Source organism: Hemitrygon akajei, chromosome 9 (assembly GCF_048418815.1).
Source record: "Hemitrygon akajei chromosome 9, sHemAka1.3, whole genome shotgun sequence".
NCBI classification, from domain to species: Eukaryota; Metazoa; Chordata; class Chondrichthyes; order Myliobatiformes; family Dasyatidae; genus Hemitrygon; species Hemitrygon akajei.
The window spans coordinates 24,886,851-25,175,208 of NC_133132.1; the positions used below are offsets into that span (position 1 = coordinate 24,886,851).

At 42.2% G+C, this 288,358-nt stretch overlaps 1 protein-coding gene across 1 annotated transcript; it reads left to right on the top strand.

The window, feature by feature from the left end:
* Positions 1 to 107,575: 107,575 nt before the first annotated feature.
* slc5a1 (solute carrier family 5 member 1) lies at positions 107,576 to 234,361 on the top strand. The gene is made up of 15 exons (XM_073055661.1): positions 107,576 to 107,806; positions 145,261 to 145,332; positions 161,451 to 161,555; positions 169,242 to 169,301; positions 169,405 to 169,509; positions 179,538 to 179,643; positions 188,105 to 188,185; positions 190,549 to 190,769; positions 200,562 to 200,697; positions 207,644 to 207,751; positions 208,907 to 209,057; positions 213,828 to 213,996; positions 222,582 to 222,797; positions 223,530 to 223,638; positions 233,758 to 234,361. The coding sequence occupies exons 1-15, from the start codon at positions 107,681 to 107,683 to the stop codon at positions 233,967 to 233,969; spliced, it is 1,977 nt and encodes a 658-aa protein (XP_072911762.1). The 5' UTR covers positions 107,576 to 107,680; the 3' UTR covers positions 233,970 to 234,361.
* Positions 234,362 to 288,358: the final 53,997 nt, after the last annotated feature.

The following is a 288,358-nucleotide window of genomic DNA, read 5'->3' on the forward strand; positions in this document are numbered from 1 at the left end:
TCTGACTACTATTCCTGCCGTTTCTATATACCTACAGCTGAAGCATTATAGTTATGTAAATCCCTTCAACATTATATTCACAGAATAGGAAGTACTGTTCAATTTTGCTCAAATGTACTAAATGCAAACTTGATGTAAACCTTTAAATTCTACTTTTCATATGGCGTAGAGTTTTCTGCAACCATTTTTATGTGTGTGTTATATAGTTAGAGTAGTTTTTTTTTAGATAATATCATCATTTGCACATTGTAGAACACAAGCGTTTTCAAAGCCAAAGAAAGATAATGGCAGTTCCAATGTAAATGCTATGTTGTAGCATTTGTGCTTTGAGTATTCCATGGTTCTGACTAGTATTCCTGCCGTTTCTATACTGCTACAGTTGAAGCCTAATAGTTATTTACATCAATTTGAACATATTATGCCCAGAACAGAAGAGAATGCATTCCGTTCAAAAGAGAGAACCTTTGAATTTTGCTGGAAAGTACTGTTTGCTTGTATATGTATATGTAAAGTACATGTATACCTTAAAATTCTACTTTTCTTATGCGTTAGACTTGTCTGCAACCATTTTTATCTGTGTGCTATTGAAGTTATAGAAGTTACTTCAGGTAATATTATCAGTTACACATAGTAGAACACAAACGTTAACAAAGCTAAGCAAAGATAACGGCTTCCATTGTAAATACTGTGTGGTTATGTTCCAGACTTCAGCTTTACATTGAATATTCCATGGTTGTGACTACTATTCCTGCCGGTTCTCTACAGTTACAGCAGAAACCTCATTGTAATGTACATCCATTTATGACGTTATGCACAGAATAGAATGTAATGCATTCATTTCAAAAGAGTGTAAGTTTGAATTTTGCTGGAAGGTAATGTGTGCTAACTTCATGTAAACTTTAAAATTCTATTTTTCCTATGCTTTAGAGTTGTCTGCAACCATTTTTATCTGTGTGCTATTGAAGTTAGAGAAGTTACTTTAGGTAATATTATTTGTTGCAGATGGTAGAATACAAGCATTTACAAAACTAAGGACAGTTAATGGCTGTTCCAATATCAATGCTGTGTGGTATGTTCCTGAATTTTGCTTTACGTTGAGCATTCCATGGTTGTGACTACAATTCCTGCCGTTTCTATGCAGTTACGGATGAAGCCTCATTGTTATGTACATACATTTATCACATTGTGTACAGAATATAATGTAATGCATACAGTTCAAAAGAGTGTAAGTTTGAATTTTTCTGCAAAGTACTGTGTGCTAACTTCATGTAAACCTTAAAATTCAACTTTTCTTATGCTTTAGAGTTGTCTGCAACAGTTTTTATCTGTGTGCTATTAAAGTTAGAGAAGTTACTTTAGGTAATATTATCAGTTGCACATAGTAGAACACAAGCGTTTAGAAAGCTAAGGAAAGTGAATGTCTGTTCCAATGTAAATGCTATGTGGTATGTTCCTGAATTCAGCTTTACTTTGAGTAATCCATGGTTGTGACTATCATTCATGCCGGTTCTATAGTTACATCTGAAGCTTCATTGTAATGTACATTCATTTCCACATTATATTATGTAATGCATTCAGTTCAAAAGAGGGTAAGTTTGAATTTTGCATGAATGTACTGTGTGCTAACTTCAGGTAAACCTTAGATTTCTACTTTTCTTGTGGTTTAGAGTTCTCTGGATCCATTTTTATCTATGTGCTATTGACGTTATAGATTTTACTTCAGGTAACATTATCAGTTGCACATATTAGAACAAGCGTTTAGAAAGCTAAGGAAAGTGAATGTCTGTTCCAATTTAAATGATGTTGTTTGTTCCTGAATTCAGCTTTACTTTGAGGATTCCATGGCTGTGACTAGTATTCCTGCCGTTTCTATACAGATACAGCTGAAGCCGTATTGTTATGTAAATCCCTTGAACACAATATTCACAGAATACAATGTAATGTTTTCACTTCAATAGAGTTTACCTTTGAATTTTCCTCGAAAGTACTAAGTGCTATCTTTATGTAAACCTTTAAATTCTACGTTCCATATTGTTTTGAGTTGTCTGGAACCATTTTAATGTGTGTGTTATTAAAGTTAGAGTAGTTAAAGAACTATTATCACTTTTTGCACATAGTAGAACAATAGCATTTTCAAAGCCAAGGAAATGTAATGTCAGTTCCAATGTAAATGTTGTATGGTAGGTTCCTGTATTCAGCTTTATTTTGAGCATTCCATGGTTCTGACTACTATTCCTGCCGTTTCTATATAGCTACAGCTGAAGCATTATAGTTATGTAAATTCCTTCAACATTATATTCACAGAATAGAAAGTACTGTTTTCAGTTCATTTTGCTCAAATGTACTAAGTGCTAACTTGATGTAAACCTTTAAATTCTACTTTTCATATGGTGTAGAGTTGTCTGCAACCATTTTTATGTGTGTGTTATATAAAGTTAGAGTAGTTTTTTTTAGGTAATATCATCATTTGCACATAGTAGAACACAAGCGTTTTCAAAGCCAAAGAAAGTTAGTGGCAGTTCCAATGTAAATGCTATGTGGTATGTTCCTGAATTCAGCTTTACTTTGAGTAATCCATGGTTGTGACTATCATTCATGCCGGTTCTATTGTTACAGCTGAAGCTTCACTGTAATGTACATTCATTTCCCATATTATGCACCGAATATAATGTAATGCATTCAGTTCAAAAGAGGGTAAGTTTGAATTTTGCTGAAAAGTACCGTGTCCTAACCTCATGTAAACCTTAGAATTCTACATTTCCTATGCTTTAGAGTTGTCTGGAACCTTTTTTAGATGTTTTCTATTGAAGTTATAGAAGTTACTTCAGGTAATATTATCAGTTGCTCATAGTAGAACACAATCGTTTACAAAGCTAAGCAAAGCTAAGCAAAGCTAAGCAAAGCAAAGTACAGTGTGCTAACTTCATGTAAACGTTAAAATTCTACATTTCTTATGCTTTAGAGTTGTCTGACACAATTTTCATCTGTGAGCTATTGAAGTTACAGAAGTTACTTTAGGTAATATTATCAGTTGCAGATAGTAGAGCACAAGCGTTTACAAAGATAAGGAAAGGTAATGGCTGTTCCAATGTGTGGTAAGTTCCTGAATTCAGCTTTACTTTGAGTATTCCATGGTTGTGACTACTATTCCTGCCGGTTCTATACACTTACAGCTGAACACGAATAGTTAAGTGCATCCATTTATAACATTATGCTCAGAATAGGAAATAATGCATTCAGTTCAAAAGAGTGTTCGTTTGAACTTTGCTGGAACGTACTGTCTGATAACTTCATGTAAACCTTAAAATTATACTTATGGTGTAGAGTTGTATGCAACCATTTTTATCGCTGTGGTATTAAAGTTATAAAAGTTACTTCCGGTAAAATTATCAGTTACACATAGTAGAACACAAGCGTTTAGAAAGCTAAAGAAAGGTAATGGCTGTTCCAATGTAAATGTTATGTTATGTTCCTGAATTCTGCTTTACTTTGAGTAATCCATGGTTGTGACTATCATTCATGCCGGTTCTATAGTTACATCTGAAACTTCATTGTAATGTACATTCATTTCCACATTATATTATGTAATGCATTCAGTTCAAAAGAGGGTAAGTTTGAATTTTGCATGAATGTACTGTGTGCTAACTTCATGTAAACAGATTTCTACTTTTCTTGTGGCTTAGAGTTCTCTGGAACCATTTTTATCTGTGTGCTATTGAAGTTATAGATTTTACTTCAGGTAACATTATCAGTTGCACATCTTAGAACACAAGCGTTTAGAAAGCAAAGGAAAGTGAATGGCTGTTCTAATGTAAATGCTATGTGGTATGTTCCTGAATTCAGCTTTACTTTGAGTAATCCATGGTTGTGACTATCATTCATGCCGGTTCTATTGTTACAGCTTAAGCTTCACTGTAATGTACATTCATTTCCCATATTATGCGCCGAATATAATGTAATGCATTCAGTTCAAAAGAGGGTAAGTTTGAATTTTGCTGGAAAGTACCGTGTCCTAACCTCATGTAAACCTTAGAATTCTACATTTCCTATGCTTTAGAGTTGTCTGACACAATTTTCATCTGTGAGCTATTGAAGTTAGAGAAGTTACTTTAGGTAATATTATCAGTTGCACATAGTAGAACACAAGCGTTTACAAAGCTAAGGAGAAGTAATTGCTGTTCTAATGTAAATGCTGTGTGGTATGTTCTTGACTTCAGTTTTACTTTGAGTATTCCATGGTTGTGACTAATATTCCTGCCGGTTCTCTACAGTTACAGCAGAAACCTCATTGTAATGTACATCCATTTATGACGTTATGCACAGAATAGAATGTAATGCATTCATTTCAAAAGAGTGTAAGTTTGAATTTTGCTGGAAGGTAATGTGTGCTAACTTCATGAAAACTTTAAAATTCTATTTTTCCTATGCTTTAGAGTTGTCTGCAACCATTTTTATCTGTGTGCTATTGAAGTTAGAGAAGTTACTTTAGGTAATATTATCAGTTGCACATAGTAGAACTATGTATATCCATTTATCACATTATGTACAGAATACAATGTAATGTTTTCACAGAGTTTACCTTTGAATTTTCCTCGAAAGTACGAAGTGCTATCTTTATGTAAACCTTTAAATTCTACGTTCCATATTGTTTTGAGTTGTCTGGAACCATTTTAATGTGTGTGTTATTAAAGTTAGAGTAGTTAAAGAACTATTATCACTTTTTGCACATAGTAGAACAATAGCATTTTCAAAGACAAGGAAATGTAATGTCAGTTCCAATGTAAATGTTGTATGGTAGGTTCCTGTATTCAGCTTTATTTGAGCATTCCATGGTTCTGACTACTATTCCTGCCGTTTCTATATACCTACAGCTGAAGCATTATAGTTATGTAAATCCCTTCAACATTATATTCACAGAATAGGAAGTACTGTTCAATTTTGCTCAAATGTACTAAATGCAAACTTGATGTAAACCTTTAAATTCTACTTTTCATATGGCGTAGAGTTTTCTGCAACCATTTTTATGTGTGTGTTATATAGTTAGAGTAGTTTTTTTTTAGATAATATCATCATTTGCACATTGTAGAACACAAGCGTTTTCAAAGCCAAAGAAAGATAATGGCAGTTCCAATGTAAATGCTATGTTGTAGCATTTGTGCTTTGAGTATTCCATGGTTCTGACTAGTATTCCTGCCGTTTCTATACTGCTACAGTTGAAGCCTAATAGTTATTTACATCAATTTGAACATATTATGCCCAGAACAGAAGAGAATGCATTCCGTTCAAAAGAGAGAACCTTTGAATTTTGCTGGAAAGTACTGTTTGCTTGTATATGTATATGTAAAGTACATGTATACCTTAAAATTCTACTTTTCTTATGCGTTAGACTTGTCTGCAACCATTTTTATCTGTGTGCTATTGAAGTTATAGAAGTTACTTCAGGTAATATTATCAGTTACACATAGTAGAACACAAACGTTAACAAAGCTAAGCAAAGATAACGGCTTCCATTGTAAATACTGTGTGGTTATGTTCCAGACTTCAGCTTTACATTGAATATTCCATGGTTGTGACTACTATTCCTGCCGGTTCTCTACAGTTACAGCAGAAACCTCATTGTAATGTACATCCATTTATGACGTTATGCACAGAATAGAATGTAATGCATTCATTTCAAAAGAGTGTAAGTTTGAATTTTGCTGGAAGGTAATGTGTGCTAACTTCATGTAAACTTTAAAATTCTATTTTTCCTATGCTTTAGAGTTGTCTGCAACCATTTTTATCTGTGTGCTATTGAAGTTAGAGAAGTTACTTTAGGTAATATTATTTGTTGCAGATGGTAGAATACAAGCATTTACAAAACTAAGGACAGTTAATGGCTGTTCCAATATCAATGCTGTGTGGTATGTTCCTGAATTTTGCTTTACGTTGAGCATTCCATGGTTGTGACTACAATTCCTGCCGTTTCTATGCAGTTACGGATGAAGCCTCATTGTTATGTACATACATTTATCACATTGTGTACAGAATATAATGTAATGCATACAGTTCAAAAGAGTGTAAGTTTGAATTTTTCTGCAAAGTACTGTGTGCTAACTTCATGTAAACCTTAAAATTCAACTTTTCTTATGCTTTAGAGTTGTCTGCAACAGTTTTTATCTGTGTGCTATTAAAGTTAGAGAAGTTACTTTAGGTAATATTATCAGTTGCACATAGTAGAACACAAGCGTTTAGAAAGCTAAGGAAAGTGAATGTCTGTTCCAATGTAAATGCTATGTGGTATGTTCCTGAATTCAGCTTTACTTTGAGTAATCCATGGTTGTGACTATCATTCATGCCGGTTCTATAGTTACATCTGAAGCTTCATTGTAATGTACATTCATTTCCACATTATATTATGTAATGCATTCAGTTCAAAAGAGGGTAAGTTTGAATTTTGCATGAATGTACTGTGTGCTAACTTCAGGTAAACCTTAGATTTCTACTTTTCTTGTGGTTTAGAGTTCTCTGGATCCATTTTTATCTATGTGCTATTGACGTTATAGATTTTACTTCAGGTAACATTATCAGTTGCACATATTAGAACAAGCGTTTAGAAAGCTAAGGAAAGTGAATGTCTGTTCCAATTTAAATGATGTTGTTTGTTCCTGAATTCAGCTTTACTTTGAGGATTCCATGGCTGTGACTAGTATTCCTGCCGTTTCTATACAGATACAGCTGAAGCCGTATTGTTATGTAAATCCCTTGAACACAATATTCACAGAATACAATGTAATGTTTTCACTTCAATAGAGTTTACCTTTGAATTTTCCTCGAAAGTACTAAGTGCTATCTTTATGTAAACCTTTAAATTCTACGTTCCATATTGTTTTGAGTTGTCTGGAACCATTTTAATGTGTGTGTTATTAAAGTTAGAGTAGTTAAAGAACTATTATCACTTTTTGCACATAGTAGAACAATAGCATTTTCAAAGCCAAGGAAATGTAATGTCAGTTCCAATGTAAATGTTGTATGGTAGGTTCCTGTATTCAGCTTTATTTTGAGCATTCCATGGTTCTGACTACTATTCCTGCCGTTTCTATATAGCTACAGCTGAAGCATTATAGTTATGTAAATTCCTTCAACATTATATTCACAGAATAGAAAGTACTGTTTTCAGTTCATTTTGCTCAAATGTACTAAGTGCTAACTTGATGTAAACCTTTAAATTCTACTTTTCATATGGTGTAGAGTTGTCTGCAACCATTTTTATGTGTGTGTTATATAAAGTTAGAGTAGTTTTTTTTAGGTAATATCATCATTTGCACATAGTAGAACACAAGCGTTTTCAAAGCCAAAGAAAGTTAGTGGCAGTTCCAATGTAAATGCTATGTGGTATGTTCCTGAATTCAGCTTTACTTTGAGTAATCCATGGTTGTGACTATCATTCATGCCGGTTCTATTGTTACAGCTGAAGCTTCACTGTAATGTACATTCATTTCCCATATTATGCACCGAATATAATGTAATGCATTCAGTTCAAAAGAGGGTAAGTTTGAATTTTGCTGAAAAGTACCGTGTCCTAACCTCATGTAAACCTTAGAATTCTACATTTCCTATGCTTTAGAGTTGTCTGGAACCTTTTTTAGATGTTTTCTATTGAAGTTATAGAAGTTACTTCAGGTAATATTATCAGTTGCTCATAGTAGAACACAATCGTTTACAAAGCTAAGCAAAGCTAAGCAAAGCTAAGCAAAGCAAAGTACAGTGTGCTAACTTCATGTAAACGTTAAAATTCTACATTTCTTATGCTTTAGAGTTGTCTGACACAATTTTCATCTGTGAGCTATTGAAGTTACAGAAGTTACTTTAGGTAATATTATCAGTTGCAGATAGTAGAGCACAAGCGTTTACAAAGATAAGGAAAGGTAATGGCTGTTCCAATGTGTGGTAAGTTCCTGAATTCAGCTTTACTTTGAGTATTCCATGGTTGTGACTACTATTCCTGCCGGTTCTATACACTTACAGCTGAACACGAATAGTTAAGTGCATCCATTTATAACATTATGCTCAGAATAGGAAATAATGCATTCAGTTCAAAAGAGTGTTCGTTTGAACTTTGCTGGAACGTACTGTCTGATAACTTCATGTAAACCTTAAAATTATACTTATGGTGTAGAGTTGTATGCAACCATTTTTATCGCTGTGGTATTAAAGTTATAAAAGTTACTTCCGGTAAAATTATCAGTTACACATAGTAGAACACAAGCGTTTAGAAAGCTAAAGAAAGGTAATGGCTGTTCCAATGTAAATGTTATGTTATGTTCCTGAATTCTGCTTTACTTTGAGTAATCCATGGTTGTGACTATCATTCATGCCGGTTCTATAGTTACATCTGAAACTTCATTGTAATGTACATTCATTTCCACATTATATTATGTAATGCATTCAGTTCAAAAGAGGGTAAGTTTGAATTTTGCATGAATGTACTGTGTGCTAACTTCATGTAAACAGATTTCTACTTTTCTTGTGGCTTAGAGTTCTCTGGAACCATTTTTATCTGTGTGCTATTGAAGTTATAGATTTTACTTCAGGTAACATTATCAGTTGCACATCTTAGAACACAAGCGTTTAGAAAGCAAAGGAAAGTGAATGGCTGTTCTAATGTAAATGCTATGTGGTATGTTCCTGAATTCAGCTTTACTTTGAGTAATCCATGGTTGTGACTATCATTCATGCCGGTTCTATTGTTACAGCTTAAGCTTCACTGTAATGTACATTCATTTCCCATATTATGCGCCGAATATAATGTAATGCATTCAGTTCAAAAGAGGGTAAGTTTGAATTTTGCTGGAAAGTACCGTGTCCTAACCTCATGTAAACCTTAGAATTCTACATTTCCTATGCTTTAGAGTTGTCTGACACAATTTTCATCTGTGAGCTATTGAAGTTAGAGAAGTTACTTTAGGTAATATTATCAGTTGCACATAGTAGAACACAAGCGTTTACAAAGCTAAGGAGAAGTAATTGCTGTTCTAATGTAAATGCTGTGTGGTATGTTCTTGACTTCAGTTTTACTTTGAGTATTCCATGGTTGTGACTAATATTCCTGCCGGTTCTCTACAGTTACAGCAGAAACCTCATTGTAATGTACATCCATTTATGACGTTATGCACAGAATAGAATGTAATGCATTCATTTCAAAAGTGTGTAAGTTTGAATTTTGCTGGAAGGTAATGTGTGCTAACTTCATGAAAACTTTAAAATTCTATTTTTCCTATGCTTTAGAGTTGTCTGCAACCATTTTTATCTGTGTGCTATTGAAGTTAGAGAAGTTACTTTAGGTAATATTATCAGTTGCACATAGTAGAACTATGTATATCCATTTATCACATTATGTACAGAATACAATGTAATGTTTTCACTTAGAGTTTACCTTTGAATTTTCCTCGAAAGTACGAAGTGCTATCTTTATGTAAACCTTTAAATTCTACGTTCCATATTGTTTTGAGTTGTCTGGAACCATTTTAATGTGTGTGTTATTAAAGTTAGAGTAGTTAAAGAACTATTATCACTTTTTGCACATAGTAGAACAATAGCATTTTCAAAGACAAGGAAATGTAATGTCAGTTCCAATGTAAATGTTGTATGGTAGGTTCCTGTATTCAGCTTTATTTGAGCATTCCATGGTTCTGACTACTATTCCTGCCGTTTCTATATACCTACAGCTGAAGCATTATAGTTATGTAAATCCCTTCAACATTATATTCACAGAATAGGAAGTACTGTTCAATTTTGCTCAAATGTACTAAATGCAAACTTGATGTAAACCTTTAAATTCTACTTTTCATATGGCGTAGAGTTTTCTGCAACCATTTTTATGTGTGTGTTATATAGTTAGAGTAGTTTTTTTTTAGATAATATCATCATTTGCACATTGTAGAACACAAGCGTTTTCAAAGCCAAAGAAAGATAATGGCAGTTCCAATGTAAATGCTATGTTGTAGCATTTGTGCTTTGAGTATTCCATGGTTCTGACTAGTATTCCTGCCGTTTCTATACTGCTACAGTTGAAGCCTAATAGTTATTTACATCAATTTGAACATATTATGCCCAGAACAGAAGAGAATGCATTCCGTTCAAAAGAGAGAACCTTTGAATTTTGCTGGAAAGTACTGTTTGCTTGTATATGTATATGTAAAGTACATGTATACCTTAAAATTCTACTTTTCTTATGCGTTAGACTTGTCTGCAACCATTTTTATCTGTGTGCTATTGAAGTTATAGAAGTTACTTCAGGTAATATTATCAGTTACACATAGTAGAACACAAACGTTAACAAAGCTAAGCAAAGATAACGGCTTCCATTGTAAATACTGTGTGGTTATGTTCCAGACTTCAGCTTTACATTGAATATTCCATGGTTGTGACTACTATTCCTGCCGGTTCTCTACAGTTACAGCAGAAACCTCATTGTAATGTACATCCATTTATGACGTTATGCACAGAATAGAATGTAATGCATTCATTTCAAAAGAGTGTAAGTTTGAATTTTGCTGGAAGGTAATGTGTGCTAACTTCATGTAAACTTTAAAATTCTATTTTTCCTATGCTTTAGAGTTGTCTGCAACCATTTTTATCTGTGTGCTATTGAAGTTAGAGAAGTTACTTTAGGTAATATTATTTGTTGCAGATGGTAGAATACAAGCATTTACAAAACTAAGGACAGTTAATGGCTGTTCCAATATCAATGCTGTGTGGTATGTTCCTGAATTTTGCTTTACGTTGAGCATTCCATGGTTGTGACTACAATTCCTGCCGTTTCTATGCAGTTACGGATGAAGCCTCATTGTTATGTACATACATTTATCACATTGTGTACAGAATATAATGTAATGCATACAGTTCAAAAGAGTGTAAGTTTGAATTTTTCTGCAAAGTACTGTGTGCTAACTTCATGTAAACCTTAAAATTCAACTTTTCTTATGCTTTAGAGTTGTCTGCAACAGTTTTTATCTGTGTGCTATTAAAGTTAGAGAAGTTACTTTAGGTAATATTATCAGTTGCACATAGTAGAACTGTTATGTATATCCATTTATCACATTATGTACAGAATACAATGTAATGTTTTCACTTCAATAGAGTTTACCTTTGAATTTTCCTCGAAAGTACTAAGTGCTATCTTTATGTAAACCTTTAAATTCTACGTTCCATATTGTTTTGAGTTGTCTGGAACCATTTTAATGTGTGTGTTATTAAAGTTAGAGTAGTTAAAGAACTATTATCACTTTTTGCACATAGTAGAACAATAGCATTTTCAAAGCCAAGGAAATGTAATGTCAGTTCCAATGTAAATGTTGTATGGTAGGTTCCTGTATTCAGCTTTATTTTGAGCATTCCATGGTTCTGACTATTATTCCTGCCGTTTCTATATAGCTACAGCTGAAGCATTATAGTTATGTAAATTCCTTCAACATTATATTCACAGAATAGAAAGTACTGTTTTCAGTTCATTTTGCTCAAATGTACTGCTAACTTGATGTAAACCTTTAAATTCTACTTTTCATATGGTGTAGAGTTGTCTGCAACCATTTTTATGTGTGTGTTATATAAAGTTAGAGTAGTTTTTTTTAGGTAATATCATCATTTGCACATTGTAGAACACAAGCGTTTTCAAAGCCAAAGAAAGTTAGTGGCAGTTCCAATGTAAATGCTATGTGGTATGTTCCTGAATTCAGCTTTACTTTGAGTAATCCATGGTTGTGACTATCATTCATGCCGGTTCTATTGTTACAGCTGAAGCTTCACTGTAATGTACATTCATTTCCCATATTATGCACCGAATATAATGTAATGCATTCAGTTCAGAAGAGGGTAAGTTTGAATTTTGCTGAAAAGTACCGTGTCCTAACCTCATGTAAACCTTAGAATTCTACATTTCCTATGCTTTAGAGTTGTCTGGAACCTTTTTTAGATGTGTTCTATTGAAGTTATAGAAGTTACTTCAGGTAATATTATCAGTTGCACATAGTAGAACACAATCGTTTACAAAGCTAAGCAAAGCTAAGCAAAGCAAAGTACGGTGTGCTAACTTCATGTAAACGTTAAAATTCTACATTTCTTATGCTTTAGAGTTGTCTGACACAATTTTCATCTGTGAGCTATTGATGTTAGAGAAGTTACTTTAGGTAATATTATCAGTTGCAGATAGTAGAACACAAGCGTTTACAAAGATAAGGAAAGGTAATGGCTGTTCCAATGAGTGGTAAGTTCCTGAATTCAGCTTTACTTTGAGTATTCCATGGTTGTGACTACTATTCCTGCCGGTTCTATACACTTACAGCTGAACACGAATAGTTAAGTGCATCCATTTATAACATTATGCTCAGAATAGGAAATAATGCATTCAGTTCAAAAGAGTGTTCGTTTGAACTTTGCTGGAACGTACTGTCTGATAACTTCATGTAAACCTTAAAATTATACTTATGGTGTAGAGTTGTATGCAACCATTTTTATCGCTGTGGTATTAAAGTTATAAAAGTTACTTCCGGTAAAATTATCAGTTACACATAGTAGAACACAAGCGTTTAGAAAGCTAAAGAAAGGTAATGGCTGTTCCAATGTAAATGTTATGTTATGTTCCTGAATTCTGCTTTACTTTGAGTAATCCATGGTTGTGACTATCATTCATGCCGGTTCTATAGTTACATCTGAAACTTCATTGTAATGTACATTCATTTCCACATTATATTATGTAATGCATTCAGTTCAAAAGAGGGTAAGTTTGAATTTTGCATGAATGTACTGTGTGCTAACTTCATGTAAACAGATTTCTACTTTTCTTGTGGCTTAGAGTTCTCTGGAACCATTTTTATCTGTGTGCTATTGAAGTTATAGATTTTACTTCAGGTAACATTATCAGTTGCACATCTTAGAACACAAGCGTTTAGAAAGCAAAGGAAAGTGAATGGCTGTTCCAATGTAAATGCTATGTGGTATGTTCCTGAATTCAGCTTTACTTTGAGTAATCCATGGTTGTGACTATCATTCATGCCGGTTCTATTGTTACAGCTTAAGCTTCACTGTAATGTACATTCATTTCCCATATTATGCGCCGAATATAATGTAATGCATTCAGTTCAAAAGAGGGTAAGTTTGAATTTTGCTGGAAAGTACCGTGTCCTAACCTCATGTAAACCTTAGAATTCTACATTTCCTATGCTTTAGAGTTGTCTGACACAATTTTCATCTGTGAGCTATTGAAGTTAGAGAAGTTACTTTAGGTAATATTATCAGTTGCACATAGTAGAACACAAGCGTTTACAAAGCTAAGGAGAAGTAATTGCTGTTCTAATGTAAATGCTGTGTGGTATGTTCTTGACTTCAGTTTTACTTTGAGTATTCCATGGTTGTGACTAATATTCCTGCCGGTTCTCTACAGTTACAGCAGAAACCTCATTGTAATGTACATCCATTTATGACGTTATGCACAGAATAGAATGTAATGCATTCATTTCAAAAGAGTGTAAGTTTGAATTTTGCTGGAAGGTAATGTGTGCTAACTTCATGTAAACTTTAAAATTCTATTTTTCCTATGCTTTAGAGTTGTCTGCAACCATTTTTATCTGTGTGCTATTGAAGTTAGAGAAGTTACTTTAGGTAATATTATCAGTTGCACATAGTAGAACTGTTATGTATATCCATTTATCACATTATGTACAGAATACAATGTAATGTTTTCACTTAGAGTTTACCTTTGAATTTTCCTCGAAAGTACGAAGTGCTATCTTTATGTAAACCTTTAAATTCTACTTTCCATATTGTTTTGAGTTGTCTGGAACCATTTTAATGTGTGTGTTATTAAAGTTAGAGTAGTTAAAGAACTATTATCACTTTTTGCACATAGTAGAACAATAGCATTTTCAAAGACAAGGAAATGTAATGTCAGTTCCAATGTAAATGTTGTATGGTAGGTTCCTGTATTCAGCTTTATTTGAGCATTCCATGGTTCTGACTACTATTCCTGCCGTTTCTATATAGCTACAGCTGAAGCATTATAGTTATGTAAATCCCTTCAACATTATATTCACAGAATAGGAAGTACTGTTTTCAGTTCAATTTTGCTCAAATGTACTAAATGCAAACTTGATGTAAACCTTTAAATTCTACTTTTCATATGGCGTAGAGTTTTCTGCAACCATTTTTATGTGTGTGTTATATAAAGTTAGAGTAGTTTTTTTTTAGATAATATCATCATTTGCACATTGTAGAACACAAGCGTTTTCAAAGCCAAAGAAAGATAATGGCAGTTCCAATGTAAATGCTATGTTGTAGCATTTGTGCTTTGAGTATTCCATGGTTCTGACTAGTATTCCTGCCGTTTCTATACTGCTACAGTTGAAGCCTAATAGTTATTTACATCAATTTGAACATATTATGCCCAGAACAGAAGAGAATGCATTCCGTTCAAAAGAGAGAACCTTTGAATTTTGCTGGAAAGTACTGTTTGCTTGTATATGTATATGTAAAGTACATGTATACCTTAAAATTCTACTTTTCTTATGCGTTAGACTTGTCTGCAACCATTTTTATCTGTGTGCTATTGAAGTTATAGAAGTTATTTCAGGTAATATTATCAGTTACACATAGTAGAACACAAACGTTAACAAAGCTAAGCAAAGATAATGGCTTCCATTGTAAATACTGTGTGGTTATGTTCCAGACTTCAGCTTTACATTGAATATTCCATGGTTGTGACTACTATTCCTGCCGGTTCTCTACAGTTACAGCAGAAACCTCATTGTAATGTACATCCATTTATGACGTTATGCACAGAATAGAATGTAATGCATTCATTTCAAAAGAGTGTAAGTTTGAATTTTGCTGGAAGGTAATGTGTGCTAACTTCATGTAAACTTTAAAATTCTATTTTTCCTATGCTTTAGAGTTGTCTGCAACCATTTTTATCTGTGTGCTATTGAAGTTAGAGAAGTTACTTTAGGTAATATTATTTGTTGCAGATGGTAGAATACAAGCATTTACAAAACTAAGGACAGTTAATGGCTGTTCCAATATCAATGCTGTGTGGTATGTTCCTGAATTTTGCTTTACGTTGAGCATTCCATGGTTGTGACTACAATTCCTGCCGTTTCTATGCAGTTACGGATGAAGCCTCATTGTTATGTACATACATTTATCACATTGTGTACAGAATATAATGTAATGCATACAGTTCAAAAGAGTGTAAGTTTGAATTTTTCTGCAAAGTACTGTGTGCTAACTTCATGTAAACCTTAAAATTCAACTTTTCTTATGCTTTAGAGTTGTCTGCAACAGTTTTTATCTGTGTGCTATTAAAGTTAGAGAAGTTACTTTAGGTAATATTATCAGTTGCACATAGTAGAACTGTGTGTGCACATAGTAGAATGGATGATAAATGCATCCATTTATCACATTATGTACAGAATACAATGTAATGTTTTCACTTCAATAGAGTTTACCTTTGAATTTTCCTCGAAAGTACTAAGTGCTATCTTTATGTAAACCTTTAAATTCTACGTTCCATATTGTTTTGAGTTGTCTGGAACCATTTTAATGTGTGTGTTATTAAAGTTAGAGTAGTTAAAGAACTATTATCACTTTTTGCACATAGTAGAACAATAGCATTTTCAAAGCCAAGGAAATGTAATGTCAGTTCCAATGTAAATGTTGTATGGTAGGTTCCTGTATTCAGCTTTATTTTGAGCATTCCATGGTTCTGACTACTATTCCTGCCGTTTCTATATAGCTACAGCTGAAGCATTATAGTTATGTAAATTCCTTCAACATTATATTCACAGAATAGAAAGTACTGTTTTCAGTTCATTTTGCTCAAATGTACTAAGTGCTAACTTGATGTAAACCTTTAAATTCTACTTTTCATATGGTGTAGAGTTGTCTGCAACCATTTTTATGTGTGTGTTATATAAAGTTAGAGTAGTTTTTTTTAGGTAATATCATCATTTGCACATTGTAGAACACAAGCGTTTTCAAAGCCAAAGAAAGTTAGTGGCAGTTCCAATGTAAATGCTATGTGGTATGTTCCTGAATTCAGCTTTACTTTGAGTAATCCATGGTTGTGACTATCATTCATGCCGGTTCTATTGTTACAGCTGAAGCTTCACTGTAATGTACATTCATTTCCCATATTATGCGCCGAATATAATGTAATGCATTCAGTTCAAAAGAGGGTAAGTTTGAATTTTGCTGGAAAGTACCGTGTCCTAACCTCATGTAAACCTTAGAATTCTACATTTCCTATGCTTTAGAGTTGTCTGACACAATTTTCATCTGTGAGCTATTGAAGTTAGAGAAGTTACTTCAGGTAATATTATCAGTTGCACATAGTAGAACACAATCGTTTACAAAGCTAAGCAAAGCTAAGCAAAGCAAAGTACGGTGTGCTAACTTCATGTAAACGTTAAAATTCTACATTTCTTATGCTTTAGAGTTGTCTGACACAATTTTCATCTGTGAGCTATTGATGTTAGAGAAGTTACTTTAGGTAATATTATCAGTTGCAGATAGTAGAACACAAGCGTTTACAAAGATAAGGAAAGGTAATGGCTGTTCCAATGAGTGGTAAGTTCCTGAATTCAGCTTTACTTTGAGTATTCCATGGTTGTGACTACTATTCCTGCCGGTTCTATACACTTACAGCTGAACACGAATAGTTAAGTGCATCCATTTATAACATTATGCTCAGAATAGGAAATAATGCATTCAGTTCAAAAGAGTGTTCGTTTGAACTTTGCTGGAACGTACTGTCTGATAACTTCATGTAAACCTTAAAATTATACTTATGGTGTAGAGTTGTATGCAACCATTTTTATCGCTGTGGTATTAAAGTTATAAAAGTTACTTCCGGTAAAATTATCAGTTACACGTAGTAGAACACAAGCGTTTAGAAAGCTAAAGAAAGGTAATGGCTGTTCCAATGTAAATGTTATGTTATGTTCCTGAATTCTGCTTTACTTTGAGTAATCCATGGTTGTGACTATCATTCATGCCGGTTCTATAGTTACATCTGAAACTTCATTGTAATGTACATTCATTTCCACATTATATTATGTAATGCATTCAGTTCAAAAGAGGGTAAGTTTGAATTTTGCATGAATGTACTGTGTGCTAACTTCATGTAAACAGATTTCTACTTTTCTTGTGGCTTAGAGTTCTCTGGAACCATTTTTATCTGTGTGCTATTGAAGTTATAGATTTTACTTCAGGTAACATTATCAGTTGCACATCTTAGAACACAAGCGTTTAGAAAGCAAAGGAAAGTGAATGGCTGTTCCAATGTAAATGCTATGTGGTATGTTCCTGAATTCAGCTTTACTTTGAGTAATCCATGGTTGTGACTATCATTCATGCCGGTTCTATTGTTACAGCTTAAGCTTCACTGTAATGTACATTCATTTCCCATATTATGCGCCGAATATAATGTAATGCATTCAGTTCAAAAGAGGGTAAGTTTGAATTTTGCTGGAAAGTACCGTGTCCTAACCTCATGTAAACCTTAGAATTCTACATTTCCTGCCGTTTCTATACTGCTACAGTTGAAGCCTAATAGTTATTTACATCAATTTGAACATATTATGCCCAGAACAGAAGAGAATGCATTCCGTTCAAAAGAGAGAACCTTTGAATTTTGCTGGAAAGTACTGTTTGCTTGTATATGTATATGTAAAGTACATGTATACCTTAAAATTCTACTTTTCTTATGCGTTAGACTTGTCTGCAACCATTTTTATCTGTGTGCTATTGAAGTTATAGAAGTTATTTCAGGTAATATTATCAGTTACACATAGTAGAACACAAACGTTAACAAAGCTAAGCAAAGATAATGGCTTCCATTGTAAATACTGTGTGGTTATGTTCCAGACTTCAGCTTTACATTGAATATTCCATGGTTGTGACTACTATTCCTGCCGGTTCTCTACAGTTACAGCAGAAACCTCATTGTAATGTACATCCATTTATGACGTTATGCACAGAATAGAATGTAATGCATTCATTTCAAAAGAGTGTAAGTTTGAATTTTGCTGGAAGGTAATGTGTGCTAACTTCATGTAAACTTTAAAATTCTATTTTTCCTATGCTTTAGAGTTGTCTGCAACCATTTTTATCTGTGTGCTATTGAAGTTAGAGAAGTTACTTTAGGTAATATTATTTGTTGCAGATGGTAGAATACAAGCATTTACAAAACTAAGGACAGTTAATGGCTGTTCCAATATCAATGCTGTGTGGTATGTTCCTGAATTTTGCTTTACGTTGAGCATTCCATGGTTGTGACTACAATTCCTGCCGTTTCTATGCAGTTACGGATGAAGCCTCATTGTTATGTACATACATTTATCACATTGTGTACAGAATATAATGTAATGCATACAGTTCAAAAGAGTGTAAGTTTGAATTTTTCTGCAAAGTACTGTGTGCTAACTTCATGTAAACCTTAAAATTCAACTTTTCTTATGCTTTAGAGTTGTCTGCAACAGTTTTTATCTGTGTGCTATTAAAGTTAGAGAAGTTACTTTAGGTAATATTATCAGTTGCACATAGTAGAACTGTGTGTGCACATAGTAGAATGGATGATAAATGCATCCATTTATCACATTATGTACAGAATACAATGTAATGTTTTCACTTCAATAGAGTTTACCTTTGAATTTTCCTCGAAAGTACTAAGTGCTATCTTTATGTAAACCTTTAAATTCTACGTTCCATATTGTTTTGAGTTGTCTGGAACCATTTTAATGTGTGTGTTATTAAAGTTAGAGTAGTTAAAGAACTATTATCACTTTTTGCACATAGTAGAACAATAGCATTTTCAAAGCCAAGGAAATGTAATGTCAGTTCCAATGTAAATGTTGTATGGTAGGTTCCTGTATTCAGCTTTATTTTGAGCATTCCATGGTTCTGACTACTATTCCTGCCGTTTCTATATAGCTACAGCTGAAGCATTATAGTTATGTAAATTCCTTCAACATTATATTCACAGAATAGAAAGTACTGTTTTCAGTTCATTTTGCTCAAATGTACTAAGTGCTAACTTGATGTAAACCTTTAAATTCTACTTTTCATATGGTGTAGAGTTGTCTGCAACCATTTTTATGTGTGTGTTATATAAAGTTAGAGTAGTTTTTTTTAGGTAATATCATCATTTGCACATTGTAGAACACAAGCGTTTTCAAAGCCAAAGAAAGTTAGTGGCAGTTCCAATGTAAATGCTATGTGGTATGTTCCTGAATTCAGCTTTACTTTGAGTAATCCATGGTTGTGACTATCATTCATGCCGGTTCTATTGTTACAGCTGAAGCTTCACTGTAATGTACATTCATTTCCCATATTATGCGCCGAATATAATGTAATGCATTCAGTTCAAAAGAGGGTAAGTTTGAATTTTGCTGGAAAGTACCGTGTCCTAACCTCATGTAAACCTTAGAATTCTACATTTCCTATGCTTTAGAGTTGTCTGACACAATTTTCATCTGTGAGCTATTGAAGTTAGAGAAGTTACTTCAGGTAATATTATCAGTTGCACATAGTAGAACACAATCGTTTACAAAGCTAAGCAAAGCTAAGCAAAGCAAAGTACGGTGTGCTAACTTCATGTAAACGTTAAAATTCTACATTTCTTATGCTTTAGAGTTGTCTGACACAATTTTCATCTGTGAGCTATTGATGTTAGAGAAGTTACTTTAGGTAATATTATCAGTTGCAGATAGTAGAACACAAGCGTTTACAAAGATAAGGAAAGGTAATGGCTGTTCCAATGAGTGGTAAGTTCCTGAATTCAGCTTTACTTTGAGTATTCCATGGTTGTGACTACTATTCCTGCCGGTTCTATACACTTACAGCTGAACACGAATAGTTAAGTGCATCCATTTATAACATTATGCTCAGAATAGGAAATAATGCATTCAGTTCAAAAGAGTGTTCGTTTGAACTTTGCTGGAACGTACTGTCTGATAACTTCATGTAAACCTTAAAATTATACTTATGGTGTAGAGTTGTATGCAACCATTTTTATCGCTGTGGTATTAAAGTTATAAAAGTTACTTCCGGTAAAATTATCAGTTACACGTAGTAGAACACAAGCGTTTAGAAAGCTAAAGAAAGGTAATGGCTGTTCCAATGTAAATGTTATGTTATGTTCCTGAATTCTGCTTTACTTTGAGTAATCCATGGTTGTGACTATCATTCATGCCGGTTCTATAGTTACATCTGAAACTTCATTGTAATGTACATTCATTTCCACATTATATTATGTAATGCATTCAGTTCAAAAGAGGGTAAGTTTGAATTTTGCATGAATGTACTGTGTGCTAACTTCATGTAAACAGATTTCTACTTTTCTTGTGGCTTAGAGTTCTCTGGAACCATTTTTATCTGTGTGCTATTGAAGTTATAGATTTTACTTCAGGTAACATTATCAGTTGCACATCTTAGAACACAAGCGTTTAGAAAGCAAAGGAAAGTGAATGGCTGTTCCAATGTAAATGCTATGTGGTATGTTCCTGAATTCAGCTTTACTTTGAGTAATCCATGGTTGTGACTATCATTCATGCCGGTTCTATTGTTACAGCTTAAGCTTCACTGTAATGTACATTCATTTCCCATATTATGCGCCGAATATAATGTAATGCATTCAGTTCAAAAGAGGGTAAGTTTGAATTTTGCTGGAAAGTACCGTGTCCTAACCTCATGTAAACCTTAGAATTCTACATTTCCTGCCGTTTCTATACTGCTACAGTTGAAGCCTAATAGTTATTTACATCAATTTGAACATATTATGCCCAGAACAGAAGAGAATGCATTCCGTTCAAAAGAGAGAACCTTTGAATTTTGCTGGAAAGTACTGTTTGCTTGTATATGTATATGTAAAGTACATGTATACCTTAAAATTCTACTTTTCTTATGCGTTAGACTTGTCTGCAACCATTTTTATCTGTGTGCTATTGAAGTTATAGAAGTTATTTCAGGTAATATTATCAGTTACACATAGTAGAACACAAACGTTAACAAAGCTAAGCAAAGATAATGGCTTCCATTGTAAATACTGTGTGGTTATGTTCCAGACTTCAGCTTTACATTGAATATTCCATGGTTGTGACTACTATTCCTGCCGGTTCTCTACAGTTACAGCAGAAACCTCATTGTAATGTACATCCATTTATGACGTTATGCACAGAATAGAATGTAATGCATTCATTTCAAAAGAGTGTAAGTTTGAATTTTGCTGGAAGGTAATGTGTGCTAACTTCATGTAAACTTTAAAATTCTATTTTTCCTATGCTTTAGAGTTGTCTGCAACCATTTTTATCTGTGTGCTATTGAAGTTAGAGAAGTTACTTTAGGTAATATTATTTGTTGCAGATGGTAGAATACAAGCATTTACAAAACTAAGGACAGTTAATGGCTGTTCCAATATCAATGCTGTGTGGTATGTTCCTGAATTTTGCTTTACGTTGAGCATTCCATGGTTGTGACTACAATTCCTGCCGTTTCTATGCAGTTACGGATGAAGCCTCATTGTTATGTACATACATTTATCACATTGTGTACAGAATATAATGTAATGCATACAGTTCAAAAGAGTGTAAGTTTGAATTTTTCTGCAAAGTACTGTGTGCTAACTTCATGTAAACCTTAAAATTCAACTTTTCTTATGCTTTAGAGTTGTCTGCAACAGTTTTTATCTGTGCGCTATTAAAGTTAGAGAAGTTACTTTAGGTAATATTATCAGTTGCACATAGTAGAACTGTTATGTATATCCATTTATCACATTATGTACAGAATACAATGTAATGTTTTCACTTCAATAGAGTTTACCTTTGAATTTTCCTCGAAAGTACTAAGTGCTATCTTTATGTAAACCTTTAAATTCTACGTTCCATATTGTTTTGAGTTGTCTGGAACCATTTTAATGTGTGTGTTATTAAAGTTAGAGTAGTTAAAGAACTATTATCACTTTTTGCACATAGTAGAACAATAGCATTTTCAAAGACAAGGAAATGTAATGTCAGTTCCAATGTAAATGTTGTATGGTAGGTTCCTGTATTCAGCTTTATTTTGAGCATTCCATGGTTCTGACTACTATTCCTGCCGTTTCTATATAGCTACAGCTGAAGCATTATAGTTATGTAAATTCCTTCAACATTATATTCACAGAATAGAAAGTACTGTTTTCAGTTCATTTTGCTCAAATGTACTAAGTGCTAACTTGATGTAAACCTTTAAATTCTACTTTTCATATGGTGTAGAGTTGTCTGCAACCATTTTTATGTGTGTGTTATATAAAGTTAGAGTAGTTTTTTTTAGGTAATATCATCATTTGCACATAGTAGAACACAAGCGTTTTCAAAGCCAAAGAAAGTTAGTGGCAGTTCCAATGTAAATGCTATGTGGTATGTTCCTGAATTCAGCTTTACTTTGAGTAATCCATGGCTGTAACTATCATTCATGCCGGTTCTATTGTTACAGCTGAAGCTTCACTGTAATGTACATTCATTTCCCATATTATGCACCGAATATAATGTAATGCATTCAGTTCAAAAGAGGGTAAGTTTGAATTTTGCTGAAAAGTACCGTGTCCTAACCTCATGTAAACCTTAGAATTCTACATTTCCTATGCTTTAGAGTTGTCTGGAACCTTTTTTAGATGTTTTCTATTGAAGTTATAGAAGTTACTTCAGGTAATATTATCAGTTGCTCATAGTAGAACACAATCGTTTACAAAGCTAAGCAAAGCTAAGCAAAGCTAAGCAAAGCAAAGTACAGTGTGCTAACTTCATGTAAACGTTAAAATTCTACATTTCTTATGCTTTAGAGTTGTCTGACACAATTTTCATCTGTGAGCTATTGAAGTTACAGAAGTTACTTTAGGTAATATTATCAGTTGCAGATAGTAGAGCACAAGCGTTTACAAAGATAAGGAAAGGTAATGGCTGTTCCAATGTGTGGTAAGTTCCTGAATTCAGCTTTACTTTGAGTATTCCATGGTTGTGACTACTATTCCTGCCGGTTCTATACACTTACAGCTGAACACGAATAGTTAAGTGCATCCATTTATAACATTATGCTCAGAATAGGAAATAATGCATTCAGTTCAAAAGAGTGTTCGTTTGAACTTTGCTGGAACGTACTGTCTGATAACTTCATGTAAACCTTAAAATTATACTTATGGTGTAGAGTTGTATGCAACCATTTTTATCGCTGTGGTATTAAAGTTATAAAAGTTACTTCCGGTAAAATTATCAGTTACACATAGTAGAAAACAAGCGTTTAGAAAGCTAAAGAAAGGTAATGGCTGTTCCAATGTGTGGTAAGTTCCTGAATTCAGCTTTACTTTGAGTATTCCATGGTTGTGACTATCATTCATGCCGGTTCTATAGTTACATCTGAAACTTCATTGTAATGTACATTCATTTCCACATTATATTATGTAATGCATTCAGTTCAAAAGAGGGTAAGTTTGAATTTTGCATGAATGTACTGTGTGCTAACTTCATGTAAACAGATTTCTACTTTTCTTGTGGCTTAGAGTTCTCTGGAACCATTTTTATCTGTGTGCTATTGAAGTTATAGATTTTACTTCAGGTAACATTATCAGTTGCACATCTTAGAACACAAGCGTTTAGAAAGCAAAGGAAAGTGAATGGCTGTTCCAATGTAAATGCTATGTGGTACGTTCCTGAATTCAGCTTTACTTTGAGTAATCCATGGTTGTGACTATCATTCATGCCGGTTCTATTGTTACAGCTTAAGCTTCACTGTAATGTACATTCATTTCCCATATTATGCGCCGAATATAATGTAATGCATTCAGTTCAAAAGAGGGTAAGTTTGAATTTTGCTGGAAAGTACCGTGTCCTAACCTCATGTAAACCTTAGAATTCTACATTTCCTATGCTTTAGAGTTGTCTGACACAATTTTCATCTGTGAGCTATTGAAGTTAGAGAAGTTACTTTAGGTAATATTATCAGTTGCACATAGTAGAACACAAGCGTTTACAAAGCTAAGGAGAAGTAATTGCTGTTCTAATGTAAATGCTGTGTGGTATGTTCTTGACTTCAGTTTTACTTTGAGTATTCCATGGTTGTGACTAATATTCCTGCCGGTTCTCTACAGTTACAGCAGAAACCTCATTGTAATGTACATCCATTTATGACGTTATGCACAGAATAGAATGTAATGCATTCATTTCAAAAGAGTGTAAGTTTGAATTTTGCTGGAAGGTAATGTGTGCTAACTTCATGTAAACTTTAAAATTCTATTTTTCCTATGCTTTAGAGTTGTCTGCAACCATTTTTATCTGTGTGCTATTGAAGTTAGAGAAGTTACTTTAGGTAATATTATCAGTTGCACATAGTAGAACTGTTATGTATATCCATTTATCACATTATGTACAGAATACAATGTAATGTTTTCACTTAGAGTTTACCTTTGAATTTTCCTCGAAAGTACGAAGTGCTATCTTTATGTAAACCTTTAAATTCTACGTTCCATATTGTTTTGAGTTGTCTGGAACCATTTTAATGTGTGTGTTATTAAAGTTAGAGTAGTTAAAGAACTATTATCACTTTTTGCACATAGTAGAACAATAGCATTTTCAAAGACAAGGAAATGTAATGTCAGTTCCAATGTAAATGTTGTATGGTAGGTTCCTGTATTCAGCTTTATTTGAGCATTCCATGGTTCTGACTACTATTCCTGCCGTTTCTATATACCTACAGCTGAAGCATTATAGTTATGTAAATTCCTTCAACATTATATTCACATAGAAAGTACTGTTTTCAGTTCATTTTGCTCAAATGTACTAAGTGCTAACTTGATGTAAACCTTTAAATTCTACTTTTCATATGGTGTAGAGTTGTCTGCAACCATTTTTATGTGTGTGTTATATAAAGTTAGAGTAGTTTTTTTTAGGTAATATCATCATTTGCACATAGTAGAACACAAGCGTTTTCAAAGCCAAAGAAAGTTAGTGGCAGTTCCAATGTAAATGCTATGTGGTATGTTCCTGAATTCAGCTTTACTTTGAGTAATCCATGGTTGTGACTATCATTCATGCAGGTTCTATTGTTACAGCTGAAGCTTCACTGTAATGTACATTCATTTCCCATATTATGCACCGAATATAATGTAATGCATTCAGTTCAAAAGAGGGTAAGTTTGAATTTTGCTGAAAAGTACCGTGTCCTAACCTCATGTAAACCTTAGAATTCTACATTTCCTATGCTTTAGAGTTGTCTGGAACCTTTTTTAGATGTTTTCTATTGAAGTTATAGAAGTTACTTCAGGTAATATTATCAGTTGCTCATAGTAGAACACAATCGTTTAGAAAGCTAAGCAAAGCTAAGCAAAGCTAAGCAAAGCAAAGTACAGTGTGCTAACTTCATGTAAACGTTAAAATTCTACATTTCTTATGCTTTAGAGTTGTCTGACACAATTTTCATCTGTGAGCTATTGAAGTTAGAGAAGTTACTTCAGGTAATATTATCAGTTGCACATAGTAGAACACAATCGTTTACAAAGCTAAGCAAAGCTAAGCAAAGCAAAGTACGGTGTGCTAACTTCATGTAAACGTTAAAATTCTACATTTCTTATGCTTTAGAGTTGTCTGACACAATTTTCATCTGTGAGCTATTGATGTTAGAGAAGTTACTTTAGGTAATATTATCAGTTGCAGATAGTAGAACACAAGCGTTTACAAAGATAAGGAAAGGTAATGGCTGTTCCAATGAGTGGTAAGTTCCTGAATTCAGCTTTACTTTGAGTATTCCATGGTTGTGACTACTATTCCTGCCGGTTCTATACACTTACAGCTGAACACGAATAGTTAAGTGCATCCATTTATAACATTATGCTCAGAATAGGAAATAATGCATTCAGTTCAAAAGAGTGTTCGTTTGAACTTTGCTGGAACGTACTGTCTGATAACTTCATGTAAACCTTAAAATTATACTTATGGTGTAGAGTTGTATGCAACCATTTTTATCGCTGTGGTATTAAAGTTATAAAAGTTACTTCCGGTAAAATTATCAGTTACACGTAGTAGAACACAAGCGTTTAGAAAGCTAAAGAAAGGTAATGGCTGTTCCAATGTAAATGTTATGTTATGTTCCTGAATTCTGCTTTACTTTGAGTAATCCATGGTTGTGACTATCATTCATGCCGGTTCTATAGTTACATCTGAAACTTCATTGTAATGTACATTCATTTCCACATTATATTATGTAATGCATTCAGTTCAAAAGAGGGTAAGTTTGAATTTTGCATGAATGTACTGTGTGCTAACTTCATGTAAACAGATTTCTACTTTTCTTGTGGCTTAGAGTTCTCTGGAACCATTTTTATCTGTGTGCTATTGAAGTTATAGATTTTACTTCAGGTAACATTATCAGTTGCACATCTTAGAACACAAGCGTTTAGAAAGCAAAGGAAAGTGAATGGCTGTTCCAATGTAAATGCTATGTGGTATGTTCCTGAATTCAGCTTTACTTTGAGTAATCCATGGTTGTGACTATCATTCATGCCGGTTCTATTGTTACAGCTTAAGCTTCACTGTAATGTACATTCATTTCCCATATTATGCGCCGAATATAATGTAATGCATTCAGTTCAAAAGAGGGTAAGTTTGAATTTTGCTGGAAAGTACCGTGTCCTAACCTCATGTAAACCTTAGAATTCTACATTTCCTGCCGTTTCTATACTGCTACAGTTGAAGCCTAATAGTTATTTACATCAATTTGAACATATTATGCCCAGAACAGAAGAGAATGCATTCCGTTCAAAAGAGAGAACCTTTGAATTTTGCTGGAAAGTACTGTTTGCTTGTATATGTATATGTAAAGTACATGTATACCTTAAAATTCTACTTTTCTTATGCGTTAGACTTGTCTGCAACCATTTTTATCTGTGTGCTATTGAAGTTATAGAAGTTATTTCAGGTAATATTATCAGTTACACATAGTAGAACACAAACGTTAACAAAGCTAAGCAAAGATAATGGCTTCCATTGTAAATACTGTGTGGTTATGTTCCAGACTTCAGCTTTACATTGAATATTCCATGGTTGTGACTACTATTCCTGCCGGTTCTCTACAGTTACAGCAGAAACCTCATTGTAATGTACATCCATTTATGACGTTATGCACAGAATAGAATGTAATGCATTCATTTCAAAAGAGTGTAAGTTTGAATTTTGCTGGAAGGTAATGTGTGCTAACTTCATGTAAACTTTAAAATTCTATTTTTCCTATGCTTTAGAGTTGTCTGCAACCATTTTTATCTGTGTGCTATTGAAGTTAGAGAAGTTACTTTAGGTAATATTATTTGTTGCAGATGGTAGAATACAAGCATTTACAAAACTAAGGACAGTTAATGGCTGTTCCAATATCAATGCTGTGTGGTATGTTCCTGAATTTTGCTTTACGTTGAGCATTCCATGGTTGTGACTACAATTCCTGCCGTTTCTATGCAGTTACGGATGAAGCCTCATTGTTATGTACATACATTTATCACATTGTGTACAGAATATAATGTAATGCATACAGTTCAAAAGAGTGTAAGTTTGAATTTTTCTGCAAAGTACTGTGTGCTAACTTCATGTAAACCTTAAAATTCAACTTTTCTTATGCTTTAGAGTTGTCTGCAACAGTTTTTATCTGTGCGCTATTAAAGTTAGAGAAGTTACTTTAGGTAATATTATCAGTTGCACATAGTAGAACTGTTATGTATATCCATTTATCACATTATGTACAGAATACAATGTAATGTTTTCACTTCAATAGAGTTTACCTTTGAATTTTCCTCGAAAGTACTAAGTGCTATCTTTATGTAAACCTTTAAATTCTACGTTCCATATTGTTTTGAGTTGTCTGGAACCATTTTAATGTGTGTGTTATTAAAGTTAGAGTAGTTAAAGAACTATTATCACTTTTTGCACATAGTAGAACAATAGCATTTTCAAAGACAAGGAAATGTAATGTCAGTTCCAATGTAAATGTTGTATGGTAGGTTCCTGTATTCAGCTTTATTTTGAGCATTCCATGGTTCTGACTACTATTCCTGCCGTTTCTATATAGCTACAGCTGAAGCATTATAGTTATGTAAATTCCTTCAACATTATATTCACAGAATAGAAAGTACTGTTTTCAGTTCATTTTGCTCAAATGTACTAAGTGCTAACTTGATGTAAACCTTTAAATTCTACTTTTCATATGGTGTAGAGTTGTCTGCAACCATTTTTATGTGTGTGTTATATAAAGTTAGAGTAGTTTTTTTTAGGTAATATCATCATTTGCACATAGTAGAACACAAGCGTTTTCAAAGCCAAAGAAAGTTAGTGGCAGTTCCAATGTAAATGCTATGTGGTATGTTCCTGAATTCAGCTTTACTTTGAGTAATCCATGGCTGTAACTATCATTCATGCCGGTTCTATTGTTACAGCTGAAGCTTCACTGTAATGTACATTCATTTCCCATATTATGCACCGAATATAATGTAATGCATTCAGTTCAAAAGAGGGTAAGTTTGAATTTTGCTGAAAAGTACCGTGTCCTAACCTCATGTAAACCTTAGAATTCTACATTTCCTATGCTTTAGAGTTGTCTGGAACCTTTTTTAGATGTTTTCTATTGAAGTTATAGAAGTTACTTCAGGTAATATTATCAGTTGCTCATAGTAGAACACAATCGTTTACAAAGCTAAGCAAAGCTAAGCAAAGCTAAGCAAAGCAAAGTACAGTGTGCTAACTTCATGTAAACGTTAAAATTCTACATTTCTTATGCTTTAGAGTTGTCTGACACAATTTTCATCTGTGAGCTATTGAAGTTACAGAAGTTACTTTAGGTAATATTATCAGTTGCAGATAGTAGAGCACAAGCGTTTACAAAGATAAGGAAAGGTAATGGCTGTTCCAATGTGTGGTAAGTTCCTGAATTCAGCTTTACTTTGAGTATTCCATGGTTGTGACTACTATTCCTGCCGGTTCTATACACTTACAGCTGAACACGAATAGTTAAGTGCATCCATTTATAACATTATGCTCAGAATAGGAAATAATGCATTCAGTTCAAAAGAGTGTTCGTTTGAACTTTGCTGGAACGTACTGTCTGATAACTTCATGTAAACCTTAAAATTATACTTATGGTGTAGAGTTGTATGCAACCATTTTTATCGCTGTGGTATTAAAGTTATAAAAGTTACTTCCGGTAAAATTATCAGTTACACATAGTAGAAAACAAGCGTTTAGAAAGCTAAAGAAAGGTAATGGCTGTTCCAATGTGTGGTAAGTTCCTGAATTCAGCTTTACTTTGAGTATTCCATGGTTGTGACTATCATTCATGCCGGTTCTATAGTTACATCTGAAACTTCATTGTAATGTACATTCATTTCCACATTATATTATGTAATGCATTCAGTTCAAAAGAGGGTAAGTTTGAATTTTGCATGAATGTACTGTGTGCTAACTTCATGTAAACAGATTTCTACTTTTCTTGTGGCTTAGAGTTCTCTGGAACCATTTTTATCTGTGTGCTATTGAAGTTATAGATTTTACTTCAGGTAACATTATCAGTTGCACATCTTAGAACACAAGCGTTTAGAAAGCAAAGGAAAGTGAATGGCTGTTCCAATGTAAATGCTATGTGGTACGTTCCTGAATTCAGCTTTACTTTGAGTAATCCATGGTTGTGACTATCATTCATGCCGGTTCTATTGTTACAGCTTAAGCTTCACTGTAATGTACATTCATTTCCCATATTATGCGCCGAATATAATGTAATGCATTCAGTTCAAAAGAGGGTAAGTTTGAATTTTGCTGGAAAGTACCGTGTCCTAACCTCATGTAAACCTTAGAATTCTACATTTCCTATGCTTTAGAGTTGTCTGACACAATTTTCATCTGTGAGCTATTGAAGTTAGAGAAGTTACTTTAGGTAATATTATCAGTTGCACATAGTAGAACACAAGCGTTTACAAAGCTAAGGAGAAGTAATTGCTGTTCTAATGTAAATGCTGTGTGGTATGTTCTTGACTTCAGTTTTACTTTGAGTATTCCATGGTTGTGACTAATATTCCTGCCGGTTCTCTACAGTTACAGCAGAAACCTCATTGTAATGTACATCCATTTATGACGTTATGCACAGAATAGAATGTAATGCATTCATTTCAAAAGAGTGTAAGTTTGAATTTTGCTGGAAGGTAATGTGTGCTAACTTCATGTAAACTTTAAAATTCTATTTTTCCTATGCTTTAGAGTTGTCTGCAACCATTTTTATCTGTGTGCTATTGAAGTTAGAGAAGTTACTTTAGGTAATATTATCAGTTGCACATAGTAGAACTGTTATGTATATCCATTTATCACATTATGTACAGAATACAATGTAATGTTTTCACTTAGAGTTTACCTTTGAATTTTCCTCGAAAGTACGAAGTGCTATCTTTATGTAAACCTTTAAATTCTACGTTCCATATTGTTTTGAGTTGTCTGGAACCATTTTAATGTGTGTGTTATTAAAGTTAGAGTAGTTAAAGAACTATTATCACTTTTTGCACATAGTAGAACAATAGCATTTTCAAAGACAAGGAAATGTAATGTCAGTTCCAATGTAAATGTTGTATGGTAGGTTCCTGTATTCAGCTTTATTTGAGCATTCCATGGTTCTGACTACTATTCCTGCCGTTTCTATATACCTACAGCTGAAGCATTATAGTTATGTAAATTCCTTCAACATTATATTCACATAGAAAGTACTGTTTTCAGTTCATTTTGCTCAAATGTACTAAGTGCTAACTTGATGTAAACCTTTAAATTCTACTTTTCATATGGTGTAGAGTTGTCTGCAACCATTTTTATGTGTGTGTTATATAAAGTTAGAGTAGTTTTTTTTAGGTAATATCATCATTTGCACATAGTAGAACACAAGCGTTTTCAAAGCCAAAGAAAGTTAGTGGCAGTTCCAATGTAAATGCTATGTGGTATGTTCCTGAATTCAGCTTTACTTTGAGTAATCCATGGTTGTGACTATCATTCATGCAGGTTCTATTGTTACAGCTGAAGCTTCACTGTAATGTACATTCATTTCCCATATTATGCACCGAATATAATGTAATGCATTCAGTTCAAAAGAGGGTAAGTTTGAATTTTGCTGAAAAGTACCGTGTCCTAACCTCATGTAAACCTTAGAATTCTACATTTCCTATGCTTTAGAGTTGTCTGGAACCTTTTTTAGATGTTTTCTATTGAAGTTATAGAAGTTACTTCAGGTAATATTATCAGTTGCTCATAGTAGAACACAATCGTTTAGAAAGCTAAGCAAAGCTAAGCAAAGCTAAGCAAAGCAAAGTACAGTGTGCTAACTTCATGTAAACGTTAAAATTCTACATTTCTTATGCTTTAGAGTTGTCTGACACAATTTTCATCTGTGAGCTATTGAAGTTAGAGAAGTTACTTCAGGTAATATTATCAGTTGCACATAGTAGAACACAATCGTTTACAAAGCTAAGCAAAGCTAAGCAAAGCAAAGTACGGTGTGCTAACTTCATGTAAACGTTAAAATTCTACATTTCTTATGCTTTAGAGTTGTCTGACACAATTTTCATCTGTGAGCTATTGATGTTAGAGAAGTTACTTTAGGTAATATTATCAGTTGCAGATAGTAGAACACAAGCGTTTACAAAGATAAGGAAAGGTAATGGCTGTTCCAATGAGTGGTAAGTTCCTGAATTCAGCTTTACTTTGAGTATTCCATGGTTGTGACTACTATTCCTGCCGGTTCTATACACTTACAGCTGAACACGAATAGTTAAGTGCATCCATTTATAACATTATGCTCAGAATAGGAAATAATGCATTCAGTTCAAAAGAGTGTTCGTTTGAACTTTGCTGGAACGTACTGTCTGATAACTTCATGTAAACCTTAAAATTATACTTATGGTGTAGAGTTGTATGCAACCATTTTTATCGCTGTGGTATTAAAGTTATAAAAGTTACTTCCGGTAAAATTATCAGTTACACGTAGTAGAACACAAGCGTTTAGAAAGCTAAAGAAAGGTAATGGCTGTTCCAATGTAAATGTTATGTTATGTTCCTGAATTCTGCTTTACTTTGAGTAATCCATGGTTGTGACTATCATTCATGCCGGTTCTATAGTTACATCTGAAACTTCATTGTAATGTACATTCATTTCCACATTATATTATGTAATGCATTCAGTTCAAAAGAGGGTAAGTTTGAATTTTGCATGAATGTACTGTGTGCTAACTTCATGTAAACAGATTTCTACTTTTCTTGTGGCTTAGAGTTCTCTGGAACCATTTTTATCTGTGTGCTATTGAAGTTATAGATTTTACTTCAGGTAACATTATCAGTTGCACATCTTAGAACACAAGCGTTTAGAAAGCAAAGGAAAGTGAATGGCTGTTCCAATGTAAATGCTATGTGGTATGTTCCTGAATTCAGCTTTACTTTGAGTAATCCATGGTTGTGACTATCATTCATGCCGGTTCTATTGTTACAGCTTAAGCTTCACTGTAATGTACATTCATTTCCCATATTATGCGCCGAATATAATGTAATGCATTCAGTTCAAAAGAGGGTAAGTTTGAATTTTGCTGGAAAGTACCGTGTCCTAACCTCATGTAAACCTTAGAATTCTACATTTCCTGCCGTTTCTATACTGCTACAGTTGAAGCCTAATAGTTATTTACATCAATTTGAACATATTATGCCCAGAACAGAAGAGAATGCATTCCGTTCAAAAGAGAGAACCTTTGAATTTTGCTGGAAAGTACTGTTTGCTTGTATATGTATATGTAAAGTACATGTATACCTTAAAATTCTACTTTTCTTATGCGTTAGACTTGTCTGCAACCATTTTTATCTGTGTGCTATTGAAGTTATAGAAGTTATTTCAGGTAATATTATCAGTTACACATAGTAGAACACAAACGTTAACAAAGCTAAGCAAAGATAATGGCTTCCATTGTAAATACTGTGTGGTTATGTTCCAGACTTCAGCTTTACATTGAATATTCCATGGTTGTGACTACTATTCCTGCCGGTTCTCTACAGTTACAGCAGAAACCTCATTGTAATGTACATCCATTTATGACGTTATGCACAGAATAGAATGTAATGCATTCATTTCAAAAGAGTGTAAGTTTGAATTTTGCTGGAAGGTAATGTGTGCTAACTTCATGTAAACTTTAAAATTCTATTTTTCCTATGCTTTAGAGTTGTCTGCAACCATTTTTATCTGTGTGCTATTGAAGTTAGAGAAGTTACTTTAGGTAATATTATTTGTTGCAGATGGTAGAATACAAGCATTTACAAAACTAAGGACAGTTAATGGCTGTTCCAATATCAATGCTGTGTGGTATGTTCCTGAATTTTGCTTTACGTTGAGCATTCCATGGTTGTGACTACAATTCCTGCCGTTTCTATGCAGTTACGGATGAAGCCTCATTGTTATGTACATACATTTATCACATTGTGTACAGAATATAATGTAATGCATACAGTTCAAAAGAGTGTAAGTTTGAATTTTTCTGCAAAGTACTGTGTGCTAACTTCATGTAAACCTTAAAATTCAACTTTTCTTATGCTTTAGAGTTGTCTGCAACAGTTTTTATCTGTGCGCTATTAAAGTTAGAGAAGTTACTTTAGGTAATATTATCAGTTGCACATAGTAGAACTGTTATGTATATCCATTTATCACATTATGTACAGAATACAATGTAATGTTTTCACTTCAATAGAGTTTACCTTTGAATTTTCCTCGAAAGTACTAAGTGCTATCTTTATGTAAACCTTTAAATTCTACGTTCCATATTGTTTTGAGTTGTCTGGAACCATTTTAATGTGTGTGTTATTAAAGTTAGAGTAGTTAAAGAACTATTATCACTTTTTGCACATAGTAGAACAATAGCATTTTCAAAGACAAGGAAATGTAATGTCAGTTCCAATGTAAATGTTGTATGGTAGGTTCCTGTATTCAGCTTTATTTTGAGCATTCCATGGTTCTGACTACTATTCCTGCCGTTTCTATATAGCTACAGCTGAAGCATTATAGTTATGTAAATTCCTTCAACATTATATTCACTGAATAGAAAGTACTGTTTTCAGTTCATTTTGCTCAAATGTACTAAGTGCTAACTTGATGTAAACCTTTAAATTCTACTTTTCATATGGTGTAGAGTTGTCTGCAACCATTTTTATGTGTGTGTTATATAAAGTTAGAGTAGTTTTTTTTAGGTAATATCATCATTTGCACATAGTAGAACACAAGCGTTTTCAAAGCCAAAGAAAGTTAGTGGCAGTTCCAATGTAAATGCTATGTGGTATGTTCCTGAATTCAGCTTTACTTTGAGTAATCCATGGCTGTAACTATCATTCATGCCGGTTCTATTGTTACAGCTGAAGCTTCACTGTAATGTACATTCATTTCCCATATTATGCACCGAATATAATGTAATGCATTCAGTTCAAAAGAGGGTAAGTTTGAATTTTGCTGAAAAGTACCGTGTCCTAACCTCATGTAAACCTTAGAATTCTACATTTCCTATGCTTTAGAGTTGTCTGGAACCTTTTTTAGATGTTTTCTATTGAAGTTATAGAAGTTACTTCAGGTAATATTATCAGTTGCTCATAGTAGAACACAATCGTTTACAAAGCTAAGCAAAGCTAAGCAAAGCTAAGCAAAGCAAAGTACAGTGTGCTAACTTCATGTAAACGTTAAAATTCTACATTTCTTATGCTTTAGAGTTGTCTGACACAATTTTCATCTGTGAGCTATTGAAGTTACAGAAGTTACTTTAGGTAATATTATCAGTTGCAGATAGTAGAGCACAAGCGTTTACAAAGATAAGGAAAGGTAATGGCTGTTCCAATGTGTGGTAAGTTCCTGAATTCAGCTTTACTTTGAGTATTCCATGGTTGTGACTACTATTCCTGCCGGTTCTATACACTTACAGCTGAACACGAATAGTTAAGTGCATCCATTTATAACATTATGCTCAGAATAGGAAATAATGCATTCAGTTCAAAAGAGTGTTCGTTTGAACTTTGCTGGAACGTACTGTCTGATAACTTCATGTAAACCTTAAAATTATACTTATGGTGTAGAGTTGTATGCAACCATTTTTATCGCTGTGGTATTAAAGTTATAAAAGTTACTTCCGGTAAAATTATCAGTTACACATAGTAGAAAACAAGCGTTTAGAAAGCTAAAGAAAGGTAATGGCTGTTCCAATGTAAATGTTATGTTATGTTCCTGAATTCTGCTTTACTTTGAGTAATCCATGGTTGTGACTATCATTCATGCCGGTTCTATAGTTACATCTGAAACTTCATTGTAATGTACATTCATTTCCACATTATATTATGTAATGCATTCAGTTCAAAAGAGGGTAAGTTTGAATTTTGCATGAATGTACTGTGTGCTAACTTCATGTAAACAGATTTCTACTTTTCTTGTGGCTTAGAGTTCTCTGGAACCATTTTTATCTGTGTGCTATTGAAGTTATAGATTTTACTTCAGGTAACATTATCAGTTGCACATCTTAGAACACAAGCGTTTAGAAAGCAAAGGAAAGTGAATGGCTGTTCCAATGTAAATGCTATGTGGTATGTTCCTGAATTCAGCTTTACTTTGAGTAATCCATGGTTGTGACTATCATTCATGCCGGTTCTATTGTTACAGCTTAAGCTTCACTGTAATGTACATTCATTTCCCATATTATGCGCCGAATATAATGTAATGCATTCAGTTCAAAAGAGGGTAAGTTTGAATTTTGCTGGAAAGTACCGTGTCCTAACCTCATGTAAACCTTAGAATTCTACATTTCCTGCCGTTTCTATACTGCTACAGTTGAAGCCTAATAGTTATTTACATCAATTTGAACATATTATGCCCAGAACAGAAGAGAATGCATTCCGTTCAAAAGAGAGAACCTTTGAATTTTGCTGGAAAGTACTGTTTGCTTGTATATGTATATGTAAAGTACATGTATACCTTAAAATTCTACTTTTCTTATGCGTTAGACTTGTCTGCAACCATTTTTATCTGTGTGCTATTGAAGTTATAGAAGTTATTTCAGGTAATATTATCAGTTACACATAGTAGAACACAAACGTTAACAAAGCTAAGCAAAGATAATGGCTTCCATTGTAAATACTGTGTGGTTATGTTCCAGACTTCAGCTTTACATTGAATATTCCATGGTTGTGACTACTATTCCTGCCGGTTCTCTACAGTTACAGCAGAAACCTCATTGTAATGTACATCCATTTATGACGTTATGCACAGAATAGAATGTAATGCATTCATTTCAAAAGAGTGTAAGTTTGAATTTTGCTGGAAGGTAATGTGTGCTAACTTCATGTAAACTTTAAAATTCTATTTTTCCTATGCTTTAGAGTTGTCTGCAACCATTTTTATCTGTGTGCTATTGAAGTTAGAGAAGTTACTTTAGGTAATATTATTTGTTGCAGATGGTAGAATACAAGCATTTACAAAACTAAGGACAGTTAATGGCTGTTCCAATATCAATGCTGTGTGGTATGTTCCTGAATTTTGCTTTACGTTGAGCATTCCATGGTTGTGACTACAATTCCTGCCGTTTCTATGCAGTTACGGATGAAGCCTCATTGTTATGTACATACATTTATCACATTGTGTACAGAATATAATGTAATGCATACAGTTCAAAAGAGTGTAAGTTTGAATTTTTCTGCAAAGTACTGTGTGCTAACTTCATGTAAACCTTAAAATTCAACTTTTCTTATGCTTTAGAGTTGTCTGCAACAGTTTTTATCTGTGCGCTATTAAAGTTAGAGAAGTTACTTTAGGTAATATTATCAGTTGCACATAGTAGAACTGTTATGTATATCCATTTATCACATTATGTACAGAATACAATGTAATGTTTTCACTTCAATAGAGTTTACCTTTGAATTTTCCTCGAAAGTACTAAGTGCTATCTTTATGTAAACCTTTAAATTCTACGTTCCATATTGTTTTGAGTTGTCTGGAACCATTTTAATGTGTGTGTTATTAAAGTTAGAGTAGTTAAAGAACTATTATCACTTTTTGCACATAGTAGAACAATAGCATTTTCAAAGCCAAGGAAATGTAATGTCAGTTCCAATGTAAATGTTGTATGGTAGGTTCCTGTATTCAGCTTTATTTTGAGCATTCCATGGTTCTGACTACTATTCCTGCCGTTTCTATATAGCTACAGCTGAAGCATTATAGTTATGTAAATTCCTTCAACATTATATTCACAGAATAGAAAGTACTGTTTTCAGTTCATTTTGCTCAAATGTACTAAGTGCTAACTTGATGTAAACCTTTAAATTCTACTTTTCATATGGTGTAGAGTTGTCTGCAACCATTTTTATGTGTGTGTTATATAAAGTTAGAGTAGTTTTTTTTAGGTAATATCATCATTTGCACATTGTAGAACACAAGCGTTTTCAAAGCCAAAGAAAGTTAGTGGCAGTTCCAATGTAAATGCTATGTGGTATGTTCCTGAATTCAGCTTTACTTTGAGTAATCCATGGTTGTGACTATCATTCATGCCGGTTCTATTGTTACAGCTGAAGCTTCACTGTAATGTACATTCATTTCCCATATTATGCGCCGAATATAATGTAATGCATTCAGTTCAAAAGAGGGTAAGTTTGAATTTTGCTGGAAAGTACCGTGTCCTAACCTCATGTAAACCTTAGAATTCTACATTTCCTATGCTTTAGAGTTGTCTGACACAATTTTCATCTGTGAGCTATTGAAGTTAGAGAAGTTACTTCAGGTAATATTATCAGTTGCACATAGTAGAACACAATCGTTTACAAAGCTAAGCAAAGCTAAGCAAAGCAAAGTACGGTGTGCTAACTTCATGTAAACGTTAAAATTCTACATTTCTTATGCTTTAGAGTTGTCTGACACAATTTTCATCTGTGAGCTATTGATGTTAGAGAAGTTACTTTAGGTAATATTATCAGTTGCAGATAGTAGAACACAAGCGTTTACAAAGATAAGGAAAGGTAATGGCTGTTCCAATGAGTGGTAAGTTCCTGAATTCAGCTTTACTTTGAGTATTCCATGGTTGTGACTACTATTCCTGCCGGTTCTATACACTTACAGCTGAACACGAATAGTTAAGTGCATCCATTTATAACATTATGCTCAGAATAGGAAATAATGCATTCAGTTCAAAAGAGTGTTCGTTTGAACTTTGCTGGAACGTACTGTCTGATAACTTCATGTAAACCTTAAAATTATACTTATGGTGTAGAGTTGTATGCAACCATTTTTATCGCTGTGGTATTAAAGTTATAAAAGTTACTTCCGGTAAAATTATCAGTTACACGTAGTAGAACACAAGCGTTTAGAAAGCTAAAGAAAGGTAATGGCTGTTCCAATGTAAATGTTATGTTATGTTCCTGAATTCTGCTTTACTTTGAGTAATCCATGGTTGTGACTATCATTCATGCCGGTTCTATAGTTACATCTGAAACTTCATTGTAATGTACATTCATTTCCACATTATATTATGTAATGCATTCAGTTCAAAAGAGGGTAAGTTTGAATTTTGCATGAATGTACTGTGTGCTAACTTCATGTAAACAGATTTCTACTTTTCTTGTGGCTTAGAGTTCTCTGGAACCATTTTTATCTGTGTGCTATTGAAGTTATAGATTTTACTTCAGGTAACATTATCAGTTGCACATCTTAGAACACAAGCGTTTAGAAAGCAAAGGAAAGTGAATGGCTGTTCCAATGTAAATGCTATGTGGTATGTTCCTGAATTCAGCTTTACTTTGAGTAATCCATGGTTGTGACTATCATTCATGCCGGTTCTATTGTTACAGCTTAAGCTTCACTGTAATGTACATTCATTTCCCATATTATGCGCCGAATATAATGTAATGCATTCAGTTCAAAAGAGGGTAAGTTTGAATTTTGCTGGAAAGTACCGTGTCCTAACCTCATGTAAACCTTAGAATTCTACATTTCCTGCCGTTTCTATACTGCTACAGTTGAAGCCTAATAGTTATTTACATCAATTTGAACATATTATGCCCAGAACAGAAGAGAATGCATTCCGTTCAAAAGAGAGAACCTTTGAATTTTGCTGGAAAGTACTGTTTGCTTGTATATGTATATGTAAAGTACATGTATACCTTAAAATTCTACTTTTCTTATGCGTTAGACTTGTCTGCAACCATTTTTATCTGTGTGCTATTGAAGTTATAGAAGTTATTTCAGGTAATATTATCAGTTACACATAGTAGAACACAAACGTTAACAAAGCTAAGCAAAGATAATGGCTTCCATTGTAAATACTGTGTGGTTATGTTCCAGACTTCAGCTTTACATTGAATATTCCATGGTTGTGACTACTATTCCTGCCGGTTCTCTACAGTTACAGCAGAAACCTCATTGTAATGTACATCCATTTATGACGTTATGCACAGAATAGAATGTAATGCATTCATTTCAAAAGAGTGTAAGTTTGAATTTTGCTGGAAGGTAATGTGTGCTAACTTCATGTAAACTTTAAAATTCTATTTTTCCTATGCTTTAGAGTTGTCTGCAACCATTTTTATCTGTGTGCTATTGAAGTTAGAGAAGTTACTTTAGGTAATATTATTTGTTGCAGATGGTAGAATACAAGCATTTACAAAACTAAGGACAGTTAATGGCTGTTCCAATATCAATGCTGTGTGGTATGTTCCTGAATTTTGCTTTACGTTGAGCATTCCATGGTTGTGACTACAATTCCTGCCGTTTCTATGCAGTTACGGATGAAGCCTCATTGTTATGTACATACATTTATCACATTGTGTACAGAATATAATGTAATGCATACAGTTCAAAAGAGTGTAAGTTTGAATTTTTCTGCAAAGTACTGTGTGCTAACTTCATGTAAACCTTAAAATTCAACTTTTCTTATGCTTTAGAGTTGTCTGCAACAGTTTTTATCTGTGTGCTATTAAAGTTAGAGAAGTTACTTTAGGTAATATTATCAGTTGCACATAGTAGAACTGTGTGTGCACATAGTAGAATGGATGATAAATGCATCCATTTATCACATTATGTACAGAATACAATGTAATGTTTTCACTTCAATAGAGTTTACCTTTGAATTTTCCTCGAAAGTACTAAGTGCTATCTTTATGTAAACCTTTAAATTCTACGTTCCATATTGTTTTGAGTTGTCTGGAACCATTTTAATGTGTGTGTTATTAAAGTTAGAGTAGTTAAAGAACTATTATCACTTTTTGCACATAGTAGAACAATAGCATTTTCAAAGCCAAGGAAATGTAATGTCAGTTCCAATGTAAATGTTGTATGGTAGGTTCCTGTATTCAGCTTTATTTTGAGCATTCCATGGTTCTGACTACTATTCCTGCCGTTTCTATATAGCTACAGCTGAAGCATTATAGTTATGTAAATTCCTTCAACATTATATTCACAGAATAGAAAGTACTGTTTTCAGTTCATTTTGCTCAAATGTACTAAGTGCTAACTTGATGTAAACCTTTAAATTCTACTTTTCATATGGTGTAGAGTTGTCTGCAACCATTTTTATGTGTGTGTTATATAAAGTTAGAGTAGTTTTTTTTAGGTAATATCATCATTTGCACATAGTAGAACACAAGCGTTTTCAAAGCCAAAGAAAGTTAGTGGCAGTTCCAATGTAAATGCTATGTGGTATGTTCCTGAATTCAGCTTTACTTTGAGTAATCCATGGTTGTGACTATCATTCATGCAGGTTCTATTGTTACAGCTGAAGCTTCACTGTAATGTACATTCATTTCCCATATTATGCACCGAATATAATGTAATGCATTCAGTTCAAAAGAGGGTAAGTTTGAATTTTGCTGAAAAGTACCGTGTCCTAACCTCATGTAAACCTTAGAATTCTACATTTCCTATGCTTTAGAGTTGTCTGGAACCTTTTTTAGATGTTTTCTATTGAAGTTATAGAAGTTACTTCAGGTAATATTATCAGTTGCTCATAGTAGAACACAATCGTTTAGAAAGCTAAGCAAAGCTAAGCAAAGCTAAGCAAAGCAAAGTACAGTGTGCTAACTTCATGTAAACGTTAAAATTCTACATTTCTTATGCTTTAGAGTTGTCTGACACAATTTTCATCTGTGAGCTATTGAAGTTAGAGAAGTTACTTCAGGTAATATTATCAGTTGCACATAGTAGAACACAATCGTTTACAAAGCTAAGCAAAGCTAAGCAAAGCAAAGTACGGTGTGCTAACTTCATGTAAACGTTAAAATTCTACATTTCTTATGCTTTAGAGTTGTCTGACACAATTTTCATCTGTGAGCTATTGATGTTAGAGAAGTTACTTTAGGTAATATTATCAGTTGCAGATAGTAGAACACAAGCGTTTACAAAGATAAGGAAAGGTAATGGCTGTTCCAATGAGTGGTAAGTTCCTGAATTCAGCTTTACTTTGAGTATTCCATGGTTGTGACTACTATTCCTGCCGGTTCTATACACTTACAGCTGAACACGAATAGTTAAGTGCATCCATTTATAACATTATGCTCAGAATAGGAAATAATGCATTCAGTTCAAAAGAGTGTTCGTTTGAACTTTGCTGGAACGTACTGTCTGATAACTTCATGTAAACCTTAAAATTATACTTATGGTGTAGAGTTGTATGCAACCATTTTTATCGCTGTGGTATTAAAGTTATAAAAGTTACTTCCGGTAAAATTATCAGTTACACGTAGTAGAACACAAGCGTTTAGAAAGCTAAAGAAAGGTAATGGCTGTTCCAATGTAAATGTTATGTTATGTTCCTGAATTCTGCTTTACTTTGAGTAATCCATGGTTGTGACTATCATTCATGCCGGTTCTATAGTTACATCTGAAACTTCATTGTAATGTACATTCATTTCCACATTATATTATGTAATGCATTCAGTTCAAAAGAGGGTAAGTTTGAATTTTGCATGAATGTACTGTGTGCTAACTTCATGTAAACAGATTTCTACTTTTCTTGTGGCTTAGAGTTCTCTGGAACCATTTTTATCTGTGTGCTATTGAAGTTATAGATTTTACTTCAGGTAACATTATCAGTTGCACATCTTAGAACACAAGCGTTTAGAAAGCAAAGGAAAGTGAATGGCTGTTCCAATGTAAATGCTATGTGGTATGTTCCTGAATTCAGCTTTACTTTGAGTAATCCATGGTTGTGACTATCATTCATGCCGGTTCTATTGTTACAGCTTAAGCTTCACTGTAATGTACATTCATTTCCCATATTATGCGCCGAATATAATGTAATGCATTCAGTTCAAAAGAGGGTAAGTTTGAATTTTGCTGGAAAGTACCGTGTCCTAACCTCATGTAAACCTTAGAATTCTACATTTCCTGCCGTTTCTATACTGCTACAGTTGAAGCCTAATAGTTATTTACATCAATTTGAACATATTATGCCCAGAACAGAAGAGAATGCATTCCGTTCAAAAGAGAGAACCTTTGAATTTTGCTGGAAAGTACTGTTTGCTTGTATATGTATATGTAAAGTACATGTATACCTTAAAATTCTACTTTTCTTATGCGTTAGACTTGTCTGCAACCATTTTTATCTGTGTGCTATTGAAGTTATAGAAGTTATTTCAGGTAATATTATCAGTTACACATAGTAGAACACAAACGTTAACAAAGCTAAGCAAAGATAATGGCTTCCATTGTAAATACTGTGTGGTTATGTTCCAGACTTCAGCTTTACATTGAATATTCCATGGTTGTGACTACTATTCCTGCCGGTTCTCTACAGTTACAGCAGAAACCTCATTGTAATGTACATCCATTTATGACGTTATGCACAGAATAGAATGTAATGCATTCATTTCAAAAGAGTGTAAGTTTGAATTTTGCTGGAAGGTAATGTGTGCTAACTTCATGTAAACTTTAAAATTCTATTTTTCCTATGCTTTAGAGTTGTCTGCAACCATTTTTATCTGTGTGCTATTGAAGTTAGAGAAGTTACTTTAGGTAATATTATTTGTTGCAGATGGTAGAATACAAGCATTTACAAAACTAAGGACAGTTAATGGCTGTTCCAATATCAATGCTGTGTGGTATGTTCCTGAATTTTGCTTTACGTTGAGCATTCCATGGTTGTGACTACAATTCCTGCCGTTTCTATGCAGTTACGGATGAAGCCTCATTGTTATGTACATACATTTATCACATTGTGTACAGAATATAATGTAATGCATACAGTTCAAAAGAGTGTAAGTTTGAATTTTTCTGCAAAGTACTGTGTGCTAACTTCATGTAAACCTTAAAATTCAACTTTTCTTATGCTTTAGAGTTGTCTGCAACAGTTTTTATCTGTGCGCTATTAAAGTTAGAGAAGTTACTTTAGGTAATATTATCAGTTGCACATAGTAGAACTGTTATGTATATCCATTTATCACATTATGTACAGAATACAATGTAATGTTTTCACTTCAATAGAGTTTACCTTTGAATTTTCCTCGAAAGTACTAAGTGCTATCTTTATGTAAACCTTTAAATTCTACGTTCCATATTGTTTTGAGTTGTCTGGAACCATTTTAATGTGTGTGTTATTAAAGTTAGAGTAGTTAAAGAACTATTATCACTTTTTGCACATAGTAGAACAATAGCATTTTCAAAGACAAGGAAATGTAATGTCAGTTCCAATGTAAATGTTGTATGGTAGGTTCCTGTATTCAGCTTTATTTTGAGCATTCCATGGTTCTGACTACTATTCCTGCCGTTTCTATATAGCTACAGCTGAAGCATTATAGTTATGTAAATTCCTTCAACATTATATTCACTGAATAGAAAGTACTGTTTTCAGTTCATTTTGCTCAAATGTACTAAGTGCTAACTTGATGTAAACCTTTAAATTCTACTTTTCATATGGTGTAGAGTTGTCTGCAACCATTTTTATGTGTGTGTTATATAAAGTTAGAGTAGTTTTTTTTAGGTAATATCATCATTTGCACATAGTAGAACACAAGCGTTTTCAAAGCCAAAGAAAGTTAGTGGCAGTTCCAATGTAAATGCTATGTGGTATGTTCCTGAATTCAGCTTTACTTTGAGTAATCCATGGCTGTAACTATCATTCATGCCGGTTCTATTGTTACAGCTGAAGCTTCACTGTAATGTACATTCATTTCCCATATTATGCACCGAATATAATGTAATGCATTCAGTTCAAAAGAGGGTAAGTTTGAATTTTGCTGAAAAGTACCGTGTCCTAACCTCATGTAAACCTTAGAATTCTACATTTCCTATGCTTTAGAGTTGTCTGGAACCTTTTTTAGATGTTTTCTATTGAAGTTATAGAAGTTACTTCAGGTAATATTATCAGTTGCTCATAGTAGAACACAATCGTTTACAAAGCTAAGCAAAGCTAAGCAAAGCTAAGCAAAGCAAAGTACAGTGTGCTAACTTCATGTAAACGTTAAAATTCTACATTTCTTATGCTTTAGAGTTGTCTGACACAATTTTCATCTGTGAGCTATTGAAGTTACAGAAGTTACTTTAGGTAATATTATCAGTTGCAGATAGTAGAGCACAAGCGTTTACAAAGATAAGGAAAGGTAATGGCTGTTCCAATGTGTGGTAAGTTCCTGAATTCAGCTTTACTTTGAGTATTCCATGGTTGTGACTACTATTCCTGCCGGTTCTATACACTTACAGCTGAACACGAATAGTTAAGTGCATCCATTTATAACATTATGCTCAGAATAGGAAATAATGCATTCAGTTCAAAAGAGTGTTCGTTTGAACTTTGCTGGAACGTACTGTCTGATAACTTCATGTAAACCTTAAAATTATACTTATGGTGTAGAGTTGTATGCAACCATTTTTATCGCTGTGGTATTAAAGTTATAAAAGTTACTTCCGGTAAAATTATCAGTTACACATAGTAGAAAACAAGCGTTTAGAAAGCTAAAGAAAGGTAATGGCTGTTCCAATGTAAATGTTATGTTATGTTCCTGAATTCTGCTTTACTTTGAGTAATCCATGGTTGTGACTATCATTCATGCCGGTTCTATAGTTACATCTGAAACTTCATTGTAATGTACATTCATTTCCACATTATATTATGTAATGCATTCAGTTCAAAAGAGGGTAAGTTTGAATTTTGCATGAATGTACTGTGTGCTAACTTCATGTAAACAGATTTCTACTTTTCTTGTGGCTTAGAGTTCTCTGGAACCATTTTTATCTGTGTGCTATTGAAGTTATAGATTTTACTTCAGGTAACATTATCAGTTGCACATCTTAGAACACAAGCGTTTAGAAAGCAAAGGAAAGTGAATGGCTGTTCCAATGTAAATGCTATGTGGTATGTTCCTGAATTCAGCTTTACTTTGAGTAATCCATGGTTGTGACTATCATTCATGCCGGTTCTATTGTTACAGCTTAAGCTTCACTGTAATGTACATTCATTTCCCATATTATGCGCCGAATATAATGTAATGCATTCAGTTCAAAAGAGGGTAAGTTTGAATTTTGCTGGAAAGTACCGTGTCCTAACCTCATGTAAACCTTAGAATTCTACATTTCCTGCCGTTTCTATACTGCTACAGTTGAAGCCTAATAGTTATTTACATCAATTTGAACATATTATGCCCAGAACAGAAGAGAATGCATTCCGTTCAAAAGAGAGAACCTTTGAATTTTGCTGGAAAGTACTGTTTGCTTGTATATGTATATGTAAAGTACATGTATACCTTAAAATTCTACTTTTCTTATGCGTTAGACTTGTCTGCAACCATTTTTATCTGTGTGCTATTGAAGTTATAGAAGTTATTTCAGGTAATATTATCAGTTACACATAGTAGAACACAAACGTTAACAAAGCTAAGCAAAGATAATGGCTTCCATTGTAAATACTGTGTGGTTATGTTCCAGACTTCAGCTTTACATTGAATATTCCATGGTTGTGACTACTATTCCTGCCGGTTCTCTACAGTTACAGCAGAAACCTCATTGTAATGTACATCCATTTATGACGTTATGCACAGAATAGAATGTAATGCATTCATTTCAAAAGAGTGTAAGTTTGAATTTTGCTGGAAGGTAATGTGTGCTAACTTCATGTAAACTTTAAAATTCTATTTTTCCTATGCTTTAGAGTTGTCTGCAACCATTTTTATCTGTGTGCTATTGAAGTTAGAGAAGTTACTTTAGGTAATATTATTTGTTGCAGATGGTAGAATACAAGCATTTACAAAACTAAGGACAGTTAATGGCTGTTCCAATATCAATGCTGTGTGGTATGTTCCTGAATTTTGCTTTACGTTGAGCATTCCATGGTTGTGACTACAATTCCTGCCGTTTCTATGCAGTTACGGATGAAGCCTCATTGTTATGTACATACATTTATCACATTGTGTACAGAATATAATGTAATGCATACAGTTCAAAAGAGTGTAAGTTTGAATTTTTCTGCAAAGTACTGTGTGCTAACTTCATGTAAACCTTAAAATTCAACTTTTCTTATGCTTTAGAGTTGTCTGCAACAGTTTTTATCTGTGCGCTATTAAAGTTAGAGAAGTTACTTTAGGTAATATTATCAGTTGCACATAGTAGAACTGTTATGTATATCCATTTATCACATTATGTACAGAATACAATGTAATGTTTTCACTTCAATAGAGTTTACCTTTGAATTTTCCTCGAAAGTACTAAGTGCTATCTTTATGTAAACCTTTAAATTCTACGTTCCATATTGTTTTGAGTTGTCTGGAACCATTTTAATGTGTGTGTTATTAAAGTTAGAGTAGTTAAAGAACTATTATCACTTTTTGCACATAGTAGAACAATAGCATTTTCAAAGACAAGGAAATGTAATGTCAGTTCCAATGTAAATGTTGTATGGTAGGTTCCTGTATTCAGCTTTATTTTGAGCATTCCATGGTTCTGACTACTATTCCTGCCGTTTCTATATAGCTACAGCTGAAGCATTATAGTTATGTAAATTCCTTCAACATTATATTCACAGAATAGAAAGTACTGTTTTCAGTTCATTTTGCTCAAATGTACTAAGTGCTAACTTGATGTAAACCTTTAAATTCTACTTTTCATATGGTGTAGAGTTGTCTGCAACCATTTTTATGTGTGTGTTATATAAAGTTAGAGTAGTTTTTTTTAGGTAATATCATCATTTGCACATAGTAGAACACAAGCGTTTTCAAAGCCAAAGAAAGTTAGTGGCAGTTCCAATGTAAATGCTATGTGGTATGTTCCTGAATTCAGCTTTACTTTGAGTAATCCATGGCTGTAACTATCATTCATGCCGGTTCTATTGTTACAGCTGAAGCTTCACTGTAATGTACATTCATTTCCCATATTATGCACCGAATATAATGTAATGCATTCAGTTCAAAAGAGGGTAAGTTTGAATTTTGCTGAAAAGTACCGTGTCCTAACCTCATGTAAACCTTAGAATTCTACATTTCCTATGCTTTAGAGTTGTCTGGAACCTTTTTTAGATGTTTTCTATTGAAGTTATAGAAGTTACTTCAGGTAATATTATCAGTTGCTCATAGTAGAACACAATCGTTTACAAAGCTAAGCAAAGCTAAGCAAAGCTAAGCAAAGCAAAGTACAGTGTGCTAACTTCATGTAAACGTTAAAATTCTACATTTCTTATGCTTTAGAGTTGTCTGACACAATTTTCATCTGTGAGCTATTGAAGTTACAGAAGTTACTTTAGGTAATATTATCAGTTGCAGATAGTAGAGCACAAGCGTTTACAAAGATAAGGAAAGGTAATGGCTGTTCCAATGTGTGGTAAGTTCCTGAATTCAGCTTTACTTTGAGTATTCCATGGTTGTGACTACTATTCCTGCCGGTTCTATACACTTACAGCTGAACACGAATAGTTAAGTGCATCCATTTATAACATTATGCTCAGAATAGGAAATAATGCATTCAGTTCAAAAGAGTGTTCGTTTGAACTTTGCTGGAACGTACTGTCTGATAACTTCATGTAAACCTTAAAATTATACTTATGGTGTAGAGTTGTATGCAACCATTTTTATCGCTGTGGTATTAAAGTTATAAAAGTTACTTCCGGTAAAATTATCAGTTACACATAGTAGAAAACAAGCGTTTAGAAAGCTAAAGAAAGGTAATGGCTGTTCCAATGTGTGGTAAGTTCCTGAATTCAGCTTTACTTTGAGTATTCCATGGTTGTGACTATCATTCATGCCGGTTCTATAGTTACATCTGAAACTTCATTGTAATGTACATTCATTTCCACATTATATTATGTAATGCATTCAGTTCAAAAGAGGGTAAGTTTGAATTTTGCATGAATGTACTGTGTGCTAACTTCATGTAAACAGATTTCTACTTTTCTTGTGGCTTAGAGTTCTCTGGAACCATTTTTATCTGTGTGCTATTGAAGTTATAGATTTTACTTCAGGTAACATTATCAGTTGCACATCTTAGAACACAAGCGTTTAGAAAGCAAAGGAAAGTGAATGGCTGTTCCAATGTAAATGCTATGTGGTACGTTCCTGAATTCAGCTTTACTTTGAGTAATCCATGGTTGTGACTATCATTCATGCCGGTTCTATTGTTACAGCTTAAGCTTCACTGTAATGTACATTCATTTCCCATATTATGCGCCGAATATAATGTAATGCATTCAGTTCAAAAGAGGGTAAGTTTGAATTTTGCTGGAAAGTACCGTGTCCTAACCTCATGTAAACCTTAGAATTCTACATTTCCTATGCTTTAGAGTTGTCTGACACAATTTTCATCTGTGAGCTATTGAAGTTAGAGAAGTTACTTTAGGTAATATTATCAGTTGCACATAGTAGAACACAAGCGTTTACAAAGCTAAGGAGAAGTAATTGCTGTTCTAATGTAAATGCTGTGTGGTATGTTCTTGACTTCAGTTTTACTTTGAGTATTCCATGGTTGTGACTAATATTCCTGCCGGTTCTCTACAGTTACAGCAGAAACCTCATTGTAATGTACATCCATTTATGACGTTATGCACAGAATAGAATGTAATGCATTCATTTCAAAAGAGTGTAAGTTTGAATTTTGCTGGAAGGTAATGTGTGCTAACTTCATGTAAACTTTAAAATTCTATTTTTCCTATGCTTTAGAGTTGTCTGCAACCATTTTTATCTGTGTGCTATTGAAGTTAGAGAAGTTACTTTAGGTAATATTATCAGTTGCACATAGTAGAACTGTTATGTATATCCATTTATCACATTATGTACAGAATACAATGTAATGTTTTCACTTAGAGTTTACCTTTGAATTTTCCTCGAAAGTACGAAGTGCTATCTTTATGTAAACCTTTAAATTCTACGTTCCATATTGTTTTGAGTTGTCTGGAACCATTTTAATGTGTGTGTTATTAAAGTTAGAGTAGTTAAAGAACTATTATCACTTTTTGCACATAGTAGAACAATAGCATTTTCAAAGACAAGGAAATGTAATGTCAGTTCCAATGTAAATGTTGTATGGTAGGTTCCTGTATTCAGCTTTATTTGAGCATTCCATGGTTCTGACTACTATTCCTGCCGTTTCTATATACCTACAGCTGAAGCATTATAGTTATGTAAATTCCTTCAACATTATATTCACATAGAAAGTACTGTTTTCAGTTCATTTTGCTCAAATGTACTAAGTGCTAACTTGATGTAAACCTTTAAATTCTACTTTTCATATGGTGTAGAGTTGTCTGCAACCATTTTTATGTGTGTGTTATATAAAGTTAGAGTAGTTTTTTTTAGGTAATATCATCATTTGCACATAGTAGAACACAAGCGTTTTCAAAGCCAAAGAAAGTTAGTGGCAGTTCCAATGTAAATGCTATGTGGTATGTTCCTGAATTCAGCTTTACTTTGAGTAATCCATGGTTGTGACTATCATTCATGCAGGTTCTATTGTTACAGCTGAAGCTTCACTGTAATGTACATTCATTTCCCATATTATGCACCGAATATAATGTAATGCATTCAGTTCAAAAGAGGGTAAGTTTGAATTTTGCTGAAAAGTACCGTGTCCTAACCTCATGTAAACCTTAGAATTCTACATTTCCTATGCTTTAGAGTTGTCTGGAACCTTTTTTAGATGTTTTCTATTGAAGTTATAGAAGTTACTTCAGGTAATATTATCAGTTGCTCATAGTAGAACACAATCGTTTAGAAAGCTAAGCAAAGCTAAGCAAAGCTAAGCAAAGCAAAGTACAGTGTGCTAACTTCATGTAAACGTTAAAATTCTACATTTCTTATGCTTTAGAGTTGTCTGACACAATTTTCATCTGTGAGCTATTGAAGTTACAGAAGTTACTTTAGGTAATATTATCAGTTGCAGATAGTAGAGCACAAGCGTTTACAAAGATAAGGAAAGGTAATGGCTGTTCCAATGTGTGGTAAGTTCCTGAATTCAGCTTTACTTTGAGTATTCCATGGTTGTGACTACTATTCCTGCCGGTTCTATACACTTACAGCTGAACACGAATAGTTAAGTGCATCCATTTATAACATTATGCTCAGAATAGGAAATAATGCATTCAGTTCAAAAGAGTGTTCGTTTGAACTTTGCTGGAACGTACTGTCTGATAACTTCATGTAAACCTTAAAATTATACTTATGGTGTAGAGTTGTATGCAACCATTTTTATCGCTGTGGTATTAAAGTTATAAAAGTTACTTCCGGTAAAATTATCAGTTACACGTAGTAGAACACAAGCGTTTAGAAAGCTAAAGAAAGGTAATGGCTGTTCCAATGTAAATGTTATGTTATGTTCCTGAATTCTGCTTTACTTTGAGTAATCCATGGTTGTGACTATCATTCATGCCGGTTCTATAGTTACATCTGAAACTTCATTGTAATGTACATTCATTTCCACATTATATTATGTAATGCATTCAGTTCAAAAGAGGGTAAGTTTGAATTTTGCATGAATGTACTGTGTGCTAACTTCATGTAAACAGATTTCTACTTTTCTTGTGGCTTAGAGTTCTCTGGAACCATTTTTATCTGTGTGCTATTGAAGTTATAGATTTTACTTCAGGTAACATTATCAGTTGCACATCTTAGAACACAAGCGTTTAGAAAGCAAAGGAAAGTGAATGGCTGTTCCAATGTAAATGCTATGTGGTATGTTCCTGAATTCAGCTTTACTTTGAGTAATCCATGGTTGTGACTATCATTCATGCCGGTTCTATTGTTACAGCTTAAGCTTCACTGTAATGTACATTCATTTCCCATATTATGCGCCGAATATAATGTAATGCATTCAGTTCAAAAGAGGGTAAGTTTGAATTTTGCTGGAAAGTACCGTGTCCTAACCTCATGTAAACCTTAGAATTCTACATTTCCTGCCGTTTCTATACTGCTACAGTTGAAGCCTAATAGTTATTTACATCAATTTGAACATATTATGCCCAGAACAGAAGAGAATGCATTCCGTTCAAAAGAGAGAACCTTTGAATTTTGCTGGAAAGTACTGTTTGCTTGTATATGTATATGTAAAGTACATGTATACCTTAAAATTCTACTTTTCTTATGCGTTAGACTTGTCTGCAACCATTTTTATCTGTGTGCTATTGAAGTTATAGAAGTTATTTCAGGTAATATTATCAGTTACACATAGTAGAACACAAACGTTAACAAAGCTAAGCAAAGATAATGGCTTCCATTGTAAATACTGTGTGGTTATGTTCCAGACTTCAGCTTTACATTGAATATTCCATGGTTGTGACTACTATTCCTGCCGGTTCTCTACAGTTACAGCAGAAACCTCATTGTAATGTACATCCATTTATGACGTTATGCACAGAATAGAATGTAATGCATTCATTTCAAAAGAGTGTAAGTTTGAATTTTGCTGGAAGGTAATGTGTGCTAACTTCATGTAAACTTTAAAATTCTATTTTTCCTATGCTTTAGAGTTGTCTGCAACCATTTTTATCTGTGTGCTATTGAAGTTAGAGAAGTTACTTTAGGTAATATTATTTGTTGCAGATGGTAGAATACAAGCATTTACAAAACTAAGGACAGTTAATGGCTGTTCCAATATCAATGCTGTGTGGTATGTTCCTGAATTTTGCTTTACGTTGAGCATTCCATGGTTGTGACTACAATTCCTGCCGTTTCTATGCAGTTACGGATGAAGCCTCATTGTTATGTACATACATTTATCACATTGTGTACAGAATATAATGTAATGCATACAGTTCAAAAGAGTGTAAGTTTGAATTTTTCTGCAAAGTACTGTGTGCTAACTTCATGTAAACCTTAAAATTCAACTTTTCTTATGCTTTAGAGTTGTCTGCAACAGTTTTTATCTGTGCGCTATTAAAGTTAGAGAAGTTACTTTAGGTAATATTATCAGTTGCACATAGTAGAACTGTTATGTATATCCATTTATCACATTATGTACAGAATACAATGTAATGTTTTCACTTCAATAGAGTTTACCTTTGAATTTTCCTCGAAAGTACTAAGTGCTATCTTTATGTAAACCTTTAAATTCTACGTTCCATATTGTTTTGAGTTGTCTGGAACCATTTTAATGTGTGTGTTATTAAAGTTAGAGTAGTTAAAGAACTATTATCACTTTTTGCACATAGTAGAACAATAGCATTTTCAAAGACAAGGAAATGTAATGTCAGTTCCAATGTAAATGTTGTATGGTAGGTTCCTGTATTCAGCTTTATTTTGAGCATTCCATGGTTCTGACTACTATTCCTGCCGTTTCTATATAGCTACAGCTGAAGCATTATAGTTTTGTAAATTCCTTCAACATTATATTCACAGAATAGAAAGTACTGTTTTCAGTTCATTTTGCTCAAATGTACTAAGTGCTAACTTGATGTAAACCTTTAAATTCTACTTTTCATATGGTGTAGAGTTGTCTGCAACCATTTTTATGTGTGTGTTATATAAAGTTAGAGTAGTTTTTTTTAGGTAATATCATCATTTGCACATAGTAGAACACAAGCGTTTTCAAAGCCAAAGAAAGTTAGTGGCAGTTCCAATGTAAATGCTATGTGGTATGTTCCTGAATTCAGCTTTACTTTGAGTAATCCATGGCTGTAACTATCATTCATGCCGGTTCTATTGTTACAGCTGAAGCTTCACTGTAATGTACATTCATTTCCCATATTATGCACCGAATATAATGTAATGCATTCAGTTCAAAAGAGGGTAAGTTTGAATTTTGCTGAAAAGTACCGTGTCCTAACCTCATGTAAACCTTAGAATTCTACATTTCCTATGCTTTAGAGTTGTCTGGAACCTTTTTTAGATGTTTTCTATTGAAGTTATAGAAGTTACTTCAGGTAATATTATCAGTTGCTCATAGTAGAACACAATCGTTTACAAAGCTAAGCAAAGCTAAGCAAAGCTAAGCAAAGCAAAGTACAGTGTGCTAACTTCATGTAAACGTTAAAATTCTACATTTCTTATGCTTTAGAGTTGTCTGACACAATTTTCATCTGTGAGCTATTGAAGTTACAGAAGTTACTTTAGGTAATATTATCAGTTGCAGATAGTAGAGCACAAGCGTTTACAAAGATAAGGAAAGGTAATGGCTGTTCCAATGTGTGGTAAGTTCCTGAATTCAGCTTTACTTTGAGTATTCCATGGTTGTGACTACTATTCCTGCCGGTTCTATACACTTACAGCTGAACACGAATAGTTAAGTGCATCCATTTATAACATTATGCTCAGAATAGGAAATAATGCATTCAGTTCAAAAGAGTGTTCGTTTGAACTTTGCTGGAACGTACTGTCTGATAACTTCATGTAAACCTTAAAATTATACTTATGGTGTAGAGTTGTATGCAACCATTTTTATCGCTGTGGTATTAAAGTTATAAAAGTTACTTCCGGTAAAATTATCAGTTACACATAGTAGAAAACAAGCGTTTAGAAAGCTAAAGAAAGGTAATGGCTGTTCCAATGTGTGGTAAGTTCCTGAATTCAGCTTTACTTTGAGTATTCCATGGTTGTGACTATCATTCATGCCGGTTCTATAGTTACATCTGAAACTTCATTGTAATGTACATTCATTTCCACATTATATTATGTAATGCATTCAGTTCAAAAGAGGGTAAGTTTGAATTTTGCATGAATGTACTGTGTGCTAACTTCATGTAAACAGATTTCTACTTTTCTTGTGGCTTAGAGTTCTCTGGAACCATTTTTATCTGTGTGCTATTGAAGTTATAGATTTTACTTCAGGTAACATTATCAGTTGCACATCTTAGAACACAAGCGTTTAGAAAGCAAAGGAAAGTGAATGGCTGTTCCAATGTAAATGCTATGTGGTACGTTCCTGAATTCAGCTTTACTTTGAGTAATCCATGGTTGTGACTATCATTCATGCCGGTTCTATTGTTACAGCTTAAGCTTCACTGTAATGTACATTCATTTCCCATATTATGCGCCGAATATAATGTAATGCATTCAGTTCAAAAGAGGGTAAGTTTGAATTTTGCTGGAAAGTACCGTGTCCTAACCTCATGTAAACCTTAGAATTCTACATTTCCTATGCTTTAGAGTTGTCTGACACAATTTTCATCTGTGAGCTATTGAAGTTAGAGAAGTTACTTTAGGTAATATTATCAGTTGCACATAGTAGAACACAAGCGTTTACAAAGCTAAGGAGAAGTAATTGCTGTTCTAATGTAAATGCTGTGTGGTATGTTCTTGACTTCAGTTTTACTTTGAGTATTCCATGGTTGTGACTAATATTCCTGCCGGTTCTCTACAGTTACAGCAGAAACCTCATTGTAATGTACATCCATTTATGACGTTATGCACAGAATAGAATGTAATGCATTCATTTCAAAAGAGTGTAAGTTTGAATTTTGCTGGAAGGTAATGTGTGCTAACTTCATGTAAACTTTAAAATTCTATTTTTCCTATGCTTTAGAGTTGTCTGCAACCATTTTTATCTGTGTGCTATTGAAGTTAGAGAAGTTACTTTAGGTAATATTATCAGTTGCACATAGTAGAACTGTTATGTATATCCATTTATCACATTATGTACAGAATACAATGTAATGTTTTCACTTAGAGTTTACCTTTGAATTTTCCTCGAAAGTACGAAGTGCTATCTTTATGTAAACCTTTAAATTCTACGTTCCATATTGTTTTGAGTTGTCTGGAACCATTTTAATGTGTGTGTTATTAAAGTTAGAGTAGTTAAAGAACTATTATCACTTTTTGCACATAGTAGAACAATAGCATTTTCAAAGACAAGGAAATGTAATGTCAGTTCCAATGTAAATGTTGTATGGTAGGTTCCTGTATTCAGCTTTATTTGAGCATTCCATGGTTCTGACTACTATTCCTGCCGTTTCTATATACCTACAGCTGAAGCATTATAGTTATGTAAATTCCTTCAACATTATATTCACATAGAAAGTACTGTTTTCAGTTCATTTTGCTCAAATGTACTAAGTGCTAACTTGATGTAAACCTTTAAATTCTACTTTTCATATGGTGTAGAGTTGTCTGCAACCATTTTTATGTGTGTGTTATATAAAGTTAGAGTAGTTTTTTTTAGGTAATATCATCATTTGCACATAGTAGAACACAAGCGTTTTCAAAGCCAAAGAAAGTTAGTGGCAGTTCCAATGTAAATGCTATGTGGTATGTTCCTGAATTCAGCTTTACTTTGAGTAATCCATGGTTGTGACTATCATTCATGCAGGTTCTATTGTTACAGCTGAAGCTTCACTGTAATGTACATTCATTTCCCATATTATGCACCGAATATAATGTAATGCATTCAGTTCAAAAGAGGGTAAGTTTGAATTTTGCTGAAAAGTACCGTGTCCTAACCTCATGTAAACCTTAGAATTCTACATTTCCTATGCTTTAGAGTTGTCTGGAACCTTTTTTAGATGTTTTCTATTGAAGTTATAGAAGTTACTTCAGGTAATATTATCAGTTGCTCATAGTAGAACACAATCGTTTAGAAAGCTAAGCAAAGCTAAGCAAAGCAAAGTACAGTGTGCTAACTTCATGTAAACGTTAAAATTCTACATTTCTTATGCTTTAGAGTTGTCTGACACAATTTTCATCTGTGAGCTATTGAAGTTACAGAAGTTACTTTAGGTAATATTATCAGTTGCAGATAGTAGAGCACAAGCGTTTACAAAGATAAGGAAAGGTAATGGCTGTTCCAATGTGTGGTAAGTTCCTGAATTCAGCTTTACTTTGAGTATTCCATGGTTGTGACTACTATTCCTGCCGGTTCTATACACTTACAGCTGAACACGAATAGTTAAGTGCATCCATTTATAACATTATGCTCAGAATAGGAAATAATGCATTCAGTTCAAAAGAGTGTTCGTTTGAACTTTGCTGGAACGTACTGTCTGATAACTTCATGTAAACCTTAAAATTATACTTATGGTGTAGAGTTGTATGCAACCATTTTTATCGCTGTGGTATTAAAGTTATAAAAGTTACTTCCGGTAAAATTATCAGTTACACGTAGTAGAACACAAGCGTTTAGAAAGCTAAAGAAAGGTAATGGCTGTTCCAATGTAAATGTTATGTTATGTTCCTGAATTCTGCTTTACTTTGAGTAATCCATGGTTGTGACTATCATTCATGCCGGTTCTATAGTTACATCTGAAACTTCATTGTAATGTACATTCATTTCCACATTATATTATGTAATGCATTCAGTTCAAAAGAGGGTAAGTTTGAATTTTGCATGAATGTACTGTGTGCTAACTTCATGTAAACAGATTTCTACTTTTCTTGTGGCTTAGAGTTCTCTGGAACCATTTTTATCTGTGTGCTATTGAAGTTATAGATTTTACTTCAGGTAACATTATCAGTTGCACATCTTAGAACACAAGCGTTTAGAAAGCAAAGGAAAGTGAATGGCTGTTCCAATGTAAATGCTATGTGGTATGTTCCTGAATTCAGCTTTACTTTGAGTAATCCATGGTTGTGACTATCATTCATGCCGGTTCTATTGTTACAGCTTAAGCTTCACTGTAATGTACATTCATTTCCCATATTATGCGCCGAATATAATGTAATGCATTCAGTTCAAAAGAGGGTAAGTTTGAATTTTGCTGGAAAGTACCGTGTCCTAACCTCATGTAAACCTTAGAATTCTACATTTCCTGCCGTTTCTATACTGCTACAGTTGAAGCCTAATAGTTATTTACATCAATTTGAACATATTATGCCCAGAACAGAAGAGAATGCATTCCGTTCAAAAGAGAGAACCTTTGAATTTTGCTGGAAAGTACTGTTTGCTTGTATATGTATATGTAAAGTACATGTATACCTTAAAATTCTACTTTTCTTATGCGTTAGACTTGTCTGCAACCATTTTTATCTGTGTGCTATTGAAGTTATAGAAGTTATTTCAGGTAATATTATCAGTTACACATAGTAGAACACAAACGTTAACAAAGCTAAGCAAAGATAATGGCTTCCATTGTAAATACTGTGTGGTTATGTTCCAGACTTCAGCTTTACATTGAATATTCCATGGTTGTGACTACTATTCCTGCCGGTTCTCTACAGTTACAGCAGAAACCTCATTGTAATGTACATCCATTTATGACGTTATGCACAGAATAGAATGTAATGCATTCATTTCAAAAGAGTGTAAGTTTGAATTTTGCTGGAAGGTAATGTGTGCTAACTTCATGTAAACTTTAAAATTCTATTTTTCCTATGCTTTAGAGTTGTCTGCAACCATTTTTATCTGTGTGCTATTGAAGTTAGAGAAGTTACTTTAGGTAATATTATTTGTTGCAGATGGTAGAATACAAGCATTTACAAAACTAAGGACAGTTAATGGCTGTTCCAATATCAATGCTGTGTGGTATGTTCCTGAATTTTGCTTTACGTTGAGCATTCCATGGTTGTGACTACAATTCCTGCCGTTTCTATGCAGTTACGGATGAAGCCTCATTGTTATGTACATACATTTATCACATTGTGTACAGAATATAATGTAATGCATACAGTTCAAAAGAGTGTAAGTTTGAATTTTTCTGCAAAGTACTGTGTGCTAACTTCATGTAAACCTTAAAATTCAACTTTTCTTATGCTTTAGAGTTGTCTGCAACAGTTTTTATCTGTGCGCTATTAAAGTTAGAGAAGTTACTTTAGGTAATATTATCAGTTGCACATAGTAGAACTGTTATGTATATCCATTTATCACATTATGTACAGAATACAATGTAATGTTTTCACTTCAATAGAGTTTACCTTTGAATTTTCCTCGAAAGTACTAAGTGCTATCTTTATGTAAACCTTTAAATTCTACGTTCCATATTGTTTTGAGTTGTCTGGAACCATTTTAATGTGTGTGTTATTAAAGTTAGAGTAGTTAAAGAACTATTATCACTTTTTGCACATAGTAGAACAATAGCATTTTCAAAGACAAGGAAATGTAATGTCAGTTCCAATGTAAATGTTGTATGGTAGGTTCCTGTATTCAGCTTTATTTTGAGCATTCCATGGTTCTGACTACTATTCCTGCCGTTTCTATATAGCTACAGCTGAAGCATTATAGTTATGTAAATTCCTTCAACATTATATTCACAGAATAGAAAGTACTGTTTTCAGTTCATTTTGCTCAAATGTACTAAGTGCTAACTTGATGTAAACCTTTAAATTCTACTTTTCATATGGTGTAGAGTTGTCTGCAACCATTTTTATGTGTGTGTTATATAAAGTTAGAGTAGTTTTTTTTAGGTAATATCATCATTTGCACATAGTAGAACACAAGCGTTTTCAAAGCCAAAGAAAGTTAGTGGCAGTTCCAATGTAAATGCTATGTGGTATGTTCCTGAATTCAGCTTTACTTTGAGTAATCCATGGCTGTAACTATCATTCATGCCGGTTCTATTGTTACAGCTGAAGCTTCACTGTAATGTACATTCATTTCCCATATTATGCACCGAATATAATGTAATGCATTCAGTTCAAAAGAGGGTAAGTTTGAATTTTGCTGAAAAGTACCGTGTCCTAACCTCATGTAAACCTTAGAATTCTACATTTCCTATGCTTTAGAGTTGTCTGGAACCTTTTTTAGATGTTTTCTATTGAAGTTATAGAAGTTACTTCAGGTAATATTATCAGTTGCTCATAGTAGAACACAATCGTTTACAAAGCTAAGCAAAGCTAAGCAAAGCTAAGCAAAGCAAAGTACAGTGTGCTAACTTCATGTAAACGTTAAAATTCTACATTTCTTATGCTTTAGAGTTGTCTGACACAATTTTCATCTGTGAGCTATTGAAGTTACAGAAGTTACTTTAGGTAATATTATCAGTTGCAGATAGTAGAGCACAAGCGTTTACAAAGATAAGGAAAGGTAATGGCTGTTCCAATGTGTGGTAAGTTCCTGAATTCAGCTTTACTTTGAGTATTCCATGGTTGTGACTACTATTCCTGCCGGTTCTATACACTTACAGCTGAACACGAATAGTTAAGTGCATCCATTTATAACATTATGCTCAGAATAGGAAATAATGCATTCAGTTCAAAAGAGTGTTCGTTTGAACTTTGCTGGAACGTACTGTCTGATAACTTCATGTAAACCTTAAAATTATACTTATGGTGTAGAGTTGTATGCAACCATTTTTATCGCTGTGGTATTAAAGTTATAAAAGTTACTTCCGGTAAAATTATCAGTTACACATAGTAGAAAACAAGCGTTTAGAAAGCTAAAGAAAGGTAATGGCTGTTCCAATGTGTGGTAAGTTCCTGAATTCAGCTTTACTTTGAGTATTCCATGGTTGTGACTATCATTCATGCCGGTTCTATAGTTACATCTGAAACTTCATTGTAATGTACATTCATTTCCACATTATATTATGTAATGCATTCAGTTCAAAAGAGGGTAAGTTTGAATTTTGCATGAATGTACTGTGTGCTAACTTCATGTAAACAGATTTCTACTTTTCTTGTGGCTTAGAGTTCTCTGGAACCATTTTTATCTGTGTGCTATTGAAGTTATAGATTTTACTTCAGGTAACATTATCAGTTGCACATCTTAGAACACAAGCGTTTAGAAAGCAAAGGAAAGTGAATGGCTGTTCCAATGTAAATGCTATGTGGTACGTTCCTGAATTCAGCTTTACTTTGAGTAATCCATGGTTGTGACTATCATTCATGCCGGTTCTATTGTTACAGCTTAAGCTTCACTGTAATGTACATTCATTTCCCATATTATGCGCCGAATATAATGTAATGCATTCAGTTCAAAAGAGGGTAAGTTTGAATTTTGCTGGAAAGTACCGTGTCCTAACCTCATGTAAACCTTAGAATTCTACATTTCCTATGCTTTAGAGTTGTCTGACACAATTTTCATCTGTGAGCTATTGAAGTTAGAGAAGTTACTTTAGGTAATATTATCAGTTGCACATAGTAGAACACAAGCGTTTACAAAGCTAAGGAGAAGTAATTGCTGTTCTAATGTAAATGCTGTGTGGTATGTTCTTGACTTCAGTTTTACTTTGAGTATTCCATGGTTGTGACTAATATTCCTGCCGGTTCTCTACAGTTACAGCAGAAACCTCATTGTAATGTACATCCATTTATGACGTTATGCACAGAATAGAATGTAATGCATTCATTTCAAAAGAGTGTAAGTTTGAATTTTGCTGGAAGGTAATGTGTGCTAACTTCATGTAAACTTTAAAATTCTATTTTTCCTATGCTTTAGAGTTGTCTGCAACCATTTTTATCTGTGTGCTATTGAAGTTAGAGAAGTTACTTTAGGTAATATTATCAGTTGCACATAGTAGAACTGTTATGTATATCCATTTATCACATTATGTACAGAATACAATGTAATGTTTTCACTTAGAGTTTACCTTTGAATTTTCCTCGAAAGTACGAAGTGCTATCTTTATGTAAACCTTTAAATTCTACGTTCCATATTGTTTTGAGTTGTCTGGAACCATTTTAATGTGTGTGTTATTAAAGTTAGAGTAGTTAAAGAACTATTATCACTTTTTGCACATAGTAGAACAATAGCATTTTCAAAGACAAGGAAATGTAATGTCAGTTCCAATGTAAATGTTGTATGGTAGGTTCCTGTATTCAGCTTTATTTGAGCATTCCATGGTTCTGACTACTATTCCTGCCGTTTCTATATACCTACAGCTGAAGCATTATAGTTATGTAAATTCCTTCAACATTATATTCACATAGAAAGTACTGTTTTCAGTTCATTTTGCTCAAATGTACTAAGTGCTAACTTGATGTAAACCTTTAAATTCTACTTTTCATATGGTGTAGAGTTGTCTGCAACCATTTTTATGTGTGTGTTATATAAAGTTAGAGTAGTTTTTTTTAGGTAATATCATCATTTGCACATAGTAGAACACAAGCGTTTTCAAAGCCAAAGAAAGTTAGTGGCAGTTCCAATGTAAATGCTATGTGGTATGTTCCTGAATTCAGCTTTACTTTGAGTAATCCATGGTTGTGACTATCATTCATGCAGGTTCTATTGTTACAGCTGAAGCTTCACTGTAATGTACATTCATTTCCCATATTATGCACCGAATATAATGTAATGCATTCAGTTCAAAAGAGGGTAAGTTTGAATTTTGCTGAAAAGTACCGTGTCCTAACCTCATGTAAACCTTAGAATTCTACATTTCCTATGCTTTAGAGTTGTCTGGAACCTTTTTTAGATGTTTTCTATTGAAGTTATAGAAGTTACTTCAGGTAATATTATCAGTTGCTCATAGTAGAACACAATCGTTTACAAAGCTAAGCAAAGCTAAGCAAAGCTAAGCAAAGCAAAGTACAGTGTGCTAACTTCATGTAAACGTTAAAATTCTACATTTCTTATGCTTTAGAGTTGTCTGACACAATTTTCATCTGTGAGCTATTGAAGTTACAGAAGTTACTTTAGGTAATATTATCAGTTGCAGATAGTAGAGCACAAGCGTTTACAAAGATAAGGAAAGGTAATGGCTGTTCCAATGTGTGGTAAGTTCCTGAATTCAGCTTTACTTTGAGTATTCCATGGTTGTGACTACTATTCCTGCCGGTTCTATACACTTACAGCTGAACACGAATAGTTAAGTGCATCCATTTATAACATTATGCTCAGAATAGGAAATAATGCATTCAGTTCAAAAGAGTGTTCGTTTGAACTTTGCTGGAACGTACTGTCTGATAACTTCATGTAAACCTTAAAATTATACATGGTGTAGAGTTGTATGCAACCATTTTTATCGCTGTGGTATTAAAGTTATAAAAGTTACTTCCGGTAAAATTATCAGTTACACATAGTAGAAAACAAGCGTTTAGAAAGCTAAAGAAAGGTAATGGCTGTTCCAATGTAAATGTTATGTTATGTTCCTGAATTCTGCTTTACTTTGAGTAATCCATGGTTGTGACTATCATTCATGCCGGTTCTATAGTTACATCTGAAACTTCATTGTAATGTACATTCATTTCCACATTATATTATGTAATGCATTCAGTTCAAAAGAGGGTAAGTTTGAATTTTGCATGAATGTACTGTGTGCTAACTTCATGTAAACAGATTTCTACTTTTCTTGTGGCTTAGAGTTCTCTGGAACCATTTTTATCTGTGTGCTATTGAAGTTATAGATTTTACTTCAGGTAACATTATCAGTTGCACATCTTAGAACACAAGCGTTTAGAAAGCAAAGGAAAGTGAATGGCTGTTCCAATGTAAATGCTATGTGGTATGTTCCTGAATTCAGCTTTACTTTGAGTAATCCATGGTTGTGACTATCATTCATGCCGGTTCTATTGTTACAGCTTAAGCTTCACTGTAATGTACATTCATTTCCCATATTATGCGCCGAATATAATGTAATGCATTCAGTTCAAAAGAGGGTAAGTTTGAATTTTGCTGGAAAGTACCGTGTCCTAACCTCATGTAAACCTTAGAATTCTACATTTCCTGCCGTTTCTATACTGCTACAGTTGAAGCCTAATAGTTATTTACATCAATTTGAACATATTATGCCCAGAACAGAAGAGAATGCATTCCGTTCAAAAGAGAGAACCTTTGAATTTTGCTGGAAAGTACTGTTTGCTTGTATATGTATATGTAAAGTACATGTATACCTTAAAATTCTACTTTTCTTATGCGTTAGACTTGTCTGCAACCATTTTTATCTGTGTGCTATTGAAGTTATAGAAGTTATTTCAGGTAATATTATCAGTTACACATAGTAGAACACAAACGTTAACAAAGCTAAGCAAAGATAATGGCTTCCATTGTAAATACTGTGTGGTTATGTTCCAGACTTCAGCTTTACATTGAATATTCCATGGTTGTGACTACTATTCCTGCCGGTTCTCTACAGTTACAGCAGAAACCTCATTGTAATGTACATCCATTTATGACGTTATGCACAGAATAGAATGTAATGCATTCATTTCAAAAGAGTGTAAGTTTGAATTTTGCTGGAAGGTAATGTGTGCTAACTTCATGTAAACTTTAAAATTCTATTTTTCCTATGCTTTAGAGTTGTCTGCAACCATTTTTATCTGTGTGCTATTGGTTAGAGAAGTTACTTTAGGTAATATTATTTGTTGCAGATGGTAGAATACAAGCATTTACAAAACTAAGGACAGTTAATGGCTGTTCCAATATCAATGCTGTGTGGTATGTTCCTGAATTTTGCTTTACGTTGAGCATTCCATGGTTGTGACTACAATTCCTGCCGTTTCTATGCAGTTACGGATGAAGCCTCATTGTTATGTACATACATTTATCACATTGTGTACAGAATATAATGTAATGCATACAGTTCAAAAGAGTGTAAGTTTGAATTTTTCTGCAAAGTACTGTGTGCTAACTTCATGTAAACCTTAAAATTCAACTTTTCTTATGCTTTAGAGTTGTCTGCAACAGTTTTTATCTGTGTGCTATTAAAGTTAGAGAAGTTACTTTAGGTAATATTATCAGTTGCACATAGTAGAACTGTTATGTATATCCATTTATCACATTATGTACAGAATACAATGTAATGTTTTCACTTCAATAGAGTTTACCTTTGAATTTTCCTCGAAAGTACGAAGTGCTATCTTTATGTAAACCTTTAAATTCTACGTTCCATATTGTTTTGAGTTGTCTGGAACCATTTTAATGTGTGTGTTATTAAAGTTAGAGTAGTTAAAGAACTATTATCACTTTTTGCACATAGTAGAACAATAGCATTTTCAAAGACAAGGAAATGTAATGTCAGTTCCAATGTAAATGTTGTATGGTAGGTTCCTGTATTCAGCTTTATTTGAGCATTCCATGGTTCTGACTACTATTCCTGCCGTTTCTATATACCTACAGCTGAAGCATTATAGTTATGTAAATCCCTTCAACATTATATTCACAGAATAGGAAGTACTGTTTTCAGTTCAATTTTGCTCAAATGTACTAAATGCAAACTTGATGTAAACCTTTAAATTCTACTTTTCATATGGCGTAGAGTTTTCTGCAACCATTTTTATGTGTGTGTTATATAAAGTTAGTTTTTTTTAGATAATATCATCATTTGCACATTGTAGAACACAAGCGTTTTCAAAGCCAAAGAAAGATAATGGCAGTTCCAATGTAAATGCTATGTTGTAGCATTTGTGCTTTGAGTATTCCATGGTTCTGACTAGTATTCCTGCCGTTTCTATACTGCTACAGTTGAAGCCTAATAGTTATTTACATCAATTTGAACATATTATGCCCAGAACAGAAGAGAATGCATTCCGTTCAAAAGAGAGAACCTTTGAATTTTGCTCAGAAGTACTATGTATTAACTTCATGTAAACCTTTAAATTCTACTTTCCGTATGCTGTAGAGGTGTCTGCAACCATTTTTCTGTGTGTGTGATTGAAGTTAGAGAAGTTTCTTTAGGTAATATCACCATTTGCATATACTGGAACACTAGCGTTTTCTTTTTTGTAATTTTTTTTGCTGTTCATCAAACAAACATTTCCATATTTATTTCTGATATTGTACATATGTATCTTACAATCATGTATATCATAACTCTCCACAATGTACGTATCTGAGGTATACACTTATATAAAAGAGTGGAAAGAATATTCAAGCAAAAGGAAAGAACTATGTTCAAGTAGGGAGTGATCTCTTTTTTTTTACAACAGATTCATTGATTTGTCAGAATAAAATCAGGCCTATGAGGCATTATGTAGTTAAACCATTTTTCTCAGTATGAATCAAATTGTTGCAGGTTATGATTAACAGATGCTGTTATCTTCTCCATTTTATAAATGTGCGTTGTAAATGTGCATCCATGTATTTAAAGTTGGGCTCTCCTTTGGTAACCACACCCTAGTAAGAGTCTTTTTACCAGCCACCAACAGTATATTAATTAAATATTTATCTCTTTTCAACCATTCTTGAGGTATATATCCAAAATATATGGTCTTACTCTCCAAGGGTATTTCACATTTAAGGATTCTTGTTGGGTATTGTGTATCTCCCTCCAGTAGTTTTTGATAACAGGACAGTGCCAAAAAATATGATAATGATTTGCATTTTAATTTCCACAATTTCTCCAGCAAATTGTGCTCCCTCACAGTGCAATTATCTGATGTTGCTCTGTACTCTTCACATTGTTCTGTGCAGCTTTTAGTTATCATTGTTATCTAGCTCCCACGCTCTGTTTTGTCTCCTTCCATTGTCCTGTATCTCCTCCCTTCCCCAATGCCCCCTAACCACTTTTACCTCAGTTAGGTACATAAATACTCCTAGTGTATCTGTGTCTGCCACCCCTGGCAGAACATTCCACACACCCACCACTCACTGTATAAAGAACATAATCTATACTTCCCACCAGCTACCCATCCTTTCTTCCAGTCACCTTAAAATTATGACCCCTTGCATGTGCCTATCTTTGAGTTTCTTAAATGTCCCTACTGTATCTGCCTCTACCACCTCTGCTGTAGGGTATTCCATGTACCCACCTCTCTCTAGGTTAAAAAAATACCTCTGTATATTCCTTCATTAAATTATGCCCCCACCTCTCAGCCATTCCCACTCTGGATAAAGGTCTCTGGCTATCCACTTGATCTGTGCTTCTTATTATCTTGTACCCCTCTATCAAGTCACCTCTCATCCTCTTTTGCTCCAGAAAGAAAAGCACTTGCTTGCTCTACCTATTGTCATAAGACATAGAATGATTTTCTCTTGCTCATAGTTCAATGATTGGCTTTTCTTTGACTTTGTCATTGTGCTCTCTTTCCTTTCCCATTTCCCATTATACCATCCCCATCCTCTGCTCTTTTTGGGATGTCTTTGGACCAGGTTCTTGGTGCCTGATGTTTTTGCCATTCCCAATCCTGTATGCAGCTTGCCACCTAGGGGACTCTGGAATTCATGATCCCACCTTATTCCCTCTTTGGAAACCCATTTGCCCAAAAGCCCTTGAATTTGCTTCTCCAGTGCTTCCCTTTGCCCTGACACTGATTCACTTTCAGTTAACTGTGTCCAGTCCATTTTTGTTTCATCATTGCCCGAGTGTGGTAACATCAGCTTTTCCCAAGCTTAGAATCTACTTCTCTTTCACCATTTCTACACCAGGTCTGATTCAGCTGTGACTCAGATTGTTCTCCCACTGACATAAGGCCAAAGACTGTTTTCCCACTGACACTCCTTCCTCTTGCCTGGCCTCATCTGCTGAACCTAAAAGCAAAACTCCACTCCCCCTGGCAGAGATATACCACAGCTAGAGACTTCCCTCTGAAGGGAAACTTTGGAATTCAGTGTTTCTCTGCACTGTTTGCACAGACTATGTCATAGTTCAGCCCTGGCTAACTGAAATCACCCAGTTTTAGACCATAGAACACAGAACATTAAAAGATAAACTCAGAACTACAGGCTCTTTGGCCCATGATGTTGTGCTGACCTTTTAACCTACTATAAGATAAATTTAACCCCTCACTCCTACATAGCCTTCTTTTTTTTTCTTTTACCCATGTGCCTAAAAGATTCTTAAATGCTCTTAATGTACTTGCTTCTCCCACCAATATAGCAGGACATTCCATGCACCCACCAACTCTCTGTGTACAGCCCACACCTGACATTCACCTATACTTTCTTCCAATCGCCTTAAAATTATGCAGCCTCGTGTTAGCCATATTTGCCCTGCAAATGTTTCTGGCGATCCACTTGATATATATCTCTTATCATTGTATACACTTCTATCAAATCACCACTCATCCTCCTTCAGTCTAAAGAGAAAAATTCTAGTTCACTCAGTCTTTCCTCATAAGACATGCTTTCTAATCTAGGCAACATGCTGGAATCTCCTCTGCACCCTCTCAAAAGTTTCTACATCCTTCCTATAACGAGGTGACCCAAACAGAACACAATATTCCAAGTGTGGTTTAACCAGAGTTTTAGAGAGTTGCAGCTCTGGAAATCAATCCCCAACTAAAGGTGGCCAATGCACCATACAACTTAACAACCCTGTCAACTTGCATGACAACTTTGAGGAATTTATGGACGTGGACTCCACAATCCCTTTGTTTTTTGTTGGTCTGGCTCTTGCATACTCTTCATACAGATCAAATCATTATACAGTGCATTGGGCTAGAACAAGGTTAAACAATAACAATACAGAATAAAGTATAAAAGCTACAGAATAGGTGCAGTGCAAGTAAACTATAAAGTGCAAGATCATAACGAGCTGGAACTTGAGGTCAAGAGTCCATTTTATTATTCACAAGTCTGATAGTGATAGAAGCTGTTCTTGAGCTTGGACTTTTATATCTTCTGCCCAATGGGTGGGGGAGAGAATAAATAATGCCCAAACTGATGGGTCTTTGATTATTCTGGCTTCTTTACTGAGGCAGAGAAAGAATCCATGTAGAGAGGCTGGCTCTTGTGATAGGCTGAGCTGTATCCACAACTTTCTTCAGTTTCTTGTGCTCACTAGCAAGGCAGTTGTCATACCAAACCATTATGCATCCAGACAGAAGCCACAGAGTAGGAAGTGAGGTGCCTGGCATTTAGGTTCGGTGATGGGCTAAGGTTTATGTATTATGAACATTATAAGCATTCATAACAGCATTAAGGACCCCACGCATCCCTCATACAAACTCTTCTCCCTCCTGCCATCTGAGAAAAGGCACCGAAGCATTCGGGCTCTAACGACCAGACTATGCAACAGTTTCTTCCCCCAAGTTATCAGACTCCTCAATACCCAGAGCCTGGACTGACACCAACTTACTGACCTCTACTGTGTCTATTGTCTTGTCTATATTTATTGTAATCCCTGCACTGTTTTGTGCACCTTATGCAGTCCTGGGTAGTCTACTGTGTTTTTTTTTTTACGTAGTTCAGTGTCGTTTTTGTACTGGTCCTGAAAAATGTTGTCTTGTTTTTACTGTGTACTGTACCAGCAGTTATGGTTGAAATGACAATAAAAAGTGGCTTGACTTGACTTGACTTGAATTGACTTGACATGGCAAGGAAGAGCTGTCAAACCCATGACCTGTCAGGACTCAGGCTGAGCTGCCACTAGGGTATTTTACTGCAGAGTCTGAAGGGTGAGATTTCATCCAGAGACTCGAACTAAACCAGTAGGATGAAGAAAGAGAGGCAGGGAGGTTTACAAGGACAATCTTCAACAAAACAGATAAACACTTCCACTTAAATGCATGTCCACTGGTACTTACATTCAACAAAACAGAAAAGTATTTCACTATGCAAATAAGACACAATCAAATGATATTTGCTTTATGAATAATCAGGAACAGAGTGGAAAGCATCATAAAACTCAGTCCTTAATTTCTGATATTCTGGCTGCTGTGAGTTCAGTTCATGTTTAACAAAATCCCTCATGGAAGGCAATAGCAGAAGATTAAGGTGCACGTGTTCCATGGCAAATTAGCTGTTCGAGTTCAGTTCTGGCTTGAACATAGGAGACAGAGTAGTGGCTGAAGGGACTTATTTTCAAGCTGAAGGTCTGTAACTACTGATGTTCCACAGGGATCTGTGCTGGGACCTCTGCTGTTTGTGATGTATATAAATGACATGGATGAAAATGTAGATGGATTGGTTAATAAGTTTTCAGATGGTACCAAAATTGGTGGAGTTGTGGATAATGTAGAAGATTGACAAAGAATACAGTGATTTAGATCAGTTGCAGATATGGGCAGAAAAATAGCAGGTGAAGTTTAACTGAGATAATTGTGAGGTGTTGCACCTTGGTAGGGCAAATGCAAGGAGACAGTACACTGTTGATAGCATGATCCAAGTTCATAGCTCCTTGAAAGTGGCTAAACAGGTTGATAGGGTGGTTAATAAGGCTTATGGAATGCTTGTTTCTATTAATTGAGGTACTTAGTTCAAAAGTCAAGAGGTTATGCTGCAACTTTATAAAACTCTGGTTAGGCCACATCTGAAATATTGCATCGTGAGATGGGATGCCAAACAGAGCAAAGCAGGTGCCACTAATTCCTGTTTGTGGCCATTGTCGATGCTAGAGGGATGACCTCTGTGTGGTCCATCATGGTAAGATGTGTGAAACCACAGGAATGGTAATAGGACAAACAAGATCCATATTAACATGGTCAAACCATTGCTCAGAGACCTCAAAATGTCCCTATGGTGCCTGAATATGACGGTTAATTTTTGCCCGCAGACATTCCCACAAGGCCAATACTCCAATGGCATATATCCTTCCTAAGGCTGTGCCAAACAAACTATAGGGCAACCAGTTTCTGTGAGGTCTTCCAGCCCAGATGCGGGAGGCCATGCACAGAATTAAAAACAGTCTGTCTCCAGTTTGCAGGCACGATGGGTGAGGGTGACTATTTGAGAGATTGCACAGGAGAGAAACCCCAGCTTCCTGGAGAGGCAATCAGCCACGGCATTATTTTTCCCCTTGATATGTTCTATCTCAGTTGTGAACTCAGATATGTAGGCCAGATGGCCTGATATTTTGGCTATCAAGTACTTGGTCAACAAACGTTGTGAAATGGCGACACTCGAGAAGAAAATGAAAATGACAGGCAGCCAGATAGAGACCGAGAAATTCACGGTCAAACATGATGTACTTCCTTTCGGGGGGGTGGACCCACCCGCCGAAGAAGGCTAGCAGCTGCCACACACCTCTGACCAACTGTCCATGCACAGTACCCACAGCATAGTGTGCAGTGACAATGGTAATGGCTATGGGTGCGTTGGGGAGCAGGTGCACCAGTAAGGTTGCATTGAAAATATCTCATTTGGGAGTAGGTACAGAGGAGGAGTCAGGGGTAAGTTTTTACTCAGAGAGTGGTGAGTACGTGGAATGAGCTGCCAGCAACAGTGGTGGAGGCGGCTACGATAGGGTCTTTTAAGAGACTTTTAGATAGGTACACGGAGCTTAGTAAAATAGAGGGCTATAGGTAAGCCTAGCAATTTCTAAGGCATGGACACATTCGACACAACTTTTGTGCTGTAGGTTTTCTATGTTTCTATGTTTAAATGCCCTGATCATGACTCCTGACCAGTCAAGCACAAGATTAGGAGCATTACCTTTAAGCACACTATACAGGGGAAGCACAAGTTCAGCAGCTTGCAGAATGAAGCAGCGTTAGGATTTCACCATAACTATAAAATGCCATAGGTTTTTAGTAATGCAGGGCATTGGGTAATCCATAATAGTGGTTAACTTTGATAGGAGGGTTTCAGACCTTCTGCAAAGATGTGATGGCTGAGAAAGTTAATGGTTGACAAACCAAACTGGCATTTAGCAAGATTAATTATCAACCCATGTTGACTTAGTTGCTTGAAAAGAGTACGGAGATGAGACACATGCTTGCATTTGTATGTCATCTAGGTAAACAAAAAGAAAACATTAGTCTTTTAATACAAAGTTCATCAGCCACTGGAAAGCCTGTGCTGCATTTTTCAGCCCAAAGACCAAAACAAGTTTTCACAGCTTTTCTGGGAATGTCCTCTGAACACAGAGACACCAGTTCTAACAGAGACACCAGCTTCTAACTAGACTGACTTTGGAAAAAATTAAATTTCCAGCTAAACATGCCTCTTTCTTAATGTCTATATATTCAGTCTTTTCATTCCACTGTAAGTCATCCCTACAATCGCCAAGCTCCTTTTCTGTAGTGAATACTGAAGCAAAGTATTCATTAAATATCACTGCTATCTCTTCCGGTTCCATACACACATTTCCACTGTCACGCTTGATTGGTCCTATTCTCTCACATCTTATCCTCTTGCTCTTCACATCCTTATTAGAATGACTTGGGGTTTTCTTAATCTGGCTTGACAAGGTCTTCGCCTGGCCCCTTCTGGCTCTTCTAATTTCATTCTTAAGCTTCTTCCTGCTAGCCTTATAATCTTTAAGATCTCTATTATTACCTAGTTTTTGAACCTTTCGTTGTCATGAACCAGATCAGGTTCCCTTTAAATTTATCTAGGTTGTGTTATGATCCGGACCGTTGACTCCTTGTTCCCCTTTAATTCCCTGTTTCCCATGTCCCTCAAGCTTGGGGATTAAGACAATCTACTCTTGACCGAACTGGCAGTTTATAAGCCCCCGGCTTCAGCTGTTGGGCGCGAGAGAGTCATGGAGCATTAGCGAAGTCACCATAGCTACCGCGAGCCAAAGTCATCTAGCCAGAGCCAGCTAAGTTTCTTGCCGGAGCAAACCAAGACTTCTCCCACAGCAAGTGCCAGCAATTTGCCTTCCCTTACCAGTTGGGTCCGGGCAAGATTAACCTGCCAGGGGTGAGTTAAGAGCTCCAACAGCTTGGAACAAACTTGGAGACTTGAAGGAACACAGACCTTGGACTTAGAGGAACCTAGACCTTGGACTTGGAGATAGTACCGTCCATTGTCTTGTCGTCTTGTATCCAGTTCAGTAGGCAGGCCGTTTGCCACTACTCGAATGGACTGTTGTTGTGTGGTCTCTGTATCCATGTCCAGTCTAAAGAGGGGTCCTGGACCTGTACCCTAGAAGGGTCCTGACCCTGTGTTAAAGAGTCCCGGCTCCATGCCTGGTGTCTTAAGGCGGAGTCCTGGCTCAGTGTTTCATGTCCTGTGTTTGAGTATCAAGTCCTGGCCCTGGTGTTCCAAGTCCAAAGTACCAAGTGCTGGCAGTGATGATCCAAGTTGCAAGTGTCCAAGTCCTGGCTGTGGCGTTCCAAGTCTCCAAGTCCAAGGTCTGTGTTCCTCCAAGTCTCCAAGCCCAAGGTCTGTGTTCCTCCAAGTCTCCAAGCCCAAGGTCTGTGTTCCTTCAAGCCCAAGGTCTGTGTTCCTCCAAGTCTCCAAGCCCAAGGTCTGTGTTCCTTCAAGCCCAAGGTCTGTGTTCCTCCAAGTCTCCAAGCCCAAGGTCTGTGTTCCTCCAAGTCTCCAAGCCCAAGGTCTGTGTTCCTTCAAGCCCAAGGTCTGTGTTCCTCCAAGTCTCCAAGCCCAAGGTCTGTGTTCCTCCAAGTCTCCAAGCCCAAGGTCTGTGTTCCTTCAAGCCCAAGGTCTGTGTTCCTCCAAGTCTCCAAGCCCAAGGTCTGTGTTCCTTCAAGTCTCCAAGCCCAAGGTCTGTGTTCCTCCAAGTCCAAGGTCTGGGTTCCTCCAAGTCTCCAAGCCCAAGGTCTGTGTTCCTTCAAGCCCAAGGTCTGTGTTCCTCCAAGTCTCCAAGCCCAAGGTCTGTGTTCCTCCAAGTCTCCAAGCCCAAGGTCTGTGTTCCTTCAAGTCTCCAAGCCCAAAGTCTCTGTTCCTCCAAGTCCAAGGTCTGTGTTCCTTCAAGTCTCCAAGCCCAAGGTCTGTGTTCCTTCAAGCCCAAGGTCTGTGTTCCTCCAAGTCTCCAAGCCCAAGGTCTGTGTTCCTCCAAGTCTCCAAGCCCAAGGTCTGTGTTCCTCTAAGTCTCCAAGCCCAAGGTCTGTGTTCCTTCAAGTCTCCAAGCCCAAAGTCTGTGTTCCTCCAAGTCTAAGGTCTCTGTTCCTCCAAGTCCAAGGTCTGTGTTCCTTCAAGTCTCCAAGCCCAAGATCTGGGTTCCTCCAAGCCCAAGGTCTGTGTTCCTCCAAGTCTCCAAGCCCAAGGTCTGTGTTCCTTCGTCTCCAAGTCCAAGGTCTGTGTTCCTTCAAGTCTCCAAGTCCAAGGTCTGTGTTCCTTCAAGTCTCCAAGCCCAAGGTCTGTGTTCCTTCGTCTCCAAGACCAAGGTCTGTGTTCCTTCAAGTCTCCAAGTCCAAGGTCTGTGTTCTTTCAAGTCTCCAAGCCCAAGGTCTGTGTTCCTCCAAGTCTCCAAGCCCAAGGTCTGTGTTCCTTCGTCTCCAAGACCAAGGTCTGTGTTCCTTCAAGTCTCCAAGTCCAAGGTCTGTGTTCTTTCAAGTCTCCAAGCCCAAGGTCTGTGTTCCTCCAAGTCTCCAAGCCCAAGGTCTGTGTTCCTTCGTCTCCAAGTCCAAGGTCTGTGTTCCTTCAAGTCTCCAAGTCCAAGGTCTGTGTTCCTTCAAGTCTCCAAGCCCAAGATCTGGGTTCCTCCAAGCCCAAGGTCTGTGTTCCTCCAAGTCTCCAAGCCCAAGGTCTGTGTTCCTTCGTCTCCAAGACCAAGGTCTGTGTTCCTTCAAGTCTCCAAGCCCAAGGTCTGTGTTCCTTCAAGTCTCCAAGCCCAAGGTCTGTGTTCCTTCGTCTCCAAGTCCAAGGTCTGTGTTCCTTCAAGTCTCCAAGCCCAAGATCTGGGTTCCTCCAAGCCCAAGGTCTGTGTTCCTCCAAGTCTCCAAGCCCAAGGTCTGTGTTCCTTCGTCTCCAAGACCAAGGTCTGTGTTCCTTCAAGTCTCCAAGCCCAAGGTCTGTGTTCCTTCAAGTCTCCAAGCCCAAGGTCTGTGTTCCTTCAAGCCTCAAAGTCCAAGGTCTGTGTTCCTCCAAGCCCAAGGTCTGTGTTCCTCCAAGCCCAAGGTCTGTGTTCCTCCAAGTCCAAGGTCTGTGTTCCTCCAAGTTTCCAAGTCCAAGGTCTGTGTTCTGAGTCCTGGTTCTGATCCCCAATCTCCAAGTCCTGGCCCCCCAGACCCCAAGTCCCAGTCTAGACCCGGGCCTGAACCCTCGTTCATTACACCTATTCCCATTTCCTCTCTGCCTCCTTGATTTCCCTGTTCTATCCTTGCGTCACGATTTTCCTTGTAAAGAGTAATAAACTCTATTTTCTTGAACCTTAGAAAAACGTATTTGTGTCCTGCTTTTAGGTCCTCCTCGAGCACCCTTGCCCCCCACCTTGTAACATTCGTAAGCTTTTCTTTTCTTCTTGACTAAATTTTCAACAGCCTTTGTACACCACGGTTTCTATACCCTACAGACAGACCTACTTTATTGATCCTGAGGTAAATTGGGTTTCGTTACAGTTGCACCAACCAATAATAGAGTAGAAATATAGCAAAATAAAACCAGAAATAATTAAATGATAATAAGTAAATTATGCCGTGGAAATAAGTCCAAGACCAGCCTATTGGCTCAGTGTCTGACACTCTGAGGGAGAAGTTGTAAAGTTTGATGACCACAGGCAGGAATGACTTCCTATGATGCTCAGTGTTGCTTCTCAGTGGAATGATCATCCTTTCTGTCTCATCGGAATGTACCAATGCATGAACTCCATGCAAATATACCCTGAACATTTGTCACATTTCTGCTGAACATTTCCCTGAGAACATCTGTTCCCAATTTACGCTACCAAGTTCCTGCTTAACAGCCTCATATTTCCCCTTACTCTAATTAAACGCTTTCCTAACTTGTCTGTTCCTATTCATTTATGGTAAAAAAGAGGAGTCACCAACCTTTTTTGCACTGTGGAACAGTTTAATATTGAAAATATCCTTGTGGACCTCGCGTACATTCAAGTTCAACAGTGGGCGTGACAGGAAATGAGGAAAGATGCAGCTGACTCATTTCGTTTCATACCACCAAATCATATTGTTTCCTCATAGTCCGGTAGCACATGCTTTGTGGCCCCGTACCAGTCCACAGCTTGATGGTTGGGGACCACTAGTAAAGAAGATAGAATTGTGATCATTATCTCCAAAATGCTTTCCCACTGAGTGATCTGATATCTGACCAGGTTCATTACCCAATACCAGATCAAGTACAGCCTCTCCTCTTGTAGGTTTATCTACATAATGTGATGGGTGTGTGGAATGCACTGCCTGAGTCAGTGGTGGAGCTGCTACACTAGTGAAATTTAAGAGACTACTAGACAGGTATATGGAGAAATCTAATGTGGGGGGGGAGTATATGGGAGGCAGGGTTTAAAGGTTGGCACAACATTGTGGGCCAAAGGGCCTGTACTGTGCTGTACTATTCTATGTTCTATGCTCTACGTTCTAAGCTGTGTGGTCTTTGATTGATGGTCTATGGTCTACGCTCTATAGTCTGTTATCTATGGCCTCTTAGCTATAGTCTCTGGTCTGAGCTCTGTTGTCCATAATCTATGATTTATCATCTATGGTTTATACTCTATGGTCTATGCTGTATACTCTAGCCTCTATGGTCTATGCTCTATTCCCGATGGACTATGTTCTGTGCTGTCTGTTCTATGCTCTGTTTTCTATGTTATTTGTTCTATGCTCTGTGTTCAATGTTATGTGCTCTGTGCTCTATATACAATGTTCTATGTACAGTTTTCTATATTCTCTACTGTGTCCTTTGTTCTATGTTCCATGTTCTATGATCTCATTTCAGGCCCTATGGTCTATGCTGTAAGCTGTCTGTTCTATAGACTATGTTGTATGGACTATTGTCTATGTCTATGATTTATGGTCTATAGTCTACGGTCTATGAGCAATGGTCTAGGGCAGGGGTGTCAAACTCATTTTAGGTCACGGGCCAGATTGAGCAAACTGCAGCTTCATGCGGGCCGGATCAGTCAGACGTGTGCGAACGCAGCTTTCGTTGCCTCCGTTTTTTCAGCCTGCTCTCATGTGTTTCAGTCTCTGCTATAACTACAAAGTGTTTCACTTTACAAATTCCATTTCTTATGAAGAAGACTGCCAAATAAACACTAAAACCCTGAAAACCTGGTACCTGAATAAACTCAGCATTAGCCATATCATACGCCATAGGCGCTTCGATTACTGGGGCCAGCTTTAATAGTAATTAGATATTATCTTGCGGGCCAAAGATAATTACACCACGGGCCGGATTTGGCCCACGGGCCTTGAGTTTGACATATATGGTCTAGGGTCTATGGTCTATGGTCAATGTTCTGTGCTCTATGATCTATGCTCTACGTTCTGTTCTCTACTGTATATGGTCTATGGTGTATTATCTGTCTATTGTCTATGGTCTTTGCTGCATTCTCAATTATCTATGCTCTGTTCTCTATGGTAGATGGCTTACGGCCTATGGTCTACAGGCTGTGCTCTGTGCTCTATGGTACATAATCAATTATCTGTGCTCTATGATCTATGGTCTATTGTTAATACTCTATGCTCTATGTTCTATAATTTATGCTTTATGGTCTATGGTATATGTTCTATGGTCTATGGTCTATGGTCTATTCTCTATCATCTCTGATGTATGGTCTATAGTCTACAGTCTATGGTGTATGATCTAATGATCTATGATCTATGGTCTATGGTCTGTAAGCTCTATTAGCACTGATCTATGGTCAATAGTCTATGGTCATTAATCTGAGTTCTATAGTCCATGGTCTGGGGTCTATGATCTATGGTTAATAGTCCATGGTCTAGGGTCTATGATCTATGGTTAATGGTTAATGGTCTATGGTCTATGATCTGTACTTTATTGTCACCAAACAATTGATACTAGAGCGTACAATCATCACAGTGATATTTGATTCTGCGCTTTGCGCTCCCTGAAGTACAAATCGAAGTAAATATAGTAAAAATTTAAACTATAAATCATAATTAGAAAATAGAAAAGGGAAAGTGAGGTAGTGCAAGTCAGGTCCAGATATTTGGAAGGTACGGCCCAGATCCGGGTCAGGATCCATTCAGCAGTCTTATCACAGTTGGAAAGAAGCTGTTCCCAAATCTGGCCGTACGAGTCTTCATGCTCCTGAACCTTCTCCTGGAGGGAAGTGGGACAAAAAGTGTGTTGGTTGGGTGGGTCTTGTCCTTGATTATCCTGGCAGCACTGCTCCGACAGCGTGTGGTGTAAAGTGAGTCCAAGGATGGAAGATTGGTTTGTGTGATGTGCTGGGTTATGTTCACGATCTTCTGCAGCTTCTTCCGGTCTTGGACAGGACAACTTCCATACCAGGTTGTGATGCACCCTAGAAGAATGCTTTCTACGGTGCATCTATAAAAATTAGTGAGGGTTTTAGGGGACAGGCCAAATTTCTTCAGCTTTCTCAGGAAGTAAAGGCACTGGTGGGCCTTCTTGGCAGTGGACTCTGCTTGGTTAGACCAAGTCAGGTCATTTGTGATATTCACCCCGAGGAACTTAAAGCTTTTGACCTGTTTCACCTGCGCACCACTGATGTAGATGGGGTTGTGTGGTCCGCTACTCCTTCTGAAGTCAACAACCAATTCCTTCATCTTGCTGACGTTGAGGGATAGGTTATTGTCTTCGCACCATGCCACCAGGTTCTTAACTTCCTCTCTGTACTCAAACTCATCATTACCCAAGATATGGCCTACAATTGTGGTGTCATCAGCAAACATAAATTGATTTCGATGGAAACTTGGCTACACAATGATGTGTGTACAGTGAGTACAGCAGGGGGCTGAGTACACAGCCATGTGGGGCACTGGTGCTCAGAGTGATTGTAGAGGAGAGCTTGTCCCCTATTTTTACAGCCTGGGTCCTGTCTGTGAGGAAGTTGAAGATCCAGCTGCAGATCTGAGTGCTAAGACACAGATTCTGGAGCTTAGGAATCAGTTTATTTGGAATGATGGTATTAAAGGCAGAGCTGTAGTCAATGAAAAGCAGCCTTACATATGCGTCTTTATTCTCCAGGTGTTCTAAGGAGGAATGTCGTGCATCTGCCGTTGACCTGTTGCTCTGGTAGGTGAATTGCAAAGCATCAAGGTTGACTGGTAGGTTATGGTTGATGTGTGCCATAACCAATCGCTCGAAGCACTTCATAGCAATTGATGTCAGAGCCACAGGTCGATAGTCATTCAGGCATGCCACCTTGCTTTTCTTCGGCACTGGGATTATCGTTGCCTTCTTAAAACACGAGGGGATCTTAGACTGAAGCAGGGAGCAGTTGAAGATGTCAGCAAATGCTCCAGCTATCTTTATAGTCTCTGGACTATGGTCTATGCTTTATGATCAATGGACTAGCCTCTATACTGAATGGTCTATACTCTTTGATCAATCGTCTAGGCTCTATGGTCTATGGTCTATGCTGTATGATCTGTGATCTATGGTCTGCGTTCTACACTCCATGGACTATGTTTATTATCTAATGGTCTATGATCTATCCTCTATTGTCCGTGCTCTATGGTCTATGATCTAGGCTGTATGGTTTATTCTCTGTGCTCTGTGGTCTGTAATGTATGCTCTATGGTCTACTCTTTATGATCAATTGTCTAGGGTCTATGCTCTATGGTCTGTCGCCTGTGATCTAAGGTCTAGGATCTATGGTCTATAGTCAATGCTCTTATAGTCTATGCTTGATGGTCTATAGTCTATGGACTATGCTCTATGGTCCACGCTCTATTCTCTATGGTCGATGGCTTATGCTCTGTGGTCTATGGTCTATGGCCTATGGTCTAAGGTCTCTGGTCTAAGCTCTATTCCATTTGGTCTTTGCACTATGATATGGTCCAAGCTCAATGGTCTACACTCTATAATGAATCATTTAGGCTCCTTTAAATCATTTAAATCATAGACCATAGTATGTAGAGCACAGACCATAGACCATAGGGTCTATGGTCTGTGCTCTACATACTATGGTCTATGATTTATGTCTGTAGTGTATGGTCTGTGGTTTGTGGTCGATGGTCTATGGTCTATGGTCTGTAATCAGTGGTCCATGCTCTATAATGAATGCTCTAGTTTCTATGGTTTGTGGTCTATGCACTTTGGTCTAAGGTCTATAGTCTATTATGTATTGTCTATGATCTATGGTCTACAAACTCTGCTCTATGTTCTATGGTGTATGCTCTAAGCTCTATGGTCTCTTCTCAATGGTCTACTCTCTATGATCAATCATCTGGACTGTGGTTTATTCTCAATGTCCTTTGACCAATCGTCTAACGTCTCTGCTCTATGGTCAATGTTCCATGTGCATTATATGATGGCCTATGATCTATGCTCTATGGTCTATGTTCCATGGTCTGTGATCTATGGTCTAATTTCTATGGTCTATGGTCCATAGTCTATGGTCTCTAGTGTATGATCTAATGGTCTAAGATCAATACTTCATGATCTATGCTGTTTGGTCTCTGGTTTATGCTCTATGGTCGATGGACTATAGACTACGTTCAATACAATCTGGTCTAAGCTTGTTGGTCTAAGGTCTATGGTCTCTGGTCTAAGCTATATGGTCTATGGTTTATGGTCCAGGATATAGGCTGTAAGATCTCTACTCCATGGTCTATTCTCTATTACTCTCTGTGGGTGTAAGTTAGAAACAGGAAGGGGTCAATAACTCTACTGGGTGTTTTTTACAGACCACCCAATAGTAACAGGGACATTGAGGAGCAGATAGGGAAACAGATTCTGGAAAGAAGTAATAATAACATCTGGTGGGAGATTTAATTTCCCAAATATTATAACCATACCACAATTACAGCACGGAAACAGGCCATCTTGGCCCTTCTAGTCCGTGCTGAATGCTTACTCTCACCTAGTCCCACCGACCTGCACTCAGCCCATAACCCTCCATTCCTTTCCTGATCATATACCGATCCAATTTTTAAAATATTTTAATCCAATATTGATTGGCATCTCCCTAGAGCAAATGGTTTTGATAGGGTGGAGTTTGTTAGGTGTGTTCAGGAAGGTTTCCTGACACAATATGTAAATAAGCCCACAAGAGGAGAGGCTGGACTTGATCTGGTATTGGGAAATGAACCTGGTCAGGTGTCAGGTCTCTCAGTGAGAGAAGCAATTTGGAGATAGTGATCACAATTCTATCTCCTTTACCATAGCATTGGAGAGGGATAGGAACAGACAAGTTAGGAAAGCATTTAACTGGAGTAAGGGGAAATATGAGGCTAACAGGCAGGAACTTGGAAGCATAAATTGGGAAGAAATGTTCTCAGGGAAATATACAGCAGAAAATGTGGCAAATGTTCAGGGGATATTTGTGCGACGTTCTGCATAGGTACGTTCAAATGAGACAGGGAAAGGATGGTGGAATACAGGAAACATGGTGTACAAATGCTGTAGAAGATTATAAGGCTAGCAGGAAGGGGCTTAAGAACAAAATCAGAAGAGCTAGAAGGGGCCATGAGAGCTGCATTATGGAAAACCCCAAGGCATTCTACAAGTACGTGAAGAGCAGGAGGATAAGACATGAGAGAATAAGACCAATCAAGTGTGACAGTGGAAAAGTGTGTATGGAACTGGAGGAGACAGCAGAGATACTTCATGAATACTTTGCTTCAGTATTCACTACAGAAAAGGATCTTGGTGATTGTAGAGATGGCTTACAGCACATTGAAAAGATTGAGCATATAGACATTAAGAAAGAGGATGTGCTGGAGCTTTTGGAAAACATCAAGATGAATAAGTCACCAGGACCAGATGAGATGTATCACAGGCTACTGTGGGAGGTGAGGGAAGAGATTGCCAATCCTCTAGCAATGACCTTTGCATCATCAATGGGGATGGGAGAGGTTCTGGAGAATTGGAGGGTTGCAGATGTTTCCTTATTCAAGAAAGGGAGTAAAGATAGCTCAGGAAATTATAAAGCAGTGAGTCTTACTTCAGTGGTCGGTAAGTTCATGGAAAAGATTGTGAGAGGCAGGATTTATGAACATTCAGAGAGGCATAATATGATTAGGAATAGTCAGCACGACGTTGTGAAAGACAGGCTGTGCTTTACGACCCTGATTGAATATTTTGAGGATGTAACTAAACACTGTTGCAGGTAGAGTAGTAGATGTAGTGTACATGGATTTCAGCAAGGCATTTGATAAGGTACCCCATGCAAGGCTTATTGAGAAAGTAAGGAGGGATGGGATCCAAGGGGACCCAGAATTGGCTTGCTTACAGAAAGCAAGAAGTGGTTGTATATGAGTCATATTCTATATGTAAGGCGGTGACCAGTGGTGTGCCTCAGGGAACTGGGACCCCTTCTTCTCATGATTTTTATAAATGATCTGGATGAGAAAGTGGAGGAATGGGTTAATAAATTTGCTGATGACGCAAAGGTTGGAGGTGTAGTGGATAGTGTGGAGGGCTGTCAGTGGGACATGACAGGATGCAAAACTAGGCTGAGGTTTGGTAGGTAGAGTTCAACCCAGATAAGTGTGAGGTGGTTCATTTTGGTTGGTCAAATATGATGGCAGAATATTAGTATTAATGGTAAGACTCTTGGCAGTGTGGAGGATCAGAGGGATCTTGGGGTCCAAGTCCATAGGACATTTGAGGCTGCTGCGCAGGTTGATTATGTGGATAAGAAGGCATATGGTGCATTGGCCTTCATCAATCGTGGAATTGAGTTTAAGAGCCGAGAGGTAATTTTGCAGCTATATAGGACCCTGGTCATGCCTCACTTGGAATATCGTGCTCAGTTATGGTTACCTCACTACAGGAAGGATGTGGAAACTATAGAAAAGGTGCAAAGCAGATTTACAAGGATGTTGCCTGGATTGGGGAGCATGCTTTATGAGAATAGGTTGAGTGAACACAGCCTTTTCTCCTTCGAGCGGCGGAGGATGAGAGGTGACCTGATAGAAATGTGTAAGTTGATAAGAGGCATTGATCGTGTGGATAGTCAGAGGCTTTTTCCCAGGGCAGAAATGGCTAACACAAGAGAGCACAGTTTTAAGGTGCTTGGAAGTAGGTGCAGAGGAAATGTCAGGGATAAGTTTTTTACACAGGGAGTGGTGAGTGCGTGGAATGGGCTGCTGGTGACAGTGGTGGTGGCGGATGCAATAGGGTCTTTTAACAGACTCCTGGATAGGTACATTGAGCTTAGAAAAATAGAGGGCTATGGGTAACCTTAGGTAATTTCTAAGTAAGTACATGTTCAGCACAGCATTTTGGGCAAAGGACCTGTATTGTGCTGTAGGTTTTCTATGTGTTTATGTCTATGCTCTATGGATTTTTATCTATGGTCTATGTTCTATGCTTAGTGGTCTATGTTCTATGATCAATGGTCTAGTCACTGTGGTCTATGCTCTATGGTCTATGCTCAAAGTTCTATCATCTAATCTCTATAGTCTAAGGATTATATTTAATGGTGTCTGGTCTACACTCTATGTGTCATGGTCCGGTCCATGTTCACGGTCCGGTCCATGTTCCTTATTCCAGGTTTTCCAGTTTTCCCCAGTTTTGTTGAGGCAGCTGCTTCTCGTTTGGGCTGGCTTCATAAATAGCTTCAGGATTCAGCCTCTGGTTGCTGGATTGTTCCTGTCCGTATCCATTCCCTTCAACTTCCTCTTGGAGCCTTGCCTTCACCGCTGTCAAGTTCAACCACCGGAGCAAGATAAGGAACTGTCTTTCATTGTTTTGAACTGTCTCTGTGTCCACGCCTTTGCTAGGTAGGTCTGGCCGCTTGCCGCTACCTAGTGTTGGGAACCGTTTTTGTGTCCTTGCCTTCACTAGGGAGGCCTGGCCATCTGCCGCTACTTTGTGTTGGGAACCGTCTCATCATATTCTGCATTCTGTGTAATGAATCCCGGCCCTATGTCCTATTTCCAAGTAGGGGTCCCGGCTCTGTGTTCCATGTTCCTGTCTCTTCCTTGTTCAAGTCAAGGCTTCATGGTCTCGTCCAGTCCTAGCCACGTCCAAAAACCTTGTCCTGTCCAAGCCACGGCTTTGTGTTCTCATCTTGTTCATGTTCCTTGCCCAGCCCAGGAGTACCTTGCCCAGCCCGGTGTTGGGGTTCCCTTGTCCTGTCCAGGAGTCTCACGTCCAGTCCTGTTGCCTCTCCTTGTCCTGTAGCCACGTCTTGTCCTCACCTAGTTCTGGAGACCAAGACCCAGGTTCTGTGTCCTTGTCCAGTCTCTGGCTCGGAATCCAAAATCCAAGCCCAGGCTCCTAGTTCCCAGTTCCATGTCCTGGTTCTGCTATCCTAGTCAAGTCCTAGCCCAGGCCCGGAATCCTTGTCTCATCCAGGGCCTGTGTCATGTCCAGCTTCCTTTCTTCCCCACTTTCCTTGCTTCCTTCTCATACCTAGTCCTGTTCCTGGTAGTTCAGTGTCTGTGTCTTGCATTTGGGTCTACTTCCAATGCCCCCATTATGTCACTATGGTCTTTGGTCTATGGTCCAGGATCTATGATCATTGCTCTATTGTCTATGGTATGGTCTATGATCCATAGTCTATGTTCTATGCTCTATGGTCCATGATCTATGCTCTGTGGTGTATGGTCTACAGTCCATGCTCTGTGGTCTATGTTCAATGGTCTAAGCTCTGTGATCTATGCTGTATAGTCTATGATCTAGGTTCTATGATCTATGATCTATGGTCAATTGCCTATGGTCTATGCTGTCTGGTGTAAGTTCTATGGTCTATGGTCATTGGTCTGGGATCCATGGTATATGATCTATGCTCTATGGTTCATAAACTATTGCCTGTGCTCCATGCTCTATGATCTATGGTCTATGCTCTGTGCTCTAAGCTCTATGGACTAGGATCTATGCACTGTGGTGTATTGTCTACAATCTACAAACGTGTGTATGTTCTGTGCTCTGTGATCTATGGTTTTAGCTCTGTGCTCTATGGTCTATAGTCTGTGGTCTATTCTCTATGGTCTATGGTCTGTGGTATATTATCTAATGGTCTATGATCTCTGATCTATTGTCTAGGCTCTATACTCCAAGTTCTATGATCTATGGTCTGGGATCCCTGGTCCATGATCTATGCTCTACACTCTAAGGTTTCTGCTCTGTGGTCTATGGTTGATGGTCTAAGCTCCATTGTCTGTGCTGTATGGAATATGATCTATGGTCTATAGCATATGTGTCAAACACAAGGCCCGCGGGCCATATCCGGCCCAGCGTACAATTATATCCGGCCCGCGAGATCATTTTAGATAGATCTATTATTTTAATTATTAATGGCCCGGCGATATGAAGCGCTGTTAACACACAAACTACAGATCCCATAATGCAGCGCAACAGCTGCCGATAGGCTACCCGGGAACATTCCCGCATCAAGCGTCTGTTGCTGTATACAATGCTATTCTGAAGTCAAAGCTAACCCCTAACAATGGCGAAGAGAAAAGTTGATTCTGAAAAAAGAGTCTTTCAAAACCGATGGGTTGCTGAGTATAGTTTGTGAGATAGCCACTGATTTAAGAATACAGTTGATTGAAAGAAGCAACCCATTTATTGCATACTCGCTTGCTGTGGATGAAAGTGCTGATATGACGGACACTGCACAGCTGGCTATCTTCATCTGAGGAGTGGACTCCAACTTGTGCATTACAGAGGAAATATTGAACATTAAATCGATGCACGGGACAACGACAGGAAAAGACATTTTTGAAAATGTATGTCAAAGTGTAACCGACATGAAATTGCCCTGGGACAAACTTGTTGGACTTACAACAGATGGAGCACCGGCGATGTGCAGTGAAAAAAGTGGATTAAATGGGAAGGATGCGGGTAAAGATGCAGAAGGAGAACTGTACTGGTGAGTTAACAACATATCACTGCATCATACACCAAGAAACTAAAGATGGAACATGTAATGAGCACTGTAACACAAGCCGTAAACTTTATCCGAGCTAAAGGTTTAAATCACCGGCAATTTCAGTATTTTATGCGGGAAATAGATTCAGAGTTTGCCGACATTCCTTATCATACAGAGGTGTGTTGGCTGAGTCGGGGAAAAGTTCTCAACAGAGTTTTTAAGCTCAACAAGGAAATCTGTCAGTTCATGGACAGTAAAGGAAAAGATTCCACAGTTTTGCGGGATGAAAAGTGAGTTGGCGTTTCTGGCTGACATAACAACACATCTCAGCGTCTTAAACCTTCAGCTCCAGGGACGTGACCGCATGATCACTGACATGTATGATGCAGTGAAGGCATTTCAAGTGAAGCTGCTCTTATGGGAGACACAAATGCACCAGTGCAACTTGCCTCATTTTCCCTGTTGCCAAGTAATGTTGAACCAGGTCAGCGCAATGATGTTCCCAAATGCATACTTTGCTGATAAACTGAGCGCACTTCGCACTGAGTTCGCACGGCGCTTTGGTGACTTTGAAGCACAAAAAATTAATTTTGAGCTGCTTCGCAACCCATTTGCCATTGACATGGAAACTGCACCTGTACAGATTCAGATGGAGCTGATAGAGCTGCAGTGTAAAGGGACACTAAAGGCAAAGTACGACAAAGTACAGTTTATTCGCTCCATTCCTGAAGCAATGCCTCAGCTCCGTCTACATGCAGCTCGAACCTTGTGCATGTTTGGTAGCACATATCTGTGTGAGAAGCTTTTCTCAGTGATGAAGATTAACAAAACATCACACAGGAGTCGTCTCACTGATGAACACTTGCAGTCCATCCTGAGAATCTCCACAACACAGAACCTTACACCAAACCTAAACGAACTTATTGCCAAGAAAAGATGCCAAGCATCCAGCTCTGACAAAATGGCATAAGAGCAAAGAAAACTGAGTGTTTTGATTTGTTGTTGTTTTAACTTTTGCTGAAAAGCACAAATTTTATTTATATTTTCAGGGTTTTTTTGCAGCATGCTCATATTTCTAACTTGTATAATACTGACAGGAGATATTTTTATGGAGAGCAAAATATTTAAGTTATTTAAAGTTTTAGTTTATTTTTTCTGGAATAATATTCCTGTCTGTTTTTATTCATATTTATGTTCAAAAAATGTTTAGTTTTAGTGTGTTCAATAAATGTTTATCCTGTTCGACCCGCGACCTAAAGTGTGCTTTGAGTTTTGGCCCCATGTGCAATTGAGTTCAACACCTCTGGTCTATAGTCTATGGTCTATGCTGTATAGTCTATGGTCTATGCTGTATGGTCTATGGTCTATGCTGTATGGTCTATGGTCTAAGCTCTATGGTCAATGGTCTAAGCTCTATGGTCTATGGTCTAAGCTCTATGGTCTATGGTGTATGATCTAATGATCAATGGTCTATGGTCTATGCACTATGCTTTATGGTCCATGATCTATGCCCTGTGGTGTATGGTCTATGATCTATGGTCTATGATCTATGTTCTGTGGTCTATACTGAATGGTCTATATTATATGCTCTATGGTCTATGGTCTAAACTCTATGGTCCATGTCCTATGGAATATGATTGATGGTCTAAGCCCTAATGGTCTATGATCAATGGTCTTTGGAGCATGGTCTACAGACTATATTTCTTGGTCTATGGTCTGTGGTCTAAGCTCTGTATGGGCTATGGGCTATGGTCTATGCAGTATGTTGTATAATCTATGCTTTATGATCTATGGTCTATGCTCTAATTTCTATGTTCTGTGTTCTATATACAATGTTTTATGCTCAGTGTTCTATGTTTTTTGTTCTCTTTTCTCTGTTTGTTTTATGTTCTATGTTTTAGGCTCTGTGCTCTATTTTCTATGTTCTAAGTTCTATGTTTTATGTCCTGTGTATTATGTTCATTGTTCTGTGTTCTAGTTTCTATATTCCTTGTATATGTTTTATTTTCTTTGCTATTTTTTTGCTTTATGTTCTTTCTCTGTGTTCTATCTGAATCCGAATCTGGGGGAATTAGAGGAGAGGCCAGAGACCAATCTACTCCAATTCCCCCACATCACTGTTCCTAAACTCCAACCTGACCATTAACTCCCCTCCCTGTCTTCAAAACCATCCCTAATGAGCCTATAAAAACCAAATAAAAATCTTCTAAATCTGAGCAGCGACCTCAATATAGATTGCAGCTTGGTGCCATCTTGACATTGATCTCACATCTCAGTCCATTGGTGTAGGAAGTGTTGTCATAGATGCAGATAGAACAGAGCTGGAGAACCTGGGGAAATGGAACAGAGTCATTCCTGGAGTTGTGTGACAGTGAGAATAGTTGATATGGCTATGGGAAACTCCAGTCTTTTAAATTATATCCAATTTCTACAAATTTGTGCTTGTGACTCTCTGGTCTCTCCTTTTTCTTCTGTCATCAGGAACTTTTCAACATAATTGTATAAGGGCTAAGAGTGCTGTAAAAACAAGCCTGAAGGCTTTGTGTGTCAATGCAAGGAGCATTCGTAACAAGGTGGATGAATTGAATGTGCATATAGTTATAAATGAATATGATACAATTGGAATCACAGAGACATGGCTCCAGGGTGACCAAGGATGGAAGCTCAACATCCAGGGATATTCAATATTCAGGAGGGATAGACAGGAAAGAAAAGGAAGTGAGGTAGCATTGCTGGTTGGGAGATTAACGCAATTGAAAGGAAGGACATTGGCATGGAGGATGTGGAATCAATATTGGTAGAGCTGCATAACACTAAGGCGCAGAAAACGCTGGTGGGAGTTGTGTACAGGCCACCTAACCGTAGTAGTGAGGTTGGGGATGGCATTAAACAGGAAATCAGAAATGCGTGCAATAAAGGAACAGCAGTTATAATGGGTGACTTCAGGCTACATATAGATTGGGTGAGCCAAATTGGTAAGGGTGCTGAGGAAGAGGATTTCTTGGAATGTATGCGGGATGGTTTTCTGAACCAGCATGTCGAGGAACCAACTAGAGAGCAGGCCATTCTAGACTGGGTATTGAGCAATGAAGAAGGGTTAGTTAGCAATCTTGTTGTGCGAGGCCCCTTGGGTAAGAGTGACCATAATATGGTGGAATTCTTCATTAAGATGGAGAGTGACATAGTTAATTCAGAAACAAAGGTTCTGAACTTAAAGAAGGGTAACTTTGAAGGTATGAGACGTGAATTAGCTAAGATTGACTGGCAAATAATACTTAAAGGGTTGACGGTGGGTATGCAATGGCAAGCATTTAAAGATTGCATGGATGAACAACAATAATTGTTCATCCCAGTTTGGCAAAAGAATAAACCAGGGAAGGTAGTGCACCCATGGCTGACAAGGGAAATTAGGGATAGTATCAAGTCCAAAGAAGAAACATACAAATTAGCCAGAAAAAGCGGCACACCTGAGGACTGGGAGAAATTCAGAGTCCAGCAGAGGAGGACAAATGGCTTAATTAGGAAAGGAAAAAAGGATTATGAGAGAAAGCTGGCAGGGAACATAAAAACTCACTGTAAAAGCTTTTATAGATATGTGAAAAGAAAAAGTTTGGTTAAGACAAATGTAGGTCCCTTATAGTCAAAAACAGGTGAATTGATCATGGGGAACAAGGACATGGCAGACCAATTGAATAACTACTTTGGTTCTGTCTTCATTAAGGAGGACATAAATAATCTTCTAGAAATAGTAGAGGACTGAGGGTCTAGTGAGATGGAGGAACTGAGGGAAATACATGTTAGTAGGGAAGTGGGTAATACATGGTGACTTATGTGTACTGCACTTTGATAATAAATTTACTTTGAACTTTAGAATTTGGAGGTTCCCAGTCCATGTCCATGGCTCTCCAGCCTCATCCCCTCCCAGCACATTCTCTCCTGGCTGCAATGTGCTGCACTGATGTTGCCATGTCCACACCTGCTGTGACGCCTGTCCCTCATGGGACCTTCATGTTTTGGATCTACCCACCACCTCATCCCAGAGCAGTCCTCTTTCAGTGCATCCCCTCTCTAAGTGATTGACTCAGACCACACAGCTGCTCTATAAATCCGCTTCCACCATTCCCCGGATCTCACAGTCCACTCCACTGGGCCTCATTGTCACTGGATACTGAGGAGACCAAGCCTACTGGCAATTTCCCAGAAGCTGCGCTCTTTCCCTCGTATCTCTGTCACACACCGTTCAGGTTACAGACACTTTCCCTGACTCAGGATGTGTGAATGGTCCCATTGTTCTGCAGTTGCAGCTCACTGCCAACATAATGCTTTGAGTTAAGCCATTAATGCTCTGTTGGCTCTAGCTCTGGGACGAGTTCATTACCTGGCACCTCAGATCTGTATCTCACCCACAGTGATGCCTCCATAAAGACACTCTCTACGCCATGCAGTAATCTGCAGTGAAATGCTGTCCGTGGCACTGCCAGCAGAGCTGCTGCCTTGCTGCTCAGGCGACATAGGCTCCATCTGGACTCAGTTGCTCTTCTGTGTGGAGTTTGCATGTTCTCCCTGTGGCAGTGTGCTCTGGTGGAGGGTCAGAGGCTCAGAGAGCCATTCCATGAAACAGGCCTTTCAGCTCCTCAGCTCCACACTGACCAACAACCACTTGTTTCTACCAAACACGAGAGATTCCAGAGATGCTGGAAATCCAGAGCAATACATGCAAAGTGCTGGAGGTGTTCAGCGGGTAAGGTAGCATCAATGAAGAGGAATGGACAGAGTTTTTATGTCTTTATCCTCTGTTTTCTTCTCCACATATTCCTGTCAACTCTCCCACAATGTTGGAGCAATTTACAGCAGCCAATTAACCCGCCGACCCACACAAGAGGGCTTAATTGAAGTTGTCAGCCTGTTAAATAGAACTGATGGAAGGCAACTGTTTCTGCTGGGAGTGGGAGACAGAGTCCGAAGCTCGCAGTCAGAACTTTCAGGACTCAGGAAATCTGGCAAGCTGTACTTGTGATGTAGGAGTGCCTAGAGGAAACCCACACAGTCTGAACGTACAACCTCAACAAGGACAGCAGCCCAAGGTGACCTCAACAAGTCTCCAGTGATGTGAGACAGTGGCGAGGGAATACTGAGATAAGGACTGTGGAATCAATGACCACCAGAAAGACAGCAGATGCTGGAAATGTAATGCAAGATCCTGCTGAAGGGTTTCATCCCAAAACATTAGCTCAAGCATGAGGAAATCTGGAGATGCTGGAAATTCAAGCAACACACACAAAATGCTGGTGGAACGCAGCAGGCCAAGCAGCATCTATAGGAAGAAGTACCGTCGACGTTTCAGGCTGAAGCCCTTCGTCAGGACTAACTGAAAGAAAAGATAGTAAGAGATTTGAAAGTAGGAGGGCGAGGGGGAAATCCGAAATGATAGGAGAAGGCAGGAGAGGTGGGGTGAAGCTAAGAGCTGGAAAGGTGATTGGTGATATCACTGGCAGAGGATTTGCAATAGTGAATTAAAAAATTTAAACATGAGGCATCACTGGCAGAGGCTTCGCAGTAGTGAATTTAAAAATGCAAACACGTTCTTAGCTCTTAGCTTCACCCCACCCCCTCCTGTCTTCTCCTATCATTTTGGATTTCCCCCTCCCCCTCCTACTTTCAAATCTCTTACTATCTTTTCTTTCAGTTAGTCCTGACGAAGGGTCTCTGCCCGAAACATCAACAGTGCTTCTTCCTATAGGTGCTGCCTGGCCTGCTGCATTCCACCAAAATATCAGCTGTCCATTTCCCTCAATGGATGCTGCCTGATGTGTTGATTCCTCCACTGCTGTGTGTATATGTTGCAAATAAAGCACTGAAACAGGGAACTGGGATGATAGGATGAACAAAACAAAGATAGCATTTAAAAAGTGCCAACAGAGCAGTGAAGTCCATTCATAAGGGAATGGAATACAGCAGGAGAGAACAGATAACTTATCATGGAAGAGAAGCACAAGAAAACCAAGCAGGTAATAGAGGGAGCATCTCCTTACACAGAGAATACCACAGCACAGGAAAAGGCCCTTAAGCCATTCCAGTTTTTGCGGAACATTATTATTCTGCCCAGTTTCGTCAACCTGCACCTGGACCATAGCCTTCCAAACCAGACCCATCCTTGTACTTACCCAAATTTCTCTCATATTGAAACCAACCCCCCCCCCCCCATTCGCCACAACTGCTGACAACCCATTTTACACTCTCACCACCCACTGACGGAAGAAGATTTCCCTTATGTTCCCATTAAATATATCAACTGTCACCCTTAACCTATGACCTTTGGTTCTAGGTTATTCCCAATGCTTTATAATTCCCAGAGGTATCCCCATTACTTTACTTGAAAAAAATTATAGGGGTGGAGCTTAGGAGACAATGGTGCCTAAGAGCGACTCCTAATCTTGCATCTTCCAAGACAGCTCTATTTCTATTTTTACTATCTCCGTTTTTCCCTTTCAGGATTCTTTTGAACACCCTGACCTGGAGTTACACACTGACTTCGGTTCTTTGCAGGAATGGGACCCACTGTCACGACTGACTGCTATTCGATATACCAAGGACTCAGCCTAGAAGACAGGCACACCTTCAGGATTCCGGGATCTCATGGCTCTGGAGACAGGCAGACTGAAGGTCAGTGTCTTTGCAGGAAATTGTCGTGTTGTGGGAGACGGAAGATCAAAAGCTGGCTGTGTGCCCAGAGACCCGAGTTCTTTGGGCACAGAGCTCAGAAAAAGTGATGCAACTGACTTTTAACATCATAAATCAGCAAGTTGTTTGTTATGTCTCCCCTCTCGCTGTGAAACAAGGAGACCTCTTTTTCCCTTATTAGGGAGAGGGAGAGCCTATGGTATGCTGAATTACCAAGTGGACAAGCAGTTTTTGCAAGTCTGTGTCTTTACTGTTGCTTTGCTGCACCCTTGAGTGCTCGGTGGAGGGAGCCAATGCTTTTTTTGCTGGCTGGTGTGGGGGGATTGTTGCTCTGATACTGCTCACATGTGGGAAGGGGGAGCTGGGGGCAGGGGCTTTGGCGTTCTAACATTTAACTGTTATTCATTCTTTGGGGACACTCCTCTGTTTTCATGGATGGTTGCGAAGAAAAAGAATTTCAGGATGTATATTGAATACACCTCTGACATTAAATGTACCTTTGAAACTATCAAAGGGCACCTAAGTACCATCATAGTCAGTGCTACATTGTTACGGCTCAGGGCATCAGAATAAGAGAAGAGCACCACAGTAGCATAGCAGTTGTTGGGTAAGATTATTGGGAGAAAGGTACATAATTCAGAACCACCAACATTAATTTGAGGTTCACTTTAAGAGGCCCATCTGATGAGCTGACACATTATGTGAACTTCTGTTCCCACACTTAGTGTTCAGTGTTTGGATTACAATAAATGAGTTGTACATTTTTTCTTAAACATTAACTGCCGCACTTCATTTTATTTGCAAGAACCCAATGCTCTAGGACAATTCCAGAGTTCGTGAACATGTCAGTTAATGCACTCTCTTTGAAACTGCCGGAGTCTGGTGTGCAAAATGGTATCACTTGGTTTGAAGAAGCCAAGGCCTAGTTCACTCTGTGAGAAATCACCACCGACGACACCAAATTCTACTATGTGGTAGCATTGCTTGGAAAATCCCCGGCTGCAAGAGTGGTGAGTCTGCTTGAACACCCACCTGAACAGGATTAATACCGAGCACTGAAAACTTGCCTTTCACAGACTTTTGGACTATCAGATTCTGAGCGCACCAAACAGCTGGTCTCCTGATGCTAGGCCATCAGAGCTAATGCACAATGTGCTGTCTCCTCTGGGAAATTACCATCCATGTTTTATTTCTAAAGAACTCTTCATGCAGCAAGTGCCTCATCAAGTTCACATAGCCCACACTAATGCACCCATGAAGGACTATAGGGAACTTGCAAAAATGGCTGACAGTCTACACTCAGCCAGGCAGTGATACATAATTTCTCATCATTTCTCTACCTCAATAAGCCTAGCCACCAAGGCCCCCAAAAGACCCCCTGGCGGGCCTTTGCTTTTACCACACTCGCTTTGGTATAAGTGCTAAGGAAGATCCAACGACTTTGCAGCTTTGACGGTGCCAGTGCATTGGGACATTAGAGGTCTGTGAACACCATGGATTCCAGCTACCAGAGCCGTCTACTGTTCATCACGGATACTCTTTCAGGCCGATGTTTCCTTTGTGACATGGGTGCTTAAGAGAGTGTGCTGCCAGCATTGTCGCTTGATGAGAAGGCAAAGAGTGATAAAACCTCTCTGGAAACCACCAACGGCATCAGGATTCAGACTTTCGGGACACGACAGGTGACACTTTGCTTCAGTGGGTGACATTACACATGGGGGTTTCGTCCTGACTAAGGCTAGACCTCTGCTCAGTACAGATTTCCTGTGTGCCCAAGGATTGTTAGTTGATCTTAAGAAAGATTTAAAGGTTTATTTTGTTATCAAAATATGTATGCAGAATTCAACTCTGAGATTTGGCTTCTGCAGATGGTCATAAAATACAAAAAACCATAGAAGCTCTTTCTAACATGACCTTACTGGCACACCCATTTCCCAATTACGCCATTGCTACTGAAATTTCAGACTATGTTGTGGGTACTGTGCTCAAATGGTTGGTCGGAATGTATGGCATCTGCTCACCTACTTCAGCTGGTCGCTGCATCCCACCACCCCCTGACAGGAAATACAGCACGTTTGACTGTGAGCTTCTCAGTCTCTACCTGGCTGTCTACCACTTTTGTTTTCTTCCAGAGTGTCGCCATTTCACAACATTCATTGACCAGAAACACTTCACCAAAGTGGTGGCCAAAATGTCAGACCCTTGATCTGCATGGCAGCAACACCACCTGGCCTATATATCCGAGTTCACAACATACCAAGAGGAAAAATATTGTCATGGCTGACTGCCTCTCACAGTGACATAAGGGATGACTATGCTGGCATGGCAGCTGACCAAGCTACTGACCCAGAGGTCCAGGCTTACTGAACAACTGTCACAGGCCTCTGGTTGGCTGACATTAAGTTCGAGGAAACTGGGATTTCTCTCCTGTGCAATTTCTCAACCAGTCGCTCTTGCCCCAGTGCCCACAAACTGGACCCAAACTGTTTTTGCCTCCATACACGGCCTCTCACATCTGGGCCGGAAGACCTCACAGAAACTGGTTGACTAAAGTTTATCTGTCAGAGCCTCAGAAAGGACATGTGTAATTGGACTGCAAACTGCATGGAGTGCCATTGGGCAAAAATTAACCATAATTTCCAGGCAACATTGGTTCCTTTTGAGATCCCTGAGCAACAGTTTGACCATGTCAACTTGGACCTTGTTTGTCCTCTTCACCCCCTGCTGTTTCAAGAACCTTCTTACCATGGCAGGCCGTACCCCCAGGTGGCCAGAGGTCATTCCTCTAGTATCAACAATAGCTGCAGATGTGGCTCGGACATTCATCAGCGCCTGGGTTGCTCGGTTTGACATCCTATCTGATACTTCCTCTGACCGTGGTCCCCTATTCATTTCAGACCTCTGGGCTGTGATGTCATTAGGTTACATCCCACCATGGCAATTCACCCCAGGTCCAATAGCCTGTGCGAATGGTTTTACCATTTCTTAAGGGCAACATTGAGAGCTTCCCTGATGCATGAGTGTTGGCATGATCGTCTCCCTTGTGTCCTGCTGGGGCTCAGAACGGATCCAAAAGATGACCTGCAGTCATCCACAGCTGAGTATACGGGCTGCCATTACGAGTGCCAGCTGATTTTTATTCCTGAGGCCACTACCACCTGTTTGGCCTGTTACGTACCCCATAACTGGGTCACTTACCAGCAAAGATAGAGAGGTCCGTTGAAGTCTGATGGTACTATTTTTAACAGTATTTATTGATAGAAATACACAAAAATAATATCAATGCAAACACACAGATAATATACGTCGTCAATACTAAATCTAAAAGCGCAGGTATAATAATAATCAATAAGAAATAAGCTGTATCATTGTCTAGGGGATAATGAATTGTCCGATGGAAATATATAGTTCGTTCAGTTCATACAGGCTGCCACCATTGGGGACCCTGTGTGGCAATTGTTGGAGAGAGAGAGAGACGGGTTAAAACTTGCCCATTCTGTTTATGATGTCAATCCTTCGAGAGTCGTTGAGAGTTGAGTTCCCCGTTGTTAACTAAAAACCGTTTTTCCGTGGCAAAGGTCACCAATTCCGGGCAAATGGAAGCGGACGCACGTGGCCTTCCACTGGCTTTCGCTGTTACGGGATCGCTAGCGTTTCTTCTGGTGCGTCTGAGGGGCTGTTCCCACAGACTCTTTTTTTATCCTGACTCACAGGGTCTCAGGTGTCAATCAGGTTGGGGATGATGCAATCCCTCCACCAACCTCCTCCTTGGTTCATTGCCTGGGGCTTTGATGGCATCGTACAGGATGCAATACACAAGTCCGTCTCCAAGAGACAATAGCCGGTATCAATGGGTCCGCCTTTTGAGGCCAGGACACATTCTAACCCTTGTGTGGATTCTGCATGTCTTTCTCTCATTTCCTGTGTCTCCTGAATTGACTCAATAGTGATCTTGCGATTCTCACAAAAGAGGGGGCTACCCCCGCACCCTTCGGCCCCTCAGAGCTGTGGTACATTCATAACAGGCCTCTCAACAGCATTCCACCCTCAGTAAATCAATTATTTTTCACCTATTCCTCCCTCCCATCATGGTGTACAGCAGTCTTGGGTTTTTGTTTATTTTAATCCGCCATGACGTACACCAACATCCCCTTACGATGGCCAGTTCTGCGTTTTGGAAAGTGAGAAAAAACCTTTATCATAGGTAAGAGGGGTAAATCCTAATGTAATTGCTAAACTGGCCCACCATGATTTGGTAGATTCCACTACCATGCCCCTAACATCACAACGTGAGCATGTGTGTGTGTCAAGTCCAGTCTGGATGAGTCAGAGGATGCTCCTCCACCCATGGAACACAGGACTCAAGCCGGGCAGTTTGTCCGAGTCCAGACAGGCTCACAATGCCAGTTTTAGTGAATTCTTGGGGGGGGGGGGGGGGGGCTGTGTAGGGTGATGTAATTAGGGGATACGTTCATAATTCACAACCACCAACATTGAGCTGGGGTTTCACTTTAAGAGGCTGGTCTGACATGATGTCATATTACGTGAAGTTCTGTTACCACACTTTTTGTGTTCAGTGCTTGGAGTACAATGAATGACTGTAAAATGTATTTCTTAAACATAAAATGCCTCATGCCATTTTATTTGTGAAAATCTGCACAGTTAGCGCTAAACTGTTACAGCTCAGAGTTCGGAGTTAATTCCGGCGTTCTGTATAAGGAGTTTATACGTTCTCTCTGTGACCCTGTGGGTTTCCTCTGGGTGCTCCAGTTTCCTCACACACTCCAAAGATATATGACAGAGGTTAAATGGTTATTGTAAATTATCCTGGTATTATTTACTTACTTACTGCTTGTTACACTGTTGGCGTTTGGGGCAGCAATGTAGATTCTCCATTTCCGGTGGTGTTCCAGGCTTCCTTCATCATGTCAGTAGCTTTCTCGTGGTTTTCACTACTGTCAGCCACACAAGTCCTGGTGGAGACTCCGGAATACCATGGCACTTGGACATAGAAAGATTCTACATTGCTGTTTCCATAATAATTTTGTTTTACCAGTCAGGGTTGTTAGCGCTCAGTCTGGCTTCTACCTGCTTGGCATGGGTGACCCTACCAAGAACCAAAGCATAAAATCCTGACTCCAGCCAACATAGCTCACTGGATCAGTGAGTCATGCAAGCCTCCAAACCCAATGATAGGGTTGTGGTCCTCTTGTTATTAGACTAGGGTTAAGTAGGTGGGTTGTTGGACGGTGCAGCTTGTTGTGCTAGCAGAACATGTTCTGCACTGTATCTCTAAATAAAATATTAAAAAAAAAAGTTTGCAATCTTCCAGTTTGCTGGTACTACTGCTGAAGTCGAAGACACAGCATTCTCTTCCCTCACTTCCTGTTGTAACCTGAGGTATATTCCATCTGACCCCAGGGACTTATTTTTCAAAAGTTCTAACACATCCTTTCTCTTAACCTCAACATGTTCCAGCACATCAGCTTGTTCTATGCTGATCTCACTTTTGTCAAGGTCCTGCTCTCTGGTGAAACTGAAGCAAATTATTCATTAAGAGCTCCCCTACCTCCTTTGTCTCTGGGCACATGGTTCCTCTTATCCCCTGATCAGTTCTACCCTCACTATGGTCATTCCCCTGATCTTCACATACATGTAGAACACTTTTTTGACTTTCCTTAATCATATCCCCTTCTAACTCTTCTAAATCCATTCTTAAGTTCCTTATGGTCTTCCTCATAGTTCTCAAAAGCTCTGTCTGATTCTTGCTTACTAAACCTGTATGCTGTACTGTGTGCTTCTTTCTCCTTCTTGACTAAATATTTTACATCTCTTGTCAAAGTTCCTTCACTCTGTCTTCCTTTCCCTTCCTCAATGGGATCAGCTGTCCAGAACCCTAAGCAAGTACTTCTGAAATAACCTCCACATTTCTGCTGTGCAATTTCCCAGTGTATGTCCAGTGAGAGGGATATGGGCCAAATGCAGGCAAATTAAACCAGCTTGGTAAGCATCCTGGTTGCCATGGATGAGTCAGCCACAAGGGTTGTGTGACACTATGGCTCACGTCTCTTGGTCTGTGAGAGCCAGAGAACCAGCAGGTAGGGATCTTGTTGCATGAGGGTGCAGAGATTTACCAGGATGCTGCCTAGACTAGACAGCATGTCTTATAAGGATAGAACCATAGAACATTACAGCACAGAAACAGACTTTTTGGCCCTTCTTGGCAGTGCCGAACCATTTTTCTGCCTAGACCCACTAACCTGCACCTGGACCATATCCCTCCATACCCCTCTCATCCATGTACCTGTCCAAATTTTTCTTAAATGGACATGTTAAAAGTGAGCCCACTTCAACTGGCAGCTCATTCCACACGCCCACCACTCTGTGTGAAGAGTCCCCCCCAATATCCGTCCTTTAGCTAGACCATTCCGTGGAGGACTCGCCACCCAGGCAAGGATGGACACACACACAAGCCCCCCACCGGTCTCGTATGTTTCTCCTGGTGTGTCTGAGGGGTGTTCCCCAGACCCGACTTTTATCCTCACTCACGCGGTCTCAGATGTCAATCAGGTTGGGATGATGCAATCCCTCAACCAGACCACTCTGGTTGCTCCCTGAGGGGTTTCAATGAATAGAACAGTACTCAATGCCCAATTCATTCTTCAAGAGACAATAGCAGTAATCTCTCTTTTTGTCAATAGGAGACATTCCACCTTGTTGTGTATTCTGCGTTGTCTATAACAACTGCCTTTGCTGTGATCCTGCATCTCTCTCTCTCTCATTACTGACATGATGTGTATCTCTCTCATTTCCTGGGTATCAGACCCGAAATAATAGCGATTTTGCGATTCTCAAAAAGGGGGGGGCGACTTTGCTCCCTTCATTTGTAACACATTAGAGCGGAGGTACAGGAGCCTGAAGACACACACTCAGTGATGTAGGAACAGTTTCTTCCTCTCTGCCATCAGATTTCTAAATGGTTCATTGACCTATGAACACTACCCCATTATTCCTTTCCTTTGTACAATTTATTTATCTTCTATTTATAGATCTTTATTCTTTGCATGGCAGTGCTGCCACAAAGCAACAAATTTCACATTGTGAGACATTGCTGATAAACTTGCTTGATTCCAAAGGGAGGCATTTTGACATAGGATGCAGTGAGTGGAGGGCAATTGCACCCGGAGGTGTGATTAACCAATCATGTGTTGAAACAGAAAGTGTCAGGATGTGCTGCATACACAATTGGACGATGTCACAGGGGCTGGGTATTGATCTGGGGTCGGGAACAGTTTTGATGTAATCAGTAATCTTCTCATTAGCCCAGGATCTTTGACATTTAATTTTAGATGTAGCATCATGATTAATCGGTACCTACTAATATTTTGTAAACAGCATCAATAAAGACATAAATACCATTAGGGTTAAGGTGTGATTAGGCCCTGTATCTGTTACTGAACAGAACTTTCAATTAACTGGGCAAAGGTCAAATATAAACTCTGAAATCTGAACGTCAGCAAAAGTTTGAATTTTGCAACATGCCATGAACTTAATGTCCTGTCAGAAATGATGACAAAATCTTTGGATAAGGAACTGAAGCACAGGGGAAATTACTGCAGATGTGTTGGAGGTTTATGGGGAAAATGTGGAGCTGGGAGGCTTGTTGTCCAGAGACAGTGGTGGGGAGAGGGGAGGGCAAAGTGTGAAGGACATGGACCTGGGGGAGTGCAGAGATCCTGGAGGACAGGAGTGATGGAGGAGAACTACAGTAGTTGCAGGTGTTGGTGGACGGAGAGAGTGTGGCTCAACAACGAGGGTCACAGCTTGAACAGAATGGGGTGGGGAGAATGTGGGGACCGGAGGATGAGTGGCAGAGTGGATAAGGGACAAGGAGGATGTGAGGGGCAGTAAGAATGAGGGATAGTGAGGGTGAGGGGCAGGGCAGATGATGGAAGGGGATCTATATGAGATTCTGAGGATGAAAGGCAAAGAGGATGAGGGACAGGGAGGTTAAGGGTTGGAGAGGATGAAGGGTCGAGAGGATGAGGGACAATGAGGGATCGATAGGATGAGATATCGAGAGGGTAGGGGTGGAGAGAATGAGAGAGGGTGAGGATGAGGGATCATGAGGGTAAGGGGTGGAAAGAATAAAGGGTGGAGAAGGTGAGGGATTGAGAGGTTGAGGAGTGGAAAGGTTGAGGGGCAGGGTGATGGAGAGGGGAGGATGTAGAAGGGGTTAGGGTGTGGGTGGGGAGAGGATGTGGGAGAGGATCGACTGTAACTCTACACTCTGCAGCTCGATGTTTGCTGTGATGTGTGCTAGCTAGCTTGAGGGTATCCAACTCTGATGGCCTTTGGTAAGGCTCTGCTCCACAGGCAGAGTGTCCCACTTCACTCATCGCTTGAAAGGGGCTAGGCAGAAATCAAGACAATCCAAACTGGAATCAGCCAGTGTCCGGCCTGGCTGTACCGAGTCAGAGATCTGTGCCCAAGCTATAGTTGTAGAATCATCTGGTATACAGACTCCTTAGCTGAACCCATCTATGATTCCCACCTCAGCTAAATGTATATTTTCACATTTGGTCCACAGCCCTCTAAACTTTTCCTATCCGTGAACCTGTTCAAATGTCTTAAATGTCATTAATCTGCTTCAACACATCCTCTGGCAGCTCGTCCATATATGGACTACCACCCACCATCCTGCCCACATGAAGTAGTTGCCCCTCACCTCTCTTTTGAATCTTTGCCTCTGACCTTCACCCTCTGCCCTCTAGTTTTAGATTCACCTTCTCTGGGGTAAATGCAGTGCGGTATTCATACCTATGGCCCTCATACTGGGTTCTGTGCAGGGGCACTTTGGGAGAGAAACCGAGGTGGAAACCATCCAGCAGTGTGTTGTGTGCAGAGGACAGTGTCTGTGGCCCTGGCACACTGACAACAGACAATCGAACACTCAATGAGATCCCAGGACTAATGGCAGGAGATCTCTTGAAATAATATCCTGGGGCCACAGGTGTCTATGGGAAAAAAGTCACCAAGCAATGCATTTCCTTCTCACAACAGGAGCCCTATGATACCTCCCTTACACTTCCACTTGTCATACCCCCACTCACCAGATCCACAACTCCTCTCGCCAGCTGTGGACCCTCAACCCTCCAGATGTGCTTCTCCCACAACTCTAACTGTGCAGTCTTTCACCTCTCACCTGTTCTTCCCCCGCCCCTCCACCTGTCTTTCCCCACCCACCTATCCTTCCCCACACCCCACTAACAGCCTTTACTCTACCCACCTGTCCTAAACTTACCACTCCATCTGTCCTTCCCCACTCCTCAGCTCTCATTACCACTCCCCTCCACCTGTTCTTCCCCTACCCCTTACCTGTCTTTCTCCCATACATCGTCCTTTCCCCATCCACACCTGTCCTTAACCCATCCAACTGTCCATCCCCCACCCTTCCACCTGTCACTCCCACCCCTGACCTACCAGCACATGCACCTCCCCTTCTCACATCCCTCCACCTGTACCACTACCCCTCCACCTGTCCTTACAGCAGCCTTCACCTGTGTTTCTCCATCCCCTCCACCTGTCTTTCTACCATCCACCTACCCTCTCCCACCCCTCACCAGTCCTTCATCCACCCCTCACCAGTCCTTCATCCACCCCTCACCAGTCCTTCCCCAACTTCTCTATCTGTCCTTCTCCACCCCATCTCTGTCATTTCCCCACTCACCTGTTCCTCCCCCACCCCTCAGCTGTCATTTCTACACCCCTCCACCTGTTTTCCCCCACCCACCAGTCTTCTCTCACTCTTACCTGCGCTTCCCTCACACCTCCACCTGTCAATTCCCTCCCCTCACCTATCCTTTCCTCACCACTCCACCTGTTCATCCTCCACCAACCTAAACTCTCCCCACCCCCACCTGTCCTTCCCCCACCCACCTGTCCTCTCCCCGCCATTCATCTGTCTTCCCCACTCCTCCACAAGTCATTTCTCCTCTCCTTACTTGTCCTTCCTTCAACCCTCACCTGTTCTTCCCCAGCCAGCTGCCCTACCCCCAACACTACATATATCCTTCCTCCACCCACCTGTCCTTCTCTCACCACTCTACCTGTCATCGCCCTACCCCTCCACCTGTCATTCCCCAGTTCCTCCACCTGTCTTTCCTACACCCACCTGTCATTCATCCACCCCTCACCTGTTCTTTCCCCACACCTCACCTGTCCTTACCCCACCCATCTGTCCTCCCCTACACCTGTCATTCCACACCACCTACCTGTTATCCCCCACCCATATGTCATTCCTCCCATCCCTCACCTGTCCCTCTCCCACACACCTGTCCTTTTTGCACCCTCACCTTTCCTTAACCCATTCAAATGACCTTCCCTCACAGCTCCACCTGTCCATCCCCCACCCCTCACCAGATCTTCTGCCACCCTCACCTCACCCCACACCCCTCTGCCTATACCCCCACCCCTCCACCTGTCAGCAGCACCTCTCACCTGTCCCAAACGCAACCCTCATCTGTGCTTCCCTAACCCCTTCACCTTTCCTTCCACCACCCACATACCCTCCCCCACCCTCACCTGTCCTTCTCCCACCCTCAGCCTGTTTTCCCCTACCCCTCACCTGTCCTTCATCCACCCCTCACCTATGCTTCACTCACCACTGCACCTATTCTACCCTCACCAACCTGTACTCTCCTCACCCTCATCTATACTTCTCCCACCCCTCACCTGTGCCTCCCCTTCCATCCACCTGTCATTTCCTTTCCCCTCCACCTGTCATTCCCCACCCATCACCTGTCCTTCCCACAACCCTCGCCTGTGCTTCCCTAACCCTCCACATCTTTCCTCTATCCACCTGTCCTCCGCCACCCCTCCTACCCCCACCCTCTACCTGTCCATTGCCACCATGCTGTCATTTCCCCCAGGTGAACAGCCAGAGGTTGTGGTACATATTGGTACAACTACATAGCTAGGAAAAGGGAGGAGGTCCTGAAAACAGACTACAGGAAGTTAATAAGGATGTTGAAAAGCAGGACCTCAAAAGTAGTAATCTTGGGATTATTAACTGTGCCAATTGACAGTGAGTATAGGAACAGAGAGAGGTGGAGGATAAATCTGTGGCTGAGGGATTGGAGCAGGGGACGGGGATTCAGATTTCTGGAACATTGGGACCTCTTTTGGGGCAGACATGACCTGTACAAAAAGGACGGGCTGCACTTGAATTCAAGGGGGACCAATATCCTGGCAGGGAGGTTTGCTAAGGCTATTGGGGAGAGTTTGAAATTGCTGGGGGTGGGAACCAAACTAAAGAGATGGAAGGGGCAGTTGACTCACAAATGGAGAAAGATTGTAGGCAGTGTGAGAGGGAGAATAGGCAGAGGAGGGATACGCTCGGACCAATGGTTTGAGATATTTTAATGCAAGAAGCATCATGAACAAAGTAGATGAGCTTAGAGCATGGATCAGTACTTGGAGCTATGACATTGTGGCCATTACAGAGTCTTGGATGGCTCAAGAGCAGGAAAGGCTACTAAGAGTGCCAGGCTTTAGATGTTTCATAAAGGACAGGGAGGAGGCAAAAGAGGTGGGGCGTGGCACTGTTAATCAGAAATAGTGTCATGGCTGCAGAAAAGGTGGAAGTCATGGAGGGATTGTCTACTGAGTCTCTGTGGGTGGAGGTTAGGAACAAGAAAGGACCAATAACCCTACTGGGTGTTTTTATAGCCCTCCCAATAGAAACAGGGACCTCGAGGAGCAGATAGGGAGACAGATTCTGGAAAGGTGTAATAATAACAGGGTTGTCATTGTGGGAGATTTTAATTTCCCAAATATTGATTGGCATCTCCCTAGAGTGAGGGGTTTAGACGGGGTGGACTTTGTTAGGTGTGTTCAAAAAGGTTTCCTGACACAATATGTAGAGAAGCCTACAAGAGGAGAGGCTGTATTTGATCTGGTATTGGGAAATGAACCTGGTCAGGTGTCAGGTGGGAGAGCATTTTGGAGACATTTCTGTCTCCTTTACCATAGCATTGGAGAGGAATAGGAACAGACAAGTTAGGGAAATGCTTAATTGGAGTAAGGGGAAATATGAAGCTATTTGGCAGGAACTTGGAAGCATATGGCAGAAATGTGGCAAATGTTCAGGGGATATTTGCATGGAGTTCTGCATAGGTACATTCCGATTAGACAGGGAACAGATGGTAGGGTACAGGAACAGTGGTGTACAAAGACTGTTGAAAATCTAGTCAAGAAGAAAAGAAAAGCTTACAAAAGGTTTGAAAAACTAGGTAATGGTACAGATCTAGAGGATTATAAGGCTAGCAGGAAGGAGCTTAAGAAAGAAATTAGGAGAAGCAGAAGGGGCCATGAGAAGTCCTTGGCGGACAGGATTAAGGAAACCCCAAGGCATTCTACGAGTATGTGAAGAGCAAGAGGATAAGACATCAGAGAATAGGACCATCAAGTGTGACAGTGGAGAAGTGTGTATGGAACCAGAGGAGATAGCAGATGTACTTAATGAATACTTGGCTTCAGTATTCACTACATAAAAAAGATCTTGGTAATTGTAGGGATGACTTACAGTGGACTGAAAAGCTTGAGCATATAGACATTAAGAAAAAGGATGTGCTGGAGCTTTTGTAAAGCATCAAGTAGGATAAGTCTTTGGTACCAAATGAGATATACTCCAGGTTACAGTAGGAGGCAATGATCTTTACATTACCAATGGGAATGGGAGAGGTTCTGGAGGATTGGAGGGTTGCAGATGTTGTTCCCTTATTCAAGAAATGGAGTTGAGACAGCCCAGGAAATTATAGACCAGTGAGTTCAGTGGTTGCTAAGTTGATGGAGAAATTCCTGAGAGGCAGGATTTATGAACATTTGGAGAGGCATAAAAGGATTAGGAATAGTCAGCATGGCTTTGTCAAAGGCAGGTCATGCCTTGCAAGCCTGATTGAAATTTTTGAGGATGTGACTAAACACATTGATGAAGGTAGAGCGACAGACGTAGTGTATATGGATTTCAGCAAGGCATTTGATAAGGTACCCCATGCAAGGCTTACTGAGAAAGTAAGGAGGCTTGGGATCCAAGCAGACCTTCCTTTGTGGATCCAGAATTAGCTTGCCCACAGAAAGCAAAGTGTGGTTGTAGATAGGTCATATTTCTGCATGGTGTGCCTCAGGGATCTGTTCTGGGACCCCTACTCTTTGTGATTTTTATAAATGACCTGGATGAGGAAGTGGAGGGATGGGTTAGTAAATTTGTTGCTGACACAAAGGTTGGGGGTGTTGTGGATAGTTTGGAGGGCTGTCAGAGGTTACAACGGGACATCAATAGAATGCAAAACTGGGCTGAGAAGTGTCAGATGGAGTTCAACCCAGGTAAGTGTTAGATGGTTCAGTTTGGTAGGTCAGATATAATGGCTTAATATAGTGTGGCAGTGTGGAGGATCAGAGAGATCTTGGGGTCCGAGTCCTTAGGACATTCAAAGCAGCTGCACAGGTTGACTGTGTGGTTAAGAAAGCATACAGGTCATTGGCCTTCATCAACCATGGGATTGAGTTTAAGAGCCGAGAGGTAATGTTACAGCTTTATAGGACCTTTGTCAGACTCTCGTGGAGTACTATGCTCAGTTCTGGTCACCTCACTACAGGAAGGATGTAGAAACTATAGAAAGGGTTCATGGGAGATTTACAAGGATGTTGCTTGGATTGGGGAGCATGCCTTATGAGAATAGGTTGAGTGAATTTGGCCTCTTTTCCTTGGAGCAACAGAGAATGAGAGGTGACCTGATAGAGGTGTATAAGATGATGAGAGGCATTGATCATGTGGATAGTCAGAGGCTTTTTCCCAGGGCTGAAATGGCTAACACGAGAGGGCACAGATTTAAGGTGCTTGGAAGTAGGTACAGCGGAGGTGTCAGGGGAAAGTTTTTTCAGAGGTTGGTGAGTGTATGGAATGGGGTTCCAGTGATGGTGGTGGTGGCGGATATGACAGGGTCTTTTAAGAGACTTCTGGATAGGTACATGGAGCTTGGAAAAATAGAGGGCTGTGGGTAACCCTGGGTAATTTAGAACCATAGAACATTACAGCACAGAAACAGGCCTTTTGGCCCTTCTTGGCTGTGCTGAACCATTTTTCTGCCTAGTCCCACTGACCCATATCCCTCCATACGCCTCTCATCCATGTACCTGTCCAAGTTTTTCTTAAATGCTAAAAGTGAGCCAGCATTTACCACTTCATCTGGCAGCTCATTCCACACTCCCACCATTCTCTGTGTGAAGAAGCCCCCTCTTAATGTTCCCTTTAAGTGTTTCCCCCTTCACCCTTAACCCATGTCCTCTGGTTTTTTTCTCCCCTAGCCTCAGTGGAAAAAGTTTGGCACGGCATTGTGGGCTGAAGGGCCTGTATTGTGCTGTAGGTTTTCTATGGTTCTGTTTCCACCTGTCCTTCCCCTACCCCTCACTTATCCTTGCCCTGCCCCCACCTCTCCTTCCCCCTACCACCTGTCCTTCCCCATCCCTCCACTTGTCATTCCCCCACACCTCCACCTGTGCTTCCCCACCACTCACTTGTTTCACCCACCCTCCCATCTTTCCCCACCACTCCACTTTGCCATCCCTCACCCCTCACCTGTCCTTTCCCCACTCCTCAGCTGTCCCCCACCCTTCCACCTGTCCTTCCCCTACCCATCTCTCCTTCACCCACCATTCTGTCCTTCCCCTACCCCTCAACTGTCCATCCCCCACCCCCACCTCTCCTTACCCCACCCACCTGTCCTTCCCCATCGCTCCACTTGTCATTCCCCCACACCACTACTTGTGCTTCCCCCACCACTCACCTGTGTTTCACCCACCCTCCCGTCTTTCCCTACCGCTCCACCTTTCCATCCCTCATTCCTTACCTGTCCTTTCCCCACTCCTCAACTGTCCCCCCACCCTTCTACCTGTTTTCCCCTACCCACCTGCCCTTCCTCCACCCCAGACCTCCCTTTCCTCCATCACCTGTGCTTCCCCCACCCCTCATCTGTCTTTTCCCCTCCACTCCACCTGTTCTTCCCTCACTCCTCATCTGCCCTTTAACCATTCACCTGCCCTTCCCCCACCTACCTGTCCTTCCTCCCCACCCCACCACTTGTTCTTCCCTCACCCACCTGACCTTTCCCCAACCACCTGTCCTCCCCCACCCCTCCACCTGCCCTTTCCCCACCCTCACCTGTCCTTCTCCATCCCTCCACCTGTGCTTCCCCCACTCCTCACCTGCCCTTCCTCCATTCTCACTTGTCCTTCCACCAACCCTCCTCCTGTCATTTAGAAGGATGATAGGGGATCTAATTGAAACATATAAGATTATTAAGGGATTGGACACGCTGGAGGCAGGAGGCATGTTCCCGCTGATGGGTGAGTCTAGAACTGGAGGCCACTGTTTAAGAATAAGGGGTAGGCCATTTAGAACAGAGATGCGGAAAAACCTTTTCACCCAGAGTGGTGGATATGTGGAATGCTCTGCCCCAGAAGGCAGTGGAGGCCAAGTCTCGGGATGCTTTCAAGAGAGAGTTAGATAGAGCTCTTATAGATAGCGGGGTCAAGGGATATGGGGAGAGGGCAGAAATGGGGTACTGATTGTGTATGATCAGCCATGATCACAGTGAATGGCAGTGCTAGCTAGAAAGGCCGAATGGCCTTCTCCTACACCTACTGTCTATTGTCATCTCCCCAACATTCCACCTGTCCTTACCCCAGCACCCAACGTCCTTTCCCTCCCCTGACCTGTGCTTCCCCCACCCAGCTGTCTTTTGCTCACCCTTCATCTGTCCTTCCCCCACCCACCAGTCCTCGCCCACCCCTCATCTGTCCTTCCCTCACTCCTCCAGTTGTGTTGACCCCTTCCCTCTAACTGTCTTTTCACTCGTCCAGCTGTGTCAGCGTGGATGAAATTTTGGACTGGACTGGGTCCTCTAACCTAGCAGTATCTCCCCGTGTCTAATAGGTGACCTAGAGCTAGCATATGGGTGCCTCGGACAGTATCGGACTGTTACGTCCTGTCGTTCTCTAGTCAGCTCATGCTGAGTTTATTGCACAAACCTGGCTCTATTTCCTGGTTTTATTATTAACTGTAAATTGGAGAGGAAAATAGAAAGAAACCACACCTGCCGAGATATAAAGAGACTCTTGTGCAATGTTTGGAAGCCTTTGCTTCTCTCCAAGTATTGCTTTGACAGTCGGCACCTGCGCAGCGAAGCGGCGATGGAGACCACTACCGTGTCTGCAAACAATGACACCGGGTCAGGCAACTCACTGGCCGTCAACAACCCGGCCGACATCTCTGTCATTGTCATCTACTTTCTCCTGGTCCTGGCTGTAGGAATTTGGGTGAGTCTGGGCTAAAACGCTGCGCACTTCACCAACGGCCTCTGAAGTATGGTTTTATAAAGTCTGTAAAACTATTCACTCTGATTAGAATGAACTCTAAGCTTATTGAGTGATTTTACACCAGTGATCACGAGAGTACACCGTATATTCAAAATCTATTAGTTCTGCTGTTATTTGATATCACTCAAACATCTCCGCTGCATAAGTTGTTTGCACTGGTTTTTAAACTCTTAAAACTTATGCAGACAGCTTCCTGAAGGACGTCCCCAGCCACAGCTAGCTGGTCTAGGAGTACCCTTCCGTGATAAGGGAGGGGCCCTCTCTCTCCGCCTCTGCCCCTCGCAGCGCACCTCCTGATTTCAAGGCAGGGAAGTAAAAGGCAGAAGCGAAAATGAATTTGTGGTCAAAGTGAAATGAGCGCAGAAAGGGGAGGGAGAAAGGGTGGGGTGGGGTGGGGGGAATAGTAATATATAAAATCAGAAGACACAAGAGTTCCTGCAGATGCTGGAAATCTAGAGCAATACATACAATGTTCTCTGACGGCTCAGCAGGTCAGGCAGCGTCTGTGGATGGGAGTAAACAGTCAATGTTTTGGGCCGAGACCCTTCATCAGGTCTCTGGTATAAAAGCGGTAGAAATCTAAACCTGACTCTCTGCAAACTCCCCAAAGCCCCCCTCCACCTCCTGCTGGCCTCACGCTTCAGACAGCTGTCGGGAAGCGGCCTGGTCGAGGGAAGTGCTAGTCTTTGGCTCGAGAGTCTTCGGCGAGGAGACTATGCCAGGCACAATTGCAGAGGGTGAAGACATGACCGCTAAGCTGATTCAGTGTGCTACGTGCATGATGTGGGAGGTCAGGGACACTGATGGTGCCCCCGGCTGCTACAGCTGTGGAAAGTGCGTCCAGATTCAGCTTCTGAAGGAGCATGTTGCAGCAGTGAAGAAAGAACTGGATAACCTCAGGTTTATCCTCGAAAACGAGGGTTTTCTGGACAGGACCTCCAGTGAGGTCGTTACCCCGAGGAAACCGGAAGAGAGAAAGGGGGCGACGATGAGGAAGGAAAGGATGCTTGAAGTACAGGAGACCCCAGGGGATGTACCTCTCTTAAACAGGTTCACCTTCTTGGAAGTTGTCAGGACAGAAGATACTGCCAGTCTGAGAGGCGGACAGGTCTGCGAGCTGAAAATTGGTGCAGAAGCAGAGCCGAGGAGTCAGACATCAGGAAGAGCCGTGGTAGTAGGGGACTACTACCGTGGTAGTAAGAGGTACGGAAAGGGGTTTTTTTCGGCAACAGGCGAGATTTAAAGATGGTGTGTTGCCTCCCTGGTGCTAGGATCCAGGACATCACGGACCGATTGCAGGGAATCCTCAAGGGTGAAGGTGAACAGCCGGAAGGAGTAGTGCATGTCGGCACAAATGACATCGGGAAGGACATTCTGCAGCGGGACTTCAGAGAACTCGGAAGAAGGGTGAAAAGCAGGACTTTCAGGGTGGTTATCTCTGGTTTGCTTCCAGTTCCTCGTGCTGGAGAGGGCAGGAACAGGGAGATAATGGATCTGAATGTGTGGCTGAGGAACTGGTGCAGGAAGCAAGGATTTACATTCTTGGACCACTGGGATCTGTTTTGGGGTAGGGTACAAAAGGGACGGGTTGCACCTTAATAGGCAGGGGACCAGCATTCTGGCAGACAGGTTTGCCACTGCAAAACGGATGTGTTTAAAAGTGGGGGGAGGGGATGAACTGGAAATATAAGGCTGGAGTTAAAGGGAAAGTGAAAATAAGAAAAGTTAAAAAGGACAACAGAATCAATGGAGTAGAAAGCTCAAGAAGAGATCATACAGTATGGCCAAGTGAAACAAGAATTGATATGAAAGGAGAGGGGAGTACCGAATTAAAAATATTATATATGAATGCACGAAGTATAAGAAATAAAGTAGATGAGCTTGAGGCTCAGTTGGAAATTGGCAAGTACGATGTTGTGGGAATAACTGAGACACGGCCTGGGAAATGAATATTCAAGGATATACATCTTATCGAAAGGACAGACTGACAGGCAGAGGGGGTGGGGTGGCTCTGTTGGTGAGGAATGATATTCAGTCCCTTGTGTCAGTATTACAGTTGAACAAAGGGAACTATGGAGCTATGAGGGAGGAGCTGGCCAAAGTTCAATGGAACAATACCCTAGCAGGGAAGACAGTGGAACAAAAATGGCAGGTATTTCTGGGAATAATGCAGAAGGTGCAGGATTGGTTCATTCCAAAGAGGAAGAAAGATCCTAAGGGGAGTAAGGGGCGGCCGTGGCTGACGAGGGAAGTAAAGGGCAGTATAAAAATAAAAGAGAAGAAGTATAACATAGCAAAGATGAGCGGGAAACTGGAGGACTGGGAAGCTTTTAAAGAGCAACAGAAGATAACAAAAAAGGCAATATGCCAAGAAAAAATGAGATACGAAGGTAAACTAGCCAAGAATATTAAGGAGGATAGTAAAAGCTTCTTTAGGTATGTGAATAGCAAAAAAATAGTTAAGACCAAAATTGGGCCATTGAAGACAGAAATGGGTGAATTTATTATGGGGAACGAGGAAATGGCAAAAGAGTTGAACAGGTACTTTGGATCTGTCTTCACTAGGGAAGACACAAACAATCTCCCAGATGTAATAGTGGCCAAAGGAACTAGGGTAAAGGATGAACTGAAGGAAATTTATATTAGGCAAGAAACAGTGTTGGATAGACTGTTGAGTCTGAAGGCTGATAAGTCCCCAGGACCTGATGGTCTGCATCCCAGGGTACTTAAAGAGGTGGCTCTAGAAATCGTGGATGCATTGGTAATCATTTTCCAATGTTCTATAGATTCAGGAACAGTTCCTGCTGATTGGACGGTGGCTAATGTTGTCCCACTTTTCAAGAAAGGAGGGAGAGAGAAAACAGGGAATTATAGACCTGTTAGCCTGATGTCAGTGGTGGGAAAGATGCTGGAGTCAATTATAAAAGAGGAAATTACGACACATTTGGATAGCAGTAGAAAGATCAGTCCGAGTCAGCATGGGTTTATGAAGGGAAAATCATGCTTGACTAATCTTCTGGAGTTTTTTGAGAATGTAACTATGAAAATGGACAAGGGAGAGCCAGTGGATGTAGTGTACCTGGACTTCCAGAAAGCTTTTGATAAAGTCCCACATAGGAGATTAGTGGGCAAAATTAGGGCACATGGTATTGGGGGCAGAGTACTGACATGGATTGAAAATTGGCTGGCTGACAGGAAACAAAGAGTAGTGATTAATGGGTCCCTTTCGGAATGGCAGGCTGTGACCAATGGGTACCGCAAGGTTCAGTGCTGGGACCGCAGCTGTTTACAATATACATTAATGATTTAGATTAAGGGATTAAAAGTAACATTAGCAAATTTGTTGATGACACAAGCTGGGTGGCAGTGTGAAATGTCAAGAGGATGTTATGAGAATGCAGGGTGACTTGGACAGGTTGGGTGAGTGGGCAAATGTATGGCAGATGCAGTTTAATGTGGATAAATGTGAGGTTATCCACTTTGGTGGCAAGAACAGGAAGGCAGATTACTATCTAAATGGAGTCAAGTTAAGAAAAGGGGAAGTACAACGAGATCTAGGTGTTCTTGTACATCAGTCAATGAAAGCAAGCATGCAGGTACAGCAGGCAGTGAAGAAAGCTAATGGCATGCTAGCTTTTATAACAAGAGGAATTGAGTATAGGAGTGAAGAGGTCCTTCTGCAGCTGTACAGGGCCCTGGTGAGACCCCACCTGGAGTATTGTGTGCAGTTTTGGTCTCCAAATTTGAGGAAGGACATTCTTGCTATTGAGGGAGTGCAGCATAGGTTCACAAGGTTAATTCCTGGAATGGAGGGACTGTCATATGTTGAAAGATTGTTGCGACTGGGCTTGTAGACACTGGAATTTAGAAGGATGAGAGGGGATCTGATTGAAACATATAAGATTATTAAGGGATTGGACACACTGGAGGCAGGAAACATGTTCCTGCTGATGGGTGAGTCCAGAACTAGAGGCCACAGTTTAAGAATAAGGGGTAGGCCATTTAGAACAGAGATGCAGAAAAACTTTTTCACCCAGAGTGTGGTGGATATGTGGAATGCTCTGCCCCAGAAGGCAGTGGAGGCCAAGTCTCTGGATGCATTCAAGAGAGAGTTAGATAGAGCTCTTATAGATAGTGGGGTCAAGGGATATGGGGAGAGGGTAGAAACGGGGTACTGATTGTGTATGATCAGCCATGATCACAGTGAATGGCGGTGCTGGCTAGAAGGGCCAAATGGCCTACTCCTGCACCTACTGTCTATTGTCTATTATTGTCTCTCTCTGCCCCAGCATCTATCTCAACCCATATCTTACTGCAGATTACTGATGGCCTGTTGGATGAATCTTCTCCATCCTTTCCCTGGCTGAAATGGGTTACAAGGTTCCACCTATCACCCCCCAGCTTCTCACTTCATCCTCCCTGCCCTACCCACCCACCTTCTTATTCTGGCTTCTTCCCTTTTATCTTCAGTCCTGATGAAGGGTCTCAGTCTGAAATTCCTTATGCATTAATATGCATTCCTCTCCATAGATATGCCATTGAGTCCTTTGTGCACGTAACTCTATTTTCAGAATATTTTGTGTTTGTGAAGATGGGATAAAATGGAGTTGTTAGGAAGAGGGTGTTAGGAGTGGAATGACCCTCCAGACAGATGATGGAAAATCCACATGGGAAGCTGAACAAGAACTAGAGGAGACTGAAGAAGCTGGAATCTGGAGCACACATACATAATCTATTGGAGAAACTGAGCGTCTCAAACAGAATCTGTGTGGGGGGGTGTCAGGACTAGATAAGTGTGTAAGAGAGATTTTGTAATGGGAAGGGAAAGAGGCAGAGAGTTGTCCAAGAGGGCTAAGAGGGTTTGCATTTCTCCGATTGGGATCACAGGCCCATGACGCCTCCTTCTCCCCTGGTCAGAGCAGACTAGTTCTCTACCAACACTGGACCCCGGATTCAAAAGTCCATCAGTGTCCATCCCACTGCCAGGTCCAGTCTGAGCTTTCCAGTTTTCCCCACACTCCCAATCCTCCCTCAACCATGCATCCGCTACTGAATTCCTTTGGTTTAAAAGGGTGCGGGTTTAAGTTAAGAGGAAGGAGAGATTTCAATGGGATGTGGCGGTCAATTTTCACACTGATAGCAGTTGAAGTTTGTATCTGTCTGAGAAGGTGCTGGGAGCAAACATTCTCATGACATTTACAGACGGACAGATATACTTTATTGATCCCGAGGGAAATTGGGTTTCGTTACAGCCGCACCAACCAAGAATAGTGAAGAAATAAAGCAATATAAAACCATAAATAATTAAATAATAATAAGTAAATAATGCCAAGTGGAAATTAGTCCAGGACCAGCCTATTGGCTCAGGGTGTCTGACACTCCAAGGGAGGAGTTGTAAAGTTTGATGGCCACAGGCAGGAATGACTTCCTATGACGCTCAGTGTTGCATCTCGGTGGAATGAGTCTCTGGCTGAATGTACTCCTGTGCCTAACCAGTACATTATGGAATGGATGGGAGACATTTTCCAAGATGGCATGCAGCTTGGACAGCATCCTCTTTTCAGACACCACCGTCAGAGAGTCCAGTTCCACCCCCACAACATCACTGGCCTTACAAATGAGTTTGTTGATTCTGTTGGTGTCTGCTACCCTCAGCCTGCTGCCCCAGCACACAACAACAAACATGATAGCACTGGCCACCACAGACTCGTAGAACATCCTCAGCATCGTCCGGCAGATGTTAAAGGACCTCAGTCTCCTCAGGAAGTAGAGACGGCTCTGACCCTTCTTATAGACAGCCTCAGTGTTCTTTGACCAGTCCAGTTTATAGTCAATTTGTAATCCTCCACCATGTCCACACTGACCCCTTGGATGGAAACAGGGATCACCGGTGCCTTAGCCCTCCTCAGGTCCACCACCAGCTCCTTAGTCTTTATTTAAGAAGCAAAAGTACAAGTACTGGAATCTCCAAGGTACTGAAGGCTGCATGCTCATTGCAAACAAATAAAGATCAAGGTTAATTTTAAAATAAGATAAAGATGTACATCAAAGCACACAGGGAAGTGCTTTGTTCTATGTCTTTGACCACTACAGTCCAGAGACGTGCTGGGGGAAAGGAAGCCCGTAAGTCTCATTATGCTTCTGACACCAACATAGCATGCATACATCTGGCCAACTCTAACCCATACATTTTTAGAATGTGGAAAGAAATTAGAGTAGCTGGAGGAAATCCACGCAGTCATGAGGACAACATACAAACTCCTTACAGACAGTGGCAGGAAATGAACTACGATTGGTGATCATTGGCATTAGTGATTATCATAGAGATACAATAGGCACCATAGACATAATGTGCCGCAAAGTCTGTTACTGTGCTATATGGCACTGTGACTCTGACACCGCATCCTCTCATTTAATGGCTTAGACAGTAACCACTTTACACCCCAGTGCCCCCCCCCCCCACAACCCAGAAGACATGGCACACACTGTGCAGAAAGATGTTGGAGGCTGCTCTCTCTGATGTTCCCTTGCCTGGATGGAAAGTGCCTATCTTTCCCCAGATTGACTTAATATGAAATCCCAGCCCGTGCAGTAACTGAACACCCTGTCACTTAATCCCACCGATGCCTGTTCTGTGTTAGAAACATAGAAAACCTACAGCACAATACAGGCCCTTCGGCCCACAAAGCTGTGCTGAACATGTAATTGTTTCAGAAATTACCTAGGGTTACCCATAGCCCTCTATTTTTCTGAGCTCTATGGACCTATCCAGGAGTCTCTTAAAGGACCCATTCGTATCCATCTCCACCACCGTTGCCAGCAGCCCATTCCACGCACTCACCACTCTGTGTAAAATACTTACCCTTGACATCTCCTCTGTACCTACTTCCAAGCACCTTAAATCTGTGCCCTCTTGTGCTAGCCATTTCAGCCATGGGAAAAAGCCTCTGACTATCCACATGATCAATGCCTCTCATCATCTTATACACCTCCATCAGATCACCTTTCATCCTCCGTTGCTCCATGGAGAAAAGGCTGAGTTCACTCAACCTATTCTCATAAGGCATGCTCCCCAATCCAGGCAACATCCTTGTAAATCTCCTCTGCAACCTTTCTAAGGTTTCTGCATCTGTACTGTAGTGAGGTGACCAGAACTGAGCATAGAACTTCATGTGGGGTCTGACCAGGGTCCTATATAGCTGCAATATTACCTCTCAGCTCCTAAACTCAATCCTACAGTTGATGAATGCCTTCTTAACTACAGATTCAACCTGCGTAGCAGCTTAAGTGTCCTATGGACTCAGACCCCAAGATCACTCTGATCCTCCACACCTCCAAGAGTTTTACCATTCTGCCATCATATTTGACCTACCAAAATGAACCACCTTACACTTATCTGGGTTGAACTCTATCTGCCACCTTGCAGCTCAGTTTTGCACCATGTCGATGTCCTGCTGTAACCTTTGAGAACCCTCCACACTATCCACAACACCCCCAACTTCTGTGTCATCAGCAAATTTACTAACCCATCCCTCCACTTCCTCATCCCGGTCATTTATAAAAATCACGAAGAGAAGGGGTCCCAGAACACATCCCTGACCTCCATGCAGAATATGACCCATCTGCAACCACTCTTTGCCTTCTGTAGGCAAGACAATTCTGGATCCACAAAGCAATGTCCCCTTGGATCCCATGCCTTCTTACTTTCTCAATAAGCCTTGCACGGGGCACCTTATCAAATGACTTGCTAAAATCCATATACACTACGTCTGTCGCTCTAGCTTCATCAACATGTTTAGTCATATCCTCAAAAAATTCAATCAGGCTTGTAAGGCACAACCTGCCTTTGACAAAGCCACGCTGACTGTTCCTAATCATATTACGCTGTTATGGTCCAGTCTGTAGCCCGCATTCCGGGTCTTGATCTGGTCCGCGGACTCCGGGTCTTGCAGCCATCCCTCCTGTCACCCTTAAGCCAAATAAGATCATCTCGGTTTAAGAAGGTGCGCCTGTTGCCTATCAGCTGGCAGGTGGATATAAGGGACTCCGGGACCGAGCCTAGTTGGGGGGTCGTCCTGCTCTGAATCTGTTTTGCCCCTTTCGCTGGTTGTCTTGTTTTGCCATGTGAACATGGTGGTTTGCCATGTTCCGAGGTGTTTAGTCCAATCGGCTCTGTTTGTTCTGGTTGTCCGGGCTTGGAGGGCCCACGGCTTCATCCTCAAGTTCTGTGACTCAGTCTTGGAGTTACCCCGGACCAAGTTCCCTTCCTATCCCTTGCCTCCGTCGGGTAGCAGGCCGAACTGCCGTTGCCCGGTGGGGGGACTCTGTCCCCTTCCTACCCCTCACCGCTGATGTGTTGTGCCCGCTACCTGCCCAGGTGTCCTGTGTCTTGCCCGGGCCTCCGTGTTCCCGCCTGGGAGGTGGCCCTACCAGGAGTATGTGGCCCACCCTGAGGTCTCTGACCCTTCCTACCCCTTGTTATGCAGCCGCCCAGGGAGCTCTCTTGCCTAGCCATGGACTCCAAGACCCTGCCTAGCCAGGAACTCCAAGACCCTGCCTAGCCAGGAACTCCAAGACCCAGCCTAGCCAGGAACTCCAAGTCCTAGCCTAGTCACGAACTCCAAGACCCAGCCTAGTCATGAACTCCAAGACCCAGCCTGGTCACGAACTCCAAGACCCAGCCTGGTCACGAACTCCAAGACCCAGCCTAGCCACGAACTCCAAGACCCAGCCTAGCCACGAACTCCGGGATCCAACCCAGCCACGAACTCTCTCTGAACCCCAGGATTACCTAGCATGCTCCATCTCTTTCACATGCCCTGGTCTCCCCATCTGGTTCTATCCTTTAGTTATTCCTGTCCTGCCCCTGCGTCCTGCACTTGGGTCCAGCCTCCTGTCCCCATGTGACATACGCCTCTCCAAATGTTCATAAATCCTGCCTCTCAGGATCTTCTCCAACAACTTACCTGCCACTGAAATAAGACTCACTGGTCTATAATTTCCTGGGTTATCTCTACTCCCTTTCTTGAATAAGGGAACAACATCTGCAACCCTCCAATCCTCCGGAACCTCTCTCATCCCCATTTATGATGCAAAGATCATCACCAGAGGCTCAGCAATCTCCTTCCTCAGCTTCCACAGTAGTCTGGAGTATAGATCGTCTGGTCTCGGTGACTTATCCAACTTGATGCTTTAGAAAAGTTCTTGCAGATCCTCTTTCTTAATGTCTATATGCTCAAGCTTTACAGTCCACTGTCAGTCATCCCAAGATCCTTTTCTGTAGTGAATACTGAAGCAAAGCATTGAGTACTTCTGCTATCTTCTCCGGTTCCATACACACTTATCCACTGTCATGCTTGATTGGTCCTATTCTCTCATGCCTTATCCTCCTGCTCTTCACATACTTGTAGAATGCCTTGGGGTTTTCCTTAATCCTGTCCGCCAAGGCCTTCTCATGGCCCCTTCTAGCTCTCCTAATTTCTTTCTTAAGCTCCTTCCTGTTAGCCTTACAATCTTCTAGATCTCCATCATTACCTAGTTTTTTGAGCCTTTTGTAAGCTTTTCTTTTCTTCCTGACTAGATTTACAGCAACCTTTGTACACCATGATTCCTGTACCCTACCATCCTGTCCCTGTCTCATTGGAACGTACCTATCCAGAACTTCATGCAAATATCCCCTGAATATTTGCAACATTTCTGCCATACATTTCCCTGAGAACATCTGTTCCCAATTTATGAATCCAAGTTCCTGCCTGATAGCCTCATATTTCCCCTTTATCCAATTAAACACTTTCCTAACTTGTCTGTTCCTATCCCTCTCCAATGCTATGGTAAAGGAGATAGAAATGTCTCCAAAATGCTCTCCCACTGAGAGATCTGACACCTGACCAGGTTCATTTCCCAATACCAGATCAAGTTCTCACTCTCCTCTTGTAAGCTTATCTATATATTGTGTCAAGAAACCTTCCTGAACACACCTAACAAACTCCATCCCATCTAAACCCCTCACTCTAGGGGCATGCCAATCAATATTTGGGAAATTAAAATCTCCCACCACAACAACCCTGTTATTATTACACCTTCCCAGAATCTGTCTCCCTATCTGTTCAGCTACTTTAAAATATTTAAAACAATAATTACCTGTGTTGTTCACAAGCTCTGCAGCTCCACACAGTTATACCTCTACTATTAAATTAAGTGCTCCTCAAGGTTGCTATAGCCAGGGGGTGGTAATGGGGATAAGCTCCCACTACCTATTAAATGCACCTAACAGCTTGGTCTCTGTATTTTACTGCCCTGGCTTGCATTTCGAGACAGCTGGGACAGAACATCAATGTCGACCCTAACCGATGGAGGCCTACACACCACCCACACATGCCTTTAAGAGAATTCCCCAGCAGGCATAAGCTCTGTCTATTTATCTTTTCCAAATTAAGGTAATCCAAACATAATGATGAAAAAAAATCACAGGTTGAAACAAGAGGCCCAACATTAATTAGGTGTTACTAAGAAGTGTCAACAAATGAGTTATGTATTGATCTAGCGTTCCCATTGTACTGTGACATGCTGCCACAGAAAAGGAAAGGATTATACCATAACCATAAAATATAGGAGCAGAATTATGCCATTCAGCCATCAAGTCTGCTCCACCATTTTATCATGGCTCATTTATTATCCCCCTCAACCCCATCCTCCTGCTTTCTCCCTCTAACCTTTGATGCCCTTACTAATCAAGAGCCTAAATACTTTAAATACACCCAAATGGCTTGGCCTCCACAATCATCTGTGACAATAAATTCCACAAATTCACCACCACCACTTCTAAAGGGAGCACAAGCTGAAGGCCATCAAATTCTCCTTATACACATGTTAACCCTTTCATTCCTGGGATCACTCCCATGAATTTCCTATTGACCACCCCCCAAACCCAATGCTAAAACGTCATTTCTTAGATAAGGGGCCCAAAACTGCTCACGATACTCCAAATGACTTCAGCAAGGCCTTTGACAAAGTTCCACATGGAAGGTTAGTTAAGAAGGTTCAGTCATTAGGTATTAATGCTGGAGTAATAAAATGGATTCAACAGTGGCTAGATGGGAGATGCCAGAGAGTAGTGGTGGATAATTGTTTATCGGGATGGAGGCCGGTGACTAGCGGGGTGCCTCAGGGATCTGTTTTGGGCCCAATGTTTGTAATATACATAAGTGATCTGGATGATGGGGTGGTAAATTGGATTAGTAAGTATGCTGATGATACTAAGGTGGGAGGTGTTGTGGATAATGAGGTGGGTTTTCAAAGCTTTATGCCGGTTAGAAGAATGGGCTGAATGTTGGCAGATGGAGTTTAATGCTGAGAAGTGTGAGGTTCTACATTTTGGCAGGAATAATCCAAATAGAACATACAGGGTAAATGGTAGGGCATTGAGGAATGCAGTGGAACAGAGAGATCTAGGAATAACAGTGCATAGTTCCCTGAAGGTGGAGTCTCATGTAGATAGGGTGGTGAAGAAGGCTTTTGGAATGCTGGCCTTTATAAATCAGAGCATTGAGTTCAGAAGTTGGGATGTAATGTTAAACTTGTACAAGGCATTGGTAAGGCCAAATTTGGAATATTGTGTACAGTTCTGGTCACCGAATTATAGGAAAGATATCAATAAATTAGAGAAAGTGCAGAGACGATTTACTAGGATGTTACCTGGGTTTCAGCACTTAAGTTACAGAGAAAGGTTGAACAAGTTAGGTCTCTATTCATTGGAGCATAGAAGGTTGAGGGGGGATTTGATCGAGGTATTTAAAATTTTAAGAGGGATAGATAGAGTTGATGTGAATAGGCTGTTTCCATTGAGAGTAGGGGAGATTCAAACGAGAGGACATGATTTGAGAGCTAGGGGGCAAAAGTTTAAGGGAAACACGAGGGGGTATTTCTTTACTCAGAGAGTGATAGCTGTGTGGAATGAGCTTCCTGTAGAAGTAGTAGAGGCCAGTTCAGTTGTGTCATTTAAGGTAAAATTGGATAGGTATATGGACAGGAAAGGAGTGGAGGGTTATGGGCTGAGTGCGGGTAGGTAGGACTAGGTGAGATTAAGAGATCGGCACGGACTAGGAGGGCCGAGATGGCCTGTTTCCGTGCTGTGATTGTTGTATGTTATATGTTATTTTGTCTGACGAATGCCTTATAAATCCAGCTGCTGGCTGAAATCAATATGTTTATGTGATATTCCTTGTTAGTCTTGAAAGGTATCAGAGCCAAGTACAGTTCCACTGAGGCATGAAGATGGATCTTTCCTGTCATTTCTCTTGTGTGACAGGGACTGCCTTCAGGGTAGTGCAAGTGTTTTCAGGATATTCTTGAGTCACATCTGTTACGTATCCCGTAACTGGATCACTTACCAGCAAAGATAGAGAGGTCCACTGAAGTCTGATGGTACCATATTTAAACGTTTTTATTTATAAAGGGGCACAAAAGGAAGGTTAATACAAACATTCAGATACCATAAATCGTCAATACTCAGTCTAAAGCGCAGGTATAGTAATGATCAATCAGAAATAAGCTCTATCGTTGTCTAGGGGATAATATCTTGTCCATTTGGAAAAATATAACAGTCATTCAAAAGTCGGCAGGCTTCAGCCTTTTGGGAACCGCTGAGTTTCCCATGTTGGAGAGAGAGAGAGAGATTGGTGAGAAAAGGAACACTTGCCCAGGTCCTTACGAAGCAAAGCTGTGGAATCAGGAGAGCAGGCTTTCCTGTTGTTAGTTAAAAGCGATTGTCCGTGATTCCAGCCACAGACTCCCGATTCAGAATCTAACGCACGTGGCTTCCTTCAAGATGGCTTCCCGCTACGACGGGATCGCTATCGTGTCTCCTTGGTGCGTCTGGAGGGGTCGTCCCCCCCAGACCCTCCTTTATACTTCCTCACGGGATCGCAGGTGTCAATCTCTCTCTCAACCAGCCCACTTTGCCCGAGGGCTTTACACGTGGTCTTCATGAGACAATAGCCAGGGTCGCTTTATTCTGCATCCCGGTGGAACGTGGTATTCAGCACGTCCCCCTCTCTCTCCCATTTCCTGTGGCTGTTCAGCATGTCTCTCTCTCTCTTGGGTCATTGACCCCCCCCCCTTCACTAGGGCTCTTGCGATTCTTGCAAAGGAGGGGGCTGGTATCATAACACCTCCCCTCTTAAACGTTTTTTACCAGAGGTTAAAAACAGTGGTATAGCGTCTTACAGGATTTTTGGAACCTACCACCACACACAAGCTTTTCTTTTCACAGAGTACTACTGTTATACATTCAAGTCAGTATCTAAACAGTTGGCGATTACAGTGTCCCTTTCTTTAATATCTTAACATCGCGTACCGTACTAAAAATCTTGCAGCATCAGACTTCAATTAACCGTCGCCTCTTTTTCGGGGAGTCCCCCCGTGGGGAACTTGAGTAATTTGGCGTGGTGAACTCCCACCCGTCTCGTTCATCGGGGTCATCGTATCAACACCACTTAGACCATTTCCACCCAATTCTGTAATTTTACCCAGGCGGCTAGCCCTTTTGTCAGGACCATGCAGGCTGATGGGTTTCCGTTCGAACCTTTCCCTCAGCCCGCATTTAAATTCTGGCTTTTTCACAGCGCTGTCTTGAATAACAACAGCGTGTGGGGCACTTTTACATTCCAAATCAACCTGTAATCGATGCGCAGGCACCGCGTTCCCAAGCCCTCGTTTCTGTAGCTTGGTTGCTTCTTCTGACACCAATCTAAACTTTAAATTTTCTTCATTTGATTTGGGAACTACAAACTTCCCGTTCCCTTCAATAATGATGTTTATTCCCCCATGGTCGAGTTCCACTTTAAGGTTCACCACTCCTTCGTGTACAAACACCTGGGAACCCTCACTTCCCCCAATTACCAGGGTTAACCCTGTCTTCACTGAAACCAGTCCATCTGACCCACAGGGACTGCATTCCTTTTCAACTGAATCAAATACCTCAGACTTGTTCTGAGCTCCATTACTAGGTTCAGTACCACGTGCATCCACATCTTGGACACACTCAAACGGGACATCTGCCTCTCCCAGGCTTTCAATACCCGTACCCTTTTCAGATTCTAAATTCCCCTGATCCTCCCAGTTCCTCTCTGGGCAACTCCCTTCCGGAGTAAACTCAACCCCGCGGGCTGAAACAACCTCGTCTGCCAACCCAGTGGACCTCTCCAAGGTAATTGCATCCTTTTCATCTAGGACTACCTTCATCTCATTATCGGGAACACCTTGACAACTCTCAACTTCTTCAAACAGGGCTGCCACCCCCGACAGATCATCCATGTCCAACTCTGGACCTTTTAACAGCTTCTCCCGTCTCTCATCTTTATTTCCTACCTCTAGGATCTTCGCTAAGGGAAGATCTCGCTCCTCTCCCTTAACCCCTTTTACTTTACTACTCTTCGGTTTACCACCCTCAGAACCCCCGTGGTACAGGGTCGGTAGGACCGTCTCGGCCAAATCAATACTGGCCAGATTTAAACTGCTCGCTTTCTCAGCTGCCTTTCTCGCGCCTGTGGTACAGACTGGAGATGCGAGAGGCGGGGCTGCAATCCTCACAGGCGGTTTGAGCCGGGCCCAAACTTGCCCCCCGGCTAAATCATTTCCGAGGAGGACATCCGCGTCAGTTCTCGGGAATTCTGCTGGCACCCCTATTTTGACTGGTCCAGAAACCAGCTCACAATCCATAATTACCTGATGTAGGGGCACCATTTCTATTCTTGTACCTATCCCCTTCACGGCAACCATTCCCCTTCCCCGACCGAAACCTAGTATCTCACGGTGGATCAACGACAGCTCCGCCCCAGTGTCTCGCCAGATTCGGACGGGAATGGGTGGGTCTCCCCCCTTCACGGACACGGTTCCGGGTGACAGCCAGGTCTCTGACCCTTCTCGTACTCTGTCTACCCGGGGCTCTCTCGTCAATTTACTGATTACCACGGCACACCCGATAGGGACCGCCTGTTTCTGGCTCCTTTCTCGGAGCAAAGCACCTAGAGGCAATATGTCCTCCCTTCCCACAATTAAAACAGGTCAAGCCCGGAAATCTCGGGTCGCCTGGCCTTTCCCCCTCAACCTTACCACTAGCTCCCGGCGGGACCTCTGCCTCAGCCGGCGGACTTTCCCTACCGTTCCGACGGTCTCTCGGGTAACCTTCTGGCGAGGAAATCTTTAGCCTGTGGGTTAGGGCATATTCATCTGCGAACCTAGCACTTTCTGAGATGGACTTATTTGCCTTCTCATTCAAATACATCCGGATCTCCTCCGGAACACACCCTTTTAATTCCTCAATCAGAAATAACTCCCTGATACGCCCATAATCCCCGTCCACCTGTTCCGCGGTGCACCAACGGTCCAAGAGCACACCCTTTTCGTAGGCTAGCTCGGTATACGTTTGATTCCACCCTTTCCGTAAATTTCTGAACCCTTGTCTATACGCTTCAGGTACTAGCTCGTAACTCCGGAGAATGGCCTCTTTTACTTTGGCATAATTTTCCGCTTCCCCTTCCTCGACAGACAACGCCGCATATGCTCGTTGTGCCTTCCCCTTTAACACACTTTGTAACAACGCCACCCACTGCTCTTTGGGCCACTTTTGATTTACTGCCACCTTTTCAAAAAGCAAGAAAGAACTATCAACATCCGACTCTTCGAATGGAGGTACTACCCTCAACTCCCGACTAACATTAAACCTCTTCTCTCGATCTAACCCTAGATCTCTTCACTCTTTCTTTAACTTCTCCATCTCCAAGTCATGTTCCCTCTGTTCTCGTCTGTCCTCATACTCTCTTTGCTTCTCGGCTCGTTCCCTCTCATTCTCGGCTACTTCTAGCTCTTTTAGCTGAATTTCATGCTGTCTTTGCTTTTCAGCTTGGTCCCGCTCTTTTCCCACCTCTAACGCCTTTAGTTGGAGCTCCTGGTCCCGTTTCACCACTAACTCCTTTATGTGGAATGCCTGCTCCCTTTCTTTCTCAGCCCTTTCTTTCTCTCTCTCAGCCCGTTCTTTCTCTCTCTCAGCCACTTCCAGCTGCTTCATTTTAAATTCATGTTCCAACCTTAATTTCTCCAACTCTAGTTGATCCATTCCACTCGCTGGTACTTTTTCAGGGATATTTTCCAAGACCCCAGCTTTGAACACTTTCTTCCCAATGTAATACCGAGTTATGACCCCTCGCACCTCCCGCTTTTTCATGGACGACCTCACTTCTGCGAGGTCCAATCCCTTCGCCAAATTTAACAAGTCTGATTTGGTGGCCGCCTCTAGCGCCTCCACAGTCGAGTTTTTCATAAATTCATCCATGTCCATCTTTGCTGGTTTCCCGTCTGGCTACCCGCGTACCAGATCCAATTTATTTATTTATTTATTTTTTGACTTACAAACCCGATTCACTGCCCTCCCAATTAGGTTTCAAATCCTGGACGAGCCCCCACGTTGTTACGTATCCCGTAACTGGATCACTTACCAGCAAAGATAGAGAGGTCCACTGAAGTCTGATGGTACCATTTTTAAACATTTTTATTTATAAAGGGACACAAAAGGAAGGTTAATACAAACATTCAGATACCATAAGTCGTCAATACTCAATCTAAAGCGCAAGTATAGTAATGATCAATCAGAAATAAGCTCTATCGTTGTCTAGGGGATAATATCTTGTCCATTTGGAAAAATATAACAGTCATTCAAAAGTCGGCAGGCTTCAGCCTTTTGGGAACCGCTGAGTTTCCCATGTTGGAGAGAGAGAGAGAGATTGGTGAGAAAAGGAACACTTGCCCAGGTCCTTACGAAGCAAAGCTGTGGAATCAGGAGAGCAGGCTTTCCTGTTGTTAGTTAAAAGCGATTGTCCGTGATTCCAGCCACAGACTCCCGATTCAGAATCTAATGCACGTGGCTTCCTTCAAGATGGCTTCCCGCTACGACGGGATCGCTATCGTGACTCCTTGGTGCGTCTGGAGGGGTCGTCCTCCCCCCAGACCCTCCTTTATACTTCCTCATGGGATCACAGGTGTCAATCTCTCTCTCAACCAGCCCACTTTGCCCGAGGGCTTTACACGTGGTCTTCATGAGACAATAGCCAGGGTCGCTTTATTCTGCATAAACGTGGTATTCAGCACGTCTACCTCTCTCTCCCATTTCCTGTGGCTGTTCAGCACGTCTCTCTCTCTCTTGGGTCATTGACCCCCCCCCCTTCACTAGGGCTCTTGCGATTCTTGCAAAGGAGGGGGCTGGTATCATAACACATCTCTGATTACAAATTTGGTCATTACCGATAATTCATCCTGCCCTTTGGGTCATTCTCTTAGAAGGAACTAGGTTAACGAGCCAAATAACCTCATAGTATGTTCTTATCATACATATAAACTTGAAATATTTATTGATTTACTGGTTTATTGAATTATTCATTCAAGCATAAACAACAGACAACTTCAAAGTAACCTTATCAAAGAAAGGTTTACTAGCAAGCCACATGAGATAACTGTGGTAAACTATGTGTATACCTGTCTGGACACGCCCCTCTGCTGACTGCTCCTGTGGCTCCTCCCACAGACCCCTGTATAAAGGCAATTGGAGGTACTGCTACTCCCTCAGTCTCCAAGATGTTGTGATCACGTTTGCAGCTAATAAAAGCCTATCTTTTGCCTCCCATCTCCGAGAGTTATTGATGGTGCATCAATAACAGAATTGTAGAATTTGAGGGAAAATTGGGAGCTGGATAGGTGTGAGTGCCACACTGAAGCACACGTAGAGCTTCTCTCTCATAGCTACAGTGAGCTGGGTTCAATCCTGAACTCCGGGGCTGTCTACGTGGAGTTTTCACGTTTTTCCCAGATGCTCTGGTTTCCTCCCACATTCCAGTTATGTGCAGTTGGTAGATTAATTACTTACTGTAACTTGCCCTAATGAGTGAGGAAGTGGGAGAATGGGGGGGGGGGGGTTGTGGTTGGAGCTAATGTCCCTGTGAGAGAGAATAATTACAGAGATATAAAAGAGAGAAAGGGATGGAGGAGATTGTCCTGGAGCTGGAACAAACTCGATAGGCTGACCATCTTCCTGTGTTGAAAGAAATTATGAAAACTCAAAGTCAAAAATGACTTTGGCTTGATTCAGCGGCAACATTTACATACACTGGTGTCTTCAGGCCTAATTTAACATTGCAACCCACAACGATGTTTTTATGCAAAAGGCCAATGCAAAAGCCTGAGTCAGTTCTATTTATTAAGGATGTTCATGTTTTATTAATATTTCCCTCCACTGCTGAATTTCCCCTGGTGTAGGTGGGCAGTGGGAGAAATATTACAGGGGAGAGAGAATGGTTGTGTGGGAATGAGATTGGTGGGATTAATCTGAGGGCTAGCATTGACTTAATAGACCCACTGGCCAACCTGCATGATTCTGAGATACGAGGAAGTGGGCAGGAGCTTGGTGTTCAGGGCTGAAGGCAGGGCTACTGCTGGGGGTGTGTAAAGGTGTGTCAGTCCCTCAGAGGGTCAGGGCCAGTGGGAGAGAGTACAGGCAGAAAAGAGAGAGTGTGGAGAAAGATGGAGAGTGGGAGAGAGACACTGTAGAGGGATGTGGAGTAAAGGACATGTTCTTTAACACTTGTTGTGATAGCTGGTCAGGGACCAGGAGGACAGAACTTAGACTGTCCCAGGACACTGGTTGCTGACTCCCTCAGTCTACCCTGGGAGAGCAGGCTGCGAACAGGTCTGAGCTCCCACAAGGCATCCCACTCCCCCACACTCACCTTTATCCTCACTGCTGCCACTACCGATACCCACCCCACGTGTAGATGCCACCCTCTGATTCCTCACTTCCAATGGCCAACACTCCCTAATCCATGCAAAACTGATCTCCACCCACTTTGCCCACAACTCAACACAAGAAGGCAGGGCTATCCTTGCCAAGAGATAGAGCCCAGTCAGCACTGACACGCACAGAGGCTGGCCCATGCATGGAGAGAAAGCATCTGCTACCTGGCACTCCCTCTTGAATACCCTGTGGATGTAACTCCTCCAAGCTAAAGCAGGGTATTACTGTGGAAAATCAATCTGAAGATTTACAAAGATTGAAAAAAGCAAATATTTTCATGCTGCTCATAGTGTTGTTGGATTTGGGGAAATGGTGGTGTGTTGACTGTCGAAAATCATCAAGGTATATGACATCTAGGCAGTGGGGAGGTTTTCTGTAACCTGGACAACTGCCAAGTGGAAAGTTAAATCAGATCGGTGCTTACACAGTAAATGATAGGGCCCTGAGGAGTGTTGTAACACAGAGAGAACCAGAGCACAGGTACACATTTCCCTGAATGTGGCAACACACTTAGACAGCGTGGCAAAGAAAGCAGTTGGCACATTTGCTTTCATCAGTCAGAGTAATGAGTACAGGAGGTGCATGTTATGTTGCAACTGTACAAGCCTTCAGCGATACCACAGTTAGATTATTGAGCAACACACACAAAATGCTGGAGGAACTCAGCAGGCCAGGCAGCATTTATGGAAAAAGGCACAGTCAATGTTTCAGGTCAAAACCCTTCAGCAGGACTAGAGGATAAAAAGCTGAGGAGTAGATTTAAAAGATGGGGGGGAGAAGGAGGGAGAAACACAAGGTGATAGGTGAAACCTGGAGGGAGAGGGATGAAGTAAAGAGCTGGGAAGTTGATTGGTGAAAGGGACAGAAGGCTATGGAAGAAAGAAAAGTGGGGAGGAGCACCAGAGGGAGGTGATGGTGAGAGAGGGAAAAGGAGATGGGAAATGGTGAGGGGGTGTGGGGGGCATTACTGGAAGTTTGAGAAATAGATGTTCATGCCATCAGGCTGGAGGCTACCCGAACAGAATATAAGTTGTTGTTCCTCTAACCTAAGTGTGGCCTCATCACAACAGTGGAGGAGGCAATGGATGGACATATCAGAATGGGAATGGGAAGTGGAATTAAAATGGGTGGCCACGGGAGATTCCACTTTTTCTGGCAGACGTAGATGCTCAGCAAAATAGTCTCCCAATCTACATCGGGTCTCACCAGTACACAGGAGGCCACACCAGGAGCACCGAACACAGTATATGATCCCCACAGACTCACAGGTGAAGTGTTGTCTCACCTGGAAGGACTGTTTGGGATACTGAATGGTAGTGAGGGAGGAGGTGTAGGGGCAGGTGTAGCACTTGTTCCACTTGTAAGGATAAGTGTCAGGAGGGAAATCTTAGGGGAGGGACGAATGGACAAGGGAGTCACAAAGGGAGCGATCCCTCTGGAAAGCATAAAGTGAAGTGGGGGGAGGGAAAGATGTGCTTGGTGCTGGGATCCTGTAGGAGGTAGCAGAAGTTTCGGAGAATTATGTGTTGGATGCAGAGGTTGGTGGGGTGGTAGGTGAGGACAAGAGGAACCCTATCCCTCGTGGGGTGGCGGGAGGTTGGGCTAAGAGCAGACGTGCGGGAAATGGAAGAGATGCGGTTGAGGGCAGCATTGATGGTGGAGGAAAGGAAGTCCTTTTCTTTGAAAACAGAGGACATCAGCTTCGTTCTAGAATGAAAAGCCTCATCTTGACACCGGTGCGTTAGAGATGGAGGAATTGAGAGAAGGAGATGGCGTTACTCTCACAGCTATCTGGAAGGTCAATTATAAACCCATGGACTCTCACAGCTACTTGGACGATATCTCTTCCCACCCTTTTACTTGTCAAAATGGCCTGAAAAGTTGACTGTGCTTTTTTCCAAAATGCTGCCTGGCCTGCTGAGTTCCTCCAGCATTTTGCGTGTTGCTCGGATTTCCAGCATCTGCAGATTTTCTCTTGCTTGTGATTGGTTATTGTATGCAGGTATCCAGGAAGGGGTGGCACACTGTCCATTCTGGGGCAACTCATTCACCTTTTGTCCCCACCAGACACTCAGCTCTCACCTGTGGCTCCAGGTGAGCTCCACCTGGTTGTATGCGACAGCGGCCACACCCAGGTACACCGCTTCAACAGGCAGGCTAAACCAGCTGAGGGTAGCCAGCAGCTTCATACCCCGGTGACATAGAGACATACCTGTCCCAGCAAGGGACAGAGTTACAGTGACATCCATCCACTGCAACCAGTTTGTGGTGCTTGTTTGTACCATTAGACCTGGACTTCTGAAGTCGAGAGTGGAACTCTCCCAGTGCAACAACTTTTTCACATCAAAAACTCTCCTGCACAGGTTTCCTGTCATTGTCCATTATGACAGACAATCACCAGTGCCAGTTGCCCAGCTACGGGGAGGATGTCATTAAGCTGGAAAGGGTGTAGGAGAGATTCATGTGAAAGTTAACAGGACTGGAGGGTTTGAGTTAAAAGGAGAGGCTAGATCTTTCATTGGAGGGTAGGAAGCTGAGGGCAGAGGGGTGACCTTTGAGATGGATATAAAATGATGAGGGCCATTGATAAGGTGGATGGTCATGGATTGAAAAGGGACCTGAGGGGAAGTCTTCCATGCAGAAAGTGGTGTCTATGTGGAACCTGCTGCCAGAGGTGAAAATAATTACAACCAAAATGTTTAAAAATATTTACCGGTACATGGACAGCAACTGATTTATTTTAATTTAGCGATACAGCACAGAATAGGCCTTTCCATCCCTTCCATCTGTACCACCCAGCAACCCCCTGACAAACTCATTTAACCCCAGCCTAATCACAGGACAATTTACAATGACCAATTAACCTGCCAACTGGTATGTCTTTGGACCATGGGAGGAAACTGGAGCACCTGGAGAAACCCACATATTCCATGGGAAAGATGTGCAGACACTTTACAGAGGACACCTAGTTGAACTCCCCAAGTCGTCACAGCATTACACTAACCATTACGTTACCATGGTGCCCATCATGAGGGAGGTGGGCCAAACGCAGGCAAATGGGTGGAGCTTGAACAAATATCTCAGTCGGCATGAGCAAGTTGGAATGAAGGGCCTGTACAATGCTATGTGACTATGACTAGGGTCCATTCATCCATCAGATCCATGCTGGCTCCCAGGTAGGAAAAGTCAATATCAAAGTCAGGTTTATTATCATATGTAAGAATTCGAGTGCACAGGCACCATGAAAAGCCGAACTTGCTGCAGAATCACAGGCACAAGGCATTCACAAGCACAAACATGCATTATACAAAATTATACAACTAGAACAATGTGCAAAGTGATCAGAGTGTTGAAATATTGAGGTGGTGCCAGTTGGTTAATGAACCATGTGATTGAAGGGAAATTGCTGTTCTTCAACCTGGTGGTGTGGAACTAAAGGCTTTCGTACCTCCTGCAAGAAGATGGCATGGCCTGGATGGTGGGGATCATTAATATGGATGTTGCTTCTTGAGGCAGCATCTCCTGTAGACACCACAGACTAGGAGGTGGTTTCTTGGAGAGGAAGGAAGATGAGAGGTGACTTGAGAGTGGTGTACAAGATGGTAAGAGACGTAAATCAAAGGGATAGCCAGAGACTTTTATTCCAGGGTGGAAATCAGTAAAATGAGGGGGCATAATTTTAAGGTGATTGTAGGAAAATACAGGGAGATGTCAGAGGTAAAGTTTTATGCACAGAGAGTGGTAGATGTATGGAACATCCTGCCAGGGTGGTCATAGAGGCAGATACCTCCTGCATAATATGAACTGGTGGTCATAGGTGGTCATAGAAGCCTCGAGATTTGGGGGAGTAGACTTAGGATGGAGATGATGAGGAACTGCTTTTCCCAGAGAGTGGTGAATCTGTGGAATTTTCTGCCCAATGAAGCAGTGGAGGTTACCACAGTAAGTATATTTAAGACAAGGTTGGATAGATTTTTGCATAGTAGGGGAATTAAGGGCTATGGGGAAAAGGCAGGTAAGTGGAGATGAGTCATGGACATCAGCCAAGATCTTATTAAATGGTGGAGCAGGCTTGACAGTCCAGATGGCTGACTGCAGCTGCTATTTCTTATGGTCTTATGTTGTAGATACATTAGGGGAATTTAAAAAGCTCTTAGAAAAAGAGAGGGCTATGTAGGATGGAAGGGTTAAATTGATAGGTAGGTTAAAAGTTGACAAAACATCATGGGCTGAAGTACCTGTAATATCCTGTAATGTTCTATGTTGTGTAGTCTCTGTTCTCTGGTAGAAACATAGAAAACCCACAGCACAATACAGTCCCTTCGGCCCACAAAGCTGCGCCAAACATGTCCTCACCTTAGAATTGCCTAGGCTTACCCGTAGCCCTCTATTTTTCTAAGTTCTATGTACCCATCCAGGAGTCTCTTAAAAGACCCTATTGTTTCCACCTCCATCACCGCCGCTGGTAGCCCATTACAATCATTATCCTTATCGGAAGCTTCCACCCTCTGGAATTACAGTCTCTCAATCCTCTCCACTGTCTTGAACCTCCCTGATCAGATCCGCACCACTGGTGGACATGTCTTCTGTTCCCAGGGCCTTTGGCACCGGACACCCTCCCTAAAACTCACCACCTTCTTTTAAAAATATTCGACCATACCCAATACCTGCCTCCCACTGTCAAGTGCTGTCTGAATGTCCCAGAGAAGCACGGTGTGAAAGTTATTGTGTTAAAAGAGCAAATCATAAAACCCCAAATTTCCCAGAGAGTGCTTCGTGGCCTACTGCAGAATCTTAGCATTTCCTGTTTATTTTTATCTCAGTTATCTGCCATCTGCAGTATTTTGCTTTCTGGCAAGCACAAGGTGTTGTTGTTTATCCTCACTGCCCCACTGCAGGAGAGAGTCCTTAAGCCCACTGCTGATTGGCTGATGCTTCCTCTGTTTTACCTCAGGCTTTCTAATTGGAGAAATGTGTTAGACCAATGGGAGTACGGTTCCCATACTGACCCCCAGTCAGATAACCTGTTACCAGTAACCAGGGGCTGTGAGTGTTTGGACTCTCATTGCCCTGGTAACTGTTTTGGACACCTGCTTACAGCTGTTTTGGAACTCATGCCAAAAGGCCTTTCAACAATCTTCAAGAGCAACACAAACAGAGCAGAGCTTCTGAGTTAGTGGTTCCCTGTGGTAGACAAAGGAACGAGCAATTGTCTAAAGGATTGCAGCTTCAAGTTCCTAGGTGTCAACATCTCTGAAGATCTATCCTGGGCCAAACATATTGATGCAATTACAAAGAAGGCATGACAACGGCTATATTTCATTGTGAGTTTGAGCAGTTTTGATATGACGCTAGCAAATTTCTACAGATGTACTGTGGAGTGCATTCTAACTGGTTGTATCATAGTCTGGTATAGAGGGCCACTGCACAGGATTGAAAAAAAAGCCTCAGAATGTTGCAAACTCAGCCAGCTCCATCATCAGCACTAGCCTCCTCAGCACCGAGGACACCTTCAAAAGACGATGCTTCAAAAAGGCGACATCATTACAGGCCCTCATCATTCAGGACGTACTCCCTTCTCATTGATACCATCAGGGAGAAGGTACACAAGACCGAAGACACACACTCAATATTAAAGGAACAGTTTATTTCCCTCTGTTATCAGGTTTCTGAACCAACCCATGAACACTAGCTCACTATTTTTGGCTCTCTCTTTGCACTGCTTATTTCATTTTATAAGTATAAACTATAAATTAAATGTACATATTCTATACTATATCATATATATTTTTTACAATTGTGATTTATAGTTTTTATATATTACATTGTACTGATGCCACAAAACAACAGATTTCACGACTTGTGTCAGTGATATTAAGCCTGGCTCTGACTCTGATTCCAATCCCACTCTTTGTTTGTATGTTTTGTACACTTGTATATATTGTATAGCCCATTTAAAGATTTGTAATCAATAACTCTTCTGATGTTCTGGGGCAGCTGAGCCTTTTAGGGAAAGAAGGGACAGATGCAGTGAGGTCAAATTGAAATAAGAATGGCTGAATCCAAAGCCAAAAATCAAGTTGATTGTCATATGCACAAGTGAGCAGTGAACAGTGGCAGCATCACAAGCACGTAGCATCAAATAAGCAGCATTCACAAGACAAATGTAAACTAGACATAATTTTTATAAGAGGGGACACAATCAAAACAAAAATTGCTAGGTCTATTTTAGTGCAAAGTGATCAAAGTGGTCAGTGGTTTTGCAGGTCAGTTCAAGAACTGAATGGTTGATCTCGAAGTAACTGTTCTTGAACCTGGTGGCATGGGACTTCAGGTTTCTGTACCTCCTGCCTAATAGGAACTGTGAGAAGATGGCATGACCTGGGTGGTGGGATCTTTGGTGATAGAAATTGCCTTCTTGAGACAGCACCTCCTATAGATACTATCAATAGTGCAGAGGTTGTGTTTGTGATGTATTGGGCAGACTACACTACTCTCTGCAGCTTCTTACTGTATACACCTCTACATTCGAAACCCAGACCCTGGCTTTCAACTGTAGAAGTTTGTTAGCATGTTCGATAACAAGCTGAACCTTCTTAACTTTCTAAGAATGTAAAGATGCTGGTGTACCTGCCTTTCAATTGTAAAACTGGGCCCAGGACAAGTCATCAGATATGTTAGCACTCAGGAATGTAAAGCTGTGGGTCCTTTCTATCCCAATGTAGCTTCACATGAATCAGAATCAGAATCAGGTTTATTATCACCTGTATCTGACATGAAATTTGTTAACTTAGCAGCAGCAGTTCAATGCAATGCATAATCTAGCAGAGAAAAAAAAATAACAAATAAAATAATAATAATAATAAATAAACAAGTAATTCAATTACGTATATTGAATAGATTTTTTTAAACGTGAAAAAACAGAAATACTGTATATTTTTAAAAAGCGAGGTAGTGTCCAAGGCTTCAATGTCCATTTAGAAATTGGATGGCAGAGGAGAAGAAGCACTGAGTGTGTGCCTTCAGGCTTCTGTACCTCCTACCTGATCCAACAATGAGAAAAGGGCATGCCCTGGAAGTCCTTAATAATGGGTGCTTCCTTTCTGAGACACTGCTCCCTAAAGATGTCCTGGGTACTTTGTAGGCTAGTACCTGAGATGGAGCTGAATAGAATTACAACCCTCTGTAGCTTCTTTCGGTCCTGTACAGTAGCCCCTCCATACCAGACAGTGATGCAGACTGTCAAAATGCTACAACTGTACACTGTACAGTTGTACAACTATAGAAGTTTTCGAGTATATTTGTTGACATGCCAAATCTCTTCAAACTCCTCATAAAGTATAGCTGCTGTCTTGCCTTCTTTATAACTACATTGATATTTTGGGACCAGGTTAGATCCTCAGAGATCTTGACACCCAGAAATTTGAAACTGTTCACTCTATCTACTTCAGATCCCTCTATGAGGTTCAGTATGTATTCCTTCGTCTTACCCCTCCTGGTGCATAATGAACTCTTTCGTCTTACTGATGTTGAGTACCAGATTGTTGCTGTGGCACCACTCCACTAGTTGGCGTACCTTACTCCTGTATGCCCTTTCATCACCACCTGAGATTCTACCAACAATAGTTGTGAGGTCAGCAAATTTATAAATGGTATTTGAGCTATGCCTAACCACATAGTCATGTGTATATAGAGAGTAGAGCAGTGGGCTAAGCACACACCCCTGTGGTGCTCCAGTGTTGATAGTCAGCGAGGAGGAGATGCTACCACCAATCCGCACAGATTGTGGTCTTGCAGTCAGAAAGTCGAGGATCCAATTGCAGAGGGAGGTACAGAGGCCCAGGTTCTGCAACTTCTCATTCAGGATTGTGGGAATGATGGTATTAAATGCTAAGCTATGGTCAATGAGCAGCAACCTGACGTAGGTGTTTGTGTTGTCCAAGTGGTCTAAAGCTGTGTGGAGAGCCATTGAGATCATGGGAAGGTGGTACTGGAATGGGAACTTGGCCACCGATCAAATCTCCCCTCATTCTTCTACGCTCCAGGGAATAAAATCCTAACCTATTCAACCTTTCTTTGTAACTCAGTCTTGGCAACATCCTTGTAAACCTTCTCTGCACTCTTTCAACCTTATTAATATCCTTCCTGTAATTCGGTGACCAAAACTGCACACAATACTCCAAATTCGGCCTCACCAATGCCTTATACAACCTCACCATAACATTCCAACTCTTATAACCATATAACCATATAACAATTACAGCACTCAATACTCAATACTTTGATTTATAAAGGCCAATGTACCAAAAGCTCTCTTTACTACCCTATCTACCTGTGACGCCACTTTTAGGGAATTTTGTGTCTGTATTCCCAGATCCCTCTGTTTTACTGCACTCCTCAGTGCCCTACCATTTTCATGATCCTAGGATAACTTCAGTTTCCTTGTGATATTGTTAACCAACTTCCCAATGGACCAGAGTGAGTTAGAATCCCTATATCACACTCTAAAAAGTCTCAAAATTAAACAAATAACTCTCCTAGGATGCTATTGAGGTATATTGGTAAGTCTGTGCAATTCACAAAAATGCCGGATGGACTCAGCAGGAAATTCTGTGGGGCAAGGATGGTGAGTATAATGACATATCACCACTAGCATGTGTCCCACACATCACACATTACTTGTGTCTTAGAAGTATCTTCCAGCAACTTCATCAATGTTGCAACTCCTTACACAACAGCACCGTTTCCAGACATCAAGTGGGCAGCTCCGCTCACCTTCTCAGGTACTACCTATATCTAATGAAGTGGCTACTGACTGTATGTCCATGGCCTTCTGCTGCTTCAAAGCCCAATGTGCTGTGTCTTCAGAGATGCTCTTCTGCACACCAGTGTTGTAACACATAGTTATGTCCATTACTGCTGCCTTTCTGTCAGCCTCAACCAATCTGGCCATTATCCTCTGATGTCTCCTCATGGATTACGAAGCCAAAGTGGTTGTTGCTTTTAAAGCCTTGCCCTTTTGTAATAGTAACTTGTAATTACCAGAACATTTCTCAGGTATGTATTCAAACATGGTTCTCTACAACCCTGCAACCCATGGCATATTCACAACCTGGACTCCAACACCATCAACGTGTGTTCCAATGACCATGGCCAGCTTCAAAGCAATTGCGCAACCACTGACTGCAATTCCAGCCTTGAACTCCAGGCCGAGTCTTCACATGCTGCGATTGTGACTCCCGTCTCCCCTTCCCCCACCACCACTCTGCAATCCCCTCTCCCTCAGATCCCATCGTCAGCTCCTGGGCCCTCAGAGGATCCATCTTCCTCTCACCCCAACCCTTACCTCTCCACCGACACCAGCAGCCTCCCTCCCCCCTCTGATCACATCTCTCATTCGTGCCGGGTCTTTACCATTCCCTCCGACCTTCAACTCTCTGAGGCAGAGCGCTCTGTCCTCAGTAAAGGCCTCACCTTTGTTCCCCTTCACCCACACCTCAGAGAGTTCTGCGTACGCCATGACGCTGAACTCTTCTTCTGCCGGCTCCATCTCCGAGCTTACTTCTTTGGCAAGGACTCTCCAACCCCCACCGATGACCCCTTCTCCCGTCTTCAACCCTCCTCCTCTTCATGGACAACCCGCTCTGGTCTTCTGCCTGCTCTGGATCTCTTTATTGCTAATTGCCGATGGGACATCAACCATCTCAACTTCACCACACCATGTTCCAATTCCAGCCTCACTCCTTCCAAACGCTCTGCTCTCTGTTCCCTCCGCACCAATCCCAACCTCACTATAAAACCTGCTGATAAGGGGGGAGCTGTTGTAGTCTGGCGTACTGACCTCTACCTGACCGAGGCACAGCGACAACTCTCTGATACCTCCTCTTATTTACCCCTTGATCATGACCCCACTAAGGAGCATCAGGCCACTGTCTCCTATACCATCACCAACCTTATCAGCGCTGGGGATCTCCCATCCACTGCCACCAACCTCATAGTTCCCACACCCCGCACTTCCCGTTTCTACCTCCTACCCAAGATCCACAAACCTGCCTGTCCAGGTAGACCCATTGTCTCAGCTTGCTCCTGCCCCACCGAACTCATTTCTGCATACCTTGACACTGTTTTATCCCCCCTTGTTCAATCTCTTCCCACCTATGTTTGTGACACTTCTCACGCTTTGAATTTTTTCAATGATTTTAAGTTCCCTGGTCCCCACCACCTTATTTTCACCATGGACGTCCAGTCCCTATATACCTCCACCCCACACCAGGTCTCAAAGCTCTCCACTTCTTTTTGGATTCCAGACCTGACCAATTCCCCTCTACCACTACTCTCCTCCATCTAGCGGAATTAGTCCTTACTCTCAATAATTTCTCCTTTGGTTCCTCCCACTTCCTCCAAACCAAAGGTGTAGCCATAGGCACTCACATGGGTCCCAGTTATGCCTGCCTTTTTGTTGGCTTTGTGGAACAGTCCATGTTCCAAGCCTATATGGGTATCCGTCCCCCTCTTTTCCTTTGCTACATCGATGACTGCATTGGCGCTGCCTCCTGCATGCATGCTGAGCTCGTCGACTTCATTAACTTTGCCTCCAACTTTCACCCTGCCCTCAAATTTACCTGGTCCATTTCTGATACCTCCCTCCCCTTTCTTGACCTTTCAGTCTCCATCTCTGGAGACGGCTTATCTACTGATATCTACTACAAGCCTACAGACTCTCACAGCTACCTGGACTATTCCTCTTCCCACCCTGTCTCTTGCAAAAATGCTATCCCCTTCTCGAAATTCCTCCGTCTCCGCCACATCTGCTCTCAGGATGAGGCTTTTCATTCCAGGACGAAGGAGATGTCTTCATTTTTTAAACAAAGAGGCGTCCCTTCTTCCACCATCAACTCTGCTCTCAAACGCATCTCTCCTATTTCCTACACATCTGCCCTCACCCCATCCGCCCGCCACCCCACTCGGGATAGGGTTCCCCTTGTCCTCACCTACCACCCAACCAGTCTCCCGGTCCAACGTATAATTCTCCGTAACTTCCACCACCTCCAACGGGATCCCACTACCAAGCACATCTTTCCCTCCCCCCCTCTTTCTGCTTTCCACGACTCCCTTGTCCATTCGTCCCCCCCATCCCTTCCCACCAATCTTCCTCCTGGCACATATCCTTGTAAGTGGAACAAGTGCTACACCTACCCTTACACTTCCTCCCTCACCACCATTCAGGGCCCCAGACAGTCCTTCCAGGTGAGGCGAAACTTCACCTGTGAGTCAGCTGGTGTGGTATACTGCGTCCAGTGCTCCCAGTGTGGCCTTTTATATATTGGTGAGACCCGACGCAGACTGGGAAACCGTTTCGCTGAACATCTACGCTCTGACCGCCAGAGAAAGCAGGATCTCCCAGTGGCCACACATTTTAATTCCACGTCCCATTCCCATTCTGATATGTCTATCAATGGCCTCCTCTACTGTCAAGATGAAGCCACACTCAGGTTGGAGGAGCAATACCTTATATTGCTGGGTAGCCTCCAACCTGATGGCATGAACATTGACTTCTCTAACTTCCATTAATGCCCCTCCTCTCCTCCTACCCTATCCTTGATATATTTAGTTTTTTCCCCCCTTTTTTTTCTCTCTTTCTGCCCATCACTCTGCCTGTTCTCCATCTCACTCTGGTGCTCCCCTCCCCCTTTCTTTCTCCCGAGGCCTCCAGTCCCATGATCCTTTCCCTTCTCCAGCTCTGTATCCCTCTTGCCAATCACCTTTCCAGCTCTCAGCTCCACCCCACCCCCTCCGGTTTTCTCCTATCATTTCCCCCTCCCATTCAAATCTCTTACTATCTTTCCTTTCAGTTAGTCCTGACGAAGGGTCTCGGCCCGAAACGTTGACAGAGCTTCTCCCTATAGATGCTGCCTGGCCTGCTGCATTCCACCAGCATTTTGTGTGTGTTGCTTGAATTTCCAGCATCTGCAGATTTCCTCGTATATGATTCTCTACAATATTTTTCCAGTTCTCTCCTTGCTGGTGTGTTTTCTTGTCAAGGATCCATAACAAGGCATTTTCCAGGATTTACCAGGATGCTGCCTGGTTTAGAGACTATGCATTATGATCAGAGATTAAGTGAGCTAGGGCTTTAGTCTTTGGAGAGAAGGAGGATGAGAGGAGACATGATAGAGGTATACAAGATATTAAGAGGAATAGATAGAGTGGACAGCCAGCACCTCTTCGCCAGGGCACCACTGCTCAACACAAGACGACATGGCTTTAAGGTAATGGGTGAGAAGTTCAAGGGGGATATTAGAGCAAGGTTTTTTACTAAGAGATTGGTTGGTGCGTGGAATGCACTGCCTGAGTCAGTGGTGGAGGCAGATACACAAGTGAAATTTAAGAGACTACTAGACAGGTATATGGAGGAATGTAAGGTGGGGGAGGGGGGTTATATGGGAGGCAGGGTTTAAAGGTCAGCACAACATTGTGGGCCAAAGGGCCTGTAATGCACTGTACTATTCTATGTTCAATGAGATCAGTTTCTGAGATACTCAAACCACCTCATATGACAGCAACAAACATTCCACAATCAAAGATCATATCTTTGCTCCATGCTGATGTTTGGTCTGAACAACTGAACCTCTTGACCATGTCTGCATGTTTTTATGCATTGGGTTGCTGCCACATGATTGTCTAATTAGGTATTTGCATTAACAAGCAGATGCACAGATGTACCTAATAAAATGGCCATGGAGTGTAGGGAGGGGCAATAAATCTGAACTGGATAAACGAGAAGAGTAGAAAACTGCTTGATCTAATTGGGAAGATAGAAAGATGCCATTAAGCTAGAAAAAGTAGAGAGGAGGATGTTGCTGAGATTCGAGGGACTAAGTTATGGAGAGAGGTTGAGCAGGCTGAGACTCTTCACTGGAGCTTGGGAGAAGCTGAGGGGAAGTTAGGGGGATGTTTGAGGGTGGTGGAGTGGAGGACTCCAGCTGTTGTCTGTGAGCTGATGGCGAGAGGGGTATCAGCCTGGAAAATGGAAAGAGGAAAAGGGAGAGATTAGTCTGGCATGGGTTGTGGAGATGGGAGTAAGGGGTTAGAGGTTTGGGGAATTGGGGAAGTGGCAACTGACATTGAGATGTGGAGTAGGGGTCAGTAGTGGCATCAAGGAGGATATTTGGTAGATTTGGACTTGTGGAGCTCACACCTGTCCATAAGTAGAACCGTGGGAGACAGCTCCCAGTGTTTCGGGATATCCCAATGGGCTCCTCCTTCCACTGCCTCACATATCTGCTCTGGCCTTCTATTTGCATTTCAGTGTCAGTCTATTTATACATGATCATCCAGTAAGAAGGGGGGCAATGAGAGATGAGGATATCAATAACCTATCTTCTGGAGCTGGCAACAATAGTCCTGGGAGTGGGTCGCGGAAGGTCTTGCCTGGGTGGACTGCCTAGTGATGCGCCGGGAGTATCTCTGAGCCTGGGTAACCATCCAGAGGGAGCACGTGGTGTCTGTGGGTACTGTAGAGCAATTCTAGAATCGCTAGGCACCACAGGGATAAACACCATCCTTGACACAGATGAATTTACTTTACTTTGTTAATCACTGCATGGTCTATGAGTTTGTTGTAGAATTTTGTAGCAGAGGAGAATTAAGTTTGTACTAAAAGTAATTTTGGAAAAGAAGGGGCACATTCTCCTGATGGCAGCTGCCTGAATGACCAACCTAGAGAAAGCCACATGTGAAATTTCCTCAAAGTGAATTATCCCGCTCTGCTTGGGAAATAGTGCGAGAAACGAGAAGGCAGAAGACGGGAGGAGGCCGAGAGAAATATATCAGGAAGAGACCAGGAGTTTCCCAAAGACAGTCCTCACCCCCTTCAGAAGAGCCATAAGGCTTGGCTAACTTTAAAAATGTTGAGAAGCTAAACGGAAGCAAAAGTACACGGTGATATACCTATCTCAAGAAATACTTATTATAATGTGGATTTTATATTACTTAGTTGTTATTCTTTATTTGCTCACTTACTCCTTTTTCCCCACCAAAATGAGAATATATATATGTGTGCATATATGTATATATGTGTGTGTGTGTGTGTGTGTGTGTCTGCACGTGTATGTATTTGTGTGTGTGCATATATATATATACATATATATAGGAGGAGTACACAGGGAAATCTTTTCTGTGTAATGGATTTGTTCACTGACTTTTATGAATACTGCAATGTGGGCCCTCAACTCACAAGTAGGAGGGGTTAACCCCCACAGCTAGACATTTCCTCTAGCTCAACACAGGGTCATCTACTAGAGACCTCAGCCTTGGAATCACATGTTCGTTACCATTTTTGTTATTATTTGCGTTTCTTGGTTCTTATTTGTTCAGGGAGTAGATCGATTAAGTTTTATTCTAATTTCAATTATACATTGACAGATAAATACAGATGGCTAAGGGCAAGGTAAAATTCATTTCTTTTTATGTCAATGGGCTATTAAATCCAATCAAATGTAAGAGTGTTTTATCCAAAATGAAAGAAGAACAAGCCCATGTAGTATATTTACAGGAAAATCATTTAAGTGATAATGTGCATAAAAAACTAAAGAGAATGGGCTTCACTAATCTGTTTTTCTCCTCATATAAATCAGGACATAGGAGAGGAGTTGCTATTCTTAAGTAAGCTAAATTTTGAAAAAGTATTCGAAATGGGAGATAAAGAGGGCAGATATATTCTGGTAAGGGGGAATATAGACGGCAATTCAGTTACTCTATTGAATATATACGCACCCCCGAGAAGTGATATTGGTTTCTTTCAGAAAATTACTGATATTATGGTAACAGAAACAGAAGGTCTCCTGATATGTGAGGGAGACTTAAATTTACAATTACAACCAAACTTAGACTCTACCAATAGAAAAACCTATGAAACAAAATCTTTACATAAGAAAGTTAATACACTTTTTGAGGATGTTGGTTTAATTGATGGAGGGACCTTTCCCCTGACAGAAGGGATTACACTCATTATTCTGATCCCCATTCTGTATATACAAGAATAGACTATTTCATAACATTTGGAAAAGACAAAGACAAAATAAACACCTGTGGAATTGGGACAATAGATGTAAGTGACCATGCACCTGCACCATGCACATTTATCTGTTGATTTTGACCCACAACCAAAGAATACTATTTGGAAACTAAATTCAAGTCTACTCAATGATTCGGACTTTAAGGAGCAAATTAAAAAAGAAATTGGTCTCTACTTAGAATTTAATGATAATGGAGAGGTTTCACCTACCATTTTATGGGATACTCTGAAGGCGGTCTTAAGAGGGAAAATTATAGTGATACCTTCATATAAGAAAAAATTAAGGAAAAAACATTAGAGGAATTACAAAATAGGCTGAAGGAACTGGAGAAAAAACACAAATTGAATTTGGCACAGGATACATTAGGGGAAATTAAAAGAATTAGGAATGAAATAAATAATTTGGCTACGCAAGAAATCAGGAAAAACTTAATGTTTCTGAAATAGAGACATTATGAAAGCGGATTGAAATCTATGAAAATACTGGCGTGGAAACTGAAAAAAAAGATAGCAGAAAATACAATTCATAGAATTAGGGACCGAAGAATGAAAATGATAAAAAATAAATTAAGTGAAATTCAAGAAGCTTTTGAAGTGTTTTACAAAACTCTATATTCCAAAGTTCCAGGGGGAAGCATAACCCAAATTGACACCTTCTTGAATTCTCTAGAGTTACCCACTTTAAGCAAAGAACAAAATAGAACGATGACTGCTGACATAACTGAAGTTGAATTAAAAGCTGCAATTAGTAGGCTTAAATTAAGCAAGTCACCTGGATCAGATGGGTATATGGTAGAGTGTACAAAGAATTTTAAAATGAGTTAATTCCTGTTTTACTCCCCACACTGAACTGGGCTCTAAAAAAGGCACAAATGCCACCCAGTTGGAAGGAAGTGATAATCTCAGCTATACCGAAAGAAGGCAAGGATAAAATGGAATGTTGGTCATTTAGACCAATATCCATTCTTAATGTAGTTTATAGGTTATTTACCTCCATCATGGCCAAACGATTAGAGGAGTTTCTACCCATACTGATACATAACGATCAGACAGGTTTTATACGACAACGCCAGACACAAGACAATATACGAAGGACACTTCACATTATGGATCATATACAAAAAAAAAATCAAAGCAATAGTGGATGTTGAAAAAGCATTTGATTTGGTTAATTGGAATTTTCTTTACAGTTTTACATAGATTTGGTTTCCAAGACACAATTATTAAAACTATACAGACACTATATGACAATCCTACCGCTAGGATTAAAATCAATGGATATTTATCAAATAGTCTTACCCTAGAAAGGGGCACGAGACAGGGTTGTGCATGGTCACCACTACTCTTCGCATTATATCTGGAACCATTAGCTCAATACATCAGACAAAATGAAGATATCAGGGGAATTACTATTAAAGGGACAGAGCATAAATTGGCTTGTTACGCGGATGACATTTTGATCTATCTAGGGCAGCCAACATACTCTTTATCTAAGTTGATGCAATCCTTTGAACAATATGGTCAATTATCAGGATACAAGATCAGTATAGATAAAACCCAATTACTTTCATATTATTATAGCCCACCAAGAGAAATTGAAAGTCGATACCCCTGGGCATGGCACACAGAGTCTTTCAAATATTTGGGCATCATTATGCCAAAAGATTTGGCAAAATTATCAGAATGTAATTATCAGTCTTTATATAAAAAAATTAAGGAAGATGTGGCAAGATGGAACCTGATTCCTTTTTTCAGTCTCAGTTCAAGGATTGAGTCTATTAAAATAAATATACTGCCCAGACTGTTATATCTCTTTCAGACCCTACCAATAGAGATTAATCAAAATCAATTCAATGAATGGAACAAGATGCTATCAAGGTATATTTGGCAGGGTAAAAGGCCTAGAGTTCATCTCAAAACTTTGCAATTAGCAAAGGAAAAGGGGGGATGGGGCCTACCTTCTCTTAGAGATTATTTTGCAGCACAGTTGAGAGCTGTGATATGTTGGTGCAACCCATCATATGACGCTCAATGGAAAAACATTGAGGAGTGGGTACTTCCCATCCCCATACAAGCAATTTTGGCTGATAACAACCTGCAAAGGTACATAAATACTATTGATAACTCATGGGTGAAATTGACTCTTAAAATATGGAAAACTACTACAAAAGAATATAATCTAGAGGGAGATATTGCAATTCTTAAATGGTGTGCATATGACTCGGATTTTACACAAATAAATTGGATGCTAAATTTAAGGACTGGACAGCCAGAGGAATAACAGTTCTTTGCAACATAATGAAAGAAGGAACACTGTTCAGTTTTGAAATGCTTAAAGAGAAACACTTATTAGAAAAACAAGATTTTTATCGGTATTTACAGATGCGACAATATGTTAATAAGACACTTAAAGATGTAACCAAGGCAAATACATGCTTGATGGAGCTCTTTAGAAAAGCATATAATTCAGATAATGGTAGTAGAATCATATCAAGCATGTATAAGGGGTTGTCAAATCTTAAAACACATTCGACCTCATACATTAAAACAAAATGGGAGAAGGAAGGAGGGATAATTATATCTGAGGAAGAACGGACAACAATATGGAGATATCAATGGAAGTGTACCAGTTCACAGAAATGGAGGGAGTTTGGATGGAAAAACTTGATAAGATATTTTATTACACCCTCTCAGAAATCCCATTATGATAGTAACCTCTCTGTTTACTGGAGAAATTGTGGAAATCAAAATGCAAATCATTATCATATTTTTCGGGACTGCCTTGTTATCAAAAACTATTGGAGGGGGATACACAGTGCCCTACAAGACATCTTTAAATGTGAAATACCCTTAGAGAGTAAGACCATATATTTTGGATATATACCTCAAGAATGGTTGAAAAGAGATAAATATTTAATGAATATACTGTTGGTGGCTGGTAAAAAGACTCTTACTAGGAAATGGTTATCACAGGAGAGCCCAACTTTAAATACATGGATGGAAATTACAATGGACATTTACAAAATGAAGAAGATAATAGCATCTGTTAATCATAAGCTGGAACAATTTGATTCATACTGGGAAAGATGGTTTAACTACATAATGTTTCATAGGCCTGATTTTATTCTCACAAATCAATGAATCTGTTGTAAAAAAAAAAGATCACTCCCTACTTGTACATAGTTCTTTCCTTTTGCTTGTTTTTTTCTTTCAACTTTTTTCTATAAGTGTATACCCCAGATAAATACTTTGTGGAGATTTGTGATATATATGATTATATGATATATATGTACAATGTCTGAAATACATCTTATGGAAATGTTTGTTTGATGAACTTCAATAAAAAATAAATTCCAAAAAAAAGAAATTTCCTCAAAGTTGAATCAATGTTCCAGTATACCAGACTAAAAAAGACATCAAAGGGTCCTATCTGCATTTGAGAGTTTCCAGCAGTAACAACTGCTGTTCCTGTTTCCACAGGCGATGGTGCAGAGCAACCGCGGCACTGTTGGGGGCTTCTTCCTTGCGGGCAGGAGCATGAGCTGGTGGCCGGTAAGGAGACTTTCCTTCGACCTCACAGGTCTGCGATGCCAGAGAGAGAGGAGCTTATATCACGCTGGGAGAGAAAAGTGGCAAGTTAACTTCACAGTGGGAGGGAGGAAAAGAGGGCTGAGGTATCACTGGGAGAAGGGGAGGTGAAATATCGCTGGGAGAGAAGGGCTGAGATATCACACAGAGAGAGGGTTGAGATATTACTGTGCAAGACGGGGTGAGGTATAACAATGGGAGAGAGAGTGGGTGAGGTAACATCATGGGAGAGAGAGAGGATGAAGTATCACTGTGTGAGAGAGGGGAGGAGAACTGTGGGAAAGAGAGGGGTGAGGTATTACTTTGGGAAAGAGGGGTGAGATATCACTGTGGGAGAGAGAGAGGGTGAGGAATCACTGGGGGAGAGAGAGAGGGTGAGGAATCACTGTGGGAGAGAGAAGGTGAGGTATCTCTGTAATAGAGAGGGTGAGGTATCACTGTCGGAGGAGAGGGGTTGGGGTATCACTGTGGGAGAGAGGGTGAGGTGTCACTGTGAATGAGAGTGGGGATGAAGTATCACTGTCGACTTATTAACCCAGCTAAATGAATTTCTATCACTGCTCATTCTGTGAGCTGTTGAACTTGCTCCCCCTGTACAGCGCGCTTAAAGGCAATGCCCCTAATCAGTAGAGTGAACCAGAAAGAGCTTGTTCAGTGTTATAGAAACATAGAAACATAGAAAAGTACAGCACATTACTGGCCCTTCGGCCCACAATGTTGTGCCGACCCTCAAACCCTGTCTCCCATATAATCACCCACCTTAAATTCCTCCATCTACCTGTCTAGTAGTTTCTTAAACTTCACTAGTGTATCTGCCTCCACCACTGACTCAGGCAGTGCATTCCATGCACCAACCACTCTCTGAGTGAAAAAAGTGTACCACCTCACACTTTTCCGGGTTGAACTCCATCTGCCACTTCTCAGCCCACTTCTGCATCCTATCAATGTCTCTCTGCAACCTTTGACAATCCTCTACACTATCCACAACACCACCAACCTTTGTGTCATCTGCAAACTTGCCAACCCACCCTTCTACCCCCACATCCAGGTCATTAATAAAAATCACAAAAAGCAGAGGTCCCAGAACAGATCCTTGTGGGACACCACTAGTCACAACCCTCCAATCTGAATGTACTCCCTCCACCACGACCCTCTGCCTTCTGCAGGCAGGTCAATTCTGAATCCACCTGGCCAAACTTCCCTGGATCCCATGCCATCTGACTTACTGAATAAGCCTACATGTGGAACCTTGTCAAATGCCTTACTAAAATCCATGTAGATCACATCCACTGCACTACCCTCATCTATATGCCTGGTCACCTCCTCAATGAACTCTATCAGGCTTGTTAGACATGATCTACCCTTCACAAAGCCATTCTGACTGTCCCTGATCAGACCATGATTCTCTAAATGCCCATAGATCCTATCTCTAAGGATCTTTTCCAACAGCTTTCCCACCACAGACGTCAGGCTCACTGGTCTATAATTACCCGGACTATCCCTACTACCTTTTTTGAACAAGGGAACAACATTTGCCTCCCTCCAATCCTCGGGTACCATTCCAGTGGACAACAAGGACATAAAGATCCTAGCCAGAGGTTCAGCAATCTCTTCCCTCGCCTTGTGGAGCAGACTGGGGAATATTCCATCAGGCCCCGGGGACTTATCCATCCTAATGTATTTTAACAACTCCAGCACCTCCTCTCCCTTAATATCAACATGCTCCAGAACATCAACCTCACTCATATTGTCCCCACTGTCATCAAGTTCCCTCTCAGTGGTGAATACCGAAGAGAAGTATTCATTGAGGACCTCGCTCACTTCCACAACCTCCAGGCACATCTTCCCACTTTTATCTCTAATCAGTCCTACCTTCACTCCTGTTATCCTTTTGTTCTTCACATAATTGAAGAATGCCTTGGGGTTTTCCTTTACCCTACTCACCAAGGCCTTCTCAGCCCCTTCTTAAGCTCCTTTCTTGCTACCCTATATTCCTCAATAGACCCATCTGATCCTCGCTTCCTAAACCTCATGTATGCTGCCTTCTTCCACCTGACTAGATTTTCCACCTCACTTGTCACCCATGGTTCCTTCACCCTACCGTTCTTTATCTTCCTCACCGGGACAAATTTATCCCTAACATCCTGCAAGAGATCCTTAAACATCGACCACATGTCCATAGTACATTTCCCTGCAAAAACATCATCCCAATTCACACCCACAAGTTCTAGCCTTATAACCTCATAATTTGCCCTTCCCCAATTAAAAATTTTCCTGTCCTCTCTGATTCTATCCTTTTCCATGATAATGCTAAAGGCCAGGGAGCGGTGATCACTGTCCCCCAGATACTCACCCACTGACAGATCTGTGACCTGACCCAGATTGTTACCTTATACTAGATGTAGTATTAGGCCCCCTAGTCGGCCTGTCAAGATACTGTGACAGGAATCCATCCTGGACACACTTAACAAACTCTGCCCCATCTAAACCCTTGGAACTAATCAAGTGCCAATCAATATTAGGGAAGTTAAAGTCACCCATAATAACAACCCTGTTATTTTTGCACCTTTCCAAAATCTGCCTCCCAGTCTGTTCCTTGGTATCTCTGCTGCTACCAGGGGGCCTATAGAATACTCCCAATAGAGTAACTGCTCCCTTCCTGTTCCTGACTTCCACCCATACTGACTCAAAAGAGGATCCTGCTACATTACCCACCCTTTCTGCAGCTTTAATAGTATCCCTGACCAGTAATGCCACCCCTCCTCCCCTTTCCCCCCCACTCTATCCCTTTTCAAGCATTGAAATCCAGGAATATTGAGAATCCATTCCTGCCCTGGTGCCAGCCAAGTCTCTGTAATGGCCACTACATCATAATTCCATGTATGTATCCAAGCTCTCAGTTCATCACCTTTGTTCCTGATGCTTCTTGCAATGAAGTACACACACTTTAGCCCTTCTACCTTACTGCCTTTACACCCTTTATTCTGCTTCGCTTTCCTCAAAGCCTCTCTATATGTTAGATCTGGCTTTACTCCATGCACTTCTTTCACTGTTCTATCGCTCCATGTCCCATCCCCCTTGCAAATTAGTTTAGACCCTCCCGAACCATGCTAGCAAACCTACCTGCAAGGATATTGCTCCCCCTCGAGTTCAGGTGCAACCCATCCAATCTGTACAGGTCCCACCTACCCCAGAAGAGATCCCAATGATCCAAGAATCTAAAACCCTGCCCCCTGCACCAACTCCTCAGTCACGCATTCAACTGCCATCTCCTCCAATTCTTACCATCACTATCATGTAGTACTGGCAGCAATTCTGAGAAAGCCATTCTTGAGGTCCTGTTCTTCAGCCTTCTGCCTAGTTCCCGAAATTCACACTTCAGGACCTCATCCGTCTTTCTGCCTATGTCATTGATCCCAACATGTATCACGACTTCTGGTTGCTTTCCCTCTCATACCAGGATGTCACGCACCCGGTCAGAGACATCCCGGACCCTGGCACCCGGGAGGCAACAAACCATGCGGGTTTCCGTCTCATGTCCACAAAATCTCCTGTCTGCTCCCCTGACTATAGAGTCTCCAATGATGACAGCTCTCCTCTTCTCCGTCCCATCCTTCTGCACCACAGGGTCAGACTCAGTGCCAGAGGCCCTGCCACCGTGGCTCACACCTGGTCGGTCGTCTTCACCAACAGTATCCAGGACGGTAAACTTATTATTCAGGGGAATGGCTACAGGGGTGCTCTGCACTACCTGTCTACTCACCTTTGCTTTCCCCCCTCTGACTGTCACCCAACGACCTGCTTCCGGCAGCCTAGGTGTGACTACCTCCCTGTAGCTCTCATCTGTGACTGCCTCATTCTCCCTTATGAGTCGAAGGTCATCCAGCTGCTGCTCCAGATTCCTCACACGGTCTTCCAGATAGCCCAGCCGCAAGCACTTCTGGCAGATGTGACACTGTGGGAGAGGGGAAATCCCCCAAGAATGCCACATCTCACAGGAGAGGCACATCACCATCTCAGCAGGCATTGTAAAGACTAACTGTGAACAAACTCGTCCTCCACCTCTTCTCAGCGAAGCCTCTGGAGTCAAAGCCTCAAATCTCCACTCCTTCACTGGCCCACTCACTCACTGGCCGCTTTCCACAGTTCTATCTAGTGTTATCTAGTGCTCTGATCATGTTTGTGGATGTCAAGGACTTGGGTCGATACCCTGCTCCCCCAGTAATTTCCCCACAATGACTCTGTCAAGTACATGCACCACCAGATGTGAGTTTACTTGACTGCTGGGCGAATTCCCAAACCTCAGCAAGCCCACATTATCCACTACAGCCACAAAACATGGGGTCGTTCACCACAATCCCAGAACTGGCTCGCAGTCCATGCCCACATGTGTACACTGGACCCAGAAAAGCTGGCAACCATGATAGCTGAGTTTGCCAACATGGAAAGACTCGGTATTGTACGTTGGTCAAATAACCCTGGGATGACCTTTGCCGTTCATGTGGGGATTACTGATGCCTTAACAAAGTCACCACACACGATCCATTCCTGGTCCCACACATCCAAGACTTTTCAGCATGTTTATCCGGAAAGTTATTTTTTTCCAAAGTCGATCTAGTTAGAGGCCAACATCAAGTCCGTGTGCTCGGAGGACATTCCCAAAGTAGCTGCAATAACCCTGTTTGTCCTGTTTGAGTTTCTGTGCATGCTGTTTGGATTGAAAAATGCAGCACAGACTTTCCAAAGACTTAGATTTGCTTTTTCTTTACCTGGATGACATACTTATTGCCAGAGCATCCAAATCCGAATGCGTATCTCATCTCTGCACACTTTTCCAGTGTTTAAGCCACCATTGGTTGATTATTAACCCAGCTAAATGCTAGCTGGGTTGTCAACCATTGACTTTCTCAGCCATCTAATCTCCACTTCCATCCCCTCAAAGGTGGCTGTTATTCCCGCCACCCTGCACTACTAACTCCTACATCACGTGCTTGACTGGTCAGCATGCCCCTAATCATGTGCTTGACTGGTCAGCAGACACAATCAGAGCACTTGATGACACCAAACAAGCTCTTTCTGGTTCACCCTACTGGTGCACCTGCTCCCCAACAGCCATTACTACTGACACTTCAGACGATGCTGTGGGTGCTGTGCATGAACAGTTGGTCAGAGGTGTGCGGCATCTGCTCACCTTCTCCAGCCGACAGCTCTGTCCCCAAAAGGATGTATATCATTTTGCAGCAATAGTTAACCATGAACCCCTTGTGTACGCGATGGCCAAACTATCAGACCCTTGGTCTGTACAGCAGCTACTCTACCTGGCCTACATATCCGAGTTCACAACATACCAAAGGGAAAAATACTGCCATGGCTGATTGCCTCTCACAGCCAGCCATTGTGACCATACACATAGGGGTTGATAATGTCGGCATGGCAGCTGACCGAGCTACTGACCCAGAGGTCCAGGCTTACTGAACAGTGGTCACAGGCCCGCGGTTGGCTGACACTAAGTTTGGGGAATCTGGGGTTTCTCTTCTGTGTGATGTCTCAACCAGTGGCACCTCACCAACTGGGGGTGAACTGTATATAATTGGTGGAATTGTACATAATTCACAACCACCAACACCCCACTCTCTCCCACTATGATACCTCACACCCCTCTCTCACACAGTGATACCCACCCTGTCTCCCACTGTGATACCCCACCAACACTCCAACAGTGATATCTCACCCACTCTTTCCCACAGTGATTCCTCACCCTCCCCACAGTGATACCTCACCCTCTCACAGTGATATCTCACCCCTACAGTGATACCTCACCCCCCACAGTAATATCTCACCCCCCACAGTGATACCTTGACCCCTCACAATGATACCTCACCCTCTCTCCCACAGTGTCACCTGTCAGAGAGAGAGAGAGAGGCTGAGGTATCACTGTGGGACGGTGGGGGGGGGGGTGTGTTGGTGAGGTATAGAACATAGAACAGTACAGCACATTGCAGGCCCTTCGACCCACAATGTTGTGCTGACCCTCAATCCCTGCCTCCCATATAACCCCCCCCACCTTAAATTCCTCCATATACCTGTCTAGCAGTCTCTTAAACTTCACTAGTGTATCTGCCTCCACCACTGACTCAGGCAGTGCATTCTACACACCAACCACTCTCTGAGTGAAAAACCTTCCTCTAATATCCCCTTTGAACTTCCCTCCCCTTACCTTAAAGCCATGTCCTCTTGTACTGAGCGGTGGTGCCCTGGGGAAGAGGCGCTGACTGTCCACTCTGTCTATTCCTCTTAATATCTTGTACACCTCTATCATGTCTCCTCTCATCCTCCTTCTCTCCAAAAAGTAAAGTCCTAGCTCCCTTAATCTCTGATCATAATCCATACTTTCTAAACCAGGCAGCATCCTGGTAAATCTCCTCTGTACCCTTTCCAATGCTTCCACATCCTTTCTATAGTGAGGCAACCAGAACTGGACACAGTACTCCAAGTGTGGCCTAACTAGAGTTTTATAGAGCTGCATCACTGAGAGAGAGGGGATGAGATATCACGCTAGGAGTGAGTAGGGGTGAGGATTCACAGTGCGTCTATGCCTCTCATAGTCTTGTAAACCTCTCTCAGATCTCCCCTTAGCTTCTGCTAAAGTAAAAGAAAATAACCCAAGCTTATCCAGTCTCTCATGGTAGCACATGCCCTCTAAACTGAGCAGCATCCTAGTAAATCTGTTCTCCACCCTCTCCAAAGCCTCAATATCCTTTCTATAGTGGGGCAACCAGAACTGTACTCAATACTCTAGATGTGGCCTAACCAGAGTTTTATAAAATTGTAACATAGCCTCCTGACTTTTGAACTCAATGCCTCATCTAATAAAGCAAGCATTCCATAAGCCTTTTTAACCACCCTATCAACCTATGTAGACACTTTCATGGAGCTATGAACTTGGATCCCAAAATCTCTCTGCTCAGCAACACTGTTAAGGATCTAGCCACTAACAGTGTACTGTCTTGTTGCATTTGCCCTACCAAGGTGTAACACCTCATATTTATTTGGGTTAAACTCCATCTGCCATTTCCCTGCCCATATCTATATCATGCTGTATTCTTTGCCTGTCTTCTACACTATCCACAGCTCCACTGATCTTGGCATCATCTGGAAATTTACTGACCCACTCATCTACATTTTCATCCAAGTCATTTATATACATCACAAACAGCAGAGGTCCCAGCTCAGATCCCTATGGAACACCACTGATTACAGACCTTCAGCTTGAATAAGTCCCTTCAACCACTACCCTCTGTCTTCCATGCACAAGCCAGTTCTGAATCAATATGGCATATTCGTTGTGGACCTCATACATCTTAATCCTCTGGATTAGCCTCGCATGAGGGACTTTGTCAAATGCTTGTAGATAATATCCACTGCCCTACCCTCATCAATGTCTCTTGTCAAAATGTCAATCAAGTTGTTAAGGCATCACCCGCCCTGCACAAAGCCATGCATGCTCTCCCTAATTAGGCCATGGGTTTCCAAATCCTATCCCTAAGAATCTTCTCCAGCAATTTCCCTACAACTTACATGAGGCTCTCTGGTCTACAGTTCCCAGGATTTTCCCTTGTTCCCTTCTTAACTAGAGATACAACAGTAGCCACTCACCTTTCCTCACCTGTGGCTAGAGAGGACACGAAGATCCTGGTCAATGGCTCAACAATCTTGTCTTTTGCCTCCTTCAATAATGTGGAGTAAATCTCATCAGGCCCCGGGGACTTCTCCACCTTAATATGCATTAGGAGGCCCAACAATTCCTCCTCCTTGATCTCTAAATGCCCTAATGTGTTTATACATTCAACACTGATCTCCTGGTTTCCATGTCCTTTCCTGAAGCAAAATACTCATTAAGTACCTCACTCATATTCTCTACATCCAAGCAAATGCCCCCCTTTTATCCTTGAGTGGTCCCACCTCTCCCTAGTTATCCTCTTGCTCTTGATATATGTATAGAATGCCTTGGGATTCACCTTAATCCAATTGCCAAGGACTTTTCACAACACTTCCTGGTTTTCCTAATTCCCTTCTTTAGTCCTTTTCTGGCTTCTTTATTCTCCTCGTGTGCTTCGTTTGATCCCAACTTCTGAAGCTTTAATTACTTTTTCTTTTTCTTCTTGACTAAATTCATCGCCTCCCTCGACATCCAAAGTTCCTTTATCTTTCCAATCCCGTCCTTTCTTCTACCTTTCCTGTACTCTGTGCAATTGATTTTTAAACACCGTCCACATGTCCGATGTGGACTTGCCAGAGCAGAAGTGTTCCCAATTAATGCTTCTTAGTTCCTGCCTAATGGCTTTGTAATCTACTATGTTTAAGAGACATAAAGACAGATATTTAAATAGGCAGGTGCACTCCATAGTCACTTTATTAGGCACACCTAAATACCTGCTTGTTAATGCAAATATCTAATCAGCCAATCATGTGGCAGCAATTCATTGCATAAAAGCATGCAGACATGGTCAAGAGGTTCAGTCGTCATTCAGACCTAACATTAGAATGGGGAAGAAATGAGATCTAAGTGACTTTGACCGTGGAATGATTGACAGTGCCAGACAGGGTGGTTTGAATATTTCAGAAACTGCTTCTGGATTTTTCAAACTGGAGTTTACAGAATGAAAAACAAAAAGAAAATCCAGTGATCTAAATGGGTAAAGTCTTAACCAGCTCCCTAGTTTAGGGGTCCCGTGTTGAAGAGGGACTGGGCGATTAACCATGGTGCACTTTGCAGATGGTACACACTGCCGTCACTGTGCGCTGGTGGTGGAGGGAGGGAGCGGGTAGGGTGGTGGGCAGGTTTCCTATGTCCCACATATCAGGTTATGTGGAGAGATCAGAGGCTGGAGGTTCTTGGAGCAGAGGTTCATGGGAGATTCCTTTGGAGAAAATCAGGGAAAGCTGGTGAGATGAAAGGATTGTAACTTAAGGGTGGTTGGCTAATAAACTGGGGAGCCACATAGTGGCATGACAATGACAATAATATCATGACAATGTCATGATAATCAGGCTAAACAAATTGACTATGAAGGGGTTGGTTATGAATGACTCAGCATCTACTCTTTAGCCAAGGCCACATCAACAGTTCTTCAACATTTAATTTTAGATGTAGCATCATCATTAATCTACTACTGATCATGTAGTACCTACTAATAATTTGTAAACAGCATCAATAAAGGCAAAAATATAATTAGGTTCAAGGTGTGATTAGGCCCTGTATCTGTTACTGAACAGAACTTTCAATTAACTGGGCAAAGGTCAAATATAAACTCTGAAATCTGAACGTCAGCAAAAGTTTGAATTTGTGCAACATGCCATGAACTTAATGTCCTGTCAGAAATGATGACAAAATCTTTGGATAAGGAACTGAAGCACAGGGGAAATTACTGCAGATGTGTTGGAGGTTTATGGGGAAAATGTGGAGCTGGGAGACTTGTTGTCCAGAGACAGTGGTGGGGAGAGGGGAGGGCAAAGTGTGAAGGACACGGACCTGGGGGAGTGCAGAGATCCTGGAGGACGGGGTGATGGAGGAGAACAACAGTAGTTGCAGGTGTTGGTGGACGGAGAGAGTGTGGCTCAACAACGAGGGTCACAGCGTGAACAGACTGGGGTGGGGAGAATGTGGGGACAGGACGATGTGAAGAGAGCACAATGTGGGATGGAGAGGGTGAGGGATGGGGAGGGAGTGGAACAGGGAGATTGAGGGGAGAATGAGGGATGAGGAGGATGAGGGGAGGGCGAGAGATGGAAAGAGTGAGGGGAGGATGAGAGATGAGGAGGATAAGGGGAGGGTGAGGGATGGGGTGGGTGAGAGATAGGGAGGGTGAGGGGAGGATGAGGGATGGGGAGGATGAGGAACAGGGCGGATGAGATGCAGGGGGAATGTGAGAAGGGGAGGAGTGGAGATCTGAGATATGGAGGAACAGCCTGTCTTGTGCTGTTGATCTGTAACTCCACTGTCTGCAGTTGGAGCCTCACCGTGATGTGTGCTCAGTGGGTTTGAGCACAGAGACCAACATCAGCATCAATCACCCAGCCGTGCAGCTGGCCCTCATAACTCCAGATGAGCAATGCTCATACATCTGGATGAGCACATAGAACTTCATATGTATTCCGGATGTGTGGCACTTACATTTCCAGATGTGGTCCAGATGCACACTCGACTACTGCCTTGAACCCTTCACACACACCTCCAGCTGTTGGGTGTTCCTACACATCTGCAGCTGTGCACCACTGCTGTTCCGCCCAGCAGTACAACTGCTGCCCCCAATGGTGAGGGGGCTGCCCATTCCCCGCATGTAACCAGGAGCTAGATGTTCAATGCAGTGCGGTGCATTGGACAAGGATTTAAACCCACTGACTCTAAGCATACAGGTCAGGATAGTCTATGACACGGAGGGGAACCTATAAGTGGTGGTGTCCCTGACAGCTGCTGCCCTCCTCTCCCTGGATTGGGCAGGAGCTGTCACTCTAGGCCAGGCATGTAACTGTGGTGCCCACTGCGTACTGGTGGTAGAGGGAGGGAGTGTCCGGGGCTCCTGTGTTCCATGTATCAGGTTATGTGGAGAGATCGGATTCAGGGAGGGTCCTTCAAGTTCAAAGAGCACATCAGGGAAAGCTGCTGATGTAAAGAGGCTCTAACCTGTGGGCAGAGATTTAAGGTGGTCGGCTAATAAAGTAGGGAGATACGGGACAGCATTCTTCAGTGGTCTCGGTGACCTTTATTTTTTACGCCGTGTGGATGTATCAGTGCCCATCTCTCAATGGGGGCCACTGCCCGACACGCTGATGGAGGCAGGTTCAGTAGCCGACACTGAAAGTGAAGGAGGAACTATAAGAATGAGCTGGGGAGTGCAGCTTCCCCTCCTGGAACATGCTGTTTTGTGCCTCTCTGACAATAGTGGTTCTGAAAGCAAGTGAGTGTGTGGTGAAGGAGGGGCTCGGATCTGTGCTTTGTTCTCCAGTGTGGTGGAGTTCGTTGCTAGGGACATAATGACTCATTTATACCTGAAGCTTACCCAGGGGAACTAATACACTTATTATGCAGACTGTCTAAAATGATTTACATTACTTCCATTCAGACCAGAACAAATATCACTTTTATTTCTCTCATGGGAACAGGAGGTGGATATTCACTTGCCCACCCCTCCACCACAAATTGTCAACCCAAGCAATTTGATCTTTGATCATCTGAATGCATTTACCCATAGTTCTTCAGCCTATTCTCTGGTGCTTGGGAGAGTCTGGACTAGATGGCAGCTCGGTGGCAGAGCCACTGTCTCATGGCACCAGGGTGACAGGGTCATTCCTGACCTTGGGCGGTGTCTGTATTGGAGTTTGCACGTTCTACCTGTGACCGTGTGGGTTTCCTCCAGGTGCTCTGGTTTCCTCCTACATCCCAGAGGCATCTGGTTGCTGGGTTACCTGGTCAGAGTAATTTGCTCCTTGTATATAGGTGAAGGATAGAAGAAGCACACAGAGGTGGTGTGCCTATGAGAGCGACAAGGAGTCACAGGCTATAGGGAAGTCTATGTTAGAAAGGGAATGGCACAGGAGATTAGTCTGCTGGAAGCCAGCATTGTCGGTCGTGAAGGGCTGACTGGCCTGTGCAGTGATAAGAAAGCCAGATTTTTCTTTTTCTTCACGGTCTGTCAGTGGTGGTGGTGTGGGAGTCCCTCCTGATGTATCTGGGCTAACCCTGTGAGGAACAGAGATACTCTGTGCACACCCTGTTAAATCCCTTGGTGGGGATGGTGAACATGAAGGACAATCCAAATGGATATTGGAATCAGGGCTTGACACCAGACAGCTGTCTCCTTTTCCCAGCTCACAATTTTACAAAGGAATACAAACCATTGGTAGATTTGTTTGCTGTGAGACAGAGGGTTGTGGGGAGTCCCGCGATTGGGTTGGCCTGTCAGAGTAGCCCAGGCAAGTAACTGTGTTGCATCTTGCAGATGGTACACAATGCTCTGGTGGTGGAAGAAGGGAGTGGGCAGGGTGATGTGTAGATCCAGAGAAAAATCAAGGCAAGCTACTGAGGCAAAAGGATTGTAACTTGAGGGCAGAGATTTCAAGGAGTCAGCTAATAGACGGGGGGAGCCAAAAGGTGACTTTCATTGCGATTGACATTGAGGGGGTCCATTGAGGGGGCCTGGAGATGGGAAAAGTTTGGATGGAATCAGCAATCTTCTTATCTCAGCCCCTCTCACTCGATCTTATGCGATAATTGAAAAGTGGAGCATAATCATTAATCAGTAGCTACTAATATTTTACAAGCAGTATTAAACCAATAAATACATAGAACCATAGAACACTACGGCACAGTACAGGCCCTTCAGCCCTCCATGTTGTGCAACCCATATAATCCTTTAAAAAAGTACTAAACCCACACTACCCCATAACCCTCCATTTTTCTTTCATCCATGTGCCTGTCCAAGAGGCTCTTAAATACCCCTAATGTTTTAGCCTCCACCACCATCCCTGGCAAGTCATTTCAGGCACCCACAACCCTCTGTGTAAAAAACTTACCCCTGATGTCTCCCCTAAACTTCCCTCCCTTAATTTTGTATATATGCCCTCTGGTGTTTGCTATTGGTGCCCTGGGAAACAGGTACTGACTATCCACCCTATCTATGCCTCTCATAATCTTGTAGACCTCTATCAAATCCCCTCTCATTCTTCTACACTCCAAAGAGAAAAGTCCCAGCTCTGCTAACCTTGCTTCATATGACTTGTTCTCCAAACCAGGCAACATCCTGGTAAATCTCCTCTGCACCCTCTCCATCGCTTCCACATCCTTCCTATAATGAGGTGACCAGAATTGAACACAAAACTCTAAGTGCGGTCTCACCAGAGATTTGCAGAGTTGCAACATGACCTCTCTACTATTGAACTCAATCCCCCTGTTAATGAAGTCTAGCTTCCCATAGGCCTTCTTAACTACCCTATCAACCTGTGCAGCAACCTTGAGGGATGTATGGATTTGAACCCCAAGGGCCCTTTGTTCATCCACACACTTAAGTAACTGACCATTAATCCTGTACTCAGTCTTCTGGTTAGACCTTCCAAAATGCATCACCTCACACTTGTCCGGATTGAACTCCATCTGCCATTTTTCTGCCCAACTCTGAAGCCTGTATATATCCTCTTGTCCAATCTCCTCCAATCTTCGTGTCATCCACAATCTTACTCACCCATTCTTCCACCTCTACATCCAGGTCATTTATAAAAATTACAAATAGCAGGGGTCCCAGGACAAATCCCTGCGGCACTCCACTAGTCACCGACCTCCAGGGAGAATACTTTCCTTCCACAACTACCCTCTGCTTTCTTCCTTTAAGCCAATTTTTTATCCAAACAGCCAAGGTTCCACTTATCTCATGCCTCATGACTTTCTGGATGAGTCTCTCATGAGGGACATAAATAAGATTGGGTTCAAGGTGCGATAAGGCCCTGTATCTGTTACTGAGCCAAACTTTCAATTAACTGGGCAAAGGTCAAATGTAAACTCTGAGATTTGAAATCTGTGCTAGTGAAACTCAGTGAGAGCCAGTGAAAAATTTGACCTCCCTCCTGCCCACACACCCCTCCACATACCCCCCAGTTCCAAGGAAGTCCCTGGCCTGAAACATTAATGGATTTCTCCTCCCACTGATGCTGGTTAAGTTCTTCCAGTACCTCTGTTCTCATGAATCAGTGGTGCAATGTGTGGGGCTGTCTGATTCCAGGGAAGATGCGGTTGAATTCCTAGAGTGAGGAAATGGACCAGATCTATTTCCAGCAGTGTAAGACATGGGGGCTGGTGGAGAGATTTTGATTCCCATCAGAGAGGCTAGCTTCCCCAACATCAAGGACATCTTCAAGAAGGTGACATCATTAGTCAGGAGCTTCATCACTCCCTTCTTGTTACTACCTTCGGGAGGAGGTACAGGAGTTTGAAGACACATACTCAATGTTTTAGGAACAGCTATTTCCCAACCACCATCAGATTTCCGAATAGTCCGTGAATGCTAGCTCTTTATTTTGCACTATTTATTTTGGAACTTACAGAAAATTTTATATATTTCACTGTACTGCTGCCATTAAACAAGAAATTTTACTGATGGCTCACCCACACTGCCCCATTATATCTTCAGAGGCAAGGAGGCTTGGGGCCTCATTTCTGGCTATCTGCATTGTCTGGGCAATGAGAAAATGGCACTGGTTACCCATTCACTTCACCCCAGTGAATCAGTGACCTGGCTTTGCACCGTGAAATGCGTCCCACCGTCATTTGTGCAAATGTCTGATTGGATGTCAGAGTCAGTACCTTTCATCTGATTGGATCTCAGGGTCAGTATCTTTCATCATAGCACTTTCTGGTGCAATCTCGCTCAACTCTGGCACAAATGATGAGTCACTTAAACCAGACAACAGTGTCATAAACAGGCAATCAATGTCCAACTGCGATAAGAAGCCACGCAATGAGGAAGTGGGAGATATAAACCCCAGCAGCTCAATAGACTGATGTCAACACTTTTTCTCCATTTGTGGATTCTTTCTGCATCATGTTTGTCTACAGAGTTCTCTGAACGTTGCAGTGACATCTGGAGTGTAATGTAACATACCAGCGTTAAGGAGGGGGCACAGGAGCCTGAAGACACACACTAAACATTTTAGTGACAGCTTCTTCCCCTCCTCCATCAGATTTCTGAATGGACCATATTAGCCCTTGCAGAGTGGTGTTGGCACCTTCAGCACAACCCAGCACAATCCAACATAACACAGCACAATCCAGCACGATCCAACTCAATCCAGCGCAGTCTAGCCCAATCCTTGCTGATTCGATCTGACACAAAGTGAAGCATTTCACTGTATGTTTTGATGTACATGTGACAAGTAAAGCTAGAAAAGTTAATTTCACTTCACTTTCTTACCTGTACAGTGGTGTCAACGACCAATGCAATTTTAACCCATCGATGGCCACCTGTGTCAACATATTCTCACCCTTGTATGTAGCCAGGACAGAAACGGCATTACCAAGCTCCTAGCTGGCACTCTGACACATGGCTGCAGTTAACTCCTCAGTTCTGGTCACCCCATTATAGAAGGATGTGGAAGCCTTAGAGAGGGTGCAGAGGATGCCTGGATTAGAGAGCGCGTCTTATGAGGATAGACTGAGTGAGCTAGGGCTTTTCTCTCTGGAGTGAAGGAGGATGAGAGGTGAAATGATAAGATGATAAGATGATAAGGGACATAGATCAAATGGACAGCCACAGACTTTGTCCCCAGGGTGGAAATGGCCAGTACGAGGGGACATGTTTTTAAGGTGATTGGAGGAAAGTATAGGAGGGATTTTATTTTACATAGAGTAGAACATGGTGTCAGGGTGGGTGGTAGAGGACTTTTAATAAACTCTTAGACAAGCACGTGGAAGATAGAGAAATGGAGGGCTATGTAGGAGAGAAAGGTTAAATTGAAAGTTAAATTTAAAGTTAAAAGTAGCTTAAAAGGTCAGCACAATGTTGTGGAGGGAAGGACCTTTACTGTGTATTAATATTCTATGCTCAATATTCTAGATCTTTTGGTCTGTGAGGCTTAAGAGAGGAGCTGGCAGGAATGGATGGCAGCATTTACAAGCAGGGGATGGACATGCTGGGTTTGGTTTCACTGGCTGTGGGATTTAACTTATGGAGTTTTATAAGTTTAAGAGCAGTATAGATAAAATAGGAAGTCCATGTCACAGGTTTCAGGTGAGAGGGGAGAGATTTAAAGACTATGGGGTAGCTTTTTCACACACACATAGTGATGCTTATCTGGAATGAGCTGCCAAAGGAGATGCTTGAAGGCAGGCACTCAGACAGGAAGGGCATGGAGGGATGCAGAACTAGTGTGGGCAAATGGGATTGGCGTGGATAGGCTTCACGGTCAGCACAGAGCAGCAGGGCTGAAGGGCCTCTTTCTGGAACATACGGCTCTCTGACTGATACGGTTGTGGGCAGTGAATGATGAAGGTCGCTCCTGACACTGCGTCTGACTGTGTTTTGTTTCTCCCTCAGATCGGGGCGTCTCTCTTCGCCAGCAACATCGGCAGTGGGCACTTCGTGGGCCTGGCCGGGAACGCCGCAGCAGGCGGAATAGCAACCGGAGGGTTTGAATGGAATGTAAGCTTCCTTTGCTAAACACCGTCGTGGACAAACTGCACGTGCTGCTGCTTGGGGGCAGATGACACCACTGCTCAGCTGGTCATCTCCTAAGATCAGTTGGTCACTAAGTTATTACTGCTTGAAACCAAGCCTATTGGGTTAATTACTTTTCACAGGAACATCAGCAACATGGTGGTGGGGGTGGTCATTCGAACTCTTGAACCTACTCCAGCATGGGGCGAGCACACATTGACCCCTCCATCCCCAGTATCAGCCTGCTGAGCTTTCACGGATGAGTCCAAGCAGATAGATAGAATGGTCCCAGTGCACAAAGGAGTCTGTAGAAGGACTTAGACAGATAAGGAAAATGGGCAAAGTGCCAGATAGGATATAATGTGAAGAAGTAGCTGGTCATTGCCTTTGGTAGAAGAATAAAAGCATAGATTATTTTCTAAGTGGGAGAAGATCCAAAACTCAGAAGTGCAAAAGGATTTGAGAGTCCTGGTGCGGGATTCCCTAAAGGTTATTTTGTTGGTTGAGTGGGTAGCAAGGAAGGCAACTGCGATGTTAGCATTCATTTTGAGAGGATGAGAATATAAAAGCAAGGATGCAATGCTGAGGCTTTACAAGGAATTGGTCAGACATTGGAGTTGTGCCCATTATCTGAGAAAAGGTCTGATGGCATTGGAAAGTCCAGAGGAAGTTCACGAGAATGACCTCAAGAATAAAAAGGCTATGAGGGGAATGTTTGGTGGCTTTAATGTTGTATTTGCTCAAGTTTAGAAGAATGGGGTGGGGTGGTGTTTATCTCCCTGAAGCCTATCAGATATTGAAAGACTTAGACAGAGTAAATGTAGACAGATGTGGAGAGGATGTTTCCTGTGGTGGGGGAGTCTAGTACCAGAGGGTACAGCCTGATCCCATAAGATCAGAGATGAGGAGGAATTTCTTTAGCCAAGAGGGGTGAATCTGTAGAATTTATTGCCATGGACAGCTGTAGAGGGCAAGTCATTGGGTACATTTAAAGTGGAGGTTAACAGGTTCATGATTAGTAAGGGCATTGGGGAGAAGGCAGAAGAATGTTAAGGGGGATAATAAAACAGCCTTGATTAAATGGCAGAGTACTTGATGGGACAAATAGTCTAATTTTGCTCCATCATCTTATTGTCTTATATAGAAAGTCACGGCTAGTCTTCTCAATATTTCAGCCTGGAGCTTCCACCCCCAAACCCTTTCCTGCACCCCCACCGACTAACTACCTGTTCATGCTGGTGTTGAATGTACAGAGTCACTCCACCTTCACACCTCACTGGGTAGGGAGTTCCAGAGGTTCACGGTGAAGCACGAGGTGGAGCTGCCATCTCACAGCTCCAGAGAGCCAGCCTCAGCCTCAGCCTCAGCCTGGAGTAAGGAAGTCAAATGCAATTTTGCCATTCATTTCAAACGGACTGGAATATAAATGCGAGGATGTAATGCTGAGGCTTTATAAGCCATTGGTCAGACCATGTGGTGTACTGTGAGCAGTTTTGGGCCTCTTATCTAAGAAGGGTGGTGGTGTGGAAATATACACATCTACCAAAGGAAGTATAAGGTGCTCTTTCCCTCTGCTGGCTTGCAGGTCACCCTTGGGCTGAGTATAGCACCTGCTTAGACCCCCCGATCAGGGTTATGTGAAACCATAGGAGCAGGTGTGGATGGTTGTCTGAGCATTTGGTGGATATCACAAGTCCTGGTATGTGACTGCTGATGCCAGGCACATAATTTCTGAAGAAGTCACCCATCTTGTAAAGAGTCTGCCCAAAAGAAGGCAGTTCTGTAGAAAAACATGCCAAGAACAATGATGGTCATGAGACCACGATCGTCTACATTATGCATGATGGTACATAATGATGATGACCTAAGGAAGGATATGCTGGCATTGAAGAGGGTCCAGAGAGGGCTCAGTAGAATGATCCCTGCAATGAAGGGGTTCAGGTATGAAGAGCACTTGATGGCGCTTGATGTGTACTTGTTGGAGTTTGGAAGAATGAGGGAGAACCTTATTGAAACCGATTGAATATCAAAATGCCTAGAAAGAGCACATATGGAGAAGCAGAAGCATGTGGGTGAGAAGAAAAATGGATGTGCAAACTCAGTAGATCATCCTTTGGGATTTTAAATACCTCCATAATTTCTCCTCCAAACTCTGCTCTTCCAAGGTGGACAGCTCCAGAATCTCCAATCTCTCCTGAACTGCAGTGCATCATCTCCTGAATTACTTTGGTAAATCTCTTCCACACCCTGCTTCAGCTGTGGCTGACCTGGTGACTTGTGAAGGTTTGTCAGGGCCTTCATGCTCTGGTACACCCTACCTCTGTCTACACGGCTCATGATGCCATGTGCTTTTCTAACCACTTTCTCAATCCATCCCATTAACTTCTACAAACTCTACTCAGATAGCTCCAGATTTTTCTCTGAACATACAACATGGGATACGACAGCACAGTACAGGCCCTTTGCCCCATGATGTCCTGCTGTCCTTTTAACCTACTTCAAGTTCAATCGAACCTTTCCCTCCTACACAGCCCAACACCCTCCATTTCTCTTACATTCATATGCCAATCTACAAGTCTCTTAAACATGCCTCTACCACCACCCCTGGCAATGTGTGTTGCAGGCACCCAACACCCCCTGTGTAAAATAAAACCTACCTCTGACATCTCCCTTACCAGAGGACATCCATTTACATTGACTTCTCCCTTAAACTTTCCCCTATTCAAATTAAATGGGTGCTCTCTGGTATTTGCTGTTGCCACTCTTGGAAATAAGTGTTGGCTCTCCATTCAGTCTATACCTCTTATCATCTTGTACATCTCTATCAAGTCACCTCTCATTCTCCATTGTTCCAGAGAAAAGCCATTGCTGTTATACAGGATTGCTACCTGTGCCACGTGCCAGTGAGGGTAAGAATAGGATGCTCTGGAGGATGAACACGTGGCTGAGGAACTGGTGTACGGGGCAGGGTTTCAGATTTCAGGATCATTGCGCCCTCTTCTGGGGCAGGTGGGACCTGTACAAGAGAGACGAGAGACCAATATCCTTGCGGGAGGTTTGCTAGTGCTATTGGGGAAGGTTTAAACTAGATTTGCAGAGGATGGGAACCAGAGTGCCAGAGTAGATAGTGGAGCAGGGTGAAAATAAATGATGTTAAAGTTTCATGCAAAGTCACAAATAGAAGGGCTGTGTGTGGTGGTAGTAACCTTCTGAGGTGTGTCTATTTCAATGCAAGGAGTATTGTGGGGAAGGCTGATGAGCTGAGGGCGTGGATTGACACGTGGAATTATGACATTGTAGCCATTAGTGAAACTTGGCTACAGGAGGGGCAGGACTGGCAGCTTAATGTTCCAGGGTTCCGATGTTTCAGACATGGTAGCGGCAGAGGGATGAATGGTGGGGGAGTGGCATTGCTAGTCAGGGAAAATGTTACAGCAGTGCTCAGGCAGGACACATTAGAGGGCTTGTCTACCGAGGCCATATGGGTGGAGCTGAGAAACAGGAAAGGCATAACCACATTAATGGGGTTGTATTATAGACCACCCAATAGTCAGTGAGAATTGGAGGAGCTAATCTGCAGAGAGATAGCAGACAACTGCAGGAAACATAAAGTTGTGATAGTAGGGGATTTTAATTTTCCGCATATTGATTGGAACTCCCATACTGTTAAAGGTCTAGACGGGTTAGAGTTTGTGAAATGTGTTCAGGAAAGTTTTCTAAATCAATATATAGAGGTACCGACTAGAGAGGATGCAATATTAGATCTTCTATTAGGAAACAAGTTAGGACAGGTGACGGAAGTGTGTGTAGGGGAACACTTTGGTTCCAGTGATCATAATCTTGATCATAAATAAAGATAGATCTGGTCCTCGGGTTGAGGTTCTAAACTGGAAAAAGGCCAAATTTAAAGAAATGAGAAAGGATCTAAAAAGCATGGATTGGGACAGGTTGTTCTCTGGCAAGGATGTTGTTGGTAAGTGGGAGGCCTTCAAAGGAGAAATTTTGAGAGTGCAGAGTTTGAATGTTCCTGTCAGGATTAAAGGCAAAGTGAATAAGAATAAGGAACCTTGGTTCTCTAGGGATATTGGAACTCTGATAAAGAAGAAGAGAGAGATGTATGACATGAATAGGAAACAGGGAGCAAATAAGATACTTGAGGAGTATAAAAAGTGCAAAAAAATGCTTAAGAAAGAAATCAGGAGGGCTAAAAGAAGACATGAGGTAGCTTTGGCAGTCAAGATGAAGGATAATCCAAAGAGCTTCTACAGGTATATAAAGAGCAAAAGGGATAAAATTGGTCTTCTTGAAGATCAGAGTGTTCGGCTATGTATGGAACCAGAAGAAATGGGAGAGATCTTAAATGGGTTTTTTTTTGCATCTGTATTTACTAAAGAAACTGGCATGGAGTCAATGGAAATGAGGCAAACAAGTAGTGAGGTCATGGAACCATGAATGGGACTAAAGAAGAGATTGGATCAGCTCATGATGAAATGGCGGAGTAGACTCGATGGCCGACTTATGCTCCTTTGTCTATGGTCTTATGGTCAAATTTGCTGATCCAATTTACCACATTATCATCCAGATCATTGATATAGATGACAAATAACAACGGACCCAGCACTGATCCCTGTGGCACACCACTAGTCACAGGCCTCCACTCAGAGAAGCAATCTTCCACTACCACTCTCTGGCTTCTCCCATTGAGCCAATGTCTAATCCAATTTACTTCCTCACCATGTATACCTAGTGTCTGAATCTTCCTGACTAACCACCCATGCGGGACCTTGTCAAAGGCCTTACTGAAGTCCATGTGGACAACATCCACTACCTTCCCTTCATCCACTTTCCTGAAACCTCCTTGAAAAACTCTAATAGATTTGTTAAACATGACCTATCATGCACAAAGCTGTGTTGACTCTCCCTAATAAGTCCCTGTCCATCCAAATACTTGTAGTACTCCTTCCAATAATTTACCTACTACCGATGTCAAATTTACCGCCTTCTCACCATAACCTTTGATGCCCTGACTACTCAGATCAACCTCTGCCTTAAATACACCCAATGACTTGGCCTCCACTGCTGGAGAACTGGTGCAGAAGAGTTTCACCAGGTTGATGCTGGAAATGAGAGGTGGGAGGTGGGGTGAGGGTCAGCAGCCTTTGAGGAGAGATTGAGACTCCGAGGACCATACTTGCTGGAATTCAGAAGAATGAGAGGGAAGCTTATAGAAACATATAAAATTATGAAATGGATAGATAGAGGCAGTAAAGTTATTTCCACTAGGGGACTAGGAGACCACCTCAAGATTCGGGGGAATAGATTTAGGATGGAGACGAGGAGAAACTGCTTTGTCCAGAAAGTAGTGAATATGTGGAATTCTCTGCCTAGGGGTGCAGTAGAAGCTACCTCATTACATAGCACAGGGGAACTGAGGATTATGGGGAAAAGGTATATAGATGGAGCTGTCCACTTCCACTCAACATGATCTTATTGAAAGGTGGAATAGGCTTGATAGGTCGGGTGGCCAGCTCCAACTCCTACTCCTGCTCACGTTCTTGCTGTCCTCCCTGATCACTGTGCCTCCACGTTTTGTGTCATCTTCAGATCTGTAAATTATGCCTCATCTGTCTGGATCCAAACCATTAATCTATTTTGGAAAAGCAGTGCCTCTGGGAAAGACACCTAGCAACTCCAATATGCACTTCCTTCAGTCCAGGGAATAACTGTTCATGACATCTCTCTCTTTTCATCCCATTCACTTGCAGCTCCCTACCTCCCCCAGATCTGTGGCTTTCAATCTTCATCAGAATCCTATAATCTGACATGATATCTGATGCCTTTTGAGTATCTGACTCCCTTTCCATAGGAGTTCTCAATTAGACATAATACATTTCACTGAGGCTTTTCTGGAATAAAACATTTTGCGGGTAAGTATCTCTTTTGGAAGATGGAGAATGGAAGCTCAGGTCTATCAAAGTCAACTTCTGAATTGAGTTGGGAACAACACAATACACTCAGTGGCCACTTTATTATGTACACCTGTACGCATGCACATCACACCAAATATCTAATCAGCCTACATATCTATATATGTATATACAGTGCCTATAAAAAGTATTCAACCCCCTTGGAAGCTTTCATGTTTTATTGTTTTACAATGTTGAATCACTTGGATTTAATTTGGCTTTTTTGACACTGATCAACAGCAAAAGACTCTTTCATAGCAAAGTGAAAACAAATCTCTACAAAGTGATCTAAATTAATTACAAATATAAAACACAGCATGTGTATTCACTCCCTTCAAGTCAGTGTTTAGTAGATGCACCTTTGACAACAGTTACAGCCTTGAGTCTGTGTGGACAGGTCTCTATCAGCTTTGCACATTTAGACACTGCGATTTTTCCCCATTCTTCTTTACAAAACTGTTCAAGCTCTATCGGATTGCATAGGGGTCATGAGTGAACAGCCCTTTTCAAGTCAGCCACAAAGTCTCAATTGGGTTGCGGCCTGGACTCTGACTTGGCCACTCCAGCACATTAACTTTGTTGTTTTTAAGCCAATCCTGTGTAGCTTTAGCTTTATGCTTGGGGTCATTGTCTTGCTGGAAAACAAATGTTCTCCCAAGTCTCAGTTCTCTGCAGACCGCATCAGGTCTTCCTCTAGGATTTCCCTGTACTTTGCTCCATTCATTTGACCTTCTACCTTCCGGGGCCAGCTGCAGTGAAGCATCCCCACAACATGATGCAGCCACCACCATGTTTCAAGGTGGGGAAAGTGCGTTTTTGATGATGTGCAGTGTTTGGGTTAATCCAAATATATGTTTAGTCTGATGGCCGAAAAAGCACAATTTTGGTTTCATCAGACCGTAGAACCTTCTTCCGGCTGACTTCATTGTCTTGCACACACCTTCTGACAAACTCTAGCAGATATTTCATGTGTTTTTGTTTTCAACAGTGGCTTTCTCTTTGCCACTCTCCCAAAAAGCTGTGACTGGTGAAACACCAAGGCAACAGCTGTTGCATTTGCAGTCTCCCCCATCTCAACCACTGAAGCTGGTAACTCCTCCAGCGTTACGTAGAAACATAGAAAATCTACTGCACAATACAGGCCCTTCAACCCACAAAGCTGTGCCAAACATGTCTTTACCTTAGAAATTACTAGGCTTACCCATAGCCCTCTATTTTTCTAAACTCCATGTACCTATCTAGGAGTCTCTTAAAAGACCCTATCGTATCTGTCTCCACCACCGTCGCCGGCAGCTCATTCCATGCACTCACCACCGTCTGTGTAAAACAGTTACCTCTGACATCTCTGTACCTACTTTCAAGCACCTTAAAATTGTGCCCTTTTGTGCTAGCCATTTCAGCCCTGGAAAAAAGCCTCTGACTATCCACATGAACCTTGCAAATCCATGCTGCATTTTTACCAATCAATGCACTGCTAAATACATCACAGGTTAGTGATATCCCCATCACTGGCCATTTTGATCATTTTGTCTGATGTATTTGATGCAGAGGCCATTTCATTGTCTAAGGAAGTAATGATGGACAAGCAGACCCTTGTGTGCTTTTGTGTCAAAGCTGTGAGACTTCTGCCAGTCCCTGTCATCTATTTGATCTGAGTCTTACTGTGTGGTGAAGTCCTAATGTTTTGCTCCTCTTATCCCCACAGGCACTGGTCTTTGTCATTATTCTGGGATGGCTTTTTGTACCCATCTACATCAGAGCTGGAGTAAGTAGCTTATACGTTGGCCCACTGTCTGTGTGAGACCCCAATCTGCCCATCTTTCCTCTTTGGTTTAGACTCTGACACTAACTGTATCCTCTTCCTCAAGGTTGTGACAATGCCAGAATACCTGAAGAAGCGATTTGGTGGAAATCGGGTCAGGATTTATCTGTCCGTCCTCTCTCTGTTCCTCTACATATTCACCAAGATATCAGTAAGTTTACACTGACCTTGAGCCCAACACCAAGCCACTTGTCCTTGCTAATGAGGGGTCCTCCAAATAAGGGTTGTATAACGGTCCACTTGTTAGTGCTGGTGCCTCACAGAGGCTGTCTGTGTGGAGTTTGCATGTTCTTTCGTGACCATGGACTGAAAACTCCCAGTCATTGCTCAATCACTCTTTATTTATTATGCACAAGGAGAACAGCCTGGCCCCTGTAACCACACTGTGTGAACAGAGAAATGCTGTTTTTATACAGAAATGATGGGCAGTTACTGATACTGACCATGTGGTAAGCTGTGTCTGTTCAAATTCCTTATTTGCATAATCAGTCACTGTTCACAGTAAAGGTGTTAATAGTCGATAGAAACTACAAGCTAACAACTGATGATACTTTGATTGTCCTCTCATTGCATCCTTCAATGATGTCTTGTCTTGTTTTGCCAATGAGCTCCATTCCCCTGCTGGGCAAATGGGAGCTATGGTCTTCTGGAAACTCTCCTGCCTGGGTTTGCCAAAAACTTACCTTGCCTGGACATTACCTTCACCCTTGCTTTGCTGCCAATTCCACAGTCGCATGGGTTTGCTCCAGTTTGCTCCCACTTCCTGAAGTGGTTAATTGATAGAATGGTGAGTATGTCTGAGGGAGAATAGGCTGTACTGCTGCAGAAAAATGAAGAGGGGTACTGTGGCCAACAGGATCACTTAACTGAAGCCCAGGGAGACAGCACACTGGATTGAATCGTGTCTTATTGTCCAAAACCCATTAACTCAGGGCTTCGCAACTTTTGTTATGCCATTGACCCCTACCATTAACCGAAGGGTCTGTTGGGAACCTCTCCATTGACCCTCTTCATACTGTGGAATTCAGCGCAAATATCAACTTCCTCTGTTTATAATGTAACCCTTAGGTGATATTTCACTTCCCTCTCAATCTTGTACTATTGTCACAAGTAAGTTATTCATGACTCATATTAATGTAGGTCTATGTTAACTGATGTCTGTTCTCATCTTGTAATGTACGGGGCAGCTGCTGTGGACAGCTACACTATCCATAGGGTCACCATGGGTTGACAGCGCTCAGCAACATCAAACCCCTGATACTTGTAGAACATAAAACAGTACAGCACAGGAACAAACCCTTCAACTTTAAACATAATGCCAAATTAAATTAATTCTCATCTGCTTGTACAAGATCCATAACATCCATTCACTGCAGATTTTATTTGACTAAACACCCTTATTATATCAGTGTCCAGCAGCATCCCCAGCATACATGCCTTCTACTATTTGACATTTTCTACCACAACACTATTACAGCTTGGGCCGTTCCGGATCTCAGAGTTCAATTCCAGTGCCTTCCATTAGGAGTTTGTATATTCCCTCCTCTGGTGGTCCAGTTTCCACCCACAGTCCAAAGGTTTACCGGATAGTGGGTTAATTGGTCATTGTAAATTGTCCTGTGATTAAACTAGTGTTAAATAGATAAGCTGGTGGGCGGTGCAGTTCATTGGGCTGGAAGGGCCTATTCCGCACTGTATCTGTAAGTAAAAAGTGAGTGAAATAAAAAGACTCTGACTGTCCATCTTACCCATGTCCCTCATACATTTTATAAACTTACTCTACCCTCAGACTCTGATGCTCCTGAGAAAACAACTCAAGTTTGTCCCACCTCTCCTTATAACTCATACCCTTTATTATAGGCAGCATCCTGGGGAACCTCTCTGCACCTTCTCCAAACTTTCACATCCTTCCTGTAATGGGAGCAACAAGATTCCAAGTGCAGCCTAACCAAATTTTTATACAGCTGAAACTGTATAAAAACTTAGAACATAGAACCTTCCTCTAATATCCCCCTTGAACTTCCCTCCCCTTACCTTAAAGCCATGTCCTCTTGTACTGAGCAGTGGTGCCCTGGGGAAGAGGCACTGGCTGTCCACTCTGTCTCCTCTCATCCTCCTTCTCTCCAAAGAGTAAAGCCCTAACTCCCTTAATCTCTGATCATAATCCATACTCTCTAAACCAGGCAGCATCCTGGTAAATCTCCTCTGTACCCTTTCCAATGCTTCCACATCCTTCCTATACTGAGGTGACCAGAACTGGACACAGTACTCCAAGTGTGGCCTAACTAGAGTTTAATAGAACTGCATCATAAACTCTATCCCTCGACTTATGAAAGCTAACTCCCCATAAGCTTTCTTAACTACCCTATCTACCTGTGAGGCAACTTTCAGGGATCTGTGGACATGTACCCCCAGATCCCTCTGCTCCTCCACACTACCAAGTATCCTGCCATTTACTTTGTACTCTGCCTTGGAGTTTGTCCTTCCAAAGTGTACTACCTCACATTTCTCCGGGTTGAACTCCATCTGCCACTTCTCAGCCCACTTCTGCATCCTATCAATGTCTCTCTGCAATCTTCGACAATCCTCTACACTATCTACAACCTTTGTGTCGTCTGCAAACTTGCCAACCCACCCTTCTACCCCCACATCCAGGTCATTAATAAAAATCACAAAAAGTAGAGGTCCCAGAACAGATCCTTGTGAGACACCACTAGTCACAACCCTCCAATCTGAATGTACTCCCTCCACCACGACCCTCTGCCTTCTGCAGGCAGGTCAATTCTGAATCCACCTGGCCAAACTTCCCTGGGTCACATGCCTTCTGACTTTCTGAATAAGCCTATCGTGTGGAACCTTGTCAAATGCCTTACTAAAATCCATGTAGGTCACATCCACTGCACTACCCTCATCTATATGCCTGGTCACCTCCTCAAAGAACTCTATCAGGTTTGTTAAGCACGATCTGACCTTCACAAAGCCATGCTGACTGTCCCTGATCAGACCATGATTCTCTAAATGCCGATAGATCTTATCTCTAAGAATCTTTTCCAACAGCTTTCCCACCACAGACGTAAGGCTCACTGGTCTATAATTATCTGGACTATCCCTACTACCTTTTTTGAACAAGGGGACAACATTCGCCTCCCTCCAATCCTCCGGTACCATTCCCGTGGACAATGAGGACATAAAGATCCTAGCCAGAGGTTCAGCAATCTCTTCCCTCATCTCGTGGAGCAGCCTGGGGAATATTCCTTCAGGCCCTGGGGACTTAGCCATCCTAATGTATTTTAACAACTCCAGCACCTCCTCTCCCTTAATATCAACATGCTCCAGAACATCAACCTCACTCATATTGTCCTCACCGTCATCAAGTTCCCTCTCAGTGGTGAATACCGAAGAGAAGTATTCATTGAGGACCTCGCTCACTTCCACAGCCTCCAGGCACATCTTCCCACTTTTATCTCTAATCGGACCTACCTTCACTCCTGTCATCCTTTTGTTCTTCACATAATTGAAAAATGCCTTGGGGTTTTCCTTTACCCTACTCACCAAGGCCTTCTCATGCCCACTTCTTGCTCTTCTCAGCCCCTTCTTAAGCTCCTTTCTTGCTACCTTATATTCCTCAATAGACCCATCTGATCCTTGCTTCATAAACCTCATGTATACTGCCTTCTTCCATCTGACTAGATTTTCCACCTCACTTGTCACTCATGGTTCCTTCACCCTACCATTCTTTATCTTCCTCACCAGGACAAATTTATCCCTAACATCCTGCAAGAGATCCTTAAACATTGACCACATGTCCATAGTACATTTCCCTGCAAAAACATCATCCCAATTCACACCTGCAAGTTCTAGCCTTATAGCCTCATAATTTGCCCTTCCCCAATTAATAGTTTTCCTGTCCTCTCTGATTCTATCCTTTCCCATGATAATGCTAAAGGTCAGGGAGTGGTGATCACTGTCCCCCAGATGCTCACCCACTGACAGATCTGACTCTTTTACTCAATGTCCAGCCAATAAGGGTAAGTATGTCATATGCCTACTCTGCCACTCTACCTGCCCCAAGATCCCTCTCTACATCACTGCTGTTCAGAATCTTAACCAGTTAACTGTCTACTTTTTCCATGCATTTGACCTACCTCACATTTGTCTGGATTAAATTGCACCTGCCAATTCTCCACCCATATCTGTAACTGGTCTTTATCCTGCTGTAGTTTTGATAGCCCTCCAGAGTGTGCACAACTCCACCAAGTCAGAGTCGCAGGAAATTTATTATCAAAGTATGTGTATGTCACCATAAACTACCCTGATATTTGTTTTCTCACAGATTTTTAAAGGAAGATAAAGAAATACAATAGATTTTATGAAGAACTATACATAAATTAAGACTTACAGACAACTAAAGCCCAAACAAAGAAAAATGTGCTAACTAAATAAAGAAATAATACTGAGAACATGAGATCTTGACAGTGAGTCTGTAGGTTGTGGAATCAGTTCAGTGTTGAGGTGAGTAAAGTTATCCACGGTGGTTTGGGAGCCTGACGGTTGAAGGGTAATAATTGTTCCTTAACCTGGTGGTGTGGGACCTAAGCATCCTGTATCTCCTTCCTGATGACAGCAGCAGGAAATGAGCATGGTCAGGATGGTGTGGGGCCTTGATGATGGTGATGCACCATCAATAACTCTCGGAGACTGGAAGTGAACAATAGGCTTTTATTAACAGCAAAAGGGAGCACGACATCTCAGAGACTGAGGGAGGAGCAGTGCCCCAATCACCTTTATACAGGGGTCTGTGGGAGGAGCCACAGGAGCAGTCAGCAGAGGAGCGTGTCCAGACAGGTATACATAGTTTACCGCAGATGGATGTTGCTTTCCAGTGACAGTGCTCCTCGTAAATGTGCTCAATAGTGGAGAGAAGTTTGCCTGTGATGGACTGGGCCATATCCGCTTCTTTCTGTGGACTTTTCTGTTCCTGGGCATTGATGTTTCCATACCAGGCTCATGATGCAACCACTTAGAATACTCTCCACTATGCATCTATAGAAGTTTGTCCACCCCTCTCTTCTTTCTTAAAACCTACTTTAATGGTCAAACCTTTGATCAGTTGCCCTAATATCTCCTTGCATGACTTGGTGTTCTATCAAGAGCCACAAGTGTTTCATTGTTTTAGCTGCACTTCATAAGTTGAAGTTACAGAAAAGGGAATCAAATCTTGCTTAATGGAACTCCCTACTTTCTTGCTGAAAGACACTTACGTGCAGTTCTGGTCATCACACTTATAGGAAGAACGTGATCACAGTGGGGAAGCTGCAGAAGATATTCTTCAGGAGCACAGAACAAGACACTGGAGGAAGTCAGTCAATCAGGCAGTATTGGTGTAGGGAAATGGTTATTCAATATTTGGGGTTGAGACTTTATCAAGACTGCCCATAGTTCACTAGTTCTGGAGAAGAGTCTTGGACATTGACTCTATCTCTATCTGTCTGTCTGTCTCTCTCTCTCACACACACCCTTTCTCCTCTCTCTCTCTCTCTCTCTCTCCCTCTCTCTCTCTCTCTCTCTCTCTATGCCCACGCCCCTCTCCCCTCCTTCCACAGTTGCAGCTTGACCCTCTGAGTTCCTCCAGCAATTTGTTTTCTTTTTTGGTCTGGGTTCCTGTGCCTCCACATTCACTGGGACATTGCCTGGGATGCAGGAGAAACTGGATATTGGCTGGGTTTGTTTTCCTTGGAGCAAAGGGGACTGAGGGGCATCTGACACGACATGCACAAAACAACGCAAAAGGATACTGCAAGCCAAATGTGTATAAAATTAGATGATCTAGACTTAGGGGAAATTGAGGAAAAATTTAATCATGCAGAGGTTGGTTGCAATCTGGAACACACTGCCTGATATTCAAGAAGTCTTCAGATGACCACTTGAAATGCCAAGGCAAGAAGGTAGTGGACCAAGTTTTGGTGAATGGGATTGGTATAGTTGGGGGCATGATGGAGAAGGACCTGGTGCTGCACTGTCTAGCTCTATGATTTATATAGCATGTGAGGCTTGGAAGATTGCTCTGCACACATTGTCTCAAATTGTCAATCTGTGTGCATGTTACGCAAACATAGACCAAACACCTGGTACCTGTTTCAATTAAACCAAACAACTGGCACAGACTGAAAGTTGGTTGGTCTAATTGAACACAGAACATTACAGCACAGTACAGGCCCTTTGGCCCACGATGTTGTGCTGACCTTATAGCCTACTCTAAGATCAATTCCCCTCCCTCCTACATAGCCCTCAGTTTTTCTATTATCCATTCAGGAGTTTCTTAAATGCCCCTAACTAGCAGGGTGTTCCCCACACCCAACACTGTGTGTAAAAAACTTACTTCTGACATTCCCCGCACATCCCCAAGGCTTTCATTAAATTGCCCTCTGCCTCCTTTGCTCCAGAGAAAACTAACTGGCCTATCCAATCTCTCCCATAACAAAAGTCGGCTAATAAAACACAAAACACTACAGCACAGTACAGGCCTTTGACCCACGATGCTATGCCAACCCTTTAACCTACTCTAAAACCAACCTAGCCCTTCCCTCCTACATAGCCCTCCATTTTTCTATCATCCATGTGCCTAGGTAAGAGTTTCAAAATGATTTTACATATTTTCACTGCCTTCTTTCCAGCTGACACACAGCATCAGAGGACGCAATAGTTTCAGACAGGGTGGTTCCTCAAACCTCAGAGATCAGTGCCAGGTATGATATCACACAGTGAGACATGTGTGTGTCTCAGAGATAATGGCTGAAGACCTCGTACATCTCAATGTTAGAGAAGTCAATGTTCATGCCATCAGGTCGGAGGCTACCCAGCCGGTATATAAGGTGTTGTTCCTCCAACCTGAGTTTGGATTCATTTTGACAATAGATGACGCCATGGATAGACATATCAGAATGGGAATGGGACATAGAATTAAAATGGACATGGACACACACACAAGCCCCCACCGGTCTCACTACAAAACACTGTGAGTTAAAATTTACCGACCCTTCGTTCGGTCTCCGATCTCCCACCCTGTCTCGTGGGGGTTCTGATGCTCACTAGCGTTTCTCCTGGTGCGTCTGAGGGGTGTTACCCCAGACCTCACTTTTATCCCCACTCACGGGGTCTCAGGTGTCAATCAGGTTGGGATGATGTAACCCATCAAACCAGCCCACTCTGGTTGCCCCCTGAGGGGTTTCAATGAATAGAACAGTACCAAGTAAACAATCCTTCTCCAAAAGACAATAGCAGTAATCAATGGTTCCGCTCCTCTTTTGTTAGCTGTGCCTCTCTCTCATTAACTTTCATGAGCTGTTATCAATAACAACTGCCCTGGCAGATTTCCTTTGTCTCTCTTACTTCCTTGATAACAGCATCGGAATAGTAGCGATTTGCAATTCTCCAAAAGGGGGGGGCATGGGCGACTCTGCACCCTTCTGCCCATCAGAGTTGTTCATCCTTCGTAACACTCTGACTCTCTCTCCACAGATGCTGCTTGACCTGCTGAGTATTTCTAATAACAGCACACACAAAATGCTGGAGGAACACAGCAGGCCAGACAGCATCTATAGCGAGAAGTGCTGTCGACGTTTCGGGCTGAGACCCTTCGTCAGGACTAACCGAAAGGAAAGATACTAAGAGATTTGAAAGTAGTGGGGGGAGGGGGAAATGCGAAATGATAGGAGAAGACCGGAGGGGGTGGGATGAAGCTAAGAGCTGGAAAGGTGATTGGCGAAAGTGATACAGAGCTGGAGAAGGGAAAAGATCATGGGACGGGAGGACTCAGGAGAAAGAAAGGAGGGGATTGAGCACCAGAGGGAGATGGAGAACAGGCAAACAACTAAATATGTCAGGGATGGGGTGAGAAGGGGAGGAGGGGCATTAACGGAAGTTAGAGAAGTCAATGTTCATGCCATCAGGTTGGAGGCTACCCAGCCAGTATATAAGGTGTTGTTCCTCCAGCCTGAGTTTGGATTCATTTTGACAATAGAGGAGGCCATGGATAGACATATCAGAATGGGAATGGGACGTGGAATTAAAATGTGTGGCCACTGGGAGATCCTGCTTTTTCTGGCGGACCGAGCATAGGTGTTCAGCGAAACAGTCTCCCAGTCTGCGTCGGGTCTCACCAATATATAAAAGGCCACACCAGGAGCACCTGACACAGTATACCACACCAGCCAACTCACAGGTGAAGTGTCGCCTCACCTGGAAGGACTGTCTTGGGCCCTGAATAGTGGTGAGGGAGGAAGTGTAAGGGCAGGTGTAGCACTTGTTCCGTTTACAAGGATAAGTGCCAGGAGGGAGATCGGTAGGAAGGGATGGGGGGGACGAGTGGACAAGGGAGTCGCGTAGGGAGCGATCCCTGTGAAAAGCAGAAAGAGGGGGGGAGGGAAAAATGTGTTTGGTAGTGGGATCCCGTTGGAGGTGGCGGAAGTTACAGAGAATAATACGTTGGACCTGGAGGCTGGTGGGGTGGTAGGTAAGGACAAGGGGAACCCTATCCCGAGTGGGGTGGCGGGTGGATGGGGTGAGGGCAGATGTGCGGGAAATGGGAGAGATGCGTTTGAGAGCAGAGTTGATGGTGGAAGAAGGGAAGCCCCTTTGTTTAAAAAAGGAAGACATCTCCCTCATCCTGAAATGAAAAGCCTCATCCGGAGAGCAGATGCGGCGGAGACGGAGGAATTGTGAGAAGGGGATAGCCTTTTTGCAAGAGACAGGGTGAGAAGAGGAATAGTCCGGGTAGCTGTGAGAGTCTGTAGGCTTATAGTAGATATCAGTAGATAGGCTGTCTCCAGAGATGGAGACAGAAAGATCACGAAAGGGGAGGGAGGTGTCAGAAATGGACCAGGTAAATTTGAGGGCAGGGTGAAAGTTGGAGGCAAAGTTAATGAAGTCAACGAGCTCAGCATGCGTGCAGGAGGCAGCGCCAATGCAGTCGTTGATGTAGCGAAGGAAAAGAGGGGGATGGATACCCATATAGACTTGGAACATGGACTGTTCCACAAAGCCAACAAAAAGGCAGCCATACGGGTGCCCATGGCTACACCCTTGGTTTGGAGGAAGTGGGAGGAGCCAAAGGAAAAATTATTAAGAGTAAGAACTAATTCCGCTAGACGGAGGAGAGTAGTGGTAGAGGGGAATTGGTTAGGTCTGGAATCCAAAAAACAGCGAAGAGCTTCGAGACCATCTCGGTGGGGGATGGAGGTATATAGGGACTGGACGTCCAAGGTGAAAATAAGATGGTGGGGGCCAGGGAACTTAAAATCATTGAAAAAATTCAAAGCATGAGAAATGTCACGAACATAGGTGGGAAGAGATTGAACAAGGGGGGATAAGACAGTGTCAAGGTATGCAGAAATGAGTTCAGTGGGGCAGGAGCAAACTGAGACAATATGTCTACCTTCAAGGTATGCAGAAATGAGTTCAGTGGGGCAGGAGCAATCAAGGTATGCATTTTGTGTGTGTTGTTTGAATTTCCAGCATCTGCAGATTTCCTCGTGTTTGCTTGAGTATTTCTAGTTTTTTTAATTTCGTATTTCCTGCATCTGCAGTTACTTTACTACTCATTACATATTGCAATGAAGAGGGAGGCCATTCAGCCTGTCAGGTCAAAGCTAACTCCCAGCATAGCAATCCCATTAGACTCATCAACAGCCCTTGCTCTCCCTTTTTCATTTGCATCATACTACTGTCCACTATCTGTCCAAGCTGGCTCCAGATGGCCTTTAGAGACATTTCACAGAAGATCTAAAGACCATTTTACAAGTGATGCCACCATGCACCAAATGCAATAAGCATATACAACAGTTCATCTCTGTACAACAGGAGAACACACATCATAGTACAATAGTCTTTTTATTATTTCATACATTATTACTGCACAGTGTTGCACGTTGATATATTATTATTCTGTGCTTTATTATTATATTTAATATAATAGCTATATGTGTTTTTAAAGTTGCTGCTGTAACAGAATAATTTCCCACTCGGGATCAATAAAGCACTTTTATTATTATTATTACTCAGTGCCCTGAAGCCATTACCTTACCCCTGCTGGACTGAGCTGATGCAGGAAACCTGTCAAGGACAACAATATCACAGTCAGCACTGTTTATTACTGAATCCAGTTTCCATTACCTCTTTCAGGCTGACATGTTTTCAGGAGCCATTTTCATCCGTGAAGCCCTGGGGCTAAACCTGTATGTTGCCGTGGTGATACTGCTTGCCATCACTGCTGTCTATACTGTGACAGGTAAGCTCAACCCTGAGCCTGAGGGAAAGGGCAAGCATCTCCCAGACATCCCAAGAAAACATTGTCACGCAGGAAGCCCTCAAGTACATGGTGCCCTGACCCTGGTTCCCTGCATCCTCACCCACCATCCAGTGCCAAGCCTGACAATGCACCGGTCACCTTCTCCAAACCCAGGAACTGTTTGAATGTGATTAGGATTTGTGTCTCCCCTGCTCTCTCTGGCAGCGAGTCCCACACCTCAACCACCTTCTGGCTTCTTAAATGCCTCCAGCACCACCCCTGGCAGCCGATTCTGGACTCCCACCACTCTGCCACTCTGTGTGTGTGTCTCTCTCTGGCAGGGCTCCGTGCATCGTGAGGTAGCCCTTTTGAAACAGCACCACCTATAACCCTGGTATTAATCAGTGGCCGGTGACTAACTTGTTTCAGAAGCCAACAGTGCAGCTGATGTCTGGAGAATTTGGGATATGTTCTCGATATCTGAATCCCTACCTGAACTACACCCCCTGCAAAAGCTCACTCAGTTTTCCCAGCCTGTGGTCACGCCACTGACTTGAAAACTTGTGATTTTGAAATATTTTATTTTATCTTATTCAGAGATACCGCATGGAAGAGGACTTCCCAGCCTTCGAGCCTTGCCACCCAGCAACCCACTCATTTAACTTTAGCCTAATCACGAGACAATTTACAATGACCAATGAACCTACTAACCGGTACATCTTTGAACTGTGAGAGGAAACCAGAGCACCTGGAGGAAACCCACATGCACATGGGAAGGAACATGCAAACCTTCTAACAGAGGATGCCAAAATTGAACTCAGAACTCCGACACCCTGAGCTGTAATAGTGTTGCACCAACCACCATGGTACCCTTCTTGCATTTCCTGTCATTCATTTCCCGAGTGGTATCAAGCCATCTCTCATTGGAGTTTTACTGATGACCTTTGAGAATTTGTCCCGCCCATCTGAAAAGCCGCACTCTGAGTTCTGCAGACAGGGTGGTCAGTCTTTGAAGCAGAACTCCCTCAAGTTATCACTTGTCTTGAGCCCACTGGGCTCCCATGGGGAATCAGAATGGGAGCAGCATCAGATAAGCTGGCACTTTTAATCTACTCACCCTTCAAAAACACCAGGGATCGGAACCAACCAGGTTTATTAACATGCTATATGTTGTGAAATGTGTTGTTTTGTGGCAGCAGTACATAAACTGTATTATAAATTAATAGTATATACTGTAAATATTGTAATATTGTAACATAATACTGTACCATGGATTTGTACCTTGGGAAGTTTCCAGGGTGCAAACCTGAGCAAAGATTTTTTTTATGGAAGACCAGCAGTTGCCCAAGCTGCAAGTCTCACCTCTCCACACCACCAATGTTGTCCAAGGGAAGGGCATTAGTTTACAGTATATATACTGAATTTAAAGCAAAAGAAAATGAGGTAGTATTCATGGGTTTATTATCCATTCAGAAACCTGATGGCAGAGGGGAAGAAGCTGCTCATTGAGTGTGTGTCTCCTCCTTGATGGTAGCAATGAGAAGAGGGCATGTTCTAGGTGGAAGGTGTAGCGGTGTGCTACACGCAGCGCTAAAATAACGACACGGAGTCGGTAAACTGCAATTAAAGATGATTTTATTCGAACTTCACAGCCTTGCTTTAAAGCCTCCCTCATCCTGCCCTCCCCAGGCGCGGATGCTCTAAGGGACACGTACTCACAAACCCCCGCAGGCTTTTTCCCTTTGTTGCGGACCTGGCCTTTGTGCCTGCGTGCTGGCTATTTGTGAGCCAGTTCGAGTGCGCTAGGAAGTGGGTCACCACAAAGGCATCTTTTATGAGTTATTTTTTAGGACATTGCCTGTAGAAGATGTCCATGATGGTGGGGAAGCTGGTGCCCTTGATGGACCTGGCTGAGTTTACAACACTCTGCAGCTTTTTCCGATCCTGTACAGTGCCACCTCCCCCCCCCCACCCCCGCTACCTCCATACCAGACGGTGATGCAACCAGTCAGAATGCTCTCCACGGTACACCTGAGACATTTGCTAGCTTTTGGTGACATACCAAATTGCCTCTACCACCTACACCCATATTCCTTGGTTCACTTAATCTCCTGAAAGCTATCCTTTTCTCTTTTAAATAAGTTCACTGAGCCTTTTGCATTGGGGAATATTTCACATTATTCCTTCTCTATGCAGGAATTTCCCGTCATCTCTGCGGTAAATGTCCATCCTGTGATCCCGACGCAGTGATCACTAGCTTTAGATTCTTCACCTGGGGAAATATCAGCAACCACTGAGCCCTCTACAATGTTTCTAAGTCACATTACTTGCCTGTCTGCACTACACTCCCTCTGTAGCTGAACACTATATTCTGCATTCTGCTTTTTTTTTACTGCCTTAATGGAATTAACTCTAGGTAGGGTCATAAAGAAAGCTTTTGACCTTCATAAATGAATATACTGAGTACAGGAGTTTGCATGTTATCTTGAGGCACTCGTAAGGCCTAACTTGGAGTATTGTATGCAGTTCAGGTCACCTACCTACAGGAAAGATATCAATAAGATTGAAAGACTGCAAAGAAAACTTACAAGGGTGTTGCTGGGACTTGAGGACCTGAGTTATAGGGAAAGGTTGAATAGGTTAGGACTTTATTCTCTTGCCTATAGGAGAATGAGGAGAGATTTGATAGAGGTCGGCTTTTTCCTACATTATGTGATCCTAGAACTAGAAGTCATGAGTTAAGGGTGAAAGGTATAATGTTTAACAGGAATATTAGAGAACTTTGTCACTCAAAGAAGGGTGACAGCATGGAACAAGCTGCCAGTACAAGAGCTGGACGCGGGTTTGAAGAGAAATTTGGATAAGTACATGGATGAGAGAGGAATGGAGGGCCATAGTCCAGGTGCAGGCCAATAGGGCAAAGCAGAAGAACAGTTCAGCACGGATTAGATGAATCAAAGTGCCTGTTTCTAAGCCACAGTGCTCTATACTTTGAATGATCTGTCTGCATGATGTGCAAAACAAAAGCTTTTCACAGTATCTGTTACATGCAACAATGATAAACCAATGCTAACTCAGCTTTAAAGAACACACACAAAATGCCAGAGTAACTCAGCAGCTCGGGCAGCATCTATCAACATTTTGGGCTGAGAGTCTTTATCAGGTCCTGTTGTTCCAGATTTCCAGCCCCTGCAGTCTCTGTTATGTCTCTGACCCTTCCCACTCCAGAGGATGCGGGACAGTAGCTGACATTTCATTCTGGTGTATAGTGAGTGGCTGATAATGTGCCATGCCTGACTAAGGCAATTCTGTACAACACAGTGAACAGCTCTCAGCTGCATTTGCATGCACACTCGTGGGATAATTATGTTCACAGATTGTACTGTGTGTGAATAGAGGCTGCAGCCTGCAGTCTACCATCACTGCATGACTTGTGTGTATTAGGCTGAGATTATGAGGCAGTGGGAAAATGATCCTTCTTGTGCTTCTTCATCTCATCACTCAGGATTCAGTGTCACACAACCCTGCCAAGTTGATCTGGCCTGCCTCTTCATTAACCAGGTCCAACACTTGCCTTTACTGCATCTTGCTACTCCTTACACAAGTCAGTGTGTTTGTGAGGGTGTGGCCAGATTTAGTCGGGGTGCGTTTCGGGTTAGTTGGTGTGTGTGCCCCATTGGACATTAGGATTAGGCTTAAAGTAGGGTTGTGAGGCTGGGAGAGATGGGGCTGTGGAGTTTAGTGTGTGAGCTCTGTGGGGCTCTGGCGGATAGAGTTGGTGAACCACTTTCATCTGGCCCATGCCTTTCATTAACCTGGTCCAACAACACTTGGCTTAGTTCACTGGGTGTGCACTGGGACACGTCATCAGAATGTAACCTGGGCTCATCAGGCCTTTAGTCACAAGACACCCTCGCTCAGGCGACCCAGCCAGGGTCAATCAGGCCCATGGACCAAGATAATGAGAGGCATGTAATTCTGAGGGTATCCTGTATTTTAGACCTCATTACTTGGCTTTATTTTGACCATTTGGCGAGCAGAATGTTTCGAGGCCTAATGAAGTTTAATCTCAAAGTAATAGACCTATAGCATAGAACCATAGAACATTACAGCACTGAGACAGGCCTTTTGGCGCTTCTTGGCTGTGCCGAACCATGTTTTCTGCCTAGTCCCACTGACCTGCACCTGGACCATATCCCTCCATACACCTGTCCAAGTTTTTCTTAAATGTTAAAAGTGAGCCCACATTTACCACTTCATCTGGCAGCTCATTGCACACTCCCACCACTCTCTGTGTGAAGAAGTCCCCCCCCCCACCAATGTTCCCTTTAAACTTTTCCCCCTTCAGCCTTAGCCCATGTCCTCTGGTTTTTTTCTCCCATAACTGAGACTTTAGGAAAGGCAGTTTGCAGGTGGGTAGTGGGCAGGAAAATCATTGCAGGCACTGACCACCTGCAAACTGCCTTTTCTAAAAACTATTCTAGTTAGCTAACCACCCCCCTCCCACACCCCTCTCTATTACCTCAGTCACTGCACTGCTCTGCAGACACTTTGTATAAGGCTGTTTGCATTGCAAATACATGCTGGTATTTATGCACAGAATTTGTGTACACTTTTATTCCACATCTGTCCTTTAACCACTAACTTTATTTTTATATAGTTCTTTGTTCTTTATAAGCGTTGAATGTTACACACACAAAATGCTGGAGAACTCGACTATTTACTCTTTTCCATATATGCTGCCTGGCCTGCTGAGTTCCTCCAGCACTGGATTTCCAGCATCTGCAGAACCTCGTGTTCTGTGCATGTGGGTGTGTGTGTTAGTGTGAGGGAGCCTGTCAGAGGGATTTGTATGTGACCAGCGCATGTATGCAACATGATCATGCTCTCCAGCTCTCGATGATTAAATTACAAAGGACACTCTGCACGTATTCCATGTGATAGGGGAGCTCTGATGTGTCCTCTGAGGAATGTGCTGACTGACCTTGGATTCTTGTTTTAACTGATAATGGGGTTATTCAGTTACTAAGGGAATGCAGAGGATATTGTAAGATCAGAGGCAGTATTGAGATCACTGCCGCAAGCTATCACCAGCAGAGAAGCTGTGTCATGATATTGGGTTCCAGAGAATTAGTCATTGCCCCACCCACACTTCCCAGTTACTGCAAGGTAGTGCAGAGAGGGACACAGTCCACAACATTTCCAAACAAAACCCTCCCCAGCCACCAATGTGTAATCTAATATCAAAGACAACAGATTGCTTTTATAGAACATCTTTAATGTGGTGGCATATTCTAGCTCACGTTTGGGAGCATGGTTCCAAGCAGAGGGAACAAGAGCATCAATCAAATGCACTTCAAGTCAAGAAAACACAAAAAGCTGGAGGAACTCTTCCTAATCCCCTGTGTTGGTTATAAAAACTGTACTGGATACAAAGGGAAAACCCCAGATCATCCTTTGGCCTCAGAGGGTTCTCTCATCTCATGAATGAAAGGGTTAACATAGGAGGAGTGTTTAATGGCTCTGAGCCTGAACTGACTGGAGTTTAGAAGAATGAGGTGGGGGGGGGGGGGGGATCTCATAGAAACCCATTGAATATGGAAAGGCCTAGATAGAATGGACATGGATATTTCTCACAGTGGGGTGGTCTAGGATCAGAGGGCAGAGCTTCACAATGCAAGGTTTTTGCTTAAGGTCAGAGATGAGGAGGAATTTCTTTAGCCAAAGATTTGTGAATCTGTATAATTTATTGCCACTGATGGCTGAAGAGGCCACGCCATTGGATATATTTAAATCAGAAGTTGATAGGTTCTTGATTAGTAAGGGCATCAAAAATTACAGGGAGAAGGCTGGGCAGGGGTGACAGGGAACATAAATCAGCCATGACTGAATGGTGGAGCAGACTTGATGGGCTGAATGGCCTAATTTGGCTCTGATGTCTTATGGTACATACATTATGGTCACGGTACATGTGATATACATGTACCTTGACTGCTTTGTGCATGCAGGTCAGGGTTCCTCACACATTCTTGTCCTCAGGACCATTTCATGCCTCCGCTGCTGATCCCCACCACAGCTGCCTACTGCTGCATTAGAGAGGTCCCCCAAAGTTCTCATGTGTTCATTTAATTGGACAGTCTGGAGTTAGTGACCAGGTCTGCATTTATTGCCCATCCCTAATTGATGGCTGTTTTACTGAGTAGGTGGGATGTGTGGACAGAATCCATGGGTTAGGGCTGAGCTCTGCTGTGTCCACAGCTCTCTGTATTTCCTTGTGGTCTCTGGCAGAGCAGTTGCTGCACCAGACTGTGGTGCATCTGGATAAGATACTTCGTGGAGTGCACTTGTAAAAGTTGGTACGCGTCAATGAGGACCATGCTGAATTTGCTTAGCCTCCTGAGGAAGGAGGAACACTGGTAAACTTTCTTGCCTATAGTGTCTATGTGGTTGGAGTAGGACAAGCTATTGGTGATGTTTACGCTAGGAAGATTAAGCTCTCAGCCCCACTGAGGCTGGCCAGGATGTGTACTCTGCCCCATCCCATGAAGTCAATGATCGGTTCTCCCAAGATGATGCTGGAACCCAAATGCACTCAGCAGATCTACTTGAAGCATCTCATAATCACTCTGCTCTTCTCCATCGGCATTCTGTGACTTTTAGAGTCAAACCAAAAACTCTGATAGTGCTTTGAATGTGAACACCAGCATTTGCCTTTTCTAAAGATGACCCCCCCCCCTCAAGATGTGGGAAGTGGTCCATGTTTATCACGGTATTGTTGTGAAATAAATGCTGGAGGAACTCAGCAGGCCAGGCAGCATCTATGGAGAGGAATAAACAGTCAGCGTTTCAGGCTGGCTGTCCTGCTGAGTTCCTCCACTGTTTTGTGTGTGTTACTGTACTGAATCTCTTGTGTTTGTGATTATGAAACTTTCTTTAGGGCCGTGTGGCGCAGTGAGGACAGGGTTGGCCACCAACTCAAGCAGCTAAAGAGAGATGACAACAGTAGCTCTCATTGACTGTTTACTGTTCAATGTTTACTTTTCAAGTTATGGCCCTTAATCTGTGCGCAGACATAGCGGTTAGCACAAGCTGATTACAGCACAGAGTGTTTGGAGTTTGGCATTCAACTCTACTGTGTCTGTGCATTCTCCTGGTGACCATTTGGGTTTCCTCCCTCAGTCGGTTAGTAGGTTACCTGGTTATTGTAAATTGTGCTGTGTTTAGGCTAGGGCTAAATAGGTGGGCTACTGGGTGGTGACTCGTTGGGCCAGAAGGGTCTGTTCCACACTGTATCTCTAAATAAAATTTTAATAATCTCCCATCAAAGTGCAAAACCAAACAATAACATTTTGCATCTATATAACCGCATTTATTTAACCTTTGTATCACAGCAAAGCAAGCCAGGGGATTTTAGAACAAACGACAGAATCTGCAGTTGCTGGAATTCCAAGCAACACACACAAAATGCTGGAGGAACTCAGCAAGCCTAGCAGCATCTCTGGAAAAGAGGACAGTTGGCGTTTCGGGCCGAGACCCTTCGGCCTTTTCCATAGATGCTGCCTGATCTGCTGAGTTCCTCCAGCATTTTGTGTGTGTTGCAGGGGATTTTAGAAGCATTTTCTGACAGTGTGTCAGGCAGACCCAGCAGCTGGAGTGGCTGCTTGGTGGAAGGGAGGGTTTCCTCAGGTCCTCTACAGAAGGGAGGACAGGAGGGGAGTTCTTGAGCTCAGCACCTCAGCGAAGGCTGAACGTCGGTTGGGGCTGAGGAGGATCATGAGGGGCTGTAAGGTTGCATGACTGCAGGGATTTGAAAGAATGAGGATTCTACAGACAGCATTGCCAGGTTCTGCTGCAGTCATTGATGACGGCCATGAGAGCGAATAGCTGCGGATCACAGGGAGATATGGCCAGTCCTGTGAGCCCTCTTCACACGCTGCCATGGAGTCACACAGCATGGAAGGAGGCCCTTTGGCCCAAATCAAAAGTGGTAACAAGTCCCTCCATATCCCACTATCTTCATATCATGTCTTTTTACCATTGTAATGGTAGCACCTCCTCTGCCACTGAGGGATTTCACAACACAGACTCTCACTGCCATATGATCACCCTTCAGAGAGTCATCACAGGACCTGTGGTCTGAGACATCCCAGTGTCAGAATCGGCCACCAGTGAGTCTCCTCCTCCGCTGGGATCAGGGCTGACTGACACTGACCCCTCTGAAATGTCTTCACCACTGTCCGAGAAACTGCCCTTCATCCCTTACCCCCTGTTTGCAGATTGCATCCCCCATTCACTCCCCACGCCCCATGATTCCTCATCCCACCTTCTCCAGGGTCTCTTGAGTAAGCTGTCCCCTGACTGCCTGCATAAATCAGGGCCTGTTTCTTCAGAAATGCCTTGTCTGTATTCCCTGCCTCTGTTACTGTGTGATTAACAGGCAGCTCCTTTGTATTCTCGGCAGGTGGATTGACAGCCGTGATCTACACCGACACATTACAGACCATCATCATGGTGGTGGGCTCCTTCATTCTAATGGGATTCGGTGAGTTCCACAGTCATTGCTGCTGCCCTGGTGACCTCCCCGGTTGCTATGCTCTACACCTAACTGCACTCTGTCCTGGACACACATAATGTCAGAAAAAGGGATCAACAGCCCTGGCACATTAGCTATAAAAGGCAGGCACCTAAGCCCTGGGAATTTACTCAGATATTTAAGAGTTGGTCATGGTTGGGCAGGATGGAGCAGGGGTGTGTCAGGATTGGTGGATCTGGAGGCAATATTGTCCAGAAAGTTCATTAGAAATCAAGAATGAGGCACGCCTCTTGTGGTTACAGCAATTCTATTAAATGTTCATTAAAAAAATCATATTGTAGCACTGTCAGCAAATAACACATAGTAAACTCCAACTGTAACAAACTCATTCCAATAAGTAACACAGCAACTGGCAGTGAAGTCTAACTATAACCAACTCCCTCTAACAAGTAATACAGTAACAGGTAATAACCTCCAAATGAACCACTCTCTCTAACAAGTAACACAGTAACGGGTAATAAACTTAGTCTGTGACCAACTCACTCTCACAATAAACACAGCAACAAGTAGTGTATGGTAACTGACTAACTCACTCTAACAAGTAACACAGCAACAGGCAGTGAATTCTAAGTGTAGCCAACTCACTCTAACAAGTAACTCAACTACGGGTAATGAACTCCAACTGTAAACAATGAACACAGCAACAGATAACGTACTATAACTGTGGATCAACTGATTCTAATTTTAACTGTCACACTCTAACAATGAACCTGCCTTGTGGACTTACTTTACACTGAATCTTTTCAAACTGGACAGATAAGGGAATCTGCTCTGACTAGAACAGCCTGTGAGACAAGATCTGTCTGTCTTATTTCACACTGCCATGGCTCAATCTCACAGACAAAGAAACGATTGAGTTACAGAACCAGCTATTCTACAAGTAGCTGAAAATCAATGGAACATTTACAGACAAATAGCTAATTACACATTCCTATAAGCACCATATTTCAAGAATGTGACCCCTGATTCTACATTCCTCAGCCAGGCCCAGGGGATATATCAGTGTAAGGACCTGGATGCTTTGCTCTGTTGACTCCATCTCTTTCCCTAACCGGTGGAGCAATCACGCCCAGATTAATATGTGCCAGTTGCTTTAAAGTCTTGGGTCTTGCCTACAACTCCAACTGGCAGTGGAAGGCAAGTAGAAAGAAGGAATGGAGGCTGATATTACCAACAGAAGGGAAGTCACAGAGCGTTCTTAGGGAAGGAACAGAGTCCATAAATCAATAAGATAATTAGGCCTGTTGATTTTCTTTACAACACCATTCTCCTGACTTCTCCCTGTAACCCTTAACCCCTTTCTCAAACAAGAACTTATCAATCCCTGCCTCAAATATACCCAATGACCTGGCCTACACAGCCCTAAGTGGCTCCACAGAATCCACAGAATCACCACCCTCTAGCTGAAGTAATTTCTCCTCAAATCAGTTTTAAAGGGGCATTCCTGTATTCCAAAACTGTCCCCTCAGATCCTAGACTCTCCTACTAATAGAAACATCCCCTCAACATCCACTGTATCCAGGACTTTCAGTATTTGGGAGGTTTCAGTGAGATTCCTAACTCCTTCCCCTCATCCTTCTGAATTCCAACAAGTACAGACCTAGAGACATCAAACATTTCTCGTTCCTGGGATCATTTTGGTGAACCTCCCCCTCCAGGAAAAGTACATCTCAGTGGGATTTAGAAAGGGTTCTGAGAGGATTGATGTGCATGAAGGAATCTTCTAACTGCTCCTGATCTGCCTTGACTGAGATGGGACTGTTACAACCTTCCAGCTCTGGTCTGAGTCAAAATCTATTAGCTTCCCCTGCTTTGCCTGAATTTGCAAGAACTGCTGTGAGATGTGTGAAGAACAAAACATGATTGGTGTGGAAGTGGGCAGAACTTGATGCTTGCTGGCCAGCGCAGACTCAATGGGCTGAAGGGCTAGTTTCCACACTTAGACTCAGACTGTAAGCCCCTGAAATAGAGATTGGGGATTCTCACCTGGCAGCAGGTGGGCAACACATACAAAATGCTGGAGAGATTCTGCAGGTCTGGCAGCATCTCTGGAGGGAAATGAACAGTCGATATTTTGGCTGAGACCCTTCATCAGGACTGGAAAGGAAAAGGGGTAGGAGACAGAATAAAAAGTTGTGGGAAGAGGGAGCAGTTTTAAAAGGCATGGCCTCATTTCTGCTAGAGGGCGAGGTTAAAGGTCATACATTGCTCCGCACAGTAATGTAAATGGTATGTCACTTCCATCGATCACTTTTTCCGTCAACAGGTAACACTTTGAGCCAAGGGCCAAACTCAGCTATTTTGTTTTACAGCTTTCAATTCAGTGGGTGGCTACGAAGCCATGAAGGAGAAGTACATGAACGCCATCCCAAGCCAAACCTATGACCCCCTGCTGAATATCAGTGCCAACTGTTACACACCCCGGCCAGACTCCTTTCACTTATTCCGTGATCCAATCACGTCAGACTTACCCTGGCCTGGCCTGACCTTCGGGCTCAGCATCTCGGCACTCTGGTACTGGTGCACCGATCAGGTAAGATTACATGCCCGGTCTAAGGTCAACCAGGAAGCCCAGGTTGCTTCCTTCTTACTGAAGGGATATATGATTTATAGAAAGTAAGCTCAAAACTGGATCCTGGGGGTAAATATTTGAATAAAACATAATAGGAAGCATAAACACAAGAAATTCTGCAGATGCTGGATGCTCAAAGTAACACACACAAAGTGCTGGAGGAACTCAGCAGGCCAGGCAGCATCTATGGAAAGGAATAAACAGTCAATGTTTTGGGTATAATAGGAAGTATTGATCTTTTTAAACGTAGGATCTTAATTGTACTTGTTCTGTGATTCAGCTGATCAAATGTCAATACACAAGTTCCTTTTCAAGTCCCATACTGTCCTGACTTGGAAATCCTTCCTTGTTTCTGAAACATCATGGGTTCACCCTCACCACTGGAGTTAGGAACCAGAGCACAGAGGTTTAGAGTGAGAGGAACAGATTCAGTAGGACCCTGAGGGGTGACTTTTTTCTCCCAGAGGGTGGTCCATAATTCCAATGCACAGGAGGATAAAAATCTGCAAACAGTAGTCAACTCAGCCCAATACATCCCTCTGCTGCCTCAAGAAGGCGACATCCATCAGCAAAGATTCCCACCATCTGAGTCATTGGGTAGGAGGTACGGAGACCAAATTCCCACACCACCAGGTTCAAGAACAGTTGCTTCCCTTCAGCCATTCTGTTCTTGAACCAACTGGCACAACTCTACTCACTACAGTTTAGCAACACTTTCATCACATCACACCAAAATGGACATTGCTCTATTTTGTGCTGATTGTCTTCTTCATTGTAAAAATTGTGCTTGTTTTTTTTATGAATGCTGCTTATCTGATGCTATGTGCCTGTGGTACTACTGCAAGGAGATTTTTCTCTGCACTGGTGCATATGTCAAAGAACTTGACTTTGGCTTATACTTGGATTGCCTATAGCATAAGCTGCCAGAGGGAGTGGTTCAGGCCGATACAATAACAGCATTTAAAAGGTATTGCACCGTACTGCTACCACAAAAAAAAAACAAATTTCATGACACGTGTGAGTGATTATAAACCTGATTGTGATATGGGTCTCTATTGTGGACTGGGAGTGGGAAGGGGCAGGGAGAGGGGAATCATGGTTGGGAAAAGGGGAAGGAAGAGGAGAGGGAGCAGGAAGCACCAGAGAGACATTCTGTAATGATCAATAAACCAATTGTTTGGAATCGGATGACCTTGCCTGGTGTCTCAGGGCTGGGTGTGTCTGCAACCACGCTACTCCCGCCCCGGCAATCTTTCTCTGCCGACAGTCCCACACCCCTCCCGTGGTGCTCCACCTTCGCCATTCCCAATGTCCTTTGCTCCCGCCAGATTTACAATCTCGCTCTCCACTCCGCGTTAACTAATACAGTACTGAGTAAAAGTCTTAGGCACCTTGGTTAGGAGCTATATATGTGCCAAAGACTTTTGTACAGTACTATATTATGGATAGGAAAGGTTTAGAGCATTATGAAGCAATTGGGACTAGCTTGAATGGGAATCTTGATTGGCATGGGCAAGTTGGGTTCAGGGGCCTGCTTCCATACTGAATGACTATGGCATTCTAAAATGGCACCTCCTTCTCAGAGGTAATTTAGGATGGGTAATAAATGCTGGCACTGCCAGGGACATACAGATTCTGGAAAAAAATTGATAATCTATCAAATCTTGTGAATTATTTAATCTTGTAATGTTAAGATGCCATATCTGTGCTGTAATTGTTATATGGTTATATTCGGTGGGACTAGGTAAGAGTGAGCGTTCGGCACGGACTAGAAGGGCTGAGATGGCCTGTTTCTGTGCTGTAATTGTTATATGGTTATATGTTAAGATGGTACCGAGATACAGTCTACATCAAGTTCCTGGCTCAGAAAGCTGTTTATTTTTTTAAGTTTGTAGGAATGGTTTTGTGGGGCAAAGAAGGGTCAAATTAGGGTTTAGGTACAGGGCTGTGAAGTAGTTAGAGGTCAGGCCTCTATACCATGCTCAGCATTCAAAGTTCAACTACGAAGGTGAATGAATAGGTGACGAATGACATCCACAGTCCGGGTCTGCATTGAACACCAGTGACAGTGGTGGGTCCATTCAAGAAGGAGGAAGCACAAGGGCCGGAGAGTCAGAGCCCCTGGAGTTCGGGGTTCTGCCAAGGGTTGATACCAAAGATGGAACCCTGAAGGTCAATCAGAAGTCTGAATGTCGAAGCCCAATGGCCAAACTGTGGAGACCGGAGACAGGTGGCATTGAGGCCTGTCCTAGAGTTCGAGTACTGTCCCTGTGTGAGAAGAAGGAAAGGAGGAAAGGTGTTTATTGTTTTGCTGCTCATTGTGTTCTGTGTTGTTCTGCCGAGCATTGTAGACATTCTATGTTGGAGCCAGAGTGGGTAGCTACACTTGCAGGCTGCCCCCAGCACATCCTGCACTTTGTCGATGGTTAACAGAAATGATGCCTTTCACAGTATGTTTCAATGTACGTGCAATAGATAAATCTGAATAAAACCTTCTGAGAGGTGCTTAGAAATAGACAACGAATATAGGCCACCTTTTTAAATAAACAAGGTGTATTTCAGTGTGAGGAAAAATGCTTTGAACCAGAGTGCGGAAAGGCAGCAACAGTACTAGTTTACTTATTCAAAGAAGGACATTAATGCTTTGCAAACAGTTCAGAGAAGGAATGCTAGATAAATTCCTGGAAATGGCAGGTTGCCTTATGAGAGGTTGGACAGGCTGATGTTTAGAAGAGAGAGAGATGACTCGAAAGAGTTAGATGACTCTTAAAGATAGCGGAGTCAAGGGATATGGGGAGAAGGCAGGAACGGGATACTGATTGTGGATGATCAGCCATGATCACATTGAATGGTGGTGCTGGCTGAAGGGCCAAGTGTCTATTGTCTATTGAATGGAACATACAAGGTCCTGGTAGGTCATGACAGGGTGGGAGTGGAGGGGATGTTTCCTGGTGGGCCACCACCCAGAATAAGAAGATGAGGGGAGGGGAAGGACTATAAGCTAGCAGGTGATAGGTGGTGTTCTGGATGAGGATGGCTTGTGAGGTAGCAGGTGAGGACAAGAGGAACTCTATCCCTATTATGGTAATGTGAAAATGAGGTGAGGGTGGATGGAGGTAATGCAGGGGGTGTCAGCATTTGTGTTAATGATGAATCTCTGACTAGAGTCATAGAAAAGTACAACTCAGAACAGGCCATTCATTCAGTGCTGAACCAATGAAACTGTCTAGTCCCACCGACCTGCACCAGGACCATAACCCTCCATACCACTACCATCCATGTACCTATCCAAAATTCTCTTAAACATTGAAGTTGAGCTTGCATGGCCTCTAGTTGTTGTCCCTCCCAACCTCAGTGGAAAAAAACCTGCTTGCATTTACCCAATCTATACCCCTCATAATTTTGTATATCTCTATCAAATCACCTCTCAGTCTTTTACATTCCAAGGAATAAAGTCCTAACATATTCAATCTTTCCTTATAACTCAGGTCCTCCAGACCTGGCAACATCCTTGTGAATTTTCTTTGTACTCCTTCAACCTTGCTTACATCTTTCCTGTAGGTAGGTGACCAAAACCACACACAATACTCTAAATTGGAGTTGTATTGTACATGCATACTTTGACAATAAATGAACCATTGAACCAATGTTTTATACAAATTCAACATAACATCCCATATCCTGTACTCAATACGCTGACTTATAAAGGCCAATGTGCCAAAAGATTTCTTTACGACCCTATTAACCTGTGATGACACTTTCAATAAATTATGGATCTGTATTCCCAGATCCCTTTGTTCTACCACGCTCCTCAGGGCCCAACTGTTCACTGTGTAAGACCCACCCTGGTTGGTCCTCCTGAAGTGCAACACCTCACACTTGTCTGCATTAAATTCCATCTGGCATTTTTCAGCCCTTGCTCCCAGCTGGTCCAGATCCTGCTACAAGCCTCTCTGTCAACTACACCCCTAATCTTGGTGTCATCCACAAACTTGTAGATCCAATTAACCACATTATCGTCCAGATTGTGGCAAACCACAATGGGGCCAGTACCAATCCTTGTGGCACTCCACTAGTTACAGGCCTCCAGTCAAAGAGGCAACCATCTACTACCACTCTCTGGCTTCTCCCACAAAGCTAATGTCTAATTCAAGTGACTGAACCTTCTTGACTAACCTCCCATGTGGGAACCTCAGTGCCCGGTGCTCCCAGTGTGGTCTTCTGTATAATGGTGAGACCTGACGTAGATTGGGAGATGGCTTCACCGAGCACCTATGCTCCGACCACCAGAAAAAGTGGAATCACCCAGTGTCCACCTATTTTAATTCCACTTCCCATTTCCCATTTCAATATGCCTATCCATGGTCTCCTCAACTGTCGTGATGAGGCCACACTCAGGTTGGAGGAACACCTTATATTCCATCTGGGTAACCTGCAGCCTAATGTCATGAACATTGATTTCTCTAACTTCCAGTAATGCCCCCCACTCCTTCACCATTCCCCAGCCCTTTTTCCCTCCCTTCTTGCCTGCTCATCACCTCCCTCTGGTGCTCCTCCCCTTTTTCTTTCTTCCATGGCCTCTGTCTTCTATCAGACTCCCCCTTTCTCCAGCCTTGTATCTCTTTCACCAACCAACTTCCCAGCTCTTTATTTCATATTCCCCCTTCAGGTTTCACCTATCACCTTGTGTTTCTCTCTCCCCTCCCCTGACCTTTTAAATTTACTCCTCAGCTTTTTTTCTCCAGTCCTGCCGAAGGGTCGACTGTACTCTTTTCCATAGATGCTGACTGGCCTGCTGAGTTTCCATAGCATTTTGTGTGTGTTGCTCCCATGTGGGACCTTGTCAAGTGCCTTGCTAAAGTCCAAGTAGACAATATCTACTTCATCAACTTTCCGGATAACTTCTTCAAAAAACTCCATAAGTTTTAGTTAGACATGATCTACCATGCACGAAACCATGCTAACTGTCCTGAATCAGTCCATGTCTATTCAAATAATTCATATATCCTGTCCCTTAGAACACCTTCCAATATCTTTCCCACTACTGATGTCAGGCTCACAGGCCTATAATTTCCTGGTGTATTTTTAGAGTCTTTCTTAAATTGCAGAACAACATTGGCTATCCCCAATCCTTTGATACTTCACTTGTCGCTAAGGATGATTTAAATATCTCTGCTAGGGTCCTGGCAATTTCTGCACTTGCCTCCTGGAGGGTCTGAGGGAACACCTTGTCAGGCCCTGGAGATTTATCCATTCTGACTTGCTTCAAGACAGCAACCAATTCTCCTCTGTAGTCTGTCCACATCATTAACACTTCAGGTACAATGACCAGTGTAACCAAGGTTAATTAAACCCAAAGATGTAATGTTAGGAAGTTCTACATGTGGAGGGATGAAAACAAGAAACATAGAAACATAGAAAACCTACAGCACAATACAGGCCCTTCGGCCCACAAAGCTGTGTTGAACATGTCCCTACCTTAAAGCTCCATGTAGCCATCCAGGTGTCTCTTAAAAGACCCTATCATTTCCGCCACCGGCAGCCCATTCCGCGTACTCACCACTCACTGTGTAAAAAACTTACCCCTGACATCTCCTCTGTACCTACTTCCAAGCACCTTAAAACAATACCCTCTCGGGCTAACCACTTCAGCCCTGGGAAAAAGCCTCTGATTATCCACACGATCAATGCCTCTCATCATCTTATACACCTGTATCAGTCACCTCTCATCCTCTGTCGCTCCAAGGAGATAAAGACGAGTTCACTCAACCTATTTTCATAAGGCATGCTCCCCAATCCAGGCAACGTCCTGTTTACTGATTAAAAAAAAGAATTTGGGAAAAAAACGCTATGGAAGAGGAGGTGTGGCTGGACAAAGGATGGACAAGAAGAAAAACAAAGCAATGATTAGAAGCTGAAGACATGAACTGTTAATCGTGAAATTAGTAGTGAGTATCTTTACCTACTAACTTGAAAACATCAGGGCAAAACCACTGGAGGAGCAACAACAGCAATAAAAGATTTATTGAATCAACAGCTATAACATGCAGCAGCTTTAACGAAACAATATTGACAAAGACCAGTGTCCTAAATCCCTACTGTGTAGTTGGAAATTAGTTCTGTAAAATCATACCAAGGCATTTGGTCAAGTTTTGGTAAGTGTTTGTGAGTTGACTTTCCGTGGACGATCTACTATTTCATTCCAATGAACCAAGAAACAAAATGGCAAGCCACCCAAGATGATGAACCAGCTTGGGGATGAAATGGGTAATGATGCAAAGGATTTAATACGGTTGGATGTGAAAGTTTATTTTCATAAAATGTCTAATTTTGATTTTCTGCAAGAACTGATTAAGTATCTCAACTTTTAAACAAAGTAAATCTCATTCAGTAACTTATAAAATGTTTGTTAATGTAAATATCTAATCTGCCAATCAGATGACAGCAACTCAATGCATAAAAGCATGCAGACGTGGTCAAGAGATTCAATTGTTGTTCTGAACAAACATCAGAACGGGGAAGAAATGTCATCTAAATAACTTTGATTGTGTTGGTGCCAGACAGGATGATATGAGTATCTCAGAAACTGCTGATCTCCTGGGATTTGCATGCACAACAGTCACTAGGGCTTACAGAAAATGGTCCAAAAAACAAAAAAACATCCAGTGAGTAGCAGTTCTATAGGCAAAAAAATGACTTGTTAATGAGTGAGGTCAGAGGAGAACGGCCAGACTGGTTCAAGCTGACAGGAAGGTGACAGTAACTCAAATAACCACGTGTTACAAAGTGCAAACACGAGGAAATCTTCAGATGCTGGAAATTCAAACAACAACACACACAAAATGCTGGTGGAACACAACAGGCCAGGCAGCATCTATAGGGAGAACCGCTGTCGACGTTTCGGGCCGAGACCCTTCGTCAGGACTAACTGAAAGGAAAGATAGTAAGAGATTTGAAAGTAGTGGGGGGAGGGGGAAATGCGAAATGATAGGAGAAGACCGGAGGGGGTGGGATGAAGCTAAGAGCTGGAAAGGTGATTGGCGAAAGTGATACAGAGCTGGAGAAGGGAAAGGATCATGGGACGGGAGGCCTCAGGAGAAAGAAAGGAGGGGGTTGAGCACCAGAGGGAGATGGAGAACAGGCAAACAACTAAATATGTCAGGGATGGGGTAAGAAGGGGAGGAGGGGCATTAACGGAAGTTAGAGAAGTCAATGTTCATGCCATCAGGTTGGAGGCTACCCAGCCGGTATATAAGGTGTTGTTCCTCCAACCTGAGTTTGGATTCATTTTGACAATAGAGGAGGCCATGGATAGACATATCAGAATGGGAATGGGACGTGGAATTAAAATGTGTGGCCAATGGGAGATCCTGCTTTTTCTGGCGGACCGAGCGTAGGTGTTCAGCAAAACGGTCTCCCAGTCTGCGTCGGGTCTCACCAATATATAGAAGGCCACACCGGGAGCACTGGACACAGTATACCACACCAGCCGACTCACAGGTGAAGTGTCGCCTCACCTGGAAGGACTGTCTGGGGCCCTGAATGGTGGTGAGGGAGGAAGTATAAGGGCAGGTGTAGCACTTGTTCCGTTTACAAGGATAAGTGCCAGGAGGGAGATCGGTGGGAAGGGATGGGGGGGACGAGTGGACAAGGGAGTCGCGTAGGGAGCAATCCCTGTGAAAAGCAGAAAGAGGGGGGGAGGGAAAAATGTGTTTGGTAGTGGGATCCCGTTGGAGGTGGTGGAAGTTACGGAGTATTATACGTTGGACCTGGAGGCTGGTGGGGTGGTAGGTAAGGACAAGGGGAACCCTATCCCGAGTGGGGTGGCGGGTGGATGGGGTGAGGGCAGATGTGCGGGAAATGGGAGAGATGCGTTTGAGAGCAGAGTTGATGGTGGACGAAGGGAAGCCCCTTTGTTTAAAAAAGGAAGACATCTCCTTCATCCTGAAATGAAAAGCCTCATCCTGAGAGCAGGTGCGGCGGAGACGGAGGAATTGTGAGAAGGGGTTAGCCTTTTTGCAAGAGACAGGGTGAGAAGAGGAATAGTCCAGGTAGCTGTGAGAGTCTGTAGGCTTATAGTAGATATCAGTAGATAGGCCGCCTCCAGAGATGGAGACAGAAAGATCAAGAAAGGGGAGGGAGGTGTCAGAAATGGACCAGGTAAATTTGAGGGCAGGGTGAAAGTTGGAGGCAAAGTTAATGAAGTCGACGAGCTCAGCACGTGTGCAAGAGGCAGCGCCAATGCAGTCATCGATGTAGCGAAGGAAAAGAGGGGTATGGATACCGGTATAGACTTGGAACATGGACTGTTCCACAAAGCCAACAAAATGGCAGGCATAACTGGGACCCATACAGGTGCCCATGGCTACACCCTTGGTTTGGAGGAAGTGGGAGGAGCCAAAGGAGAAATTATTGAGAGTAAGAACTAATTCCGCTAGATGGAGGAGAGTGGTGGTAGAGGGGAATTGGTTAGGTCTGGAATCCAAAAAAAAGCGAAGAGCTTTGAGACCATCTCGGTGGGGGATGGAGGTATATAGGGACTGGACGTCCATTGTGAAAATAAGACGGTGGGGGCCAGGGAACTTAAAATCATTGAAAAAATTCAAAGCATGAGAAGTGTCACGAACATAGGTGCCCCTCCTCCCCTTCCTACCCCATCCCTGACATATTTAGTTGTTTGCCTGTTCTCCATCTCCCTCTGGTGCTCCCCCTCCTCCTTTCTTTCTCCTGAGGCTTCCCATCCCATGATCCTTTCCGTTCTCCAGCTCTGTATCACTTTCGCCAATCACCTTTCTAGCTCTTAGCTTCATCCCACCCCCTCTGGTCTTCTATCATTTTGCATTTCCCCCTCCCCCCACTACTTTCAAATCTCTTACTATCTTTCCTTTCGGTTAGTCCTGACGAAGGGTCTTGGCCCGAAACGTCGACAGCGCTTCTCCCTATAGATGCTGCCTGGCCTGCTGTGTTCCACCAGCATTTTGTGTGTGTTGTTATGTGTTACAAAGTGTTGTGCAGAAGAGCATCTCTTGCTTAGAGATGAGTCAAATCTCAAAGTGGATGGGCTTCTGCAACAGAAGACCATACCAGGTTCCACTTCTCTACCTCATAAAGTCACCACTGAGTGTAGATTCCCACAGAAGATATCCAGAACATAAGGGCACTCTCCATCACCTGTTTTGAGTGTGATGTGGAATCAATCTCATGTCTTCATGCCTCATCAAATGATTTAGAGAGAGTGTAGAAATCAAAGTCAAAGATGAGCTTATTGTCATCTGCACAAGTCCATGTGGGCACAGGTCCAATGAAAAACTTACTTGCAGTAGCATCACAGGCACACAGCATCAGGTAAGCAGTGTTCACAATAAAAAAACATAAATTATACACAATTTCTACAAGAAAGAATAAAGTAGAACAAAAAGAAGTGGTCTATTTTAGTGCAAAGTGATCAAAGTGAAGCTGAATTGTATTGATTTGGGTTGTACTTCAAGACTGAATGGTTGAAGGGAAGTCAAGTCACTGTTCTTGAACATGGTGGTGTGGGGCTTTAGGCTTCTGTACCTCCTGCCTGATGGTAACTGTAAGAAGATGGTGGGGATCTCAGACTACAGAGATCAGGTGATGATCAGAGCAGGTTCAAATCCATATCGTGTAAATGCAGTGGCTCCCTTGGCCCTGTGACCTAGTGGCTGAGGACACCTTTTACAGTAACCATTTTGAGGATTTAGTTCCCAGCTTATGTTTTGTCCCACACAGGTAATTGTTCAGCGGTGCCTCTCTGCGAAAAACCTGAGCCACGTCAAGGCTGGCTGCATTCTCTGTGGCTACCTTAAACTTCTGCCCATGTACCTCATGGTCTTCCCTGGAATGGTCAGCCGGATTCTGTACACAGGTAAGCGATTATCTGAGGACTGTGGAAGAGACCATTCTTTGCTCTGCCCACAACAAGCTGCCTTCCAAACTCCCAACTCTTTTCTCTCCTTTAATTGGTGTATCCTCCCTCAGTGATAATGCTCTGGGCATGAATCAGAGGTTTGGGGATTACCAGACGTTAAACTCTGGTTGAACGTACCTGGGTACTGGTATTGGTTCTTTTCTTGTTACATGTATCCAGATATAGTGAAAACTTTGTCTTGCAACCTGTTCATACAATCAGATCATTACACAGTGCATTGAGGTAGAACAGGTAAAACAATAACAATGCAGAATAAAGTGCAAAAACTACTGAAAAAGTCCAGTGCAGGTAAACAAAGTGCAAGATCATAACAAGACAGATTGTGAGGACAAGAGTCCATTGTATTATGCAGGAGTCTGATAACAGTGGGATAGAAGCTGTCTTTGAGCCCGGTGGTACATGCTATCAGGCTTTTGTAACTTCTGCCCGAAGCAAAGAGAGATTGTCCAGGATGGATGACATCTATGCCGGCTGCTTTACTAAAGCAGTGAGCTGCAAACAGAGTGCATAGAAAGAAGCTGGTTTCTCTGATGTGCTGAGCTGTGTCCACAGCTCTTCGCAGTTTACAGAGCAGTTGACAATCCAAGCATTCTTAAACCTTAGTTCACATAATCTGATAACTACCTTTCTTTTTTTTTCCTTTTCAATCTTTTTATTATTGTTATTAATATCAACAAAATAAAATTGATACATAGATAATGGGATTACAAACATACACTTTTCAACTAAACATGAGAGAATACATAAACAATGATTACAGTATAAATGAGTATTCCCAAATCATGAACGATACAATATACAAATAAACAAGGCAAACCTAGGTATATCATAATATATATTTTTTTTTAAACAGAAAAAAGAAAAAAAATTATGCAAAAAAACTAATCTAATAATCTAATAACTAATAAAGAAAAAAACAAAAAAAGAAAAAATAGAAAAAAGGGCTGTTTATAATATCTCACAACAATTCAAAATCATCAGTGTCGTCAACTCCGATCCTCTCAACATATATACAATCAAAACTGGAAAAACAAATAGGCTTGGAACAGGGTCATATTACATCATATGAAAATATTGAATAAATGGTCTCCATATCTTTTCAAATTTAATAGAAGTATCAAATACAACACTTCTAATTTTTTTCTAAATTTAAACATAACATAGTTTGAGAAAACCAATGAAATATGGTAGGAGGATTAATTTCTTTCCAATTCAACAAAATAGATCTTCTAGCCATTAATGTAAGAAATGCAATCATTCGACAAGCGGAAGAGGATAAATGGAGTGAGTCCATCATTGGTAAACCAAAAATTGCAGTAATAGGATGAGGTTGTAAATCAATGTTCAATACCGCAGAAATAATATCAAAAATATCTTTCCAATATTTTTTCAAAAGCGGACACGACCAAAACATATGAGTTAAAGACACTATCTCAGAATGACATCTGTCACAAATAGGATTTATATAGGAATAAAAATGAGCCAATTTATCCTTGGACATATGAGCCCTGTGCACAACTTTAAACTGTATTAATGAATGTTTAGCACATATAGATGATGTATTAACTAATTGAAGAATTTTATCCCAATTCTCAATAGGGATAGTAAGGTTAAGTTCTCTTTCCCAATCATTTTTAGTCTTATAAAAGGGCTCTGAACATATCTTCATAATTATATTGTAACATTTTGATATTAGCCCTTTCTGAAAAGGATTTAGTTCAAACAAATTCTCCAAAATACCTGAAGACACAAAATTTGGAAAAGTAGGAAGTACAGTATTTAAGAAATTCCTAATCTGTAAATATCTAAAAAAATGAAATCTAGGCAAATTATATTTATTAGATAATTGCTCAAAAGACATAAAACAATTATCCAAAAATAAATCGGAAAATCGTAATAATCCTTTAGTCTTCCAAGCTGAATAAGCTTGGTCTATAATAGAAGGATAAAAAAAGCAATTGGATACAATAGGAATATTTAAAACAAACTGAGTCAACCCAAAAAATTTCCGAAATTGAAACCATATACATATATATGTTTAACTATCGGGTTGTCAATTCGTTTCGGCAATTTAGAAAGAGCAAAGGGAAGAGAAGTCCCTAAAATAGAACCCAATGCAAATCCTTGTACAGATTTAATTTCCAAGTTCACCCAATGAGGGCTAAAAGATATATCCTTTAACCAACATATCAAATATCGGATATTAACTGCCCAATAATAAAATCTAAAATTAGGCAATGCCAATCCACCTTCCTTCTTTGCCTTCTGTAAATATATTTTACAGGATATTTTACAGGATTTTTATTCTGCCAAATATATGAGGAAATTTTTGAATCAACATTAGCAAAAAAAGATTTCGGAATAAAAATTGGTACCGCTTGAAATATATATAAAAACTTAGGTAAAATAACCACCTTAATAGCATTAATCCGACCTATCAGAGATAAAGATAGTGGTGACCATTTAGTAAACAAACATTTAATTTGATCAATTAAGGGTAAAAAATTAACCTTAAATAAGTCTTTATAGTTTTTTGTGATTTTAATCCCTAAGTAAATAAAAGAGACATTAACTAATTTAAAAGGTAAATTTCCATAAATTGGAACCTGTCTATTTAAAGGAAACAATTCACTCTTATTAAGATTTAATTTATACCCGGAAAAATCACTAAATTGAACCAACAATGATAAAACTGCAGGAATGGATTTCTCAGGATCAGAAATAAATAATAATAAATCATCTGCATATAATGATAACTTATGTATATCTGTCCCACGATTAATGCCAAAAATGTTCTGTGATTCTCTGATAGCAATTGCTAAGGGTTCTAAAGCAATATCAAATAATAATGGACTAAGAGGACAGCCTTGTCTAGTACCCCGAAATAAACGAAAAAAGGGAGATCTTAGATTGTTAGTAAGCACCGAGGCTACTGGAGTATGATATATCAGTTTAATCCAGGAAATGAATGTCGGACTAAAATTAAACTTCTCAAGCACATAAAATAAGTATGGCCATTCAACTCTATCAAATGCTTTCTCCACATCTAATGAAATAACACATTCTGAAGTGCTATGTGAAGGAGTATAAACAATATTCAATAATCTCCTAACATTGAAAAAAGAATAGCGATTTTTAATAAAACCGGTTTGATCTTCCAAAATAATCTTCTCCAGCCTGGATGCCAGTAACTTGGAAAAGATCTTGGAATCTACATTCAATAAAGATATTGGTCTATAGGATGCACAGTCAGTAGGGTCTTTATCTTTCTTCAGTATTAAAGAAATGAAAGCTCTATAAAAAGATTGTGGCAGATTGCCCAATCTAATTGCTTCTTCAAAAGCCCTGCATAACCAAGGAGAAAGAGTAGCAGAAAAACATTTTAAAAATTCTACTGTATACCCATCTGGACCTGGTGCTTTCCCAGAATTCATAGAGGAAATAACCCCTTTAATTTCTGCATCCGTAATAGGAGTTTCTAATATTGAATGATCATCTGATGATAATTTTGGAAACCTTTCTTTTTTAAAAAGAGATATTTTATGTACATAATTAGACAAGACCCCGTGGTATTACAGGGAAGATACTCGCATGGATAGACCGGCAGGAAGCAAATATAAGCAATCAAGGGGCCTATTCTGGTTGACTGCCTGTGACTGGTTGTGTTCTGTAGGGTCGGTATTGGGACCACTTCGTATTATATTCTATGTCAACAATTTAGATGTCAGAATTGATGGTTTTGTGGCCAAGTTTTCAGATAGTACAGTATAAAGATAGGTGGAGAGGCAGGTATGTGTTGAGGAAGTAGGGAGTCTGCAGAAGGACTTGGACAGATGAGAATGTACAAAGAAGTGGTAGATGGAATACAGTGTACGGAAGTGTATGGTCATGCCCCTTGGTAGAAGGAATAAAGCCATAGAGTATTTTCTAAATGGGGATAAAATTCAAAAAACAAAGGTGAAAAGGATCTGGAAGTACTTGTGCTGAATTCCCTAAAGGTTAACTTGCAGACTGAGCCAGCTGTAAGGAAGGAAAATGTTAGCATTCATTTTGAAAAAAGTAGAATATAAGAGCAAGGATGTGATGCTGAGGTTTATAAGGCATTGGTCAGACCGCACTTGGAGTATTGTGAGCAGTTTTAGACCCATTATCTAAGAAAAGATGTGCTGGCATTGGAAATGGTTCCAAAGAAGGTTCACAAGATGATTCTGGGAGTGACAGGGTTAATGTATAAGGAGCAATTGATTGCTCTGGGACTGCACTTATTGGAGTTTAGAAGAATGAGGAGGAATCTCATTGAATGTTGAAAGGCCTAGTTAGAGTGGGCATGGAGAGGCGTTTTCTATGGATGGCTGTGGAGGCCAAGTCATTGAGTATATTTAAAGCAGAGATTAATAGGTTCTTGATTAGTCAGGGCATCAAAGTTTACGGGGAGAAGGCAGGAGAATGGGGTTTCGAAGGATAATAAATCTGCCAAGATGGAATTGTGGAGCAGCCTTAATGGCTGAATGGCTTAATTCTGCTCCTATGTATTATGGTCTTATTAATTGCACATTAACATAACTGTCATCCAAATAGTTACCTAACACTCAAATTAAAACACAGCCATTTGTGAATTGAATTGAATTGACATTATTTCTTACATCATTTTTACACATGAGGTGTAAAAATCTTTACGTTACCTCTCCATCTAAATCTGCAATGTGCAATCATAGTAATTAATAATAATTTATAATAAACAGAATAGTCAATGTAATATAGAGTACACTCAAATCAGTGTGAGTTCATCAGTCTGATGGCCTGGTGGAAGAAGCTGTCCCGAAGCCTGGCTTTTATACTGAGGTATCGCTTCCCGGATGGTAGCTGTTGGAATAGATTGTGGTTGGGATAGTTTGGGTCCCCAATGATCCTACAGGCCCTTTTTACACACCTGTCCTTGTAAATGTCCTGAACCATGGGAAGTTCACAACTACAGGTGCGCTGGGCTGTCCGTGCCACTCTCTGTAGAGTCCCGCGATTCAGGGAGATACAGTTCCCATACCAGACAGTGATGCAGCCAGTCAGGATGCTTTCAATTGTGCCCCTGTAGAAAGTTCTTAAGATTTGGGGGCCCATAGCAAATATCCTCAGCCTTCTGAGGTGAAAGAGGCACTGTTGTACCTTTTTCACCACACAGCTAGTGTGCACAGACCTTGTGAGGTCCTCGGTGATGTGGATGCCGAGGAACTTGAAGCTGTTTACCCTCTCAACCATTGATGTCAATAGGGGTTAGCCCATCTCCATTCCTCCTGTAATCCACAACCAGCTCCTTTGTTTTTGTGACATTGAGGGAGATGTTGTTTCCTTGACACCGCTGTGTCAGAGTGATAACTTCTTCCCTGTAGGCCACCTCATTATTGTTTGAGATAAGGCCAATCAATGTTGTGTCATCGGCAAATTTGATTAGCAGATTGGAGCTGTGGGTGGTGATACAGTCATGGGTATACAGGGAGTAAAGGAGGGGACTCAGTACACAGCCCTCAGGGCTCCTGTATTGAGAGTCAGAGGGTTGGAGGTGAGGGAGCCCACTCTTACAACCAGTTGGCGACCTGACAGGAAGTCCAGTATCCAGCTGTGGGGTCAAGGTTTGCAGAAGTGTGGCTGTTGATCATCTGTTGATCGGTTGTGTTGGTAGGCAAATTAAAGGGGGTCCATTTTGGGTGGTAGCAAGCTGCAGATGTAATCCTTGACCAGCTTCTCAAAGCATTTGCATATTATTGAGGTGAGTGCGACAGGACGCCAGTCGTCCAGGCATGTTACCTTGGTCTTTGTAGGTACAGGGACAATATTCCAGGCTCTGCTGTGTCCAGAAGGTCTGCAGAAAACCAGTTGACAACACATACTGTCTCTCCAGGGCCACTCAGGCATGGACCAATTACCATATGAGGATATCAATGGCCCTGCCTCCATGCTCTGTCATTGGCTATTTGAATTGCCTATCGTTATGGTGCAGCACTTCTGTCCTCTGTCTTTGGCTGATTGACTTGTCCATAATCCTGCTCCAACAGTTTATTTTTGGAGATTTAACTTCTGACCTTGGAGATTAAGGTGCTAAAGATGTTAGTGCTGTTGGCTTTCAGGTCCAGAGATCTAGGTTCGATCCCAACCTCCTCTACAGACCACAGTGTTTGCAGATGCTCCCTATGATCGTGCCCCAGCTCTCTCCAATATCCCAAAGGTGTGCATATCTGTAAGTTGTACATTGAGTAGCTGTAAATTGTCCCTAGTGTGGGAACTGTAGGCAGTTGATCAGAGTGTCAAGAGAATAGTCTACACCTGGAGTTAGTTCCCATGCTGGGGAACCCTGGACCCCAACCTTAATGGTATTGGTCCATGGCATTAAAAAAAAGTTTGGGAACCCCTTGTCTACACAGAAAACAAGTGAGGAATCCAATGAAATGGACCACTGGCATAGACTCAATGGTCAAAATGGCCTCCTTCATTGTGACGTTAAAACATGGGTAACCTCTGGAGCTTGGCACCTGCTCCAGGTCCAGGATGCAGAAGCCCTTGTCATCACTACTATGGTGCAGTCATGACAGAGTTCTTCTAATTGCTTCAACCTGTACAGTGAACATGAAGTTTGCTATACCTGGGAAGAGCATTTGAGCAAAACACAGCCCCTCAACCCACAGGTCCGGCCACGGTTCAGAATGCCCATGGTGGACCAGACTGTGCTTGGTTAACTGGTGCCCCACATTTATTGGTGGTTACACATCAACCAATGTATTTCTCCATGCACTTTTGATATCCTGTGACTGTGGAGAGGCAATTAAACAATTCCTTCTCAGGGTGATTTTAATTTTTGAAAGATGACGTTTGTGCCTTTGTCTACCTTTTCCAGATACCATTGCCTGCGTGGTACCCAGTGTGTGTAAGCAGAAATGTGATACAGAGGTTGGATGCAGCAACATTGCCTACCCCACACTTGTGGTGAAGTTAATGCCACAGGGTGAGTATATACCTTCACAGGTAGAAGTGGAAGTGATGTGGGATCGTTTGTTGGAGCTAAACTTGTCACCTTGACCTCAAACTTTGGTGCCATGTGAACACGCATCACACACCTTTTTGTAAATCCACCTGTTCCTTATCCACAAAGACAGAGGGAAACTGCATTCATGACCTGCTTGGTGTTCTCCAAAACATCCACAACTTGTTAGACAATAAGGTGAAAGAGTATAGAACATAGAACACTACAGCACAGTACAGGCATTTCAGCCCACAATGCTGAGCCGATCTTTTAAAATTCTCTAGGTCAACTAACCCTTCCCTCCTACATAGCCCTCTATTCTTCTAACATCCACACCCCTGTCTAAGAGTTTCTTAAATGCCTTTAATGTATCTGCCTCTACCACTGGCTCTGGCTTGGCTTTCCTCGCACCCAACACTCTCTGTGTAAAGAAACTTACCTCTGACATCCCCCCCCATACTAACTTATCATAAACTAGAGAAAATCTGTAGGTGCTGGAAATCCAAGCAACACACACACACACACAAAATGCTGGAGGAACTCAGCAGGCTAGGCAGCATCTATGGAAAAGAGTAAACAGTCAATGTTTCGGGCCAAGACCTCTCATCAGGACTGGAGATTAAAAAGGCAATGGTGTTTTGGGGATGTGTGTCTTTCCTAACTTCACCTGCGCCCCTCGGTTTTCTAATTCTACCATCCTGCCCAATGAAAATCCCTGGCTTTGAACCATCCAGCGGCCCTGTAGCCTCATTAGGGCAGTGTTGCTGGAGTCTTCTCAGGCTTCAGACTCCTCACTCAGGGTCCCACCAGATAATGTGTGAGAATTAAAGTCTATGACTGATTTTCTGGTCTGATGAGAGCCTTGGATATCTCCATGCTGATGGAAAAGTATTTTTTCTGAGTGTGATAATCTGGCTGGAAATTCCCTTCAGTAATTCCAACTCACCTCACGTTCCTATAGAAAGTAGCAGACAAGTTGGTCAAACTCTACACTGACCAACGTAATCCATGCCTCATCTTTGTAGGATCACTGTGGCTCACCCAATATGCATGACCCTGATTTGCAGCAACGTTTACCTGTCTGTCAATAGGCTGTGGGGTGAGGTAGTTCTGTCTAAGCTGGTGCGTCTCTCTTAGGTCTGCGTGGTTTAATGTTGTCCGTGATGCTGGCATCTTTGATGAGCTCGCTGACGTCCATCTTTAACAGCTCTAGTACACTCTTCACCATGGACATCTGGACCAAGATCAGGCCCAAAGCCACAGAGAAGGAACTGATGTTAGCAGGGAGGTAAGGATGCTCTCCACTCTGTTTGAGACCTTGATTATAACAACTCAGACTTATCAAGAAAGTGTCATGCAGTATTGAAAGGAAATGTTTACTGATTCCTGCAATGTAGCAGAGATGGTCATATGTGGGTAGTTGTAAATCAATACTCCCCTTCTCTCCTCATGCACATTGGAATTGGTTTATCATTGTCACATGTACTGAGATACAGTGAAAAGCTAGTCTTACACACTGTTCATACAGATCAGATCATCACACAGTGAATTGAGGGAAAGCATGGTAAAACAATAACAATGCAGAATAAAGTGCAACAGCTGAGCTGCTGAGGTTTGAGATCAGAGTTTTCCTTCTCCTAGATGAGCTCCTAGCCATGGCTGATGAGTCACATCTGCCTAAAGTGACTGGTTTTAAGGTGCCAGTAACCTGCTTTTGCCTCTTCTCCTGTCAGTACTGTTCTGCTGGGCTTAGTAGCTAAGCCACACATTGATCAGTTGTTGATGAGGTTGCCACTTTAGCCTCTAAGCGGACCTTCATGGCTAGGAATCCCAGGTTGCTGGAGAACATGCCTGAATATGTGCTGCTCCTGGGCTCCACAGCCTGACTTTAGTTTGTCCCATGTCAGTGCTGTGCCGGTCACTGACAACCCCGTGAAAGCTGGCAGGGAGAGCCAGTGCCCAAGAGACACAATTCATAGATCTGTGGGGTAGTACAGCACATAAGTGGCCCTTTGGCCCATCCTGTCCATGCTGACAAAAGAGGGCAGAAGCCAGAAGGAATAGGTGGGTGGGGGAGTGGGAGGAGCATGAACAGGCAGGTAGTAGATGAGTCCTGATGAGAGGAGAGGAAGAAAGAGGGCAGTGATATTAATGTGAGAAGCCAGGAGGTGATAGGCAGGGATGGTGGAATTTTATTTTTTTTCATTGAGATACAGCATGGAAAAAGCCCTTCGGCCCTTCAAGTCATGTCGCCATTAGTCCCCCAATTTAATCTTCACCTAATTATGGGACATAGAACAAAGCAGAGAACATAGAAATCAACAGCACATTACAGGCCCTTCGGCCCACAGTGTTGTGCTAACCATGTTACCTACCTACTCTGGAGAATGCCTGGAATTTCCCAAGTGCATAGCCCTCTATGTTTCTAAGCTCCATGTACCAATCTAAGAGGCTCTTAAAAGACCCTATTGTATCCACCTCCACCACCACCGCCGGCAGTGAATTCCACGCACCCACCAATCTCTGTGTGAAAAACTTACCCCTGACATCCCCTCAGTACCTACTTCAAAGCACCTTAAAACTGTGCTCCCTTGTGCTAGGCATTTCAGCCCTGGGAAAAAGCCTTTGGCTATCCACACGATCAATACCTCTCATCATCTTACAATGTCCAATTAACCTACCAACCAGTATGTCTTTGGACTGTCAGAGGAAACCAGAACACCCAGAGGAAACCCACACATTCACAGGAAGAATGTACAAGCTACATCCAGGCACCGGCTGGAACTGAACCCGGGTCACCAGCACTGTAACCACTATGCCACTGTGCTGCCCCTGATAGGAGAGGACAGTACACCGTGGGGTATAAAGGGGAGGAGGTGGGGAACCAGAAGGAGGAATGTGTAGGTGATGGACAGATTGTGAGGGTAAGGGGGAGGAGGTAACGGGGCCGGGGGTATGGGAAAACAAAGTGGGAAAGGGGAACAGAAGGGAGTGGTTAGAGAATATGAGGTATTGTTCTTCTAATCTAATGTGGAGTAAAGGATGTGGACAGATATGTTAGTGTGGAATCAAAATGGCTTGTCGTGGAAGATCCGGGCTGTTGGAGTGAGTGGAGTGAATGTGCTCCACAAAATGGTCCCTTCATTTACGCTGGATCTCCTGTTATAGAGGAGACCGATCTGGGATCACCAGAGACAATAAACACCGATAGATCTGCAGGTAAAGAGTGCCTCACCTGGCTTGGGGCAGAGTTGTATGGTGATGAGGGAGGAGATGTAGAGGCAGCAATTACTCTTGTCACAGTCACGGAGGTGGGGAGGGGCAAGTGGGCAAGAGAGTGATCCCTGTGGAAAGTGAGGCATGGAGTGGGTGGGAGGGAAAGAAGTGCCTGCTGGTGGAATCCTGTAGGAGATGATGGGATAATGTACTGGATGCTTGGTGAGGACAAGAAAGACCCTAAAGCTCTTATGTCAGGATGGGGAGTAGGGTGAAGACAAATGTGTGGGAAATGGAGGGGATGTGGTTGAAGGCTTCATTAGTAGCAGTGGTGGGGAAACCTCATTTTCTGAAAAGGGTGGTCATCCCCCCCCCCAGCAACCTACCTGTCTTGCCATTCACCTGCAGATTGTGCTGCTCTCCTACTCTGCTGTCCCTTTCCTTTTCAATCCTAATGCAGGGTCTCAGCATGAAACACAATCTGTTCTTATTCCTCCAGCATCTTTTGAACAATTTTGAATCATTTTGAACAATTTCTTTTCTTTTGAAAAATTTCTTTTATTTTTTGAACAATTTCTTTTCTTCTGTATTCACTAAGGAGAAGGATATTGAATTGTGTAAGGTAAGGGAAACAAGTAGGGAAGCTATGGAAACTATGACAATTAAAAAGGAGGAAATACTGGTGCTTTTAAGGAATATAAAAGTGGATAAATCACTGGGTCCTGACATGATATTCCCTAGGACCTTGAGGGAGGTTAGTGCAGAAATAGCAGGGACTCTGACAGAAATATTTCAAATGTTATTAGAAACGGGGATGGTGCCAGAGGATTGGCGTATTGCTCATGTGGGTCTATTGTTTAAAAAGGGTTCTAAGAGTAAACCTAGCAATTATAGGCCTGTCAGTTTGACATCAGTGGTGGGTAAATTAATGGAAGGTATTCTTAGAGATTATATATATAATTATCCGGATAGACAGGGTCTGATTAGCAACAGTCAATATGGATTTGTGCGTAGAAGGTCATGTTTGACAAATCTTATTGAATTTTTTGAAGAGGTTACGAGAAAAGTTGATGAGGGTAAAGCAGTGGATGTTGTCTATATGGACTTCAGTAAGGCCTTTGACAAGGTTCCGCATGGAAGGTTAGTTAGGAAGGTTCAATCGTTAGGTATTAATATTGAAGTAGTAAAATGGATTCAACAGTGGCTGGATGAGAGATGCCAGAGAGTAGTGGTGGATAACTGTTTGTCAGGTTGGAGGCTGGTGACTAGTGGTGTGCCTCAGGAATCTGTACTGGGTGCAATGTTGTTTGTCATATACATTAATGATTTGGATGATGGGGTGGTAAATTGGATTAGTAAGTATGCAGATGATACAAAGATAGATGGCATTGTGGATATTGAAGTAGGTTTTCAAAGCTTGCAAGGAGATTTAGGCCAGTTAGAAGAGTGGGCTGAAAGATGGCAGATGAAGTTTAATGCTGATAAGTGTGAAGTGCTACATTTTGGTAGGAATAATCCAAATAGAATATACATGGTAAATGGTAGGGCATTGAAGAATGCAGTAGAACAGAGTGATCTAGGAATAATGGTGCATAGTTCCCTAAAGGTGGAATCTCATGTGGATAGAGTGGTGAAGAAAGCTTTTGGTATGCTGGCATTTATAAATCTGAGCATTGAGTATAGGAGTTGGGATGTAATGTTAAAATTGTACAAGGCATTGGTGAGGCCAAATTTGGAGTATTGTGTACAGTTCTGGTCACCGAATTATAGGAAAGATGTCAACAAAATAGAGAGAGTACAGAGAACATTTTCTAGAATGTTACCTGGGTTTCAGCACCTTAGTTACAGGGAAAGATTGAACAAGTTAGGTCTTTATTCTTTGGAGCATATAAGGTTGAGGGGGGACTTGATAGAGGTATTTAAAATAATGAGGGGGATAGATAGAGTTGACGTGGATAGGCTTTTTCCATTGAGAGTAGGGGAGATTCAAACAAGAGGACATGAGTTGAGAGTTAGAGGGTAACATGAGGGGGAATTTCTTTACTCAGAGAGTGGTAGCTGTGTGGAATGAGCTTCCAGTAGAAGTGGTAGAGGCAGGTACGGTATTGTCATTTAAAGCAAAATTGTATAGGTATATGGACGGGAAAGGAATGGAGGGTTATGGGCTGAGTGCGGGTCAGTGGGACTAGGTGAGAGTAAGCATTCGGCACGGACTAGAAGGGCCAAGATGGCCTGTTTCTGTGCTGTAATTGTTATATGGTTATATTATATCTTGTGTGTATTGTTTCTGGAAAATGATGTTTGGTTTGTTGTTAGGTATACGGTAGTACAGTGCAAAATTTTGTCTTGCATGTTATCTGAACTGCTTCCCTTCTCCTAACAACTGAGGCAGTGCAAAGGAATACAGAATCTAGTGTTGCATTTACAGAGAAAGTGCAGTGCAGGCAGACAGAAAGAGCAAGGGCCACAGCAAAGTAAACTGTAAGATTAAGAGTTCCCCTTCGTTGCACAAGTGGTCAGTTCAATCGAGTGAGACAGAATCTGACCTTGAGCCTGGAGTAATGCATTTTCAAGCTTTTCTCTTCTGCCTAATGAGAGGAAGAAACAGAGATAACTTCTGAGGTGGGTGGGTTCTTTAATTATGCTGTCTGCTTTCCCGAGGCAGCAAGAAGTGTAGACAGAGTCCGTAGAAGGGAGGCTGGTTTCCATGATGTGCTAAGTGTGTCCGCAAGTCTCTGTGGTTTCTCATGGCCATTGACAAAGCAGCTGTCTATGTCTCTATACAAACTGGTGAAGGACAATGGGGAACATGCTGAATTTCTCTCCAATGTTGTGTTCTCAGGGTCTTCACGTTAGTCCTGATTGGCATCAGCATTGCTTGGATCCCAATAGTACAGACTGCACAGAGTGGAAAACTCTTTGACTATATTCAGTCCATCACCAGCTACCTGGGCCCCCCCATAGCCTCGATCTTCTTGCTCGGCATTTTTGTCAAGCGCGTCAATGAAAAAGTAAGTTTCTGAACTTCTGTGCCCATCCTTTCTCATTTTCTTTCCACTTACTTGCTCTAACAGGTGAACAGCCACACTGTTGGGAGGCTATGCAAGCTAGGATCTTACCATTTGGGGCTTTCCCATCATCAGATAAGCACCTGCATGAACTCGAGGGTGGAGGTAGATTTTAACCATATAACCATAACCATATAACAATTACAGCATGGAAACAGGCCATCTCAGCCCCTCTAGTCTGTGCTGAACGCTTACTCTCACCTAATTCCACTGACCCGCACTCAGCCCATAACCCTCCATTCCTTTCCTGTCCACATACCTATCCAATTTTGCTTTAAATGACAATACCGAACCTGCCTCTACCACTTCTACTGGAAGCTCATTCCACACAGCTACCACTCTCTGAGTAAAAAAATTCCCCCTCATGTTACCCTTAAACTTTTACTCTCTAACTCTCAACTCATGTCCTCTTGTTTGAATCTCCCCTACTCTCAATGGAAAAAGCCTATCCACGTCAATATCTATCCCCCTCATAATTTTAAATACCTCTATCAAGTCCCCCCTCAGCCTTCTATGCTCCAAAGAATAAAGACTTAACTTGTTCAATCTTTCCCTGTAACTTAGGTGCTGAAACCCAGGTAACATTCTCGAAAATCTTCTCTGTACTCTCTCTATTTTGTTGACATCTTTCCTATAATTCGGTGACCAGAACTGTACACAATACTCCAAATTCGGCCTTACCAATGCCTTGTACAATTTTAACATTACATCCCAACTCCTATACTCAATGCTCTGATTTATAAAGACCAACATACCAAAAGCTTTCTTCACCACCCTATCCACATGAGATTCCACCTTCAGGGAACTATGCACCATTATTCCTAGATCACTCTGTTCTACTGCATTCTTCAATGCCCTACCATTTACCATGTATGTCCTATTTGGATTATTCCTACCAAAATGTAGCACCTCACACTTATCAGTATTAAACTTCATCTGCCATTGTTCAGCCCACTCTTCTAACTGGCCTAAATCTCTCTGCAAACTTAGAAAATCTACTTCATTATCCACAACACCACCTACCTTAGTATCATCTGCATACTTACTAATCCAATTTACCACCCCATCATCCAGATCATTACTGTATATGACAATAGACAATAGACAATAGGTGCAGAAGTAGACCATTCGGCCCTTTGAGCCTGCACCGCCATTTTGAGATCATGGCTGATCAATTCCTTATCAATACCCGGTTCCTGCCTTGTCCCCATATCCCTTGATTCCCCTATCCATAAGATACCTATCTAGCTCCTTCTTGAAAGCATCCAGAGAATTGGCCTCCACTACCTTCCGAGGCACTGCATTCCAGACCCCCACAACTCTCTGGGAGAAGAAGTTTTTCCTTAACTCTGTCCTAAATGACCTACCACTTCTTCTCAAACCATGCCCCCTGGTACTGGACTCTCCCAGCATCTGGAACATATTTCCTGCCTCTGTCTTGTCCAATCCCTTAATAATCTTATATGTTTCAATCAGATCCCCTCTCAATCTCCTTAATTCCAGCGTGTACAAGTCCAGTCTCTCTAACCTCTCTGCGTAAGACAGTCCAGACATCCCATGAGTTAACCTCGTGAATCTACGCTGCACTTCCTCTACAGCCAGGATGTCCTTCCTTAACCCTGGAGACCAAAACTGTACACAATACTCCAGGTGTGGTCTCACCAGGGCTCTGTACAAATGCAAGAGGATTTCTTTGCTCTTGTACTCAATTCCCTTTGTAATAAAGGCCAACATTCCATTAGCCTTCTTCACTGCCTGCTGCACTTGCTCATTCACCTTCAGTGACTGATGAACAAGGACTCCGAGATCTCTTTGTATTTCTCCCTTACCTAACTCTACACCATTCAGATAATAATCTGCCTTCCTGTTCTTACTCCCAAGAACGTCATCTGCCAAGTATCTGCCCACTCACCCAGCCTATCCAAGTTACCCTGAATTCTCCTAACATCCTCATCACATGTCACACTGCCACCCAGCTTAGTATCATCAGCAAATTTGCTGATGTTATTTTCAATGCCTTCATCCAAATCATTGACGTAAATTGTAAACAGCTGTGGTCCCAATACCGAGCCCTGTGGCACCCCACTAGTCACCACCTGCCATTCCGAGAAACACCCATTCACCGCTACCCTTTGCTTTCTATCTGCCAACCAGTTTTCTATCTATGTCAATGTCTTCCCCCCGATGCCCTGAGCTTTGATTTTACCCACCAATCTCCTATGTGGGACCTTATCAAATGCCTTCTGAAAATCGAGGTACACTACATCCACTGGATCTCCCCCATCTAACTTTCTGGTTACATCCTCGAAAAACTCCAACAGATTAGTCAAGCTCATTAGACAAACAACATTGGACCCAATACAGATCCCTGAGGCACACCACTAGTCACCGGCCTCCAACCTGACAAACAGTTATCCACCACTACTCTCTGGCATCTCCCATCTAGCCACTGTTGAATCCATTTTACTACTTCAATATTAATACCTAACGATTGAACCTTCCTAACTAACCTTTCATGTGGAACCTTGTCAAAGGCCTTACTGTAGTCCATATAGACAACATCCTCTGCTTTACCCTCGTCAACTTTTCTCGTAACCTCTTCAAAAAATTCAATAAGATTTGTCAAACATGACCTTCCACGCACAAATCCATATTGACTGTTCCTAATCAGACTCTGTCTATCCAGATAATTATATATATAATCTCTAAGAATACCTTCCATTAATTTACCCACCACAGATGTCAAACTGACAGGCCTATAATTGCTAGGTTTACTCTTAGAACCCTTTTTAAACAATGGACCCACATGAGCAATACGCCAATCCTCTGGCACCATCCCTGTTTCTAATAACATTTGAAATATTTCTGTCAGAGTCCCTGCTATTTCTGCACTAACCTCCCTCAAGGTCCTAGGGAATATCATGTCAGGACCCAGTGATTTATTCACTTTTATATTCCTTAAAAGCGCCAGTATTTCCTCCTCTTTAATCATCATTGTTTCCATAACTTCCCTACTTGTTTCCCTTACCTAACACAATTCAATATCCTTCTCCTTAGTGAATACCAAAGAAAAGAAATTGTTCAAAATCTCCTCCATCTCTTTCGGCTCCACACATAGCTGTCCACTCTGATTCTCTAATGGACCAATTTTATCCCTCACTATCCTTTTGCTATTAATATAACTGTAGAATCCCTTTGGATTTATTTTCACCTTACTTGCCAAAGCAACCTCATATCTTAGCTTTTCTAATTTCTTTCTTAAGATTCTTCTTACATTCTTTATATTCCTCAAGCACCTCATTTACTCCATGCTGCCTATATGTATTGTAGATATCTCTCTTTTTCCTAACCAAGTTTCCAATATCCCTTGAAAACCATGGCTCTCTCAAACTTTTAACCTTTCCTTTCCTTTCCTTTCAACCTAACAGGAACATAAAGATTCTGCACCCTCAAAATTTCACCTTTAAATGACCACCATTTCTCTTTTACATCCATCAAATATTACATTTTCACTGCTGACATTCCACTTTGCCCTCTTCCCTACATCTGTTGTTTCCGGCTTTCAATATTTCCCAGTCTGGCAAAGCCCTGATGTTGAAATTTTTATGAGTGTTCTTAAAATCTTCACATAACGTCGTCCCTGTTTATAACCTTCAGAGATTCTGTCTGGCTCTTGCACACTTCCCACTTTCATTCCTCTTCCACTGGTAACACCACCTCCGGTTGGCTCACCATTCTTACTTCAAAGCTCGTGGCTCTTCACTGTTACTGAATCTAAACCCTGGAGCTTCTTGCTGCCCTCAGCACTGGGTGCATCAGTTGAAGGTGGGAGCTTGTGAGATATTCCAAATCATTCAGAGACCAGGGAGAGCTCAGACATTATCAGCCACACCTGCAAGTGAGCAGTTGAGGTCCTGACAATGGTCCTTGCCTCAGAACTTTAAGGAACAGAGAGTGTGGTTACGGATTGGACATGTGCTTGCACTGGTAGTCCAGAGGACGAGAGTTCCAATCCCAGCAAACTGAGACCCAGATTTCCATTGCAAAGCCTGACAGTGAAAAGCTGGTATCAGTGAGGGAGATCATAAAGTAAACCTTGTCTATGGATAGAATGTCCCCAAGTGTCTCTACAGCTGTTCATGATATATATTGTGCTCACTCAAGCACAGGAGCCCAGGAGGTTCCCCACTTTCCCTCTCACCAACATAACCCATGAGTGACTTGTGTCATGCCAGTAAGCCTCACTCTGACCTGCTGATCAGCATAACCACGTGTGACCTGTGTCATACCGGTAAGCCTGACTCTAAACTACTGATACCACTATAGCAGGCTGCATTTTGAACATCAATTAGTCAGAGTACAGGAAGGAGGTAGAGAGCTAAGTGGCATGTTGTCCCCTCAATGTCAACAAAACCAAAGAGCTGGTCATTGACTTCATAAAAGGGGGCAGTGCATATGCACCTGTCAACATCAATGGTGTTGAGGTGGAGGGGTGTGGGCTTCAAGATACATGATCTGTAGCCTGTTCTGGTCCAAATACATCAATGTCATGGCTAAGAAAGTTCTTAAATGCTTCTTCTTTCTCAGGAAACTGAAGAGTTCCACAGGACCTAGTTGATTCTTACCAGTTTTACCGTAGAAAGCATTCTGTCTGGATGCAATCACAAACAGCAGAAAATCTGTGGAAGCTGGAAATCCGGGCAACACACATACTACTGGAGGAACTCAGCAAGCCAAGCAGCGTCTGTGGAAAAGAGCACCACTGATGGGTTTCAGCCTGAAACCTCAACTGTACTCTTTTCCACAGATGCTGCCTGGACTTCTGAGTTCCTCAAGAATTTTGTGTGTGCTGTTTGGATGCACAATAGACAATAGACAATAGACAATAGGTGCAGAAGTAGACCATTCGGCCCTTCGAGCCTGCACCACCATTTTGAGATCATGGCTGATCAATTACTATCAATACCCGGTTCCTGCCTTGTCTCCATATCTCTTGATTTCCCTATCCATAAGATACCTATCTAGCTCCTTCTTGAAAGCATCCAGAGAATTGGCCTCCACTATCCTCTGAGGCAGTGCATTCCAGACCCCCACAACTCTCTGGGAGAAGAAGTTTTTCCTTAACTCTGTCCTAAATGACCTACCCCTTATTCTCAAACTATGCCCTCTGGTACTGGACTCTCCCAGCATCTGGAACATATTTCCTGCCTCTATCTTGTCCAATCCCTTAATAATCTTATATGTTACAATCAGATCCCCTCTCAATCTCCTTAATTCCAGCGTGTACAAGCCCAGTCTCTCTAACCTCTCTGCGTAAGACAGTCCAGACATCCCAGGAATTAACCTCGTGAATCTATGCTGCACTTCCTCTACAGCCAGGATGTCCTTCCTTAACCCTGGAGACCAAAACTGTACACAATACTCCAGGTGTGGTCTCACCAGGGCTCTGTACAAATGCAAGAGGATTTCCTTGCTCTTGTACTCAATTCCCTTTGTAATAAAGGCCAACATTCCATTAGCCTTCTTCACTGCCTGCTGCACTTGCTCATTCACCTTCAGTGACTGATGAACAAGGACTCCGAGATCTCTTTGTATTTCTCCCTTACCCAACTCTACACCGTTCAGATAATAATCTGCCTTCCTGTTCTTACTCCAAAAGTGGATAACCTCACACTTATTCACATTAAACGCCATCTGCCAAGTATCTGCCCACTCACCCAGCCTATCCAAGTCACCCTGAATTCTCCTAACATCCTCATCACATGTCACACTGCTGATGTTATTTTCTATGCCTTCATCCAAATCGTTAACGTAAATGGTAAACAGCTGTGGTCCCAATACCGAGCCCTGTGGCACCCCACTAGTCACCACCTGCCATTCCGAGAAACACCCATTCACCGCTACCCTTTGCTTTCTATCTGCCAACCAGTTTTCTATCCATGTCAATGCCTTCCCCCCAGATGCCCTGAGCTTTGATTTTACCCACCAATCTTCCATGTGGGACCTTATCAAATGCCTTCTGAAAATCGAGGTACACTACATCCACTGAATCTCCCCCATCTAACTTCCTGGTTACATCCTCGAAAAACTCCAACAGATTAGTCAAGCATGATTTACCCTTGGTAAATCCATGCTGGCTCGGCCCAATCCTATCACTGCTATCTAGATATGCCACTATTTCATCCTTAATAATGGACTCTAGCCTCTTTCCCACCACCGATGTCAGGCTGACAGATCGATAGTTCTCTGTTTTCTCCCTCCCTCCTCTCTATGATCACAAGAAACAGCAGAGAGTTGTGGACACAGCTCAGCACATCTCTGGAATCTGTCACCCTCTAAGAACTCTGTCTCTACTTCTTGCTGCCTCAGTAAAGCAGGCAGCATATTCAAAGACCCACCTCACACCAGACATTCTGTTTTCTCCCCTCTCCCATCAGGCAGAAGATACAAAAGCCTGAAGGCTTGCTCCACCAGGCTAGGGACAGCTTCTACTCCACTGTTATCAGTCTCTTGAATGGACATCTTGCACAATAAAATAGACTCTTGGCCTCACATTCTACCTTGTTATGACCTTGCACTTTATCGTTTAGCTGCACTGGACTTGGTCTGCAGCTTTTATACTTGGTTATTGTTGTACCTTTTTCTCGCTGTGATGATTTGATCTCAATGAACTGTGTGCAAAACAAGATTTTCACTGTAACACACATAAAATGCCGAAGGAACTCACCAGGTCAGGCAACATCTACGGAAAAGAGTAAACAGTTGATGCTTCAGGCCAAGTCCCGTCATCATTTTGGTGCTACATTTTAGTAGGAATAATCCAAATAGGACATACATGGTAAATGGTAGGGCACTGAAGAATGCAGTAGAATGGAGTGATCTAGGAATAATGGTGCATAGTTCCCTGAAGGTGGAATCTCATGTGGATAGGGTGGTGAAGAAAGCTTTTGGTATGTTGGCCTTCATAAATCAGAGCATTGAGTATAGGAGTTGGGATATAATGTTAAAATTGTACAAGACATTGGTGAGGCTGAATTTGGAGTATTGTGTACAGTTCTGGTCACCGAATTATAGGAAAGATGTCAACAAAATAGAGAGAGTACAGAGGAGATTAACTAGAATGTTACCTGGGTTTCAGCACCTAAGTTACAGTGAAAGGTTGAACAAATTAGGTCTTTATTCTTTGAAGCATAGTAGGTCGAGGAGGGACTTGATAGAGGTATTTAAAATTATGAGGGGGATAGATAGAGTTGACGTGGATAGGCTTTTTCCATTGAGAGTAGGGGAGATTCAAACAAGAGGACATGAGTTGAGAGTTAGGGGGCAAAAGTTTAAGGATAACATGAGGGGGAATTTCTTTACTCAGAGAGTGGTAGCTGTGTGGAATGAGCTTCCAGTAGGAGTGGTAGAGGCAGGTTCGGTGTTGTCATTTAAAGCAAAATTGGATAGGTATATGGACAGGAAAGGGATGGAGGGTTATGGACTGAGTGCAGGTCAGTGGGATTAGGTGAGAGTAAGCGTTTGGCACAGACTAGAAGGGCCGAGATGGCCTGTTTCCGTGCTGTAATTGTTATATGGTTATATGGCTATATCAGGACTGAGAAAGAAAGTGTGGGGGGGCGGGGAGAGACATGTCTGAATAAAACAAGTGGGGGGAAGGGAAAGAGGCTAGCTGGAAGGTGATAGGTGAAGCCAGGTGGATGCCAGCTTTTCACTGTATCTTGGTACATGCGACAGTAATGAAGCGATATTAATACAGTTGGCCCATCGCATCTGTGCTGACCCTCAGCCACACGTTTACATTAATCCTACTTCAATCTCATTTGTTAATCTCCCCCTAGATTGTGTTAGCTACCTAAGTTTGGGGGCGGTTTACAGTAGCCAATCAGCTTCGCAGCCTGCATATGTTTGGGATGTGGGAGAAAACTAGAGCATGCAGTAGAAACCTGTGGGGTTACAGAGAGAACCTGCAAACTCCACACGAACAGCACCCAAGGTCAGGGGTGAGCAGCAGTTCAGAAGAAGACCCATCACAAGTCCTCTTCCATCTTCCCAGTGCAGCCCGCATTCTGTGAACCCTGGTAAACTCTCCTCGCCCAGAGAGGGAGAGTGACTGAACCCAGGGACCACATCTCAATGGTGCCCAGTCTCCAAGCTGCTTCCCCTATCACAACCGGGGCTCGGACCCCACACTCCATTGACAAATGGCACATTCCAACGGGAAATAACATATGGAGAAAGTAGTGAAAATAGAGAGATAGCAACAGAGATGTACAAAATGATAAGAGGTATAGATCAAGTAGATCGCTGGACTTTATTCAGGGGTGGAAATTAACAATAGAAGGGGGCATAATTTGGAGCAGAGTATACTGTACTGTTCTATGTTCCATTAACGAATAAAGTGCAAGCACACTGATGGATGACGGATGCTGCTTGACCTGCTGATACTCTCAGCAAATTGTTTGTTGCTCCTCATTCTAGCATCTGCAATATCATGTGTCTCTATCAAAGAGCTTTCTGTTTTTCAGGGTGCATTTTGGGGGCTGATTTTTGGCCTCGCTATGGGCTTAGCACGAATGATCCCTGAGTTTGCCATTGGCACGGGCAGCTGTGTGAGTCCCTCCTCGTGTCCAGTCATCATCTGTGGTGTACATTATCTCTACTTCGCCATCATCCTCTTCGTTGCCACCGGTCTGCTGGTGCTCATCGTGTCCTTCCTGACAAAACCAATTCCAGACAAGCATGTGAGTCCAGACTTCTTCCCCTGTGGCACCTCTCTCTTAGGACAACTGTTTGGTCGATTGGGGATGATTGTGATGGTCAGTATGTTTGGGATGTTTGTGATGGTCAGTGTGATTCTGATGGTTGTGATGGTCAGTGTGTTTCTAGTGGTTGTAATGATCATGGTGTTTGGGACATTTGTGATGGTCCATATATTTGTTATGGCTCTGGTGGTCACTGCTTTTGGGGCTAGCGATGATCTGGGACTGTATGTTGAGATGATCAACTGGATTGTGATGGTCTCTAGGTTTTGGACAGTCAGTGAATTGGAACAGGCAATGAGTTTGGGTCTGTTGGGATGATTATTTGGAATGGAATGGTCAGTGAGTCTGGGATGGTAAGTGGGTCTGGGATGTTTTTTGAGGGTGGGTCACTGTGTTTGAGACCATGTTGTGTCTGGGGTCATCACTGTATTTGGGACGGTCTGAGTGTTTGGGGCAGTCAGTATGTCTGAGATCGCTGTGTGCTTTGTATGGTCAGCATGTTTGGGATGGTGTGTGTGTGTGTGTGTGTGTGTGTGTGTGTGTGTGTGTGTGTGTGTGTGTGTGTGTGTGTGTGTGTGTGTGTGTGTGTGTGTGTGTGTGTGTGTGTGTGTGTGTGTGTGTGTGTGAGTCAGTTTGATGTGTAAACAACTCTTCCATCTCTGATGCTGGAGATTGTGATTCAGTGACATTCTACCTCCCACTGTCCTCTAGCTCTATCGCCTCTGCTGGACACTACGACACAGCACCGAGGAGCGTGAAGACCTGGACCACGATGATTGGAAAAATGAAGACACTGACAGCACAATGGATGTTGATGAAGGTACAGTAGTACATGCTCAGATCCAAGGACATTTTCTTGTAGGTATCTGCACTTAGTGGTCATTCTCTCAATGGAACTGAGGATGTTTGCCAATGCTGAAACTTATTTTTGCTTTGTGGTTGGATATCACCAGCAAGGCCAGGTTAACTCCCCGAACAAACTAGCTTGCTCGAATGCTAGTGTACATGATGGAGCTGGCTGGGGTTACAACATCTCCGATCCTGTGCAGTGGCCCTCCAGATCAGACGCAGTGCAGCAAGCTTGGGTCTGTTTCCTTGTAATGGTGCAGCAGGTCAGAGACACAGAGTTCAGGGAGGGAGTGAGCTGAGCACCTAGAAACAAGAGAATCTCCGAGATTCTGGAAACTGGAGCTACAAACAGGCAAGGAAGTCAGAAGGTCTGTGGAGGGAGAGAAATGGTCAACCCTGCATCAGAATTTCAAATGTAGAGGGCAGGTGCTGACAGTATAGAGAGGAGAAGAGGGGTTGAGGTGACAAGTGATTCCGGGTGAGGTGGAGTTATGGGCAGATGGAGGGAGGGAATGGAGGCAGCAACCAAGGCTAGAGACAACAAAGAGATGCAGATAGTATGATGTGATGAGGAAGGAAAATGATGAGTGGAAGTAGATGGTGAACAGAAGGGAAGACTGGGGAGGGGATAGGAGACCCATTGGGTGATAGGCCAGTGGAGGAGGAATTAAATTGGCAGGAGAAGGGAAGGTCAGTACCGTCCTCGTGGATTGAACACAGGCTGTCCTCAAAGCCAGTGGCCCTGTGCCAGCTTGTCTGTGTGGTGTCCATCTCCCTTTCCCATATTCTGTGCCCAGCCAGGGGTTGAATATGTGGTTCCGGGGGGCAGGGGGACAAGGAGACCCCTCTGTTTGCTGCTAGATTTCCTCCACTCCAAGCTGCCCTCCACTGCTGTGATCCAGCCCCTCACAACACTGCTGGTGGGCTGTCATCTTCCATGATTAGGACCTCTCACCCTGACACCCTGAGCAAGATCCTTCCCATTTCCCATTACATCCCCAGCATTCATCAAGAGTATGACTGCAGTCAGGCAGTCCTCTCAGTTAGAAGGTCTGGTTGTTTATGCTCACTAAGGCATTTGAGGGCATCTTTTTAATTTTGGGGACCCAAGAGTCAGCAGATGCTAGAACATGAAGCAACACACAAAATAGATGCAGAGTTCCTCCAGCAGCCTTTTTAATTTTACCACTCCCTAGAATTTCACCATTGCAGCTGAAATCTCCATCTACGCTGTCTTTCTCCTTAGTGAACACAGATTGCTACGTAACAGTGACCATAGCTATTACAGATGATCAGACTGCTGTCTGCAAGGAGCTTGTTCGTTTCAACTGTGACTGCCAAGGTTTCTAACAGATGCTTCCGCCTCCTCCCACATTCCAAAAACGTATAGGTTAGGAGGGTTAGTGAGTTGTGGGCCATGGTAAGTTGGTGCTGGAGTGTGGCAACAATTGTGGACTGCCCCCAACACGTCCATGGACAAAAACAACACATTTCACTGTATGTTTCAATGTACACGTGATGGAGAAAGTTTATCTTTTAATCTACTTTAGTGATAGTTTAGAGTTTTCAGCTGGTTTCACTTACACCATTCTGTGGTGTGAATTGCATCATAAAGTGCTTAAGTCTCCTGTCTGGGTGTGTCCATAGAATTATTTCCACATCTCTGAAGGCAAGTTACAGCACACTTCTGTCTGATTGCTGGGCTGTGTGTGCTTTTGCTGTTATGGCAGTCAGTGTCTGTGTACTTTCCCAGACACTGACAACTTGGCCTCCTAAATTTTTCTATCATGTGACATATGGTTTCCTGACCTCTCAGCCACTAGCTTCCTTGACCCCCCTGACCAAGTACTGAAGAAAATTATTTTTTTTAGCCATACAGCATGGAGTTGGGCCTCCAAGCCATGGCTCCCCAGCAACAGCTCCTAATCACAGGACAATTGACAATGACCAAGTAACCTACACAATCTTTGGACTGTGGGAGGAAACCAAAGCACAAGGGGTAAACCCATGCAATCCACGGGGAGAACGTACAGAGACTGCATGACTGTCAGTTTTACAGCTCATGCAGTAACCGGCGGCAGGAAGAGAGAAAATGGAGAGAGAGAGTTTGAAAAGACAGTAACAGAGAGAAAGAGGGAGATACAGAACATTGAAGAGAGGGAATGAAGTGAGAGATGGAAGAGACAAGAAAGAAAGACGGAGAGAGGAACAAGGAAGAGATAGTGAGAGTAGAGAGACGGGGAGAGGGGAGAGAGAAGGAGATAGGGGAGAGAAAGGAAAGAGAGGGGGAGAAAGGGGAGAGAGAAAGAGGGAGGGGAAGAAAGAGAGGGAGAGGGGTAGAGAGAGGGGAGAGAGGTGGTGGGAGAGGGAGAAAGAGATAGGAGAGAGGGAGAGAAAAGGTGAGGGGGAGAGGGAGAGAGGGATAGAGAAAGAGAGGAAGCGAGAAAGGGAGAGAGGAGGAGATGGGGAGAGAGAGGTGGAGAGAGAGGTGGAGAAAGAGAGGAAAAGAGGGGGAGAGAGAGAGACAGGGAGAGAGAGTGGGAGAGGGAGAGAGAGAGAGAGAGAGAGAGAGAGAGAGGAGTATTAACATGTTGGGCTAATGAACTTCATCAAAACTGGGAAGATTTGCAAGTCTTACCCATTTCCACAGTGAGAACCTCCAGCCTTTGTTCTCAGATTTCTGGATTGCTGCCATTAATGCCCTTACTGCTCAATGCCTGATGCTCTAAAATGCACCGATGTTCCCCAACACTCATGCTTTATTCCTGCTCCATTTCGATCCTTGTAACAATGTGATTTTGAAAACCATTCTGAGGTAATGGGTGGGCTAAAACACGTCACTTCAGAGTTCAGCTAACTCATTGAAGCATCACACATCAGGCCCATACCGATTCACCATTTCAAACACAAGGTCTGGGGGGCTCGAGAGCTTTACTCAGCACCTAAACCACAAGCCAATCTATCTCTCAACACACAGACTTGTGGAAATCACAGTGCCCTACTGAAATTCACCGCTGCCCTTGTACAGATATACAGGCACCGGGTATATGGATTGAAGTGACTTCTCTGATCTGTGCCTCCAATAGGCCACGCTTCAGATTGTGGCTTATCTGTCATCTACTCGTCTCCACCATCAGGGCCGCTCTCTTTGGCTCACCTCTTTTCTTAATTCCTTGGAATTTTTACATTTGATTTCCACAGTGCTGTTGGGTTTGAAAATCATGATTGGACATTCAAAGTGAATATGAAACTCTCCTGTTTTGGTACGTGTAAACAAAGTTCTCTGCTTCCTCCTGTTGCTTCACTGGCTCTGATAGTCCAGTGGTATGGCGGATAGTGCTGCTGCCTGACAACTCCTGCGAACTGGGTTTGACCCTGACCTGGGTGCTGTTGGACCCGCTCGGGCACTCTAGTTTACTGCCACATCCCAAAGCCATGCAGGATACATTACAGAATCAAAAAGCACTGATGGACATGTGGTGGGGGGGAGGGAGAGAATACAGTAGAAATACAGGGGAATGGTACTGATGGGATTGTTCTGCTCAGGTCTGGCATGGGTCTGATGGGCTGAATGGCCTGTTCTGTGCTGCACAGGGCAGCATTCTGGCATAGTAACTCAGAGCTTTTCTATTTTCATCACCAGTGTAGTATGTAGTGGGATTATTTTACACCAGGCCAGATAAAACTCACAATCACTCACTTGGCAGGGCATCAAGGAACTGGCAGCACCCCATGAGGCAGTGATGTCAATATGGTTCCGGTAGCAACTCAACAAACACCAGGTAGCCATTGGAATGTCTACAGCATTCTCAAAATAGTTCAAAGTAGAAATTCTGCTTTGCTGACGTTTATCACCAACACAAAAAGACAAATAATTATTTCCCACAATGGCTTTTGTAGTTTGTTTCTTTGGCTTTTGTCAGCTAAATACATTTGAATCCATAATAATTGCACAGATACTGATGCCCAGACACACTGTACATATGACCAAACATGCTTCAGACATGTAAATTAGAAAAATACATGAATATACTGCACGTGTACCCATACACACAGAAACACACACACACACACACACACAGACACACACACACAGACACACACACTCACAAGACACAGACACACACACACTCTCTCTCACACACACAGACACAGACACATTCACAAGACACACACACACACACACAAGACACACACACACACACTCTCTCTCTCTCTCTCTCTCTCTCTCACATATATAGAAACACACCCACACACACACTCTCTCTCTCTCACACACACACTCACAAGACACAGACACAGACACAAACACACACACACACTCACAAGACACACACACACTCTCTCTCTCACACACACACACACTCACAAGACACACACACACTCTCTCTCACACACACACACACTCACAAGACACAGACATTCTTTCTCTCTGTCACACACACACACTCACAAGACACACACATGCACACTCTCTCTCTCACACACACATGCACTCTCTCTCTCACACACACACACAAGACACACACTCTGTCACACACACACACACACACACACACACACACACACACACACACACACACACACACACACACACACACACACACACACTCCCTCTCTCTCACACATACACACAGGGAAACAGTCTGGTGCTGGTTTACAGTATTAAAGCTAATTATGGCTGATTACAATGGATAATGAACTTTGCCCTCCACACACAGAGCAGTTCACAACCACGCAAACTGACTGACTCCCTGCCAAGCTGCCAGGGTCCAAATTGCACAATCTGACCTATGCCTGTGATTGTTTGAAAAACTATGTATGCATTCAGTGTTTCTGGAGAAGTAAAGGCAGGTGGGAGAAACAGCCAAGGTTACTTGCTCGTGACTGTTTTCACTCATGGCCTTGCTGACGGAAATTGTATGGGGCAAGTTTAAAACACAAAGAGTGGTGGATGCCTGGAATGTGTTGCCTGGGGTAGTGAAGCAGCCAAGTACAACAGAGGTGTTTAAGAGGCTCTTATGTAAAGATAAGATTAGCATAGCTTTACTGATCACCTGTACATCAAAACATACAGTGAAAAGCATTATTTTGCATCAAATCAAATTAGCAAAGATGGGCTGGACAGTGTCACCATGTTCCTGGTACCAACAACTCACCAACCCTATCTGTACATTGTAGTTTGGGATGTGGGAGGAAACCGGAGCACCTATGCTGTCACGCAGAGAATATACAAATTCCTTTTAGACAGCGGCAGGGACCAAACTCCGATCTCACTACTGGCTGCTGCAAAGATTGTACGAACCACGACACAACCATACCACCCATGATAAGTGTGGTGAACTAGATATACCTGTCTGACTGCTCTTGTGGCTCCTCCCACAGACCCTGCTGACTGCTCCTGTGGCTCCTCCCACAGACCCTGCTGACTGCTCCTGTGGCTCCTCCCACAGACCCCTGTATAAAGGCGACTGTGGGCTGCTGCTCTCCCTCATTTTCCCCAGGATGTAGTGTTGTTTATTCTTCCAGTCAATAAAAGCCGATATCTCGCTTCCTAAGTCTCAGCGTGAGTTATTGATGGTGCATCAATAAGCGCATGAAGGTGCTGGAAATGGAAGGATCTAGACATTGTGAAAGCAGAAGGGATTCATTTAATTATTTGATTAGTTCATAAGATATAGGAGCAGAATGAGGCCAATTGGCCCATCAAGTCTGCTCAACATTCCATCATGGCTGATTTATTATCCTCGCAACACTATTCTCCTGCCTTCTCCTTTCGCCCTGACTAGCCAAGAACCTCTCAACCTCCACTTTAAATATGCTCAATGACTTGGCCTCCACAGCTGCCCCCGGCAATGAATTCCACAGACACACAACCCTCTGGCTAAAGGACGTTCTCCTTCTCTCTGTTTAAAATGGACATCCCTCTCTTCTGAGGCTGTGCGCTCTAGTCCTAAACTCACCAACAGTAGGAAATACCTGCCCACATCCACTCTATCTCAGCCTTTTAATAGGTTTAAATGAGATTCCCCCCTCCCATTCTTCTAAACTCCAGTGAGCACAAGCCCAGAGCCATCAAACAGTCCTCAACCATTAACCCTTTCATTCCCAGAATCATTCTTATGAACCTCCCCTGGATCCTCTCCAATGCCAGCACATCTTTTCAAAACTGCTCACAATACTCCAAGTGCAGTCTTACCAGTGCTTTATAAAGCCTCAGCATTACATCTTTGCTTTTATATTCTAGTCCTCTCGAAATGAATGTTAACATTGCAATTGTCTTCCTTACCACCAACTCAATCTGTAAGTTAACCTTTAGGGAATCCTGCAAAAGGACTCCAAAATCTATTTTCACCTCTGATTTTTTAATTTTCTACACATTTAGAAAATAATCTGTGCCTTTTTTCCTTCCACCAAAGTGTGTGACCATACACTTCCCTGGATTATATTCCATCTGCCACTTTTTTGCCCATTCTCCCAATCTGCCTTCTGCAGACTCTCCACCACCAGCCATTCCACTTATCTTGTAATGTTTGCAAACTTGGCCACAAAGCCATCAATTCCAGCATCCAAATCATTGACATATAACGTGAAAAGATGCAGTCCTAATACCAACCCCTGCAGAACACCACTAGTCACCGACAGCCGATTAGGCCCCTTTATTCTGACTCTTGCCTCCTGCCAGTCAGCCAATCTTCAATCCATTCTAGTGTATTTCCTGTAATACCATGGGCTCTTATCTTGTTAAGCAGTGTCAGGTGTGGCGCCATGTCAAAGACCTTTTGAAAATCCAAGTAAACAACATCTACAGACTCTCCTTTTTCTATCTTGCCTGTTATTTCTTCAAAGAATTCCAATAGATTTATCAAGCAAGATTTCTCCTTAAGGAAACAATGCTGACTTTGGCCTACTTTATCATCCACCTCCAAGTACCCCAAAACCTTATTTTTATTAATCAACACCACTGAAGTCAGGCTAACTGGCCTATAATTTTCCTTCCTACCTTCTTAGAGTGGAGTGACATTTACAATTCCAGTCCTCCAGAACCATTCCTGAATCTAGCGACTCTTGAAAGATCATTACTCATGCCTTCACAATCTCTTCAGCTATCTCTTCCAGAACCCTGGTGTGTAGTCCATGTGACTTATCTGCCTTCAGACTTTTCAGCTTCCCAAGCACCTTCTCCTTATTAATAGCAACAACACTCACTTCTGCCCCCTGACACTTTCAAATTTCTGGCATACTGCTTGTCTTCCACAGTGAAGAATTATGTAAGATACGTACTCAGTTCATCAACACAAGAAAATCTGCAGATGCTGGAAATTCAAACAACACACACAAAATGCTGGTGGAATGCAGCAGGCCAGGCAGCATCTATCGGAAGAAGCACAGTTGACGTTTCGGGCTGAGACCCTTCGAGACACTAGCATTTTGTGTGTGTTACTCAGTTCATCCTTCATTTCCTTGTTCCCCATTACTATCTCTCCAGCATCATTTTCCAGTGTTCCAATATCCACTCTCAACTCTCTTTTACTCTATATATCTGAAAAAAGTTTTGGTATCCATTTTACATTATTGACTACCTTACCTTCATATTTAATCTTTTCTCTCCTTACGGCTTTTTTAGTTGTCTTCTGTTGATTTTTAAAAGCTTCCCAATCCTCTAACTTCTGGCTAATATTTACTATATTCTATGCACTCTCTTTACTTTTATGCTGTAAATGACTTCCCCTGTCAGCCACGGTTGTGTCATCCACCCTACAGTATACTTCTTCTGTGGGATGTATCTATCCTATGCCTTATTGTTTCCAGAAACTCCAGCCATTGTTGCTCTTCTGTCATCTCTGCTAGTGTCCCCTTCCAATCAACTTTAGCCAGATCTTCTCACATGCTTCTGTACTTTACTTTACTTCCCTTTACTCCACTGTAATACTAATACATTTGACTTCATCTTCTCCCTCTCAAACTACAGGGTGAATTCTATCATATTATGATTATTGTCTCCTCAGAGTTCCTTTACCTTAAGCTCCCTAATCAAATCTGATTCATTACACAGCACCCAATCCAGAATTCCCTTTCTCCTAGTGGCCTCAACCACAAGCTGCTCTAAAAAGCCATCTTGTAGGCATTCTACAAATTCCCTCTGTTAGGATCCAGCACCAACATGATTTTCCCAATCCATCTGCATATTGAAATCCCCCATGACTATTATTTCTGGAAACAATTCGTAAGGCATTGCCTTTGCTATCACCCATAGTAATTTGTAGCCCACATCCTGGCTATTGTTCAGAGGCCTGTATATAGCTCCCATTAGGGTCATTTCACCCTTGCAATTTCTTAATTCCACCCATAAAGATTCTACATATTTCAATCCTATGTCACCTTTTTCTAAGGATTTGATTTCATTTTTTACCAGCAGGACCATCCATCAATGACTTATTTTCTTTATTTATGAACTTCTTTCAGTTATGACTCAGTGATGCCCACAATATCAATACTGCCAATCTCTAACTATCCTACAAGATCATCTATATACTGCATGCATTCTAATATAACACCTTCAGTTCTGTATTCATCACCCTTTTCAATTTTATAGAAACATAGAAACCTAGAAAACATACAGCACAATACAGACCATTCAGCCCACAAAGCTGTGCCATACATGTCCTTACCTTAGAACTACCTAGGCTTACCCATAGCCTTCTATTTTTCTGAGCTCCATGTATCCATCCAAGAGTCTCTTAAAAGACCCTATTGTTTCCACCTCCACCACTGTCACCGGCAGCCCATTTTACGCACTGACCCCATGTTACACTTCAACTCATCCCACTGACTGCAATTTTGCTCTGTCAGCTGTTTGTCCTTTCTCACAGTCTCACCACACACTGCATCTACTTCTATACCAACTGCTCCATCCACAGCCCTGTCAGTTCAGCACAACACTGTGGAGCAACAGTCCCGTTCCTGTGCCATACTTTTCTACATATTTAAGTAATCCTGTTTGATGGGCTCACTGCGCATGTGAAACTTTGGATTGCACCCTGGCTTCTCGCACTAGAGGGCAGCACTGAGTTTTGCCTGTTCCTTCTGACTTTGGGTACAGGAGGATGAAGAAGCAAGTGGAGGTGTAAAATCATGAGGACCATAGATAGGTTGAATGCATTCAGTCTTTTTCCCCAGAGTTGGGGAATCAAGAATTAGGGGCATAGGGTTAAGGTGAGAGGGGAAGAAATTAATAAGAATTTGAGAGGCAACTTTCTCGCACAAAGAGTGGTATTGAAGAGGTCAATACTCCCCAATGCCATTAGGCTTTACAATTCTACCGCCAGGACTTAAGAACTTTTTAAAAGCTATTATTAATGCTTTTTGAGATAGTGATTTAGATGCATATCATATTTTTTACTGAGTTAAGTATTGTATGTAATTAGTTTTGCTACAACAAGAGTATGGGACATTGGAAAAAGTTGAATTTCCCCATGGGGATGAATAAAGTAATCTATCTATCTATCTATCTATCTATCTATCTATATGTGGAACAAACTGCTACAGGAAGTGGTTGAAGCAGGTACAATAACAACTATGAATTGATGAATAACTTTCGCTAATGGGACTTTAAATGAGAGGCAGGCCTATTTAGAAGGGAAATCTGAAATGCCAAGGAAAGTAGGAATCTCCCCCAAAAATGTGGAATGCACTACGAGAGGAAATAGTTATTGCAGTATCATTTAAGAAGCACTTGAAAAAGCATTTCAGGATGTATATTGTATACATTTCGCTGACATTAAATTTGACCTTTGAACTTTGACAGGTACATGGAAGGGTGGGGCTTAGAAGACCAAATGCAGGAGATTAGGACTTGCTGATTGGGTACCATGGTTGGCATGGATTTGATGGGCCAAAGGACCTGTATCCATGCCGTATCACTCTGTGACTTTAAAGGGCTGTGGTTTTCTGACAGTCAAAGCTGAACTAATTCAGCAGGTATTTTGATAGACTGGGACATTAAGTGAGGGTGAAATACACAGCATAAAAGCAAGAGGAACAACCTTCAAACCCCCACTCATCCCTTTGGCTGTTCTTGTCACTGCAGAAGCTCCCCAGGATGTAAAGTGCTGGAAGAAAGCCTACAACTGGTTCTGTGGGTTCGACCAGAAGACCCAGAAGTTGAGCATAGAGGAACAGGAAGATCTTCAGAAGCAAATGACGGACATCTCAGAGGCGCCCCTATGGAGAAACGTGGTCAACATTAATGCCATCATCTTGCTGTCTGTCTGTGTCTTTTTCTGGGCATTTTATGCATAAGTTGCAATTTTTTTACCCCTGCGCACAGTACATGGCTTATACACTCCTCTCTGATTAATGCACTAATTCAAACATTCTACAACACTATGTCAGTTTTAATGCTCCCGTAGCTTTTTTTTATTTTTCTCTTTCTCAAACAGTAAAGAAAACCATTGCCAAACAAAGAAAAAATCATAATGCAGCTATCTCCTCCTGGTTATCATCTCACACACAAGTATACCTGCAACACTGCAGTGGAATTAGGGACCAATGTGTGCAACCAGAAGAATCCCTGCTTCCACACCCCTCAACCAAGGCAACCTGAAGAGATATCTTTGAATGAGAATAATTTATTAAAATTTTTAAATATGCAATAGCTCTGGATAGAAATAAAACTGCAATTGGAAATCTAACGGTAAGCTCTGATTCTTTGTTTTGTATGTTAACCCAGACATTCACATCACTAATCCTCCATTTCTGCAGATCTTTCTGTTGCTACTTCTTCTCAAGCCCATCACCCCTACTGGGGCATAGGTTGCCAAAAGTCCTCTGTCCTGAGCTAGTAGGTGAAGGTTCTTCCTCTCCCAATGATAAGGTCTTTGGAGCTTCTTTTGGCATGTCTGTAATATTTGTTTTTTTGGGGGATGAGTTTGCTAACTCCATGCCCAACCCTCCTCCTTTCACAGCCAGGCTTGGGACAGTCCATGGCAGAGTTACTTAAATGCTTAGTGATTCAAAGATCAAAGCTCAAAGTAAATTTATCATCAAAGCACATATATGTCACCATGTACAACCCTGAGATTCACTTTCTGGCCTGCATGCTCAGTAAATCCATAATAGAATAACCATAGAATCAGTGAAGGACTGCACCAATTGGGCATTCAACCAGTAAACTGCAAATAAAAAAAAGAGAGAAGAAATAACAATAATAATAAATAAACAAGCAATATATAGAGAGAACGTGAGTCCTTGAAATTGAGTCCATAGGTTGTGGGAACATTTCAATGATGGTGCAAGTGAAGTTGAATGAAGCTATCCCCTTTGGTTCAAGAATCTGATGGTTGAGGGGTAATAGCTGTTCCTGAACCTGGTGCTCCTGTACCTTCTTTCTGATGGCAGCAGTGAGGAGAGAGCATGTCCTGCGTGGTGGTGGTCGCTGATGATGGATGCTGCTCCTTATAGATGTGCTCAATTGTGGGGAAGGCTGTATCCACTACTTTTTGTAGAATTTTCCATTCAAGTGCTTTGGTACTCCTGTAGAGTCCGTAGTTGTGACAGGGCCCCTCTCCCTAGGCACAGCTTCCGAGGTGCCAGAGACCCGTGCCTGCTGGAAGTCCTGAATGAGAGATTTATCCAGGATGTCATTGGCCAGAATGCAAGGGCCATGCTTCTCCCAATCCATGAGGTACTGGAACTTTCCCTGCACCTGGTAAGATGCCAACAGTATAGACCAGAGAACCATCCACCAAGCAGGGGTGGGTAGTGGGGGGAGGCTTCACCTGTCGGAGGAGTCGATCAGCCTCATGAACATATTGTTTCTGAGCTCATAGCAGGGAAGCCCATCTCCACCTGTGCTAGTCGTGTTGGAGCAACTACTCAGTAGCAGGAAGTCCCATGTCACTCTCTTGTTCAGCGATGTCTGGAAACCCTCATGGTATTCAAAATGGGACATGTCAGTGGAGGACGACTGGAGGTTATTGTGAGCAATCTCTGACCAAACCAGTTGGGAGCTCCAGGTTGTGAGGCAAGGCAGCACAGGGTTGTCTCCAGCTCCTGACTCACTCTCTCACTCAGGCCATTAGACTGGAGATGAAGCCACATGAGAGGCTAGCTGTGGCTCCCACAAGAGAACAGAAGACATTCCAAAAATGGGATCTGAACTGTGGTCCTTGATCAGACACTATGTCCTGAGGGTAGCCATGCAGCCTGACCACGTGCTGAACCATGAGGGTGGCCAGCTCAGGAGCCAATGGGAACAAGGAGAGCAATGAAATGGGCAACCTTAGAGAATCGATCCACAACAACCAAAATGGTAGTGTTTCCATTTGACGAGGGCAGCCCAGTGATTAAATCCACTGAGAGGTGGAAGCAGGGGCAGTGGGGCACGGGCAGAAGACAAAGCAGATTCACATGGTGCTGGCATGCCAGCTTGTTCTGGGCACAAGTGGCACAAGCAGAGATGAAGTTGTGGACAACCTGGGACATAGATGGCCACCAAAATCGTCTCTTGATAAATTCCTGGGTCCAGTGAATTCCTGTATGACCACCAGATGGGAGGGATGACCCCATACCAATTCTTTGGGGTGCACCATGGCAGGGGCACACAGCCAGTTGGGAAGACCCCCACCTGGGCCTGGATACAACTGCTGGTTGGCCCTCACCTCCACCTCTATTCTCCCAATTATCAGAGCAGTGATGCACGATAAATGAAAAATGAGCTCTGGATTGGCATTGTCCTTGGGCATGTTGAGTGCCATCCAAATGCTCAAGAACTGACTGATTCAACAGGTCCCTGAGCACATCATTGACTAGGGCCAGAAAAACAACAGGGGCATAGGCCAGACTAAAGGGCATCAGGAGGTACTCATAGTGGCCGGTGGAAAGCTATCTTCCACTCATCCCGCTCTCGGGTACTAACAAGATTATGTGCAGATCTATCTTGGAAAATATGTCCCCCTCCCCCCGGAGATATTCAAATGCAGAGGTAAGCAGTGAAAGAGGGTATTGGTTCTTCACCGTGATGTTACTTTGGAGTTGATAATGCAGGGACGGAGCTTGCCATCCTTCTTGTTCATGACTATTCCTGCCATTCCTGCTGGCGAGGTTGACAGATGGATAAGCCCCAAGGACAATGCCTCCTTGGTGGACTCTTCCACTATCATCATTCCTGGACAAGAGAGGAAAAAGAGCCAGCCCCGTGGAGAATGAGTACCGGGTATGAGGTCAATGGTGCAGTCATATGCCCGGAGTGGAGACAGTGTACATTTCCATAAATAAAATGAAGTGATGTGTTATATGTTTAACAAAATCCTATATTGAACCCTAAACCTACACAACCAAAGCAAAACCAAAAACGTCATCACATCAGACCAACCATTTAAAGTGAATCCCCAACTCAATTTCAATGGTTGTGCATTATGTACATTTCCACCAATTACATTACCCAATAGAGACCCCTAAAACTGGCATTGTGAGCCTGTTGGTGTGCTCATGGTCATGTTGTGATGTTAGGGATATGGTAGTGGAATACCCCAAATCATGGTGGGCTGGTTTAAGGCGATCTACTGAAATATGTTCTAGTTTACCCCTCTTATCTGTGATAAAAGTCTTTTCTCTTCACTCCAAAATGCAGACGGGCCATCGTAAGGGGGAGGCCTAAGGGGATGTTGGTGTGTATCATGGCGGACAAAAACAAATGAGGTGGAATGTAGGTTAACAGGAACAAGAGTTCTGTACACCATGCTAGGAAGGAGGAAGAGATGAAAAGGAATTGGTTTACTGAGGAGGGTGGAATGCTGTTAAGAGGTCAACCAGGCGGTCGTGGCATCAGGAATGAAATCACCTGGGACTTGTAACGGCTGCCCATATATCAGCTCAGCCGTGGACAACTACAGGTCCTCTTTTGGAGCTGTTCTGAGCCCTAGCAGGACCCACGGGAGACGATCATGCCAACACTCATCAGTCAGGGAAGCTCTCAGAGCAGCCTTCAAGGAGTGGTGAAACCATTCACATAGGCCATTGGACTGCGAGTGATACACCATGGTGTGATGTAGCCTAACGCCGAGGTTCTGGGCCATCACAGCCCCAGAGGTCTGATATGAATTGGGGACCACAGTCAGAGGAAATACGAGATGGGGTGTCAAACCGAGCAACCCAGATGCTGATGAACGCCTGAACCATGTCTGCGGCCATCGCCGATGCTACAGGGATGACCTCTGGCCACCTGGAGTTATGATTCACCATGGTAAGGAGGTGTATGAAACTGTGGGAGGGGCAAAGAGGACCAAACAACGTCCATACTGACATGGCAAAACCATCTCTCAGGTACCTCAAAAGGTGCAAGTGGCGCATGAACATGACGGATAATATTTGCTTGCTGGCACTCCACACAGGCTGCAGTCCAATCATGGTCATCCTTTCTCAGGCTGTGCCAAACAAACTTTAGTGCAACCTGTTTCTGTGAGGCCTTCCGACCCAGATGTGACAGCCCAGGTATGGAGTCAAAAACAATCTGTCTCCAGTTTGCAGGAACTATGGAATGAGGGCAACCGGTTGAGATATCGCACAGGAGAGAAACCCTAGCTTCCCTGAACTTAGTGTTAGCCAACCGCAGGCCTGAGACCAGTGTTCAGTAAGCCTGGACCTCTGGGTCAGTAGCTCGGTCAGCTGCCATCCTGGGATAGTCAACCCCTGTATGTATGGCCTCGATGGCTGGCCATGTGATGTAATCAGCCACGGCATGATTTTTCCCCTTGGTATGTGGTACATTGGTTGTGAACTCAGAAATGTAGACCAGATGGCATCACTGCCGTGCAGATCAAGGGTCTGATATTTTGGCCATCGTGTGCATGAGGGGTTTATGGTCAACAAATGCTGTGAAATGGTGACCTTCTAGAAGAAAACGAAAATGGCAGACAGCAGTCAAACGTGCTGTACTTCCTTTCGGGAGGTGTGAAGCTGCCGGCTGGAGAAGGTGAGCAGCTGCCACACGCTTTCGACCAACTGTTCGTGCACAACACCCACAGCATTGTCTGAGGCATTAGTAGTAATGGCTGTGGGTGCGTTGGGGAGCGGGTGCACCAGTAGGGTCACGTTAGAAAGAGCTTGTTTGGTATCATTAAATTCCCTGACCACGTCTGCCGACCAGTCAAGCATGTGATTAGGGGCATTGCCTTTAAGCGCACTGTACAGGGGGAGCATGTTCAACAGATGGAGCATCCATCATATCTAAAAATTCCTGTAGTTTTTGAGGAGTGGGAAATCTGAGGTGGTGGGAAATCTATAATAGCAGCGACCTATGATGGGAGGAGTTTCGCACCTTCTGCAGCAATGCAATGGCTGAGAAAATCAATGGTTGACAACCGAAATTGGCATTTAACAGGGTTAATAATTAACCTGTGATGACTTAAGCACTCAACAAGTGTGTGGAGATGAGACATGTGTTTGGATTTGGACACACTGGCAACAAGTATTCACCCAGATAAACAAAAAAGAAAATCTATATCTTTCAATGGAGTACATCAGCCATTGGAAAGATTGTGCTCATATTTTTCAATCCAAATAGCATGCGCAGTAAGTCAGAGACCAAACGGGACTATACACATTGGCTCCTGATGGTAGTCCCTAAATAGATCAACGTTTTTAATTAACTTTCTGGCTAACCATGCCAAAAAGTCTTGAATGTATAGGAACACCAACTGGGGGTGGTGACCTCATTAAGGCATCGATAATCTCCACATGGGCAGCAACCACCATCAAACTTAGCAACCATATGGAGGGGTGAAGCCCAGGGGCTATTTGACCACCATACAATGTCTTTCCATTTTGGCAAACTTAGCCTTCATGATTGCCAGCCTTTCTGAGTCTAGTCTACACGTGCAGGCATGGACTGCCAAGCCAGTTGTAGAAATGTGGTGCTCGAACCCAGGTTTTGTGGCTGTAGTGGAGAATGTGGGCTTGCTGAGGTTTGGGAATTCGCCCAGCAGTCAAGTAAACTCACATGTGGTGGTGCATGCACTTGACAGAGTCATTGTGGGGAATTTACTGGGGAAGCAGGGTAACGATCCAAAGTTCTTGACATCCACAAGCCAACATTTCTTAAGACTGACTAACAATCCTAAGGCACACAGGAAATCTGCACTGAGCAGAGGTCTAGCCACTTTAGCCAGGACGAAGCCCCCATGTATAACGTTGCCCACTGAAGCAGAGCATCACCCATTGTGTCCCATCCTGCTACCATCGACGGCCTCCAGTGAGGTTTCATCGCTCTCTGCCTTCTGAATCAGTGATGCAGGTAGCACACTCTCTTCAGCACCCGTGTCACACAGGAAGTGAAGGGTGACTGCACTGAACAGTGGACGAACCTGGCAGCTGGAACCCACGGTGCCCCAATGCACCTTCACCGTCGAAGCTGCAAGGCGGTTGGCATTTCCTGGTGTTTGTACCAAAGCATGAATGGCAAAATCTCAGACCTGCCTTTGTCTGTTTCACAGCCATGGGCATCCTTATATTGGGAGCTTTGCTGACTGGGCTCATTGAGGTAGTAAAAGGAGGAAGAATGTTGCACTGCTGTCTGGCTGAGTGTAGACTATCAGCCATTTCAGCAAGCTCCATATAGACCTTCATGGGTGTATTAGTGAGGGCTATGTGAACTTAATCATGCATTTGCTGAAGGAAGAGTTCTTTAAAAATTAAACAAATTTCCAGGTGATTTCCCAGGAGTGATAACATGTGATCAATTAGTTCTGAAGGACTAGCATCACTGAGACACTCAGATTCTGGTAGTCCAAAATTCTGTGAAAGATGAGTTTTCAGTGATCACTAGTTACCATGTTCAGTTGGGTTTTCTAATAGACTCACCACTCTCAAAGCTGTGGAATTGCTGAGTAACACTACAACGTAGAAATATCTTGTGTTGTCAGTGGAGATTTCTCACAGGGTGAACTGGGTCTCAGCTTGTATGAACCTAGCGATGGCATTTTGCTCCCAAAACTCCAGCAATTTCAAAGCATCTGCATTGGCCAACATGTTCAATAACCCTGGAATCGCTCTAGAGCATCAGGGTCACTAATGTAGGTTTCCACAAATAAATCAAAGTGAGGCATTTTATGTTTAGTGAAATCCATAATGCATTTTATTGAACTTTAAAACCTACACAACAGTGCATGCTAAAAACCTTTTAGGTAATAACATCATCACGTCAGGCCAGCCTCTTAAAGCGAACTCCAACTCAATGTCAGTGAGTGTGAATTATGTATGTTTCCACCAATTACGTTACCCTACAACAGGGAGGTGACCTTCTTTTTACTGAAGACCTCAAGATTAGCATATTCGCCTGGAACGCCAGACAGGTCAACACTACCAGTTGACACAGGTGGAGGTTTGCAGACTGGAGCTTGAGCTGGACACAGGCAGGTAGACCGGCAGGCCTGTCTCCACTCTTGGAGTGCCTTTAGGGAACCAACCAATCCGTGGGTTGTGTCTAATAACCAGGCACCAGCAGCAGTTCAGGTAAATCAACCAGATAGGAGAGTTGTTCTTTCTGGTTGCCTTCCAGCACAAGTTGGAGAAGTTTGGTGGAAAGGTTTATCTTGCCAATAACCAGATGTTGATCTTACATGGCTTTGACCTTGATGTTTTCTCTCAATTGCTGAGTCAGAGCTCTCCAGTTTTGAGCTAGAGAGATATCTATGAGATTCCCCAGCTGCCTTGGAGTGAATAAGATCTGAGACCTGCATGACAAAAAAGCTAGGAGCATCACACAATTAGGGGAGGCTAATTGCAGAGTGAACCGAACAGTCAGAACTCCCCTTCCTGCTGATAGGTATCCTCTTTTACTGGGTGCTTAAGAAGCCCAAAAGTGTCCTGGATCACTTGCTCTCCTGCACCAAACTTGTTCCTTCTGAGATAGGTTCATATGTCCCACCTGCATAAGCCCCTCCACAGAATGGGTATTGGGTGATCACAGACAGTGATCCAAAGAATAGGAAGCTCAAGAGATTCTTTTCCTGTGCCACTCGTCTCAAATGGCTAGATTAATCAGGTCATCCAGGCTGTCCTGCTCATTGCGGACAGCGATCTTGTGCTGGATCCCTATGCTTAGTTCATATTGGAAGGCTATGATGAGGGATCTCATTCCATTCCATCTCCACCGCAAGCAAATAAAACTTTATTGCACAGTCCGTCAACCTTAGCATATGTCCAGGAGTCAGTGGGCAATCTCCTGATCCCGTACGGGTAGATCAAAAACGCTCCTTAAATCAGCAATGAATTGCCAAAATGACTGGGCTGCTAGGGAACCTTGCTCCTGCAGAGCATTAGACAGGCTGAATAGGGGTCTGGAGGTTCACTGTGTATGCAAGTCTATGTGCATCATCACTGAACCGACCAAGCTGGGTTTTGAAAATCAGCCCATATTGAGTTACAAAATTCCTGCAGCCATTTGGATCACCAGAATATCTGCCTGGTGGAGGAATACATTCTTCTGGTCAGGACCTGGGGGCAAAGGATGATGTGGCATTAGAGAAGGAGGATCGGGGAGATATTGTGAGTGGGACTGACATGGCCTAAGTCTGAATTGTGTTTGTGAGGGCAATAATGGCTGTCACCTGACTCCTGGACTACGGGTGTAAGAGCAGAGATCACTACCACCTGATTCTGGTTGTCTGCAGTGAGCTGTTGAACTGTCGCTGAAAGGGATGATACCTTTTCCTCTGGCTGAGACAGGGTTTGTTGAACTGAGATTATTTGTCACATTGCTTCAGTCACTTCTCTCAACATAGATTCAAACACCTGTAACTTCCCTCCTATCTGGCCAGTGAATGCCAGCCCCAAGGTCAGCTATTCGCCCTCTGCTGGGTCCATTTCCATGGTTGAGACTTGCTGTTAAATAGTGTGGATATGTCCCCAGTGCGTGTGTATATATATATATATAGAGAGAGAGAGGGAGAGCGAGAGAGACTGAAATAGGTCAACTGTTCACTGACTTTAATAACAACAGTTGCAGAATTGGAAGGAAAAGAAAAGCAATAAACACCAGGCCAACAGGGCTGTCAACTAAAACTCTCAAATTGAAAGTTAATGCTGACACTGTAGCTGGAAGCAATAACTAAATATCAAATGAACACTGGTCCTTAACAGTTTCAATCAAAACAATAGTCTTTCTCAGACAAGGACGAAGGAAAGCAGGGAGTATTAACATAGCTGTGCTTTTGGTCAGATCTTGACAAGACTGGAATAAGAGGAAGGAGTTAAATACCCTTCCACAAGCATCCAGTCCCTCCACTATTGATGAACAGTTGCAGCAGTGGGTACTATTTACAAGATGCACTGCAACAACACACCACAGTTCCTAAGGCAGCACCTTCCAGACCCACAACCAGTACCATCTAGAAGGACGAGAACAGCAGATACCTGGGAACACTTGGAAATCTCCCTCCAAGTCACTCGTCCTCACCTACCACCCCACCAGCCTTCAGATCCAGCACATTATCCTCCACAACTTCTGCCACCTTCAACAGGACCCCACCACTAAGCACATCTTTCCTTCTCTACCCCTCTCCGCTTTCTGCAGGGATCATTCCCTCCACGACTCCCTGGTCCACACGTCTCACCCCATGGATCTCCCACCTGGCACTTATCCCTGCAAACGTAATAAGGGTTACAACTGTCCCTACACCTCCTCTCTTACCACCATTCAGGGCCCCAAATAGTCCTTCCAGGTGAGGCAACACTTCACTTGTGAGTCTGTTGGGGTTATCTATGGCATTCAGGCCAAACTCAGGTTGGAGGAGCAACACTTCATATACCGTCTGGGTAGTATCCAGCCCCTTAGCATTAACATTGAACTCTCCAACTTCCGGTAATTCCCTCCCCCTCCCTTCCCCCATCCCAGTTTCCTTCTGCCTCCTCCTCCAGCTGCCTATCACCTCCCTCATGGTTCTTCCTCCTTCTATTACCCATAGTGCTTTCCCCTTAGATTCCTTCTTCACCTCTCCTGCCTATCCCCTCCCTGCTTCCCCTCCCCCACCCCTTGATCTTTCCTCTGATTGGTTTTCCACCCTCCCCCCACCTTCTTTATAGGGCCCCTGCCTACTCCTTCTTTAGTCCTGGTGAAGGGTCTCGACCCGAAACGTTGACTGCTCCTTTCAACGGATGCTGCCCGACCTGCTGAGCTTTTTTGTACATCTTGATTTGACCACAGCATCTGCAGTGTACTTTCTGTTTACTATATGTCTTTAACTCTGTAGAATTGGTATTTATCTCTCATTGACTATTTAATTTACTTCAACATATTGTTCAATTTGCTCAGTATATAAAATCCAGCCACCTGTTGTGTAATCAAATGTATCTGTCTTTCTGATGTAGTCATCCATTTCTGCTTTCTCAATGATTATTATCGCCCGGTACTCACTCTTTATGAACCCGTGTACTCTTCCGCTTTCTTACTTAAAAAAAACTTGATCATGTCTTCCCTTCTGAAGAACACACATTGGATGCTTTTTTTAACCCGACCATTTCACACGACTTTTTTTTAAATTTGAACGTCTCACTGCACTTGTTAGCCATCTCAGATTTGTTTTAAAAGTACCTGATCACCAATGTTATGTTTTGTAACTTCAAAACATTAAATTAATTCAAAGGAAGACATGGGAGTCCAAGAATGCAGATCTAACTTCAAGTTTTATTTAAGCAAGGAGCACACGTATCACATCACAGCATGATGATGTATGCAATTAACGTATTATACATATAACCCATAATGAATTATTTAAACAAGCAAGAATACGTAATCAATGACGTATTTACAAAATTACCCAAATATCATTAAATATACAATAGAATCTAGTGTTGCATTTACAGAGAAAGTACAGTGCAGATAGACAGAGTGTGAGGACCATGGCAGGGTAGACTGAGAGATCAAGAATTCATTTTTTTGTAAAAGAGTCTGATAACAGTGGGATAGAAGACGTCCTTGAGCTTGGTGGGTGGGAAAGATAAAGGGCTGGAGAAAAAGGAATCTGAAAGGAGAGAAGAGTGAAACACAGGAGAAAGAGAAGAAGGAGAGGCACTGGGGGGGGGGGGGGAATAGTAGAAGAGGAAAGGGAAGAGAAAAAATTACTGGAAGGAGAACTCAATGTTCATGTCATCAGTTTGGAGGCCACCCAGAGGGAATAAGAGGTATTACTTTTCTGCCCTGAGAGTGGCCGACATGTCAGAACAGGGATGGGAACAAGAATTAAAATGTTTGGCCACTGGAAAGCTCACAAGTGAGGGGTTGCCTGACCTGGAAGGACCATTCGGGGCCATGAATGGACAAGGAAATCATGGAGGGAGTGATCCCTGTGGAAAGCAAGGGATATATGTTTGGTGGTAGGGTCCGTTTGGAGATGGCAAAAGTTGCTGAGTATAATGTGCTGGATGCAGAGGCTCAGAGGGTGATGGGTGAGGACACTGTTAAGGCAGTGGGAAGATGAAATGAGCCTGGATATCCAGGAAAGGAGAAGGTGCAGGTAAGGGCAGCACCAATGGTGGTGGAAGGGAAACTCCGTTCTTTGAAGAAAGAGGACATCTCTGATGTCCTGGAAAGGAAAGCCTCATCCTGGAAACAGATGTGCTGGAGACAAAAGAACTGAAGAAAGGGAATAGCATTTTACAGGAGACAGGATGGAAAGAGGTATAGTCAAGATAACCGTTTATAAAAGATGTTGGTTGGCAGTTTGTCTGCAGAGATGGAGACAGAAAGATCAAGAGAGGGGAGGAAGATGTCAGCAATGGACCAAGTGAATTTAAGAGCAAGGTGGAAGTTAGAGGCAAAGTTGATGAAATTGACGAGCTTAGCATAGGTGCATGATGGAGCACCAATGCAGTCATCAGAGTAGCAGAGGAAGAGTTAGGGAGCATTAGCAAGAAAGACTTGGAATATGGATTGTTCTATGTAGCCAACAAAAAAGCAGGCATAGCTGAAGCACATGCGGGTGCGCAGGTGAAACCAAGGGAGGGGGAAGGTGGATGGGTGGGGGTGGGGTGGGGGTAGGATGGGGGATGAAGTGAGAAGCTGGGAGATGATAGGGTAGAAAAGGTCAAGTACTAAAGAAGAAGGAATCTGAAGTTCATGTCATCAGGCTGGAGATTGCCCAGGAGTTGCTCCCCCAAACTGAGAGTGGCAGTAGAGGAAGCCATGGGCCAACATGTCAGTATGGGAATGATGAGAAGTAGAGTTAAAATAGGTGGCCACCAGGAAATCCAGCCTATAGTGGTGCTATAGCAGGAAATAAATAGTCAACAGTTTGGGTTGGGCCAAGACCCTTCATCAGAACTTATCAGGAATGTTTATTCATTTTAAGGAGTTCTTGTCAAGGATGGCCAAGCATAGTAAACTTGTTAACAGCTTCAGATGTTCCTTTTGCAGTGAATGAGAAGCTTCCTGTTCAAGCAGTAGACTCTGGCTTGAGCTGGTGCAATGTCCCGTCTCGGTGAACATCCGACACACCAGCATCAGCCAAGTGGGTAGATCCTGGAGCAGGTGGGCAGACACTGCCCACCAGGTCCAAGCATAGCAGAAACAAGTGCCTACAAACAATTCCACGGGAATAGGTTTACACCAAGGATTTTAAAAGAAAGAGAGATAAGAGAAATGAAGGAAAATTGCTAGTTCTTAATGGTGTATGCTTCATGGAGGGAAGGCGGAATCGAGGAGGCAGATTCCACTGCACCCACACTGTACAACCACTAGAGGGAACTGCTGACTGCACACTAAAACACAAACCACAACACAATGTGGAACAATACAGCACAGGAACAGGCCCTTCAGCCCACAATTGGCACTGAACTGATTTAATTTGTAATCAAATGCTCAACTAAGCCAAGCCCTTCTAATAACGAACACGTGGAAGTTGTTTAGGGAGCACTTACATGGGGTTCTGGATAGGGATGCCTGAGGCAGGGAAAAAAATATAGGGAGCAGGAACCATGGTTGACAACAGATGTGGAATGTCTAGTCAAGAGGAAGAAAGAAGCTTACTTAAGATTTAGAAAGCAAGGATCAGACAGAGTTTTAAAGTTATAAAGTAGCCAGGAAGGAGTTTAAGAAGGGACTTAGGAGAGCTCAAAAGCGACAAAAGTCTTTAATTGCTTCAGTATTCACCAGTGGGAGGGACCTTGAGCTTAAGACAGACTGGTGTGCTTGAACATGTTGATGTTAGGGAAGAAGATGTGCTGGAAATAGAACCATCAAACCATATAACATTACAGCACAGAATCAGGCCTTTTGGCACTTCTTGGCTGTGCCAAACCATTTTTCTGCCTAGTCCCACTGACCTGCACCTGGACCATATCCATACACCTCTCAAAACCTGTCCAAGTTTTTCTCAAATGTTATAAGTGAGCCCACATTTGCCACTTCATCTGGCAGCTCATTCCACACTCCCACTATTCTCTGTGTGAAGAAGCCCCCTCTAAAATTCCCTTTAAACTTTTCCCTTTTCACCCTTAACCCATGTCCTCTGTTTTTTTTCTCCCCTAGCCTTAGCGGAAAAAGCCTGCTTGCATTCACTCTATCTATACCCATCATAATTTTATATACCTCTATCAAATCACCCCTCATTCTCCTACGCTCCAGGGAATAAAGTCCTAACCTATTCAACCTTTCTCTGTAACTCAGTTTCTCAAGTCCCAGCAACATCCTTGCAAACCTTCTCTGCACTCTTTCAACCTTATTAATATCCTTCCTGTAATTAGCTGACCAAAACTGCACACAATACTCCAAATTCGGCCTCACCATAACATTCCAACTCTTATACTCAATACTTTGATTTATAAAGGCCAATGTACCAAAAGCTCTCTTTATGACCCTGTGACACCACTTTTAGGGAATTAATGTTTTATACAACCTCACCATAACATTCCAACTCTTATACTCAATACTTTGATTTATAAAGGCCAATGTACCAAAAGCTCTCTTTATGACCCTGTGACACCACTTTTAGGGAAGTATGTATCTGTATTCCCAGATCCCTCTGTTCTACTGCACTCCTCAGTGTCCTATCAGTTACCTTGTATGTTCTTCCAAAAGGTTTGTCCTTCCAAAGTGCAATACCTCACACTTGTCTGTATTAAACTCCATCTGCCATTTTTCAGCCCATTTTTCCAGCTGGTCCAGATCCCTCTGCAAGCTTTGAAAACCTTCCTCACTGTCCACTACACCTCCGATCTTTGTATCATTAGCAAATTTGCTGATCCAATTTACCACATTATCATCCAGATCATTGATATAGATGACAAATAACAATGGACCCAGCACTGATCCCTGTGGCACACCACTAGTCACAGGCCTCCACTCAGAGAAGCAATCTTCCACTACCACTCTCTGGCTTCTCCCATTAAGCCAATGTCTAACCCAATTTACTACCTCACCACGTATACCTAGTGACTGAATCTTCCTAACTAACCTCTCATGCGGGACCTTGTCAAAGGCCTTACTGAAGTCCATGTAGACAACATCCACTGCCTTCCCTTCATCCAGCTTCCTGGTAACCTCCTCGAAAAACTCTAATAGATTGGTTAAACATGTCCTACCATGCACAAAGCCATGTTGACTCTCCCTAATAAGTCCCTGTCTATCCAAATACTTGTAGATCCTATCTCTTAGTACTCCTTCCAATAATTTACCTACTACTGACGTCAAACTTACCGGCCTATAATTTCCCGAATTACTTTTAGAGCCTTTTTTTAAACAACGGAACAACATGAGCTAGCCTTCAATCCTCCGCACCTCACCCATGGATACTGACATTTTAAATATATCTGCCAGGGCCCCTGCAATTTCAACACTAGTCTCCTTCAAGGTCTGAGGGAATACCCTGTCTGGTCCTGGGGTTTTATCTACTCTGATTTGCCTCAAGACAGCAAGTACCTCCTCCTCTTTAACCTGTATAGGTTCCATGACCTCACTACTTGTTTGCCTTATTTCCATAGACTCCCTGCCAGTTTCTTATTTCCATAGACATTAAATTTTGAAAAAGATTTGGATAGTTGAACAGGATAATCCCTAGATTAGTACAGGAAATGAGAGAAGAGATTTCTGCTCCTTTGGCAATCATCTTTGTTTTCTCACTGGCCACACGAATAGCACCAGAAGACTGGAGTGTGTCAAATGCTATTCCTTTGTTCATGGAAGGTAAAAGGGACAACCCTGGGGATTATAGACCAGTGAGTCTTACATCAGTGGGCAAGCCTTTGGAGAGGAGTTTTAGAAACAAGATTTACAAGTATTTGAGAAAAATAGTCTGATTAGGGATAGTCAGCATGACTTTGGGCAGGGTAGGTCATGCCTCACGAGCCTGATGATATGATGAAGGAAGAGTAGAGGATGAGGTTTTTATGGATTGTAGTAAAATTAGGTATAATTTTAAGGTGATTGAAGGAAAGTATAGACCATGAGATTTAGGAGCAGAAGTAGGCCATTCGGCCCATCAAGCCTGCTGCACCATTCAATCATGGTCTGATCCTCTTCATCCAGTCATCCCCACTCCCCTGTTTTCACTCCATACCCATTGATGCCCTGGCTAATCAAGAACCTATTTATCTCTGCCTTAAATACACCCAATGACTTGGCCTCCACAGCCGCTCAAGGCAACAAATTCCACAGATTTACCACCCTCTGACTGATTAATTTCTCCGCATCTCAGTTCTGAATGGATGTCCTTCAATCCTAAAGACATGCCCTCTTGTCCTAGAATCCCCCACCATGAGAAATAACTTTGTCATATCTAATCTGTTCAGGCCTTTTAACATTTGGAATGTTTCTATGAGATCCTCCCTCATTCTCCTGAACACCAGGGAACACAGCCCAAGAGCTGCCAGACGTCCCTCATATAGTAACCCTTTCATTCCTGGAATCAGTCTCGTGAATCTATTCTGAGCAATGTCAGAATATCCCTTCTAAAATAAGGAGCCCAAAACTGCACACCAGACTCCAAGTGTGGTCTCACAAGTGCCTTATAGAACCTCACCATCACATCCCGGCTCTTATATTCTATACCTCTAGAAATGAATACCCAAGGTATCTTGCACAAGGACTCCCAAGTCCCTTTGCATCTCTGCATTTTGAATTCTCATTTTCATTTTCAATTTCAATCATTTTTTACTGATTTAAAAGAAAAATGAATAGATACAAATCAGAGGAAAAGTTATATCAAATACATAGTACAATAAACGTACAAACAAAGAAAAGGATATACACTGTCAAAATCATGTATAATATAATATTAGGCTAGTATATATAAACAAAGAACCACAACTCCTCTTGACAATTCATACAAAAAAAAGCCTGGAAATTTTCTATTTTTAGGAAGAAAAAAAAACCCCTAAACTAACCTAAAACAAAAAGAACAGGGACTGGGCAGTCCATTTGAGGATAAAATTACAAAAAAAAAAGAAAACATCCTTCTGGTCAAATCTGAAACTACGCGGGGGGAGAAGGAACAAAATTTACTTTAAAAATAGAAAAGAAAAGAAAAAAATTAAATCATATGAAAATAATGAATAAAAGGTCACCAGGTTTGCTCAAATTTGAAAGATGTATCAAACATCCAACTTCTAATTTTCTCCAAGCTGAAACAAGACATAATGGAGGAGAGCCAGAAAAAATCAGTAGGTGGATTAGGATCCTTCCAATGCAACAAAATAGCTCTCCTAGCCAATAAAGTTGAAAAGGCTATCACATGTTGAGCAGGAAGATTTCCTGCTTCCTTTGGAGTAATCCCAAAGATTGCCGTAAGTGAATTAGGTTGTAAGTCCACACCTATGACTTTTGATAATGTTCTAAAAACATCTCTCCAAAAATTATTTAACTTTTTACAAGACCAAAACATATGAGTTAGAGGAGCCACTTCAGCGTTGCGTCGATCGCAGGTGGGATTTATATTAGAAAAAATATGCTCCAATTTATCTTTTGACATTATGTGCCCTGTGCACTACCTTGAACTGAATCAAGGAGTGACGGGCGCAGATAGATGAATTGTTAACTAAATAATAAATTTTATTCCATTGATCATCTGAAAGTGAGTCCTGAAGTTCCATTTCCCAAACACGTTTAACCTTATAGGTATCAATAATAGGTATCATACGTGAATTCATTAAGTGTTTATATATAATAGCTATCAATCCTTTTTGAAATAGTTTGAGCTGAAAAATAGCATCTATCATATTTGGTAAATGAACAAATTCTCTCCCCATCTAAATAATAGTCTGCCCGTTTATTTCTTCCACCAATGTGCATGACTATACACTTTCCAGCATTGTATATCATTTGCCACTTCTTTGCCCATTCCCCTAAACTATATAAGTCTTTCCACAGGTTCTCTGTTTCCTCCACACTACCCACTCCTCCACCTTTCTTTAGTATAGGGGATGCCAGAAGTAGATTCTTTACAAAGAGAGTAGTGGGTGTGTGGAACACAATGCACGGGTGATGATAAAAGCAGATACAATAGGGGCATTCGAAAAACTCTTAGATGCCCTAATGGATGAATGAAAAATGGAGGCTATAAGGGAGGGAAGGGAATAGGTTAAAGGGTTGGTACTGTTAAGCATTTTTGAGGTTAGCACAAATAGCAAAAAAACTTCAGCCACCAATCTTCAAATCTGAATATAATCTGTAGATTAAATTTAAAATGCAGTTCTGAACAATAGGTCCCTAAAAGCTGTGAATCATATTTAATGGGAAGACCAGACAATGCTGATTAAAATTCATTTGGGTGTCTGTGATATGGGTGCGAAGCCAGTGGTGTGAAGGTTGTGTTGCAGTTCAAAGGAAACATTGTGGATGCATTGTAAATACGGAATTGTCCTTTGATCTTTAGCACATAAAATGTCATGTAGCGCTGGTTTGACAAGGCCTTCCTAAAGGGGTCTCAATATGATGCCTGCTGTATCTCATTTTGTCAAATAAAAAGGCTGCTTCATATCTACCAGTACTTCATGTCACAACAGGCACAACATTGTAGGCTGAATGGCCTGTACTGTGCTGAACTGTTCAATGTTCTATGACTACATAATGTCCATATCGTTCCATATTCATGAGTCTATCTAACAGCCTCTTAAACAACTCTATCGTATCTGCCTCCACAACCATCCCAGGAAGCACACTTAAGATGCCCATCACTCTCAGTGTAAAAAACTTGCCCCTCACATCTCCTTTGAACTAACTCCCTCTCACCTAAAATGCATGCCATCTGGTATTAGACATTTCATGGCTGGAAAAAAAGATACTGTCTGCCTACTCTATCTATGCTTCTCATAATCTTATAGACTTCTGTCAGGTCTCCTCTCAACCTCCACCATTCCAGAGAAAACAACCCATGTTTCTGCAGCATCTCCTTAGACACACACCCTTTCCAAACAGTGCCCCAGTAAACTGCTTCTGCAGAGCCTCATCAACCTTCCTATAATGAGCTGACCAGACTGAATGCACGTGACTTAACCAGAGTGTTTTCTAAAGCTTCAACTTAATTTCCCAGCTCTTGGATTCAGTTCTTTCAGAAGGCAAGCTTTCTCTCCTACCCTATCAACCTGTATAACATTGCATTTAAAATGTAAATTCAGAGTCAAAAAGCACAGCAAGAGGCCTTTCAATGCACCAGGTCCAACCTACCCTATTTGCTCCATAAATCCTTTTAGCATGGAAGGAGTTCACTTGGCACATTGAATCTATGCCAGCCCCACGGAACATTTCCATTTTCCCTGGAACCTCATCGTCTCACATTCTGATCCGATTCACACAAATTATACATCTCTCTCACAGTAATCTTCGAGCCAGGCATTCAGACCTGGAACATCACGGATCCTATATCATTTTCAGAGAACTACACGCCAGTACAGAGTACGGCTTTTAAATGGACGTTTTAAAGCATGGCCAGTGCAGAGCATGGTTTTTCCTCTTAAGTAATGTCAGACAGCCCAATTCGGCTGATGAACATTGACAACTGGAGGCCGATCACGACTGGCTTTAGATCCTGGCTATCCTGGTTTCTGAGAAATTTGATAGAGGAAGCCAAAAGCTGCTGACAGTGGATTTTATGGACTATACAGAGCCCATTTTATGGACTGTACAGGGACATCAGCTGAAGGATGAAGCTCTTCGCTGCGTGCGTTTGTGGCCATTTTATCCATCCAGCTGAGCATATATATTTTGACCCATCAATTTTTATTGGAAGTGGCAAAGACAGAACTGGACCCATCCCTGTTAGGTCATTGCCCAGGGATCAGCTCAGTGGCTCTGCTCCTTAATTTGGACCCTTCCTCCGCTGTCGCAGCCATGTCATTACCTCCCGTATTGACCCTGATCAGATTCAGATTAGTTTGTACTGTTACATACATGTGACACGTGACTGGGGTTGAAGCTATACTGGACTTGAGGTAATGGTCTTGTGATGGTGGAGTGACGTCATTTTTCCGCCAGTAGAGGTATTGTGACAGGTTTTTTTTACAAGGTATAAAAGGAGGACCCCTCCCTGTGAGGAGGGGCAGTTCGTGGCTGGATTTGCCATGTTGACTTCATGCCGCTGCGTGATTTAATGTTATGACGCAGTTTAGTTGAAAGATGAAGTTTTATCTAATGCCTAAAGTTTAAAAGGTCATTGCCAGCAGTTTCTTTATAATACTGCTAGTTGAGAATCAGTGGAGAGTGAAGATCGGAGTTTGGGAGTTAAAAGATCGAGGAGAATCGATTTCGACGGTGAAACAGGTTCGACCTTGTTTGATCCTTATTCGGAAGGAATTCGTTGACTGTTCTCATGTTAATCCCTGTGAAATAGCAGAAAGGATTGGGAACAGTTCTGTAAAGGAAAGGTCAGTGCCTTTAAGCCGTTTCGTTTCGTAAAATTCTTCATGGGAAAAGTTCGATTTGGGAATCAAAACAACACGACGTGAAAGAGAATTTAAATCGACTTAAAAAGTCTCTCCTTAAATGGACTGTAAGCATTTTGAACTTTTGCAATACTACTTTGAAGAACTGTTTTTGCAACATCGCTTTAAGAACTATTTAAGCTGCCGCACAGCAGCTGATTTCCGGTTACGTTAGTGATTTGTTTATTTTTGGGGGGTTTGTTTTCAGTGTTTAATAAACGTGTTATTTGTTATAAAAACCCCTGCCTAACTCATAAATTTATTGTTGCTTGAATCCGTAACAGTACACTGACACATCAGAGAAATACAGCTACCATTAACAACCAACGTCACTAAGGAAGCACTCGTGGAAGCCTGCCACACATTCCGGCAACAAAATAGCAAATCCACAGTGCTTAGCATAACAACAGAACATAACAAAACAAGCCACTTTCTCACTCCCAAACACACACTGATAGTCACCCAATCCCAGAACCAGTCTCTAATCCTCCATCAGACTCACAGACAACTGGCCTCTGTCTGCCCCAGCTGACACGGAAAGTCTCTGGCTTCCAAACCAGACTCACAGACAACTCGTTATTAACTTCCCTAGAGGACTCAGAGACAACTGGTCTCTGATTTCCCCAGCTCTCTCACAGACAACTGGTGTCTGCCTTCCCCAGCTATCTTGGAAAAGTGGTCTATGACTTCCCAATGGACTCACAGCCAACTGGCGTCTGACTTCCCCAGTGGACTCATGGTCAACTGGCCTTTGATTTCCCCACCGGACTCACAGTCAACTGGCCTTTGATTTCCCCACCGGACTCACAGCCAACTGGCCTTTGATTTCCCCACCGGACTCACAGACAATTGGCCTTTGTCTGCCCCAGCTGACATGGAAAGTCTCTGGCTTCCAAACCAGACTCACAGACAACTCGGTATTGACTTCCCCAGAGGACTCAGAGACAAATGGTCTCTAATTTCCCCAGCTCTCTCACAGACAACTGGTGTCTGCCTTCCCCAGCTATCGTGGAAAAGTGGTCAATGACTTCCCAATGGACTCACAGCCAACAGGCCTCTGACTTCCCCAGTGGACACATGGTCAACTGGCCTTTGATTTCCCCACCGGACTCACGGCCAACTGGCCTTTGATTTCCCCACCGGACTCACGGACAACTGGCCTTTGATTTCCCCAGTGGACTCACAGTCAACTGGCCTTTGATTTCCCCAGTGGACTCACGGACAACTGGCCTTTGATTTCCCCACCGGACTCACGGACAACTGGCCTTTGATTTCCCCAGTGGACTCACGGACAACTGGCCTTTGATTTCCCCACCGGACTCACGGACAACTGGCCTTTGATTTCCCCAGTGGACTCACAGTCAACTGGCCTTTGATTTCCCCACCGGACTCACAGCCAACTGGCCTTTGATTTCCCCAGTGGACTCACGGACAACTGGCCTTTGATTTCCCCAGTGGACTCACGGACAACTGGCCTTTGATTTCCCCACCGGACTCACAGTCAACTGGCCTTTGATTTCCCCAGTGGACTCACAGCCAACTGGCCTTTGATTTCCCCACCGGACTCACAGTCAACTGGCCTTTGATTTCCCCAGTGGACTCACGGACAACCGGCCTTTGATTTCCCCAGTGGACTCACGGACAACAGGCCTTTGATTTCCCCAGTGGACTCACGGACAACTGGCCTTTGATTTCCCCAGTGGACTCACAGCCAACTGGCCTTTGATTTCCCTAGTGGACTCACGGACAACTGGCCTTTGATTTCCCCACCGGACTCACGGACAACTGGCCTTTGATTTCCCCAGTGGACTCACAGTCAACTGGCCTTTGATTTCCCCAGTGGACTCACGGACAACTGGCCTTTGATTTCCCCACCGGACTCACGGACAACTGGCCATTGATTTCCCCAGTGGACTCACAGCCAACTGGCCTTTGATTTCCCCAGTGGACTCACGGACAACTGGCCTTTGATTTCCCCACCGGAATCACAGCCAACTGGCCTTTGATTTCCCCACTGGACTCACAGACAACTGGCCTTTGATTTCCCCAGTGGACTCACAGCCAACTGGCCATTGATTTCCCCAGTGGACTCACAGCCAACTGGCCTTTGATTTCCCCAGTGGACTCACGGACAACTGGACTTTGATTTCCCCACCGGAATCACAGCCAACTGGCCTTTGATTTCCCCACTGGACTCACAGACAACTGGCCTTTGATTTCCCCAGTGGAATCACAGCCAACTGGCCTTTGATTTCCCCACCGGACTCACAGCCAACTGGCCTTTGATTTCCCCAGTGGACTCACGGACAACTGGCCTTTGATTTCCCCACCGGACTCACAGTCAACTGGCCTTTGATTTCCCCACCGGACTCACGGACAACTGGCCTTTGATTTCCCCAGTGGACTCACGGACAACTGGCCTTTGATTTCCCCACCGGACTCACGGACAACTGGCCTTTGATTTCCCCAGTGGACTCACAGTCAACTGGCCTTTGATTTCCCCACCGGACTCACAGCCAACTGGCCTTTGATTTCCCCAGTGGACTCACGGACAACTGGCCTTTGATTTCCCCAGTGGACTCACGGACAACTGGCCTTTGATTTCCCCACCGGACTCACAGTCAACTGGCCTTTGATTTCCCCAGTGGACTCACAGCCAACTGGCCTTTGATTTCCCCACCGGACTCACAGTCAACTGGCCTTTGATTTCCCCAGTGGACTCACGGACAACCGGCCTTTGATTTCCCCAGTGGACTCACGGACAACAGGCCTTTGATTTCCCCAGTGGACTCACGGACAACTGGCCTTTGATTTCCCCAGTGGACTCACAGCCAACTGGCCTTTGATTTCCCTAGTGGACTCACGGACAACTGGCCTTTGATTTCCCCACCGGACTCACGGACAACTGGCCTTTGATTTCCCCAGTGGACTCACAGTCAACTGGCCTTTGATTTCCCCAGTGGACTCACGGACAACTGGCCTTTGATTTCCCCACCGGACTCACGGACAACTGGCCATTGATTTCCCCAGTGGACTCACAGCCAACTGGCCTTTGATTTCCCCAGTGGACTCACGGACAACTGGCCTTTGATTTCCCCACCGGAATCACAGCCAACTGGCCTTTGATTTCCCCACTGGACTCACAGACAACTGGCCTTTGATTTCCCCAGTGGACTCACAGCCAACTGGCCATTGATTTCCCCAGTGGACTCACAGCCAACTGGCCTTTGATTTCCCCAGTGGACTCACGGACAACTGGACTTTGATTTCCCCACCGGAATCACAGCCAACTGGCCTTTGATTTCCCCACTGGACTCACAGACAACTGGCCTTTGATTTCCCCAGTGGAATCACAGCCAACTGGCCTTTGATTTCCCCACCGGACTCACAGCCAACTGGCCTTTGATTTCCCCAGTGGACTCACGGACAACTGGCCTTTGATTTCCCCACCGGACTCACAGTCAACTGGCCTTTGATTTCCCCACCGGACTCACAGACAACTGGCCTTTGATTTCCCCACCGGACTCACAGCCAACTGGCCTTTGATTTCCCCACCGGACTCACAGCCAACTGGCCTTTGATTTCCCCAGTGGACTCACGGACAACTGGCCTTTGATTTCCCCAGTGGACTCACGGACAACTGGCCTTTGATTTCCCCACCGGACTCACAGCCAACTGGCCTTTGATTTCCCCACCGGACTCACAGCCAACTGGCCTTTGATTTCCCCAGTGGACTCACGGACAACTGGCCTTTGATTTCCCCAGTGGACTCACAGCCAACTGGCCTTTGATTTCCCCAGTGGACTCACGGACAACTGGCCTTTGATTTCCCCACCGGAATCACAGCTAACTGGCCTTTTATTTCCCCACCGGACTCACAGACAACTGGCCTTTGATTTCCCCAGTGGACTCACAGCCAACTGGCCTTTGATTTCCCCACCGGACTCACAGCCAACTGGCCTTTGATTTCCCCAGTGGACTCACGGACAACTGGCCTTTGATTTCCCCAGTGGACTCACAGTCAACTGGCCTTTGATTTCCCCAGTGGACTCACGGACAACTGGCCTTTGATTTCCCCAGTGGACTCACAGTCAACTGGCCTTTGATTTCCCCAGTGGACTCACGGACAACTGGCCTTTGATTTCCCCACCGGACTCACAGCCAACTGGCCTTTGATTTCCCCACCGGACTCTCGGCCAACTGGCCTTTGATTTCCCCAGTGGACTCACGGAAAACTGGCCTTTGATTTCCCCACCGGACTCTCGGCCAACTGGCCTTTGATTTCCCCACCGGACTCTCGGCCAACTGGCCTTTGATTTCCCCAGTGGACTCACGGACAACTGGCCTTTGATTTCCCCACCGGACTCACAGCCAACTGGCCTTTGATTTCCCCACCGGACTCTCGGCCAACTGGCCTTTGATTTCCCCAGTGGACTCACGGACAACTGGCCTTTGATTTCCCCAGTGGACTCACAGCCAACTGGCCTTTGATTTCCCCAGTGGACTCACGGCCAACTGGCCTTTGATTTCCCCACCGGACTCACAGACAACTGGCCTTTGATTTCCCCAGTGGACTCACAGCCAACTGGCCTTTGATTTCCCCAGTGGACTCACGGACAACTGGCCTTTGATTTCCCCACCGGACTCACAGACAACTGGCCTTTGATTTCCCCAGTGGACTCACAGCCAACTGGCCTTTGATTTCCCCACCGGACTCACAGCCAACTGGCCTTTGATTTCCCCAGTGGACTCACAGACAACTGGCCTTTGATTTCCCCAGTGGACTCACGGACAACTGGCCTTTGATTTCCCCACCGGCCTCACAGCCAACTGGCCTTTGATTTCCCCAGTGGACTCACAGCCAACTGGCCTTTGATTTCCCCACCGGACTCACAGCCAACTGGCCTTTGATTTCCCCACCGGACTCACGGACAACTGGCCTTTGATTTCCCCACCGGACTCACGGACAACTGGCCTTTGATTTCCCCAGTGGACTCACAGACAACTGGCCTTTGATTTCCCCACCGGACTCACAGCCAACTGGCCTTTGATTTCCCCACCGGACTCACAGCCAACTGGCCTTTGATTTCCCCACCGGACTCACGGACAACTGGCCTTTGATTTCCCCACCGGACTCACGGTCAACTGGCCTTTGATTTCCCCAGTGGACTCACGGACAACTGGCCTTTGATTTCCCCACCGGAATCACAGCCAACTGGCCTTTGATTTCCCCACCGGACTCACGGACAACTGGCCTTTGATTTCCCCACCGGACTCACAGCCAACTGGCCTTTGATTTCTCCAGTGGACTCACGGACAACTGGCCTTTGATTTCCCCACCGGACTCACGGTCAACTGGCCTTTGATCTCCCCACCGGACTCACAGCCAACTGGCCTTTGATTTCCCCAGTGGACTCACAGCCAACTGGCCTTTGATTTCCCAGGTGGACTCACGGACAACTGGCCTTTGATTTCCCCACCGGACTCACGGTCAACTGGCCTTTGATTTCCCCACCGGACTCACAGACAACTGGCTTCTGTATTCCCCAGCTGACACTGACAACTGGCCTCTGATATCCCCAGTGGACTCCGAGACAACTGGCCTCTGACTTCCCGAGCTGTCACAGACAACTGGTCCCTGACTTTCCCAGTAGGCCAACTGACCACAGCTCAGCACCAACAAGTGCTCCCTTGACCTCAACCCTCCTGCCCCCATGTTCTGTGGATGTGGGGGCCATCTCTCAAGTGCAGGATCGATGGAAAGCCTGTGTGGAATACAGGGAGTGTGAGGAAGTCACTCTGAACCACACCGCCTGGGGCCACCTTTCTCTAATACGTTTAAGAGTTAGCTTACATGACAGAAGAGATTCTGCAGATGCTTGAAATCCAGAGCAACACATTCAAAATGCAGGAAGTTACCAGGTCAGGTAACATCTAAGGTGGGGAATGGACAGTCAGTGATTTGGGCAGAGACCCTTCATTAGGTCTCCTTTACTTTATGTAGACCTACCAGGATGGCATGCGATCACCGAGGCTTCTCTTTCATTGAACATCATCAAGGACTCCGACAATCCAGGCCACACTCTCTTTTCACTGCTACCATCAGGAAGGAGGTACTGGAGCCTCTGTTTCCATGCCACAAGGTTGGGGAACAGTTATTACTCCTCAGTTGTGGATTGGAATGGACTGTTTTCTGGCAAAGGTGTGCTTGGTAAGTGGGAGGCCTTCAAAAGTGAAATTTTGAGAGTATAAAGCTTATATGTGTCTGTCCGAATAAAAGGTAAGGATAACAAGTATAGGAAACCCTGGTTTTCAGGAGATAGTAAGGCCCTGGCTAAGAGAAAAAAGGTGTGTAGCAGGTTTAGGCAGGTAGGAACATATTGTGTGCTTCTGGAGCATAGGAAATGCAAAAGAACACTTAAGGAAGTAATCAGGAGGGCTAAAAGAAGATGGGTGGGACTACAACCAGAGGTCATGGGGTAAGGGTGAAAAGTGAAAAGTTTAAGGAGAACATGAGGAGAAACTTCTTCACTCAGAGTGTAGAATGAGCTACCAGTGCAAATAGGGCATGAGAGCTTGATTTCAATATTTAAGAGAAGTTTGGGTAGGTATATGGCTGGTAGAGGTGTGGAGGGTTATAATCCCAGTGCAGGACAATGGGAGTAGACTGTTTGAATGGCTTCAGCATGAACTAAATGGCCTGTGCTGTACTCTAGCTGTCAGGCTCTTGAACCAGAGGGGTAATTTCACTCAACTTCATCCACCCCACTACTGAACTGGTTGCACAACCTATGGACTCACCTTCAAGGACTCTTCAACACATGTTTTCAATACATTGCTTATTTATTTTTTATTATTTTGGGTTTTCTTTTGTTTTGTAATTGCACAGTTTATTGTCTTTTGCACAATGATTATTTGTCTGTTTTTATTGTGTGCTGTTTTCCATTGATTCTATTGTGTTTCTTTGTATTAACTGTGTATGCCTGCAAGAAAATGAATATGAGGGTTGTATATGGTGACATATAAGTATTTTGTTAATAAGTTCACTTTGAACTTTGAAATTGGTGGTGTCGGGTCCTCACTGTCTAAACTTCTCGATGCCTCAGGCAGCACACTCAAAGACCCAGACATTCTCTTTTCTTCCTTCTCCATTGAGCAGAAGATGTCAAAGCCAGAAAGCACATTTCACCAGGTTCAAGTACAGCTTCTACCTGCTGTTATAACATATTGAATAATCCCTTGTACAATAAGATGAACTCTTGACCTGATAATCTACCTCGTTGTGACCTTGCACCTAATTGTCTACCTGCACTACACTTTCTCTGCGACAATAACATCTTATTCTACATTCTATTATTGATTTCCCTTGTACGACTTCAATGCACTGATCTGTGTAGGTAGCATGCAAGAATGTTTTTCATTGTACAAATTTACCAATTTTCACCAGCTGAAGGAAATAGCCAAGTAATTCAGGCCCCCATGACCATAAGAGAGGGCCCAATGGCAGATTGTCTCAGGTTCATGGACACAGCCCAGTCAATATCATAGCTCCCAGATCAATTGCTCCTCCTGGAGGTAGAACCTCCTATGCAGAGATCTGCACACCTACCTTTAGTGAGGAAGCCTTACTCTCAAGGCATCTATTTCTTCCCCCACCGGTTATGTCTGAAGGCCAGTGTCCTCACCACCAATCCAGCTCTATACTGGCAGAAAAGACAATTTGCCCCTCTATCACAGGTCACAGAAATCCATGTAGCAGCATTCAGTATTCCTTCGACGCAGTGTGATCCCCAAAGAAAGCAGGGTCATCTTAAACATATGCAGGAGGACCCTGCCCTTGCTACTGTTCAGCCCTGGTTTTCTGGTTGTGGGTCACACTGTACGTTTGGTGCATTAGCACTGCAGCAGGGCAGACAGCAGAGAATGCCGCCTCTGCACATCTCCAGATTGTAAACCCACTGATCCAGTCTGCCCAGCTGCAAGAGATACAATTCTGTCTGCAAGTGCAGCTTGCAACCCAATCAGGAGCTGTGGTCTGGAAAGTTTCCATCACATGACTGCATTTTTTAACAATATCAGCTGTTTGATCTGGTATTTAATTTCCTCCTCTACCTCTCCTGAACCAGAGTTCCAGCGGCTTTCTAAGTCAACTGTGGGTATTAAGGTGACCATTAGGCACAGGAGCAGAATTAGGCCATTCAGCTGATTCAATACTATCATACCCTCTCAACTCCATTCTCCTGCCTTCTCCCCATAACTTTTGACACTGTTTTAGTTCAAGAACCTCATGTGTTTAAATCCGCATGCCTTGACAAATGTTGACGTAAGTTGTAGACTGTTACCGTTTACTGGAATGTCTGATGGTCCATTTTTCTTGAATTCTCTAACAACCGCACTCTGAGCAAAGAACCACTGGCTATGTTGATAACAGCATTCAGACACACCCAGCTGGGCAGAGCCAGGCTTCTCAAAGCACAGAAAAGACCTGATAGTGTCACGAGCCAAACACGTTACAAACACCTCAAAGTATCACTTGACTCATGTCAATACCCAGCACGAACAAACGCGATCGGACTCTGCAATGCAAGCACCTGTAATGATGTACACAAAAATGAAACTGATATTCATGTGTGAGCCTAGCACCTCATTCATAAGTCTTAAATATCAAATGCCCTTGGACAGCTGCTGACAGTAAAGTAACACAGCGGCAGAAAATGTAAAATAAAAGTGGAAGTGCTGGAAATGCCCAGCAGATCAGAAGACAGAAACCAACACAGCTTTTTTCCATACTGATCCTGCTGGTTTTGCAGGATATTTCCAGTATTTTCTCATCTTATTTCCCTTGGTGACTAAGTTTGTTTAAATAATCATAACTGAGGTGGATGTGTTCAGGCTCAATGTCTTCTGGATCCCAGTGGGGTAAAGCTGTCCTTTAGCCTGGTGGTATGTGCTTTCAGGCTTTTGTATCTTCTACCCGATGGGAGGAGGGAGCAGAGAGAAAGTCCAGGGTGGGTGGGGTCTTTGCATCTAACAACTTCAACCTGAAGGAATGCAAAATGAGGCAGACAATGTCTTCCCCTCTGCCATCCAATTCCTAAATGGACATTGAAGCTTTGGACACTACCTCACTTTTTTAATATACAGTATTTCTGTTTTTGCACATTTGTTAATAATCTATTCACTATAAGTAATTGATTTAATTGTTTATTTATTATTATGTTTTATTTTATTAATTATTGTTATTTTTTCTCTCTCCGCTAGATTATGTATTGCATTGAACTGCTGCTGCTAAGTTAACAAATTTCATGTCACATGCCAGGGATAATAAACCTGATTCTGATTCTGACTATTTTGGGGAGATTTGTCCAGGAGGATTGTGAACACAGCTATTTCCTTCACAAGCTCCATCTCTCCAAGCCAACTGTTTGAGACATATCTTCTTTTATTACTTGAAATGTGTGAAAATTTACATGAGGGACCATTAATAGCCTTACCATGCATTGCCTATGTAGAAGATAATGCAGCCGGCACTGGTCTGGTCAGCTTGAACCAGAAGAACCCTTCAGACAGGATATTGCACACATATGTAAGACTATAAGACCATAAGATATAGGAGCAGAATTAGGCCATTTGACCCATGAAGTCTGCCTCCACTATTTCATCATGGCTGATGCATTTTCCCTCTCAGCTCCAATCTCCTGCCTTTTCCCCCTATCCCTTCATGCATGACCAATTAAGAGTCTATCAACCTTTGCCTTAAATATACATAACGACTTAGCCTCCGCAGCTGCCTGTAGCAAAAAATTCCACAGATTCACCACTCTCTGGCTAAAGAAATTCCTCCTCATCTCTGTTCTGAAAGGATGTCCCTCTATTCAGAGGCTGTGCCCTCTGGTCTTAGACTCTCCCACCATAGGAAATATACTCTCTGCATACACTCTATCAAGGCTCTATTTGATAGGTTTCAATGAGGTCACCCTCATTCTTCTTAATTCTAGTGAATACAGGCCGAGGGCCGTCAAACACTCTTCAAATGATAAGCCATTCAATCCTGGAATCATTTTTGTGAACCTTCTTTGAACCCTCTCAAGTGTCAGCACAACCGTTCTTAGATAAGGGGCCCAAAACTGTTCACAGTACTCCACATGAGGCCTCACCAGTGTTTTGTAAAGCCTCAACATTGCATCCTTGCTTTTATATTCTAGTCCTCTTGAAATGAATGTTAACATCGCATTTGCCTTTCTCACCGCCTTCTCAACCTGCAAAATAACATTTAGGAAATCCTACACAAGGACTTCCAAGTCCCTTTGCACTTCAGATTTTTGAATTTTCTCTCCATTTAGAAAATAGTTTACCCTTTTATTTCTTCTACCAAAGTACATGACCATACACTTCCTGACACTATATTCCATCTGCCATTTCTTTACCCAATTTCCTAATCAAAGTCCTTCTGTAGCCTCTCCACTTCTTCAAAACCACCTGCCCCTTCACCTATCTTTGTATCATCTGCAAACTTTGCGAAACAGCTATCAATTCCATCATCCAAGTCATTGACATATGACATAAAAAGAAGCAGTCCCAACACAGACCCCTGTGGAATACAACTAGTCACTGGCAGCCAACCAGAAAAGCCTCCAGCTTTTTGCCTCCTGCCAATCAGCCATTGCTTTATCCATGCTAGAATCTTCCCTGTAATACTGTAGCTTGTTTAGCAGCCTCATGTGTGGCACTTTATCAAGGGTCTTCTGAAAATCCAAGTACACAACATCAACTGATTCTCCTTTGTCTATCCTGCTCGTTATTTCTTCAAAGAATTCCAACAGATTTCCATAGCATTGGAGAGGGACAGGAACAGACAAGTTAGAGAAATAATTAATTGGGGTAAGGGGAAAAATGAGGCTATCAGGCAGGAACATGGAAGCATAAATTGGTTCTCAGGGAAACATACAGAAGAAATGTAGTAAATGTTCAGAGGATATTTGTGTGGGGGTCTGCATAGGTACGTTCCAATGAGACAGGGAAAGGATAGTAGGGTATAGGAATCGTGGTGTACAAAGGCTGTTGTAAATCTAGTCAAGAAGAAAAGAAGAGCTTACAAAAGGTTCAAAAAACTAGATGATGATAGAGATCAAGAAGATTATAAGCCCAGCAGGAAGGAGTTTAAGAATGAAATTAGGAGAGCCAGAAGGGGCCATGAGAAGGCCTTGGTGGACAGGATTAAGGAAAACCCCAAGGAAAACTACGAGTATGTGTAGAGCAGGATGATAAGATGTGAGAGAATAGGACCAATCAAGTGTGACAGTGGATAAGTGTGTATGGAAAAAGGTGGAGATAACAGAGGAACTTAATGAATACTTTGCTTCAGTATTCATTACAGAAAAGGATCTTGGTGATTGTAGGAATGACTTTCAGCAGACTGAAAAGCTTGAGCATGTAGATATTAAGGAAGAGGATGTGCTGGAACTTTTGGAAAGCATCAAGTTGGATAAGTCACCGGGACCAGATGGGATGTACCCCAGGCTACTGTGAGAAGCAAGGGAGGAGACTGCTGAGCCTCTGGTGATGACCTTTGCATCATCAATGAGGCTGGGAGAAGGTCCAGAGGATTGGACGGTTGCGGATGTTGTTCCATTATTCAAGAAAGGGAATAGAGATAGACCAGGAAATTATAGACCAGTGAGTCTCACTTCAGTGGTTGGTAAGTTGATGGAGAATATCCTGAGAAGCATTTGGAAAAGCATAATATGATTAGGAATAGTCAGCACGGTCATGCCTTATGAGCCTGATTGAATTTTTTGAGGATGTGACTAAACACATTGATGAAGATAGAGCCGTAGATGTAGTGTATATGGATTTCAGAAAGGCATTTGATAAGGTACCCCATGCAAGGCTTATTGAGAAAGTAAGGAGGCTTGGGATCCAAGGGGGACATTGCTTTGTGGATCCAGAACTGGCTTGCCCACAAGAAGGCAAAGAGTGGTTGTAGATGGGTCATATTCTGCATGGAGGTCGGTGACCAGTGGTGTGCTTCAAGGATCTGTTCTGGGACCCCTACTCTTTGCGATTTTTATAAATGACCTGATGAGAAAGTGGAGGGATGGGTTAGTAAATCTGCTGATGACACAAAGGTTGGGGGTGTTGTGGATAGTATGGAGGGCTGTCAGAGGTTACAGCGGGACATTGATAGGATGCAAAACTGGGCTGAGAAGTGATAGATGGAGTTCAACCCAGATAAGTGTGAGGTCATTCATTTTGGTAGGTCAAATATGATGGCAGAATATAGCATTAATGGTAAGACTCTTAGCAATGTAGAGGATCAGAGGGATCTTGGGGTCCAAGTCCATAGGACACTCAAAACTGCTGCGCAGGTTGACTCTGTGGTTAAGAAAGCATACGGAGCATTGGCCTTCATCAGCCATTGGATTGAGTTTAAGAGATGAGAGGTAATGTTGCAGCTATATAGGACCCAGTTCAGACCCCACTTGGAGTACTGTGCTTGCCTCTGGTTGCCTCACTACAGGAAAGACATGGAAACCATTGAAAGAGTGCTGAGGAGATTTACAAGAATGTTGCCTGGATTGGGGAGTATGCCTTATGAGAATAGGTTATGTGAACTTGGCCTTTTCTCCTTGGAGCAACAGAGGATGAGAGGTAACCTGACAGAGGTGTACAAGATAATGAGAGGAATTGATCATGTGGATAGTCAGAGGCTTCTTCCCAGGGCTGAAATGGCTAGCACGAGAGGGCATAGTTTTAAGGTGCTTGGAAGTAAGTACCGAGGAGACGTCAGGGGTAGATTTTTTAATGCAGAGAGTGGTAAGTATATGGAATGGGCTGCCGGCGGCAGCGATGGAGGTGGAAATGATAGGATCTTTTAAAAGATTCCTGGATAGGCACATGGAGCTTAGAAAATAGAGGGCTGTGGGTAAGCTTAGGTAATTCTAAGGTAAGGACATGTTCAGCACAGCTTTGTGGGCTGTAGGACCTGTATTGTGCTGTGGGTTTTCTATCTTTCTATGTTTCAGATTTGTCAGGCAAGATTTTCCCTTCAGAAAACCGTTTTATCATATGCTTCCAAGTACCCCAAAACCACATCCTTAACAATTGATTCCAACATCTTCCCAACCATTGAGATCAGACTAACTGGCCAAAAATTTCCTTTCTTCTTCCTCCCTCCCTTATTGAAGAGTGGAGTGACATTTGCAATTTTCCAGTCCTCTGGAACCATTCCAGAATCAAGTGATTCTTGAAAGATCGTTACTAATGCCTCCACAATCTCTTCAACCAAGAGCTGCTCTCAAAAGCTATCTGATAGGCATTCTAGAAATTCCCCCTCTTGGGATCCAGCACCAACCTGATTTTTCCAATCTACCTGCATGTGGAACTCTCCCATGACAATTGTAACATTTCTCGTTTGGCATGTATTTTCTGTCTCCTGTTGTAACTTGTAAACCACATCCTCACCGCTGTTTGGGGGTCTGTATACAACTCCCATCAGGGATTTTTTTACCCTTGCAGTTCCTTAGCACTACCCACAGCGATTCAACACCTTCCGACCTTATGTCACCTCTTCCTGATTATTTGATTTGATTTTTTACAAACAGAGCAATTCCACCCCCTTTGCCTTCTTGCCTGTCCTTTTGATACAATGTGTATCCTTGGATTTTAAGCTCCCAGCCATAATCTTCTTTCAGTCATGATTCAATGTTGCCTACAACATCATACCTGCCAATCTGTAAATGTGCTACATATACTGTGCATATTCAAATATAACACCTTCAGTCCTGTATTCACCCTTCTCGATTTTGTCCACCTTTTACATTGCAACTCATCCTGTTGACTGCAACTTGGCCCTGTCATCAGCCTCTCTTTGCTAGGAGTCTCACTACACACTGCCTTTCTTTGTAAACCAACCAGCTTATCCTCACCACTACCACTCCAGTATGCCTGAAGTTTGGGACAAGTCCAAAAACAGTGGGTGAAAGTTCCAGTATTTACTTTACTTTTAGAACACACTGGAGAAACCCCCGTCTTAAATTTCGAGAGACGATCTGGAGTCATATGGGCTCAATGCAGAATTTTGAGTTGCAATGCTTGAGTTCTATTACAAACTGAAATTTTCTTTGCATTATCACAGATGTTTTCCCATGTTTCAGCTGTAATTTCTACTCCCAGCTCTCCCTCACAGACCCTTCCCAGCTTCTCCACAAGAACGTTCCCTCAGGATGCTGTAAAAAGTACTAATGGAGACTTCACCCTTAGAACAAAACACCCTCTTTTCTATGTCAGAACTATAGAAATCAGTTAACAATGATGTTGTTTTCTGTATATAATCTCTTATCTGAAAGAAACGAAAAAGATCCTTGTTGGGTATGTTAAATTTCTGCACTATTTGGCTAAAAGACATCATCATTCCTTCAACAAACAAATCTCCTAGATGGAAAATACCCTTAGAAATCCAAAGTTTAAATCCAGAATCCATTATGCTAGGCTGAAAGTCTGGACTGCCGGTTATTGGAGTGAAGGGTGATATTTTCACTGCAATGCCCTCAATTTGTCGCACTGCCCTCCAAGCCCTGACTGTATTAATTGTTATTGGATTGCGACAATATTCCTTAACTAGTTTCATCTTATTGAGGAAAAGCAAATTAATAAGAGGGTATTTTGCTTGTGAAGCTTCAATGTCTAGCCAAATTGAGGAGGGGTCCCTGCAAACCCAGTCAACCACATAAGATAAAAAGGAACTTAATTGATATTTTTTGATGTCTGGAAAATCCAGACCCCTTAGACTACTGGGAAGCTGTAACTTAGACATTTTAATAAGGGTCTTTTGTTGTTCCAGATGAAAGATACAAACTAGACAAACAAAACAAACAAAAAATATATTTTTAAGTATTTGTTGGGTAAAAAAATGACTGGAATCATTCGTCAGAGCAGACGAGGAAGAATGTTCATTTTGAGCAAGGATATTCAGCCAAGCCAAGAAATGGGAGGAGTGCTCCATCGCTCAAGATCCTGTCTGATTTTGTCAAATAACTGTATAAAGTTAGCTTTGAACAATTGATCAAATGTAGGTATGATAAATATGCCTAAGTAAACAAAACCTGTCTGCGACCATTTAAAGGGGAAAACTCCCTGACTGTCAGGTACCTGCTGCAGATTCCCCAGAGGCATAGCCTCTGATTTAGTTCAGTTGATTTTATAACCTGAAAAGGCGCTAAATGAATTGATGCATTGTATAAGGTGGTGCACTGATATAGCAGGGTTTGATAAGAAAATTAGAACATCATCCGCATACAATGTAATTTTATGTGACTTTAGTCCTATGTCTGGAGCTGATATTTTGGGGTCTCGCTGAATAGCCTCAGCCAATGGCTCGATCACTAGTGTGAAAAGTAGTGGTGACAAAGGGCAGCCCTGCCGTCTACCCCTCAGAATACTAGAATTATCCGACCTAATATCATTAGTGAGAATCGCAGCCAAAGGGTCATTATAAAGAACCTTCACCCACTTAATAAAATTATTGCCCAAACCAAACCAAATCGATCAAAGGCCTTTCCTGCATCTAAGGAAACATGCCTGGATTACATTAAGTAATCTTCTGATTTTGTTAGATGGCCTTTTACAAAACCCGTTTGATCCTCTTTTACGATAAAAGGTTTCTAATCACAACGCTAAGGTTATCAACAGCATTCTTAAGTAGGAGGGCGAGCAGCCAAAGGTCGTGGTCCATGTAGATACCAATGACTTGGGTAGGAAAAGTGATGAGGTTCTGCAAAGTGAGTTCAGGGAGTTAGGTGCTAAGTTAAAGGACAGGGCCTCCAGGGTGGTGATCCAGGTTCCTACTCGTGCCACGTGCTAGTGAGGCCAGAAATAGGAAGATTATACAGTTAGCACATGGCTAAGGAATTGGAGTAGGAGAGAGGGAATAAGGTTGTTGGAACATTGGGCTCTCTTCCAGGATAGGTGGGAACTTTACAGAAGAGATAGTTAGCACCTGAGCTGGAGGGGGATTAATATCCTCGTGGGAAGGTTTGCTAGTACGTGTGTGTGTGTGTGTGTGTGTGTGTGTGTGTGTGTGTGTGTGTGTGTGTGTGTGTGTGTGTGTGTGTGTGTGTGTGTGTGTGTGTGTGTGTGTGTGTGTGTGTGTGTGTGTGTGTGTGGCGGGGTGGGAGTTGCAGGGGGGTGGGAACCAGAATGCCAGAACAGATAATGGAGAGGTTGTGCAGCCAGATTTTGTTAAGACATCAGATAAATTCAAGAAGTAAAAGGCTGAGCATGGTGCGACCAATGTCCTGAGCTGCATGTATTTCAATGCAAGTATTGTAGGAAAGGCAAAATGAGCTCAGGGTATGGATCAACACCTGGAATTATGATATTGCAACCATTAGTAAGACTTGGTTGCAGGAGGGGCAGGACTGCCAGATCAATATTACAGGGCTTGTTTTAGACGTGGCAGAGCAGGAGGGGGTTAAAGGAGGAGGAGTGGTGTTACTAGACAGGGAAAATGTCATGGCACTGCTCAGTCAGGACAGGCTGGAGAACTCATCCAGTGAGGCATTATAGGTGGAACTGAGGAATAAGAAAGGTATGACCACATTAATGGGTCTATATTAAAGGCAACCCAACAATCAGCAGGATTTAGAGGAACAAATTTGTAGAGGTATTGCAGACTGAGTTATAAGGAAAGATTGAATAGGTTATGACTTTATTCCTTGGAACGTAGAAGATTGAGAGGAGATTTGATAGAGGTATACAAAATTATAAGGGGTATAGATAGGGTAAATGCAGGCAAGCTTTTTCCACTGAGGTTGTGTGGGACTACAACTAGAGGTCATGGGTTAAGGGTGAAAGGTGAAAAGTTTAAGGGAAACATGAGGGGAAACTTATTCACTCAGAGGACTGTGAGAGTGTGGAATGAGCTGCCAGTGCAAGTGGTTTGGTTAGGTACGTGGACATTTGGGATAGGGAGGGCCATGGTCTGGGTGCAGGACAATGAGAGCAAGCAGTTCAAATGGTTCAGCATGGAATAGATGGGCAGAAGAGCCTGTTTCGGTGCCATACTTTTCTATGACTTTATCAACTCATGACACTATTAATGTGTGGACAGGACATCACAAAGAATGTAACAAAAGCCATGATTTGTATTTGAGCAACACCCTCAAATTGCTGAAGGAACTCAGCAAGTCAGGTGAGGCAGCATGTAGGGAGAGGAATGAACAGTCAATGTTCTAGGCTAAAAACCTTAATCAGGATTGGAAAGGAAGGGGGCAGCCCCTCTGGCTTCTTCCCTTCCCTTCCTTCCCAGTCCTGATGAAGGATCTTGGCTCTAAATGTCATTTATCCATCTCCATGGATACTGACCAACTTGCTGAGTTCCTTCAGAATTTTATGTCTATTGCTCAAGATATCCAACATCTGTAGAATCTCTTGCATCATGGGTTTTATTTATTTCCTTTTAGGTATGATGTTTCTTTCATAAATAAAAATTACAAGCAGGGTAGATGAAGGAGATGCAGTAGAGCTGGTGTACTTGGATTTTCAGAAGGCCATTTACAATGTGCCACATATGAGGCTGCTTAGCAACATAAGAGCCCAAGGAATTACAGGGAAGTTACTAGTGTGGGTGGAGGATTGGCTGCTCGGCAGAAAACAGAAAGTGGGAATAAAGGGATCCTATTCTGGCTGGCTGCCGGTTACCAGTGGAGTTCCACGTGGGTTAGTGTTGGGACTGCTGCTTTTTACGATGTATGTCAATGATTTGGACTATGGTATTAAGCGATTTGTGGCTAAATTTGCCAATGATACAAAGATAGGTGGAGGAGCAGGTAATGTTGAGGAAACAGGGAGCCTGCAGAGAGACATAGATAGTTTAGGGGAATGGCAAAGAAGTGGCAAATGAAATACAATGTTGGAAAGTGTATGGTCATGCACTTTGATGGAAAAAATAAACCATAGAACATTACAGCACAGAAAAAGGCCTTTTGGCCCTTCTTGGCTGTGCTGAACCATTTTTCTGCCTAGTCCACTGACCAGCACCTGGACCATATCCCTCTAAACCCCTCTCATCCATGTACCTGTCCAAGTTTTACCACTTCATCTGGCAGCTCATTCCACACTCCCACCACTCTCTGTGTGAAGAAGCCCCCCCCCCCCAATGTTCCCTTTAAACTTTTCCCCCTTCACCCTTAACCCATGTCCTCTGGTTTTTTTCTCCCCTAGCCTCAGCGGAAAAAGCCTGCTTGCATTCACTCTATCTATACCCATCATAATTTTATATACCTCTATCAAATCTCCCCCCATTCTCCTACACTCCAGGGAATAAAGTCCTAACCTAGTCAACCTTTCTCGGTAACTCAGTTTCTCAAGTCTCGGCAACATCCGTGTAAACCTTCTCTGCACTCTTTCAACCTTATTAATATCCTTCCTGTAATTAGGTGACCAAAACTGCACACAATACTCCATAACTCCTATACTCAATACTTTGATTTATCTATGCCAATGTACCAAAAGCTCTCTTTACTACACTACCTACCTGTGACGCCACTTTTAGGGAATTATGTATCTGTATTCTGAGATCCCTCTGTTCTACTGCATTCCTCAGTATCCTACCATTTACCTTGTATGTTCTAACTTGGTTTTTCCTTCCAAAGTGCAATACCTCACACTTGTCTGTATTAAACTCCATCTGCCATTTTTCAGCCCATTTTTCCAGCTGGTCCAGATCCCCCTGCAAACTTTGAAAACCTTCCTCACTGTCTTTGTATCATCAGCAAATTTACTGATCCAATTTACCACATTATCATCCAGATCATTGATATAGATGACAAATAACAATGGACCCAGCACTGATCCCTGTGGTACACCACTAGTCACAGGCCTCCACTCAGAGAAGCAATCTTCCACTACCACTCTCTGACTTCTCCCATTGAGCCAATGTCTAATCCAATTTACTACCTCACCATGTATACCTAGCGTCTGAATCTTCCTGACTAACCACCCATGCGGGACCTCGTCAAAGGCCTTACTGAAGTCCATGTAGACAACATCCACCTCCTTCCCTTCATCCACTTTCCTTGTAACCTCCTTGAAAAACTCTAATAGATTTGTTACACATGACCTACCACGCACAAAGCCATGTTGACTCTCCCTAATAAGTCCCTGTCTATCTAAATACCTGTAAATCCTATCTCTTAGTACTCCTTCCAATAATTTACCTACTACCGACGTCAAACTTACCAGCCTATAATTTCCCAGATTACTTTTAGAGCCTTTTTTAAATAATGGAACAACATGAGCTTTTCTCCAATCCTCAGGCACCTCACCCATAGATACCATCATTTTAAAAATATCTGCCAGGCCCCCTGCAATTTCAACACTAGTCTCCTTCAAGGTCCGAGGGAATACCCTGTCAGGTCCTGGGGATTTATCTACTCTGATTTGCCTCAAGATAGCAAGCACCTCCTCCTCTTCAATCTGTACAGGTTCCATGACCTCACTACTTGTTTGCCTTATTTCCATTGACTCTATGCCAGTTTCCTTAGTAAATACAAACACAAAAAACCCGTTTAAGATCTCCCCCATTTCTTTGGTTCCATACATAGCCGAACACTCTGATCTTCAAGAAGACCAATTTTATCCCTTTTGCTCTTTATATACCTGTAGAAGCTCTTTGGATTATCCTTCATCTTGACTGCCAGAGCTACCTCATGTCTTCTTTTAGCCTTCCTGATTTCTTTCTTAAGTATTTATTTGCACTTTTTATACTCCTCAAGTACCTTATTTGCTCCCTGTTTCCTATACATGTCATACATCTCTCTCTTCTTCTTTATCAGAGTTCCAATATCCCTAGAGAACCAAGGTTCCTTATTCTTATTCATTTTGCCTTTAATCCTGACAGGAACATACAAACTTTGCACTCTCAAAATTTCTCCTTTGGAGGCCTCCCACTTACCAACGACATCCTTGCCAGAGAACAACCTGTCCCAATCCACACTTATTAGATCCTTTCTCATTTCTTTAAATTTGGCCTTTTTCCAGTTTAGAACCTCAACCCGAGGTGCAGATCTATCTTTATCCATGATCAAGTTGAAACTAATGGTGTTATGATCACTGGAACCGCACTTCCATCAACTGTCCTAACTCGTTTCCTAATGGGGGATCTAATATTGCATCCTCTCTAGTCAGTACCTCTATATATTGATTTAGAAAACTTTCCCAAACACATTTTACAAACTCTAACCCGTCTAAACCTTTAACAGTATGGAAGTCCCAATCAATATGTGGAAAATTAAAATCCCCTACTATCACCACTTTATGTTTCCTGATGTTGTCTGCTATCTCTCTGCAGATTTGCTCCTCTAATTCTCGCTGACTATTGGGTGGTCTATAATACAACCCCATTAATGTGGTTATACCTTTCCTATTTCTCAGCTCCACCCATATGACCTTGGTAGGCAAGCCCTCTAATATGTCCTGCTTGAGCACTGCTGTAACATTTTCCCTGACTAGCAATGCCACCCTCCCCCCCCCCCCCACCACCCTTCATTCCTCTGCCCCTATCACATCTGAAACATCAGAACCCTGGAACATTAAGCCATTAAGCTGCCAGTCCTGCCCCTACTGTAGCCAAGTTTCACTAATGGCTACAATGTCATAATTCCACGTGTCAATCCATGCCCTCAGCTCATCAGCCTTCCCCACAATACTTCTCACATTGAAATAGACACACCTCAGAAGATTATTACCACCACACACAACCCTTCTATTTGTGACTTTGCATGAACCTTTAACATCATTTATTTTCACCCCGCTCCACTATCTACTCTGGCACTCTGGTTCCCATCCCACTGCAAATCTAATTTAAAACTCCCCCAATAGCACTAAGAAACCTCCCTGCAAGGAAGGTTTGTCCCCCTGTAGTTCAGGTGTAACTGTCTCTCTTGTAAAGGTCCCACCTGCCCCAGAAGAGGTCCCAATGATCCTGAAATCTGAAACCCTGCCCCATACACCAGTTCCTCAGCCGCGTGTTCATCCTCCAGAGCATCCTATTCTTACCCTCACTGGCACGTGGCACAGGTAGCAATCCTGAGATTACCACCCTTGAAGTTCTGCTTTTTAACTTCCTACCAAGCCCTCTATACTCACTCTTCAGGATCTCCTCACTCTTTCTTCCTACGTCATTGGTACCGATGTGTACCGTGACATCTGGCTGCTCACCCTCCCATTTCAGAATGCTGTGCACGCAATCAGAGACATCCCTGACCCTGGCACGTGGGAGGCAACAAACCATCCGGGAGTCTCTGTTGTGACCACAGAACCTCCTGTCTGTACCTCTAATTATCGAGTCCCCTATCACTACCGCTCTCCTCTTCTTCCCCCCTCCCTTCTACACTGCAGAACCAGACTCAGTGCCAGAGATCCGGCTGCTGCAGCTTGTCCCAGGTAAATCATTCCCCCCCAAAAGTATCCAATTTGGTATACTTGTTGTTGAGAGGAATGGCCACAGGGGAACCCTGCTCTACCTGCCCTTTCCCCTTCCCTCGCAGTAACCCAATTACCTGTGTGCTGCTCCTTTGTTGTAATTACCTCCCTGAAACTACCATCTATAAACTCTGTAAGTTTGTCATCAGTGGTGGGTAAATTAATGGAAAGTATTCTTAGAGATGGTATATATAATTATCTGGATAGACAGGGTCTGGTTAGGAGCAGTCAGCATGGATTTGTGCATGGAAGGTCATGTTTGACAAATCTTATTGAATTTTTTGAAGAGGTTACTAGGAAAGTTGACGAGGGTAAAGCAGTGGATGTTGTCTATATGGACTTCAGTAAGGCCTTTGACAAAGTTCCACACGGAAGGTTTGTTGGGAAGGTTCAATCTTTAGGTGTTAATATTGAAGTTGTAAAATGGATTCAACAGTGGCTGGATGGGAAATGTCAGCGAGTAGTGGTGGATAACTGTTTGTCAGGTTGGAGACCGGTGACTAGTGGTGTGCCTCAGGGATCTTTACTCAGTCCAGTGTTGTTTGTCATATACATTAATGATCTGGATGATGGGGTGGTAAATTGGATTAGCAATTATGCAGATGATACTAAGATAGATGGCATTGTGGATAATGAAGTAGATTTTCAAAGCTTGCAGAGACATTTAGGCCAGTTAGAAGAGTGGGCCGAAAGATGGCAGATGGAGTTTAATGCTGAAAAGTGTGAGGTGCTACATTTTGGTAGGAATAATCAAAATAGGATATACATGGTAAATGGTAGGGCATTGAAGAGTGCTGTAGAACAGAGTGATCTAGGAATAATGGTGCATAGTTCCCTAAAGGTGGAATCTCATGTGGATATGGTGGTGAAGAAAGCTTTTGGTATGCTGGCCTTTATAAATCAGAGTATTGAGTATTGGAGTTGGGATGTAATGTTAAAATTGTACAAGGCATTGGTAAGGCCAAATTTGGAGTATTGTGTACAGTTCTGGTCACCGAATTGTAGGAAAGATGTCAACAAAATAGAGAGAGTACAGAGGAGATTTACTAGAATATTATCTGGGTTTCAGCACCTAAGTTACAGAGTTGAACAAGTTAGGTCTTCATTCTTTGGAGCGTAGAAGGTTGAGGGGGGACTTGATAGAGGTATTTAAAATTATGAGGGGATAGACAGAGTTGACGTTTATAGGCTTTTTCCATTGAGAGTAGGGGAGATTCAAACAAGAGGACATGAGTTGAGAGTTAGGGGGCAAAAGTTTAGGGGTAAAAGAGGGGGAATTTCTTTACTCAGAGAGTGGTAGTTGTGTGGAACGAGCTTCCAGTAGAAGTGGTAGAGGCAGGTTCGGTATTGTCATTTAAAGTAAAATTGGATAGGTATATGGACAGGAAAGGAATGGAGGGTTATGGGCTGAGTGCAGATGGGTGGGACTAGGTGAGAGTAAGTGTTCGGCACAGACTAGAAGGGCCGAGATGGCTTGTTTCCATGCTGTAATTGTTATATGGTTATGGTTAAACTCCTCATTCTCCTGAATGATCCGGAGGTAATCCAGCTCCTGCTCCAGTTGCCTAACACGGTTTGTTAGGAGCTGCAGCTGGATGCACTTCTTGCAGGTGTCGTTCTCAGGGACATCGGAGGTCTCCCTGACTTCCCAAATCCTGCAAGAGGAGCATTCCAACATCCTGCCTGGCATTCTCTCTACTCTAAATGAACAAAACCAAACTTACTGGAACCTACCCTCGCCTCTGCCTGTTCATGCCGAAGCCTGTTGAGCCAAAGCCATCCCACTCTGACTCAGTCCACTCCGACGATGGCCTCTGTATATGGCGGTCTTTTTTTAAAGCTTTGGTGCGCAACATCACGCGCCTGCACAGTCTAGCCTCTTTTTCCCCGATCAGTAAAAAAAAAGGCTTCTCTCTGAGATGTCTTTAGTCCTTCACCCTTAGCCTCTTGCTTCAATTTAAAAACGGGTAGACTATTATTTAGATGGGGAGAGAATTCGAAATGCAGAGATGCAAAGGGACTTGGGAGTCCTTGTGCAAGATACTCTAAAGGTTAACCTCCAGGCTGAGTCAGTTTTGAAGAAAGTGAATGCAATGTTGGCATTCATTTCTAGAGGTATAGAATATAAGAGCCAGGATCTGATATTGAGGCTCTATAAGGCACTCATGAGACCAGCTTGGAGTATTGTGTGCAGTTTTGGGCTCCTTATTTTAGAACGAATATACTGACATTGGAGAGGGTTCATAGAAGATTCATGAGAATGATTCCAGGAATGAGAGAGTTACTGTATGAGGAACGTCTGGCAGCTCTTGGGCTGTATTCCCAGGAGTTCAAAAGAATGAGGGGGGGATCTCATAGAAACATTCTAAATGTTAAAAGGTCTGAACAGATTAGATATGGCAAAGTTATTTCCCCTAATTCTAGGACAAGAGGGCACAACTTCAGGATTGAAGGATGTTCCTTTAGAACTGAGATGGGGAAAAATTACTTTAGTCAGACGGTGGAAGTTGTTGCCACGAGTGGCTGTGGAGGCCAAGTCATTGGGTGTATTTAAGGCAGAGATAGATAGGTTCTTGATTAGCTAGGGCATCAAAGGTATGGGGAGAAAACAGGGGAGTGGGAATGACTGGATGAAGTGGATTGAATGGCGGAGCAGACTCGATGAGCTGAATCCCTATACTTTCGTTCAATCACCTTAAAATTATACCTAATTTTACTAAAATCCATACAAACTACATCCCCTGCTCTTCCTTCATCAATGTACTTTGTCACATCTTCAAAGAATTCCATCAGGCCCAAAAGATTAACTGGTTTCCCATCCCCACGACTGTAATCATTCCTTGCTCTACAGCGACTCTCTGGTCTGCTGAGTGTGTCCAGCATTTCCCATTGATACTTTGATGGTGAAACACGGTGACAGAAAGAGGGGATGAGTCACATGTGAACCGAATGAAAGAAAGGTGCAACCAAACACAACTTAGAGTCTTGGCCCGAAACATCAACTGTTGATTCATTTCCATAGATGCTGCCTGGCCTGCTGAGTTCCTCCAGCAGTATGTTTGAGTTGTGTGGATTTCCAGCACCTGCAGATTTTCTCATCACCCTGCAGGGATGTCCTCTACAACAGCAGCATTTGCATGTAGTAACAAAATCCAATTGGCCTTAAGGAACGAAAGCCTTGACTATGAATGTAAGAATAGAAAATCATTACACGGCTTATTCTTGGAAATATTTTTAATTATGAATAAAGTTTATTTTGTTTTATAATAATTTATTCTGTCCCAGAATGACTGTCGTGGGGAGGAGACAGTCACTTGCCTGTGGGTTTAGATTTTATATAATTCATTATTCTTATATTTGTTGTATGGTACACCACAGGAAATTCCTAACACATGTAAACGTCTAGGATGAATAAAGTTGATCAATGAATCCTTGAACTGCGAAGTTAAAATGCAAAATTAAATTTAACATTAGCAAGACCGTTCACAGGAAGTGCGGAAACCATGCACACATTTCAGTTAATAAGCAATTGAATTTGGTGGGGTCACAAACTGATCCTGGGACACAAAGGAGAAACTCCAAGTGAGATCACGGATCAGCACAGCAGTTACATGCTAACACAGTGCAGGACGACAGAATGCAAAGGTGATCAATTTTTCAGAAACTTGCCGGGAGCCCTGGTGAGTTGATGCTTTGAGTATAGTGCATGGTGTAGTCTCTGGTGCATGAGTTTAGTGTCTAATGCATGGTTCTAGACTCCAACGTATGGATGTGGCCTTTGCGCTGCACAAAGAGGACACAGTATGGAAGATAGCACAAAGATTCCAATCAGGTGTTAAAGCATATGGCTGACAGGAAAGATTATAAGGCTGGAGTTGCTACTATTTACAAAGGAGAAAACTTAGAGCTGATCTAAGAGATTACCTCTAGTTATTAATGTGTTGGACAGAGCGAATACAGAGAAATATTTCTTCCTGTGGAAGGTGTGCACTGTGGTATAGTAGTGTAACGGTTCATATAATTGCAGTTGCAAGGTGGCAGATCGGTTCCCAACACTGCCTGTAAGGAGTTGGTACGTTCTGCCCCTGATCTCATGTGTCTCTGGTTCCCTCCCACATGCAGTTAGGGTTAGGGTTAGTAAGTATTGGATATGCTATGTTGATGCCATATTTGTGGAGACATTGTGGGCTGCTCAGCACAATCTTCCCTGATTTGATTTAATGCAAATGACGGATTTTACAGTATGTTTTGTTGTACATGTGCAAAGTTCAAAGCAAATCTATTATCAAATTGGGTGTTTAACCAGTCTGCGAATGACAACAAACTGTGCAAGAACAAAAAGAAAGAAAGAAATAATAAATAAATAAGCTATAAATATTCAGAACATGAGATGAAGAGTCTTGAAAGTGAGTTCATAGGTTATGGGAACATTTCAATGTTGGGGCAAATGAGGTTGAGTGAAGTTAAAACCATAGAAAACCTACAGCACAATACAGGCCCTTCAGCCCACAATGCTGTGCCAAACCTGTACTTACTTTAGTAGTTACCTAAGGCCCATAGCCCTCTATTTTTCTAAGCTCCATATACCTATCACTTAAAAGACCCTATCAAATCTGCCTCCACCACCACTACCGGCAGCCCATTCCACACATTCACCACTCTCTGCGTAAAAAACTTACCCCTGCCATCTCGTCTACCTACTTCCAAACATCTTAAAACTGTGCCCTCTCATGTTAGCCATTTCATTTCCGGGAAAATGCCTCTGACTAACCACACGATCAATGACTCTCAACATCTTGTACACCTCTATCGGGTCATCTCTCATCCACCGCCGCTCCAAGGAAAAAAGGCCAAGTTCACTCAACCTATTCTCATAAGGCATGCTCCCCAATCCAGGCAACAACCTTGTAAATCTCCTCTGCACCTTTCTATAGTTTCTATAGTTTCCACATCCACATGGTGAGGTACCAGAACTGAGCACAATACTCCAAGTGGGGCTTGACCAGAGTCCTATATAGCTGTGACCTTACCTCTTGGCTCTTAAACTCAATCCCACAGATGAAGGCCAATGCACTGTACGTCTTCTTAACCACAGAGTCAACCTGTGCAGCAGCTTTGAGTGTCCTATGGATCCCTATGGATCCCCAAGATCCCTCTGATTCTTCACACTGACAAGAGTATTACCATTATTCTGCCATCATATTTGACCTTCCAAAATGAACCACTTCACACTTATCTGAGTTGTACTCCATTTGACACTTCTCAACCCAGTTTTACATCCTATCAATGTCCCACTGTAACCTCTGACAGCCTTCCACACTATCCACAACACCTCCTACCTTTGTATCATCAGCAAATTTACTAACCCATCCCTCTACTTCCTCATCCAGGTCATTTATGAAAATCACAAAGAGAAGGGGCCCCAGAGCAGATCCCTGAGGCACACGACTGGTCACCAACCTCCATGCTGAATATGACCCATCTACAACCACTCTTTGCCTTCTGTGGGCAAGCCAGTTCTGGATCCACAAAGCAATGTCCCCTTGGATCCCATGCGTCCTTACTTTCCCAATAAGCCTTGCACGGGGCACCTTATCAAATGCCTTGCTGAAATCCATATACACTACATCTATCGCTCTATCTTCATCATTGCGTTTAGTCACATCCACAAAAAAAAAATCAATCAGGCTTGTAAGGAACGACCTGCCCTTGACAAAGCCATGCTGACAATGTCACCCCCTTTGCTTCAAGGGCCTGATGGGTGAGGGGTAATAACTGGTCCTAAACATGCTGGCGTGAGCTTTGAGGCTCCTATTTCTTCTTTCTGCTGGCAGCATCGGAAAGAAAGCATTTCCTGGGTGGTTTCTTTTAGATGTTTAGATGTTCTCAATGGTGTGGAGGGCTTTGCCCTGTGATGGACTGGGCAATATCCGCTACTTTTTATAGGATTTTCTGCTCAAAGCCATACCAGACTGTAATGCAGCCAGTCAATAAACTCTCAACCACACATCTATAGAGGTTTGCCAAAGTTTTATATGTCATGCCAAATCTTCACAAATACCTAAAGAAGTAGATGCATGCCAGGCTTTCTTCATAATTGCACTTACATACTGGGCACAGGACAGGTGCTCTGAAATGATAATACCAAGGAATTTGAAGTTGCTGACCCTCTCCGCCTTTGATCCCCTAATGAGGACTAGCTCACAGACCTCTGGTGTCCTCCACCTGAAGTCAATAATCAGCTCCTTGGTCTTGCTGTCATTGAGTGAGAGAATGTTGTTTTGGCACCACTCAGTCAAGTTTTCAATCTCCCTCCTATGCTGATTGGTCACCACCTTTGATTTGGCCTAACACAGCAAACTTGAATATGGCATTGGAGCTGTGCTTAGCCACACAGTCATAAGTGAAAAGCGAGTAGAGCAGGGGGTAAGCACACAGCCTCATGGTGAAACTGTGCTGATAGAGATCGTGGAGATGTTGTTGCCAATCTGAACTGACTGGGGGCTGCAACTGAGGGCATCGAGGATCCAATTGCACAAAGGGGTATTGAGGCCAAGGTCTTGAAGTTTATTGATTAGTTTTGAGGGAATGATGATATTGAATGCTGAGCTGTGGTCGATAAATAGCATCCTGATGTAAGTATTTTTGTCCAGATATTCCAGGGTTGAGTGAAGAGCCAATGTGGTGGCCTCTGCTGTGGACCTGTTGTCCGGGAGGCAAATTTGAGCAGATCCAAGTCACTTCTGAGGCAGGTATTGAAATGTTTCTATACCAACCTCTCAAAACACTTCATCACTGTGGATGTAAGTGCGACTGGACGATAGTCATTGAGGAAGGTTATCGTGTTCTTCTCAGGCACTGGTATGATTGAAGTCTGCTTGAAGCAGGTGGGTACCTCAGACTGCCGAAGCGAGATGAGAACACTCCAGCCAGTTAATCAGCACAGGACTTTAGTACTCAGACAGGTAACCTGTCTGGGCCAGGTACACCCTCCTAAAGGATGCTCTCATATTGGCCTCGGAGACTGAAATCACAGGCTCATTGGGGGCTGTGGGAGTTCGTGAAGGTGTCTTCTTGTTTTGACTGGCAACGCAAACAATTTTGAACAAGGTTGGAGGCGACATCAGATGCACAGCAACTCCAGCAGGGTTTGCAAGACATTACTTCCTAAAACGTGAAACCCAATAGCATGAATGGCACCGATGCTTCACTACCAAATGAACTCAACGCCTTCTATGTACACTTTGAAAGGGAGAATATAACTACAGTTGTGAAGATCCCTTCTGCACCTGATGACCCTGTGATCTCTGTCTCAGAGGCCAATGTTAGGCTGTCTTTAAAAAGAGTGAACCCTTCAAGGCGGAAGGTCCCGATGGAGTACCTGGTAAGGCTCTGAAAATCTGAGCCAACCAACTAGCGGGAGTATTCAAGGACATTTTCAACCTCTCACTGCTACGAGTGGAAGTTCCCACTTGCTTCAAAAAGGCAACAATTATACCAGTGCCTAAGAAGGCTGCCAGCCAGTTAATCAGCAGAGGACTTTAGTACTCAGACAGGTAACCTGTCTGGGCCTTAATGACTATCGCCCAGTAGCACTCACATCTACAGTGACGAAATGCTTTGAGAGGTTGGTCTTGACTAGACTGAACTCCTGCCTCAGCAAAGACCTGAACCCATTGCAATTTACCTATCGCCACAATAGGTCAATGGCAGACATAATCTCAATGGCTCGCCACACGGCTTTAAACCACCTGGACAACACAAACACCTGTGTCAGAATGCTGTTCATCGACTGTAGCTCAGCATTTAAAACCAACATTCCCACAATCCTGATTGAGAAGTGGCAGAACCTGGGCCTCTGTACCTCCCTCTGCAATTGGATCCTCAACTTCCTAACAGGAAGACCACAATCTGTGTGGATTGGTGATAACATATCCTCCTCACCGACGATCAACACTGGCGCACCTCAAGGGGTGTGTGCTTAACCCACTGATCTACTTTCTATCTTCACATGACTATGTGGCTAGGCATAGCTCAAATACCATCTATAAATTTGCTGACAATACAACCATTGTTGGTAGAATCTCAGGTGGTGACGAGTGGGCGTACAGGAGTGAGATATGCCAACTAATGGAGTGGTGCTGCAGCAACAACCTAGCACTCAATGTCAGTAAGATGAAAGAGCTGATTGTGGACTTCAGGAAGGGTAAGACGAAAGAACACATACCAATCTTTATAGAGGGATCAGAAGTGGTCAGAGTGAGCAGTTTCAAATTCCTGGGTGTCAAGATCTCTGAGGATCTAACCTGGTCCCAACATATCAATGTAGTTATAAAGAAGACAAGAGAGTGGCGATACTTCATTAAGAGTTTGAAGAGATTTGGTATGTCAACAAATGCACTCAAAAACTTCTATAGATGTACCATAGAGAGCATTCTGACAGGCTGCATCACTGTCTGGTATGGAGGGGGAGGGGGCAACTGCACAGCACTGAAAGAAATTGCAGAGAGTTGTAAATCTAGTCAGCTCCTTCTTGGGTACTAGCCTACAAAGTACCCAGGACGTCTTCAGGGAGTGGTGTCTCAGAGAGGCAGCTTCCACTATAAGGACCTCCAGCACCCAGGGCATGTCCTTTTCTCACTGTTACCATCAGGTAGGGTACAGAAGCTTGAAGACACACACTCAGCAATTCAGAAACAGCTTCTTCCCCTCTGCCATCTGATTCCTAAGTGGACATTGAAGCCTTGGACACTACCTCACTTTTTTTAATATACAGTGTTTCTGCTTTTGCACGATTTTTAATCTATTCAATATATGTATGCTGCAATTTATTTATTTTTGTCTTCTATGTTATGTATTGCATTGAACCGCTGCTAAGTTAACAAATTTCACAACACACCTGATTCTAATCAGATTAGAATAATCTGATTCTAATTCTGACATAAAAGGCATCGAGCTCACCTGGAAGCGAAGCCCTGTTGTCATGTATGTGGCTTGATTTCACTTTGTAAAATGCCATTCAAACTCTGCCATAGCTGTTAAGCATCCTTCCTTGATTCAAGTTTAGTCTAGAATTGCCACTTGGCCTGTGAGATGGCTTTCCAGAGATTGCACCTGGACCAGTTGTAACTTTCTTAGTCACCAGACGTGAATGCCTTTGATTTCAGCATATTACAGATCTCACAGTTCATCCAGAGCTTTGGGTTAGGGAGGACTCTGAATGATTTTGTGGGACACACTTGTCCACAACTGGTTTTATAAAGTCTGTGACAACCATTCAGATTCTTTGCTCTCTGTCACACACCCACTCACTCTGAAACTAGGTGACTAACTTTTAATCTTTAGAATCCAAACCGATGGGCCATAAATTAGATAACTGTTAATGCTCGAAATCTAGAATGAAAAACCAAAAATACTAGATATACTCAGCTGGTCAGGCAGACTCTGTGGAAAGAGAAACAGTTAAAATTTTAGGTCAAAAACACTTCATCAAAATCGGAAGAATTAGTTTTAAATGACTGGGAGGGAGGGGAAGGAATGGGAAAGACAAAGGAAATATTTACTAAAGGTCATGCCTTAAGGGTGAAAGGTGAAATGTTTAAAGTGAACATGAGGGGCATCTTCTTCACTGAGAGAATAGTAAGAGTGTGGAATGAAATGCCAGCAGAAGTGGTAGATGTGGTAGACGTTTAAGAGAAGTTTGGATATGAGATGTACGAAGGGCTATGGTCCAGGTGCAGGTCACTGGGACGAGATAGAGTGATAGCTGATGGTTCAGAGGCCTGTTTCTTTGTCGTAGAACACTATGACTCTAATGCTTCTGAAAGAGTAAGGCTATGGATGCTGTGGTTATAAGTTCAAGGCAAAGTCATCTGGTTTGAGAGGGAGTGGGGATGTGAGACAGCAAAGGAAAATGAAAGTACAAGCTGCAGATTCTGAAATATCAGAGAATAGTTAAAGTGAGGAACTTATTGTGATGAACAACTAGAAACACTTTGAAAAGGTACCCAGAGACCAAGTCAGAGAGGAAACAGATATATTTGTGGGAAATTAACAGGAAAAACCTTGTGTAGAGTGGCAGCAGCAGTGAAAAGCAGATGGGCCGAATGGCCAGTTTCTTTGTTATCTAATCCATCTAATTTAACAACATGAGAAATAGAAGCAGGGGTAGATATTTCAATGTCATGGCTGATCTCTTATCTCAGGGCCACTTTCCTGAATGAACCCCACACCTCTCAGTTATTTTAATGTTCACAAACTATTTTTAAGATGCAACACTGGTTCCAGACACCCCAACCTGGGGAGACATCATTCTTTTGTCTAACGTCAGAATTGTATATGTTTTGCTGAGATCACCTCTCATTCCTCTGCACAGGCCCAGTCTGCTTAACCTCTCCTCACCCCCATCTCCAGGAACCAGCATAGTGAATGCTTGCTGCATTCCCTCCAATGCCCATATATAGCAAATCTCCACACCATACTCCAGACGTAGTCTCTCTGGAGTTCTACATAACTGGTGCAAAGTGTCAAATCCTCTTGAAATTAAGACCAGCACATACAAAATACTGGAGGTACTCAGTATGTCAGGCAGCATCTATGGAAGGGAATAAACAGTCCGGTTGAAGGGTCTCAGTCCAAGATGTCAACTGTTTAGTCTCCTCCATCGATGCTGCATGAGCTGGTGAGTTCCTCCAGCATTTTGTGTCTAAATACAAGAGATTCTGCAGATACTGGCAATCCAGAGAACTACCACACAAACTACTGGAGGAACTGAGTAGGTCAGACAGCATGGAGAGGAATAATGGCCAGTGCTTCAGGACAAGACCATTCAGAAGGACTGGGAAAGAAGAGGAAGAATCGAGAATAAAAAGCTGGGGGGAGGGGAAGGAGTGTTTATAATTAAGACCAATCGACCTCTTGCCTTTCCAATTGATGGCTGAACCTGCGTGTTATACAAGGACCTAGATCCCTCTGAACATGTACATCATCAACCTCTCATCACTGGAAGCTATTCTACCTTTCTACTTTTTCTGCCAAAATAGACCTCACTTAGTCAATAAATTGGTAACTTGGTTTTATTATTCTCACATGTACAGTGAGGAACTTTATTTCATCAGATCAGTGCATTGAGATAGTATAGAAGAATGAGGGAGATCTCATTGAAACCTACTGAATATTGAAAGGAAGAGAAAGAGTAGACACGGAGAGGATGTTTCCTAAAGAGGGGGCATCTAGGACCAGAGCTCACAGCCTCAGAATACAGGGACGTCCCTTTAGAACAGAGATGAGTAGCTCGTGATTGAACCCACTAGGAGATCAGCTATTCTGGATTGGATGTTGTGCAATTAATTGGAATTGATCAGAGAGCTTAAGGTAGAGGAATCCTTAGGAAACAGTGATCATAATATGACAGAATTCACCCTGAAATTTGAGAAGGAGAAGCTATAGTTAGATGTATCAGTATTATAGTGGAGTAAAAGGATTTACAGAAGCATGAGAGAGGATCTGGCCAAAACTAAATGGAAAAGAACACAAGCAGGGATGACGGCAGAGCAGCAATGGCTGGAATTTCTGGGAGCAATTCGGAAGGTGCTCGAAGAGGAAGTAGTATTCTAAAGGTAGGATGACAACCATGGCTGACGAGAAGTCAAAGCCAACATAAAAGCCAGAGAGGGCTTATAATAGAGCAAAAATTAGTGGGTTTAGAGGATAGGGAAGCTTTTAAAAACCTACTGAAGGCAACTAAAAAGTCATTAAGAAGGAAAAGATGGAATACAATGATAAGCTAACCAATAAAACATAGAAAGAGTAACATAGAAAACCTACAGCACAATACAAGCACCTTCAGCCTACAAAGCTGTGCCAAACATGTGCTTACCTTATAATTTGAGGTTACCCTAGGTTGCCTAGGGTTACCCATAGCCTTCTATTTTTCTGAGCTCCATGTACCTGTCCAGGAGTCTACTGAAAGACCCTATTGTATCTTCCTCCATCATCGTCGCCGGCAGTCCATTCCACACACTCACCACTCTCTGCATAAAAAACTTACCCCTGACATCTCCTCTGTACCTACTTCCAAGCACCTTAAAACTGTGCCCTCTGGTGTTAGCCATTTCAGCCCTGGGGAAAAAACTCCGACTATCCACACAATCAATGCCTCTCATTATCTTGTACACCTCTATCAGTCACTCCAAGGAGAAAAGGCCCAGTTCACTCAACCTATTCTCATAAGGCATGTTCCCCAATCCAGGCAACATCCCTGTAAATCTCCACTGCACCCTTTCTATGGTTTCCACGTCCTTCCTGTAGTGAGGTGACCAGAACTGAGCACAGTACTCCAAGTGGGGTCTGAACTGGGTCCTATATAGCTGCAACATTACCCTCACTTCCTAAAGTCAATCCCACAACTGATGAAGGCCAATACACTGTATGCCTTCTTAACCACAGAGTCAACCTGCGCAGCTGCTTTGAGCGTCCTATGGACTCGGACTCCAAGATCCCTCTGATCCTCCACACTGCCAAGAGTCTTACCATTAATACTATATTCTGCCATTATATTTGACCACACTTATCTGGGTTGAACTCCATCTGCTACTTCTCAGCCCAGTTTTGTATCCTATCAATGTTCTGTTGTAACCTCTGACAGCCCTCCACACTATCCACAACACCCCCAACCTTTGTGTCATCAGCAAACTTACTAACCAGGTAATTTATAAAAATCACAAAGAGTAAGGGTCCAGGAACAGATCCCTGAGGCACACCACTGGTCACCGACCTCCATACAGAATATGACCCGTCTACAACCACTCTTTGCCTTCTGTGGGCAAGCCAGTTCTGGATACACAAAGTCCCCTTGGATCCCATGCGCTGTTACTTTTTCAATAAGCCTTGCGTGGGGTTCTTGCCAAATGCCTATAATATTAAAGTAAGGTGAGAGTAGATACCAGACCACTGGAAAATGATGCTGGAGAGGTAGTAATCGGGGAAAAGTATTTTGCATCAGCCTTCACTGCGGAAGACATTAGGATTATGGTGTAAGTTCAAATGTCAGGAGGCTGAAAGTGTGTGAAGTTTCCATTGCTAGAGAGACAATTGTTGGGAAACCAAGAAAGGTAGTAAAGTCACCTGGACCAGATGGTATACACCCCAGGGTTCGGAAAGAGGTGGTATTAGTAATGGTCTTTCAAGAATCAATTGATTCTGGCATGGTTTTGGAAGAATGAAAAATTGCAAATTTCATTCCACTCTTCAAGAAGAGAGAGAGACTGAAGAAAGGAAATTATAAGCCAGTTAGTCAGTGG

Bases quoted from the DNA above. Each gene is read 5' to 3' on its own strand.
- slc5a1 (XM_073055661.1), top strand. From the start codon at position 107,681: ATGGAGACCACTACCGTGTCTGCAAACAATGACACCGGGTCAGGCAAC. The intron at 207,752-208,906 runs GTGAGTATATAC...CGTCTCTCTTAG, and splicing joins GGTGAAGTTAATGCCACAGG to GTCTGCGTGGTTTAATGTTG. The intron at 209,058-213,827 runs GTAAGGATGCTC...TTGTGTTCTCAG, and splicing joins GAACTGATGTTAGCAGGGAG to GGTCTTCACGTTAGTCCTGA.